Raw genomic sequence first — 288,358 nt, 5'->3', positions numbered from 1 at the left:
CAGCATCTCTGGGCTTCAGTTTCCCCATCTGTAAAATGAGGGAATGGAATTAAAGGATTCCTAAGGGCCCTTCTAGCTCTGATATATTATGGGCAAATGAAGGGATAGGTGGGAGTTATATTGGGAAGGATGGCAGCTTTGCTCACTCTACTGCGGGGCTGGGTGATGGCGAGGCTCACCCATTGGGGGGTCTTCTGTGGATTTATCACTGTCGCTGTCTGAACTCGAACTGGGCCGAGGGCTCCTACCCCGCTTGCGCTGACGCAGGGAGCCCATGATGGGGAGCTGGGGGGGCCCCACAGGACTGCCTCCGTGGCTGGGGGTCATCTGGCTCTCCCGGTTTTTGGGGGGCCGGCCCGGCCTCTTGGGCGGTCCAGCTGTCTTCGGGTTCTTTTTGGAGAACAGAACTGAGGTTCTCCTGCCCACCTCATGTGCGGGGGTTGAGGACATGTTGGGACCCAGGCCTGGAGCAGAGAAAGAGAGAAGGAGAGTCGGTGAGGGGCCTGATGTGGGAAGGGCATACATCCAGGGTAGGCCCTGGGTATATAGGACCATAACTCCAGCTAGAGTAGGGGAGATAATCTGGGGGGCATGGAGTTGGGAACATTGTCTCTTATACAAATAGCCAGAGAGGCAGCTAAGAGGCCCTTGACTGGGGAATTGAGGGAGAGAGTGCAGCTGGCTGTGCATGAGGGACCTCTGCCTGGGGCATGGCAGGCGCTGAGTGTGTGCTGCAGAGTCAAAGTCTGGCTGGCCTCGGGGTCCACCATGCTGCGGGGTTCAGACCTTTGCTTGTCTCCTGGCTGCTGCTCTCCTCGGCGGCACTGTCTGTCTGCCCGTCCTTGTCACAGGCTGCCGGGTGGGGTGTCAGGCTGCCCCGGCTGGAGGGGCCATGCCGCTCAGGCCCATCCCGTCCAGTTTCCCGCTGGGTGGCAAGCTTGCGCCGCAGTGCCGTCATCTCTTTCTTGATCATCTTTGCACGCCTGGAGCGGCCCACGCTCTGCTTACTGGCATTCACCTCATCCAGCCGCTCAAGCAACAGCTTCAGCTGCTCTTCCACCGGCAAGTGCTTCTGGTTCTCCAGCAGGACCAGCCGCTCTTCCTCTGCTGCCAGGGGTGGGAATAGGGAGGAGAGGGTCAGACTCAGGGCAGTCCTCTGGGCCCCGTGAACCTGGGCAGGCAACAAGAAACCCACTCTTCTCCCCCTCTGCTTCTCACCAGGAGCAGCTGTAAAACAGTAGCACCGAGATGTGCAATGGCAGGGACTGCTATGCATTCACCCAGTCTGGCTTCTTAGAGCGCATTCCTGGGGATAGCCTGCCACTGCTCAGCCTAGCTGCTTCCTGCCTACACAATGCCTGCTCCCAGGAGGGGACTTTGGAAAGCTGTTCATCCCTGGCATTGGCGTCTATGTGGAGGTGTGACTTATCACCCACCATCTTCGGTGTGGTGTGAGGCCTCGTCTCCAGCCAGGCTGTGGGGGATATGCATGCCCGTCTCAAAGTCAATGCCCATTTTTTCTGCCTGGCGCCGGGCCTGGCGGAGCACAGCACCACCCTGCTCACGGAGCCGCACTGCTGCCCGGTAGAAGATGGTATCCTTGGCATTATACTTGAGGCAGTTGCTGACGATGAGGTTGAAGTCCTCCTCAAAATCATCAAAGTTCAGGTAGCGGTAAGCCTCCAAGTTCTGCTTCATGGTGAAAAAGTCCATAGGCTTTTTGATGTGGTCTAGGTAGTCAGGTACCTGGGAGAACACGGTAGGTGTAGCTAAGTGGAGATACGTTCCTCATTCCCCCTGAACCCCTGTTCCTAATAACCTCCCTTGAAATGCATCCAGCAACCTCCTCCCACCACAGTTAGAGGCAGGCATTCAGCACAGGGGAAAAGAAAGCCGGATTCTAGTCTTGACTTTACTAGTCACAAGCTGTGTGACCTTGGCAAGCCTCTTAACCTCTCTGGGCCTTCTTTTCCTCACCTAGAAAACAGTAATGAAATTACAGCCAAATCTATCTCCTAGAGCCATATGACGCTTTAGTAAGAAAATGACTAGGGGAATCCTCTGGAAAAAAACACCACCTTGCATTCCTATAGCTCTCTTTACTTATCATTAAGACTTATAAGGAGGCTGCTGCCTCAGGCCTCTCATTTTATACCTTTTAGAGAGAAGAGTCTGCCAGTCAGGACCTAGGGCTTCAGAGATGGTTCTTTAGGTGCTGAGCCTTCTAAATTCTCCGTTCTAGGGTTCAGCACCCGGAAAGTGTCTTCCTGCCCTGGGATAATTCATTTGGCAGACTCAGTCCCTGCCTCTGGGGAAGGAGTGCAGATTGCCTCCCATTCTGGGCCCTTGGGATATGACAGGGACAAGACAGAGTCCAGGTGATGCATGTGGCTCCAGTTCATCCTGGAGCCCCAGAGCCACCAGCCCCTCTCTTCAAGGTCCCCTCCTAGTCCCTGGCCCAGACCTGCAGTGGGGGTCCATCTGGGAGAGGAACAGAAAGAAGGTGGAGTGAGGGGAAGGGATTCTTACTTCGTCCAATTCGGTTACCTCAGACAGAGGGACCGGCTCGCTGAAGATGTTGCCTGTGTCCTTCTCTTGGAGCTGCTCCAGGGTTTTTCGAAGGAGGATGAGGAAAGGGGTCAGCTGCATCTCCATGGCAATCTGCTGGACCTTGATCTGACACACATAAAGGCCCGATCAGCCAGGCCTAGGCCGTCCCTTGGCCTAGGAGGTCTGAGGAGATGGCTGTAGCTGGTATGGGAACTCGCCTTCCTTCCCACCCTACACAGCTCGGTGTACTTGACTCCTCTGGACTTTCCCTTCCTTGAGCTCCCAGCACCAGCTACCTGCATCACATAATTTAGGCTTCCGGTCACACTCTCCTGCGACATTCTGCTTCCGGTGGGCTTGAGAGCAAACTGAGCTCACGAGACCTGACTCCCGCATCAGCCCTGTTGCTTCCTGGACAGGTGACACATACTTGTCCATGTTTTCTGTTTTCCTGGGTCTGTTTTCTCTACTGTAAAAAAGAGTTGGCCCAGGAGCACTCACCGTCTCCCTTTTGAGTTTCTCCCGCTTGCGGATCAGCTCCACCAGCAGCCGGGCTCGCTCCAGGTCGTGCCGAAGCCGCTGCCAGGACTTGAGCTGTTCTTTGAGGGCCCAGTTCTTGTCCTCAGAATCTCTCTGAAGAGGCAAAAGAGGGATCAGGAAATGATGAGAGAGCCAGAGGGGACGAGAGCCCAGGAAGCTTGGGTCAAGGGCAGGCAAAGCCAAAGGAGGGAGCACAGGGATTTACTGGTAGGCTCACTAACTAACTGAAGTGGAAGCTCCTCAACCCACATGGCCCCTAGGCCCAGCACAGAGTCGGTGCTCAGTATATGCTTGCTGTGAACGAACAGATGAACACATAGGAAAAATGCGTTAAAAATCATCTGTAAGGATTTCATCCTGAGCTTGCTTTGAGGCCTAGTTTAAAGGAGGAAACAGCCCAAGCCCTCAGACACTGGAAACTGGAAACAGTCACAAATCTCTGTCCTTGGGGACTTCCCTGGCGGTCCAGTGGTTAAGACTCCACGCTTCCAAGGCAGGGGGTGCGGGTTCGATCCCTGGTCGGGGAACTAAGATCCCACATGCCGGGCGGTACGGCCCCCCCAAAATCTCTGTCCTCGTGCCCCTGGCACTAGTTCCTACAGCCCACAGGGAATCTGACACAGTACCCCAACTTGGTCACAGTTCCTCTGCGACTGCAGGTGTGTCTGCAGGCGACGCAGCAGTGGGACCCCATTCCGTGACTGCCTCTTCAGCGTCCAGTAGCTGTGCAGCCTCTGCATGAACTGGCTCTTCCTTTGGATGGTCAGGCGGTTAGTGATTTTACTGAGCCTGGGAAGCAGGAGAGCAAAGAGAAAAACCTCTTGGGCCCTGATTTTCTTAAGCAGAACAGTGGTCTCTGGCTAATGAGAGTTTCTGAGTGGGGCTAAATAGGGAATAAATCTACTGTCAAAAAGGCCTATGACACTGGGCTAAGGCAAAGAAGAGCGAAGAGAGCTGTCAATGGCAACTCAGCAGACAGGGAGCCAAGCTCCCAGCTCTAAGCCAGATCCATAATTCTGTTCCCCAGTGGGTCAGGGAGCCTGCCCCTAAGACTGCTCTTGTCATTGCAGCCCAGAGTGCTATCTGACCCTGGGATACCCAACTCAGACTGAGCCTGGGAAGGTTTTAAGATGAAGTATTACTGTACAGCAGTAAACTATAGGAAATCGACTATATAGCACAAGAGAGAGTAAAAAGTAACTGATGACTGTAGCCCTCATTTGGACTTATTTGTGGCAGCAACCGTTTCACGATTCCTAGAGCGTATCCGTCCCCCTTCTTCATTCCATTCTCCCTTCAGAGTCGGACCATTTCTTCCACTGTGGCTGGTAGCTATTCCAGCCTCTTTCTTCCTAACTTAAACCACCTCATCAAAACGGAAGGCAGTTTAAAACACGTTAGGTCTGCCAGATAAAAGCTGAAGTTTCTGTTTCCTAGTGTAAAAGCCAGGTGACCTGCTAGAGCTCATCTCTTTTGATATTAAAAACAAAAAGCAGGGCTTCCCTGGTGGCGCAGTGGTTGAGAGTCCGCCTGCTGATGCAGGGGACACGGGTTCGTGCCCCGGTCCGGGAAGATCCCACATGCCGCGGAGCGGCTGGGCCCGTGAGCCATGGCCGATGAGCCTGTGCATCCGGAGCCTGTGCTCCACAACGGGAGAGGCCACAACAGTGAGAGGCCCGCGTACAGCAAAAAAAAAAAAAAAAAAAAAAAACAAAAAGCAAAAAAACCCCAAAACTTCTATGTAGCTCCTGATAGGAAGAAGATACCCCAACCCTGTCACTCCACTCAGGGGGCTGTCAGTCTCCAACAGGGCTTCTTCCCTCAACAGCCTGTCCACCTGCTCCCCTCATACCTGTGTGGTGGGATGCAGGGCACAGACACCACAGGTGCTGCTGCCCGTTTCTCCGCCAAGATCTTCCGCGCCTTCTTCATCTTGATCCGGGACTTGGCCTTGGCCTTCTTGACCTTCTCTGAGCTCCAACTCTTACCCTCCTCCTCCTCCTCCTCCTCCTCCTCCTCCCCCTCGCTGTGGGACAGGGCAGGCAGGCGGCGTGCTGAACCTGGAGGCGTATGGATGTCGCAGTAGGCAGTCTTGCGGACGCTGAAGGAGGTGCCATTGGCACCCGTCTCCCGCACAGGCTCCATCTTCATGTAAAGGCCAGCCTGCTGGGCACACGTCACATGGAAGGCTGTGTAGCAGTTGGCCTTGTGGCACTGGATGCAGGCCCCTGAGCCCCGCTGTTTGCAAATGTAGCAGGTCAGCTTCCAGCGAGCTGGCGGGATGTGCTCGATGCTGTCGATAGGCTCCAGGAAGACCGTGTTGGCGAAGCAGACCTCAGGGATCCACAGGGCACACACCACATGGGCCCAGCGCCCATCATCTGTCTGCTTGAAGGCACCGCCCTTGTTGGGGCACAGGGCGCAGTCCACAGCACGGGAGGGTGACTGTAGGCAGCGGCGGCACAGCCACTGGCCCTCAGGGATGTAGGGGACACCGTAGCACTCCTGGTGCACAGCCAGGTTGCACATGTCACAGAAGAGGATGACATTGCTGTTCTGGCACTCACCATCATTGCAGATACAGCACACTGCATCCTCATCCACGAGCGCATTGGGGTCGCCTTTATTGTGGCTCTCAAAGTAGGACTCTTTCTCCAGCCGGTCCATTAAGTACTCAAAGATTTCCTGCGGAATGGGACTCACACCCTCCGTCTTCCGCCGCTCGTTCATGATATCCAGCCAGATGTAGTCCTCCTCATCCATGTCATACTCTACTTCCTCATCCAGCTCTTCCGCCGACTTCTCGATGTACCTGCAGTGCACAGAGGCAGCTCAGCACCAGAAGGTTGAGATTTCCCTCCTTTAAAGACCATGGGTTATATGTGCCAAGTACTCACCCTATTCTAGGCCTGTGCCTTTACGTCTGTGTTGTCTGATTCTATCCTCACCTTTACCCCAGGCACTCTAAGTCCTATAAGCATTCTTATTTTGCAGAAAAGGAAAACTTACATTTGGGGAGGTTAATTCACCTGCCCTGGTCCTCTTGTGAGAAAGTGGCAGAACTGGGATATGAACCCAACCATGCCGATTTCAAAGCTCATGTCCTAGCTGCTACACTGCCTCCTTTGAGGTGCAGAGGCTCAGCCAGACTCCTGAAGGATGGGGCAGCTAGGACCCATTATTGGGGTGGTCTGGGTGATGATACAAGGAGTCAGAGGAAGGAAGGTCCTCAGTTTTCATTTGCAAATCATACATAAGTTGTTTTAGCACCAACTGGCTATGTCCTGAATGCAGCTGCTGTAGGTCTTCTGTTAGCTGGTACCAGCATCAGCTCAGGGCTCCCTCAAACTCTAGGTACTCTTTACTCTCTGGATAACCTTGGGAAATAACAGTCAGAATAACTAAGATTTACTGAGCATTTACTATAAGCTAGGCATTGTGCTAAGTTATCACGTTTATTTTCCCCATAGCCATAGGGTCAATGTTTTTACTCTCCTCACTTTATAGATGAGGAAACTGGAAGCTTTGAGAAGTTAATTAACTACCCAACACAGTTAGTTCACACAACCAGGAAGTGGCAGAGTGAGGATTCAAACTCCACTTCACAGCACTCAGTGGGCCAGCAGGGCTGCAGCTAAGGATTGCTCCAGGTGCCTGGGATACAAAGTAGGCTCCCCACCCCCTTGCCATGCACACTCTAGGTGGCCTGACCCTGGTGTTGTAAAGCTACAGGGAGCTACAACGGAAAGAACAGGGCTTTGCCCTCTAACAAACCTGGATTTACATCCTGGCTCTGTTACTTTGTGGCATTTAGGAGGACATCACTGCCCTTTTCTGAACCTCAGTCTTATTTTTATTTATTTATTTTTTTTGCGGTACGCGGGCCTCTCAGTGCTGTGGCCTCTCCCGTTGTGGAGCACAGGCTCTGGACGTGCAGGCTCAGCGGCCATGGCTCACGGGCCCAGCCGCTCCGCGGCATGTGGGATCTTCCCGGACCGGGGCACGAACCCGTGTCCCCTGCATCGGCAGGCGGACTCTCAACCACTGCGCCACCAGGGAAGCCCTGAACCTCAGTTTTATTGATGACAGAATGAGAAACAAATGGGCTAAATCAAGTGGCACAGAGCAGGCCCTAGATAAATGTTAGTTCCCATGCCTCCCCTCTCCTCTCCACAAGGGAAATGTGGCTCTGGGGGCTACAGCAGGCCAGGCAAGCAGAGGTTCCGGAGCCATGCTCTGGATGACAGCAGGCGAGTGAGCTGATCTCTCTGGGCCTTGGTTTCCACACCTGTAGAATGGTGATGCTAACTTGAACCTATTTCATACAGCTGTTGTGAACATTAAATGAGTTACTACAGGTAAAGGGCTTAGAACAGTAGCTGGCATGGAGCAAGTACTCAATAAATGTTAGCTTTATTATTAGTTTTTGTATAGATCTGCCCCACCCTGTCTTGCGTTATAACTGTTTTTGTGTCTTAACTCCTCCACTATTAGATAAGAGGCAAGAACCATGTCTGATTCACCACACAGAAATAGGTGCTCAGTGTTGCTCGTTTGAAAGACATTTAGGGGGTGGAAGGGAGGACAGACTAAAATACTGTGTCTATCAGAAGCAACTTCTTCCTTAGCCCTTTACCTCTTCCCCAAGGTGAATGCAATGTCCTCATCCTTGAAAAAGGGTGTGGCTCAGGGCTAGTGTGAAACATCTGGTCCCTTCCAGGCCTTGGCACCAGCTCTCAACCTTTTCTCTGCCACGACACACGTGACATTATGTGATGGTGCATAACACACTCCCACCATGCACCAAGATTACAGGGTGTGGCGCAGATAAGGTAGGCTGCATGTCACGTACAATTCCTGACACAGCAGCTGACACTCCACCCTCTCTCTCCCCCTCAAGAAAGCATACCAGATGTGAGCAAGAGCAAGTGGTGTTATTAGAGGGATGACCTCAAATCTTCTTACATTTATATAAAAAGTAAATCATTTCCAAAAGAGGCAGTTCTGCTAACAGTAGTAACAAATTACATGCAACACACCTCCCAACTGATTGCAGTGCACCAGCTGAAAGCTGCTGCCTGGAGAACAGATCTGATTCCCCCGAGGAAAGAGTGCATCTGAGTGGAGGGGTGAAGAAAAGGAGCAGAGGAGCTGGGCTGGGCTGCTTACTGGAGCCAAGAGCACTGAAGAGCCATTAGGAGAGAGGGCAGGCCCAGAGAGGGGTCTGTGTGTTGGGAGGTGGGCATGGCAGTCAGTACTAACAGACAAGAGAGGCAGTAGAAAGCCAGAGGGAAACGGAGCTGGGCTGAACAGATGAAAGGATGGAAGAGAGGAAGAAGAGACTGGCTAGCATGTGAACAGCGGTGAGAGGAGAGTGACGCATTGGGCCAAATTACTTGAGTTCCCAAAGATTTGCTTTTAAAAAACTGAGATTTAGTATAACATCACATGGGTTGCCCTTCTGGTAAAAACTACCTTTCATATAAAAACCTTTACAACAAGTCCTTGTCAGAGATCAGGCTTTCTGATTAGCTGACACCAAAGATGGCTCCTTAACTAACTCACCCAAATGCCCTCTTTGACTTGGATGCCAAGACTCTAAGAAATTTTACACTTGGTTTTTATTCCATCCTTCAGCTAGGGTTTCTGTATGTAGTTCCACCACCACACTTCCCCACTCCTTCATTTTTTTACCTCAAGTTAAAGGAATTTAGCCTTATGCCTGTGACTTTTTAAAAATATTAATTAATTTATTTATTTTTGGTGCATTGGGTCTTTGTTGCTGCACGCGGGCTTCTCACTGCAGCGGCCCCTCCTGTCACGGAGCATGGGCTCCAGGCACACAAGCCTCAGCAGTCGTGGCTCGCAGGCTCTAGAGCACAGGCTCAGTAGTTGTGGCGCACGGGCTTAGCTGCTCCACGGCATGTGGGATCTTCCCGGACCAGGGCTCGAACCCGTGTCCCCTGCGTTGGCAGGTGGATTCCCAACCACTGCGTCACCAGGGAAGCCCTATGCCTGTGACTTTATTAGGAGCCACTGTGACTAATTTTTGGAAGGAAGTGGGGTACTAAGAAACAGTTAAATGAAACAAATAAAAGGGTCCTTGGAGGAGTACAAAACATAGGCGATGAAAATACTGCTTACGCAGGCTAAAGGATGGGTGACAATAACAGAACAAGTAATGGGAAAATTACTTCTTTAGATTTACAAACTGATTTTATAACCTTATGAAATCATTGTCCCTAGTCTTGTACCTGTAGGCTACCAGAGGAATATTATACCTACTCTGCAGATGGGGTCACTGCAACACCAAAAGCTGGATGCCTTTCCCAAGATCACAGAGTGATGGAGTAGAAGAGTCAGGAACAAAAAATGGGACCTTTTGATACTGTGGAAATAGTGCAGCTTTGGAGTCAGAGGAACCTGGGTTTGTCAGCTATCTACTGACATGTGACTTCTCGGTCCTTTTTCTGGACCGTGGTTTCCTCATCTGTGAAATCAGAACAATACCTACCTGAGTAAGTTGTGAGAATAAAATAATGGAATGGCTATAAGGCACCCAGTGCAGGGCCTGGCATGTGGCAGTGTAGACCAAGTGCCATCATTGGCTGGGGCACTTTTATGCCTTGGCAGGACCAGTGTGCTTCTGCTGTGCTTTACCCCTGCCACTGCCTATCACCTATCTTTGACTCCTGAGCCCTGCTTGACCAGTTTTCCAGAGTTGGGAGGTGGAGGCGGCCTTACCGGTAATAGGAAGTTGGCCGGGGCGGGGCATCAGGGGTATCCTGCTCCAACTCCCGGTACACCACCTCTGGCAGCTTGGGAGTGGTGCTTGCAGAAGCATTGTGGTGATGGTGATGGTTGGAGTCCTTGCGCTTCTCCTTGTTCTTATGCTTGCCTGACTTGGGAGTAGCAGCCGGTGTCTCAGTGTTCTCCTTATTGCTGCCGTTCTCAGGGGCCTCCTCAGGGGCCTCCTCATCTTCTGACACCACATCCAGGTTGTCAAAGATGCTGATGCGGTGGACGCGGCCGTGCAGGTCCACCTCCACCATGCGCTGGGCCTGTGCGTAACTCATCACCTCACGGCTGGGCGACTGGGATACCTCTGAGGGGGTGGGTGACTGCTTGTTGGCTGGGCGTGACTGGCGCCCCTTCTTCTTGTGCTTTCGGAGTGGAGTCTGCTGTGGGGGCGGTGGGTTGTCATGGTCATAGTGGTACAGGTGGTACTCAATACCACTGTAACTCTTGTAGACCTTGCGGCAGGTCTCCACAGGGCACTCATACGGTGGCTTAGTTGCCCGCAAGTTGTGGCAGAAAGTCTTCACGTCAAAGTCCACCCCCATGCTGTCACATCTAGAATGTACAGATCAGTTAGCACAGGCCGAGGGAAGAGTTCCTGGCCACCCACTCCACTCTCTCCAGCCCTCCCTCTCCCCAAGGGTCCTGGCCAGCCAACCTCTACAGCAGCTCCAAATGCCCCCTCCTCCACAACATGGCCATAGTCTCGGCCTTATCACCTCTTGCCTGATCATCCTGCTCTGTGTCTGAGTTCGTCTAGCCTAATCTCACACAATGTGTCCAGAACGATCTTTCTACCAAGTAGAAACGATCATGTTAGTCTCTTGATTAAAAGCATCCTCCTGATGTTCCCCACTTACTTCAGGATAATATCCAAATTCCTTATGATGATATTCAAGGTGCTCCTTTCACTGTGTGGCCTTAGTCCTCCTTTCTAGATTCTTTTCACCAGTTACAGCTGTGTTTCTGTCTAACCAGGACAACTTGCCAGTCCCTGAATGTTACAACCTCTCATTCCTGCAAGATGATCTCTATTTAGAATGCCTTCCAACCTCCCTGATTAGTGAGCTCCCACTCATTCTTCAAAACATGGCTCGAATGTCACTCCTGTTATGCTTCTTTGTCTCTCCCATGGAGAGCTGTGTTTCCCCAGCATTTCATCCTCACCTCCACCATGGCATTCACCACACTGGAAGTTCTCTGTCTCCTCCCATTAGACTGGGAGCTGTGCAGTGCAGACACCAGAGCCTACCCACCTCTGTATCCCCAGTACCTGGCATGTAGTGTTGTTTTGGCCAATGAATAAATAATCTGTTGAATGAATAGCTAAATGAGGGGATCACCAGTTCTGGAGATGAGATGGATGAAGGCTAGTGTCAGCCCATGCAGAAGTTTGAACAGGTAGCCAATGATTTGGTCCTGGACTCCAGCAGAAATCACTGGGTTACAGAAAGAATTAGTTAATTTCTGAGGCCTTTACGGTAAGCCTATGCCCTGGCCCTGGGAGTGGCACCAGGCCCTAAGGGTACAAACAGGAACATGACAATCCAGGCACACTCAGCTCCATGCTGGTCCTCAGAGCCCTCCCTTCCTCCTCTCCAGTGTTCCTGGGTGAGTGGAGACAGCAGATGGCACCAGCCCCCAGGAAGCCCAGCTTGGTCAGAGAGACTGCCCCAATTTCTCCAGGCCTAGCTGAGTGCAACAATTTAACTGTGGTCTTGGCACCATTCCAAGCAAAGCCACCCTGAGCTCCCTGATTAATAACGGTCCTTGTTGGCTCCTCTCCTGCGACTTAACCAAGCTAGTGAGCTGCTCCAGTCTCTCCGTCAAAGCCCCAGATTGTCATATCAGTAAAACTACTCCTTAAGCTCGCCCCTACTTCCTACCTGCACCTGTCTTTAAACAAACCAATCAGAAGCACAAACAAACTCTCCTCTTTCTATGATGAGTCCCTGGTGAACGCTGCAGCTCTGCTGCCCCGGCTGGCTCCCTAATCAGCACAGAAACCCCCAGCAAACGTCCCGCTGGGACTCAGAAACAGAAGCACAGAGGAGAGACAAGGCAACTTAGACCCGAAAGCCCGTGGGGAGGGCCCCGGCCCAGGGGTATGGCGGCGGCATCTGCCCCAGGCGCTCCGAGGGCTGGAGGAAGTAGGGGGCGGAGGCCAGAGGGATTAGGCCGGGCCGGGCGGTGCCCGCAGCCCTCTCCCGGATGCGGCTACGTTTCCCCTTTGTCGAAATGTAAAATGTTAAACAAGGCTCTTCTCCTGCCATTGGCCCAGGCAGCCCCAGGCAACCCCGAAGGATACAGTGTTGCCCGGAATGCAGGCTGTGAGCGAATGCACTGTCAGTTCTCCGGGCTGGAGTGGCCCGAGGGTACTCGGGCTGGGCAGCTCAGTGCGCGCCCCACGAAAGTAGCCTACCCCTTCCCGGCTGGCCACTCCCGCCCTCGTCCCTGGCCCGCACTCACCGGCCACCTCGAGTCCGGGCTCATTGCCGAGGGCGCCCGCCGGGGCTCCGACCCCACTAGGGGAGGCCGGCGGGGAAAGACGGGCCGGGGATGGGGAGCCCCAATTCCGGAGACTGCAGACCTCGCCACCCCGACCCCCTGCCGCCCCACGCTCTGGCCCGGCTCCCTGGGATTCCCGCGCTGACCCCTGCCGCTCCCAGTCCCGCCGGCGCCCCGGTCTTTCAATTGCGGCGGCCGCCGCCCCTTTCGAAAGCCCCTAGGTTGCCCGGTCTCGGGACCCAGCACCGCCGGAACAATGGAGGCTCCCGGAGGCAGCGCGGGGACGGCGGCGGCGGAGACGGTGGCGGCAAAGGCAGTGGCAGCGGCGGCGGCAGCAGCGGCGGCGACGGCGTCTGCGCAGGGTAAACGCGACGCCGCAACGCTGCCGAGCTGCACTTTCGCCACACATCCCCGCCCGCCCGCTGAGGCTCGAGAGGCCATTCTCTGGGATTCGGAAGTGCCCCTGGACACCCTACATGGCTTTTCTAGCACCTCCATCTTAGAGCTGAGTTTCTGGAGACTGAAGTTGCGGTACTCGGGACCCGGAGTGGTGGGGCCGTTTGTAGCGAATCTGCGACCACGTACGGTGAGCGCGGACTGGGCGTGAGGAGCCCGCCCTTCTCCCTTCCCCCTCTGCCTCTCTCCCCCCCTCCTCCTTCTCTCCCTCCTGCTGGCGCCGCGGCTGCGGTAGGGACCTGGCCTTGGTCTCGGAGGAAGGCGGCGAGGCGGGGCGGGAGCCACGGGGCGGGACTGGGGGCAGGGCCAAGAGCAAGAGGGACGCGGACAGGAGCCTAAGGGGGACCCGAAGTTATAGGTAGGGGCGGGGCGGGGCTGGAAGAGAATAAACCAGTCTACGGGGCGGGGTTTGCGGAGAGTGGGCGGGGCCATCTGTAAAGCAGACCCCCAGTAAGGAGAATAGGGGCTGAACGGGGGGTGAAGCGTGGGACTAAACAGAAAAGTGGGCCTCAGAAAAGAAAGGGCGGGGCTTTGGGTGGGCCTGGAACTTGGAGATGGGCTGGGGGAAAGGATATAGCTGGGAAAAACGATGTGAGGCTGAAGGTAAACGGTGGGGCTTGGAAAAGGTAAAGGGGCAGGGCTGGAGAAAAAGGTGTGAATCTGAAAGTAGCTGCCTGATTGGGGGTGGTGCGGAAGGCTGGTGGGGCGTGAAAGGGGTTGTGTAAGGTAAAATGAGATTCAGATGCTGGAACCCTGTAGGTAGGCGGGGAAATGCTTCATGGCTACGGGCTGCCGGTTGGAAGATAGGGTCAAAACAGAGCTGCGGGCTTCCCTGGTGGCACACTGGTTGAGAGTCCGCCTGCCGATGCAGGGAACACGCGTTCGTGCCCCGGTCCGGGAAGGTCCCACATGCCGCGGAGCGGCTGGGCCCGTGAACCATGGCCGCTGAGCCTGCGCGTCCGGAGCCTGTGCTCCGCAACGGGAGAGGCCACAGCAGTGAGAGGCCCGCGTACCGAAAAATAAAAAAAAATAAACAAAAAAACAGAGCTGCTTTTAATGTGACTGGGCCACTTAGTAGCTATGTGAATTTGGGCAAGTCGTTAAATTCTTCCTCACCTACCTTTACTTATTTGTAAAGCTGAGCTCGACAACTCTGTTGTCAGTTCTTGGGGGCTTCGGAGAACTTGGGGGCCAGGAAGAGTCCACTTGTTAAACAATACTTGTTGCTGAGCCTGTCCAGTTTTGCCACCAACGGCGAGCGTGAAAGATTCTGCCAGGGTTCTGGGGCAAAGCCCAAAGCATCTGGAAACTTCTATGTTATCTTAATACAAACCTTGCAGTTGACCCACTATAAAGTATGTGTTTTCATATACAGTGTCTTCCCCCAAACATCCTTATAAAATTAACACACCAGGAAGAGGTTTGCTGATTAAGATCTTTGGATCCGGAGTCAAACAGTTGGGTTCTCTACAATAAGTGACTTAACCGCTCTGAGCCTTAGTTTCTTCATGTGTAAAATGGAGATAAAATAGTGCTTACCTCACAGGATTGTTGTGAGGATTGAATAAGATGATACCTGTAAATCACCTAGCATAGTGTCTGACGTGTAGTGAATACTCAAAGAAAATATCCACTCTTTTATTATCCTCACTCAAAAAACTTGGACTAGATGGATTAGAGCAGAGTTATACAGAATCATCTTAAAGCTGACCCCTTTGGAGGTCAAGAACCCCTTTTAGAATCTGATAAAAGCTATGGGCCTCTCCCCTCAGAAAAAATGTACACACATAAAGATTCACTTGTTCCTTAACGTATTTGAAGAATGTCTCAAGTGTTAGATGAATGTGTGTTAGGATGGGGATGAACCCTAGCTGAAACTGTCCTTGCCCCCTCCTTCTCTTGGTGTGGCCCCAGATCCTGGGTCCCTCCCTCCCCAAGACCCATGAGACAGAACTGCAGTAGAGATCAGCTTTATTATTGGCATGAAGGCAGGGAGTGCCAGGCCCTCCTATGGTTGAGGGGGCAGAGGGCTCGACCAGCCAGTACCGATCCTCCAAGCTGGCCTTCCAGTGAGGTCCAGGGTTCCAGGTGCCTCTGGCTTTCAGCAGAAGCAGTGGGTGGGCAGGTGAGCAGGCTGCTAGGCTTTGGATAGGTGGGCTATTCAGGGATGCTCTGGAGCTGGCGTCGGCCTGGGGTTGGCAGGGGGTGGAGGGCGAGGCTGGATGTCCCTGGTGCGCATATAGGACAGTAGCTGCTCTGGGATCTCGGCCAGCACGTCCTTGGCTAGTCGGGCCATGCTCAGCACCTGGTTCCCTGACCGGTCGACATAGTCTCGGAATGGGACAAACTGGGACAGGCACAGACAATCAGATGTGGGTGGTGGACAGAAGAGAGGGGAGTGGGGAAGGCAGCAGTAGGGAGGCTTCCTCTTTGACCCCCTAACATCTCTTTCCAAATATCACACTATCTCTCTCCCCCATCTTGAGGAGCTTTCTACATTTGCTTTCTCTCCACCCACTTTTTTTTTCACCTTCTGTTCACCCTCAACCCACTCTAATTTGGCTTCATGTAGTCTACTGAAACTGCTCTCGCTAACGATGTCAACAGCACCATTTTCCCAAATTAGTCCAGAGGGCAATGATTGTCAGCCTCATCTTGCTGACTCCTCTTTAGCTTTCTATTACATTTGACCATAATCTTCCTGAACGCTTCCCCCTCTTGACACATTACATTCTTCTAGATTCTCCTACCTTTCTGGATGCCTTTCCCCCCACCCCCACCCCCAGTCCTCTGGGTCTACCTAATCTCTAAATCTGGTGCCTTCTCTCAGTTCTCTTCCTGGGTGATTTCATACACTTCTGTGACTTTACAAACTGTTCCCTGGATTAAGAGATACAAACTACTATGTATACTATAGATAAGCAACAAGGATATATTGTATAACACAGGGAATTATAGCTTTTATCTTGTAATAACGTTTAATGGAGTATAGACTAAAAATAGTGAATCACTATGCTGTATACCTGAAACATATTGTAAATCAACTATACTTCAATTAAAAAAAAAAAAACCTGTTCCCTGATGACTCCCCAATTTATACATCCATCCCTGACCTCTTTTTTAAGGCCCAGAGCCACATATTTACTTGTCCATATCACATCTCCTTTCATTGGTCTTAGATACCTCAAGCCCAATGTGTTTACAACGGAATTCTAGGCTTCTCTGCCAAATCTGCTCCTCCTCCAGCTTTCTCTTTACCAGTAAATGGGATTATCACTCACCCAGTGGCTCAGTATAGAAAACTGAGAATCATCCTTGAAGCCCTGCTCCCTGTCACCATTTAATCAAATCTTCAACTCTTGGAAATTTTTCTTAAATAATCTTTTGAAAATGCTTCTTCTTTCCATCCTTACTGCTTCCATTCCCATCCAAATCCCCTGTACTACTTCAAAGGCTTCCTCATTAACGGGTCTACCTGCCTTCTCTCTTGCCCTGCTATAGTCCACCGTCCTGCAGCATCTCTGCATGTCTTAAAATGCAAGTCTGACCACCCCACTTCTCTACGTAAAATCCTTCAAGAGCTTTCCAGTTCTTTTAGAACAAAGCTCTGAGCTTCACCATGACTGGCAAGGCCTTGGCTTCCTCTTCCTCTCACTCCCTGTGATCCTGCCACCCTGGCCTCTTGCCCTCTCCATGATTGGGCAAGTTCTTTTGAGCCTAAGGGCCTTCTCACATGCTGCTTCTCTACCTGTAATGCTTATACCTCCTTTAGATTTCAGCTCATATGTCATTCCCTCGTAGTAGCCTTCCCTGACTACCCTACCTAATCAGGTCCCTGTTATAGGCTCTCATTGTGGCATTTGCTGTCCCTCTGGAGCACCTATCACAATCTAATGAGATGTGTGATTATTATTGGCTGCCTCCACTAGAGGGCAGGAGCCTTGGGATCTCCTACACTATGAATCCACGATGGCTGCAGCAACCTGCCTGTTTCTCAAAAAGAGTTTGTTGAATGAATGTAGGTAGGCTGAAAGAGTGAAGGGAAGAAAGGCAGGTGATTAAGAAGGCAGTAAAGGAGAACAGCTGCTAACTTAGCCTCTCCTTCCCACCGTGCCTTTTGACTCCATGACTTCCTCTCCCGGGTCAGGTCTACCTGAACGATGTCCCGCTCTGCATAGCGTCCCCTAGAGGACACGCGCACGTCATCACCATCCAACTCTTCCATTGCTGCGGAAAAGACACCCCTCAGCTGATTGGCCTTTCCCACACCAACCCATGCTGCCCCCTCCCTCTTAGCTCCCCTTTGGAGTCATCATGAGAATGCCTAACGGTTGTATCAAAGTCCTACAAATATTAGGCATTGTAATGGAGTTCTTATTATGCCCTCCCACGCATTCCTTCATCCCAGGAACCCCAGGAGGGAAGTATTTGTATGAACAGCCTTGGTTATGATGAGGAAACAGGTTCAGAGATGGTCTGTGACTTGGCCAAATTCCAGCACAGGTATCCATCCTATCTTTTCTATGAGGCAGGCCTGGGTGCCCAGATCCTCCCCTATTTTCCCGTTATTGGTCCCACTCATGGACACCCCCCATCTTACCCTCAAACATGGCTGGTCCCACACCGACAATAATGATGGACATGGGCAGTGAGGAGGCCTGTGAGGGAAAGAGGGTAAATGGTTGGGGTGAGCAGGCATAACAAGGGAAGTGGCTGTTGGGAGACAATTCTGTGTGTGTGATGTTTCTGCACATCTTACAAGCAGAGGCACTGATTCCCTTTGTGTCAGATTATCTTTTCAAGGATGTCTCCATATGTAACTGCCTTGAAAGATACAGTGTCTTCCTACAGAGCAAAGGGCAGGTTTGTTTACTGTCCAGTATAATATCTCGCACTGGAACAAAGGGAAGGCATGCTTACTGCCCATTATAAAAGACTCGGGTTCTCTACACTTAGGGTTTCTGTTCTATAATGCAACCCACTGTGGGTACAGGTGTCATCTGGCCCTCTGCACATTATCTTGTGGGAAGCGGGACTTAGTGAATCAGAGCCAATGCTGATAGTTGAGCTACTGCTATTGCTGGGAATAGCAAAGTCCTTTGCTTTTTTTGGCCACGCTGCATGGCATGTGGGATCTTAGTTCCCCAACCAGGGATCGAACCCATACCCCCTGCAGTGGAAGCACAGAGTCTTAACCACTGGACCACCAGGGAAGTCCCAAAGTCCTTTGCTTTTGTGTCTGCTGCCAGCATCCATGAAACTGGCAGGTTAACTTGTTAGCTTGCGTGTAAGGTAAAATCTCAACCCCTTCACGGTTATTAACAGTGACCCCTCCCTTCCAAGCCCTCCTCCTCAGACTCACACTGACAATGGCCTCCTTGGTCTGTGTCATGTCAGAGATGACCCCATCAGTGATGATGAGCAGAACATAGTACTGAGAACCATCAGAGATCTTGGCTGCAGCCCTGGGTGAGAGGCCAAGATCAGAATTCAGCTGAAAGTCCAGAGTTCAAAGGAATGTCCTGTCCCTAAAACTTCCACAGCCAGCGCGTAAGCAGTGGTCAAGGACTGGGGCTTCTGAAGCTCATGCTCCTTCCCCAGACCTGGCTGCCTGCCCCACCTACCATCCCTCCAGTTACATTTATAGAACACTCACTATAGCAGGTACTGTGTTTAGGCACTGGAGGTACACAGTGAGAAAAAACAAATCCATCCCAGTCCCCTTGAGAGGGGATGCTGATCTAAGAATCACAGAAATAGCTATAGAATTGCACTTGTGATGAGAGTTGGGATAGAAAGAGACACTGCTATGACAGTGTCCTGTAGGGATCTTGACATGGCCCAAGTCAGTGAAAGCTTCTTTAAGGAAACAGTGTTTGAGGATAAAGGAGAGGAGGAAGGAGAAGAGGCTAAGTGAAGGGGGAGAATTATTCCAGGTAGAAGGAACAGCATGGACAAAGGCCCCAAAATGGGACTGGAGGAATCCTACCCTTTCTGGAGCCCAGAAAGAGAAGGAAGCAGAGTGGACCATGTGACTGAAATGAGGTGGGGCCCAAACCACACAGGGCTTTGTTGGCCCTGGAAAGATGTTGGTATTTATACAAGAACAAGACCAAAGACTGAAGGCCTCCTTTCTTCCCTCTCTCACCCATTTCTCCTCTCTCCCTTCTCCCCTCTGCTGACCACATCCCATTGCCTAGGCTTCTGGGTCCTCAGCCAGTCTAACAGCTGCTCCCAGAGCTCCTTTCCCTTCTCTCACTATCAGTCTTTGAATCCAAGATTTTTTGATCTGAAAAGGACTTCAGAAGTCATTAACTCTAGTCCCCTTATTTTACACATAAGAAAAACGAGACCTCAGAGAGCACAAAGGCCGTGGCAGACCTGGTCTCTTGACTTCCAGTGTTGGGCCCTGTGTGGATTGGAAAGGATGGAGTTGCACTCTCCAGTAAGGTAGCCTCTATTGAAATTTATATTAATTAAGTTAAATAAAATTCAACATTCAGTTCCTTGTTCCCCCTAGCAACTTTTCAAGCGCTCACTATCTGTATGTGCCTGGCAGCTACCATATAGGACATCACAGATACAGAACATTTCCATCATTGCAGAGTTCTGTTGGACAGTGCTGGTATTTAAGCTTGATATAAAGAAGGAGGAAAGCGTGGTGAGAGTGGAGAATTCAAATAGCTCCAGTTCATTTTGCCCAGGGCCCAGGGTGGGAGTGGGCCATGATCCGTTCCTGAATCCTGGCTGCAGCCTCCTCATAGGCTTGGGCTGGTACTGTTTCCTGTCACTCACTCATTTTGCAAATAATCACTGCACACCTGCTATGTGTCAGGCCAGGCACCAAGTTTGGTGCTGAGCATGCAGCAGAGAATTGGACATTGTCCTGCGGGGTGATGGATGCTTTCACCACTAAGATGCAGTGAGGTTAGGGCTTTGAGGACATGACATCTAACCCAAGACCTGAAAAATGAGTAGGAGTTAGCCAGGTGGAGGTGGAGGTGGGGTGGGGGGAGGAGGGGAGGGTAAAGGGAAAGTGTTCCAGAGAGAAGGAATAGCACGTACAAACCAAGAGAGTGTGTTCTAGGGGGTGCACATGGGGCCACAGAAGAGAGATGAGGCTGGAGCAGTGGGCAATGGCCCCCTCATGAAGGGATTTGTGAGCCAGGGCATTGGGGGGCATGGAAGGGCGTTGGGCACGGGAGGTACATCTTTGGCTCCCTGCCGATGCCTGGCATTCCCAAGGCCATTTAGACCTGGAGCTGGGTGACTGGCTGGGGAAGGCCAGTCTGTGCCCCACCTGGCTGTGGGGTGGGAAACGACAAAGAGTCATCTGTGATCATCAAAATCACAGCCGCACTCTTGACATATGTGATCTAATTTAATCCCCACCACCATTCTATGAGGTAGGCACATTTTTTATTCCAATTTTTAAAATGAGAAAAGTGAAGTTCAGAGACATTAAGTAGCATCCCCAAGGGGTGGTGCAGCTGGGGTCCAAGCCCACACTTGAACATCTGAACCTAAAGCCTGAGCTCTTGATTCCTCCAGTCTTCCTTCCAGCCTGCTCTCTGGATACTCCTCCGTACACACTGCACATTCTGCTCAGAGTATACTGTTCACTGTTTACCGAGCTCACCCTTCATACCTCTGTGCTTTTCACATGTGGTTCCTGCTGCCAGGCCTGCTCTGTGCATCTTCCTCTGATAAAGTCCAGTTTGCCCTCTGCACCCAGCCAAGCAGTCAGTCCCCTCTGTGACTAGACTGCCTTGGGTCTCTCAGACTCTCCTTCTCCCTCTGCCTTCTAGGATGCCACCCACCAAGACGGGCTGTCTGCCCTTCCAAATGGGTTCTCACATCCCTGAGGGTACCAGCATGTGTACCAAGGGGAACCCAAGGTCACAGGATACCGGAGGCACTCATTATACTATATGATTTGGTGGATAAAGCTAGATGACTCTAAGTACACTTAAAACACCTTCCCCCCCCCCCAGATTATAGCAAACATGGACACAATATCAGAAGAATGTAAATTTGCATGCATTTTAAAGATAAAATATGGGGATTTCAAAGACATTTTCAGCTTGGCTGCTTTCAGCTGTGCCCCCAGTTTCCCCTAGGGGAAGCTGTTGTTTGCCTTTGCCAACAGGCAACTTGCTGGAAAAGTCTGGGAAGCTCCGGCCTACAGAAGGTAATGATTTGTTTATATTTCTGTCTCCGGCACCGAGGCAGGAGATCTCAAGGGCTGAGCCTAGATCTGATTCATCTGTGAGTCTCTAGTGCCCCAGCAGAGAACTGAGCACACACAGATGCCCTTAGAATAGTAATAATGATAATAATAGTACCAGTAATAGCTAACACCTATAGCACTTACAATGTGGCAGGCACTGTTCTCAGTGCTTGACAAATATTAATTTAGTTAGTCCTCACAACAGCTCTATGATACTATTATCCCCATGTACAGCTGAGGAAACAGGCATAGAGAGGTTAACAGTCTTGCCCAAAGTGACACAGCTAGTAAGTGGTAGAGTGGGTGTAACTTAGCTAGTCTAGTCCCATAGCCCACATTCATGCTACATTCTCCTTTATGGAATGTTGACTGACTGACTGAATGAATGAGTGAACTTGCCCAAGATAATATTTAAGAAGTCTGTTTAATAACAACAAAAAAATGTGCTCAGGTTCCATTATTAAGTGAAAAACTCAGTAGTGAAATATTACATGTAATTTGACTGCCATTATGGTTGCATAAGGAAGACTGTCAATAACTATATATACATCCACATTCCCATGGGCCGTATTCTGGGTGATTTCTTATTTAATTTCTCCATCCTTGAAATTTTCTACAGCAATGTTATGTTACTTTTGTAATTAAAGAAACTATTATCTCACTACGAATTAAAAAATAACTAATCTTTATTAGAGAAAAGGCAAGTCTCTGGACATATAAATCTCCCTGAAATCCTTCAACTTTTCTTCTCTTTGTTTCATCTTTTTACTTTCAAGTTTTCTGAGGTACTTTGTTTTCGATGGGTCTCTTCTATTTAGCATACTACAGTTTACTTATTATTTTTTTATTCAATCAGAAAAACTTTAGGTTCACTGACATATGTTTGGTTTTAGTTGTCATTTTATTTTATCTGCATTTAAGAAAATCATTTGTTACATGAGCTGGATTTTCTTTGCATTGTGTTTTTGTTCTGAAAATTTGGAGTTACTCTTTTGTTTTTAGAAGTTACTCTTCTATAGTTTAATCTGCAACTTAAGCTCATTTTAATCTACCATGAGCACTTACTATGGGCCACACACTGTGCGAATCATTCTTTTTTTTTTTAAAGAGTTTGTAATTTCTTTTTTTTTAAATTAATTTTATTTATATTTATTTTTGGCTGCGTTGGGTCTTCGTTGCTGTGCATGGGCTTTCTCTAGTTGTGGCGAGCAGGGACTACTCTTCGTTGCAGTGCACGGGCTTCTCGTTGCGGTGGCTTCTCTTGTTGTGGAGCACAGGCTCTAGGCGCGCGGGCTACAGTAGTTGTGGCTCACGGGCTCTAGACCTCAGGCTCAGTAGTTGTGGCGAACGGGCTTAGTTGCTCTGCGGCATGTGGGATCTTCCCGGACCAGGGCTTGAACCCGTGTCCCCTGCATTGGCAGGCGGATTCTTAACCACTGGGCCCCAGGGAAGTCCTAATCATTCTTATATTGTTATATAATTTTAAATTTCCAATAACCCTATAAAGAAGGTACTATGGTTATCCATTATTACACCTATTTACAGGGATGAAATGGAGGCTTAGAGAAGCTAAGTTGCTTCAGGTCACATGGTTAGTGAGTGGTAGACCTGGGATCACTCCCAGGTCTGATGCCCAAACTTGTGCCTTACCCACTGTTCTGTAGGCCCTTCTCTCTTCCCCAAACTTGAGGCCTGGGTTGTTGTTCCCAGGGAGTGGGGTTGGGGTAGTTTGTTGACACCCTTTCTACCTCAGAATAAGGCATTATGTAACCTCTTTATAACAGAGCCTGGCCAACACTGAAAATTTCACCTTCTCCCCAGAGCCCAAATTCACCCAAGAGTGGTCCTAACTATTCTTGGGAAGTCAGTTCACTGTCTGGGTCCCCTTAGTTTCCCCCAGCCCCACCCAGTTTCCTTACCTGGCCACCAGGTTGATGACAGGGGCGAAGTAGGTGGGCCCGTAGAGCTGCACTGTGCGCAGGCTCTGGAAGTAGCTCTCCAACACGCCCTCAATGCCCACACAGTTGGGGTCCTCATCATTGTTGTTCTGTCAGGGAAGATGCCCTGCTGGGCTGATCCTAGCTCACTCTTTCCTTCTTGCATCGCTGTCTCTCAGAGTCCCCTCCAAACTCGAACCCTGCCCCCTCCCTGCTCTGCCACCTTCTCCTAGCTCCTCCTGCTACTTGGCAGGTCCTTGACCCTTAGAAGAGACATAAGCAGAAGAATTTGTCAACTTGGGTGGGCCAGATGCCAGGGCATGGAGTCTAGGCTCTGGCCATACCATACCAGGGGGAACTGGTGGGAGATCCGTCCCTCGGGAGGCAGCTTGGCCCCAAAGCCGTAAGCTGGGAACAGCTTGTCACTGTCATAGTCCTGGATGATTTCTCCCACTGCCTTGAGGGCCATGGCATAGGCGCTGAGCTGATAAGGACTCATGTAGTGCAGGGAGGTGGGCTGCAGGGGATTCCCTATAGGGAAACAGGAGACCCACCTCATGGTCATCTTGATGATCTATTAGTTCACCTGCCTATCATTGTATGCATCCATCCACCTATCCATGCATCCACTCTTTACCCATGTACTCCCTCATTATTTTACCCAGTCATCCAAATGTTCATTTATCCATCTATCCATCCACCAACCCCTATAGGTATCCCTCAGTTCATCCACATACTCATACATCCATTCACCCATCCACTGGCCATAAATCCATCTTTCAGTCTACCTATTCATCTCCATCTGTCCGCTTCTCCATTCTCTTATCCAACTACCCACCCACCTAACCATCCATCCATCTATCCATCCATTCACTTGTTCACCTGCTATTTCTCTTTCTTTCCCATCCATCCATATAGCCATATTCTTTCATCCATCTATCCATCTCTATCCATCCCTATCCATCCCATTCATTCACCTGCCTGTCTATCCTCAAATGGATCCATTCACCTGTCCACTCATCCATTTCCCCAATTTAAACATCTGAGCATTTGTCCACCCACATACCAGTTCATGCATCTACCTGTCTAACCCACTGTACTCACTCATTACCCATTTGCCCCCTCTGTTTATAAATCTATCTACCCACCCAGTCATCCACCCATTTACCTATTCATCTCTCATTACACTCGTATTCCCTCCCATCCATTCATTTACTCATCTGCTTCTCAAGCTATGTAGACCTGTCTATCCTTTCAACTTTCTTTGATCCATTTACCCACTTATTTTTCTGTACCCTCTCCTACCATTACATCCAGTAATCTCCTCACGACACTCCTGCCCCAGTATGAGCCTGACTGGGCCTTGCCTCAAGCCTGGGCTTTCTGGGTAGCTTAACTCTTATTCCCAGGTTGGAATCCAGGCCAATCCCTAGTGACTTCTTTAGAATTCCTCCGTACCCCATTCCCCCATCCATGCCTCACCATTGGAAGCTGTGAAGTCAATGGCTACTGTGAAGTTCAGCTGCGTCCTATTGGGGAAATAGATGGATTGAGAAGTGAGGGACTAATAACTTACTATACCGGGATTTCTCAAACACTAGTATGCATATGAGCCACCTGGGAATCGTGTTAAAATGCAAATTCTGAACTGGATGGTCTGGGTGGAGCCTGAGATTCTGCTTTTCTAACAAACTCCCAAGTGAGGCAGATGCTGCTGGCCCACTGAACACACTTTGGGTGGCAGAATTAAATGCCTGCTGCATGACATAATGTGCGCGATGGAATTTAATTTAACCGTTACTATCGTCCTGAAGTAGTACTTAACAGCTCCATTTTACACTGGAGAAAAGTGAGGTTTAGAGAAGACAAGTACCTTTCTGAGGTCAGCCTGTGTCCCCTAAACCAACCAAGATGTCCCCTACAGCCTGCTTATCGTTTCCCTCTTTCTTGGCTTCTCCCTCTTGCCTGGACATATCTTCTGCCTGGGCCCCAGTAAGGTTACTGGGGACACCTTTGAAAACCACTGGTCTGTCATCTTCCCAGGGCGGGCTGGAAGATTGGGTTGAAAGGCAGCCCCATGGAGAGAACTAAGATGGGCGGCACTCTGCACTTTATAAAGCACTTTGTAGTCTGCCAAGTGTTTTAAAGTTTATCCTCATGATCTCTTTGGACCCTGACCATTAATGAATAGTAAAACTGAGGCTCAGAACTGGGAGTAACTCATTGCTGGGCTTTCAGCCAAAAGCTTGGCCTGTGACTCACCCTCCCTTGATGTAATCGACAAAAGTGAATTCAGAGTCCACAGAAAAGGAAAGCAGCGTCACCTGCGGGACAGAAGAGGCAGCCCTGCTACTTTGGAAAGTGTAGTCAGGGTAGAAAAAGGGAAAGAGGCACTTGATTTCACCCCCATCCCACCCTGTCCAATTTCTGAAAGGGCAAAAAGGGGAAGCTGTCAGAAACATTTGGATTTCCAAAAATATATTAAATTGGGAAATATAACTTAGGTTTTCCCCAAAAATCTGCAAAAGAGTAAATTTCAAAACAATTTCCTTAGGTGAGAGAAAAAAAAATTAAAAACAAAACACAACAAAAACTTAAATGGTGCCACCTTGTATCCAACATTACTATATCCAAGTAATCTGTGCCAACAGCTTTCCCATACCCTCAACATTTGCCATGTCATGCTATGTCAGTGGGGATAGAGACAGAAGGATCCAGGGAGGGACAGGGCTCTAGGGAGTACTCACAGTTCCCGAGTTGACATATTTCTTCTTCTTACATTTCTTCCGAGGGTTAAGTACCTAAGTGAAGAAGATAACAGTGATGGAGGGAAACAGGACGGGAACCACAGACTGAGCACACTAGGATGGAGGGCCTGGGCAACCTGGGCAGGGCTGGAGCTCTCACCTCATACACTGTGAACTGGTTCTGGGCCTTGCTCAGCTCTCTGTAGCTAGTGGTAAACTCACCGATGAAGTCGTGACTGCAATGAGACCAGAGGTGGGTAAGCAACAACTGCTGGTGGTTTGGAGACATCTCTGAAACCAGTCTTTTTTTTTTATTATTTAAATAAACCATTAGAGTACTGGGAGGTAATCTCATTAGTTTTATTTTTTTTAATTTATTATTATTTTTAAATTGATTTATTTTTTGGCTGCATTGGGTGTTTGTTGCTGCTCGTGGCTTTCTCTAGCTGCAGCGAGCGGGGCTACTCTTTGTTGTGGTGTGCAGGCTTCTCATCGCGGTGGCATCTCTTCTTGTGGAGCTCAAGCTCTAGGCGTGTGGGCTTCAGTAGTTGTGGTGGGCGGGCTCAGTAGTTGTGGCTCGTGGGCTCTAGAGCGCAGGCTCAATAGTTGTGGCGCACGGGCTTAGTTGCTCCACGGCATGTGGGATCTTCGCGGATCAGGGCTTGAACCCGTGTCCCCTGCATTGGCAGGCGGATTCTTAACCACTGCACCACCAGGGAAGCCTGAAACCAGTCTTTTATTTCCACTATCTGTGCCTCTACTTGGGCTGCAGGGCACTGGGGCTTGGGCTAGAAGAGGGACCAAGCTAAGGGGAAGAGAAGGGAAGCGACAGTGTACCAGAGAGACAACTGAGGGCATCAGTTGTACCCAAGGTCTTGGCACCTGTCATCAACCTTTCTGGCTCCCAAGGCTACTTTGGGGTTCCTAGTGAATGTACTACATATTTCAGGGAACTGTTTGTGTTAATTATAGGAGAGGGCAGTACTATGTGGAGCAGTGCTACCTTCCATCCCGGTCCCAGTCGTACACATCAATCTTCACTGTTCTGAAATGCAGGAGATAAACGTAGGCTGGGTGTGTATGATAAATCTGAGACACCCCCACCCACTTAACTATACATAAAACATCTTCCAATCCACCCATCTGTCCTTCTATCAAACTTCCTCCTATCCCTCCTATCCATTCATTAGTCCATGCACATACCCAACTATCTACTGCCACTACCAGTATTACTACTACTACTGATATTTATACTGCTGTTACTATACTTTACTCTTGACTTTTTTTTTTTTTTTTGGCTGCACCACATAGCTTGCGGGATCTTATTTCCCCAACCAGGGATTGAACCCAGGCCCCCCGCAGTGAAAGGGCAGATTCCTAACCACTGGACCGCCAGGGAATTCCCTACAACTTATTGAGTCTTACTATATTCCAGGTATTGTTCTCAGCACTTTCACAGACTAATTTAATTTAACAATCATTCTATAAAGTAAGAACTATTGAGATAGCCTCATCCACCAGAGGGCAGACAGCAGAAACAAGAAGGACTACAATCCTGCAGCCTGCAGAACGAAAACCACAATCACAGAAAGACAGACAAGATGAAAAGGCAGAGGACTATGTCCCAGATGAAGGAACAACATAAAACCCCAGAAAAACAACTAAATGAAGCGGAGATAGGCAACCTTCCAGAAAAAGAATTCAGAATAATGATAGTGAAGATGATCGAGGACCTTGGAAAAAGAATGGAGGCAAAGATCAAGAATATGCAAGAAATGTTTAAGAAGAATTTAGAAGAATTAAAGAACAAACAAACAGAAATGAACAATACAATAACTAAAATGAAAACTACACTAGAAGGAATCAATAGCAGAATAACTGAGGCAGAAGAACGCCTAAGTGACCTGGAAGACAGAATGGTGGAATTCACTGCTGCGGAACAGAATAAAGAAAAAAGAATGAAAAGAAATGAAGACAGCCTAAGAGACCTCTGGGACAACATTAAACACAACAACATTCGCATGATAGGGGTCCCAGAAGGAGAAGAGAAAGAGAAAGGACCAGAGAAAATATCTGAAGAGATTATAGTCGAAAACTTCCCTAACATGGGAAAGGAAACAGCCACCCAAGTCCAGGAAGCACAGAGAGTCCCAGGCAGGATAAACCCAAGGAGAAACACGCTGAGACACATAGTAATCAAATTGACAAAAATTAAAGAAGAAGAAAACTTACTGAAAGCAACAAGGGAAAAATGACAAATAACATACAAGAGAACTCCCATAAGGTTAACAGCTGATTTCTCAGCAGAAACTCTACAAGCCAGAAGTGAGTGGCATGATATATTTAAAGTGATGAAAGGGAAGAACCTACAACCAAGATTACTCTACCTGGCAAGGATGTCATTCAGATTTGATGGAGAAATCAAAAGCTTTACAGGCAAGCAAAAGCTAAGATAATTCAGCACCACCAATCCAGCTCTACAACAAATGCTAAAGGAACTTCTCTAAGTGGGAAACACAAGAGAAGAAAAGGACCTACAAAAACAAACCAAAAACAATTAAGAAAATGGTAATAGGAACATACATATCTACAATTACCTTAAACGAGAATGGATTAAATGCTCCAACCAGAAGACACAGACTGGCTGAATGGATACGAAAACAAGACCCGTATATATGCTGTCTACAGAAGACGCACTTCAGACCTAGGGACGCATACAGACTAAAAGTGAGGGGATGGAAAAAGATGTTCCATGCAATGGAAATCAAAAGAAAGCCGGAGTAGCAATACTCATATCAGATAAAATAGACTTTAAAATAAAGAATGTTACAAGAGACAAGGAAGGACACTACATAATGATCAAGGGATCAATCCAAGAAGAAGATATAACTATTCTAAATATATATGCACCCAACACAGGAACACCTCCATACATAAGGCAAATGCTAACAGCTATAAAAGAGGAAATCGACAGTAACACAATAATAGTGGGGGAATTTAACACCTCACTTACACCAATGGACAGATCATCCAAACAGAAAATTAATAAGAAAACACAAGCTTTAAATGACACAATAGACCAGACAGATTTAATTGATATTTACAGGACATTCCATCCGAAAACAGCAGATTACACGTTCTTCTCAAGTGCACACAAAACATCCTCCAGGATAGACCACATCTTGGGTCACAAATCAAGCCTCGGTGAATTTAAGAAAATTGAAATCACATCAAGCATCTTTTCCAACCACAGTGCTATGAGATTAGAAATCAATTACAGGGAAAAAAACAAAAAACACAAACACATGGAGGCTAAACAATATGCTACTAAATAACCAAGAGATCACTGAAGAAATCAAAGAGGAAATCAAAAAATACCTAGAGACAAATGACAATGAAAACACGACAACCCAAAACCTATGGGATGCAGCAAAGCAGTTCTCAGAGGGAAGTTTATAGCCATACAGTCCTACCTCAAGAAACAAGAAAAATCTCAAATTAACAATCTGACCTTACACCTAAAGGAACTAGAGGAAGAAGAACAAACAAAACCCAAAGTTAGTAGAAGGAAAGAAATCATAAAGATCAGAGCAGAAATAAATGAAATAGAAACAATAGCAAAGATCAATAAAACTAAAAGCTGGTTCATTGAGAAGATAAACAAAATTGATAAACCTTTAGCCAGACTCATCAAGAAAAAGAGGGAGAGGACTCAAATCAATAAAATTAGAAATGAAAAAGGAGAAGTTACAATGGACCCTGCAGAAATACAAAGCATCCTAGGAGACTACTACAAGCAACTATATGCCAATAAAATGGATAACCCGGAAGAAATGGACAAATTCTTAGAAAGGTATAACCTTCCAAGACTGAACCAGTAAGAAACAGAAAATATGAACAGACCAATCACAAATAAGGAAATTAAAACTGTGACTAAAAATCTTCCAACAAACAAAAGTCCAGGACCAGATGGCTTCACAGGTGAATTCTATCAAACATTTAGAGAACAGCTAACACCGATCCTTCTCAAACTCTTCCAAAAATTTGCAGAGGAAGGAACATTCCCAAACTCATTCTATGAGGCCACCATCACCCTGATACCAAAACCAGACAAAGATACTACAAGAAAAGAAAACTACAGGCCAATATCACTGATGAATATAGATGCAAAAATCGTCAACAAAATACTAGCAAACAGAATCCAACAACACATTAAAAGGATCATACACCATGATCAAGTGGGATTTATCCCAGGGATGCAAGGATTCTTCAATATACGCAGATCAATAAATGTGATACACCATATTAACAAACTGAAGAAGAAAAACCATATGGTCATCTCAACAGATGCAGAAAAGCTTTTGACAAAATCCAACACCCATTTATGATAAAAACTCTCCAGAAAGTGGGCATAGAGGGAACCTACCTCAACATAATAAAGGCCATATATGACAAAACCATGGCAAACATCATTCTCAATGGTGAAAAACTGAAAGCATTTCCTCTATCAAGAAGGATTCATCTATCCAACCAAACATCCAGCCATCTGACATTTGTCCATCTGATCATCCATTCTTCTACATAACCATCCACTTATATGCCCATCCATCCTTCTACCCACTCACCTATCTTCATACTGCCCATTTGTTAGATCATATGGTCAGCCTATCCATCTACTTTATACTCATCCACCAACTAATTCATCCACTAATCCATCCATTCCCTCTGCTATCCATTCATGTGTCTATCCATCAATCTACCTGTCGTTCCACCTGTTTATGCTCCTGCTTTTTCAGTCATCCCTCTGCCTCTCCAACCAACTCACCAATCTCTCATATACCCATTCATCCTCTCACACATTTAGTCATCCACCCATTAATCCACCCATCATCTGTCCATCCACTAATCCACCCATCAGTCCACTCATCCATTCATCTGCTATCCATTCATCCATCTCCCCCTCTACCCACCCACCAGTCCTCTTATACACCCATCCACATACCCATCTAGTCATTCACCAGTTTATCTATTCATCTGACCACCCATCCATGTATCTGCTTACTCATTTGTTCATTTGCCCTTTCATTCATCCATCCATCCATCCATCCATCCATCCACCTATTCATCCATGTGGCTATCCGTCTGCTTCCCCATGCACCCATCTCCATGTCCAAAACTCTGTCTCACTGAGTAGGATCCTCCAACACTATTATGACCCTTCTACCTTCATTCTTGGGCCCAGGAACCCCACTCTCATGCCCTTGTCCCCTTACTCCTTAGCTTATGCTGAAGCAGACCTGTCATAGTCTCCATTGCACAATACCCGCACAGGGATGCTGAAGGGCTGCCACACAGGATTCAGCGTGTTTTTCACAACCTCCGTCTTGTGGCAGATGGTGAACCTGGAGAGGACAGGAGGATTGGAACCTGCCTTTGGGGTAGGACTGAGCCCAGAGATAGGGCCTGATACTCTTGGAGATTCAAGCACATATCAGGCACTGCCTCGAGTGGATTCTGGGCTCAGGTCCCGGTGGAGTCTAAGATGTCCCAGCCTAAGAGCCCTAATGGGCCCATGGTCACAGTGGGGGCAGTGACTCACGTGCCATCCTCATTGCTCCTATAGAACACAAGGAAGGGGTCTGATTTCCCAAAGAAGTCCTTCTTGTCCAGCTTGTTTGCACACAGCTGCATGGTGGCAATATCCTATGGATGAAATTGGGCTATTGACACTCAAATTGCTCACAAACTCAGACAGCCCACTACAGGGAGTTTGGGGAGAGAAGAGAGCCTCCTGGGTCTAGTATGTGGCCCTTACTGACCCGACAATTGCTAAGCTCCTCTGCGGTCAGCAATATGGTCCCACACTTCTTGCCTGGTACACCCCTGGAAGCAGAAAAAGCCTCTTTGTGAGGGGAGAGGGGAGAGTAGGAAACAAGAATTGGGGTGGCCAATCTGGGATTGGGTAGGTCAGGGGATACAATCTGTCATTGACTGACAGTCCCGAGTATGTCCACCTCTGTCCTAGGTGGCTTCTGGTGGGGAAAGACCTGACTTTGACTAGGGAAGGTTTCTAGTCTGGAAGGAAGGGGTTAACCTAGCCTACGTGGACATATCATAATGGTAGCACAGGAAAGACATAGGATTTAGAGTTCTGGGCAAGTTATTTTCCCTTTCTTTGGGCCCTGGTTTTCTCTTTATGTAATGGGAATCTTGCCCACCTCTCAGGGTTGTGAAGAGATCAGAATGAATGCCTGGAAGGAAAAGCAGTTGGTAAACTTGGTAGATATGAAAGTGGTTCTCTTTCTCAAAGCAGACTCTTCATCTACGATACACCAGACACTGTTCTGGGTATGAATTGGCCAGTTGGCACTTTCCAGCTCTGCTAGACCCTGCCTTCAGGGAGCTTCCAGGGGAAGGTGGGATGTCAAAGCCAATAGGCAAGTAGAGCATGATGTAGCAATCCTAACGAGGGAGAGGAATTTCTATCCAGATCTGGGGCAAAAGGGCTGGTTTGTTAGGTCAAAGATGCTGTGCTTTCTGAAGACTGTGAAGAGTGAGATCAAAAAGTCCAGGGCAGCCTTATCTTCTTCTGACCCAAGAAGGGACACTTCCATGTGCCCGAAGGGTGCATACCAGGATACCCATCCCCAACTTGCCTTGGGTCTCCAAGCAGTCAGGGACCCTGTTGATATGGGCCTGCAAACCCTAACCCCCATGGGATCCAAAAGTGTGGTAGAGAGGAAGCTAGGTTAGGAGTATTCTCAGTTCAAGTTTTGACTCCAGCTTGCTATGTGGTTTTCCCCATCTTTAAAATGAGAATTTGAACCATTTCTTTGGCTCCTTTGATCTCTGACTCTCTGTGCTTTAAAAAGACAGAGTGTAATGAGTACAGGGACTCTTCACCTGCACGTTCAGAACCGAGTCGCTGATCCTACTGCCTTCTCACTGTCCTTTGCTTCCTTAATGTTCTCCCTCATCTCATCACCCAGTGTGAATTCCAGTCATTCTCGACTATAATAATCACTCCCTTGCATCCTACTTCTTTTCCCTTACCCTCTCTCACTTCTATATACTTATCTGGCAGAACCACAGCCCTAGTTAAATCCAATTCTCTGCCTAACCTGTATTACACCTGTGCAACTGAATATGGCCAGAGGAAAACACACATTCATGCTAATTGCTTTCATTTTAAATGTGTGACCACAAACCTCAAGAGGGTCCTTAATCATACCATACACCCCGAGTCACTTCACGTTTCCAGTTCCGCGAGATGGCAGTTTCGCTCTTCCTCCTCCCTCCTCAACCCGCAAGCCTCCTCCTCCATCCTCACCCTCAGCCAATGACCTTGTTTCCTACCTCACTGACAAAACTGAAGCAACCAGAGGAGAATGTCCACAGACCCACCACGCACCTACCCTGCCTCCAGTATCTTCTCCAACACGAGGCCTTCCTACCGTTGCTATAAATGACTATCCATGTGCCTATTTACCCCTCCACTGTGTGCTACTTTCCACACCCTCCCTCTTGCCTGCACAGGGACGTCACTCTAGCAACTCTCCCCCCCTTTTTTTTTTCTCTTTTGGCCACGCCACACGTTATGTGGGATCTTACTTCCTCAACCAGGGATTGAACCCACACCCGCTACATTGGAAGCGTGGAGTCTTAACCACTGGACCGCCAGGGAAGTCCCTCCCCTCTTTTTATTATGTCAAATTTTCAGTTTCTACTGGATCATTCCCATTAGCATACAAATGTGGTATAATTTTTCTCATGTTAAAATATTACAAACCTATTCTTGCTCGCACTTCCCTCTCCAGCCACCCCTCCTTTTCTCTTCTCTTCTTTGCAGCAAAACCCCTTGAAAGATTCCTAATTCCCATTCCTCTCTTCCATTCTCTTCTAAACCTCCCCAACCAGGCTGTCACTCCCATCTCTCCTTCAAAACTCTGCTTGTCAGTGTCACCGGCGACCTCCATCTGGCTAAACCCAACGGCCAGTTCCCGATCCTCACCTTACTTGACCTGCAGCAGCATTTGACATAGTTGGCCACTCTCTTGTCCTTGATAAACATCCTTCACTTTGCTGCCGGGACAGCACCACCTGCTTTCGGTTACCCTCCCATTTCACTAATGATCCTTCTCAGCCTCCCTTTCTAGCTCCAATTCGTGGAGTCCTTGATCTTCCCTCTCTCCTCGCTCCCTTAGTGATCTCATCTAATCTCATGTCCTTAAAGAGCACCTAAGATTCACGTTTCTTATTGCCTATTTGACATGTCCACTCAGATGTCTAATAAAAATTATGAATTTCAACAGGTCAGACTGAACTCCTGGTTGACTTCCTCCCACAGCTTACTCCTCTCTCACTTTTTTAAAAAAAAAATATCATCGTTTATGGCAACTCCATCTTTCCATTTGTTCAGGCCAAAGACCTTGGTATCATCCTCGTCTCCTCTTATCCTCTCACATCCATATGTGATCTGTCAGGAACCTGTTGGTTCCACCTTCAAGATACATCCAGAATCTGACCAATTCTCCCCTCCTTCACTGCTAGCACCGTGGATTACTTCTACCTTTGTCCACCCAAGGTTTAGTCTCAACCCGGCAGCATCCTTTGAAAGCAAGTCAGATCATATCAATCCTCTGCTCAGAACCCTCCAGTGACTTCCAACTCAGAGTAAAAACTAAAGTCCTTACAGTGGCTACAAGGCTCTAACTGTCAATGCTCCAAACTCACCTTCTCCTTTCTTCCCCCTGCTCACGCACTTCCACCCACACTGGCCTCCTTGCTGCTCTTTGAACACATCAGACTTCTGCACTGGCAGTTTCCTCTGCCTGGAACATTCCTCCTCCAGATATCTGCACAGCGCACTCCCTTACTTCCTTCAGGTCACTGCTCTGAAGTTACCTCTCTAGGAGGCCTACTCAAGCATTCTGTTGAACACTGCAACACCTACCCACCCAGCATTTTCAGTCCCCCTAATTCTGCTCTACTTTGTCTTTATTCCTCAATATTTAATGTCTTCTAATATATTATGTAATTTACTTATTTATTATGTCAGTTTTGTACTGTTTTTCTCCCCCTTCTGTTATATAAGCTCCCTGAGGGCAGGAACCTTTGTTTTGTTCACCACTGCAACCCAAGCCCCTTGAACAGTGGCTGACATAGAGTGAGTATATGCCCAGTAGTGTCTGTGGAATGGATACATCCCTGGTGCCTAGCACAGGGTATAGCATACAAAACAAGCTAATAAATATTTAGTGAGTGAATGTAATGTAAATTCCAGAGAACCTGATTTAGTGAGGAAAGCTTCCTGGAGGAGAAAGGCTTGGAAGTGAACCTTAAAGGTTGAATCAGACTTAGAAAAAGAATGAAAAGGGTGAGGAAAGAGAGAGACAAGATCCGTCAGGCCTGAGACTGACTTGAGCAAAGCCCTGGAGGTTGGATTTTCCCAGGAGGGTGATGGAAGCCACTGAAGGCCCCTGACCAGGGGAATCCCAGCCTCCATCAGTACAGGGTCAGCTGTGTCTTTAGGAGGAGCATTTGGAGGCCCGCCCTTCCCCCCGCTCCCCTTCAGGTTCAGCTCACGTGAGGGGTCGCTCTACTCGGCTGCCCTGGCCTCCGATCACCTCTCCCAGGGCCAGGAACGCTTGTCCCAGGAAATCCTGCGCCGGGATACAGAGTCAGCGGGGCGAGGACCGGCTGGCGGCGCAGAGTCCCAGCCCAGCCCTGGTGACGCTGCTGCACTGACCACGGCGACTGTAGGCAGCGGTACCACGCGGCCGGGGCTTTAAAGGAGGCGCGGGGTCCCCAGGAAAGCTGCCCTTCTTGGTCCTGCCATCACTTTAAGCCAAGATACCATCCCACCCCTCGCCTTTCACACACCACACATGTCGCCCCCGCCCAGCCCCGTTCAGCCTCACCTTCTGAGGGTCCCAGCAACAGTCGAGAAGGAAGAGTAGCAGTGAGTAAGAGGCACAGGCGGGAAACCGAGGCAGGAGCAGGAGAGGAGGGCAGGGAGGGCAGGTTCGGGGCCGAAGAAGGTCGAGTCGGGTTTGAGGGGGAGGAGGGTTCTAAGGAGGGTCGTTTAACACACACTGAGCGCCGCCTGTGTGCCCAGCCAGCCCGTGAGTGAACGGTCGCTCACCGGTTTGGAGATGTTGGTTCTGGAGTCGACGTTGTACCTGGGAAGAGAGTGGGACCAACATGGGGCGGGGCTGGTGGGAGAGCCTGGGAAAGGAGTCGGATTTCGAGTCCAGGTTAAAATTGTGGGTGGAAGGAGGGGCAGCCTTGCACCCGAATTCAACCTGGACTTCCTTTTGGCAGGAGTCGGCGTCATTGTGAGTCAGACCCGGGGCGAGGCCAAGTTCGGGGTCTGCTGGGGGCAGGATCACGTCAGAGGTAGGGCTTGGGAAGGAGCGGAGGGTTGGATCTGACCTAAGGGCAGGGCCAACCTAGACTTGTGGGCGGAGCTAAGGCTGAGCCGAGCCCTTCAGAGTGCCACAGAACCGGGCTTGGGGGTGGAGCCAGGCCGGGAGGTGGGGGGTGGGGCCCGCGTGGGGGCGGAGCCAGCCGGAATTTCGGGCTGATCGAGGTCGGGGGGTGGTCCAAGCCAGATCCGGGGCGGGGCTCACACATCGAAGCGCAGGTTTTGCTTTTCCTCGAAGAAGTAGTCGAGGACGAATTTGCGCACGAAGTCTGGGTTCAGCGTGTTGTCGATCACCTCGGTCCGTCCGAACTGAATGGAGAGCGGAGAGTCAGCGCGAGGCCTGTAAGGGGGCAGGTGGTTCCCAGGGGCGGCTCCGGACTGGCCAAGGGTTCTAGGACTTACCTCCCGCCACTCTTGGCTGGCCCGGCTCTGCGTGTAGAGCACCACCACTGCAGGCGGGAGCGGGAGCGGGGAGGGAAGGACTTCAGGTCGGCCCGCACCCCCTCCCCGCCCCTCAGTCTTTCCCGGACCCCAGGTTCCCTCCCTCCTGGCCCTGGTGCCGCCTACTGGGGTCGGACTTGGAGAAGGTGTCGAGGTCCAGCAGGTTCCTAGAGAAAGGGACAGACAGACGGACACGGGGTGGATCATTCTGGAGCCCATCGCCTCGAACCTGCCCAAAGATGGGCACCTGGGGAGGCACGGGGCTCACATCACACTCCCCTCCCCCGTTACTACCTCCGGCTTGGGTGTGTGTGTGGGGGGGGGGGGGCGCGTTATCAGCACCCTGGACAACACCGGAAATCTGCGCCCAAGAACCGTTTCTCTGCGGACTGGACTGCCTCCAAGGGTCCAGGAAAGAGGGCTAGCCCCCAGAACTTTGCCCTCCTGCGGCGCAGATCCTACTGGACCCCCGAGACCCGTCCCTTGAAGCCGCAGGCTGAGCCCTCCTTTGTAGTTGGAGCTGTTCCAGGAAACCCCCTTCCCGAGTCCGCTAGCGACTCCCCTGAGTCTGCAGCCGCGATTTTCCTTCCTGAATGCTGCTTCCCCAGCGGTCTAGCCCCTCTCCGCGTTGAGCCCCGGAGCTGGGTGGTGCTGGGGCAATGCCTAAGCCCTCCCCAGCGTGGCCCGCTCACCGGCAGGACACGGTAATTTCAATCTTGGTGGCCGGGACGCTGCGCTCAGAGGCTCCGCTGAGCGACATGGCTGGTCGGCTAGCCGGAGCTGCGGCAGGCTGCGAGACGGGGGCCGCCGGAGCTGCTAGGGGCGGCGGCGGGGTCGGCCCATGTGCCGCCGCGGCGCTGGCGGCGGAGGCTGCACTCCCTCCAGCCCTGCGCGCACTCTTGCTGCTCGCGCCTTCACTGTGGCCGGCGGCGCAGCGGCTCCAGATGGCAACACAGCCCCGCCCGGCCCTGCGGGTGGCCCCCACCCCACTGGAGCAGCCTCGAGCAGGCCAAGAACCTTACACAGATTCGAATTCCAACCCACAAGGTGGGAGAGTCCTCCCAGCGCGTTTCCCCGGGGCCAAAGCCAGTGCCCCCCCACATCCCCGCGAGCTGTCCCCGAAGCTGAAGGGTTCCAGATACCTGGTGGGCGTTGGGGTCGATTCCTCTTCTTGAGCCGCTCGCTCAATCTGCTTCTCCTCCTTCCCACTCCCGTCCTCCCTCCCTCAGTCTCTGAAGAGTTACACATTTGCGTGACCTTGGGCAAGTTACTTAACGTCTCTGTGGCTCAGTCAGTTCATTAGTAGAATGGCCATTATTAATAGCACCTATTCGGGGTGTTGTAAAATTTCATCGAGAACAATCCACAGAAAGGATTTAGCCCAGGGGATTGTACACAGTAAATACTCAAGAAATGTTCACCGGCATTATTTCCTTCTTGGCATTCACACTGATGACCTCTTTTGTGTTTAGAGTCAGAGGTCAGTAAATGGTGGCTGTTACAGCACTGTGCAAAACCTTTTGTCCATGTCCTTGAACCCGCATGACTTCATGGTGTTAAGAGATGCAGACACACTCTGTGAGGATGCAACCCACTCCAGGTCACACGGTAGGTTGTCAGCCAGGTCCATCCTCCCCACATCACCTACTACCTCCAAAGCCCTGGAAGCCAATCCCTCACCGAAGGAACGCAGGGGCTGCAAGTCACCTGTACCAGTCTGCTAAACTTGTTAAAAATGAAGATTCTCCCCACACCCTTCCCAGCTAAATGAAACTCAGCAACTTCAAGTCTGAATTTCAGGCAGCCCTGGAAATCTGCATGGATAAACAGGCTCCCTAGGGGGGACTAGGGCCCACTCAGGCCTGAGGACCACTGCTCCCACCTTAACAGCCTGTGACTACATGTTCCCGTCTCACTGGAGACTCTCATGGCTCAGGAGTTAAGGGGAACACCCAAGTCTCCAGTTCCCTTCCTGCTTCATCTGTACCCCTCCCCCCAGCAAAAAGAAGGACAAGGAGAACCTTCTAAATAACTCCACAAAGACAGGAGCCAAATGATAATGCGATAGAGTAGCTGTTCAAAAAGGCTTTGATTTCATTTTGTGATCTGTGTCAAAACTGCCTCATTCTCAGCGCGGGTGACCCCTCCTCCCCAGGAGACGAGAATGGAAAGTGGGGGTCTTTTGTGAAGTCTCGGCCTCCACAAGGCCCCAGGGAAACCCCACATAGTTCTGAGAGTTGACAGGAATCCTGGCAAAGACTAAGGTGGGTGGGAGGCAGTGACAAGTAGGGTGGCGGACACCAGTTAGGAAGCTGGGGTGGGGGAGAACCCCGTCCTTGGCCCTGCTCAGCCTTGGGGCTGCCATGTGCATGATGGAGAAGGGGAGATTTCCCCCCACCTTGAAGCACCCCTTGGCTGGGCATGGCTTTGATTCCGCTTAGGGCTCAGGTGAGAGAGGAGCAGGAAGCTGTCATGAGCTGGCTGCTTCATAAGGTGCTGCTGCTGGTGCCCCGGAGTCCAACACCACGGACAAACTGCTCCAGCAGGCCGATGGCACCGGAGGGACTGGGGGCTGCTGCCCGAAGCCCCACTGTGCTGCTGTAGGCAGCCAAGAAGGCTGAGCGCACCTCCTGTAGCCGAGTCTCCCGTTCACTCAGGGCTGTAAGCCTGTGCGGAGGGAGGGAGGGAAAGAGAGAGAATTAACGCATTACCCTGGGGCAGGATCCAACATTCTCATCCTGACGCCACACTGCCTATCCTTCTGCATTCCTTAGTAGAAGGCCAGCATCTGCCCCGTGGCCATACTACCCTTGTGGTTCAGGCCCCAAATGTTTGGCCCTGTTCCTCTTTTAAACTCTCTCTCAGCTCTCAGGCTGCTGTTCCTACCTGGAGAGGCCAGAGCCCTCACCTTCAGTCACTGCAGTCCCCAGGTAAACAGCTAGGAAGGTGCTGGCTTTTCCAGCAGGACTTCTTTTCTCATTCTATCTGCTTTTCCTTCCCTGGCCTCTACAGGCACTTATCACAAGTCAAGAAGGGGAACAACAAGTGTGAATTCCACGTAAGGCTGTTTGATGACTTGAAGAGTCTTTAATAGAAAAGGCCTGAGATACCAGCCACGCCCAACCTCTGGACTCAACCTCTGAAGTCTAGGGGTAGGAGGGACACAGAATTAGAGGAAAGGTCACAGACCCACATGAGATGAGCCCTCACATTCCCATCTACCTAAGCACAAAGACCAGCCCTGACCACCAACTCACTCCAAAATTTCCCCTAAGAGACCAATCACTGGGTAACCCCTCCTGCAAATTTGTTAGAAGCAGCAGTATCCCCAGTTCCCAAGCCCAAATGACTTGCACCTAGGGCCTGGGGTAGCACATAGAGATATGAGGACAAGTGAGTGTCCAGGGGTAAGTATGGGGAGAACAGACCCAGGGAAAACAGATTGGTGGGAGTGGGGTGTGTGTGTGTGAGAGAGTGAGAGAGTGAGAGAGAGAAGAAGCAGCAGCAGCAGAAGCAGGTTGTAGGGCGAAGGAAAGTCAAATAGCTCTAGCAGCAGCACTGAGAAAATGGGGCTGATACTGGATTCCTGCAATACCATGAACAACTCCGAAGTCTCTCTTGGCATGTGGGGGAGATACGTGGCCCCGGATTTTCTTTACTTCCTAATTAGGTTTTACATAGGCTGGAGACCATGTGTGCTTCTTTAGCTTTTCCTGAGAGCATATAACCAGGAGAAATACAGATAGTAGTTCATATTCACAGGGAATATCTAAAGGTCCGTATGTATGCATTCTCATTGCCCCCTATTTTTAGGAGGCAGAAAGGGGAGAGATCACAACTTATCTAGAAACAAGATAACTGGAGCCCAGAGAGAGTGTGTGATCCGCTTGAGGACATATGGCAGGCAGAGACTGGAGCTACCATAGTGCCATTCCCTCTCAAGAGATGAGCTAGCAGGCTAGAGAAGTCAAGGCTGATATCCCAAGACAGAGCTGGTAAGCATATTGGTTTTTTTTTTTTTTAATTTTTTTGGCCATGCAGCAAGTGGGATCTTAGTTCCCCAACCAGGGATCGAACCCGTACCCCCCTGAAGTGGAAGTGCAGAGTCTTAACCACTGGACCGCCAGGGAAGTCCCCAGAGCTAGTAAACATAACAGCTAGGATTTGGATTAAATTTCTCTGACATCGAAGCCAAAGCAGTGAACCCACATACTATGTGACCTCACCAGGAATCAAGCCTGACCCTAGGCCCATCCTGCAATGTTGGAGGCCATGGGATCACGGAGAACCTAGCCCTCCTCTGGGAACCACCCCTAACCTGAGGGTTGGCTGGGAGCACAGAGAGCTACTCAAGGCATAAATTGTAGGATCTGGGGCTAGAGCTGCCCGCTTCAGTGGCTAATACCAGGTAAGTGAGGGGTGCTATTAAGCAGGGGCAGAGATGTCTGCTTCCTCCAGAGGTAGCTCTTAGGCTCTCTGGCTGAAGTAGGAAGAGCCTACAGAAAGGTGCAGACATCTATTTCTTTAATCCTCAAAAATCTAAGAGATCTTGTTTCTGGCTTAAGGGCCTGGCTATAGAAAAGGCTGTACCAGGCCCTAGTGGCCTCTAAAGTCCTTGGGCTACTCCCTAGCTGCGGGGCCAGGGCCTGTGAGCACCATCTAGGAATCCCAAGGTCTGGCCCCTGCTTGCCCTCAGCAGGAATCCTTCTCAACTCCCAAGGGCAACTTGCCTCCAACCTGTCAGCCCTGGAGGGTATGAACTGGATTCTGGTGGTGGTGATGAACACCCAGCACCCGGTAGGGAGGTGAAGGCCCTTAGGCAGCCACAGACCAGAAGCAGATCCTGCTCCCCAGGCCACCGGAAGCTCTCCCCGCCTGACATCCGTGAAACAGCAGCGCAGGCAGGGGGCAGGCGGCAGCCAGAGAGGCAGCTGCACTGCTAGAACTGGAAGTCCAGCATTGGAGCTTTGGAGGGAGAGGATTTTACAGGCTTGGGCTTTGGATGGGCATCCCTGTCCAATTTTCTTTCCTGACCAGAGACAAAAGCAGATGACAAAAGGGGGGAGGGGACAGCAAGGAACCCTCGGTTCTGCTTGGGAGCACAGCCCTGGGGCTAACCCGTTTTGGCTCTGGTCTCCACCATACACCTACTTTCACTACTCCACTGTTCTGCTTTCAAAGGGTTCTCATGTCAGGCAAAGCCTTGGACAGAAATAGAATCTTTTATAGCTAGAGTCCAGCCAGCTTTCCCTAAGGGTGTGTGCCCCAAGAGACCCATGGATGGGTTTTAGAGGCTGGGGAGAGTGAACACACTCCAACGCACTTCCTGAGCAGTCCATCAGGCCCCCTTCATACCTCAGGGTCCAGGAGCAGTGAGGTATACTTAACTGAGACACTCGGGAGGGGCAGGGAGCCCAGGCCAGCTCCCTGGGGCCTGCTGCTGCCTCATTCTTAGCCAGCACTCAGTGGCTCACCAGCTTTTGATACGGGCGGGCGGGGTGGGGTGGGGTGGGGGCGGGGCATCCTGTCTTCTCAAGCAAGACACTTACAGACAATTGTTAGGGAGCTCATCCGGGAAGCTGAAAGGGAGAGAGGAGTCTGTGTGCAGGACAGCCCGTTCCTGAATACTGCCACAGCCTGTTACCATCTGCCAGCTGCCAAAGTCTGTGGAGAGAGAGGATCCGGGCAGGGGATGGTCCACTGATCTGGGGCAGAGAGGAGAGAGAGGGGAGATGATGTAGTCAGTCATATGCCTGACAGGGGAGGCCCTGGAGGAGTGGGGCGGGGAGGCTACGGTGGCCCTGGGACCGGGCCACAAGGGTCTGTTGGTAGAGCAGCTGTAAAGTTAACCATTTTCTCCAAAAGTACAAAAACAGCTGGACAGGTTATGACCAAGAAAGAAGAGTAAAAACCACAAGGCAGGGACTTCCCTGGTGGCGCAGTGGTTAAGAATCTGCCTGCCAATGCAGGGGACACGGGTTCGAGCCCTGGTCTGGGAGGATCCCACATGCCACGGAGCAGCTGGGCCCATGCACCGCAGCTGCTGAGCCTGAGCTCTGGAGCCCACGAGCCACAGCTGCTGGGCCTGCGTGCCTGGGGCCTGTGCTCTGCAGCGAGAGAGGCCACTGCAATAAGAAGCCCGAGCACCGCAATGAAGAGTAGCCCCCGCTCGCCGCAACTAGAGAAAGTCCACGCACAGCAACAAAGACCCAACGCAGCCAAAAGTAAATAAATAAAATAAAATAAATTTATTAAAAAAAAAAAAAGACCATAAGGCAGGCTCAGCTGTGAGGACAATGTATCATGCAAAGACTTACAGGAGCAAAAGAACAAGAGCAAAGCATGGTGACAAAGGTGAGCCAGCAACCAAAGCCTGGGATCAGGGCATGCCTGCTCTGGCTGACAAAGCGAGTCAAATCTCAACAGTGCCAAAAGGAGGGGAGCAAGGCTGAATGCCCCAGGAACCAGGGAGGCAGGATCACCCCACACTCCCTGGCATGCAGATTGGCAGGGTGGCAATGCAGAACCCAGACCACTGAGGTCCTATGGTAGAGATGGGAGAACAAGCCTCTTGGGGACGGTGCGGGCGGTGACCTAGATGGAAGAGGAAGGTGACGGGAGCCCTGAGCCCTGCCCTCTTCCTCTGCAGCGCCTTCCAGGAGCCAAAGTTCGTATTCACAAGCATCAACCCAGCAAACTCACTGGCTATGCCCAGGAGGAAGGAATGAAATCAGGCAGCCAACTTGACAACTTCATCAGGCCTTTTTCAAGCAGAAGTTTGGGGGGTGCGGGGAGAGGAAAGCTGTATTGGGAATCTACCACCACCTCCCCACTCACAGCCCAGCCTTCTCTGCTGTCTCTGGACAGTAGCCCAGCTGGTGGGGGAGGAAGGGAGGAGACAGGGAAACATCAAACAAGGCCCTTCCATCAGCTACCCCAGGTCCCAATCCCCAGAGGCGCATCATCTTTGATGCTTGACCCTTTGTTCTTTAATTCAAGAATAGCAGAAGGTGCTCCTGTAGGGACCCAGAAACAGAGCAGAAGCATGAATAGTGGTACAGGGGGTGGGATACTGAAAAATTAATTGACCTTGGCCCACCCAGTTAGCTGGAGTCAAGGGCTCCTAGACTGAGGTGACAGTCCCCATGGGTCCCCAGGCCAGCTTATCCTCAAGTAGTTGCCAAGCTGAGTGCAGCTCTGGCCAGCAATGCATCTCTGCTGATCATAAATCATCTTTTTTTTTTTTTTTTTTTTTTGTGGTACGCGGGCCTCTCACTGTTGTGGCCTCTCCCGTTGTGGAGCACAGGCTCCAGACGCGCAGGCTCAGCGGCCATGGCTCACGGGCCCAGCCGCTCCACGGCATGTGGGATCCTCCCGGACCGGGGCACGAACCCGTGTTCCCTGCATCAGCAGGTGGACTCCCAACCACTGCGCCACCAGGGAAGCCCTCATCTCCTTCTTAGAGGAAGGAAAATGGCAGCCCAGACAGGTAAGGACACTCACCCAAGGTTCCACGGCTACAGAGCGCAAGAATAGATTTTTAAAGCCAAGATTGATTACAGATTTGCTGTACAACAGAACCACCTTGAGACCAGGGAAAACAGCTAGCTTTCTACGTTAAAGCCGCCATGAATCGGACCCACCCTGCAACATAGAGACTTGCCATATTCATTGCTCCTGCTCTACTCTGGAAGGTGTATGACAGCAGCACTGGGGATGAGGACAGGTCATGGTCTGCTACCTGGTGGAAGCCCTAGTGACTGACAAAGCAGGGCTTCCTTCTTCCTACGTGGAGAAACTTGGTAGGGTTCAGGCCAGACACTGTATCTCTGGTGATCCTTAACTGTCTATAAATCAGAGACTGCTGCCTACATGCAAGAGCAAGCTACATGCCACCGTGTGGTGCCTGCCCTGTGCTTCCCCTGGGTCACGCTGGAGTCTTCAGTCAATGCAACCCTTCTTGAGGGCAGCCTGGCTCCACAAATCTCACCTCCTGCTCAAACTTTAAGGTAAGGCAGAGTTTCTTTTCCAGTTTTCGGGAAAATAATTGCTAAACAGCAGAGTATTGAGGGCATGAAAGTAATGTGAAGTACAGGAGGCTGGGTAGGACGAGGGACTTATGGGGCAGGGAACATGGGGGTTTCTTATGCTCCTAACCCCACTCCCCAGGGCTATGAGAGACTCACACTTCCAATGGGAAAATGACAGATGGAATATGGTTACAGAGAGGTTCCCAGCACGGGCTCTTGGTCTCCTAGGCTAGTCCCTTGCCTGTGCTTCCCGTGTGCAGCAGGTAGCACCCCCAGGCAAGAGCCACGCTTGAAGCAGCCCGGGGACAGCTGTAGTATGGAGTAGGCAGCACAGACAGCAACAGGGCACATGATCCCAGGGGCCACAAAGGAATCTCAGCAAGCAGCCACCCATCTTTTGCATCTTTTTCAAGAGTGAGCACACAGGCTCCAAATGAATCTTCGTATTTGAGGCTTTTGTCAAGCAAAGGGTTGCAAAGCAACCGTTGCGTTCCTGGGTTTGAGAGCAAGGGGCTGTGCTAAGCAAAGAGGTCCTCGTAAGTACACATCTGGAGTAGCTGGCTAGAGGGGGCACCTAAAGGTGACAGGGAACAGTCACGAGAAGGAAGCACCTGCACCTGCCGAGTGAAAGAAGGAAGGAAAACTTTCAAGTTAGCCTCGGTACACAGGTAACGCAACCAGCCTTAATACAACCCCATGCTCTTCTGCCCTATACCCTTACTCGAGTGCAAACACAGCATCTACCTCCACCGACCTACCTACAGGACTGGAGGGCACATGGGGCCAAGCTGCCCTCAAACTGGACAACTGTGGAGCTGACAGTGCTTCCAAGGTCATCCATCCACATCCCGAGGGCCCAGACCTCTGCCCAGGAGGTTGGCTTCTTGGCAACATTTCACTCCCTTAGATGGGTATGGCCTAAGCCCCTGTTCACAGCACCAACAGAGCTACATGGCCCCACCCTGCCCCACACCTGCCAAACCCCTGCTGTGGGCCAGCTCAGGCTAGTGTGTTTTAGCTGGTCCTTTTGGAAGGGGGTACAGGAGTATCCATACAAGCAGAGCTGGCCCAAGCCACACAGCTGAGGCGAGGAGAAAGAGGTCTGGCCTGAGGTACCTGATCTGGCCTTTTACCTAGCTGCCCAGTGCCCTGACACAGCCCACAGTCCTTCAGAAATGAGACTGATAAGGACAGGTCTTAACCACAACTACAGTTTACTGAGCATTTCCAGTACTCATGGAAAGGATAAGTGTTACTATGTGCCACGTACTTTGCTCCATTATCTCACTTAAACCCAAACTTATGGAGACCAGGATCATTACTGCCACTTTAAAGATGGGATAAAAAAGACTGAGCTCAGAAGGGAAGTGTTTTTTGCAAGTCACACAGCTAGAAGTGGCAAAGCTGGGATTGAAACCCAGTCTGACCAAAACCCATGCTAGCCGCATAGTACACTGATCTTCCTTCCTGATAAGAGATGGTGGAGGCCTCAGGGATTGACTCGGGGATGGACACTTCCAACTTCCAACTGGAATCAAGCACAGAGTTTCTGATCTATGGTTGGAAAAGAGGCCTTCACGTGGTCCCTGGATGTGAGAAAGGAAGCACATGGAGTAGCTGGCCCCATTAGGGAAGCTGGCCAGAAGACAAAGCTAGCATGTAGAAAGAGGCAAGGAGAAAGAACCATAGGGAAACGGAGTTGGAACCTTGAGGAAGCTGGGCCTGAAGGCTGCATTTTTCCAGCGTAAACCAACGGTTTTCCTTTATTGTTTAAACTCTTTTGAGATGGATTTTCTGTTACTTGCATCTAAAAGCACCTGATCTGACAGCTCACAGAGAGGGCTTGAAGGTTCACAGCTAGGAAGGACCTGGGCAGTTAGTTGCCCATTTAAGCCTCTGATGATGAGAAAAAAGAAACCCAAAGCTATCAAGTGACATGTCTGAAGTCATGCAGGGAACGAACATTTGAGCCAAGACCCTTTCAGAGAGCTTGAATGTCACCTAATTTGTACCTACCCCCCACCACTACCAAGCCTCCAGGTGATGGTCCCACAGGCTCTGCCCAAGTGAACGCCTCCAGGAATGGGGCCTTAGGGAAGAATCCTTCGGTTCAACAAGGGCCTGACTCCTCGGAACAAGTGACTTCAAAAATGGCTAGGACAAGATTCATCAGACTTGAAGTCATCAGTTTCCCTCAGCCTGGACTTCAGGCATTGGGGTATGTGTGTGTCTGTGTGTCTGTTTGTGCGGGTGTGTGTGTTTGTGTGAACCAGGGACCTCTGCTTTCCTGCAGCGGCCCAAGGAGAAGTCTTTTGGGGCTCTAAGTTTTCTCTTATGGGTCTCAAGCTGGCAATGCCTTTAGGCTTCTCACCGCTCATCTCTGGTCTGAAGCTGTGGCCCCATGGGAGAACACATCAAACGTTAAGACAGGAACCCTATGTGTTACAGAAAGCAATCTGGTTTCTCTGCCTCATTAAACATAGCCGGGGACAGAGCTCATTGCTCATAACAAGCAGTTAGTAGGTGGTGAAGGATGGGGAAAGAGCAGCTATCTGGGCAGCAGAGTTGGCACCTATGTTGTCACTTAGCTAACCAACCAGGCCGCTGGATGTCCCTCAGCCAAGTTCACGTGCTCTTCAGGCAGCTTGGCTTCCAGCTGGGCTCAGTGGTAGCACCATCCCTCCTCAGGCACAACAGTGCTATGCTAGCAACCCCCATCCCTAAAGATGTCTGACTCTGGAGCAGAGACCAAGACTACACACGGTGCGGGGCGCTTTACTGACCAGGGCTCGGAGAGGCATGTGAGCACTGGTCCTGCCTCTTCCCAGCCCCCAGCCCTACAGGTGACGAGAGATTTAACAATGGTCCAGAAACGCAACTCAATTAGAAGCTGCTGCAGTAGCAGCTAATGAAGCAAAAGGGCCACCAGTCTTGCCAGTGAAGGGTACGGGGTTGGGACTGGGTAAGAGTCAGCACCCCACAGAACTTTCTTCTGAATCTGACACACAGTTCTTAGCTTTGAACAAAGCTTCACCAATTCTTTTCACAGGGAAGTCCTACCTTAAAAGAGATATTCTTGTAGAACTTGGGAATGTGGAGCATAGGAAACCCAGAGAATTCACACTGTAAGGGGAATTTCGGCCGTCACAGATAGCTTTACTAAAGGGTTTCTTTCCACACAGTTCCCTTTGCTGCACTAAAAAGCTGATTGGCTGTCGTTACCTTAGAGAAGCAGGAAAGCTAATGACAGAATCCCTCAGGCACTTTAAGATAAGAGAGACTAAATTAATTTTAATGTTAATGGAAATATGTAATTATAATTAGAATGCTCCAAATCTGAATAAACTAGTCTTTCAAATCCTGTGGCAAACAAGCAGCCAATCCAGAACCCTGTCACCTGGCCAGCCCAGCCTGGCTACAAGCAGGCACTCCCAGAATAAACCAGCAGAGCCATCAAACACCTCACAGCAGTCCACCGCACGCCTTTCCAAGGCGCCCCATTTTGGCCCAGTTATTCCAGCCTCCTTCACCAGGCCCCAGCTCACAGGGCCGTGAGATCAGGAGGACACCCCCAATCCTCCTCAGCCTCCTGGACCATCCTGGACCAGCCATAAGCATCTGAGCCCCCAGTGCAGGCAGATAACCAGTGGCGAGACCGAGGGAAATGACCACGAGATCGAACTAGGATCTTTTGTCAGGAAGAAGGGAATATGATGAAAAGCTACGGTGTATGATGGGGTGCTGCCTCAGTGGGGGAGCCCCCAACAGCTGGACAGTTAAGACCAGGGAGGACCCAGGGGACAGGAGGAATCTTCTGGTTTCCTTCCCAGTTGTCCAGCGATGTTGCACAGGCAGAAAAGGAGGCAGGGACGATGAGCAAGAGCTCCGGCCCAGAAGAGGAAGGGTCACGCAGTGCCGCAGCAGGCCCACAGGGGCCCTGAGGAAAGCTGCAGAGACACGCGGGGTGGCACAGAGGATGCGGATGAGCACAGCATGTGGGCTTGTGTGCTCGGCACCCCCTCCGCTCAGCTGCCTCCACCAAACCCGTGGGGACAGAGAGGTTGTGGCCTTTATTTAACAGACTCAGCTACAGCGCTGACGGACGTGGCAGTGCTCCGAGTTGAAGGGCTCACCTTCAGAGGTGAGCATACGGGACCCCTCTGGACAGTGCAGCTCCACTCGCCTAGAGCTCATCCGCTCAGCCTATGTGGGGAGGGTGCTTGTCCCCACCTTCCTCCATTGCTTGCTTTTGCCCAGAAAGGAAAAACCAGAGGACGGTGATGGGAGGAGAGTTCCCAAAGTTTCAGGGTTTTCTTTGTAATAAGCTTGTGACCTTTGGGTTCAGTTTCCTCCTTGGTAACATGCCTGCCACAAGGAAAGACCTGAAATTCTGGAGCAGTATCCAACAGAGCTGGGCTTGAATCTAGAGTGGACTTCAACGCTCACGATCTTTCTGCTAAATGTCTTTTCTCCCTGGAATTTATTAAGGACCTCTTAAGTCGCACACTTCTTTGTTCTCTTCAGAAGGGCCAGACATTCTCAAGGCCTTAGAAAACAAAGTAATTCACAGGCCTCCTTCCCTGGCTGTATGACATGGAAGGAGTGTTATGGGGTCAGCTAGGAAATGCCTCCCCCAAATGCCAGGCCATCCCTCAGCCCTAAGCCCCTGGCCAGTGCTCAGCTTTAACCTCACCAAGGAAACATCAGTTCTGCAGCACACTCCAGCCACACCTGTCCATCCTGGCTGAGCTGCTCCCTTTCCAGACGTGCAGGCCAGCGAGGCTTGCCCCAGCCACAAACATCTAGCCTAGCTCCCTACCGTCTGTCCTCTTCAGTGCCCCACCCATTCAGACGAGAAACGGGAGGGCCAGAAGCACCTCGGAGGATCTAGCGCCATCTCTTTAATCAGAATGTGAGGTCCACAGGGGGGCTGAGACCTGGCAAAGGCAAGAGGGAGGGGCAGCCCCAACTCCCTGCCCATGACATCACAACTACTACACCTTCTGGATACCGATCCGCCAGGGCTCTGGGAAGGGGGAGTCTCAAACCCCTCTGCGAACCAGCTCCTGCTCTGTATCCAAACATTAACCCATCCTCCAAACAGTGCGTGAGCCTGCAAGCTTGTTGATCCCCTCTGGCCTCCTGGGTACACTGCCTGCCAGGCCGCATGCCCTGGAACCCCACTCTCTAGCCTTACTAACAGGGAAGGGCTAGCCACCCCACCATTAGGACTTTGGAGGTCCTCACCTGGGCTTGGGGACCTCCAGGGGACTGCTACCCAGCCTGAAAAAGTTGTCAGAATGGTTCGAGGACGAGGAGCTGGAGGACTTGGCTTCCACCAGTGCCTGGTGGGAAGGCAGGCGGTCCTCTGAGGGCTGCGGCCGGTTCCAGAGCACACTCTGTGGAGAGGATGAGTGGCTCTTCCTCCTGCAGTGGAAAGATAGGGCTGCTGGCTAAGGGGCCACCTCAGGCAAACCCTCTGCCCACCTGTACTAAATCTCAGGGCCCACTTTTTACTTGCACTGGAAAAATGCCACATGGGAGTGGGCATACTTCAGCACTCCCTTGGGCTCGGCCACGGGCAGCGAGAGCTGCGTCTTCACAGAGGGAATGTTACGTCTGAACAAAACTGGCCTGCTGGCCTCAGTGCACATGCTGGAAAACAGATTCTTAACCAACACTTTAGTAACTGACTTTCCCTGCTAATGTTATAAAAAATATTGAGCCCTTTGTCTACGGGGAAGGTCATCTGATTCTCAAAGGAGCTGACCCTCAACAAGCTCCCAATTCCCAATCATTATTTTGTACTCACCCCTTTTTTCTTTTTCTAAGCTGGCCCCCCACCTCCCAGGCAAATGATACAAGGGAGCACCCCCAGGAAGTCCCTTTAACACCAGCGCCCTCCTCACCCGACCCTGTCTTCCCAGCCCTGCAGCTTCCTCCTTCATCCCGCAGTGCCCCCCACCAACCAGATGGCTGGCCTCTGAGGCCCAGTAGAGACAGTAGGGCATGGAGCTCAGCTCTCAGGCCTACTGTCGGGGGCCCCTTTGTTCCTGGGGCTCCCTGGAGCTGGAGCCCTGGCTCACAGCTGTTAGCAAGCTTAGTTCCAGCCTGGCCCTCACCAAGCTGCCTGAGTCTGTGCTCCTGCAGGGACCAGCTCCACGGTCTCATAGGTGAAGCTCCCGGCGGCTCCTGGGGAGCTCTCCATGACCAGAGAGAAGTCACTGCCAAGGCTGGTGGTGCTGCCACGATCCTTCCGTCCTGAAAGAAGCCAGTGCCATCAATCAGCACAACATCTTCTCCTGCTAGGGGTCCCCCACCTCTTCCACACAGAAGTTTCTAGAACAAGCAGTCCCTATGTGGTCTATAGTCAGAAAGATATACAGAGGAAGTCTGCTGGGGCCCATGACTCACTCAGCATGCAGATATCTTCCACAGTGAAGCCTGCATCCCGGGCTGGCAAACTCTTCCTCCTATAAACAGAAGCCAGGACAGTGAATTCCAGATTGGGCTGAGGTCTCCCACGTCCCCTGCATGCTGTCCACCTGGGAAAGAAGCTCCAACTCACTGGAAACTCATGGACACAGGTTCTACCTGAACTGTTGCAGAAAGGCCAGGCCCACTTCTGAGGCCAGCAAAGCCTGCCGCCTCCCTGTCAGTGTGGCCCTCAGAGTTCAAGTCTGGTCCAGCACACTAGGAGCTTGGACTTGGAAAGCTTGGACTTGGAAAGCAAGCAAAGACACCTACTCTCACAGGGGTCCTAAAGCAATTACCAAGCAAGACCCCTGTGTTTGCCAGGCTGGAAGCAGACTCTGCTCTGTGGCGGTGGGCTGTGCAGACACCCCTCTGCAGCAGCACAGGGAAGGAAGCCATCAGCTCAGGCAGGAGAAGCTTCTGCCATGGCGGTGGCATGGGGAGCTGGGAGTCCCCCTATCCTTGGGCTGGCTTTTCCCTGCATCAACGAGCCCTGCTCTCCTGGTCACAAGATGAGCCTCTTCAGCTGCTGGCCCTCCCCAGGTACCCCTACCTGCCCTCAGAGGGAAGGCAGGGACAGGAAGCCAGCCTGCCAAGCATGCAGGGAAGCAGGGCAGGGATAAGGCAGCGAGCAAGACCCCCACCGCCCTAGCGCGGCCCTTCCCAGAGCACCTTGCTCCCAGTGAGAGCAGGTCTCTCCTTACCTCTGTATCTTCAGAGCAGAGAACTCCTCAGAGATGATATGCTTCAAAAAATTGAAGCAGAAGAAGAAAATCTGAGAGACCAAAAAGCAGCACACATGAGAAGATAGCAGTCTCCAGGGAGAAGAATCTAGGTGGCAGAACTCCCAGGAGAGGGCAACCAGTGACCCTGGTCAACCCCTGATGGACAGCAGCCCTGCTTTGGGGACCCTGCTGGATATTCTGGTGTAGAAACAGTACGGGCGGTAGAGAAGGCTTAGGAGGTCGGGCAGGTGTGCCTGGGCTGGGGCAAGGAAGGAAGGGCGTTTCCTTCCTGAGAACGCAAGAGGGTAAGCCAGTGATGTTTCAAACCATCTTCAAACTGAACACACATGTTCTCAAGCTACTGAAAAGGAGGAAGAGAACAGCTTCTTCTCCCTCTCAGCCTCTCCTAAGAACCCCAGGGAGAGAGGCTAACAGGGAAGGACAGCTGGGAGAGAATTTCGGGGCAAGAAGATTAATGGACACAGCAGGAACACAATGCAAGGGCAAGAGATCAGATTTTGTAGAAGAAATACCGGGAAACAGTGGTTCAGGAGAACCAGGGCTGAGGGGCAGCCACTGCCTGGCCCGCGGCCTGCACTGTTCAGAAACGGTAAGGGGCAGGACGAAGTCTGAGGCAGGCAAAGCCGGAGGAGGCTCCTGAGCTCTGACCCTGCCTCCGCATCCCCAGCTCCGTGAGCAAGTTCTCTCTTCTCCCTCCCAGCCAGTGCCCTGGTCCAACGGGCCTCTGTGAAGTGCACACAATGCAGTCTCTGCAGCTGATTCTGCAAGGTGTGGTCCATCAACCCCTCACTTGGAAAAACACCCACAGGGTATCCCAGAGCCCCGTAAGATCTCCTCAAAAAATAAAAAAGGAGGGAGGGTGCCTAGGTCAGGCCAGTATGAAAACTTTGTTACATAACTTTTTTGGTGGGCCGCCCCCGCACAGCTTGTGGGATTTTACTTCCCTGACCAGGGATTGAACCTGGGCCCTTGGCAGTGAAAGCACGGAGTCCTGAGCACAGAGTCCTAACCACTGGACAGCCAGGGAAGTCCCTGTTACATAAAATTAAATAGGTGTCTTCACCACAGATTTTTTAGTCTTTAATATGCTAATGTGTTCTGAGAGCCTCAAAGGCAAAGGAGGGATACGGAGCTGTTTAACAGGCCCCAGCTTTTTGCATGTTTTTAAAGTATCAGAGTTTTGAGCGTGTGCGGGGAGGAAGGGAGGGCTAAGAGAAAAGCCCACATCCTGCCAACCCTCCCAGCTGAGAAGACCCTCTTGTTTATGTTGAGACGTGGCCAGGGTTTGAGTCCAGAATCCACTGGGCTCAGCCGCATCCCCTGCCCAGTCTCTGAAGGTGGAATCTGGCCTGCTCTGGGGACGGCGAGACAGCATGGGGGTCAGCAGGTACTGGAGCGTCAGCTCCAGCAAATCTCAAAATGAGAGGCTGCAAAGGGGCTTTACGTGCGGATTTCAGTGCCAAAGTCACCACCTCTGACAGAGCTCATGGAGGCCTCTGAGGAACAGGCTTATGGGCTCTGCAGTCCTGGCGGATGCAATAAGTGCTCAAACGAAGAGATTTAGAAGGGGAGAGGAGCAGCTGAGAGGGAGGAACAAAAGAAGAATGCACAAGATAAGATGCCCAGAAAAGAGGCAGCCTCAGGAGGGTGAGAAAGATGCCTCAGGAAAATGGGGGGGGAGCCAACACTGCGTGCAGCTCCCACGCTGGGCATCTGGACTCATTCTCTTTGTGAGGCAGCAGAATCGACACCGGGAGACTCAAGGTTAATCACATTACCCAAGGTCACCCAGGTAGTAAGTGGCACAACTGGGGTTCACACTCAGGTCCGACTCCAGGTCTGTGTGCAGGGAAAACAGGCTGAAAACAAGAGTACCGAAGAGCCAAAGACTAAAAAAGGTAGCTAAGGATAAGGCGTGGACAGGGCAGAGAGGAGGAAGGAGGGACAGCGCGCGGACAGAAAGGGAGCCTGCTGGCCGGGATTGGTCGGGGGGTGAGGAGCTGGCAGGACCCTGCTTGCACGGAAGGCCCTGGGGCTTAAAAGCTGCTGAGTGGGTGTGATGAGACAAGGGAGGACAGGGAGGAGCTTCTGGCTTTAGCTGTGAGGGTGAGGGGCACAGGAAAGCACTTGTAAACTGGTTCCAGAGCTGAGTGCAGAAAACAAGGTCACTCATAAGAAGGCCGGCACAGAACGGGGGGAAGAGGACTGACACACGAAGGTCACAGGTAAGTGTTCTCTCCGCGAGAGAGGGGGACTGAGGCTCAGAACGGGGCTGCTGTGCCGGTGCTTTTCCTGCCACTCTGCCTGATCCCAGCACTCACCAGGCAAGGAACCGCCCCCAAAGTGTGGACACCAAACAGACCATCACCCTGTCCCTCTTGGGGGTAAAAGAGCCCGAGCTCGCGGAGCCCTGACGTGTGCCCGCAGACCGTGAGCAGTACCCACCTCCTCTCCTTTGCTGAGTCGATCTACCAACATGTGCCTGAAACAAGAAGGCGAGGAGGTCAAAGCGAGCACCTCCCAGACAAGAGGATGAAGGGGGACTAGAGCCACAGGGACAGCCCATGGCTTTGGCACCCCAGCCTCAGGTGGGCCCGACCACACCTTCTCTCTTCCCAAGGGGGTGGGACCGTCTTCGCCTTCAACCCTGTCACAGGGGCCACCACACCCACGCACACAAAAAGGCGGTTCCCAAGCACTGGAGCACCCCACAGCCCGACAGTTCCCGAAGGCTCACCCGAAGAGGAACCAGTCGTAGGCCACCGTTAGGTAGAGGATCTCAGCGGGCTTCAGGGATGCGTGGATGAGCCCGTCCTGGAAGAGACGGGCCCAGATCAGAAAGAAGCCTCCCCACGACGGCTCCCTCCTGGCCTCGGGGGCTGAGTCACAACCACCGCCCCCGTGACAGCCAGGCTGCCTGACAGCCCCCGGAGCGGGGTTAAACACGACACCTGCTCTGGACACGTGAGGTCCCTCGCTCCGAAGCCTCTCTGCTTTCTGGAAACAGTTCCAGCACTCACAAAGGGCCTCTGAATGCTCCCTAACCCCACGGCCCAGCCCGTCCATACTCACAGCCCACAAGGAAAGGCGCAGGAGAGAGATGAAGAGGGGCGTCCGGTCCCAGCCTGAGATACAGTGTACTAGCAGTCCGCTGTCATCTACACAGGAACGTGGAACGGGAGGCCCAGGAGAGAAGCAAACACGGGCTGATGAAAAGGGGATGTGCCACCGCCCTGGCCTGGGGTGAGAGCCAGGCCACCCCAGAACCACGGCCTAGCTCCAGAGGCAGGCATGTGATGTTTCTGCCAACCTGGCCACAGTGACCGGTTCAAGGATGGGCACTGGATCCAAACTGAGGCAATGAGCGGGAGCTCTGGGACAGAGGCCGTCTCCCTCTTCTGGAGGGGTTAAGATGGCAGGAAACAAGTCTGGAACGATTGCCAGCCATGAAGCTAACTAAACAGTGGGTATGAGACAAGGAGAGATGCTTTGTGGTATTTGGCACCTGGCTCTGCTCTTGGGCCTTCTTGGTTAAATAAACGAATACATTTCCATTTGTTCAAGCAAGTGCAACCCCACACAGGTCCTGACTGATATGGAGGAACCAGAGTCAGACCGCCCTAGGACACTGAGCATAATGGGCTCATCCGATCAAAACAGTCAAACTGGCTGGAGTACCCTCTGGAGAACAGGCCCTCCAGGGGCTCTTGTGTGTGCCCAAGAAGAGGCCAGGACTGACTTTCTCTCACCTTTCTGAACCAAAAGAGGCCACTGCAGCCCCACACAAAAGGCTGATGCTCAAAGCTCAAAGGCCAGCTGAATGTGGTTCAGATGGTAACAAGTTCATAATTTTGGGCATGGAATAAATCTGCCAATGACAAGGGAATCCCCAAATCCTTCTCCCATAGAGCAAAAGGCCCCAATAAACACACGTTTGCGATGTCAAGACCTGGGAACACCCAGAAGATCCTATGGCTTGAGGCAAGCAGAGGCAGACTCACCGTCACTGTTAATTATGGAAAGCAGCAGTTTCAGGTAGTTTTGTGTTTGTTGCACCAGATCCCAACTCTGTTGGAGAAGAAAAATAAAAGGATTCTATGAATAGGTGTTTAACTCAGAATGGAAATTTAAAGTATTTTTAAAATAAAATGCTATGAGTTATTCTGGGGAAACAAGTACCCCAGGCTCATGGTCACAGGCCACAGGTCCCAAATCCCAGACTATCTGAAACTTCACTTTTCACACATCCCTGCACCCTCCCCCACGGGCCCCTCCCTCAGTGTGCTCTGACCCAACGTGCGGGTGAGGGAGGGGAAGCCGTGCAGGAGCCTGGGCAACCCACAGCCCCACAGCCACAAGCAGCAGCCGGACACTAGCTCCTCTGAGCCCTGGGCTCCAGGCACGGCTGTCTAGGGAATTAACAGAAGCCGACAAAGAGCCCTGAGCCCGTGGCCATTGTCACCAAATGGAAAGAGCCATTTCTTTATCTGCCATCACATCACAGAAACCAAGGTAACCATCAACCTTCTCATCAATCAGGTTTCACACGTTTTTTATTGCTACTCACTGCATAGTCTTTTAATGAGTAACAAATGCAGTCTGTTTGGTAAACAAAAATCTTTTAAAACAGGAGGCCCACGAGGTGGGAGAGCAAAAACAAGCAAAAGCCATAGAGATCGGAACCTCTGTTCTAGCCCAAGCTAAAGGTCCAGACTAGACCCTCTGAGAAACAGTCCATTTTGGAATCCGGAAGCCCACGGAGGGGCCTGACCCAGTTCTGTGGCCCCCTCCCCCTAGCTGGGGACAGTCTCTTAACATGACTGCTTCTCAGTGTCTGGGGCTGTGCAGAGAAGGCGGTGAATGCCAGCTAGCGAGAGCGCTGCCCTGGGGAGGGTGAACACAGCACCTGTAATTGGAATGGTTTTCCCAGGAACTTAAACCAGGCTCATTTACCTGACCTTCCCATGGACCCTGGAGAGTCCTGACCCACTTGCAGGAGCTGCAGAGAAAGCCGCTGCAGTGCCGTGCTGATAAACTTATTACTACCCGTGGTGGCTCGGGGGTCTCTCTGCTCATCTGGTTCAACGTGTCAGACACACCATTGCCAAGAGATTTCCTCCGCGCTGTGATTCCAGCGGGTGAGGAAAAGCAGGAGAGGTGGGAGCTATGCAGCAGGTGTGCAGGGAGGTCAGGCTGGCTGGGGGAGGACTGCAGCGGTCGGGAAAGGGCAGGAGGTGACCAAGGACGAGCCCGCAGGGCAGCTCCCACAACGGCAGCTGTTTGAAGGGGACATAAATGACCAAGGAGCGGCGGCAGACTCCGCTGGCCACCGTGCCCAGGGCTGGGGCAGGAACCACAGCCTGGGGAGCGCTGGGTCGGCAGAGGCCCAAGGTCACACAGCTAAGCTGAGCTGGGGTCTGGACCCAGGCCTGTGGTCACACACCACGCTGTAGGAACACCTCCTCAGATACCAGAGTGAGAAACAGAAGAGGACCTGGGAAATGCATGAAAATCTAGGCTCACCTCTGACTCTCAATCTATGTGTGCCGTGACAAAGCCTCCAGATACAGAGGTGAGTACCACATATCGGCCTTACGTTTCCATGCCTGGTGCATGCCTCTTTCCCTGGCTGGCAAACTCCTACTCATCCTTTAAAGGCCCAGCCCCATTATCTTCTCTACAGAGTCTTCTTCTGTGGCCACTGGTCAATACCCCTACTACACAGGTGATGGTTACGCTGTTGCCTCGGAATTTTCCTAGACTGAGCCCAGTGAGGGCGGAGGCCATTTTGGCACGTCTGCATCTGTAAGGCTTCGTGCTTAGGGACTAGGAGGTACCTCTAGAATGTTCTTTCACTGACTAGTCATAGTCAGGGGCCAGGTTGAGGAGCAGCAGCCACTGGAAGGGGTCTTCGGGCACAGAATGAAAGAGCAGAGCTTTATGGAATTCCATCTGGCTACACAGAGGTCAGCAACACCCACACATGCACTACTGCTCGTGCAATGGGAAACAGTGGTGTGAACGTGACTGTGGGCCTGGCCCTGGGACACAGCAGTGAACACAATGACTCCAGCCCTGAGGCTGGAGGGAAGGGAAGGCAAAGTGAATTGCTGCAGGTGTGCTAATTAAAAGGAGCCCTCTAAGATGCTGCAGGACCATGTAATTGGGGAGGTGAGCCTAGCCTGATCCATGGGGACCCTTAGGGAAGGCTCCTTGGAGATGGTGACATGCATGTGAGAAAAGGGGAGGGAAAGCACACGAGTGTTTGTGGCAGAGAGAAGAGCATGTGCAAACCTGGAGAGCATCTTCCCTAAGGGGTGGAGAGGCGGTCAGGGTAGCTGGAGGGGAGGGAGTGGACAGCCAGTGAGTCACAAGAACAAGCCTGGACCACGTGGAGCTGGGTGGACCACATAAGGGTCCTTGGACTTATCCTGAGGGAAAAAGGAAAGTCAGTGGCAGCTGTGAAGGAAGGAGTGACAGTGACGACCCTGCCCCATCATCTGAGTATCGTGCTCTGCCAGGCCCTATTCACTATTTCCAGTCGGTTGCCCCTTCAACGTGGACCCACGCTCAGCCATGAGACGATGGTAGCCTGCATTAGGCCAGTGACCTAAGGGATGGAGGCAAGAAGGACTGGGGAGTTTCCCTGGGGCAGAGACTTACAGAACTGATGGGACCAGCCATGGGTGTTGGGGAGAAGAGCCCCCATTTTTCGAGTCTGAGCATCTGGGTAAATGGTGGAGGGCTCGGGGGTGCTGTGGGTTGTGGCCAATTCCATTCTGGGCAGCTTGAGTTTGAGGTGCTTGCATGACGGGACACTTGGAAAAGGAAGTAGGTGTGGATCACTGAGAGAGGCCAGGCCAGGCCGGGCCCAGAGCCCGGATTAAGAGGAATGTAGATGCAAGCATACAACCTCTCTAGGGATGGGGGAGAGGAGGCACATCAGGGAATTCTTCTTGGAGTGGACCCTCGAGCCAAATCCTGAAGGCAGTGTGTCAGCCAGACAAGAGGAGGCTGGGAGGGCCAGCCAGGCAGAGGGAACAGACATGGGGAAGGCAGTGGGAACAATGAGGCTACTTGTCCTGGCTGAAGCAAGTGGCAAGGACACTGCTAATGGCCTGTGGGCTTGTACAGTGGGCTAAACGCGGTAGAGAGATGGATCCATCCAGTAAGACTGGGGACCCTTTGGACTTCCTTGGTGGTACAGTAGTTAAGAATCCACCTGCCAATGCAGGGGACACGGGTTCGAGCCCTGGTCCGGGAAGATCCCACATGCCGCGGAGCAAAAAAGCCTGTGTGCCACAACTACTGAGCCGGCGCTCTAGAGCCTGTGCGCCACAACTACCAAGCCTGTGTGTCACAACTACTGAAGCCCATGCGCCTAGAGCCCGTGCTCCACAACAAGAGAAGCCACTGCAATGAGAAGCCTGCGCACCGCAACAAAGAGTACCCCCGCTCGCTGCAACTAGAGAAAGCCTGCGCACAGCAACGAAGACCTAATGCAGCCAAAAATAAATAAACTAAAAAAAAAAAAAAGACTGGGGACCCTTCCATGGCAGACGATGACAAAGAGGAGAGAAGCACAGTGGAAATAATTTTAAGGTTTCTATAACCAAATCAGGTCAGGCAGCTCTGCACTTTCTCTGATGGAACACGCATTTAAAAGGTGAAATGAAAAACGTCACTAAATCCCAGAGCTGGAAAAGCAAACTCCATGAGGTCCTCCTCTGGAAACAGAACTCCCTGGTGGATGCAAATCTTTCAGTGAGTCATGTTCAGAAAGCTTTGATTTTCTGGGCCAAGAAATCAGGAGAGAGAGTTCAACAGGTAAGCAGCTCCTCCTTTCCCAGGAGGTCAGAGGTCACAAGCCAGGCCTTCAGGTGTCTGCCTGAGGGACTTGTGGGGCAGGCACCAGGGGTCCCCTCACCTGATACTGGCTCCAGTCAATGTTCAGAGAGCAAGTCAGGAAGTCGGGGATGCTCAGAGGGGCATCAACGTAGTCCTGGGGACAGAAAGACACTGTGAGATGCAGGCTGTCCACCAGGAGAAGCCAGGATGACCAGGCAGGTTGAGGCCCTGAAGCTGTGGCTACCACAGGCAGGCAGGCTGTCCCCCCACAGTGCTCGCCTTCTCAGGGCCAGATGCCTGTGCCACCCTGGGAGTGACGGCTTAAAAATCAAAGGGACCAGATACTGCTGCCAAGTGGAGCTTTTCAGTTGGCGTTTGAGTGTTTACGGCTGACACAGAGGTGGTCAGCGTATTCAGCCTCCGGCAGCTCCTGGGCTGCTCCCACCCGCTGAGGAGGAGCTCTTCACACAGAGAGCGGAGCAAAAATGAAGGACTTTTCCTACCTTTTCCCTGAAAACTCTTTTAAAGAAAAGGAGAAATTAAAGGGGGAGAGAAAAGTATATATGATGAGAGTTTAAACATGTACATACAAGGAGGACAGAGGGAAAAATAATGAGACTCATTCAGGGAAGAGCAAAGAAAGGAGAAGGGTAGCTGTTTTCCCCAAGAAGATTACTGGCTGGTTTCCCTTCACAAACAGAAGACCCAAGCTGATGAATGTTATTGCTCATACCTGCTTCCAGTTAAAAATGAGCCCTTCAGCCATGTAATCCCGATCCTTATATTCCTTGAAAAATTCACAGCCTGGAAAAGAAGGGCAGAGTCGTGACACCACCCTTCCTGGCCCAGTGTCCTGAGATGCCCCTGGGTGCTGGAGGACCGGGGCGGCCACCAGCGCACACACTCCAAAGTGGGCCCCAGATGACATGAGTGGAGGCTGGACCAGGCGAGCGGGAGCCTCCAATGCTCCTTGGGTTTCTAGCCAGAGACCTTCCCGATGAGGCAGCCCCTGCCTGCACACCTCTGTGTCTCTCTCCCTCTGTGCTCACTGGTTGTTGGTCACTTTTCTCTCATTTCAGGTCCCTCTGCCCTACAAGTCCCTGAAGTGCCAACAGCCAGAGAACAACAGCGCGGTTTACAGTTTGAACCCTGGCAGCACCTTCTCAGCAACTTACCTAGTTACGGAGGATCACCCTCCCTCCTGTTACAGACACACTTCAGAGATACTGAGGGTTCAATTCCAGACCACCACAATAAAGCAAGCCACACGAATTTTTTGGTTTCTCAGTGCATATTAAAGTTATGTTTACACTGTATTATAGTTTATTGAGTGTGTGATAGCACTATGTCTAAAAAATATATATATCTTAAATTTTAAAAATACCTTAAATAAAAAATACTTCAGGGAATTCCTTGGCGGTCCAGTGGTTAGGACTTGGTACACTGCTGTGGGCCCCAGTTCAATCCCTGGTCAGGGAATTAAGATCCTACAAGCCACACAGCACGGCCAAAAAAAAAAAAACAACAAACACTTTATTGCTAAAAAATGGTGACCATAATCTGAGCCTACAGTGAGGTGGAGTAGTAACATCGAAGATCACTGATCACAGGTCAGCATAAAAAATGGAGTGATAATGGAAAAGTCTGAGGTATTGTGAGAACTATCAAAATGTGACAGAGACACGAGGTGAACAAATACTGGGAAAATGTCTCCAATAGACTTGACACAGGGTTGCCACAAATGCTCAATTTGTAAAAAATGCAATACGTGAAGAGTAACAAAGCGAAGAGCAATAAAATGAGGTCTGCCTGTACCAACCTCGCAGGCTTTCAGTGAGGACCGAACATCGTAACATGAGAGAAAGGACCATGGACAGTGCCTGAAATGGGACAGGCGCTAAAGAGACACGTCCTTCTCCAACAAACCTTGCCAAGATGTGCTTTCTGTATCATTCACCAGAAAAACTATAAGAAATACCACCAGGGTAAGACCTCAGGAACAGAGAGAGGAGTGGAGAGAAAAGGGCCTTGGCAATGTTCCCAGCTTCAAACCTCAGCCTTTCATGTAGCCCTGTGACTGTGAACAAGTTAATTTCTCTAAGCCTTGATTTTCTCATTTGTAAAGTGATTAAGGATGAAATGAAACAATACGTATAAAACAGCTGGCACAGCACTGCGACAAGGGGCACTCAGGTGACAGCATACTGCTGCCATCCTCATGCCACCGCTGCAGTGAGAGCCCCAGTGCAACCCTGCAGCTCAGCCTGGGGAGAACGAGGCCTGCACTCCTCTCAGTTCCTCCACCAGGACCAACACAAACTCCAGAGGGCACAAGGCTCTGGCCACAGGTCCAAGTCTGGTAAGGTCCCCAAAGGCAACAAAACAGTTGCCTGAATTCTGTCAAAGTAGCCACAGGCCATAAACATCCACACAGAACTCTCCAGCTCCTCTTGGGACATGCTCCTGTCTGGGGCCACACCAGGGAAGAAAGGAAAGGTTCTTTCATGGAGGAAGGTCTGGAGACTTAGCCTGTGTGTTCTGCAGACCTGGCTCTCACCACCCCACACACTCCTGCACTCGAATCCCCCAGGCCTCACTGTGGATGGGGAAGTCAGGAATCAATCCTCAGCTCTAACACTTCAGCGGATTCTTGGGTGCCTCACTGGGAGAAAGAAGAAATATAAATATCAGACAGAGGCCCTGAGCTTATGAGCCTGGGAGTAGGAGGGACACCAATCATTCCTCAGAACTCCCGTAAAGTGCTCTGTTTTCTCAAACTTGAGCGCTTGAATCAACACTGCAGGCTCCAGGCCGAGCTCTGACCAGCATATAATGCAGAAGCAACTGTGAGAAACGGAGAGAATTAAAGCAGCCTCGGTACCCAGGGCAATGCCTTGACATTCATTATCTGAACAGGCTTCTGAGCCTGTTGAGAGGCAAACAGACAGGACCAAAAGTGAAGTGAGAATGGACGCTCGCTCAAGAGGGAAACAAATTAGACTCATGCTGGGGAGTTTCTGGCCCCGTCTATCTTGGTGCCCTGAAGGAAGTGCTCCCAGAACACTTCCCGTTTTCAAGGGCTAGTCTAAGCCTAAGTTAGTCTGACAGAGAACTGATACCACCGCAGTTCCTGTCTGGGCTTCAAAGTCATCAGAGGGCTCAACAGAGACCCCTGAAATGGCAGCAGAGTGCATTTCAGGACTTGGTCTGGATAACATCAATTTTGTTATGAAGTATAATAATGTAGGCATGTAAAGAAATTTAAGAACATGAGCAGAGGAAGCAAGGTAATTAGGTAAGCAAGTTAAGTGCTTCTCCTGTCCCCTCATCTGGGTGTGCAGCAGCATCTCCTGCCACCTAGGCTTCTGGGTTTTTACTGATGCCTCTTAATCTCCCCTCAACACCATACACAACTATCAGATGCAGTACACGATATTCTGGGAAGAATGGGGGAAAAAAATTCACAGAGAGATGGTATCATCTTACCATTCTGGCGTTTTCTTTTCTTACCATTTTGTGTAAGCACTTTTTCTCTTACATAGTTGAGATTGTAGTATTTAATTTTCTATCTTGCTTATTAGCACCTTAAGCATTTTTCTATGACTATGTAATATCTCGTTCTACTATGGATGGCTGTACCATCAGTTACATCATCATTATTCTGATTGAGGAAAACATTTCCCATGTTTGGCTGGTATAATCAGACATGATGAACATCTTCAGGCCCAAGCTGGCTGGATTATGGCCTAATGAATAACTGGGTCAAAAGGTGTTAGTTAATATTTCAGGAGTCTTTTGACAAGCTGCCCAACGACAGCAGAAAGGATATTGTGCTACTGTTCTGGAGCAAAACGATTTTTTTCTTTTCTTTTCTTTGTTTTAAAGTGTGGTGGTTTTTTTTTTTTTGGCTGCTGCCATGCGGCATGCGGGATCCTTATTTCCCCAACCAGGGATCGAACCCATGCCCCTTCAGTGGAAGCACGGAGTCTGAACCACTGGACTGCCAGAGAAGTCCCACAAAACATTTTTTTCTAAGCCAAGTGTTACTGAGAAGCTGAACACAAATAAAGAAAGCTGACGCGTGGCTCCTCAGCCAACTCCGCCCTCTCCCGTGCATTCGGCAGAGAGTACTTCAGTCTGGGGACCCCCAGAGCATCTCCTGAGAGTCAGGAGCCTAGTCCGAAAGCCAGCTTTAGAGCTACCTGAGGAAAGCTCCAGTGCAGACCCCCAGCGGGGACATCCCTGTCTTGACACATCTCTGACGCTGCCGAGCCCACGGCATCATCATCATGGTTCTGCATCTGCCGAAAGCGAGCCTCTCCTCCCAGGCACTCGTCACTCGGCCTGGTGTTGGCACCTGTCAGGGACAGGTCTGGCACTTCGCCCAGAGTAAGCATCATTAACCACATTTTATGCAGGATGAAACTGATGCTCAGAAGGGTTAAGGGACTTGTTCAAGGACACAGTGCTGGGACTGGAATGCACGCCCAGCCCTACATGCCACCAAATGCCAAGCTAGCAGAGAAGAGTGAGGAGAGACCCTGAAGGAGGTAAGACAGCCAGGCCACAGGGGTCGTGGTTTGGATACCACCAGCTCACACTGATGAGGATATACCCTCTGCCCACGAGGCACTGGATGAACTTGAGGTTCTAATGAGAAGGCCTTGTGTCTCTACTGCAACCTGGGGTCACCAGCCTGCTCTCTATTGGCCACATGGCTCCAAGATGAGGAGACAAGATCCAGCACAGGACTGAAGGCAGGTGCTACTGCTGAGGAGCAGGAGAGAGGTTTCAAGGAGAAAGAGTCCACTTTCTACTGTCTGTTGACAAAGTTTGGTGCTGATGTTAGGGCTCTAATACCTCCTTGAACGAGCAGGTGTTGCCAGAAAGAAAGCTTAAACGCTACAAACTGGACTAACGCAGCTTCAGTATCCAGTGCAGAGAACACTGCCCTGGCCACAGGTCGCATACAGTCTGTGCCAGAGACAAATGCAGCCAGCTGTGTGCTCACCACGGTGCTCTGTGACACGGTGAGGCCACCAACCACGTGCAACTGGGGACAGAGCACTTACATCCTCACCACGGCAACAGCCAGCGCAGCATAGATGGTTGCTGACACGGAGGACTAACGATGTCATTTCACACCGAAACAGCACATTAGCTGCCCAGAGCACGCCGATAAACCTGACCTCACCTAATCCGCACAACAAGACCCTGAGCTAAGCCTCACCAACTTCCAGTGATACCTGAGAAAACCTGAGGCTGGGCGAGGTGAAGTAACTCGCTCAAGAGCGCAGTAGGGAGGACCTGAGCCAGGACTCCATTCCTGGGCCGCTCCCAGGGGAAAGCCCCCCTACACACACACAAGGACAGCGTCCTACCCTAAGGTGAGAGCCAAGGACCAGGAGCTGCACTGCCCTATGCTGAGCGACAGCAGATCCTGTCCGAGAGCTCCGGGGCATCTGTGCACCTAAGTGGCCAGGGCCTGAGGAGGGCCTCAAAGAGCCCCAGTCCTGGGAAGCCTGTCCCTTGACCAGACCCTGGAAAGAGCCCCTACCTGGATACGGGATGGAGAGGAGAGTGAAGTCGGCATAGCGCTGGGCTTTGTCCACCTTCTCGGAGGAGGTGACACTACAAGACAGGATACAACGTGTTACGGCATCACAACACACGCACACCATTCCCCACAAGCATTACCACAGCTCAAATGATCCTCCTGCTATAGAAACTACTGTTCAGAGTTAGGAATGATGCCCTCCAGGGGGCTTACTTAGAACGACTAAGAAATGCGACTGCTCTGCCGCCTCTACCCCAAGTCACCAGGTGAGAGCGCCGACTCCCCCGGACCCCACAGCACCCGCAACGCAAAGGGACCTAAGCCGCGGAACAAGCTTCCCCCAAAGGCAGCATCGCCCCCTGACCCGCAGGGCGGAGTGAGAAAAGAGCAAAATAACAGAGACACTGTCCAAAAGGGGCCCTGGGGCGGACTCTCGTCTCCACCTTCTCCGGCATCCACTGCGGACACTCCCAGACAGCATCGGAGAGACACAGGACTACTCTGACAGACAGCGGGATGTGCAGGTGACTGCAAACTGCTGAGCTGTAACAGCCTCAGTGTGGCTTATTTTCTAAGACATACTTGGCAAAATTAAAAGTGGCTATTATAAAAAATAAACAACACTTTGGAAAAATTCCCCAAATTTCATCACCCTAACCCAGGTTCCATTTGTTTCTAATTTTGCCTTACCGTAAGAAGATTTGTTCCACACAGGACATAAAAATTGAGTAAATACTGATTTTTTTCGATCCACTTTAAAAGAGACTCTAATCTACCAGAGATGGCGCAGCGGCAGCAGAGCACACGTTAGAGACCCACGGCTCCCTTGGTGCTCTCCGCACCACCCCAGAGAAAGTGACTTAACCTCTCCGGCTTCAGTTTCTCCCCTCCAAGAGGGAGACACTAGAACCTCCTTGCAAGGAGGGCTGTGTGAGGATACAGGGAGAGGATGCACGAGGCCTGGCACGCAGTGTGCCCTTGTAACTGCTCTGTGCCATCTCCGACCCCACGAGCCTGTGAGCACACGGCCTCCACCCACTTCGCAGGGGGTGCCCTGCACTCACTTCATGCCAAACTTCACCTTCTTGTTCTCCACCATCAGGTCACAGATGTATTTCACTGACAGGTACCGGAGCAGCTTGATGTCATACCCTCTGACCTTATCAAAAAGATGCGTGTCGGAACTTCTGAAACAAAGAGCCAGAGGGAGAAGGTGCACTGCACATTCATCCACAAAAGTCTGGGGCATGAGGGGCGCGTTCAAGGAAGTCTAGTTTCTACAGAAGAATTTCTGATTCTCTTCTCCAGAAGACAGAGGGAGGGCCAAGAGAGGACAACCGCTCCCAGGGAAGGTGACTTTCTAAGTGATTATCCCACTCTCTGGGACGCATTTCAAAGAGGAGCGATCTGCACCTGGGGCGGAAAAGGGATTTTTGGCGCTGCTTGACGTGAAGCCAGAAGACTCAAGATAATCTCTGAGCTCTAAAAAGCAGCAGGCTAGTGGCTGATAGAGTCTTTGAGCCTCCATTAGAGTTTATCTCTCTCCACCCCCCTCCCTTTCCCCATTTATGACCGTTTTTAGCCATATGACTTGCTCAAAATGTAACAGATTGAAACTTTCACTGGGAGATGGACTTTTTAGAGCTATGTTATCAACTGATTGTGAAATATTAGCAAGTGAATTCCCTCTGCTTAGAAGGCCGCTGAAGCAAGGAGAAAGATAAAATTTTCCTAATCTCCAGGCTGCCTTTTGATCAGTCATACAGATAAAGGCAAAAGCAGAACGAATAAAGTCACCATTAATTTTTTTTTGTAATGCCCACTGCTTTGCTGTCCCCAGCGGACTCCTCACCAAGAACAGTGTGCACTGTGGAAGATGGCCTGGCTGGGGCAGAGGTCGTTTGATCCCGGGGGAAGAGCCAAACATTCTTGAGCACAAGCCAGAGCCACTGCTCTTGGTACTAACGGGCAGAAGCCGGGCACAGCGAGATGCCTTTTCATGCACCAAGCCATGATTTTGGGCGGCTGATCTGACCAGGGTGCTGGTGTGCATTCCAGAGACACCCGACACCAGTTAAAGACTTTCCATGTGGTACAGACCATGCAAAGGAGCTTTTCCAAAATAACCATTACTGCCGTTTTCTAAAAATATTTGGAAAGGAGGTAGGAAGAGTGGGAGCCAGCCCCCTCCTTCCCTTTAAGGGAGCCTAAAACATTCCTCTGTAGCAAGCGCCTTATGGCACCTATCACACAGCTGTGGAGCTCCTAGTGCCCACACCTCTCACGTGGGGACCACAGTCCTTGCTTGCCCTGTGCCTCGGGCCGGGTGTGCTGTGCATCACCTGGTAGGCCAGACGTCACACCCTGGAAACCGTGGGGCTTGAAGACACACAGATGTCTGGCCTGTGTTTTGGGCCTGGGGTGCCAGGAACCCCAGGATTGGGGCACTCGCTCTGCAGTCCTGGCGAGCACAGACTGCTCAGGTAGTCCATAAAGTCAGCTTCGGGTGAAGCTACAGGGTGGACTTCAACAACCCTGTTGCAGGGGCGTGGGCCTGGCAGCAGGAGGAAGGGAGCCAATCCACTCACCTGGACCACTGATGAGGTCATGACCGTCAGTAGGAAAATGGCCACCACCGCTCAGACGCCTGCCCCCAACCCAAGCCCAGACCCATAACCACCTGGCACTGACCGAAGCGCACAGTCCTCCTCCGTGACATCCTCTGCATCTGCCCAGGCGTCGTCTGCACCCCCTGTGGGAGAAACCTGCGGTCAGCACCGAGGCCAAGGCAGGGGCTCCACCCAGGGGCTTCCTGACCAGTCTGCCCCCGGCTACACCCTAAGGACCACACTCCTGCCTCTCTCAGCATCCGAAGCCCCACATGCCTGGCAGTGTTCGTCACACCCAGCATCTCCTCAGGTGACAAAAGGAGGGCCCTTGCCCATCCCCCAGCTTGCTGCCCCTCCACCTACACCACTGCAGCCCTAGGTGGCTATTCTCCACCACTGGCTTCCTGTTCTTAGTCAAAGACGGTGCAGCTCAACGCTCACCTGAGAAAATATAGTTGTAGCCAGTGCGTCCATACAGCTCCCCCCATCCAGCCAGCGTTGCCGACCTGCAAATATGCTGGGAGAGAAACCGCATTTTCAGGGTCAGGTGGTTTTCTGGAGTTTTTTGGTTCGGTTTTTCCCAGGCTTTCTTGAGATATAATTGACATATGACATTGTGTAAGTTTAAGGTGTACAACACACTGATCTGATACGCTTACTTATTGCAAAATCATTACCATCGTAGCGTTAGCTAACACCTGCATCATGTCACATAATCACCACTTCTTTTTTTGTGGTGAAAACATTTAAGATCATCTCTCTGCAACTTTCACGTATCTAATACAGTATTATTAACTATAATCACCATGCTGTACATTAGATCCACAGAACTTACTCATCTTACAACTGGAAGTTTGTACCCTCTGACCAACAGTCAGGTGGTTTTCTGAAGTGCACACAGTGGGGGGAACCCCTGGGGACCCTCCAGGCCAGGAAAATGGGTGCAGGAGCACTGCCCAAAGTCTTCACAGCAGTCACTCCGAAGTATGCCTAGAATTTAACCTGCAGCCTCTGTCAAGAGGTTCTCTCTCCCAAACGAGAGGCACCAGAGTGTCACTAACAGTAATGGGTAGATTCAGTGGTCGTCACGCATGTACTTGGGTAAGATCTGGCGGTTATCACATGTGTTTATGAGTACAGGACTGAAACAAGTACACCACCTTCCCACTGGATTTACACAAGCCCATGAGAGAGATGTCGCAGGCGGCAGGCACTGTTGCTGCTTCACAGATGAAAAGACGAGGGATGGGCGCAGGGAGGTGAAGTGATGCCTAAGGTCCCACAGAGGGGGCTGAGCTGGGACCTGATCGAGCCCACCTCCCTCCGGAGCCTGCGAGCTGACCGTCACTGGAACTGCTTAGCACAGTGGAGGGCAACCTTTGCAGCAGGAGGGCCAATTAAGGGAGAAATGTTCAGGTTTTTTTTTTTTTTTTAAAGAAATTTTATCTTCTCTCTCCTCTGTATCAAGGAAGCGTAGTGGCTTTAACTGTGCTTAACTATCCTTTTACTCTTTCCTCATCACTGAAGGAGCATTTCAAGAGCTAGAATTCTAGAAACCAGGCAATGGGCATGAACTTCATTATTTAACTTTAAGGCTGAATCTTTATAAATTGTGTTTGATGAGATGCAGGAGGAATGAGAGGAGGTATCTGGTGACCCCATGGTCCAGTTACAGGCTGAGGGAGGCTGTGAGGGTGGCTGGGAGGTTACACTAGGCAGGGGGAAGGCATTTCTGAACGGGTCACGCAGCCTGGTGGTGTAAGGAGGGTCCCTGGAAAACTGCAGAATACTGCCCAAGGGGTCTTCTTCTCCACTTGTAAGACAGGGGGAAAGAAACGGTTTTGCTGCTAGGAAAGGGGTGTGGTGGGAACTGGCAGGGCATCACCCGGCTTTCCGAGGCAGTGGCAGCCTGGGGCAGGGGGCAGGTGATAGAAAGGCAACCTGCTACAACCCGGGCGGGGTGGGGTGATTTTCCAGTGCCGGGGGCAAGAATGCAATCGTGGGAGGGTTGTCCTGGAAGCCTATGAAGAAGGGCTCGGGCAGAGATTCCTGCTGGCCTGAGCAGGATGCACTCTGCGGGGGCTGCTTCATTTTTTCTGGGTCCAAAAGCATTTTGAAAATCTGATGAAAATGATAAACTGTCTCTGGATAAAAATGTACACACCAGAGTTTACCTACATCTCCAAGTCCATCCATGGACCCATCTCCAGCCCCCGATAAGAGGCCCTACTCTGAAGAGACCAACTCAGTAATTAGGAACTGCAGCAGGGAAATGTCAATCCTCAGGCTGAGGACGCCCCAAGACTCTCATGGTAAGAAGGGAGGTCTGATTCCTGAAAGCAAGACAATGGGGGGTACGTGGTTTGAGTTTGACTGGCACATGTTATCATGCCCACCCTCCCCCATCATCCAAGCTGCCGGCGCCAAATCTCAGTCTTCTTTGCATTACTCTGTTAAATCTTTTCAGAGCGGACACACACCCCTTCCTTCCTTAGCTGCTGAGCTCTGAGTTCTTTTCAAGGTTCAGATTCTTCTTTCTGCTCAGTTCTCCCATCTCTTTTCGACCCTGTCTTTTTGGTAACAGAGGCAGATACACCTGGCACAGAGGACTCATCAGATGGAGGAGAATGGGAGAGAGGGCCAGCTCCCCAAGTGAAGCACCAACCTCTGCAGGAAGGTCCCGAGCCGGCACCTGGGGGAAGCTGCACCCCAAGGCAGAGTCTAACACCTGACCTTGCTCCCTGGCCTCACGGCTCCAAAGCATAATCTGCCATTTCTGTACTTTAAGCTTCGCTCTTGACTGAAAAAGCAGGATGTACTCTGAATGCTCTCCACTTACCTAATTAGGAGTGGCCTCTAACTCTGCAGGAGAAATACGGCTCTATAGGATATGCTAATGTAGTAACCAACTTTAGCACACGGAATAAAAGCAGCTGCCCTCTGCTCCCCATCTCTTTAAGGGAGGAAACAAAGAGAAAGATGACCTGTTCCGCTTTTAACTGCCTAAAACCCAGATACAGATGTTGGGGAAGAGAACGGCATGGGAGAACTGCTTACCCTTAAATGCTTGAACTTAGTTGTAAAAAATTTTTAATAATATATCTCATTTAACCCAATATATCCAAAATATTACTATGTCAACATATAATCACTTTAAAAATTATTCATGTTTTACATTTTTTGGACGAAGTCTTCAGAATCCAGTATGTATTTTATACTCGCAGCACATCTCAACTAGGATACTTTATTTTCAGCATTTAAAGGGAAACGTAGTCCTGCCCCAAAATAAAGTTGTGTTTAACCAAAAAAAATCTACATTGCTTCAGCTATAAAATGGAAATTAATTGAAATGAAATACAATCAGACATTTAGTTCCTTGGCTGCCCCAGCCACACTGGACTGAATCTGGAGAGCAGCAGGAAGCGGGCACTCTGAACATACGTCCCCCTCCCCAGCCCGGCAGGATGCGCTGGTAGCAAACACTGCTGTCGCTGCACTGGCTGGGGCCTGCTGGGAGCCACGGCTCTGAGGACGAGATCCCCACCGCACAACAGAAGACCCTCTCCTGCCCTTTGCCATCTCCCGCTCAGCTGCTAGTTCACAGGTCAACCTTCCCCACTCACTGAGCTCCACAGGGACAGGCCTGTCTTAGTCACTTGTCCCCCGAGAACCCAGCAGAGCCCACGACCACTTTAAAGAGCAGTGTCTTCCCACCTTCCCAGCTCGCACGTACAAGCTGGGTGGGCACTTGCTAGGCGCTGGGAGGACAGCAGCAAGACAAGGCCTCTGCCCTCAAAGGGATTACCGCTGAGAGGAGACAGCAGACTTGCAAACACAATAGGAATAAAACGTATATAAGGTGTTTGATCCCTGCTTGGGGAACTAAGACCCCACAAGCTGCACGGCATGGCCAAAAAAAAAGAGGATAATCCCTCCAACTCTTTGCCCTTCCTCTGAAGTGAGTTGCCTTGGGCTCTTTCTCCCAGGCCTGCTGCAATCTCACTGGACTAAACCAGTCAATGTGGCACTTTCCCAAATGCATTCCGGAAAGTCCCTTCCTCAAGGTCTGCCGAGTGAGAAATAGCAGACCTGACTGCACTACACAGGTCCCTCTGCTTCAGGACTTCTCAGAGCCTTTCCTATGTCAGTGCACACTTACCGATGTACCTCTTGAATCTGGAGCTTGGGGGTCAGGCCAAATCTAGTAACGTGCTATCTCTCACCCTTGTTTGACAGGGAATGCTTTGCACAAGCACATCCTTAAATTACTATTCTGTGGAACACACTGTGGGAAGCACAGGTTTGAGTTTTCCTATGTACATTCTAGCAACAAGCACTATGCCCCACAGAGCAGTGTGTTATAGTCCAGTTATCTAAACCGGAGTTCCCAGAGCTTACAGCAACACGGAACTTTCCAAAGGGGAAGAGGGAATAAATAGCTTTAAGATGATCAACTTCTGGAACTTGACTTCCAGACATACTTTTCCCTAAAATCGACCTGTCCACGAAAGCCTGTGGTCAAGTCTCCTTTCCTACCCCCCCCTTTCACATCCCCCCTTCTTCCATTTTACGAAAGGAAGGCACAAAGGGATGGAAACAAGCCCTGTGTCTCTCCTCCCCACTGCCCTGCCCCAGTCCTCATCTGCGCTGGGAGCCAGACTATAGTCCGACAGGCACCAAGACCACAGCGCATTCAGGTACATATTGGACAACTAGAATAGAGAGCCTAAGGGACTTCCCTGGCGGTCCAGTGGTTGAGACTTCACCTTCCAGTGCAGCAGGTGCAGGTTCGATCCCTGGTAAGGAACCTAAGATCCCACATGCCTGGCGGCCAAAAAACCAAAACATAGAACAGAAGCAATACTGTAACAAACTCAATAAAGATTAAAAAAAAAACAAAAACAAGAATAGAGAGCCTACACCCCTGCTTCCCTCCCCTGCTCCAGGCTCTCTGTTAGTCCGTTCCTTCTGGATTAATCTTTCTCAAAATGCTATTTGCATCTTGTACTTCCCTGCTCAGAAATCACAGCGGCTCTCCCAGCAAACCTAAACACCTTGGCCAGCAACCAGCCTCCTGCATTCAGTCCCTTCCATCCTCGGCTCCACCACGTACCTTGCGCTCCCGTCAGGGAGTCTCTCGGACTTTGCGCACCTGGCTTCATGCTCCCCCAGCGCTGGCACCTGCCTGGAACACCCTCCCACCCTTCCTCCAAAGCTTGCTGCCTAGTCCCGCTCACTTAATGAGGCCATGTCTGTCAGTCCACACTGCTGCCCATCTGGGGTTTTTTTGTTTTAATTTTTGACCGCATTGCACAGCATGCAGGATCTTAGTTCCCCAACCAGGAATCGAACCCACACCCCCTGAAGTGGAAGCACAGGATCTTAACCGCTGGACCGCCAGGGAAGTCCCCAACTGCTGCCCGTCTTAAGTGGGTTCCTCTGACACCACACCATGTGGCCCTAAGCTGCAGTGTGGTAACTTGAGTGCGTTTTGCAGTTAAGTTTAAACCCCAGCTCTCTAGTTGTGTAAACGTGGGGAAGTTATTTAACCACTCTGAGCCTTCGTTTCATCTGCAAAATGGGAATATCAAATACACCAAAGGATTATAAAAAGAGGTGAAATGAGACCATAGTGGGCAGCCAAATTAACAACAGTCACTAGAATATAAGCTTGATAAGGGTGCGGATTTTTGTGTACCTTGTATGCTGATGTACCTTGAGGCCTGAACATGACACACATTCAATAAATACTTGGTAAATTATATGACTGAAAGAATGAACAAACAACAATGTACTTACTCATCTGATCTAATCTATTCATAAACTTTTGATGTAGGCATGATTATTTTTCCCCTTTTATAGAGGAAGAAACTGAGGCCTTGCACAGGCAGGAAGTAACAGAGCCGGGATCAGAACGTACGCAGTCTGGCTCCAGGACACAGGGTGGGGTCCTCTGCTGTGACTGTCCCTTTCCTAATTAGACTCACCTTCAAAAAAAGTTGTATCAGAATTGGTCTGTTTCTCTGGCCTGCTTCCCACCGCACCAGGCACCCAGTAATCACCCAAACTTGGCTGGCAAAAGCCAAGAACACGAGACTCTACACTTTGCATTAAGCCAGGTACCCCACGAGAGGGTCTCAGGGAGTGCGAGGCTAAGGTGTGGTCTTACCTTGCCCTTGAACAGGATCACTGGGCAGACAAAACGTCCTCTGCACCTGGCTGTCTTGCTGCGGTTGACGAGGTCCTGCAACTTGCTCACCTGTACGGTGCTCTGAAACCTAAAAACGGGCAAGAGAGGTAGGTCAGTCTGCTTCCGCGTGAGTACTGTGTGCCCCATGCTAGGGTTGTGTGTGTGTGAATATTCATTCCAAATTTAATAAATGCTCAGATTCCTAAATTCTAGATCATGGACATTCTAAGCTTTTCAAGAAAAGAAAAAAATGCTATATTATAGATAATAAAATGGAAGTCATCCTGATTTCAAAACCTTTAAGATTAAAAAAAAAAAGCTACTCTGAAGACATGGTATTTAAAATACAGAAACATATATAGCAAACTGAACGTTGATTATATCTAGGGGGTTCAGTATCTTACTCCAAAAGTAAGACAATACGTGTGCTGGGGACCCTCAGGAAATCATGGGGCCATTCTTGTCATCTTTCAGAGTGCAGGATAAGATGCAGGTTCACATTTCACACGGCTATGAGCCTCTGATACCTCCCCAACGTTCCAGCTACCTCTAACAGTCCAAAAAGCCAACAGGGGAGGGAATGCTGGAGCAAAGGTAGTAAAAGAGAAGCTATTTGTGGCCTTGAGAAGCACAGTAGTTAATGCACTGGGTTTAATAAGGGAGCTTCTAGAAGATGAAAAAAATACATTTAGAAATGAGCTTAAGCAACTCACACATATTAAATCAGGTTAAATCAGCTGACCCCTAAAATAAGGGTCTACTCTCATAGCTTCACCCATTGATCCTTTTTTTCTTTTCTTCTTTTAAAATTTCTTGGCCGTGCTGAAAGGCATGCAGGATCTTAGTTCCCTGACCAGGGTTTGAACCCGTGCCCCCTGCAGTGGAAGTGCAGAGTCTTAACCACGGGACCACCAGGGAAGTCCCCACCCGTAGATTCTTAACAAAAGACTCCACAGCGGCCAGTCAGAGCTTCTGGTTGCAAGAGGAACAGGAGGCAGGAAAGTTCAAGAGTGGGAAGCTACCCCCGCCATGCAGAGTAATGCAGGGTGACAGAAGAGAAGGGAGGGAAGACACTCAAGTGCCCTCCTTACAAGGGCTGAGCTTCCAGGCCGAGTCCAAGAGGGCGTTCATTCCTTCTACATCCCAGTCGTGCTAGCGCTCCCGTGTCACTGCACAGCATGTGCACACAAATAATTGTTTCAGAATGAGTAAGTTCACCAACTCCTATACATCTGTGGTGCCTTTTTAAGCATATCTGGATGCTGCTGGCACCAATAAAAATATAGTCTTTTAAAAACACTGCTGATTTCTTAGTAGCCTTCATAGATATATTCTCAAACCAGTTACTAATAAAATAACTACTATCAAGTGAAGATGTGAAATTGAAGTTAAACAGTGGTCTTCAAATAAAAACCTGGACCAAGAGTTTGGTGATCATGGAAAGAGAACAGGGGATAAAATAAGAGGACTTATACTTCCTATGGTGTATTTTTCTGTAAGGTCTGATTTAAGATTTTTTTTCATTTTTATTAAACATTTTGTGTTAAATCACAGAATTATTACATCCTTACCATAACCAATTCAAACAACAAAGAAGTGACTACATGTTATTTTTACGATCAAGATTTTTTTCCTTATTTTGATGGAAGGTGGAAGGCTGGGGTGCCTCTTCAAGGTGCCCATAGGATGGCACAGGCCAACCAGCCAGGTTCTAGAAAAAACATGGCTCACTGAAAACTAAGTTCTGCCACCTTCCCCTCACTCAGGTTCTCTACGAAATAAAAAGGCACCTCAGGGTTTCCCTGGTGGCACAGTGGTTAAGAATCCGCCTGCCAATGCAGGGCACACGGGTTAGAGCCCTGGTCCGGGAAGATCCCACGTGCCGCGGAGCAACTAAGCCCGTGTGCCACAACTACTGAGCCCACCTAGGGACCATGAGTCCATGCACCTAGGGACCATGCTCCGCAACAAGAGAAGCCACCGCAATGAGAAGCCCATGCACAGGAACAAAGACCCAATGCAGCCAAAACATTAAAAAAAACAAACAAAAAAGGCACCTCAGAATGAAGCAATGGCCTAAACTCAGATGCCAAGATAATATAAAACTGAGCACACACAGTACTGCTCACAGTAGTCTCCCTCCCACCTTTTGGTGGCCTCCGTCCATTTGCACAGATGTGGTCAGCACCATCTGTTTTAACCGACTCTCACGGAGCTCACTCCAGCAGCTCTAAAAGCCTTGAAACTGCATATGATTCTCCCAGGCTGAATCCTTCCATTCAGCAAACTCTCCACAAAACTGAGGGAGAGAATATGCCAGCATTTCCCTCTTAGAGGCTCTGGGCAGTCTTATCATGTGAAGGAAGGCACCTTTTTCTTGTTAGGCTAGCTGGTGCTTTATTTTCCTGGGTCCCCTACTCAAAGAACCAATTCAGTTTCTGTTCTCAGTGGTTCCTGTTTTTATTTTTATCTCTTGGCCTCAGAATCTTTCCCTTACTGTGCTAAGCACTGGGCTGTGTCAGGCACCTGATACTCATATTTGAATGAATGAAAGTGAGCTTGTGTATTTATGTCTCTCTTGTGGGACTGAGCCCTTAACCTGTGGGATCTAATGTTATCTGTAAAACACAACGCTAGCGTCTGGAAGTTGGTGGAATGGGAGAACAACCCCCCCACCCTACGCTCACACACGAGTTGGAATTATCAAGTGCAGAACTTTAACCACTGTCTCCCAATGCTTCACCTGTACTTGCCCTAATTCTGGCCTTTGTTACACTGTCATTGCTCATTGATTGGTCTGTGTTACCCACCAGATCTAAAGGTAGGGACTTCATCTCTCTGGTAGGGCCTGCAACTAGATCCCTGGGGTCTGCCTCATGGCAGCAGTTTGCCTCGTTGACAAACTCATGTCTTCGTCATTCAGAGATCCCCATCCAGGCTTCTAGTCCCAGATATGGGCTCAACTGGGGAGGTGGGTTAAGAGGACCAAACCACTTCCTGAATCCAGTTCTACCCTGTGTAACTCAGTCTAATTAGTGTCATATTAACACGAAGTCCAGGCATGTGTAAAGAAGCAAAAAGTTCTACTTCTTCCCACCTGAACATGCACATACTCCCTTCTCTTTAACAGGCATCGCCCACTCAGTATCACTTCGAGGCCTTGCAAGAAGTGAAAAGTAAAAACAAAGTCCACGGGACTTCCCTGGTGGCGGAGTGGGTAAGACTCCATGCTCCCAACGCAGGGGGCCTGGGTTCGATCCCTGGTCAGTGAACTAGATCCCACATGCGTGCCACAACTAAGAGTTCACAAGCCACAACTAAGGAGCCCGCCTGCCGCAACTAAGGAGCCCATGTGCCGCGACTAAGACCCGGCACAACCAAATAATAAATAAAAACAAACAGGGCTGCCCTGGTGGCGCAGTGGTTGAGAGTCCGCCTGCCGATGCAGGGGACGCGGGTTCGTGCCCCGGTCCGGGAAGATCCCACATGCCGCGGAGCGGCTGGGCCCGTGAGCCATGGCCGCTGAGCCTGTGCGTCTGGAGCCTGTGCTCCGCAACGGGAGAGGCCACAACAGTGAGAGGCCCGCGTACCGCCAAAAAAACAAAAAACAAACAAACAAACAAAAACAAACTCCACAACTCCTCTAGGGTTAGGGATATACTGCAGTGGCCCTAGCCTGGGCGGCTAGACCCCGCTAGGCAAGATGGGAGTGCCATGGTGGTGACAGAAAGAAGAGGCAGTCATACAAGTGCTCTGATCTACATTCAATTCCTTTTCCCAATACATTCCTTTTTCTCAGTGCACCCCACCACGACCTCATTACACTTATAGATCTCCCATTTTACTCCTCCACTTGAAAGGCTTCTCTGGCTCCCTGCGGTTCCCAGGCTATAGCAAAGGTGAGACTCATCTAGGGAGCTCTCTGAGGCACAGATTCTGGAAACTGTGATTCAGGGACCCTGGAATCTGTGATTTCAATGACTGCTCAGGGGGTACTAGCCCAATAACCACTAACACCCACAAGTCCACATGGCTGATGATCAAGACCATATACAAGCTGGTCTCTAACAAAGGACATTTCAGGGACACCCCTACTCATCCTTCCAAATCCAGCTGAAAGGTCTCCCGAAACACACACCAGGCAGAATCCACCCTTCTCCCCAGTTCGTCTACAGCAGTGCTTCTCAAACCTCCAAGTGCGTACGAATCACTGGGCCATCTTGTTATGCTGTGATTTTGATTCAGTGGCTCTGGAGTCCAAGACTCAGAATCTCTAGCCGTTCCTGGGTGCGCTGATGGGCGCACTGTGAGCAGTGATGGCCCGCTGCACTTTGCAGCACGACTCTACCATAGCACTCATCATCACAGTGCTTCCACGGGGCCAGGCTTTCATGGATATTGTTGGCAACAGCTTCTGGAATTCCCTTAAAATCAACAGCAAGCAGGGCGCCTAGGGGAACAAACTTTGAGATCAACAGAAAGCACTTCCTAGAGCATCAGTGATTATTTATCAGTGTCAAACAACTGCTACCATTTACTGACTGCCTATGGGCTGCATCCTGTGCTGGGTGCTCTGTGTCTGCTCTGGTGTGAACTGTTACCACACGCAAAGCACTCGGGCCTTGGGAGGCCCTCAATAAATGGTAGCTCTTATTTCTAATTCTTACAGCACACACGTCAGGCTTGGAATAATCCTGTTTATCAGCAGGAACTGCAAAAGCCACTTTTCTAAATAGAGGTAGAAACTGATGAGGAAACTAAGAGACAAAGAGGTTCAGTACCTTGCCCAAGTTAGTTACACAGCCAGCAAGCAGGGCAGCCAGCACGTACGCTGACCTCAGGCTCTTAATCTCTACATACGGTAAGTGCCCTTCCACATGTTGACAAAGCATACCTCCCACTTGCTCTCTTAAAAAAAAAAGAAAAAAAACAGAACAGAAAACACTGAGGTTCAGAGAGGTGAGCTGTGAAGTCAGTTGTCTCAGGACAATGAGCTATAGGGTAGGAGTAAAACAGGAGGCCAGGGCTGTGACTCCCAACCCCTCCTTCTACGCTGTGCTACTCTGCCAATCTAAGATGTGAAACCCTGAAGAAAACAAAGATGCCAATGAGGCTTGACACCTGGGAAAAGTGAGCCTGCCCCACCCAGCTGCAGACTTTCCTAACCCCGGGGATGAGCTGTCAAGGCCTTCCCAGATGGGCACGCTTTGGTTACATGATGCTCACGTGTCTTTCTCCTTCTCAGAACTCTCATACTCCAGGAACACGATGTGCTGGGGGTAGTGGCCGCAGATATCCCCATTCACATTTTGGATCACGCTGTAACAGTAGTCTCGGCCAAACAGCTCCAGACACCTCTTCTCAATGCGCTCAACCTGCACAGAGGAGGAGATCTGAGCATAAAGAAGATTCTGGCGTTCTGAGAATTAGGCGGTTCCTGACCTGGAGAGGTCTCTGGGAATGACAATGTGCCTCTGTGATTATAATTCAATACCAGGAAAAGACATCTTGCTAGATCACAGATCCTAAACGTGTGGTTCATGAACCCACATGGTAAACTCCGGGAGAGACTCTGAACCCCTCAATGTAGTGGTGAAACTGTGTATGATAAGCATTTGAAGAGAGGTTGACATCTTTCATTAGATTCTCAAAGGGGTCCACAATCCATAAAATATTAAGAACCCCTGCTCTAAGTTACTTTATTTTATTTTTAATTATTTATTTATTTTTATTTTTGGCTGCATTGGGTCTTTGCTGGAGCACACGGGCTTTCTCTAGCTGCGGCGAGCAGGGGCTATTCTTTGTTGCAGTGCGCGGGCTTCTCATTGCGGTGGCTGCTCTTGTTGCACAGCATGGGCTTCAGTAGTTGTGGCTCGCGGGCTCTAGAGTGCAGGCTCAGTAGTTGTGGCGCACGGGCTTAGTTGCTCCACGGCACGTGGGATCTTCCCGGACCAGGGCTCGAACCCCTGTCCCCTGCATTGGCAGGCAGATTCTTAACCACTGCGCCACCAGGGAAGTCCCTCTCTAGGTTACTTTAACCGGCACTAATCCATTATCTTCCTTTGGCTCCAGATTCTTCCCCATTCTCCAGCCACAGACCAGCACCTAGAAGCTCTAGTTACTGTAATGAGTAAAAGATGCAGACAAAGCTGTCTCCTTACACGCAATTTGCTTATGAAATAGAAGGAACACCTCCCTTAAAATTGCTCTTGTTTTGCTCAGTTCAGGGAAAGACCCACCAGAAGAACGACATAAAACCTGTAACATCTCAACAAGTCTGCAAAAGATCAGAAGTTTAGGACCAGGTGGAGTGAGTCAAGTATAACTTTTTACAACCCCAATCTTCAGGAGTGTGTAAGAAGGTAGGGGGGCCCAGCAAAACTGACCCTCTAGCCACCCAAAAGACCAACGTGGAGGGAAAAACTCACAAGAAACAGAAATCCTCAAATTTCAAGGGGCATGAGTATCATTAAGAAGCCTATTAGAAAATACAAATTCCAGATTCCCACCCTCAGAAATTCTAACTCAGTAGGACTGGGTGGGATCAAGGAACCTTTATTTTTAACAAACACCCCAGATGATGCTGAAACAGGTGGTCCTCAGGCTAAGCTCTGAAAAATACTCGGTCATTTGGAGAGTGGGGGAGACCCATCATTACTGAAGTCTTCCCTGCATTACTTCAGACTAGCAGATGCCAAGTTCAGTAAGTCCTAGCATAGGTAACCCCTGGAGCCAAACCAGAGTTTCACGGCCTGGGAGGGAACAGAATTCCATTGGAAAACCTGATGCTAAACCTGCCAAAACCACGTGGGGGATGAAAGATGGCAGGGTCGGCAAGATTCCCATCAGACTGTCAGGCAATGCCTAAGATGGGAATGGCCTGACCAGACTGGAAGCCTTCCAGGTCTGGCAATAAGGAGCCTGAAGGGAATCCCAAAAGTAGAAAAAAAGAGAAACTAAGACTTGCTTTTGACAAAGGAACAGAGGGAGTATGAGTTGCCTTCCTGCTTTATGGGGGAAGGAAAGGGATGGGCCTAATTCTAAAGTCATGCTGAGACTATACAAGGGAGCAACACACTCAGTTTATCTCTTGGCTCCATTCTGCCCCACCCCTCCAGCCCCTTCACTCTGATCTCTGACCTGGATAAATCCTCTACACTTCAAAAAATCTAGACATGAGGGTTTTTGTCCCCATACCTAACGCATGGGAATAACCCTCCTCAGCGCCTCTTCTCTAATCTCTGAACAAGGCCACTCAGCGCTAATCTCTGACCTCCACACCCTTTTGTCTCAAACCAAAACGTCGTCCTTCCTTGGCTTGGCTCGTTCTGAGCCCAGTTCCTCCTTTTCGGTTTTTAAACCCAACCCTTACTCTCCGGGTCCAGACACTGGGCACTTCCCTCTCTCTCTGTCCTATGACCCCTGACCTCAGCAACGTCGCAAACCAGGGACCTTCTCTTTCTGCTCATCGCGCCTCCGGACTCACCTTAGAGCCTCCCGTCCCGCTGCAGTCCTTGGCCCGGTACTGAGTCCGGGAGAACTCCTCCAGCAGCTCCCCGAGCCCCGGCTCCTGCGGCTGTGGGGTGCCTGAAGAAGCCGAGGACCCCGCCGAGGCGGCGGCGGCTGCCCGAGCGCCGGCCATGGCCCAGCCCCGCGTCCCTATCAGCGCCCTGCGTCGCCCTCAGCGCGGGCCAGCCCGGCCCATGGCACCTGGAAGCACCGACTCCGAGCCCTGAACCTCCGGCGCCGCCTCAGCCGCCTCCTTCGCTTTCCACTTCCGGCCCCGCCCCACCCAGCCGGATGTTTACTCCAGAGCTGGCCAGTCGGAGCCCAGGACTCGCGCCCTGCCCCACGATTACCTGCCCACTCCCGACGCGGAGCGGTCCAAGTGGTCTCCGGAGAGGGGACCGCGGCCGCTCTCAGAAACCTCGTGCTCCGCCCCACCGGGTTTCCCCTGGGAAGCCAGGCTAAACCATTGGGGCTGCGGGGGGGTACAGCGCGGGACTAGGAGGAAGGAACCACGGGAAAGAACCAGCCGAAGAGTGGAATAAACCATTATTAACAGGGAGAGGAGGCGGGAACTCTCGGAGGCACCTAATTAGTGTTGGCAACCATAGTAATGACAATAAGTAATAATAAAACAGCATTTCGTAAGGCACTTTGCTTGCGTTGCTGCTTACAGCCGTCCCTCTGATTATAGTGCTGCAATAGTCAACCCGCTTTATTGAAGTAACCGCGGGTCATGACTGGCTCGAAATTCTGTGAGTAGAAAGCCCCATGTTATTTTTCTTTTTTTCTTAATGGAGTATGTCAAACATTCACAGAAATGGAGACAATAGTATAATGAACCCTCATGTGTCCATTAGCTTGTTTTAATAATCATCAACATACACCAATCTATCTTGTTTCATCAATCTTTGCCCCATCCAATAGTATTATTTTAAAGCACATCTCATTATTTAACCTGTGAATACTTCAGTATTAATCTTCTAACAGATTAGTACTGTTAAAAAATGATTAAGGAAGAGAATTTAGGTGTTAAACATACTTTAACACTTCATGAAGCCACCACTGTTTGTTCCCAAGGGTCCAAAGAACTGCAACACGGGACTGAAGGCAGGACACTTTTATAGGATAAAGAATAAGGAACAAGGAAGAAATGGGAATTCCCTGGCGGTCCATTGGTTAGGACTCCTCTGCACTTTCACTGCTGAGGACCTAGGCTCAGTCCCTGGTCAGGGAACTAAGATCCCCTGCAAGCCACCTGGCGGCCAAAAAAAAAAAAAAAAAAAAAACGAACATGGAAGAGAAAAATAGAAAATGAATAAAGAACAAGAAAGTAATTATAAAGCCCAGAGTTTGGGGATTGGCTGACTAGATATACTGTGTTTCTGGTCAAGCAGAACATTTACAGAGATACCAAAGTTACTAAGTTTTGCTCTCTTGCTGTGGCACTCTGGGCAGGAATGGCTCCATCTTTGGCCTAGAAATTTATTTCAGTAATTCTCCCTTTTCTCATCCTCTTGACCATTCAAGAGGTTTGGTCAAAAATATCAGTACTAACATGACCCTCAGTCACCATTGCCTCTTCTGCTCTCAGTGTAGCATTCACAAGAGGTGATGTCAGGCTTGTATTCTTGGCCCTGGTTCCATTCTTCTGTTCTCTTTTGTCACTTCAGTCAGAGAGAGACCATGTGTTGGCTGGTCAGTGGCTGCCCACATGCCTTTAAAACTTTTGAGAGAACCCAGCTTACCAGGGAGACAGTAATAATTACTAGCAACAAAACAATGTCCATGGTTTGGAGAGTACTCCTGAGCCAGGGTCCCCATGATCCAAACCAGCTAGAACACTGGGGACACTGCTTTAAGCCAGTTAGCCTGTTTATGTATTTCGCGTAACTATGTCTCCCCACCCCAGAAATGTTTATGCAGCGCGCTTGTTCCGTTGAAATCGAGGTGTTATAAATCAGGGAGAAGTTTGTGACGGGAAGAAAGAACTACAGGATCACCAGCGTCCAAGCCAGTCCAACAGTTAGTTTACCTTTCTCTGCAATGGTCTGAGGTAGGTGAACAGTTATCTTTCCAGGCTAGAGCAAGCCAAAAGGTGGAGAAGAGAACAATAAAGACCTTCATGATGTAAGAATTAGGAAAAGGATGGTCAGAGAAGGAAGGAAGAATGGAAGGAAATGCTCTTAATCTGACTTCTTGGGAGGAAACAGTCTACCTCACTGTTGCCTAGTTCTCTTCCTAGTCAATTGGATTTTGAGGTCTTTGGCATTTAAACAGGGCCAGATGTCAGGTGGGGTCTTCTTCAGTTGTGAAACATGTACCCAAATTTTTTAATTTGTTTGTTTGTGTTAAATTTGGCTCTTTTATTTTGCTATATATTTTTATTTATTTATTTGGCTGTGCCGGGTCTCCGTTGTGGCACATGGGATCTTTGCTGTTGCGTGCAGGATCTTCATTGCAGTATGCAGTATCTTCTAGTTGCAGCATGCGAACTCCTAGTTGTGGAATGTGGGATCTAGTTCCCGGACCAGGGATCGAATCTGGGCCCCCTGCAATGGGAGCACATAGTCGTAGACCCTGGACCACAAGGGAAGTCCCTGTACCCACATTTTCACACCTTGTAATTCGACACTGATGTTAGTGGTCAAGAACACTTGGTAGGGTCCTTTCCAGGAATCTCACTTTTGCAAAAGCATCAAAGTAAAACAATAATTGTCTGTAAATGACAACGAACTTTAAAATGCCCATGGTTGGAGATCTGATGAGAGTTCATTATAATGGAAATTGACAAGGAAATTTGGTTATTTCTGTGACACCCAACATTTTTAAGACAATAACTAGGAATCTGGGAAGCTGAGGCCCATTGGGTAGCTAGCAGGGCACAGGACTGAGCTGAAAAGCCATGCTTCCCTGTTAACATCTTGTGCTTGTGCCGAGGGGGCAATGGTGGCTTCCTGTATCCTCCTGCACACTGGACGAAGATGTCCCTGATTGGACTGGGCACCTGGAAGAGCGAGCCTGGCCAGGTAAAAGCAGTTATTAAGTATGTCTTGAGTATAGGCTACTGCCACATTGACTGTGCTATCTACGACAACGAGACTGAGATTGGGGAAGCCCTGAAGGAGGATGCGGGACCTGGCAAGTTGGTGCCTCAGGAGGAGCTGTTTGTGACTTCCAAGCTGTGGAACACGAATCACCACCCTGAGGATGTGGAGCCTGACCTCCGGAAGACACTCGCTGACCCCCAGCTGGAGTATTTGGACCTGTACCTCATGCACTGGCCTTATGCCTTTGAGCGGGAGACAACCCCTTTCCTAAGAATGCTGATGGAACTATACGCTATGACTCCACTCACTACAAGGAGACTTGGAAGGCTCTGGAGGCACCGGTGGCTAAGGGGTTGGTGAGGGCACTGGGCCTGTCCAACTTCAGCAGTGAGCAGATCGATGATGTGCTCAGTGTGGCCTCGGTGCGCCCAGCTGTCCTGCAGGTGGAATGCCACCCATACCTGGCTCAGAATGAGCTGATTGCCCACTGCCAAGCACGCGGCCTGGAGGTGACTGCTTATAGCCCTCTGGGCTCCTCTGAGCATGCTTGGCGTGATCCTGATGAGCCTGTCCTGCTTGAGGAGCCAGTGGTCCTGGCACTGGCTGAAAATCATGGCCGGTCTCCAGCTCAGATCTTGCTCAGGTGGCAGGTTCAGCAGAAAGTGAGCTGCATCCCCAAGAGTGTCACACCTTCCCATATCCTTCAGAACATCCAGGTGTTTGACTTCACCTTTAGCGTGGAGGAGATGAAGCAGCTGGATGCCCTGAATAAAAATTTGCTATTCATCATGCCCATGCTTACGGTGGATGGGAAGAGGGTCCCGAGAGATGCAGGTCACCCCCTTCAATGACCCATATTGAGACCACAGCTTCCTGGCTTCCTTTTCATCTCTCCAGCTATAACGTCCTGCCATCCCCAGAAAGGAGTTAATAAAGCCATTGGAGTATCCATCCAAAAAAAAAAAAAAAAAAGACGGTAACTAGGATTATAACTTGCAACATTATACCATGCATATCAGATTTTTAGGAATTTTATATAAGTTCTGGAACACTTATGTTAATAACATACCCACACAAAGATAAGCTAAAGTTAAACATCACTGCTTATTTGGCAATGTTTTCTTTGTAATTTAACATATCAAATAAGCCTAATTAGCTTCACATTTCTCTATTTATAAGGAGAGAGAACAAATAAACTAGGGGCCCTTTGGAAAATCCCAAAGTTGGCCACAGGTCAAAAAAAACTTCATTTAGAATTTGATTTTGGGGGGTTCCCTGGTGGCGCAGTGGTTAAGAATCCACCTGCCAATGAAGGGGACACAGGTTTGAGCCCTGGTCCCACATGCTGCGGAGCAAGTAAGCCCGTGAGCCACAACTACTGAGCCTGCGCTCTAAAGCCCATGAGTCACAACTACTGAGCCACGTGTCACAACTGCTGAAGCCCACGTGCCTAGAGCCCGTGCTCTGCCACAAAGAGAAGCCACCGCAATGCAAAGCCCGCGCACCACAAAGAAGAGTAGCCCCTGCTCACAGCAACTAGAGAAAGCCTGCACGCAGCAACGAAGACCCAACACAGCCAAAAATAGATAAATAAAATTTTTAAAAATTGGATATATTAAAAAAAGAAAGAATTTGATTTGGGGGAAGTTTGTCAAAAATATCCATTTAAGGGACTTCCCTGGTGGCCCAGTGGGTAGGTAAGACTCTGCGCTCCCAATGCAGGCGGCCCGGGTTTGATCCCTGGTCAGGGAACTAGATCTCGCATGCATGCCACAACTAAGAGCCTGCGTGCAGCAACTAAGACCCAGAACAGCCAAAATAAATAAATAAGTAAATAAATATTTTTAAAAAATATCCATTTAACCAAAGTGACAAGTAAAGACTTCAAAGGCAAGTACAGAAGGTTATATAGTTGTAAAAACCCCAAACCCTTAGCTTTTTTAAGATTCAGGGTTTTCTATTCGCAGATTAAATGTCTTTAAAAATATGACTAGGCTTTTGAGTAAAAAATAAAACTGAAAATCTTGAAAACCTCGACATATCAGAAGTGTTTATTTTTTGGAATTGTTACCGAGTCCAACCTCGCTCTGCTCACCGCACAACAGGGCAATGAATCGCAGATGAGGTGTTGAGGCAGGGAATACGACTTTATCAGGAAAGCCGGCAGATGGAGAAGATGGCAGACTAGTGTCTCTGAGAAATCATCTTATCAGGGTTTGGATGCCAGTTTCTTTTATAGAATCAGAGAGGGAGAGGCGGAGAGGAAGTAAAGTAAAAGGGCCATCAGTCTTGCAAAACATCTCCTGGAATGACCAGCCTCAGTGAGAGGATTTTTTTTTTTTTCTTGCAGCCATTCACAGGTGGGCAGGGTTCCCTGAGGCAGGCCATTTTGTATGATTGTAATAACAAAAGCAACGCAAAGGAAAGGTTAAAGAAACAGATCCAACATAGAGTCCAATTTAGCTCTTCCCTGTTACAATTTCCTACTGTCAATGTCCATTCTACAATCTTGTGGAAAAAGGGGTGACAAAGTTCTAACTGCTCGGTCAGATGGATCTTTCTGGGAGTGTCCGCAATCGGTGTCAGTGTTCCAGATGCTGAGATTTGTCTTTTGTTCCGCTTTGGAAGTGTCTACTTGACACCTGTAGACTTACAAATATTCACAACCTAAAAGTTGAGAGTTGTCAGGAATTTTGAGGGCTTCAAGCCCAGGAGGCTGCATCTCAAGTTAAGAAATTTAGCATTTTTCTATGTATGGGAAGATGCTAGACTCTGGGCTCACTGAAATAATTTCTTTGATATGCACCACAGCCCAGATGGGGCCTGTATCCTGTATTTTCACATCCTGCGTTTCCTCAGGGCTCACCATAGGGAGTGGCTGCAGTCTGATGGCTGCTAGATGGCAGGTATTCTTCTTCTTCCTGAGTTTCCTCAGTGTTCACTGGCTCACACTGGGGGGCTGCAATCGCTGATGATTGATCCTCTCCTCTTGGTCAGGAATTTGACCAATATTTGGGAGACATTTCACGATCAAATTTTGTCCCATGGTGCTGGGAGGCTCATCCCAGATCAGGCGAAAATTCTTGATATGCCACTCCAGGTGCTAATTTTTGTATTAGGCCCTATTGATAATTAAAGATTCTCTGGATCCTCTGTCTAATTATGATCCAGGAGACATTTTCCCTTGTTGCTTCTTCCCATACCTAGAATCACATTATTAAAATTATTTTTATGGTATAAAAGTGATCTATTTCCTTAAGATGTTTAGCCATAGACGTTTTGTTGGAGGCCTGGTTACACACTGGGTACTGCAAGAGACAACAATCTTATAAAATAGGATATAAGTAACAGCTAGTAACATTGACAAAGACATACTGCAGCAGGGAGACACAAAGCACAAACAATTTGGAAATAAAGAACAAATTAAAACAATGATTAGCATAATATCAAGTCCATAGGAGAACCAGCTGGAGACAACAAATTCTGTCAGGATCAGGTAGAGAGAAAAAGATAAATGTTTCATCTTTGTTTAAAAAGGCATACTTTATCAACTTGTTGTAGGTCATAGCTTAAGGTTATAGCATAAAAGTTTTTTCCTAAAAACAAAGATTAAAGTCAATATATTTCCTAAAGGCACAAAGTTATAAATCATATTTACCAGTTCACTCAGTCCCATGTAATTAATTCCCATTGATCTGGATGATATAATCATGTTTCCCATTAGTTTTGTCATTTGTTACCCAGTCCAGTGATATTATCTAAAGGCTATAAGAAACTTATATTTGTTCAAAAGTTCCTTTTTATCAGCCTTCTTGAAAAATCTTCATTTTGTAAAAGCATCAGGACAAAAAACAAAATAGCATGGTTAAAAATTTGAGTACAATGCAATTAGCAGGATTCTTGGATATAACATTTTAGAATAACTAGTATTATGATTGTTAACATATCAGGACATACCAGATGTTAGGGATTCCATATAAATTTTGGAATATCTATATAAATGACATTTATCCATACACTATAATCTAAGGTTCATCTCCAATCACTTTACGATGTTTCTGAAGTAACTTAACATACCAAATAAACTTAGTTTGACATCTCTCTCTGAGATGTCTCAGAGATGTTCTTTCGAAGTATCCAGAGTCAGCTGGAGGCTAAAAAGCTTTAGTCAGATTTGGATATTTGGGAAGTTTGTTAAAAATATCAAAAAGGTTTTACAACACAACAGGATGTAGGTCACTGTGAAACAGTGCCTATTCATTTAACCAAGTCACAAAATGATGAAACAAAAACAAATACGGAACACCTAAGGGCACAGAAACTCATTTAATCTGTTATCAAAAGGAGCAGTCTAACAGAGAGGGAGATCAAATTTCAGTCTTGTATTAGCTTACTTAACGAAATCCATTTACTTATTTAACTTCAATCTAAATTCAGTTAATCCTGACCATGTACAAAACTTTCTTAGTAAAATGTAATTCCATTCCTCGTACCTTCTTAACTGAAAACACACATTCTACCATACTGAAATGTTTTATTATTTTCAGTAGCTTTAATTCTATATTTAAATTAGAATCTCCGACTTTTAAAAACCTTAATTTCTAGGGACAATCAAGAGGCAAGTAATACTTACCAAATCTGGAGAAACTATTTTAGATGATTTTTAGAACATAATTATTCTTAGAGTTTACCTAAAAGCTCTTATCTCATTTATATTTACTTTAAAGTTTCATCATATCAAGTTATTTTTCTTGCTGACAAATTTGCAACAGATATAACAAGATTTCATTTAGCTTCTATTAAACCTAGGTGCAGTGAAAGTACCATACTTAATGTTGATGGCTCCAAAGACATGTCTATATTAATTAGAGCAACAAACTTAAACATTAATACCAGGTATTAATTTAATACTAAATATTTCCTGGTTCACGTGAAACTGAAACTCATTTACCTTAATTTCTCTTGTATTTATAATTGGTTTGTAAGGGCTTACGTTTCTTTAAGCCAATTAAATAAGGCTCATTTACAGATTAACCTCAGCAATGTTATCCAAGACAAAAACACATACAAACATACAAACAGAGAGACATCATAGTTCTCATTTCAAAATTTCAGCCCTGAGTCAGGTACAGTAGTGTAAAACCCATCAGTTTACAAAAGAGGTTGGATTAAAGTTGGGTTTCTGGCAAATGGAACAAATCAAGCTCATTTGTCTAGATGGCTAAACCCTTTCTACTAATATTTATGGTAAACAAGTCAAGTTCTAAATTACTGTACCCTCTTTTACAAAATTTGCATTTTAAAAAGATGGCAGAGATAAGGGTTTCTGAGAAGACCAGGTAGGACATTTGTATCTCAAAGGTACAGGCAAGTTTCTCCTAGGATGACTTTGTTTCCCCTTTGTTTAATATTTACAAGTCTCTTAAGATTACTCATATTTATTAGAAAATCAATCAACTTGTTCCCCACTGTCAATGTTACCGGGGACTCCTGTGGGGAAATCAGGGTCTGATGCCTCAAGTCCAAGGGATTCCCCTGGCCTCTTACAGGATATTAGGGCAAGGGAAATTGCCCTGCTGCAGAAGTGCCTCCCAGTCCAAATTGGGTGCCCTGTAGGGTCTTAGATGGTGATACTAAACCAGGTCGCTGTGCCCCGGGTGTTACCACAGAAACTTCTATTTGATTCCAATGGGTAGGGGAAACAGGAGGCAGTGAATATGTTGGCAGCATGGGGGTGGGGACATTTGGAACAACTGCCAGTGTAGCCTGCTCGGTCACTGGGGGAGCTGGGTAGGCTGGGGTGGGGGCTAAGTTTTGAAATAACATGTCCCCACTCTCATTTTCTCCCTCTCCCCCTTGGGTTTCCTTTCAGATCACAGCACTATAAGGTGGCAGTCCTATGACTCCTTTTCCTCCTGATGCAATAGCATAAATGCTCCTATATATGGAATCTCATCTCTTTTCCCTGCTCTTTTGCAGAACATTTCGATCTGCGAGATTATATAATAATTGAGTGAGCCATTCAGGGGCCATCGTTCTTCTGATCCTAACATATATTGGGTTCATACTCTATTACAGTAGTATATCACGTCTCTCTTAGTCATAGGCTCCCGGCTATGTTTTGCCCATTTATCTAATATATGCCCCAAAGGGTTTTCCTTCGGGATAGGTGAAGTATTTCCCATTTTTATCAGTTTGACTACACCAAAACACAAAAGACACAGACAAATTCCAACACAAAAGGCACAAATTCTAGCATCAATGCACACAAAACCAAAACAAAACCAAGAGCAAAACCAACGAACTAGTTCCCAGATCAGGTAGACTTACCCTACAAAACCAACGAACTAGTTCCCAGTGAACCCGCTCCCAGAATCAGGTAGAGTCCAACAACAATTCCCCCCCTCCAACAGGGAACCCCAACCACCCTGGCTTGTACCGTAAAGGAAAAGCCCAGATTGAGGGGGAATATGTTCCCAGCATGCACACCAGAGGAACTTAACCTTCAGAATTGAATGGAGTCTGTCAACTCGTAGTCCCAAATGGAACTGAAGTTCCCCAGATTGGAACTGAAGTTCCCAGATGGAACCGTCATTCCCCAAATTGAAGTCTGTTGGTTCTTTGCTTCAGCTGCCAAGCACTGGGGTAGCCGGTGCCGCTTCAGGGAACTTTGAAGGGAAGATCCTCGGGACAAATGGTCCTGGCAGCTGCTAGGGCCTTGCCCCAATATTCCCTGACCGGGCCGGCTAGCCACGAGCTGCAAGGCTCCTGGCTGGCTCGCCAAATTTGTTACCGAGTCCAAGCTTTCTTGCTTGCCACATGACAGGCCAACGAATCGGAGATGAGGTGCTGAGGCAAGGAATACAACTTTATTCGGAAAGAAGGCAGACTGAGAAGATGGCAGACTAGTGTCTCTGAAAAACCATTTTATCTGGGTCTGGATGCCAGTTTCTGTTATAGAATCAGAGAGGCAGAGGCAGTGAGGAAGTAAAGTAAAAAGGCAGAATAGAGAGGGAGAGGCAGTGTGGAAGTAAAGTAGAAGGGCCAGCAGTCTTGCAAAACATCTCCTGGAATGACCAGCCTTGGTGAGGGGATGTGTTAGTTTCTTTTTTCTTGCAGCCATTCACAGGTGGGCAGGGTTCCCTGAGGCAGGCCATTATGTATGATTATAATAAAGAAAGCAATGAAGAGCAAAGGTTAAAGTCAAAGAAACAGATCCAACATGGAGTCCAATTTAACTCTTCCCTGTTACAGAATTACATATAATTTTAGAGTTCTTTCTCTTCATCAAAAGCATAATCTAAAGTAATTGGTCTCTAATGCCTGTCATTCTTCAATATTTTTTCAGTGTTGTTAAAAATTTTCAGATTTAAGGATGATAACTCTAGTGACTAAAATGTTATAATCTAAGTGCACATTGCATAAATAAAGCTTAGCATTTGGCAATAAGTTAAATTTTTTGTACATTTGGGGAAAGGGGTGGATAGTGTAAATAATTTTCAGTTATGACATGGAACAGGATGATGACTTTTTTGTGGTTTGATAACGAAAATTTAGGTTTTATTTTAATAACTTCATTGAACTGTCAAGCAAATAGGAAAAATGAAAAAATGAAAAAGCCCTCTTGTAGCTGATAAGACAGTGCTGGTTTGGTTCAATCAGCAGTAGGCTCCATGTCTGATTTTATTTGAGCTCAATGAACAAAAATTTTCATTAAATGGGCTTCCCCGGTGGCACAGTGGTTGGGAGTCCACCTGCCGGTGCAGGGGACGCGGGTTCGTGCCCCGGTCTGGGAGGATCCCGCATGCCGCGGAGTGGCTGGGCCCGTGGGCCATGGCCGCTGGTCCTGCGCGTCTGAAGCCTGTGTTCTGCAGCAGGAGGGGCCGTGGTGGTGAGAGGCCCGCGTACTACAAAAAAAAAAAAAATTCATTAAAAAAAAAGATTCAGGATTTTCTTAAGTAATCAAAAACCTGATAAAGGTAACACAAAGTACAGTAAATTATTTTGATAAGACACAAAATCTTCACTTTCCAGGCAGATTACTCAAAAGGCACCTTTTCTCACCAAAAAACACATCCTACAGTCCTTACATAGAGAAGTTTCCTGTATTATTTCTAGTAGTTTTAATTATATACATGTTTTAGAATTCTTAACCCTTAGAATCCTTAATTCCTATTTAAAACTAAGAAGTAAGCAATCTGTTACACTAGTATTTTGTGGATTGGTAAATTTATAAATACATTTCATAATTTCTGGAAGTATATATATATATATATTTTGGCGGTATGCGGGCCTCTCACTGTTGTGGCCTCTCCCGTTGCAGAGCACAGGCTCCGGACGTGCAGGCTCAGTGGTCGTGGCTTACGGGCCCAGCCACTCTGGGCATGTGGGATCTTCCCGGACAGGGGCACGAACTCGTATCCCCTACATTGGCAGGCGGACTATCAACGACTGCACCACCAGGGAAGCCCCTGTCATATTTTAGATTCCACATATAAATGATACCATATGGGGACTTCCCTGGTGGTGCAGTGGTTAAGAATGCACCTGCCAATGCAGGGGACACAGGTTCGAGCCCTGGTCCAGGAAGATCCCAAATGCTGCAGGGCAACTAAGCCCATGTGCCACAACTACTGAGCCTGCGCTCTAGAGCCTGTAAGCCACAACTACTGAGCCTGTGTGCCACAACTACTGAAGTCCACGCACCTAGAGCCTGTGCTCTGCAACAAGAGAAGTCACCTCAGTGAGAAGCCTGCACACTGCCGCCAAGAATAGCCCCCGCTCGCCGCAACTAGAGAAAGTCCGCATGCAGCAAAGAAGACCCAAAGCAGCCAAAAATAAATAAATATAATAAATAAATTTATATATAAAAAAAGATACCATGGACATTTTTAAAAAAATGATATCATATGTTATTTGTCTTTCTCCTTCTGACTTACTTCACTTAGTATGATAATCTCTAGTTGCATCTATGTTGCTGCAAATGGCATTATTTCATTCTTTTTTATGCCTGAGTAGTATCACATTGTATATATATTCCATTGCATATATGTACCACATCTTCTTTATCCATTCATCTGTTGATGGACATTTAGGTTGTTTCTGTGTCTTGGCTATCGTGAATAGTGCTGTTATAAACATACGGGTGCATGTATCTTTTTGAATTATAGTTTTGTCAGGATATATGCCCAGGAGTGGGATTGCTAGATCATATGATAATTCTATTTTCAGTTTTCTTTTTTTCCCCCCTTTTTTTGGCTGTGCCGCACGGCATGAAGGATCTTAGTTCCCTGACTAGGGATGGAACCTGTGCCCCCTGCAGTGGAAGCATGGAGTCTTAATCACTGGACTGCCAGGGAAGTCCCATATTTTTAGTTTTCTGAGGAACCTCCATACTGTTTTCCACAGTGGCTGCACCAACTTACATTCCCACCAACAGTATAGGAGGAGAACGCTACCACTTTCAATGATTTGTTAATCAATCAACTAATTAACCAAGTTTATATGGAGTGCTACTATGTGCCAGGCACCAGGCAAGGCCTGGGAGTGAGTGGTGGATCCTTGAGCTTTGCTATTCACCATCTTGTAGGGAAGGCAGAGGGTAAACAGCAATCCAGTGGGTGGAATGCCAAGGAAGAGCAATTTAGATGCTCTGGCAAAATTTGTTCTTCTGGAATCTCATCTGCAGAAAATCTGAACCAGGAGGCTGAGTTCCCAGTTGACATCTCTCCCAGGACAGCTGCCTGAATCAGAGAAGGAATTAACTCTCCAGCCAGACTAATATATGCCCTCTATTTAATACTGCTAAATGGTGGGACTTCCCTGGTGGTCCAGTGGTTAAGAATCCACCTTCCAATGCAGGGGACACAGGTTCAATCCCTGGTCGGGGAACTAAAATCCCACATGCTATGGGGCAACTAAGCCTGCACACTGCAACTACTGAGCCCGTGCGTCACAACTAGAGAGGAGCCCACGTGCCACCACGAAGAGCCTGAGCACCGCAACTGAGAGCTGATACAGCCAAAATAAGTAAATATATGTTTTTAAATTGCCAAATGGTATCCCCAGAAAGATTCTGGGTAGAGTTTCATTATTGCTAATCAAGGGCCTGTCTGGTGGATTATTTAATAACAAGCCCCACTCAAGACTTCTGATTTCAAGATGGATTTTTTTTGGCCCAGTTGAAGCCCAGGAAATTACATTTCTGATTGTTGAGTCTATCCTTACAAATAACTGGGATGAATCCCCAAAGAAAAGTGCATGGTCTTTGGAGTCAGGCAGACCAGACTGTGCTGGGTTTCCAGGCTGTGTAACCTTGAGCAAGGCACTTTTTTTTTTTCCCATCTGTGCTGCACAGGATCTTAGTTCTTAGACCAGGGATTGAACCCGGGCTGGCAGTGAATGGACAGCCAGGGAATGCCCGAGCAAGGCACTTGTGTTCTCTAAGTCTCAGTTTTCTCATCTGTAAAGTGGGGACACTGGCATCTTTGTTATTGGTCATCAAAAGGATTAAAGGCAATACATATTATACAGACCCAACACATGGCAGTCAAGAACAAACGTTTTCTTTGTTTTTTCCTTGTTGCACAAAATGACATTCAAATCAGTTGGGCTTTCTAAATAGGTTGGATTTCTTCCTCGAGAGAATGTTAGGGAGGTTAGTCAATATGGCTGGGATTCTTTTTCTTTTTATTAGTAAACTAAATTTTGTTTTTGGGATTCTTTTAGTTGTATAGCTCTTTGGTCCTTTTAAATTTTTTTTCCAAACCAGGATGATATTTGACACTTCAGAAAAAAATCCAACGTTGGCTGTTTATAGGAATAAGAATTATCCTTCATAGGAATGTAGAAAAGGCATTCAGAGAAGAGAAGCAGTGTGAAGTCAAGCCAAGCCCTGGGAACTCATCATAACACATTCACTGGAAATGTCCATCTTATCCATAATTAAACTATAGCTGTTAAGTTTATACTGCAAGTGAGAAAAATAACTATTTTGACTCCTCAATCTTTCTTTAAGATAAATTATCACTTTTTTCATAAGGTATCAGCTATAAGGAAGCGTAGTGAAGTTTTGATTTTTTGGAAAAGAAGTTAATGATCTGGAAGTTTCAACTCACTTGAGTTAAAGACTGACTCCCCTCACAGGTCAAGGTGTACACCATGGACTGCAGCAGGGGTGCACCTGTGTAAAATGGCTGGGATTCTTGGGACAGAGTTTTAAAAAGTAAATTAGTCCTATTGTATTCTAATTATAAAAGTAATACTGAATTTCAGCCTATATGGTAGACTGAGCTGGTAACAAACTATCTTTTCTCCCGGTCTACACTCCTAGAACTGTTTGGAAATGTTGCCTACCAAAAAACCATTTCCAACTCCAACTTGTCCTTTCTTCACCATTGGAAGAGCCCACTTACCACTACAGAGAGTGGAGAACGCTCACATACATTTTTCCAGCCTCTCTTGTGGATATAGGCAGGTTACTGAGTCCTGGCCATTGGGAACTGAGGGAAAGTTTGCAAAGGGACTCTGGAGAAGATTGTCCTCCCTAATATAAAGAGAGGCATGAGAGGAAATGCCCCCTTCCTTTACTCGGGGCATGGCCATGTCTGCTGCTGCCATCTTGTGACCATAATAAAGAATATTACAGATGGAATGCAGAGACGAAAGATGGAAAGTTCTTGGTTCCTTGCTGTCATTGTTGAGTCACAAAGTTGAGAATCCTTAATCTTTGCTACAACCATCACGGAGTATTATGTTAGCTATAAATTTGTCATATATGGCGTTTATTATGTTGAGGTATGTTCCTTCTATACCAAATCAGTTGAGAGATTTCATCATGAAAGGATGTTGAATTTTGTCAAATGTTTTTTCTGCATGTATTGAGATACTTATATGGTTTTTATCTTTCATTCCATTAATATGGTGTATTATATTTATTGGTTTGCATATGTTGAGCCCTCTTTGCATCCCAGAGACAAATACCACTTGATCATGATGTATGATCCTTCTAATGAACTGTTGAATTCAGTTTGCTAGTATTTTGCTGAGAATATTTGCATCTGTATTCATCAGGGATATTGGTCTGTAATTTTCTTTTCTTGGAGTATCCCGCTCTAGCTTTGGTATCAGGGTAATGCTGTCCTCATAAAATGAGTTTGGTAGTATTCCCTCCCTTTCAACTTTTTGGAAGAGTTTGAAAAGGATGGGCATTGATTCTTCCCTAAATGTTTGGTAGAATTTACCCATAAAGGCACCTGTTCCTGGGTTTTTCTTTGTTGGGACATTTTTGAATACTTATTCAATCTCCTTACTATCGGTCTGTTCAGATTTTCTATTTCTTCATCATTCAGTCTTGGCAGGTTGTATGTTTCTAGGAATTTATCCATTCTTAATTTTTTAAAAAAAATATTTATTTATTTGGTTGCACCAGATCTTAGTTGCAGCAGGCAAGCTCCTTAGTTGCGGCTTGTGGGCTCTTTAGTTGCAGCACGCGAGCTCCTTAGCTGTGGCATGCGAACTCTTAGTTGCAGCACACATGTAGGATCTAGTTTCCTGACCAGGGATCGAACCCCGGCCCCCTGCATTGGGAGCGCGGAGTCTTACCCACTGGATCACCAGGGAAATCCCTATGCACAAGTTTCTGTGTGTATATATGCTTTCATTTCTCTTAGGAAGACCTTGAGCTTGGAACACATGGAGAGCACTCACTTGCCCTCAAATTAAGTTAAACTATGTATGTTTAGGGTATGTAAAGCTCCAGATGGTCAGGTTAGAACAAACGTGGGAATGTGTTTCTATGGCATCTGCTAGTCTTTGGGAGTTTCCCAGGAGCAATCACCTCTGCTTTTTATAGCCTTCCTATGTCTCAGATTTGAGGTCGTAACCTAGTCACTGTTCTCCTTTGTGAGGAGTGTAATTGCTGGGTCATATGATAATACTATGTTTAACATTTTGAGAAACTTCCAAATTTCTTTCCATTTTGTATTCTTTTTTCTTTGGCCACGCTGCACGGCTTGCGGAATCTTAGTTCCCCAACTAAAGATGGAACCCATGCCCCCTGCAGTGAAACTGCGGAGTCCTAACCGCCGTACCGCCAGGGAATTCCCTCCAGTTTGTACTCCTACTATCCATGTATGAGGGTTCCAATTTCTCCATCCTCATCAATACTTATTTTCTGTCTTTTTTTTTTTTTTCGGTACGCGGGCCTCTCACTGTTGTGGCCTCTCCCGTTGCGGAGCACAGGCTCCGGACGCGCAGGCTCAGCGGCCATGGCTCACGGGCCCAGCCGCTCCGCGGCATGTGGGATCTTCCCAGACCGGGGCACGAACCCGTGTCCCCTGCATTGGCAGGCGGACTCTCAACCACTGCGCCACCAGGGAAGCCCTATTATCTGTCTTTTTAATTTTAGCTACCCTAGTCGTTGTGAAGAGGTATCTCAATGTGATTCAATTGATTTCTGACAAAGGTACAAAGGTTATTCAAAGGAGAAAACAATCTTTTCAACAAGTAGTGCCAGAACAATTGGATGTACATATGCAAAAGATGAACCTCAGCCTAACCTCTCATCATAAAGAAAAATTAACTCAAAATGGATGATAGACTTATATGTAAAGATTAAAACTATACAACTTCTGAAAGGAAACTTAGAGGAAAATTTTTATTACCTAGATCAAGCACAAATTTCTTAGATATTATATAAAAAATATAATCCATAAAATAAAAATTGATAAATTGGCCTTCATCAAAATTAAGAACTTTTGCTCTTCAAAAGATACTATTAAGAGAATGAAAAGATAAGCTACAAATTAGGAGAAAATATTCACAAAACACATATCTAACAAAGGATTTGTATCCATAATATATAAAGAACTCTGAAAATTTTATAATGAGATAACCAACAACCCAACAGAAAATGGGCAGAAGATTTGAACAGACACTTCACTAGTTAAGCAAATAAGCACACGAGAAGATGCCCAACATCATTAGTCATTAGGGAAATGTAAATTAAAAGCCACTCAAATGGCTCAAATTAAAAAAAAAAGTACCAAGTTCTAGTGCAGATGAGGAAAAACTAGAACACTTATACATAGCTGGTGGGAATGCAATGTAGTACAGCCACTCTAGAAAACTGTTTGTCATTTTCTTATAAAGTTAAATATATACTTATCATATGACTCAACAATCTCACTCCTAGGTATTTATCTTAGAGAAGTGACAACTTATATTCATACAAAGGCCTATACATGAATGTTTAGAGTAGCCTTATTTATAATTTTCAAAATGTGGAAACAATCCAAATGGCCCTCAATTGGTGAACAGATAGATAAACTACGGTTCATCTATACAATGGATCCCTACGTAGCAACTAAAAGAAACCAACTACTGATACACCCAACAAAATGGTTGAATTGCAAATGCATGATGCCAACTTAAACAAGTTAGACTGAAAACGGTACATACTGCATGATTCCATTTATGTGACATTGTTGAAAAGGCAAAACCCACAGGGAAAGAAAACAAACAAGTGGTGGGAGTTTGGGATTGATATATACTCACTATTATATTTAAAATAGATAACCAACAAGGACCTACTGTATAGCACAGGGAACCCTACTCAATATTCTGTAGTAACCTAAATGGGAAAAGAATTTGAAAAAGAATATATACATACATATACATACATATATATATATATATATATATAAAACTGAATCACTTTGCTGGGCACCTGAAACTAACACAACATTGTAAATCAACTATAGTCCAATATAAAATAAAAATTAAAAATAAAAACAAGAAAACAAACAAGTGTTTGTCCAGGGTTTAGGGTGGGGTGAGGAGCCTACATCAGAGGGAAAGTAGGGAATTTTGGGGAGTGATGGATCTGTTCTGTATTTTAATTGTGGCAGTGGTCACACAGAACTCTATGTGTCTGTCAATACTGAAGTGAATGAATTTTATTGTATCTAAATTATACCTCTGGCCTTGCCTGAATTTCTTGTCTGGCCTCTGATCAATTTCTATTGATTGAGGAAGGCCAAGAACCCTGGTCAGTATCACATGGAGTGAGATATCGAGACCCCCAGTGGATGGACAGCTGCCCAGTCTATCCAGTTTCCACATATGAGCTGCAATGAAACTAAACTAGATGGCACATTCTTTACCCTTCACTGTAAACATCTTCAGTCTGTTCTAAAGCGCTGCAGCTCCGGGATACTCGAGTCTCCTGGGTGGCATTCGCTGATACCCACCCACTGTGGGGTACAGCACACCAAGGTACGTTGCTCCATGTCAGACCACTATGCACTTTTCCAGGCCACCCTGGTCACTGTCTGTGGAGAAGGCATCTTACCAGCAAGCCCGGATATGACGGTTCCCCACCACTGCTCATGTAGTCAAGAGTTGGGAATGTTCTAGAATTGCTTAATTAGGAAAGTTCCTTTCACACTCCAGTGGTGATTTTTGATTGAACCCAGCACGAGTTTTAATCCTCTGGCAATTCTTTCTGGATGAGCCTATGCTTTAAAAGATCTATGTTGGGGCTTCCCTGGTGGCGTAGTGGTTGAGAGTCCGCCTGCTGATGCAGGGGACACGGGTTCGTGCCCCGGTCCGGGAAGATCCCACATGCCGCGGAGCGGCTGGGTCCGTGAGCCATGGCCGCTGAGCCTGCGCGTCCGGAGCCTGTGCTCCACGGCAGGAGAGGCCGCAACAGTGAGAGGCCTGCGTACTACAAAAAAAAAAAAAAAAAAAAAAAAGTAGGGGTAACCAATAAAGGGTAGAAATAAAATACAGGCATCTCTTGCTTAATATCAGTAATCTGTGTTAGAAATCAGATGTTCTGTGTGAAAACACAGACCAGAAGGAAGTGTAGTTCCCATTATTTTAAATGGGAAAAATTATAATGCATGATGTGTCAACACCAAACCTCAAACAATTTCCTAAAACATAAATAAAATACAGTGAAACACCTGTACACAAGCAACAGTCTATTGTATTAAGATTTAATATGATTAACCAGAAGTAGCAGCGGCACTTACATCTGTCCCAAGGTCTGGGCGAGGGGAAAACTAGGCAGCCCTGTACCGCAGGCCCTCACACTTTCTTTCTTTCTTGAAGAAACACAAAACCCTTGAGATTCATGTACTGTATGACGGAGAAAAAAAAAGTACCTAATGTTCCCCCCCCAAAAAGATAGTATATTTTGTACTTTGTAAAGTGTTCATTAAAATGGAAGAAAAAAATGAGAAAACAAAAGATTTAATATGATTAAAACCACTGCTTCCTTCAAACAGTGTAGTACCAACATAAAGATAGACATACAGACCAACAGAACAGACTATAGACTAGAAAGCCTAGGAATAAAGCCGCACATATATGGTCAGTTGATTTTCAACAAGGATGCCAAAATCCATTCAATGAGGGAAAAGACAGTCTTTTCAATAAATGGTGCTGGGACAACTGGATAGCCACATGCAAAAGATTGAAGTTGCACCCTTACGTTACACCATGTACAAAAATTAACTCAAATAGATTAAAGACCTAAACATAAGAGCTAAAACTATAAAAATGTTAGAAAAAAACACAGGGGAAAAGCTTTACGCCATTGTATTTGGCAATAATTTCTTGGATATGACACAAAAGCACAGGCAACAAAGAAAAAATTGACAAATCTGACTTCATCAAAATTTACATTTGTGCATCAAAGGACACTAACAAGAGAGTGAAAAGACAACCCACTGAATGGGAGAAAATATTTACAAATCATATATCTGATAAGAGGTTAATATTCTGAGAATATAAAGAACTCCTACAACTCAACAACAAACAAGCAACCCAATCCAAAAATGAAGAAAGGCTGTGAATAGACATTTCTCCAAAGAAGATGTACGAACATCAATAAGTCCATGAAAAGATGTTTAACATCCCTAGTCATTAGGGAAATGCAAATTAAAACCACAATGAAATACTACTTCAGAGCAAGTAAGATGACAATTAAAACAAAACAGAAAATAACAAGTGTTGGCAAGGATGTGGAGAAATTAGGACGCTTGGCACTGCTGGTGGGAATGCAAAATCGTGCAGCTGCTGTAGAAAACAGTTTGGTGGTTTCTCAAGAAGTTAAACATAGGATTACCATATGATCTAGCAATTTCAGTTCTAGGTTTATAGCCAAAAGAATTGAAAGCAGGGACTCAAATGGTTATTTGTACACCAACGTTCATAGCAGTGTTATTCCCAATAGTCAAAAGGTAGAAACAACACAAATGTCCATCAACAGATAAGTGGATAGACAAAATATATTATATACATAAAATGAAATCGTAACTTTAAAAAAGAATACAATTTTGATACATGCTACAACATGGATGAACCTGGGAAACATTATGTTAAGGAAAATAAGCCAGACACAAAAGGACAAATATTGTATGATTCCACTTGGATAAGGTACCTAGAATAGGCCAATTCATAGACAGAAAGTAGAACAGAGGTTACCAGGGGCTGGGGGACACAGAAGAAATAGGGAGTTATTGTTTAATAGGTACAGAGTTTGTTTGAGATGATGAAAAAGTTCTGAAAATTGAAGAGGTGATGGTTGCACATTGTGATTGTACTTGATGCTACTGAATGTACACTTAAAAATGGTTAAAAGAGTAAGTTTTGTTATGTATATTTTACTACACACAAGAAGCAAAACCAGAAACCACTGCTTCCTAACCACCAAACAAATGATGCTGCTGTTAGCAAACGAGAGCCTTGTGTGGAACAGCCCGATACCATGATACTTCCCTTAGCACCAACATCTCAGATGCACACCCATTTTGTTGATGTGGAGGCACAATTTACAAAGAACACTTCATTCTGATATTCTACCAATAGTGGCTGGAATATTGCTTGAGCTATTTCCTACACTGAGTTCTGTTTAAAACATTGTGCTGAGTTTTAGGGATGTAAATATAAAATTTTCTTATTTAAATATGGGCCAGAAAATGTTGCGTTGAGAGATAAGAAAGTTGTGTGATGTTCTGGTATTGAAAACCAAGAGGATTCTCGTGGGAAATGTCTCACAAAGTATGAATTACAGATCTTCCAAACTAAGAGAAGCAAAATCAAGAATAAAGAAAACTAAACCGGGCTTCCCTGGTGGCGCAGTGGTTGAGAGTCCGTCTGCCGATGCAGGGGACGCGGGTTCGTGCCCTGATCCGGGAGGATCCCGCGTGCCGCGGCGCGGCTGGGCCCGTGAGCCATGGCCGCTGGGCCTGTGCGTCTGGAGCCTGTGCTCCTCGACGGGAGAGGCCACAGCAGTGAGAGGCCTGCGTACAGCAAAAAAAAAAAAAAAAAAAAAAAAAAAAAAAAAAAGAAAACTAAACCATTAAAATAGAAGGCTTAGAAGGAGAAAAAAGATGCATAGAGAAAGCATAGTAAATGTAAAACACAAAATTAGATGGTAGAAATAAGTTCACATTGATCAATAATCACAATAAATGTAAACAGATCAATGTTTACTTATTATAAGACAGAGACTTTAATATTGGATTTTTTTTATGAAGCTTTTTGATTTTTACAAAAGACACTCCAAAAACATAATGACAGAAAGACTAAAGATAAAAGACTATACTACAGGAAAATACTAGTCAAAAGAATGCTAGTATGCATCTATAATAATAACTTTGTCTCAATATATGTAGCAAAAGATCAATAGACTCACAAGGAGAAACTGGTAAATCAGCAATCATAATGGGAGATTTTCCTCCCCAACATTTTCGGGCTTAGTTGCTCCGCGGCATGTGGGATCTTCCCAGACCACGGCTCGAACCTCTGTCCCCTGCATTGGCAGGCAGATTCTTAATCACTGCACCACCAGGGAAGTCCCAATAATGGGAGATTTTAACACACTTCTCAGAAATGCATGGATCAAGCAGACAGGGAAAAAAAAAAAAGAGTAATCTACAAAATGTGAACAATGCAATGAACAGACTTGAGCTAACAGACATAGAAAGAACTTCCTTCCATTAACAGGGAGAGCATATTCTTTAAAAGTACAGTTATGAAAATGAACCATGTACTAGGCCTCAAAGGGATATTCCACAGACTCCAAAGTATGAATATCACACAGACCACATTCTCTGACCACAAAGCTAGCAAACCCATCTTGCCATGGCTTGGGAAGATCTTGCTTGGGCATGGAGCCAACCATGGATGGGAAAGCAGGGTCCATGGGTAGATGTTGACTCCCAACCCTATCACATGAGCTGCTGGATCCTACTGGAACCTATTCCTGCTTATGCCAGTTTTTATTGGGTCTCTGTCATTTGCAACCCAAGAGTTCTGAATAAAACAGATACTTCCCAGGTGAGACATGGTACAGCTATGAAGGCATCTTGTTATTGAATGAACAAATTCTTCACATGTAAAGTTTGTTTCAAGTACAGAGCCCATTATTTCATCACCCATGAAAGAATACATACTTTTTAACGATGTGCTCTTTATAGATGAAACAACTGAGATTCCAAAAGTTGAATGGGGCTTCCCTGGTGGCACAGTGGTTGAGAGTCCGCCTGCCGATGCAGGGGACACAGGTTCGTGCCCCGGTCTGGGAAGATCCAACATGTCGCGGAGCGGCTGGGCCCGTGAGCCATGGCTGCTGAGCCTGCGCATCCACAGCCTGTGCTCCACAACGGGAGAGGCCACAACAGTGAGAGGCCCGTGTACCGCCAAAAAAAAAAAAAAAAAAAAAAAAAAGTTGAATGACTCATTTAATATCACAGCTCCAGCGAGCCCATTCACATGGCTCTGAAAATCTCTGAGTGAACCTCTGTCATTCTAATTCTACTCCATCTGTTTCCTTGTTCCTGCACTAGGCAGTGAGTTCCTCCAGGGCAGAGACTGGGTCTTCCTCATCTTTGTGTCCCCACTGCACAGCAAAGGACCTGTCAAGTAGAAGATGTCACTGACACTTACTAGCCGAGTGGCTGAAGGAATGAATGACTTGATTATCAAGTCAAAGAGCAAGATTTAATGTGTGAGGTTGAGGGAGGAAAGAGAAAGAAATGGCCTTCCTTAGGACTCTTTCAGGGACATGAGACAGAAAACTAATTCAAACCATTGTAAAGAAAAGAGGGGGATTTAAGAAAACCATAGAAAGACAGGCATAACTTTCACCGCAGGCTCTTAAAAGTATTAAGAACCTCTTCGGACTTCCCTGATGGTGCAGTGGTTAAGGATCTGTCTGCCAATGCAGGGGACACGGGTTCAAGCCCTGGTCCGGGAAGATCCCACATGCCATGGAGCAACTAAGCCCGTGTGCCACAACTACTGAGCCTGCGCTCTAGAGCCCGCAAACCACAACTGCTGAGCCCTAGTGCCACAACTACTGAAGCCTGCACACTTAGAGCCCATGCTCAGCAACAAGAGAAGCCACTGCAATGAGAAGCCGGCGCACCGTAACGAAGAATAACTCCCGCTCGCTGCAACTAGAGAAGGCCCGCACACAGCAACGAAGACCCAACGCAGCCATTAAAAAAAAAAAAGAAACTCTTCATCTCTCTGAGGATACGTTGGCCTATTCTCTTGGTCTCTGCCATGGGATGGTGAGCATGTAGCATCCTTACAGCTTATAATCCAAGGAATGAAGAGCTGAGACTTGCACCCAGATGGTCTGATGCCAGTAACCACATGATACGGAAATAAAAAGGAAACCCGGGTGGTTGAGAAGAATTGAATCCACTCTACAGAATAATCTATACGGCATGGTAGTTAAGAATGTGGGCTCTACCTAGGGATAAATACCAGCTGTTTCACTTGCTAGAGGTGTGATTTTGGGGAAGTAATTTTTTTGCTTTTTGGCCATGCCTCGCGGCATGTAGGATCTTACTTCCCCAGCCAGGGATCAAACCTGTGCCCCCTGCAGTGGAAGTGCAGAATCTTAACCACTGGACTGCCAGGGAAGTCCCAGGGGAAGTAATTTAACTTCTGTGTCCTCGTCTGTAAAATGGGCATACCTCATTGTCCTCATATGTAAAACAGTTCACGTCTGTATTAGTTTGCTAGGGCTACCATTATAAAATACTACAGGCTGCGTGGCTTAAACAACAGATATTTATTTTCTCACAGTTCTGGAGGCTAAAAGTCCAAGATCAAGGTGTTAGCAAGTTTGATTTCTTCTGAGGCCCCTCAGAAGGTGGCTCCTTTCTTGCTATGTTCCCCATGGTCATCATCTAGCCTCTGTCCTAATCTCCTCTTAAAAGGACACCAGTGTGGGCTTCCCTGGTGGCGCAGTGGTTGAGAGTCCGCCTGCCGATGCAGGGGACGCAAGCTCGTGCCCCGGTCCGGGAGGATCCCACATGCCGCGGAGTGGCTGGGCCCGTGAGCCATGGCCGCTGAGCCTGCGCGTCCGGAGCCTGTGCTCCGCAATGGGAGAGGCCACATGAGAGGCTCGCGTACCGCAAAAAAAAAAAAAAAAAAGGACACCAGTGATACTGGATTAGGGCCCACCCATATCACCTCACTTTACCTTAATCACCTCTTTAAAGGCCCTATCTCCAAATAGTCACATTTTGAGGTATTGGGAGTTAGGACTTGAACATATGAATTTGGGGGTGGGGGAGAGGGATATAATTCAGCCCATAACACTACCTCTTAGGGTTGTTGTAAGATTAAATGAGATAATATATCTAAAGCAAAGATCAGGGGAGCTAGAATGCTGTAAGAGCTTAATAACCGTTCAAGGTAACTGAACATTTACTTTAGGCATAAGGGTATCTGACAAGTCACAAACCTTTCTCTGCTAGGATGTTGGCTGGAAGTGCCCTGGGGGCTTCTCTTATCCAGGTCCAGGATCATCTTTGCCTTATGGTCTAAAGTTCCCAACTTGAGCTCACAACTGTTCTGTTCTGTTCTTCCTGTGGAGAGTTCTCAGACTTCCTTTCTGTAGGAAAGGAAGACTCCCCAAGGTTAGTCTTGAAAACGAGGAGACATTCTGTCCCAGCTACTTATAGCTCTGAGAGTGCCTTTCCAATACCACTGTAATTTCTACTCCTTGGGCAAGCCACTTATTAAAATTTAATGACAATCACTTACATTTATAAAGCCATTTTCAGTTTACAAAGCTCTTTTCCGTGCATCCTCTCTCTTGATCCTCATAACATTTGTAGGAAGGAAGGATGTTTTTCTCTGTTTTATAAATGAAGAAAATGAGGCTGTGAGGAGTAGCATCACTGTCCTAGGTCATACAGTGGCAGAGATGCACCTCAAATTTTTGCCTTTGGGTTCCAATATGTCAGGAGTAGCTCACCCTTTCAGGCATTTTTCTACAATATAAATAATCCAGTACACCAGTCTGGGTTGGGGGAGATGTAGGTAAATTATTTGGGACTATTTTGACCGGAAGTGACAAAAACCCAACACAAACTGGCTTCAACAAAAACTGAATTCATTGGTTTACCTAACAGAACAATCCAGAAGCAGGTCTTCAGGCATGGATGGATCCAGGTGCTCAAATTATGTCACCAGGACTGTCTCTTTCCATTTCTTAGCTTCTCTTTGTGTTCACTTTATTCTTAGACAATCTCTCTGCTTGGGGTGTCAAAGATGCCCCCCTGTGGTTGAAGCTGAAGCCCCAGCTCAACAAATTCAGTAAACGGGGAACAATCTCTTTCTCGTAAACTGCAGCAAATGACCTGGATATCATTCTCAACTATTTGGCTTGGCCTATGGGCCCACCCAGACCCAATCGTTGTGTCTAGAACAATGGAATATGTTCATTCTCCAGGCCTGATCATTTGCCCGGTTCTGGAGAGGAGTAGGGTGAGTCTCACCAAATCCAGGGCCTGAGTGAGGGGGAAAGGAGTTTCTTTAAAGACAAAGTACTGATGTCAGAAGCGGTGTGGGTGGCAGGCAGCTCTCTCCAGGGTGTCATCGCTCTGCAGAGCTAGAACAGAGCAACCAGTGAGGAGCTGGGGGCCCATCTTAGCAAGAACTCTCAGTTCTTCCCTGGAGAGAGAGTAGTAAGTGGACTTCTGTGATTTTTTTTTCCTGGAGTGCCTAGCTTGGCTCAGCAGGATAGGAAAAAAGACAATAATTCATGGCAGAATAAGGAGAAAAGATGGAACTTCTGGCTCCGGTAACTTATATTCAGAACAGTACCCACACCAGGAGCACCCACAGAAGGAGACTTTGAGGTGCCCTTTGAGGATGACTTCCCTCCCCCCTCTTCTCAGCACCTTCTGTCTCCCCATGAAGCTGTGAGCTCCAGGAGGGCAGGGACCACATCTGTTTTACCCACCATCTTCTCCCAGGGCCTAGCATAGTGCTGTGTTGGCACATTGCAGGAGCCTATCACATATTTATTGGGTGGATGAAAAAAATTAATGAATCAGGTTGATCACTTGAATTGGTAGGATGGACTCACCTCTTTGTACAAGTCAATCCCTCTCTTTGGCCTCTGTTCTCCATCTGTCAAGTGGGAGAAGGTGTAGAATGAGACTCTCTTCACAGCCCCTTCCAGCTCATGCTTCTGGGATCTTAGGGTTCTCAGGAGACTGTCTGGATGCCTCTTCAAGGAACCAGTGGAAGGGGAAACCAAACTGATTGAACATACTGTCTCAGGTGAGGTGACTTCACATGGGTCTGTGGTCCCCAAATTGTGGGGGACTGCACATTTTTTTTTTTTTAATTTTGGAAGGAAATAACACTGCCTGTTTCTTATTTTGCCAAATAAAGCCACTGGCGGGGGGGGGGGTGGAACAACTGTCATTAACTGTCATCACTATTTCTTTAAAAAATGGAATTTTTTATACCAGGAAGGCAGGAAGTACATCATCTCAGAAACAAAACAAAACAAAACAAAAAAACAGTCCCTCTACCCCGGGGAAAAAAGACAGGTGGCAACCTCACATGATGATAATTACGTGTGTTTTTTGCACATAGATCTAAATTTCACCAGACTGATCCCTGTGTATGGTCCAGTATTTGGAACCTACTAACAGAGATTATTTTCACCACCCCTCAACACCTGTGAAGTGGGGCTTAATCTGCCCACTTTACAGATGGGGAAATAGAGGTTCAGAGAGCAAGTGCAAGGTCACGGAGACAGTTAAGTAGTAGTCAGAGCTTTCTGGATGACCACCCAGATCATCTTGGCAGATCCTAAGCCAAAAGGTATTTCACTGCAGGGAAGAAATGACCTGCACTGGCTCCCTTGGAGTGTCCCCTCATTTTCTCGGGCCTAACCGCAAACTGCCTGGACTGGTATGCTCCGTTCTTTAACACACCCTCCTGATGTGTCCGCTTCATGCCAGGCACTGGGAGAGTGTAGGGAGAGAAACCAACACGTCCCCAGCCTCCTTTTCTCCTGTTCCCCATACCCACCCCGTGTCCCACTATCCAGGCCCAGCTCCACACACCGGCGGCCAACGAATCCCCACCGCGGGCGTGGGCCGCTAACAGTTTAGGAGGTTCCCTCTCCCAGAGGTGCTGGCGATTTCCTAAGGAGACTCTGGGAACCTTCAACGCCTCCAAGACCCAAAGGACTGGAAGCGTAACGGTGCCACTCGACAGGCACTGTGGTAGGCTGTACCCGAGGTAATTTGGGAGCAAGGGATCAGTTCAAACGCGGTGAACTAACACCCTGTTCTGCCCCTGCAGCGTTCCCATGGGCTTTGCGTGGACCCACAATCGCTCAGCTCCGGCCGGAAGGAGGGGGGTCCCCCAAATTAGAAGGCCTTACTGTGGCGGGGGTTTACTGCTCCGGCTGGGGGACCCGCAGGGACCGTGCCGACCCCTCTCCGGGACTGGCGGACACCCGAGCTCCCTTTCCTGTTCCGCTCCGCCCCGCACGCCGGCGGCAGGAACGCGCCTCCGTCGGGCCGCGCCGGTGCCCGAGAGCTCGCGCCTCCGCGCGGGAGCGCGCCCCGGGGAGAGCCCGAGCAAGATGGAGGCCGCGCCGAGGCCGCCGCCTGGGCCCGGGAAGCCGCCGCTCGGAGCGCCGAGCCGCGGCGCCTAGGCCGTGGCAGTCCCGGACCCACTGCTCCGGACCGGGCCCAGGTTGGTCTCCCCGCACCCCCTTCCCGCGGCCGCAGCCTCCGCGTGCGTCCGGCCTGGGCGCGCGGCAGCCGCCCCCCCCCCCCCATCCCTGGCCCTACCCGGGCCCGGCCGCTCCCCCGCGCCCCGGGGACAGCCCCTGCCCACTGCCCGCCCCTCGCGGCTCGGGCTGCCTGCCGGCGCCTGTCCCTCGTCTCCTTGGCCTGGAAAACCTCTCTCCCTGTAGCCCTGGCCCGCCAAACGTAGGCTCCCCCGAGCCCTGTCTTCTGAGGGACCCTCCCAACCCCCCCGCCCCCTGTTCAGACCCTGCGGCTCCGGCCCCCGATGTCCCTCTAGCCTCATCCTGGTTCCTGCACTTCGCCCTCCCTGTCCCAGCCCCCATATCACCTTCCCAGTCCCCTGGCACTAACCCCTTACATCCCTTTCTTACCCCGTCGTAGAAGCGCCCACCCCCCTCTCCACAGCCCCTTTCTAGACACCCAATACCAGACCTCCTTTTACCCCGAACACCAGCCCCCAGATTCCCTTCCGAGCTCCCTGTAAAACCCCGCTGCTAATTCTCCGCTACCGGTCTCCAGCCTCCATTCCATCTCCCCACGGTCCCCTCTTACTTCGCCGGTACCAGCCCCCAAGCCCCCTCCCCAACGCCACCGTAACCACTTTCTAGCGCCCCGCCTCCAGCTCTCCTGTGCTCATTCCAGCTCCCTCATCCCAGCCCCCCAACTTTCACATGGCCTCTTCCTATGTCCCCGAATTGGAGATCTTTGCCAGTCTCCCCCTACCCTGACACCTTCCCGATACTCTCATGACCCCCTCCTAGCTCCTCCATACCAGCCCCCAGGTCCCTTCAGCTCCGCCTCAGGCCCCGCCCTCGCAGGTTCCTTGGCTTAGGGTCGCTTCTCGCGTGCGTCCCCAGCTCCCGCCCGGCAGCCCGGCTGTCGGTCCCGGGCCGGCGGCCCCCGCAAGCCGCCGCCGGCCCCGCCCCCGGGCACCATGCTGCCCTCGCAGGAGGCCTCCAAGCTCTACCACGAGCACTACATGCGGAACTCGCGGGCCATCGGTGTGCTATGGGCCATCTTCACCATCTGCTTCGCCATCATCAACGTGGTGGTCTTCATCCAGCCCTACTGGGTGGGCGACAGCGTGAGCACCCCCAAGCCTGGTTACTTCGGCCTCTTCCACTACTGTGTGGGCAGCGGGCTGGCGGGCCGCGAGCTCACCTGCCGCGGCTCGTTCACCGACTTCAGCACTATCCCGTCCGGCGCCTTCAAGGCGGCCGCCTTCTTCGTGCTGCTCTCCATGGTGCTGATCCTCGGCTGCATCACCTGCTTTGCTCTTTTCTTCTTCTGCAACACGGCCACGGTCTACAAGATCTGCGCCTGGATGCAGCTCTTGGCAGGTAGGGGAGGGGCGGGGGTGGGACTTCTAGAACAGACGCTGAGGAAGGGGCTTCCTCCAGGACCCCTTCTTGGAGGAGTCAGAGACAGATTCTGCTCCTCTGTCTAAAGACACACCTCCTTCGCTGACTCTAAGCAGCCAGTGGGGAGGGGATTCTATGAGAGAGACACCTTGGGGCAGAGGGCATAGCCTTAGAACTGGGTCTGTAGGTCTGTGTGCTTGGATGTGGGCAGATTGCGTTTATTGATGGATGAGCATTATGTCTGAGTTTCTGAGGGTCTCTGAGAAAGAGACCCTTGGCTCTTAAGGGAAATAACTATCTGAATGAGGAGTTACTCTAGGTGTGAGCAATTTCTGTTGCATTGAAAAAAGCATGAGGGACTTCCCTGGTGGTCCAGTGGTTAAGATTCTGTGCTGCCAATGCAGGGGGCACGGGTTTGATCCCTGGTAGGGGAACTAAGATCCCTCATGCCACACGGCGTGACCTAAAAAATTAAAAACAAAAAAATGAGATGGGGAATCAAGAGATCTGACAGTGACCTTTAACTTGCTAACGTTATCAATTTGGATGTTTCACTTTACTTCTCTGAGGCTCAGTTTCCTCATCTGTAAAACAGTGGAGAAGAGTCCAAGAACTCATGAAAGAGTAATTTATAAACTATAAAGTTGGGAAAAGATGGAGGGTAGTGTTAAGAGAAGGCTGTCTGTAGTGTCTGTCCAATGTTTGAAGTGTAGGTGGTTGACAACACCTGGCAACATGGGCCTCTGGAGAGCAGGTCTCCAGCCTCCCACCCCCACCAAGGCAGGAAGGGTTCTGGTGCCATGCCTAGCGAGAATGAGTCTCTGGGACCCTCTGAAATGTTTGGTTAAGACAGATGCCTTGCCCTAAAAACCAGAGAAGGGCCTTTTGGGAGTAAGAACTGCTGAGACAGTTTTCCAGGATCCATTAGAGTCCCCCATCACTGCCTACCTTTCAATCGAAGACAGATTTTTGAAGATTCAGCAACTTGGGCATTTGCCTAATTGCAGGCACGGAAGAGAGTTGGGCTGAGGACAGTTGGGCCAGGGGATGGCAGGGATGGAGGAGGAGGACCGATGAAGGCTGGTGAAGGAAAACGTTTAGAGCCTTCCAGGGTTGAGAAAGAGAAGGGAAAATGTGATGATCATGCAGCAGAGGTGGTTTTTCAAAATAAGCACCTCAGGATATTCAACAAGTGTCAGCCCCTTCAAAGAAGCTGTGAAGAAGCTGTTCTGTCACTTGCTGATGGTTCCACTCCTCAAAACATTGTAGGAAATTGTCTTTGGATTGTGGTGTGTATACTCTTGAACATCGTCCTTGAGGGGAAACCTCTATTTTTTTTAAAATTAAATAATTTATTTATTTTTGGCTGCATTGGGTCTTCGTTGCTGCGCACGGACTTTCTCTAGTTGCGGTGAGCGGGGGCTACTCTTTGTTGCGGTGCACGGGCTTCTCATTGCGGTGGCTTCTCTTGTTGTGGAGCACGGGCTCTAGGCGCGTGGGCTTCAGTAGTTGCGGCACGCGGGCTCAGTAGTTGTGGTGCACAGGCTTAGTTGCTCCGCGGCGTGTGGGATCTTCCCGGACCGGGGATCGAACCCGTGTCCCCCTCATTGGCAGGCGGATTCTTAACCACTGCACCACCAGGGAAGTCCCAAACCTCCATTTTTTAAAGGAGGACTATGATTTTTGGAAATGGCCAAGTGTAGAAAACACAATGGATGGGAGTTTCGTGGTGGCACAGTGATTAAGACTCCGCGCTTCTGATGCAAGGGACCCGGGTTCAATCCCTGGTCAGGGAACTAGATCCCACATGCGTGCTGCAACTAAGAGTTCGCATGCCACAACTAAGGAGCACACCAGCCACAACTAAGGAGCCCGCCTGCTGCAACTAAGACTCAGCACAACCAAATAAATAAATTAATTTAAAAAATTAAAAAAGAAGAAAACACAATGGGTGGTCAAGATGAGAACTGTCACTTGAGATGAAAGCCAAGGTGTGAAGGCAAAATCATGAGGCTGGTTTGCTTCCCCAAGAGGACTGTTACGAATGCTGGGAGGAATTTCTGGCCCGTTGGAAGATTGTTCAAACTCCCAAAAGGACTACCTTGCAGAAGGCAGCATTTATTCAGTGTGGACATTCTAGTGGGCTTGCTCCAATTGACTTAGATGGAGGCCTTTTAAGATTTTGGAGAAAGTGAGAAAGGAGAACTGTAGGATGTGGGGCGTATCTCCATATTTATCAGTACCCAGAAGGTGATTTCCATTCTACTCTTAAAAGGCGAGCTGGAAAGAATATACGCTCAGCTGGAACTCCCATATCCTGAACCTTGATTTGTAGTCTGCAGATGGGTTACTGACCTCTTGGCCTTCCAGTTCGCTGTAATCCATCCAATTCTCTGTAATCCATGTGGGTTTAATCTTGGGGATTTGATGAACTATTCAACAACCCTCATGTAAATATAGAATTTCAGGGATCTTAGGAATCAGCTCCTTCAAACCCTGCCTTCCTCCACCCCCATTATAGAGAGAGGAAACTGAGCCTAGAGACATAAAGGTCTTACCCAAAGTCACACAGCCAGTAATAGAGTAAACTAGTCATGACTCCTGGTCCAGTGCTCTTTCCCTTGTGTTTCGCCCCACCCCTAAGGGCAGTTATCAGGGTTGAGCAGTTCATTGTATTTTACTTAGAGATTTCTGAGCTCTGGCTAAGTGACTGACTTACTTTGCTTAATAAAGGGCAGAGGTCAGGGGATTCCCTGGTGGCACAATGGTTAAGGATCTGCCTGCCAATTCAGGGGACACGGGTTTGAGCCCTGGTCTGGGAAGATCCCACATGCCGTGGAGCAACTAAACACGTGCGCCACAACTACTGAGCCCACGTGCCACAACTACTGAAGCCTGCGCGCCTGGAGCCCGTGCTCCGCAACCAGAGAAGCCACTTCAATAAGAAGCCTGCGCACCACAATGAAGAGTAGCCCCTACTCACCGCAACTAGAGAAAGCCCAAGCGCAGCAACAAAGACCCAACGCAGCCAAAAATAAATAAATAAAAATAAATAAATTTATAAAAAAAAAAAAGAAAGGGGCAGAGGCCAGAGCACTAGACTGCAAGTCATGGGATTGCGCTGGTGGGGGAGGGTTGTCTTAGTTAATTCTGCCTGTGACTCACCATGTAGTGTTAAGCAACCACTTTTTAGCTTAAATCTCAGTTTTCTCATCTGTACAGTGGGGGACTAATCAGTCAGATTAGTGGATTTAAAGTATCTCTTTCAGGCCTGTGGGGTTCCTAGAATAACTCTTTCACCAAGATCATTCCACTCAGAAAGTGAGAAATCAGTCATCCTCAGAGAAACTGCAGAGAAGCAGAGGGCCTTATTTGTATCAGATAAAATTAGAAGGACTTCCCTGGTGGTCCAGTGGTTAAGACTCTGTGCGTCCACTGCAGGGGGCACAGGTTTGATCCCTGGTTGGGAAACTAAGATCCCGCATGCCATGCAGTGCAGACAGAAAAAAAAAAAAAAAGGAGAGAATGCCTGTTGTATGGTTCTTGTTCAAGTGAACATTTACTCAAGCTGTTTATTGGCCATGCCATGCAGCATGTGGGCAATCCCTGCTCTCAGGAAGCTTACCATCTAGGTGAATCACTATACTGGTCAGCAGTCTTTCAGTGAAAAGTGACAGAAACCCAACTCAAGCTGACTTAAGTAAATTAAAATAAGATAAAGGGCTTCCCTGGTGGCGCAGTGGTTGAGAGTCTGCCTGCAGATGCAGGGGACACGGGTTCGTGCCCTGGTCTGGGAAGATCCCACATGCTGCAGAGCGGCTGGGCCCATGAGCCATGGCCGCAGAGCCTGCGTGTCCGGAGCCTGTGCTCCGCAACGGGAGAGGCCACAACAGTGAGAGGCCCGCGTACTGGAAAAAATAAAATAAAATAAAATAAGGTAAAGAGGGTAGTGTTTTTGGCTCACATACATTAAAAGTCAAGAGCACTGGCTTCAGGCACGGATGGATCCAGATGCTCAAATAACGTCATTAAAAATCAGTCTCTCAGTAGCATCGACATATATACAATACCAAATGTAAAATAGCTAGCTAGTGGGAAGCAGCTGCATCGCACAGGGAGATCAGCTCGGTGCTGTGTGACCACTTAGAGGGGTGGGATAGGGAGGGTGGGAGGGAGAGGCAAGAGGGAGGGGATATGGGGATATATGTATACATATAGCTGATTCACTTTGTTATAAAGCAGAAACTAACACAACATTGTAAAGCAATTATACTCCAAAAAAAAAATCAGTCTCTTGGGACTTCCCTGGTGGTCCAGTGGCTAAGACCCCGCACACCCTATCTATGCAGGGGGCCTGGGTTTGATCCCTGGTCGGGAACTAGATCCCACGTGCTGCAACTAAGAGTTTGCATGCAGCAACGAATATCCCGAGTGCCAGTGCCGCCAAATAAATAAATAAATATTAAAAAAAATCAGTCAATCTCCATTTCCTGGTTCCTCTGTGTTGGCTCACTTTTAAATTCACTTCTCTCTTGAAGGTTATAAGTAAGGCTACCAGCAGCTCTGAATTTACATTGCTTCAGCTTAGCGATGCCTGTGGAATAAAAAAGAGCTTTTATTCAATGGTTCCAGCAAAAGTTCCAGGGCTGATTCTGATTGTCTAGCTTTGGTCAAGTGTCTACCTCTTAATTAATCAGTGTGACTGTCTAAGGTCTCGGCCACATACCCATTCCTGGGACACGTGAACTGATAGGGGAGAAAGATAAATTCCCACAAAGGGAAATCGGGTGTCACCACTGGAAGAGGGCTACTGTGGGTTAGACAAGTGCAGACAGAGGCCTCATCCTGGACAGTCTGAGCACTAATACGTGCTCAGCTTTAGGTGCTGTGGAAGCCCAGGGCAATTGAGGAGGATACCGCCTTAGTTGGGAGGTGAAGCTTGAGTGGGGCTGGGTGTGGACAGATGTGAGTTGCGAGAGAGCATTCTGAATGGAGAGGAAGATCATGGACGGAGAGACACAGAGGGGAGAGGGCCACATCTGGCTTGAGTGTGGCATCCACGTAGGGGAGCAGCAGTGAAAGAGGCCAGGAAGGAATGATGGGGCTACAGTGTGCAAGGCTCTGAGTACCGGGTCAAAAAATTTGGATTTAATCAGCAGGCGGTTCGAAGCTACTACCACTGTTAATAATCAGGAAAAAAATAGTTAACATTTTCTGAGCCTTTACTATATGCTTGACCATATGCTAAACATTTACATGCATACTGTCATTGAATCCTCACAAAAATCCTATGGGGTAGGTACCACTATGAGTATTTCATAGATGAGAACACTGAGCCTCTGAAAGAGTCATTTGTCCAAGGTCATACAGGGGGTAAGTGGTGGAGCCAGAATTGTAACTCAGTCTGTCTAACTAGAAAGCCCAAGGATTTATAAAGGAACATTCAGGATGGGAATAGAGACAGGATGAATTTGCCAGAAGAGTCGAATGCTAAGTAGGCTGGGAGACTCAGGTGGCTCTTTGTGGAGTTAGGGGTCAGCTTTTCTTTTTTAAAAAAATTAATTAATTTTTGGCTGTGTTTGGTCTTTGTTGTTGTGTGTGGGCTTCTGCTAGTTGTGGCGAGTGGGGGCTACTCTTCGTTGCGGTGCACGGGCTTCTCATTGCGGTGGCTTCTCTTGTTGAGGAACATGGGCTCTAGGCGTGTATGCGTCAGTAGTTGTGGCATGCGGGCTCAGTAGTTGTGGTGCACGGGCTTAGTTGCTCCGCGGCACGTGGGATCCTCCCGGACCAGGGCTCAGACCCGTGTCCCCTGCATTGGCAGGAGGATTCTTAACCACTGCGCCAACAGGGAAGTCCCAGGGGTCAGGTTTTCAAGGCTTCTCAGGATATCTCTGCTACTCTTTACCTGGTCTTTCCCATTTTCGGGTGCTAGACACTTTCACATTCGTTATGTCATTTACTGTTCATCTGTTAAAATGACTTGTCCAAAGGTCACACATCTAGTGAAAGAAGGAGCTGAAACTTCACATGAGTCTAAATGGATCTAGAACCTGTTTTTTAGCTCTGAACTGAAACACAGGACGTGAATACACAGATTACAAGTTACAACTGTCAGGTGTATGTACTCAGTGTTTACCTGTGGGCTGAGTGAGGTTAGCCAAGGGGAGGTTGCTGGCTGGAGTAGAGACTCAGACTGGAAGCCTGGTCGAGGGTCCGAGCGGGCAGTGTGGGGAAGTGGTGGAGGACTTAGAATTCCCACTTTGCCACTTCCCAGCTGTGTCCCTTGGATAAGTGGGTTTCCTCTCTGAGCCTCAGTTCCCTTATCTGTAAAATGGAGGTGATTATTGTACCTACTTCAGAGGTGATGGAAAGAAAGAAATGAAACCATGGGGCTGAAATGCTGAGTGTGGTTCCTGGTATACAGTGTGAACAATCAGTAAATGGTCACTGTTATTCTTGTGACATAGTCTGAGTGAAGAGTAGCTTGTGAGGGGTCCTTGCTACTCAGGTGAAAGACTTTGGACTTGCTGAGATGATCAAAGGCCTTAAGAAGTCATAGACCGTCAGCTGGGAAGGGTCTTACCAATCAGCTGGCTCAACTCCCTTGTTGTACAGATAACGAAACTGAGTCCCAGAGAGAAGAGACAAGGCCATGCTCACAAAGTGAGACTCCTCTATCCACAGAAGGGAGGTGATTCTGACCACATTTATTCAGTGTCGAGAGCCTACTATGTGTCAGGCACTGCCCAGTGCTAGAATCACTGTGGCAAACAGCACGTGTGAGATATAGTGGGAGCTGGGGGGAGACTGATGGTGGAGGTGGCAGCAGGGGCTGGTTGGTGCGCCAGAGGTGAGCATCTTCCAGCCTCCCAGATGTGTGTCCTAAATCATCAGCGGTCTCTGAGGTAGGAGCAGCAGTGTCACTACAGCCTAGAATATGCATCCACATCCCTCCCCGCTTCCTTGGCTTATGTTTCAGATTTGGTTTGGGATTTTATTCATCCAGTGAGTCTCTGTTGAATGTGATGAGACTGCTGAGCACATTGGGGGAATTTCTTTCCTCCCACTCTTTTTTTTTTTCTCCCACTCTTCCCTCCCTCATTTTCTTGCTCCCCCAATTCCCCCTTCCTTCCTTCTTTCCTGCCTTCCACTTTCCTTCCCTCCCTCCCTTCTTGCATTTTTTTGCTTTGCTCCTTCTCTCCCTATTCCCTTCCTTTCTTTCTCACATCAGTCCTTTACTGACAGCCTCCTCTGTGTGTCAGGCTATGCTAGGCTCAGGCAATCCTGAGTAAGAGTCCTCGCTCCCCGGAAGCTCATAGTCTAATGGGAGAGGCAGGAAAGAAATTGGATCATCACACTATGGGAGGACATATGAAATGATTGAATCATGCAAGGGTATCTTGGGGGCACACACTTCTGACACATTAAGGACAGCCAGAGAAGTCTTCCAAAAAGTAACGGCATTTGAGCTGAGTCTTAAAGGATGAGAAGGGGAACCAGGCAGAAGAGACAGTATGATTGAAGGTGTGGAGGAGGGAAATAGCCTGGTGTGTTTTGGGCACCACAAACAATTCGCACAAGGGGAGGTGAGAGCTGAGACTGGGAAGGTGGAGAGGGGCTGGACTGCGGATGCCTTCTAAGCCATGGTCAGGAGTTTAGACTTTATCTATAAGCAGCAGATAGTTGTTGACTTTTTTTTTTTTAATCTTTAAAAATTTTTCCAGACTTTCACTTACTTTTCGGAAAAGTTAATACATGCACGTGAAACAAAGTTCAAAAGATAAAATGGTGTTTAATCAGATGTAAGTCTCCTCCCTGCTCTCATTTCTCAGTGACCCTCCCAGAAGTCTCCTCCCAGGGGCAACCACTTTTACCATTTCTTGAGTATCCTTTCCAAGAAATCCCATAAATATACAAGCAAATTCAGACTATATTTAAAAAAAAATAAATGGTATATTAGTTATCTATTGCTGCATAGCAGATTACCCCAAAACTTAGTGGCTGAAAGCAACAAGCATTTATTATCTCTGTTTCTGTGAGTCACAGGAATTTGGGAGTGCTTAGATGGGTAGCTCTGGCTTGAGGTGTCTCAGGAAGTTGCACCCAAGACCTTAGCTGGAGTCGGCTGGAGGAGACCTCAGAATGAGTGCTCTGAGAGAGAGCAATAAGAAGGTATGATGCCCACCCCCCCCTTCTTTGGTAATAGCTTTACTGAGATTTAAATCATATGCCACACAGTTCACACACATAAAGTGTACAATTCAGTAGTTTTTAGTATATTTACAGAGTTGTGTAACCATTACCACAATCAATTTTAAGATATTTACATAACCTCAAGACGCCTTATATCTATCCTTTCGCTGTCTCCTCTTAAGCCTACCATGCCCATCTTCTCTGTCCTCTAAGCAGCCACTAACCTACTTTCTGTCTATTAAGCCTGTTCTGGACATTTTGTATACACGGAACCATATAATATGTGGTCTTTGTGATTGGCATCTTTCACTTAGCATAATGTTTTCAAGGTTTATTCATGTTGCAGCATGGGTCAATACTTCATTCCTTTTTACGGCTGAATAATATTCCATTGTATGGATATACTGCATTTTGTTTATCCAGTCATCAGCTGATGGCCACTTGGATTGTCTCCACCTTTTGGCTATTATGAATGATGTTGCTGTGAACGCTTGTGTACAAGTTTTTGTGTGGACACATGTTTTCATTTCCCTTGGATATATTCCCGAGAGTCTAATTGCTGGCTCAGGTGGCAACTCTAACGTTTTGAAGAACTGCCAGATTGTACTCCAAAGGGGCAGTACCATTTTACTTTCCCACCAGCAGTGTGTGAAGGTGCTTAGTCATATCCTCATCAACACTTATGTTATTATCTGACTTTTGGATTACAGCCATCCTTCTGGGTGTGAACTGGTAACTCGTGGTTTTGATTTCCATTTCCCTAATGATTAGTGATGTTAAGCATCTTTTCATGCGCTTGTTGGCCATTTATATACCTTCTTTGGAGAAACACCTATTCAGATCCTTTGCCCATTTTTTTCTTCCAGTTTTATTGAGATACAGTTGACATACGGCACTATAAGTTTCAGGTGTACAGCATAATTTGGCTTAGTGAACATCCATCATCTTATATAGATACAAAATTAAAGAAATAGAAAATTTTTGTGTGTGATGAGAACTCTGAGGATTTACTCTCTTAACAGCTTTCATATATAACATAGGGAGGTGGTAATTATATTTTTGATGCTGTGCATGACATCCCTAGCACTTATTTACCTTATAACTGTAAGTTTGTACCTTTTGACCACCTTCATCCAGTTGTCTCTCCCCCCACCCCCACCTCTGGTAACCACAAGTCTGTTCTCTTTTTCTTTTTTTTTTTTTTGAAGTATAATTGACCTACAACACTGTTAGTTCCTATCATAAACACTGTTAGTTCCTATCATACAACACAGTGATTTGATATTTCTATATATTTCAAAATGATCACCATGATGAGTCTAGTTACTGTATGTTACCATATAAACATATATTTATTGACTGTACTCTCTACACTGTACATTTCATAGCCACGACTCATTTATTTTGCAACTGGGAGTTTGTACCTTTTAATCTGTCTCACCTATTTCTTTCCTCCCCTCATTCCCTTCCCCTTTGCCCATTTAAAAATTGGATTATTTTTCTTTTTACTATTGAGTTGTAAGCGTTCTTTATACTCTTGTTATAAGTCCCTTATCAGATATATGATCTGCAAATATTTTCTTCCGTTCTATGGCTGTCTTTTCACTTTCCTGATGGTGTTCTTTGAAGCACAAAAGTTTTAAATTTACACAAAGTCCAGTTTATCTTTTTGTTGTTGTTGTTGTTGCTTGTACTTTTGATGTCATTTCTAAGAATCCATTGCCAAACCCAAGGTTACAAAAATTTACCTCTGTTTTCCTCTAAGCGTTTTATAGTTTTAGTTTTTACACTTAGGGCTCTCATCCATTTGAGTTAATTTTTGTATATGGTGTAAAGTAAGAGTTCAACTTCATTCTTTTGAATGTGGCTCTCCAGTTGTCCCTGCACCGTTTATTGAAAACAGTGTTCTTTCTCAACTGAATGGTCTTGGCACCCTTGCCAAAAATCAATTGACCATGGGTTAATTTCTGGACTTTCACTTCTGTTCCATTGATCTGTATGTCTATCCTTATGCCAGTAACAGTCTGTCTTGATTACTGTTGCTTTGTAGTGAGTTTTCAAATCAGGAAGTGTGAGTCCTCCAACTTTGTTCTTTTTCATGATTGTTTTGGCCATCCCACTGCCTTTTTTTTTTTTAATTGAAGTATAGTTGATTTACAATATTGTGTTAGTTTCACATGTACAACAAAATGAGTTATATACATATATTTCTCAGATTGTAGGTTATTACAAGATACTGAATATAGTTTCCTGTGTTATACAGTAAATCCTTGTTGCTTATCTATTTTATGTATTGTAGTAGTTTCTATCCGTTAATCCCATGCTCCTAATTTATCCCTCTCCCCCCCTCCCTTTCCCCTTTGGTAACCATAAATTGGTTTTCTAGTTGTGAGTCTGTTTCTGTTTTGTATATAGATTCATTTGTATTATTTTTAGATTCCACATGTAAGTGATATCATATAATATTTGTCTTTCTCTGTCTGACTTCCTTCACTTTGTATTATATTCTCTAGGTCCATCCATGTTGCTGCAAATGGCAATATTTCATTCTTTTTTATGGCTGAGTAATATTCCATTGCATATATATACCACATCTTTTTCATCTTTTCTGGATATATGTCCAGGAGTGGAATTGCTCAATCATATGGTGGCTCTATTTTTTCTTTTTTTTTCTTTTTCTTTTTTTTTGCGGTACGCAGGCCTCTCACTGTTGCGGCCTCTCCCGTTGCGGAGCACAGGCTCTGGACGCGCAAGCTCAGCGGCCATGGCTCACGGACCCAGCCGCTCCGCGGCATGTGGGATCTTCCCGGACTGGGGCACGAACCCGTGTCCCCTGCATCGGCAGGCAGACTCTCAACCACTGCGCCACCAGGGAAGCCCTCTATTTTTTCTTTTTTAAGGAATCTCTGTACGGTTCTCTGTAGTGGCTGCAACAATTTACATTCCCACCAACAGTGTAGGAGGGTTCCCTTTTCTCCACACCCTCTCCAGCATTTGTTGTTTGTGGACTTTTTAATGATGGCCGTTCTGACCAGTGTGAGGTGGTACCTCATTGTAGTTTTGATTTGCATTTCTCTAATAATTAGTGATGTTGAGCATCTTTTCACATGCCTGTTGGCCATCTGTATGTCTTTTTTCAGAGAAATGTCTATTTATGTGTTCCACCCATTTTAAAATTGGATTATTTGGTTCCTTTGCTATTGAGTTGTATGAGCTGTTTATATATTTTGGATATTAACCCCTTGTCAGTTACATGGTTTGCAAATACTTTCTCCCGTTCTGTAGGTTGTCTTTTCATTCTGTTGATGGTTTCTTTTGCCTTGGGAGACTGATCTAAGGAATATTGCTATGATTTATGTCAGAGAACCTTTTGCCTATGTTCTCTTCTAAGATTTTATGGTGTCGTGTCTTATATATAGGTTTTTAAGCCATTTTGAGTTTATTTTTGTGTATGCTATGAGGGAGTGTTCTAATGTCACTAACTTATATGCAGTGGTCCAGTTTTCCCAGCACCCCTTGCTGAAGAGACTGTCTTTTCTCCATTGTACATTCTTGCCTCCTTTGTCGTAGCAAATGCCTTTTATGTTCTAATCTCAGATATCACAGACCACTTCTGCCACACTCTATTGTTAGAAGTGAGTTACTAAATCCAGCCCACATTCAAGGGGAGGAGAATTCAGCTCCTCCTCTTGAAAGGAAGTATATTTAAAAAGTTGTGGACATATTTATAAACCACCACAAATGGTAGCATACTAAACACTTGGTTTGTCTTGCTTTTTAAATTCAACAACACATCTTGGAGATTGTTCCAGATCAGTGTACAGAGAGCTGCTTTTTTCTTAAGAGCTGCATAATATACTTTTGAGTGGATGTGTCATCTTTTATGTCATCAATATTTAAGTTATTTACAATATCTTGCTATCGCAGTGTTTCAGTGGATGATGTATATAATTTGATACATATGTAAGTATAAGGATAACATAAAGACCTAGAGTGGACTTGCTGGATTAAATGGTCTTTATGTTTACAATTTTGACAGATCCAGTCAGGTCCCCTCCGTGGAAGTTATGCAGAGTTACATTTCCAGCAACAATGTACGAGGGTACCTGTTTCCCCGCATTCTTGCCAACTGTGTTATCAAATATTTTATTTTTGCCAAACTGATGGGAAAAAGTACTCTGTTATGATAGTAATTTGTCTTTCTTTTATGAATGAGGTCGAGCATCTTTTATATATACAGGCCGACCTTATTTTATTGCAGTTCACTTTAGTACACCTCACAGATATTGCCTTTTTTTTTTTTTTAAACAAATTGAAGGTTTGAGGCAACCCTGTGTTGAGCAAGTCTATCGGTGCCATTTTTCCAAATAGCATTTGCTACACTTTGTGTCTCTGTGTCACATTTTGGTAATTCTCACAATATTTCATACTTTTTCATTGTTATATTTGTTATGGGTGATCTGTGATCTTTGTAATTGTTTTGGCATTTTTTTAGCTATAAAGTATTTTAAGTTTGTACATTTTTTTAGACATAATGCTATTGCACACTTAATAGGCTATAGTATAGTGTAAACATAACTTTTATATGCACTGGGAAGCCAAAAAAAAATTTGTGTCATTCGCTTTATTGTGATATTTGCTTTATTGTGGAGGTCTGGAACTGCACCCGCAATATCTCCAAGGTGTACCTGTATGTTTTCTGTAAACTGTCAGTTCAGAAATATTTTTTTACCAAGCTAATGGTATTTTTCCTCTGATTTGTAAGAACTCTTTATAAATTAAAAGAGCTAGCTCTTTGTGATATGTTACAAATATTGTCTCCCAGTTTATCTTTTGACTTTGTCTATGGATGTTTTCTTCATGGTGAAATTTGTTTTTTCTCAACGTAAGCAAATCATCAGTTCCCTCCTATATGCCTCCTGAGTGTAGTATAATACCTAGAATGGCCTTGGAGTGTTTTGAGTGGGGGCGGGTTGTTGGTGGAGAGGATGGGCTGGAGGTGTCGAGAGGATGAGGGCTGAACTGTTCTTATTCTGACAGCCTCTTATTTTTGTCTTATTCTTTTCATTCCATTTCATGTTATTCATCATTATCAACCTTTTATCCCAGAGCCGTTTAATGGCATAAGGAGAGCCCTGGATCAGGAGTCTGGGTTGGCACATAGTAGGTGCTTAATAAGTGTCTATTGAATGAATGAATGATGAGCTCTTTTCTTTTTTTTTTTTTTTGGCCGTGCAGTGCGGCCTATGGGCTCTTAGTTCCCTGACTAGGGATCGAACCTGTGCTCCCTGCATTGGGAGCGTGGAGTCTTAACCACTGGACCGCCAGGGAAGTCCCTGAATGATAAGCTCTGATTTAAGTCCTAGCTCCACCACCTGCTCCTTTGGAGGCAGTACGTTCAGCAGTCAGCCAACCTGAATTTGAATCCTGAGTGTGGCATTACCAACTAAGTGTCCTTTGGAAGGTTATACAATTTCTGACTCTAAGTTTCCTCCTCTATAAAATGGGGACCATAATAGTAACTAGCTCATGGGGCAGTTAAAGGATTGATTGAGAATGTGTGTACACACCCTGGCACAAAGGAAACCCAATTTGCCAAACAGCAATTGTTATTAGCTGTCGTGTGACTTTCGTCATAACCCTTTGGTTCCAACATTCCATGGTCTGTGCTACAACCAGGGAGGAAAGGTTGAAAAGTGGGGAGAACTGGGAAATACACCTGGAAAAGCAGGGGAGCTCTGAAAGTTGGGCCTTGAAGTCTGGGGTCTTATTCTTAGGTTATGGGCAATTACTTGTAGGCATGGGAATGACCAGGGCCAGATGTGGGTTTAGAAAGATGACTTGGGAACTTCCCGGGTGGCGCAGTGGTTAAGAATCCGCCTGCCAATGCAGGGGACACGGGTTCGAGCCCTGGTCCGGGACGATCCCACATGCCACGGAGCAACTAAGCCCGTGCGCCACAACTACTGAGCCTGCACTCTAGAGCCCGTGAGCCGCAACTACTGAGCCCACACGTCACAACTACTGAAGCCCGCATGCCTAGAGCCCGTGCTCCGCAACAAGAGAAGCCACCACAATGAGAAGCCCGCTCACGGCAACTAGAGAAAGCCTGCGAGCAGCAACGAAGACCCAGTGCAGCCAAAAATAAATAAATTTTTAAAAAAGGAAAAGAAAGGTGACTTGGGCAGTTGCTGCAGGGAAGGGACTGATGGAGGCCTGATGGGAGACCAGGAGCCTGGGGGGAAAGCAGTGGCAGTGGTCCAGGTGAGAGGGGCTGAGGCCGGGGCACGGGAGGAGGAGAAAACTGGAGACCTATTTAGGATCCCAGTAGGTGTGTGTGTGTGGGGTGGGGTGAGGACAGGCAGGCCTTGCAGGTGACGCAGGGTCCTCTCGTTGAACGATTTGGTCTTGGAATGACATTCCCAAAGGACACAGCAGGGAGATCCGCTCAGTCTGGGAAATGCTGAATTTGCGGTCCCTATGAGACCCACAGGAGGAGGGCTCTGACCAGCTGTTGACTATCTGGCCTCGAACCGAGGAAAGAGGTCTCAGCTGGAGATGTTAGATGTCAGTCTGAGTGTGGGTGAAATTGCCCGGGGAGAGCGTGTAGAGGGAAAAGAGGAGACAGCCTCGAAACACCAACCTTTAAGATGCAGGTCGAGGAGGAGCCAGAAAAGGCGGCTTGGAGAGAGGCGCCAGAGCAGCTGCTCAGATTAGCAACAGGGAAACTGAGAAGGACAGCCTTGAGAAAGGACGGCTGCCTGGAGGAGCCAGAGGGACGCGGAAGGGACGGAGCCGCCTGCGTGGTGGGCCTGGGCCAGACTGGAGGAGTGAGGCAGGATGCGGGGAGAGCGGCGGGAGCTTTCTGACCGAGCCCTTGAGATGAGTGTGGCAGAGCCGAGCCAGGGTAGCGGGGGATGCAGCGCATTCAAAGGTTGTCAAGAGGCTGTGTGTGGGCTCCATGCAGGCTGGGCCCAGGGCTGGTGGAGTAAATACTGTTCCCAAATAATTACCACACAAAGTGATGGGCGTCCCATCTCTCCATAACAGCATCTGTGACAACAGATACAATTATTTGTGTTCCTAACAGTCCCCCTACTAAACAGTAGTCTTCTCAAGATCAGGAACCACGAGCCGGGGACTGAATGGCTTGGAGGAAGTGTCCCAGGGAGAGGGAACAGTCAGTGCCAAGCCCTCCAGGGGGCGCTGAACTAGAAATGTTGTTAGGGTTAGGGTTAGAAGGGAGGCCCAGGGTGGCTGGAGTGTACGGATCGAGAGGCCGAATGGCGTGGGGGAAAGTGGGGTGAGCCTGTGGGTCACACAGGCCAGGACCAGGCGTCAGGGCTTATCCTGAGCGTAGTGGGAAGCTTTTGAAGGGTATTGAGCAGGGGAGTGGCACCATCTGCTTTCGACGGCTCACTCTGGATGCTGAGTGGAGAACAGACGATGGGGCAAGGATGAGAGCAGAGAAACTAGTTAGGAGGCCACTGCGGGCTTCCAGGAGGGAGATCATGGCAGCTTGGACAGATGGTGGCAGTGGAGATGGAGAAAAGAGGTCAGTCCGAGATATTTTTGGAGGTCAAGACAGTCGGCCTTGCAAGTGGACTGGACTGGGGGTGAGGGAAATGGAGGAGTCAGGGTGTTCCCGTAATCTGGGTGCTGGATGGGGTGTAGGGAGCCCAGGCACGAGAGTCCCGTCCCCTCCGAGCTCCCCAGCTAATGGAGGCACTAAGATTGGGCCTGGATCTTCAAATCCAGCGGGCGGGGTTGACTGTTAGGAGAGGTCTGGTCTCCCTTGTACAATAAGCCCCTGCCCTGGGGGGCAGGACAGAGCTGGTGGGAGGGACATGAGGACAACCTCCTTCTTAGGGTGTGTGTGTGGGGGGTGTCTCCCTACAGCCCCCTAGTGCACCAGGCCTGGGGAGGCGCTCCCTTGGAAAGCTGTGGTCGTGGTGCCGACACAGGTCGTTCTCCGGGCTTCTCTCAGCCCCCAAGTCAGCCTGGTTCCTTCTAGAAAAACCTTCCTAAATGTGAGGAAGGGACTCATAGAAGATACAGGATACGAGCAGCCATCCGTGCATTCTGTGCTATACTGCTTCTCTATATCTCACCTTTTCTAGGACTTTTTACAGCTTCGTAAAATTATCATTGTTCTTTGTACAAAGATTGGAGAATGTAGATGACCAAGATTACACACATAATCTCACTTTCCCAGAAACAGTCAACTTAACTGTTGGTCTGAAGTCGTAACAGTATGGAGTACTGGTTATGAGCAGGCTCTGGAGCCAGACTGTCTGGGTTCAGATCCTGGTTCTGTAACTTACCAGCTGTGTGACTTTGGATAACTTGGATGACCTCTCTGTGCCTCTGTGTCCTCAACTGTAAAAAGAAGAAAATAATAGTACCTACTCCACAGAGTGTTGTGGGGATTAAATGAAGTAATGTGTGTAAGATACTTAGCATAGTTCCTGATGTGGTAAATTTTATATAACTATTTGCTATAACTATGTAAGTATTTCTTCCCAAAATGAAATTATATTGTACATTATTTTTCACATCCTTTTGAAACCTAACATATCATAAGTATTTTCTGTATCATTAAATCTTCCTCAGTATAGTTTAATAGGGGAGTAGTATTCCATGGTATGAAAGAATATTCCTGTGTTGTTGGATAATTAGTTGCTTCTTTCTTTCCTTCCTTCTTTTATTATTTCTCCCTCTCTTCCTCCCTTCTTTTCCTGCTCTCTTCCTTCTTCTCTTTCTTGCAAATAAAGATGTGATAGACATCCTCATAGCTAAATCTTAGAGCAGATCCTTGAGCATTTTCTTAGAATAAATTCCTAGAAATTGGCAAGCTCAGTCAAAAGGGGTCTAGAGATTTTCAGTTTTATGGGTTTTTTTGTGATTAATTCATTATTTCTGTGAGCTCCATTTGGCTTGTGCATTGCAGTTCTTTGTTGCTTTAATTATTTCATTCCAAGTGAGTGAAAAAATCTCTGGCCATAGTCACTTATTAGTGATCAACTCCCACCTGCCTTAAGGTTTCAGTAGGTAACTTATTCACGTGGTCCTGAATTCAAAAGGTGTAGCAGGTTAGCAGTGCAAGGTCTCCATCCTGTCCTATCCTTGGCTCCTCAGTCCCCTCCTTAGAAGTAAGCAGGGTTATCAGTGTGAATGTTATATAAATGAAGTCACTTTTTCCCCCAATGTTATGACTCTAAGGGGCATCCAAGTTGTTGCGTGTAGCTGCCATAACAAAATACCATAGCCTGGGTGGCTTACATTTATTGTCCCATAGTTCAGGAAACTAGAATTCCAAGACCTAGAATTCCAGACCAGCATGGTCTGGTTCTGGTGAGAGTCCTCTTCTTGGCTTGCAGACGGCCACCTTCTTGCTGTGTCGTCAGGTGGCAGGTGCAGGGAGAGAGCAAGCTCTCTGGTATCTCTTCTTATAAGAGCACTAATCCCATCATGGGGCCTCACTCTCATGACCTCATCTAACCCTAATTACCTCCCCAAGGCCCCTTCCACAAATACTCTCACATTGGAGGTTACGGCTTCAAAATATGACTTTTATGGGGACACAGTTCAGTCCATATCAAGCCTCTTTGGAGTCTGCTCAGGGACAGAAAGCCCTGGGGGACATCCAATCTGACCCCCTAGTAATGGGTAGCAGCCGGGGTGCATCAGGCATGGAGGGGACAGCTGAGCATAAACAAAGCCCTCCCTTTAGGAGTGATCGGCTCAGTGTATGTCCCTTGAGGATAGTGTCATGGTGTCATAATGAAACTCTATTAAAATAGCTAAGCATAAAATGCATAATTAAAAAGCTTTACATAAAGACACATTTACACCACAAGCTTTAAAGGACACAAGCACCCACGTATATTGTATATTTTCTCTTAACTTCATCACTTTTTTAGTCTCATCCTGGGTTCATTCCCCAAACTCAAGTATTGTTTTTCCTTTTAACTTTCCTTTAGTTGCTTAATTATATTTTAAAAGTGTAAGAGGATTTCATGGCCAGACATAGGTGGCAAAGGACTGGACATAACATTATCATTTTTATCATAAAAGTAATATATGCAAATGTTAAACACTTTCCAACAGTACAGGAGGGCAGAGAATAAAAAGTGTCTCCCTCCTTTCCTCCTCCACCCCAGGCAGTGTTTCAGAGGTTCCCATCATTAAGTTGCTTCTGTATTCTTCCAGAAATGTTTATAGACATGCAAGCTTACGTATGTATATTCTTTGAAAAACCAATATTTTAAATTATGTTTTTTTTAATTTTATGAGTAATACATGAATACATTCACTCCGTGAAAAGCTGAAGCATTACAAACAGGCTAAAGTCCCCACCCACTCCCTGCCCAGAGGCCACCATTATTATGAACGTAATTTCTATTTTTCCTGATCTTTTTGTGTGCATTTACATACACATCCGTGAGGAAAATACGTCGTGTCATTTTCTGTGTTCCCTTTCCTCCCTCCCTTCCTTCCTCTTTCTCTTTTTTTTTTTTTTTTTGGTAAAGTACACATAACATAAAATTTACCATTTTACCCATTCTTAGATGTCCAGTTCTGTGCCATTAAGAACATTCACCCTGTTGTGCAACCACCCTCACCATCTGTCCCCACAACTCTTTTCACACGCAGAACTCTGTCCCCATTAAACACTAACTCCCCATGCCCCGCCCCCAGTCCCTGACAACCAGCATTCTACTTTCCGCCTCTAGGAATCTGACTGCTCTTGGCTCCTCCTATACGTGGAATCATACAATATTTGACCTTTTGTGACTGGCTCATATAATTTAGCATAATGTCCTCCAGATTCCTCCACGTTGTAGCATGTGTCAGGATTTCCTTCCTTTTTAAGGTGCTCTGAGGTGTCTCAGATCATTTGGCAGGTAAAAGCGTCCAGCTAGAACCTAAGAACAATGTGTTGTTTTTACTATACTTATGGTTATAGTTGCCTTCTATCTATGGTAAATGATCCTGGTTTCCTTTTCTTTGATGGTGATATAAAGCTTACTTTTACAGTAAATGCCTCTCAGTTAAAAAGTGAGTCTGTGGAATTCCCTGGCGGTCCAGTAGTTGGAACTCCGCTTTTACTGCTGAGGGCCTGGGTTCAGTCCCTGGTTGGTTGGGGAACTAAGATCCCACAAGCCGCGTGGCACGGCCAAAGAAAAAGTGAGTCTATTCAGAGAGAAACATTCAGTAAAGACCTGTCTGGGTTTGAATACAGAGCCCGCCACCTCCTAGCTGTGTGACATGGATACGATACGACTTAGTTCTTCTGAGCCTCAGGTTAGTTATAGGATTAAATGAGATCATGCATGTTAGGAGCTTCACACCCTGGCATATGGTTAAGCACTCAATACTATTTGTTATCGTTATTATATTATTAATAACAGTAATATTATTAATCTTAAATTTGTCCAACACCACCTGGCTGCTTGGGAAGTCAGCAGACTCTAGGGTGACTGGATATCGGTGCCCCATCCGAAGGCCCCTTCCCCTAGACCAGCGGTTCTCAACCAGGGACATCTTTGCCCCCAAGGGGACATTTGACAGTGGCTTGAGACTTTTTTTTTTTATCACTATGACTGTGGGTGGTGGGTAGAAGCTAGGGGTGATGCTGTACATCCCACAATGCACCCCACTTACCCCACCCTGCACCCTGCACCTGTGTCTATGCCTTATAGCAGGTGGCTCTTCAGCCAGCTCATTATTTCCAAGAGACTTGAACTTGGACTCCAGAGACCTCAGCCATGGTTTCCTCTTCCAGCACACAGGGATGCTGAAGGCTGCCTTGTCTCTAGTTATTCCACCTCCTGATCGTTGAGCCTCTTGATCACCTACCTGGTCTATGCTGTCCCTAGAGGTCCCTTCCTCTCCTGCCGCAGGTCTCAGGAAACCTGTCTGATTGGCTTTTCTCCACTTGCTTTACTGCTGGGTGTTTGTAGTTCCTAGAGCAGCCTCTGGGGCCCCATAGCCACCACCTAAAACACTGCAGAGTAAAGGAGGCAGAGAGAGTGAGTGAGAGATGGAGAGAGAGGCCCCCCCCCCCCCCGCCCCAACGCCTTCTCTGAGTGCCCTGTCATCCTGGGTCTCCTTCCAGTCGCTCCCTGACATGTATAAATATTCTATTTGTGTGTTGATTTGATTTGATTCGTCTCCACACACCTCCGCTCCTGAGGACAAGAAACCGTGACTGGCAGTGTCCCCAGCACCCTGCATAGTGCCTGACACATAGAAGACACTCAGAATTTATTTGTGGAATATACGAAGGGAGAGGCAGAGAGAGGAAAGGGCGAGGGGATAGATAAAGGGAAGGAAGACAAGCAAGAAAAGGCAGAGAGAAGAGGAGGGGTGTTGAATGAATGTCAGATGCTGAGATCTAAGGAGAGAAGGGAAGAGGGAGGGTCAAGACTGAGGATTAAGCACTGTATAGACTAGCTGGAGAGAGAGGGGGAGGGGTGTGGAGAGAGAGGCAAAAAAAGATGAAAAGGGTGGAGAAGAGAAAGGAATGGAGACACACGACTAGAGAGACACGTAAGTGATGAGGCAGCGAGACAGAGAAAACGTGCAGGCGCAGAGCTCCGGGAGAAAACCTCTTTGAACGCTGAGCTTGCAGAGGGAGGAGGACCACCTGCAGGCTACTGCTGCGGTTTCCATGGTGACGGGGATGCTCTGGGCAGGAGAGGAAACACTGTACGGGGAGAGGAGGAGGGACTGGGTGGGTTTTGCCCCTCCCAGGCTCTTTCCTCACCCCTGCCTCAAGCTGGAGATTCAGGGCCGAGGACGGGGAGCTGGGAGTGCAGCCTCCCCCGCCCTCCTCAAAGGACCCTGCAGATGTGAAGAACTTAGGCGCCTTGTCTCCCACTCCCCCATCCCTGGCATTTGACCCTCCTCCCCTCTCCCGGGTCCTGGAGGGTCCTGGAGGGTCCTGAAGAGTGTTAGGGAAATATGGGAAGGTGGCTGGGTCAAGCCCTCTCCGTAGGCTCCTCCTCTCTTCCCACCCCATAATTGCTAGAGCGCCCCTGGGCTCCGTCCTGGGCCTTCTCTTCAGTTTCCATAACGTCCCGTCCTAGGGATTTACATGCCCACAGCTCCCACATTTATATCCCCAGCCCTGATTTCTCCCTGAGTTTCCTTCTCCATTTGGGTATCTAAAGGGCATCTTCAAACTTGTTGAATTCTTTAACTCACCAAGCTCATTCTTGCCTCAGGGCCTTTTTGCATTTGCCATTCCCTTTGCCACGAGCTCTTTTCCCCAGCCATTTATTAGAGGTGTCTTTCACTTGAGCTAAGAATTGTCTTGGAGAAGGCGAGCGCTTTGGAGAGGGGAGGAAGGCCTGCTCCAACGTGTGTGTGTGTGTGTGTGTGTGTGTGTGTGTGTGTGTTTGAGTGTGTAAGATCACAGTGCTGTCAGGGGCGCCCTGTGTCAGTATAAGGAGCACACCCTAGGGGAGTGTGGAAGGACTGTCCTGTTAGAAGGTCGGAGTGAGGCCAGAGGAGGCAGAACTCGAGGCAGGGAAGAGTCTGTGCTGTGGGGAGCACTTCCTCGTACGGTAGATGAGGGAAAGAGATGGCAAAGCCAGGTGTCCCCCTCCCCATCCTGGCAACGAACGAGATGTGCCTCCTAGACAGTGGGCAGAACTGACCGCCACTCCCACTTTGTCATCACTGTCATCTAAAACCCAGGTTAAGCACCTGTGGGCCTGGCGGGGGGTCAAGGGCCCCTCTGCCCCAACCTGAGCCTTGTGGTGACCTCAGGTCTCAGACACAGTAACAGTAACTGGCGGACTGTCAGGCACTAAAAAAGGCAACATAAAGCCAGTGGACATAGTCATAAACTCTCTGCCAGGAGGGGAAGGTCTCAGCTGGAGGTGGCCTACTGAGCCCGGAAAATGGCTCTCAATAAAAATTTGTTGAGTAAATGACAAAAATAAAAAATAAAGAATGGTGAGGATGGGAGAGGGTAAGCATGGCCAAGACGCTAAAGGGAGCTGAAGGAGGTGACCCTGGTTTGCTATTTTCTCCTATTTCCAGGAAGCCTTCCCGGAGGAGGAGTTGATTTGATGGGGGCAGGAGGTGGCATTGTGTTTTGGAAAGTTTCTGCTCCCCAAGGCATGAGGCCCACCCAGGGTGTAGAGTTTCTGGATCCACAGGAGGTGGTTCATAAGCTCTTGGGTTGATGGGAGGTGCGGGGGAGCGGGGCCCAGCCTCAGGGGGCCTCCTGGTGGTCCTCAGGCTCTGGGAAGTAATCTTCCCCTTCTCTCTTCCTTCCTGACCCTGGCGGTGGGCTCGGCCTGGCGCCCCCTCAGCTCTGTGCCTTGTGCTGGGCTGCATGATCTTCCCCGACGGCTGGGACGCCGAGACGATCCGGGACATGTGTGGGGCCAAGACCGGGAAGTACTCCCTGGGGGACTGTTCGGTGCGCTGGGCGTACATCCTGGCCATCATCGGCATCCTCAACGCCCTCATCCTCTCCTTCCTTGCCTTCGTGCTGGGCAACCGGCAAACGGACCTGCTGCAGGAGGAGCTCAAGCAGGAGAACAAAGGTGAGCGGGCGCACGCTTCCGGGTGGGTGGCTGGCAGTCGCGGGGTGCGGAGGTGGGCGAGGCCGGCCCCGCCAGGCGGGGCACCTTCAAAGTCAAGTGAAGCACAAGGTGGAAACCTTAACAGAGAGGCCGACTTCCTGGGAGACAGTTGGAGGTTATCCCTCAAATCCGAACATTGGCACGCCTGACCCAGCAAACCCTCCCATGAGTATAAACCCAGGAGAAATGTATGAATGCTCTTGGCTGCAGTTGCAAAATAGCAAACACTAAAAACTACCTAAATGGCCATTGACAGGAGGATGGATAAATATATGGTGATACATTCACATCACAGAATTGTTTACAACTGTGGAAATGAATGAACGTGTTATATGTAATGGAATGAATGGATACATCCTGGAAACATAATATTGAGAGAGAGGGGAAAAAATAGAATTCCAGAAGACGACAGTGAGATAATTTTTTTGAGTTAACAAACTAAGTAACACTATGCTAAATACAGTTTAAATATATATATATATATGTGGTAATATTGCGTATTTTTTAAAAAAGCAAAGAAACGATCAATACAAAAGGTATCATGGTGGTTCTCTGTAGCTGGGATGGAAGCAGGGAAGCAAGGACATGAGGTGGGGGACAGGTGGGTGTGTACAAACTATTGGCGAGTTAAGTACTTGCATGGTGAGCCCACAGATGTTTGGTGCAGTATGCTTTATACCTAGTATAGTACACATAAACTTTCGTATGTATCAGGTAACATTAATATACAATAAAGAAAAAATTGACACCTAAGGCCAGAGTCTCAGGGATTACCAGTTATCAGATGCTTATCTGTGTATCTATGTATGTCCCTTTGTGAAATATGTGGTAGTGTTATGTGCTAATATAGGAGAGGCATCGTCCAAAACAAATCCCTCCTCAGATTGCTTTTTGTGCTCAACTCTAGAGCACGTCTTAAAGATCTTTATCATTTTGTGGAGAACCATCTTGTCCTTTTTATCCAATGCCTAGCATTACATAAGACGAAGGAATTATAGTTTCTTAACTGTTCTCCTTGTAGGGGCTGTTAGGGAGGTTCCCAGGTTTTTACTGTTACTGGCAATGCTACAGTGACCATCTTTGTCCTTGCCTTCTGTTTTCTTGGTGTCTTTCCAGAAGTGGAATTGCACACTCACAATTGTAGTGATAATTCCAGATTGCTCTCTAAAGGAAGGTCAGTCCTCTGACCCAGGGGCCCATGCTGCCCCTAGAGAAAGGGGAGACACCCCGTCTGTCTGGGTGCCCGTTTTCTGCCATGGGAAATCGGATTTCGTCGTCTCACCCTTCCTTGAGCTCTTAGCGTGTGCTGGATGTATGTTCATCACTTTCCTTTAATTACATTCATCTCTTGGAGCCTCTTATCTGTAAAATGGGGATAGTGAGGGTTATTATCTCATTTGGCAGGAGTTACTCTAGTATTGTGGTGTGAATACCCTTGGACTGTGAAGGCAGGTTGTCTGTGTTGGAAGCAGGTTGAGCTAAGGAATGAATTCACCTCTTTGAGCCTCAGTTTCCTGCACTGCCTAAAATGAGGGTGGTGGAAAAAAAAAAAAGTAAGACTCACGTCCTTTTTATCCCCCGAGGATACTCAGAGGCCTGATCTATGGAGTGGTCCACAGTCTCCATCCTCTTCCAAGTACAACTGGACTTGGATACAAACAGGCACACCAGATGACTGGAAGGACACCTGACCAGTGCTAAGCACTGACACCCAGACTCTACCTGACTCACCCCACCTGAGCCCAGTCCAGGCCTGCACTGTCCCCCAGTCCCCACCATCTATGCGTATTCCAGACCAACCCCTCAGAACTGTCATCGTAAGATGGGACAAGGGATGGGGAGAGGCGCTCCGGCTTCAGAACAACCCTTTCATTTCATCCTCCTGAGAAGCCTCCTAATCCAAGTCAGATGTTTTACGTCTTTGAGGCATCTATTGCCGACCCTTGTCCCAGTCCCTGTTCTCCGTGAGGCCGCCTCCTCTGCCTCCCCATGGCAGGGAGAGCTCAGCCTCCAGTCTAACATGTCTTGGAGGTGACAGTGGAGTAAGAGAAAAGAAGAAAAGAGCAGAATTTGTCTCATGAATCAGCACTCCCCCAACTGTGGTTTATGTAAAAAGTTTCAGAGCACCAAATAATACTGAGGGTTTCACAGCCCATTTCAGGTAATGTTATGTTTGGTAAATTTAACATGTTTTAAATGGAGGTTACCAACTGCTATATAAAGTGTTTATTAAATTAGAAAAAATTGTTTGCTAATACTTTCACAAAATATAAGTCATTCTGCTCTACACCTCCAACTTCTGTAGTACTGTATGTCAATTATATCTCAATAAAACTGAAAGAAAAATAAAGGAAAGAAAAAACAAAAAACGAGGGTGGTGAGAATGGTACCACCTAACAGGGCTGTCCTGCAAGGAAGAAAGACTGTGCCTATAACGGGGCAGTGGTGCATGCTCAGCGAAAGCTGTCACTCCTCACAGCTCCCCATCAGGCAGGCATCATAACCACCATTTTATAAATGAGAAAGCCGAGGTCTGGACAGGTCCAGTGACTTGCCCAAGGTTACCTAAGTGGTGGAGACAGGATTTGAGGTCCAAGTCCAAAGGCCAGGCTCTTCCCTGCTGCCAGTCCCCTTTTCAGGGCCCTCCTGGGCTGCTAAGCTGTCCGTCTCTGAGGCTCCTGTCCCTGGAGACACTGGCACCTGGTCGTTTCTATGGTTTTGGTGTGAGGTCGGAGCCTGCCCTCTGGTGGCAGCTTCCAAAAGTGCAAGACTAAGACAGCCACGTGGCCTTTCCAAAGAAGTTTGGGGTTGTGACTAGTGTGAGGTTGGCCCACTCAGTGTCCTCTCCTTCCTCCCCAAAGCGCCCTAACAGCTCAGTGTTAAAAGTGACATAAGGGAGCCCCAGTTTGCCTTCCTTCAGCATCTGGGGATTTCCTTCCCTCATTGGGAACTCAAGGTGAGTGAGCCTCACCATTCAGTTCTGAGCCAAAGAAAGACCTCTGGAAGAAAAGTAAGCTCTACTTTGGTGTCATTTCCACTATTTACTATGTGCCAAACACTGTGCAAAGCCCTCGGCTGGCATTATTTACATCTTTTTAACCCCTCAGAATCACTCTGTGAAGAAGTAGGCTATGTTCATTTTACAGATGAGGAAATTGGGGCTCAGAGAGGTGGAATGACTGGCTCAAGGCCTTCCAGCTAGTCAGGGCTGGCTGCGTTTCAGAACCTGGGCAGCTCACCCCTCTGCCCAGCTTTGCCCTGAGGAGTGGCTGACGGAGCCCCAGTGCCGGGCGGCCTCTGACTTTCTCCAATTCTCTCTCTCTCTCTTAGATTTTGTGGGCTCTACAGTAAGCTCTGTGTTGCGGCCAGGGGGTGATGTCTCTGGATGGGGAGTCCTCCCCTGTCCCGTCGCTCACTCACAGGGACCCTGAAGGCCGGGATCACAGCCCAGGAGTTGACCTGCCCTCAGCTTGTCCTGTCTCCTGCCCTCTCATCCCTCCATTCACGCTCTGAGGGAAGACCCCGATCTTGGACTGACCTCACCTGCTACCTGCCTGCGAGCTCCGGGCTTTGAAGAGAGGCTGGGGCTGGGATGCAGCCTGAGGGAGGGGAGAGGCCCTGCAGAGCCTGGGAGGGTCTGGGTCTGCACCTCCCTCAACTGACCTAAGGGAGACAGCCCCCAGTCCCTGGCCTCCTCTTCCCCTCCAGTCTGGCCAGGGCCTTGCAGAGTCTTCAGGGGAAGGTGACGCCGTGGTTCCCCCACCAGGCTCCCTCAGTCCGGAGGGCTGCTGCCTGGCTCTATCCTCGCCTCCTCTGGTCCCCGCCTCCTGCAGAAACTTATCCAAGACACTGTTCCAGGGCAGCAGACTGGACTCTTTCCTATCTTTTTTTTGGCTGATGGTGGTTCCATCATCTCGTCACAGAGCTCCAGGCGCCACCGGCCTCCCTCGGGCCTCTCTGCTCCTGCTGCAGCCTGGTCCCAGCTCTCCCAAAGGAGTCTGAGCTGCACCGAGGGAGAAAGCACAGGGCCTTCTAGTCAGATGCTGACTGGGGCCCTGTCCACGTGGACTCTGAGCCAAGACAGGCAGGCTCTGGAGGCAGTGCCTGGACTCCTGTCTTGATGGCGCTTGGCCTCTGCAGCTGGGGCTGGAAGTAGCTCTGGGGCTGGCCTGGCCTCCTTCCTGCTCGGATGGCTCACCAGTGACTGGACCCTTGACCCCGGCCTGTTTTGTACAGCGTAGAACTTCTTGGCCCTGTTGTCAGGGTTGGGGAGAGGCGCCCATGAGTAGGGAATTAGGGGATGCGTCGCCCCTCTGCCCCTTCTCGTGCTGTCCCCCCATCCCCTTCTGCCAAGGGCAGAGACTGTCTTGCCTCTTTGATACTTTTCTGCATAACTTGAACTTGCAGGTCACCTCTGAACAGGGTATCCCCTGTCCCCATCCCCAGCCCTAGTAACCCTCTCCCCACCTCCTCCTCCTCCCTGCCCACCTCTCACCTTGCGGTTTGCCCAGGGTCTGCAACCCAGTGGGCACGCTTGGAGCCGAGGCATGAGAGTGTGTGTGTGTGTGTGTGTGTGTGTGTGTGCGCGCGCGCGCGCGCACGTGCGTGTGTAGGTGTTTATGGGGCAGATGAAGTCTTCTCTCCCCCTCTCCTCCCACCGTGGGGACATCTCCTCCCTTCCTGCAGGGAGCACAGGAAGGAGACTGCAGGTGTTTCTGACCTCCCCTCACTGCCTTGGGGACCTGGTGGTAGAGCCATCTGGCTTGGGGCGTGGACGGCCCCTTCCAGCCCCCATTTTGGCGGCCGGTTGGCTTCATTTCGTGTGCCTACTTCTGTCTCCAGGTACTGGCTGCCTGGCCTATTGAGGGGGGGCATGAGGCCCCTGCAGGCTCAGTGGGGAAGCGTGTGGTCTCCCTGTCATGTCGGCCTCAGCCCAAGGAGGGAGGAGAGCAGCGAGTGCCATGTATTTGCAGCCTTGTGTTCATTTCCATAGGACCTGGACCTGACAGAGTTTCCAAGACAGACCCTAGAAATCCTCTGCCTGAGTCCCCCATCTGGACCCTAACTGGAGTCACATGCTGGGGCCTGGGAGGGTTCCTGAAACCTGGAACTTACTAAGTCCTGACCCCGGCCCTCTCTACTCCCTCCTCCTGGGCAGACACCTGCCCCTTGTGCTCTGGTCCCTGCACTGTGCTCCCCTCTCCCCTGCTCCCACCAGGGTCCCGTGCTGAGTGGGAGGGTGAGGGGAGCCTCGTGAAGGTGTGGAGTGGGGGGCAGAAGTGAGTTCCTCCAAGATCCAAACCAAAGCCCAATGTTGGAGGGCATCAGGGGGAGGGGCCAGGAGCAAGGGATTAGAAATGGGAGGAAGGGGACTTCCCTGGCGGGCCAGTGGTTAAGACTCCACGCTTCCAGTGCAGGGGGTGCGGGTTCCATCCCTGGTCGGGGAACTAAGATACCACGTGCCGCATGGTGCGGCCATAAAAAGAAAAAAGAAATGGGGAGAAGACAGAGATGGGAGAAAGAGAAGAAGGAGGTGCAGAGACAGGGAGAGAAGGAGGGAGGGAGACCAGGCGATGGGGGGTGGGGTGGATTTAGAGGGTACAGAAGTGGAGAAAGTGACCAGAGAGGGAGGCGTGATGGATAGAGCACCTGGAGGTGGGAGGGGAGGTGGCCAGAGACGAGGAAGGAACGGGGATGGGAAGGAGGCAAAGGGAGAGGTGAGCTGTTGGAGGCCAGGTGCAGGGGGAGAAAGGAAGGGGAAGGAGAGGAGGATAGAGGGGACAGGACTCGGAGGAATGGGGAGCAGCTGCTGCGTGCCCACTGTGCGAGGGGAGAGCCTACCACCCACGGGGGCCACAGACCCCTGTGGGCTGCTGGTGGGAAGGTTAGGACCTACCTCCTCAGAGGCGGAGGCGGGGCCCAGGCAGCCATGCCCCACCCCATTGGGGTAGAGGCGCCACATCAAGGGAACTGTCTAGGTGATTGCTGAGCAGGTTAGCGCCACTGGAGTGGGTTAGTGGTAGAGAAAGGGAGGGTGGTTCCCCTTGGGGTGGTTGGACAGTGATTCCCTGTTACCATCCACCCAGCCAGCTGCTGTGGGGCAGTGGGAGACGCACCCAGGAGCTTGGGGTTAGGAGGGGAGTGTTGGTGGGGCTGAAGGAACACCAGGGTGCCTTAGGGAAGGGGAAGAGGCTGGAGTGCGTACCAAACCAAAGCCCTGTCCCTGAAGCTTTTTAGCAGAGGTGGGAGCAGAGCGGGAAACATGTTTCAACCAGAGACCCCAGGTGAGGCTGAAGTGTCACCAAGCCGGGGCCCAGATGGCTCTCCGGGGCCAGGAAGCCAGCACAGCAAGGATGTCTGTAGTTTGCTCTCACCCACGTCTGGCAACTTGGCTTAAGCCTTCGGGAGGACGCTGAAGCAGAGATGGTCCGTTCCCAGATCGGTCTCTTGGTCCCTGAAAGACACTGAGCTTTGAGCGGCCCACTGAGGCACCCCTCCCCCAGCCGTGCCTGGACCAGAGGGCTCTGGCACCATCTGGTTTCCTTTGCCTGGTGTGGGACTATCTCAGGAGAGGCCAATGCAGCTCCAACCTAGTGGGGGTTCAGAGCACTGCTTGTTCAAGTCCTTCCGGGTCTTGGGATGTGTGAACTTTCCTCTCTGGGGACCAGTACCCATGGAGGAAAACGCCATGGGTAGGATCAAGATCTTTTTCAGGCCTGCTATAGCCAAGAAGTTGAGAGCTTTTAGACAAGGCTGTAGGGAAGAATTCTTTGGCCACCTTTTGAAGTTCCTACTTGGGCACAGGGGAGTCACCCTTCTCCAGCTTCCAGTGTGAACTGAGAAAGGGAAACCCTCTCTCTGGAGAAGCTGGGACCTTCCCAGCACGAGAAACCTCCGCAGGCCCCTGCCTGGCTCAGGGCTAGCCTTCGGGGGGGACTGGAGTTTCCTGAGAAGGGAACAAGGGAGCCACAGTCCTCCCCTGAGCTCTGATCAGCAGAGGGCCTATGCTGTGTGTCATTAGGATAGCTTGGTGTTGTCTACACCCCATTAGTAAGTTCCGTCTGAACGTGTCCTCACTGTTCATCGTCCAATTTGGTAACATTGATTTTGGTCCAGACCCCTTCTGCTGCTGCTGGGTTTGAGCTTCAGTGCAGGTGGAATGACATTCAAATAAAGAAACACTTTATATCACCCATGCTAGCTTCTCCTTCTCTGAGTTGGCCCCCAGGGGATTAAGAGGGGCGAGATTCAACCTGACCCTTTGTACCAGCCGTGGCTGCGTATTAACAGACCTTATGTGGAGGTAGCCAGACCATGACTGACATGGAACCCAGCACCACTTTCAATCCTGGCTTTCATCCTCAAGGACACCTCATGGCCTGAAGTGGCTGCCTGGACTCGTCACTTTGATCCACAATTTCATTTTAAAGAGACTTCTGGAGATCCCATAGGACTGAGTCACACTGCACACCTAACTGAAATGTAATCTGTTAACAAATAAAATTGTTGTTGTTTCCAAGGCGAAAGGAGAGAAGAGCTGGCAGTCTCTGCCAGCTCCTGATTACATGGGCTTGAAAACAAGGCTCCACCCTTTTCTGCCTGTGTGGCCTTGGTCAAGTCCTTTCACTTCTCTCTAAAGTAAGGAACAAATGAGGGAATGCGTGTGAATTGCTTTGCAGTGTCTTGCACATAGTTAACATGCCCCATGTGTCAGCTACATTGATTATAATTTTTGCACTTGGGAATTGAATCTTCATTCAACACATTTTGAGCACATAGTATCTGCTAGGAACTTAAAGTAATAAAATCAGAGTTTCTGTCTTAAGGGTCTGGTTGGGGAGATGAAGTCTGCCTGGTGCAAGGTACTGTGGGTACCCCAGGTAGGGATACCTTGCATGGCTTTAGGTGGGGTGGGTAGAGCAGGGGATGGACAATTTTAACTGTAGGATGAACAGGAGGTAGGCAGGCAGGCAGGGGCAAGGAGAGCCATTCATGAAAGACAGCGCAGCTTGGGGAAAAAGGCTGAGATGAGAAACCGAAATGAAGCTGTGAAGAAATAAGAGCAATTTAGAAACGCTGAACTGTAAACTGTGAGGTAGGGAGGGTCAGAGATTAATCTGGAGAGATCAGCACAGGCCAGATGATGACTAAGCTCTGATGCTGTGTACAGCAGTTCAGACCTAAGAGCAATGGGGCAGGAATTTAAGCAGGAAAAGGACACAATTAGATAGGCATTTCAGAAAGATCACTCTGGTTGTAGTGTTAGGGGGTTGAGTTAGATGGAGACAATTTTAAGAAAAAGTAAAGCAGAAGTCTGGCCTGAAGCAAGGTGGTGGCAGTGCTTTTGAGAGAGGTAAGGAATTCAATATTTAGGAAATAGAAATTACACTTAGTAACTGACTGATTGTGGGGATAATGGATACAGTGGCGTCAAGGAGGAGAGTTAAATTTTTTGCTTGGGGGGAAAAGAAAAATTTGCCAGTATAGCAGGGGAGCAAGATAATCAGTTCAATTTGAGACATGCATGTGGGACATCCTGGTGGACTGTCCAGTAGTCAGTTGGCTTAATTAATTTGGGAGCTCAAGAGAAAGATTTGGGCCAGAAACACAAACACATGCAGGTAATGGTTGACACATGAAGTACAGATGAGCTTGTTCAGGGTGACTGTGTAGTGTGGAAAGAGCATGGGGCTGCAAAATGCTGGAAAACAACAACATATAAAGGTCAGAGGAATGGATGTCCAGAGAGTCAGAGCTTTGACGAGAACCATGAGAATGTGGTGTTAGCGAAACCAAGGATTTAGAATTCAAGGGGAAGGTCAACTGATCAGATGGAGCAGAGGTCCAGAATTAGGGACTTAAAAATGTGTCTCCTAGATTTGGGAACAAGGAAGCTACTGCTGGATTTGGTAAAAGCCTGTTCAGAGGAGTGAGGTTAGAGCCAAAATGAGGTCTGTTCAGGAAGAGAATGGGAGGTGACTGAGTGCGGGTCACCTTCTGGAGAAGCGTGTCTAAGAAGGGAGAATCGGTGACTGGAACTCTTTCAGGAAATCTTAAGTAGAGTGAACAAGCAGTGGACAAATACCAGCATGTAATCCAGAGGAGGAGGAGGAGCTCTGAATGTAGGTCATGGCCGGTAAGAGTTTAAAGATAATGAGAGGATGACTAATGGAAGAGGCGAGGAAGCCTCTTTTTGGGGGTAAAGTACAACGTTTAGGGAGCTCTTGCCCGATGGCGTCCAATTCTTCAGTGAAGCAGGAGGCAACACTGTCTACTGAAAGAGAAGGGAATGAGCAAGGGGTTTGAGAAGAATTATGAAAGTTTGGAACAGTTGCTAAAGGAGCTGTCCAAGGATATAAAAGGATCAAGAAAAGGACTGATGGGTGACCATGAATATGTGGTGACACCAACAGATGGGAGGGCAGGCACAGAAGGTAGACTATAGACTGAAAGGGAGGTGCAAGGTAAGCCGAGTCAGAGAGCCACCAACAGATCTAGGCTGGGTATGGGAAAAGGAGAGCCTGCAATGGGGCAAACTGACGGAGGAAATGGAGAAATCAAGGTGCTAAAGTTTACGTGAAAAAGCTGGAAGGTTAGGAGACTGTATCTAATTAGAAAGTTGGGTATTTGACCTGAATATTCTGAGTAATTCTTATAAAAGACTTTGAGATGTGAGGCAACCTGGTTAGGATGTCTACCCAAATGGTAAGGATAATGGCAGAAATTGGTGTGCAGAAGACAAGCCAAGTTGCCCCAAAAATCAAAGAATCAGAGAGAGAGGTTGGACAGTTAAGATGACAGCAGGAAGAAGGCTGAAAGCGCAGTAACCAATGCGTGAGCAGCAGAGGAAGCAGGGATTTTTAATCTGAGGGATAAGATATATTTTGTCTGGAAACATTTAGGGAGAGCCTCCACGCAACAGGATGTGAGAGAAGGAGCAGCCTCCACGTCAGAGGCTGCAAAGGAGGTGGCGTCCTAACGAGAGAACCATATTCAGTCAAGGCCAACAGACAATATGGAGGAGGTAGGGGTTTGTCCATCAAAGAAAAGAGCACTGCAGAAAAGTTGGGAGGGAAGGATGGTATGTCGTAAAATTAGAGAGCGCTGGGAAGCCAGACGACATGGAGGACTGTCATTTTGGGAGGTGACTAAGGAGCATGAAATTGGTAGAACTCACCAGACTCCAAGTTTCCAACAGAGCTCTAGTTTGAAACCCCTTTCAAGTCCACTGAGGCAGAGCAGAAGGACTGGTGACACCATCTGCTGGCACCCATACAGATCTGGAGTTCTGGAAAGCTCATTTAGGTGCCGAAATTCAACCTGAGTGGGTTGGAGGCTTCTTCAGATTCATTTAGTCATTCAACAAAATATGTGTCAAATGCCTGTTCTGCTCAGGTACTGCCAGGCTCTAGAAATACACAAATAAGTCAGACAGAGACCCCGGGCTCAAATGACATTAGGTCACTTAGTAGCAGGGCTGTTTGCCTGTTTATTGTGGCTATGTAAGGCTTTGTTCTTTGTTTTGTTAGACATATTGCAGCATAAGACAAATGTACAGGCAGATGACCTATTAAACATAACCTTCTCACCATAACCAAAGAAAATCTTGCTGACCGCCCCAGAAGCCTTTCCAGTGCCCCCAAACACTACCCCCCTTCCTTCCCTCCTAAGAGTAACCACCGCCTGGATTTTTATTGTAATCACTTTCCAACTTCTATAATTTTTTTCATCCAAGTGAGCATCTTTAAACAAAATCGTTTAGTTTTGACTATTCTTTGGATATGTCTTTACTCACTTTGTTTCTTTTCATCCCTCCTTGCAATTTGTTGAAGAAACTGGACCATTTGTTATGTAGTGTTCCACAGCTGGGATTTTGCTGGCTCCATTCTTGTGGTTTAGCTGAACAAGTTCCCTCTGTTCTCTGTAGTTCCAGAAAACTGGATCTAGATGCTTATTCACATTCAAGTGTATGTTTGAACATTTTAATGACTGCTTCATAGTTGTTGTTGTTTTTTAATCAAGAGATACATAGTATCTAATTGCTTTTGTGTAATTACGGGTTAAACAATAGTGATGCTCCAAACCTATCATTCTCTTATTTGTGGGAGAGCTTCTATAAAGGGAAACATCCTCATTTTCGATCTAGCCAGATAGTGGTACAACTTGTATAGGAAAGGCAAGAATAATGCTGGAGTATTTCCCTTTATTTTCTAGTTTTCAAAAATAGAGTTGGTTCCCTAACATCCTCCCAAGATGAACAATTATTATGTTTTGGTACCATTATGAACTCATGGATTTAAACATACTTGATTCCATTACAGTTATCATAATTAATGCTTAAAATGTTGTCGCTGGTTAGCAGAAGCCTCTTTAAATTGGTGTGTCTTTTTTTTTTTTTTTAATATTTATTTATTTGGCTGCACCGGGTCTTAGTTGTGGCACGTGGGATCTTTAGTTGCAGCATGCAGACTCAGTTGGGGCATGTGGACTCTTAGGTGGTTCTCAAGGACATTGGATTCATTTGCTTCCTCTCACATTAAAGCCCTCATATATAATACCACAAATATAACTACTAAAACCATATTATTTTCTGCTTATTTCTTTGTAGTTGCACTGTACTTACATTGCCTAGGTCACATGAACCAGCTGACACTGCAGTCTCACCTTATATTCCTCATTCATTCTTAGTTCTACACGTAGCTAACTGCATATAATTAACTCACAACCAGACTTTCTGTTGCTGTTTCTTAAGATAGTTTGGTCATCCAAATCAGCTCAGTTTCTAACATATTCCTAAGAAAGAATTAACAGGAATAAAGTTTCCCAGGTTCTGGCATAAGGATGACAGTTTGCTGCTATTACATAGTTGGTACGAAACTTTTGGTTCATAGTCTCTTTGAGTATCTTAAATATATTATTCCATTCTCTTTTGCCATAAAGTGTGGCTGTCAAAAAACCTGACAGAGGGACTTCCCTGGTGGCGCAGTGGTTAAGAATCCGTCTGCCAATGCAGGGGACACGAGTTTGATCCCCGGCCTGGGAAGATCCCACATGCCGCAGAGCAACTAAGCCCGTGCACCACAACTACTGAGCCTGCACTCCAGAGCCCATGCGCCACAACTACTGAGCCCACGTGCCTAGAGCCCGTGCTCCGCAACAAGAGAAGCCACCGCAATGAGAAGCCCGTGCACCGCAATGAAGAGTAGCCCCTGCTCCCTGCAACTAGAGAAAGCCCGCGCACAGCAACGAAGAACCAATGCAGCCATAAAACAAACCAAAACCTGACAGAGCTTAATTTTCCTTCCATTGTAAATAACTTTTTAGGCCTAGATATCCAAGATTTTTTCTTTTCTTTAAACTCCAACAATTTTAGAATGTCTTGATATTGGGTTTGAATTCTTGGTTGAATTTACAAGGTATGCATTATGTTCTTTCAGTCTGTAGTTTGAAATATTTAAGGAAAAGTTTTCTTGAATTATAACTTTTGGTATTTGTTCTGTTCTCTTGCTTTTATTTTATGTTGTGAAACGATCACCGCAATGTCTAATCAACATCCGTCATCACACTGTTACAAAAATTGTTTTCTTGTGATTTTTTTTTTTTTTTTTTTCCTGCGGTACTCAGGCCTCTCACCGTTGTGGCCTCTCCTGCTGCGGAGCACAGGCTCCGGACGCGGAGGCTCAGCAGCCATGGCTCACGGGCCCAGCCGCTCCGCGGCATGTGGGATCCTCCCGGACCAGGGCACGAACCCGTGTCCCCTGCATCGGCAGGCGGACTCTCAACCACTGCGCCACCAGGGAAGCCCGATGAGAACTTTTAAGATCTACTCCTTTAGCAACTTGCAAATTCAGTATTATTATTATTTTAAAATTTATTTATTTATTTTTGGCTGCATTGGGTCTTCGTTGTTGCGCGCAGGCTTTCTCTAGTTGCGGTGAGCGGGGGCTACTCTTTGTTGTGGTGCACGGGCTTCTCATTGTGGTGGCTTCTCTCGTTGCGAAGCACAGGCTCTAGGAGCGCAGGCTTCAGTAGTTGTGGCATGCAGCCTCAGTAGTTGTGGCTCACGAGCTCTAGAGCGCAGGCTCAGTAGTTGTGGTGCACGGACGGGCTTAGTTGCTCCACGTCATGTGGGATCTTCCCAGACCAGGGCTCGAACCCGTGTCCCCTGCATTGGCAGGTGGATTCTTAACCACGGCGCCACCAGGGAAGCCCGCAAATACAGTATTATTAACTCTAGTCAACAGGCTGTATATTACATCCCTAGGCCTTATTTATAACTCCAAGTTTGACCTTTTGACCACCTTCACCCATCTGGCCTACCTCCCAACCTCCACCTCTGGCAACCAACCACAAATCTGTTCTCTGTATCCCTGAGTTTTTTTTTTTGTTTGTTTGTTTTTTTAAGATTACCCATATAAGTGAGATCATATGGTATCTGTCTTTTTCTAAATTACTTCACTTAGCATAATGCCCTCAAGGAGCAACCATGTTGTTGCAAATGGTGGGATTTCATTTTTTGCTTATGGCTGTCATTGTAAATATACATTTTCTTTATCCATTCATCCATTTATGGACATGTAGGATGTTTCCATATCTAGGCTACTGTAAGTAATGCTGCAGTGAACATGGGGGTGCAAATGTCTTTTTGAGTTAGTCTTTTTTTTTTCAGGTAAATACCCAGAAGTGGGATTGCTGGATCATATGGTAGTTCTATTTTTAATTCTCTGAGAAACCTCTGTACTGGTTTCCATGGAGGCTGCAAAAATTTACATCCCCACCAAGAGTGCACATGGGTTCACTTTTCTCCACATCTTCATTGAACTGATTTGTCTTTTTGATAACAGCCATTCTAACAGGTGTGAAGTGGTATTTCATTGTAGTTTTGATTTACATTTCCCTGGTGATTAGTGATGTGGAGCACCTTTTATGTCCTGTTTGCCATCTGTCTCTCTTACTTGGAAAAGTATATTCAGATCCTCTGCCCATTTTTTAATTGCAATTTTTCTTTTTGAGTTATATGAGTTCTTTATATATTTTTAGATACTAACACCTTATCAGATATATGATTTGTAAATATTTTCTCCCATTCAGTAGGTTGCCTTTTCATTTTGTCCATGGTTCCCCTTCTTCTGCTGTGCAGACGATTTTTAGTTTGAGGTAGTCTCACTTGTTTACTTTGGCTTTTGTTGCTTGTGTGGTGTCAAATCCAAAAAATCATAATCAAGACCGATGGCAAGGAGCATACTGCCTATGTTTTCTTCTAGGAGTTTCATAGTTTCAAGTATTACATTCAAGTCTTTAATCCATTGAGTTGATTTCTGTACATGGTGTAAGACAGTGGTCCCATTACATTCTTTTACACGTGGCTGTCCAGTTTTCCCACTTATTGAAGAGACTGTCCTTTTCCCTGTTGTATATTCTTGGCTCCTCTGTCATAAATTAATTGATCATATATGCGTGAGTTTATTTTTGGGTTCTCTGTTCTGTTCCATTTATCTATGTGTCTTTTTTTTTTAATGCTGTTGTAATCACCACAGCTTTGTAATATAGTTTGAAATCAGAAAGCATGATGCCCGCCTCCAGCTTTGTTCTTTCTCAAGATTGCTTTGGCTATTCAGGGTCTTTTGTGGTTCCACATATATTTTAGGATTGTTTGCTCTACTTCTGTGAAATACGCCATTGGAATTTTGGTAAGGATTGCACTCAATCTTAAGATTGCTTTTGGTTGTCTGTTTACTTGTTGTTGAGTTTTAAGAGCTCTTTGTATGTTGCGTAACAGTCCCTTATTAGAGATGTCTTTTGCAAGTATTTTCTCCCAGTATGTGGCTTGTCTTCTCACTCTGTTAGTGTATTTTTTAGAACAGATGTTAATTTTAAAGTCCAGCTTACCAATTATTTCTTTCATGAATGGTGGTTTTGGTGTTGTATCTAAAAAGTCATCGCCAAACCCAAGGTTTTCTAGATTTTCTGTTATTGTCTAGGTATAGTTTTGCATTTAGGTCTGTGATACATTGAGTTAGTTTTTGTTAAGAGTTGTTTGTTTTTTTCCTTAAATTTATTTATTTATTTATGGCTGTGTTGGGTCTTCATTGCTGCGCACGGGCTTTCTCTAGTTGCAGCGAGTGGGAGCTACTCTTTGTTGCGGTGCGTGGGCATCTCATTGTGGTGGCTTCTCTTGTTCGAAGCACAGGCTCTAGATGTGTGGGCTTCAGTAGTTGTGGCTTGCGGTCTCCAGAGCGCAGGCTCAGTAGTTGTGGCACACCAGCTTAGTTGCTCCGTGGCATGTGGGATCTTCTCAGACTATGACTCGAACCCATGTCCCCTGCACTGGCAGGCGGATTCATTAAAAAAAAAAAAATTATTTATTTGGCTGCATTGGGTCTTCGTTGCTGAAAGCAGGCTTCCTCTAGTTGTGTCAAGCAGGGGCTACTGTTCGTTGCAGTGTGCGGGCTTCATTAATTGTGGCATGCAGGCTCAGTAGTTGTGGCTCTTGGGCTCTAGAGCGCAGGATCAGTAGTTGTGGCACACGGGCTTACTTGCTCCATGGCATGTGGGATCTTCCCGGACCAGGGCTCGAACCCGTGTCCCCTGCATTGGCAGGCAGATTTTTAACCACTGCACCACCAGGGAAGTCCTGTGAAGAGTGTTTAAGGTCTGTGTCTAGATTCATTTTTTGCACGTGGATGTCCAACTGTTCCAGCCCCATTTGTTGAAGACTATCTTTTCCCCACCGTATTGCCCTTGCTTGTTTGTCAAATATCAGTTGATTGTATTTGTGTGGGTTTGCTTCCGGGTGCTCTATCAACCTATTTGTCTATTCTTATTCCAGTACCATGCTATTTTGACTACTGTAGCTTTATAGTAAGTCTCAAAGGCTGGCTGACTTCATTCTTCCCTTTTAACACTGTGTTGGCTACTCTGGGTCTTTTTCCTCTGCCTATAAACTTTAGAATAATTTTGTTGATATCCAGAAAACAACCTGCTGGGATTTTATTTTATTTATTTTTGGCTGTGTTGGGTCTTTGTTGCTGCGCGCAGGCTCTCTCTAGTTGCGTTGAGTGAGGGTTGCTCTTCGTTGTGGTGGGCAGCCTTCTCACTGCAGTGGCTTCTCTTGTTGCAGAGCACGGGCTCTAGGTGCGCAGGCCTCAGTAGTTGCGGCACGTGTGCTCAGTATTTGTGGCTCGCGGGCTCTAGAGCACAGGCTCAGTAGTTGTGGCACACGGGCTTAGTTGCTCTGCGGCACGTGGGATATTCCTGGACCAGGACTCAAACCTGTGTCCCCTGCATTGGCAGGCAGGTTCTTAACCACTGCGCCACCAGGGAGGCCCTATCTGCTGGGATTTTGATTGGGATTACGAATCTAAAGGTCAAGTTGAGATCAGACATCCTGACATTGAGTCTTCCCATTCATGGCCATGGAATATCCCTGTTTCTTTAGTTCTTTGATTTCTTTCATCAAGAATTCTGTAGTTTTACCCATATAGGTCTTTTAGATATTTTGTTAGATTTATACCTATTTCATTTTTTCAGTTCTTATGTAAATGTTAGTGTTTAAACTTTCAAATTCCAGTTGTTCGTATGTAAGGAAGCAACTGACATTTATATCATTAACCTTATACCTTGCAACCTTCCTATAACTGCTTATTAGTTGCATCTTTTTATTTTGGGGGGGTCAATTCTTTTGGATTTTCTATAAGACAATTATGTCCTCCTCTGTGAACAGTCATTTGTTTTCCCAATCTGTATACCTGTTATTTCCTTTTCCTGTCCTATTTCATTAGCATGCTTTTATCTGTGGGGATATTATTCTGCTCCTTTCTTGTAACTGTTTGGAATTTGACTATGGTACTTTCTGTTACCCATTTTTATGGGTAAATAAAGGGAGGTATGATTTCTTTCTAGTTTCAAGGTTTTACAGCACATTTTTTCTGTATGTGTAAAATATTAAAATATGGACTGTGCAAACAATAGCAGTTGACATTCAGCAGAACAATTAATTTTTTTACATATTTATTTATTTATATTATTTTTGGCTGTGTTGGGTCTTCATTGCTGTGTGTGGGCTTTCTCTAGTTGCAGCGAGCAGGGGCTTCTCTTCGTTGCGGTGCATAGGCTTCTCATTGCGGTGGCTTTTCTTGTTGTGGAGCATGGGCTCTAGGTGAGCGGGCTTCAGTAGTTGTGGCACGTGGGCTCAGTAGTTGTGGCTCCTGGGCTCTGGAGCACAGGCTTAGTAGTTACGGCACACGAGCTTAGTTGCTCTGCGGCATGTGGGATCTTCCTGGACCAGGGCTTGAACCCATGTCCCCTGCGCTGGCAGGCGGATCTTTAACCACTGCGCCACCAGGGAAGCCCCAGCAGAACAACCTATGACCAACTTGTTTCTCTCAGGAGTTAAAGAACAAGGTAAGTTATTTAACACTTTTATGGACAATCCTAGTTTCACTCATTCAAAATACTTTATTTAATGTGATCCTCCACCTCTCCTGCTCAATTTGGATTCTATCAGGAGTTTCTTTTCAGTGTGGAGCTCTGTCCTGGGAGCTTTGCTGTTTAGAATTGTCTTGGGCCCAGACTGCTCCAGCCCCTTCAGACTTACCCAAGCACCTTTGCCCGCACTGCAAATCCCTTCTAGTTTGACTGTTGTTCTCAAATTGGCTCGCTGAACTTCCAAGTGAGTGCTCGTTTGGAGTTCTGAGACCCATCAGACACACCATTGCTTCCTCTGGAACAGAATGTGATACCATGAAGGTCTTGTGGCTATTGGTGTTTTGAGGCTCATGGGTATGTGTAATTTTCCTATAAAGTTGCCCAAGGTTTTGTATCTCAGAGTAAGTTTTGAGTGTAGGAGCAGGGAAAAGTTATAGAGGAACACCATCTCCTTCAATAACTATGCTTTTTCTCCAAGCTGTTTCCTGTATTCATCTTCAGCACAGGAACCTTTCTGTCTCTGAGCCTCATAGCAGGTTATGAAGGCTGTGCTGATGAACTGATAATCAGTGTAGTTTCAAAGTAAATGGCCTACTCCATTTGGACAATAGTGCATTTTTTTCTTCAGGGTGACCTTTAGTAAACAGAGAACCATGCACCATCAAAATGATGCCTGAAGGCTAAAAAGCCCAGACTGCTTTTTAAGGCAAGAACTGGTATGATATACTTTTCCTGCTAGTTAAGTGATTTCTAGTCAGTTTCAAAGCATCTCTAGCTATCTCTTTTTGTTTCCTGGGTAAACTGCAAAATTTCCAATACTGTCAGTTGGAGCCTGCCATTTAGAAGAGAGAAATCTTGGACACATTATATCCTCTGAAACTAATAAAAAATTATAGAATGGGAATAATATACCTACCTTAACATATTCTAAGGATGAATGAGACAACCAATGACATAAATGGAAGAGCCTGGTTAACTGTGAAGTTGTATACAAGGTGCACTTGCTTATTTCTTTAATACAGTTCAGCTTCTAATATTTATATCACATCGAAAGCAACGTACCTAGTAATAGAGAAGGAGGCTGTCTTATCTTCATATTCCCAGCACCTTACATATAGCCTAGCACTCAGTAGCTGTTTAGTAAAGGATTATAGCCTGATCTTAATCATAAAATGGTGAAGGAAGATCAGTCTGTATTCCTGACCCCATTATGGACAAAACAACACCAAGAGCACAGTCTCCTGAATGTGGGTCCATCTTTGCTCTCTTCAAGTAAGGACAGCGTTAGGAAAACCAGGCAAGCCAAGGTCACAGAACTGGACAAAGAAGTTCTCAACTTATGATTATTATGGTTAAGAATTTTATTATCAAAATTATTACATCTCTTGTGAAAGTTCAAATGTTACAGCAAGGTGTAAACACTCCACTTGAGAAAGAAGTGATACTTCTTCCCTTCCAAGAGTCCCCCCCACCCCCCGCCCCCACCCCCCCCCCCAGAGGTCTGGTCTTGACAGCACCCTGCCCACACAGAGTGGCTGGGGTCTCTGCACGTGCCAGGCAGGGTGAGGGCCGCCTGCCCGCTGGCCTCTCCCCTCAGTCAAAAGCCAAGGGGAGAATGCAAACCCCAGCCCAAATGGAGAGACATTTACATACGTTTTATATAATATACAAAGAAACCAGCATCCCAGGCAACATGATTTCCACTCCCAACGCTCTCCCAGACTGATGGGTTTGTGGGGGAAACAAAAAGAAAAGTATTCTGCTGAAGTCTCAGCATTAAAAAAAAATCTCCCCTCATTTGAGCAAACACCTGATTTCAATTTTGAAAAAGTGAAATTTTGTAACAGTCACACACAAAGAGAGAAGACTGTGCATATGATAGTTGTAGGAGAGGGTAGAAAGAAAGGGGATGTAAGAGGCTGAGGGAAAAAAGGAGAAAACAAACTGGAGGGAAGGAAGGAGGGAGACTCACAGTATTATCTTGTCCAAAAGAAAGAAGTAAGGTCCACTGCAGCACCAGGGATTACACCTGTCAGATATCTGCTACCCCTACCATGGTTATAACTGAATACAAAATTAGATAAATAAAAACACGCCGGATATTACAGTAAACAAGTGAAAGAAATAAGCTGGCAACCGTATGGAATTTAAAAAGATTGTGTACCCCACCTGGCTGGCTCCAGGGCTCCTGCAGGGGTGTACAACAGGCACAATGCACTGATGGGGAGAAGCCAGTCTGCTCTCATCTCTCATCCAGACAGTGTTATTAGGTATGTGGGTGGCTTTATAACACTCTCACCTGGGCCACTCTCAAATAAGCATCTCCCAAAGAAACGTGGGACATGCCACACACAATCACAGCCCTGTCGGTGCCATTCCACAAATGCATCTTTCCACTCTTACCCTGCAGTCACGAGTACATGCTCCCCAATCATGGAGGCAGTCCTACTCAGGGGATCGTCAACTCCTGATTAATTGGGAGTAGAAAAAGTAAAATTCAAAGAATTCCCTAACCACCTGGGACCCTTCCTAATCAAATTTATTGCCAAAAGCTGATAAGTAGCAATGCAATTGGCCCATCTCAGTTACATCTCTTTTCTTTGCCTACTTACTTCATAGATTACTGAGCTGTGAAATAGCTTGGGGAAGGGGAGTGGGATGGTACCAGCTGGGGGCTCAGACAATCTACTAGGACAGTCTGCTCCTGAATAATCAAGAGTTGACCATGAGCTCTTCCTCAGAGATCCAGGCACCCCTCAGTCAAAGCACACTCCAAGCTTCACTATCCCCGCCTCTTTCTTGGTGTTTCTAAGACAAAGGTAAGGAATATTCTTGGGTGGACACATCTTGGCCAGATAACTGCTTTTGGAATGGTTGTCTTATATACCTACCTTTTTTCTTAAGTGCATAAAACCCTAACACTACTCAGATGGCTTGGGGCTTTGAGATTTGCTCTTCTCACCATTTTTTCCTTTGAAAACTTTTTTTTTTTTTGATTTAAAAAGATGTCCTCACTGCACAAGTGACTACAGGATACAGGCAAGGATGGGAGACGGAGGCTTCAACACAACTCATTGCACAACCGAAACACCATTTGCTTGTCAACAATGTACCCTTAACAGCAGGGAGAAACTTCTTTATAGTCTCTGCTTCAGACAAGATTTACATCTTTCTCCAAGGCCAGAGCCAGTCACGACCACAAGTCTTGTTTCTTGTTGACCAGACCCAATCCTCTGGCACCTTGTACCCCCTCCCCCAGCAATATGCTCGGCCTAGGTTCCAGAGGCAGCTGGAAGGAAGCAGCTATGGGCTCATTCAAGTTCTGTTTGCCCAAATCCAGAAGCCCTAGGAAAGTCCTGTCTGAGTCTTGACCCCTGACCCCTGCAGTGGCTGGAGCCGGTACTGGTGCACACCCCCACTCCCTCGATGTGGGTAGTGCTGTGAATTGGAAACCGCAGATACCCTGGAGGCCTGGTAGGCAGCTGACTGCCCAGCACTGGGCAGACTGATAGTCCGGAAGTCTGATGGCAATGACGACCTAGAGTTCTGAGGAAAGGAGGTGGAACTCAGAGTTCCTGTGCTGGACTGGGAAACCGAGTCTGAGGTCGGCGAGTCTGAGGGGCCCTGCGGGGTAGGGCTAGCAGCACTAGAAGGGCAGCTCCTCCTTGGAAGACTGCTGCCGGTGCTGTTTCCAGAATGTGGCTGGCTGCTATAATACCCTGGTGTCCCCGTAAATGGGGCCAACGAGTCTGTGGACACAGGGTGGGCAGGGCTGGAATAGGACGTGGAAGAGAGGGAGGATTCTGAAGAACCATGAGAAGGGGGGTTCCCAGGTCTCAGTGCAGTAGTTCGATAACTGTATCCCGGAGACTGGGTGGGATGTCCTCTAAAGGGGGAGGAACTCTGTTGAAGGAGGCTTTGTGATTCTGTCCGTGGACTATCACACTGCAGGAGCTAGAAAGAGTTGGGAGGAAAACATAAGGAGGTGAAAAAGTCCCTATTTAAGCCATTTAGGCTTGTGAATATTTAAAATATCCTACTTTTTCTTCATCTTCTTAAACATTTGTTCTTTTTAGGATACCAAGGACAGTAAAATGGCTGTCTTTGGTCACTTAATTTTTCTGGCATGATTTATTACCTGAAGGTGAGCAGATGATGACTTATTTCCAAAGCTGCTGAAACTATATGCAAAGACGGCATCTCAGCTGCAAAGGATGGCCAGGATCACAAAACATTTGGAACCCAGAACACATTCTTATGCCCAGAGATGAGCACTTTCTTGTCTCACCTGGTAGCTGTATCTGGAAGGGCTGTAAACGGCTGCTCCTTTAGAGAGTGCTGAGCTCAGTGTCTCTGGGCCTTCACCATCTGCAGGGTCTGGAAGGTAATACAAAATCAACTTATTTTCTTAGAGTAAGTGTGAGAGAGCCATTGTTCATTCAAGTCACCAATGCCAGCACCAACCCATGCCGCTCTCTTTCTGACAAATCAGGTGAGTGCAGCATGCCAGAAGGGCAAAAGGAGCGGTTAATTATGGGGTGTTTTAAATGCCTGATCTGATTTCTGTCTCCTTTTTTCTCTTCATCCTTCATCAAGGTGATTCCCAGGGCTTTGGAGAGATGAGTTACATAAAGGTATCCTTTGGGAAAAAAGAGCAGACAAAGAGCAAGCAATGCTAGATCTTAAGAATGCTGTAGCCCAAAAGAGTGAAAGCAAGACTGAGCTGGAACTCTGCATACAGGGGAGCCCAACTGCATAAGAAATGGACTCACCTCAGCCCAGCATTTGGTGTGCATTGTGTAGAGCCTGGCTCGTGTCCCTGTACCTGGTTGGCAGAAGGCCATAGGCTCACCTGAGTCTTTTTCTGTGATGTTACTCTCCCACGTGGGAGAAGGCTCTCCTTTTTGGGCCACCCTCACACTGCTTCGGAGGACCTTGGGGATGCTCCCTCCTTCTCGGAGTCGTTCTACTGATGTGGGAACCATCCTGTGAAGGCAATAGGGTGTGGAGGTTTATGCCACAGGACTTTAGAGATAAGAGTCTGGAACAAACAAAGCTCTGACAAAAAACTGTACAACGTTTTCTCTTAGAACACCCTCTTTTATTTATTTATTTATTTATTTATTTATTTTTAGAACACCCTCTTTTTAAACGTTATTTTCTTCAGGACCAATTTAAAACAAGGTATTTTCTCTGCCTCAAACTATGTCAGGCACTTAAGAACAAACACTTCTAAAGAAAAATAGCAATTAAGGAAAAGGGGGATTTGAAGCTGTTTACTTCTTTTAACCTCCATCCTGAAATGCTAATTCTCTCTTCTGTGAACTCATGTGACTGGCATGTGGTAGCAGTTTGTTTCACAGATGAATGAACATTACTCCCTTGGGCCATGTCTCTCCTTTCTCAGACCTCATTTCTTCAGTTCAAGATCCCTAAAATGCCTCATTCTTTATTTCACTCATTTGATACTCAGTACTTGACATTAGTATTATTTATTTGCGTTGTCCCCTAAACCAGACAAATCCTTTCAGAACGTGTCACATCTCTCTGCATATTCTAGCCGTGTGGAACTGAGATATCTGTTGTTAATTTAAGGGGAACTGAGCTCAAATCCTGACTTACCTTTCACACGAAATGAGAAAATAGAAGAGGCAGTGTTAGTGCCCAGCAAAAAAAATAACTCCACTGTGTCCACAGCTATATGCCATCCAACATGTTGTTTTGCAGGCTCGGTGGCAATTCTTTGCTTCTGTAGGGCTGGTGGATTGTGGCTGATACTATTAAATCAGCTGAATAGGGTAGATAGCACTGTTGGCTGGCTTTCTCAGATAAGTGTTTCCGTACATCTTAGGTAAAGAGCCTAGATGTTTACTTCCCTCCTGAATTTAATCATTAAAGCATCAAACATAAACTTACCACCTACTGCTGATACTCTCTTGAGGTCTGCAGTGAGATGAAGTGCCCCTGGAATCCGATGGGCTTACGGCCTCCAAATGAGACATAGAGGAATGAGATGGGGAGAACTTTTTGTGAGGGGAAGATGGGGTTCGGGCTGAGGATCCCTGCACACCATGGGCACCAGTGTCAGAAAGTGAGTTACTGCTGCCTTGCCCAGCTCCTGCAGACTTGCTTTTGCTCTGTGTAGAGTCACCTCCCCCACCAGCAGAATTTTCCTTGGCTTCCTGTTTCCGTTTGCGGTACTCCAGCAGGGATACCTAGGAAGGAAAAAAGAAATAGGACCCTAGCTAGACATCATTAGTGGATCACTAGCAATGGGGAAAGAAGATGGAATCCTAGTAAACTGCTAGCAAGCCATGCAAACAAAGCAGGCACCAACAGGTGACTTTTTCCAATGTGAGAGAGACCTGAGCACAGCTACTTATTTAAATCAGTCAGAAACTGGTAAGGAAAAGAGACTACACTAGGAGATGGCATTTTTGAAAAATGGTATTCACCAGTAGACCTCAACCTTTATTCTGCCTTCAGAAAAACCTGTGAGATTACAGTTCCCTTCAACAAAAGTGTGCTATCATAGCTATTTGGAACAATGGTAGCACCCAGAAAAGGGAAGGTGAAGAGCTGGGAGTCTGTGTAGTTTGAAAAAGTCTCCTAGGTGATTCTGATAGCTCTTCCTCACTCCCCAGAAATCTCTAGTTAGTCGTTTAAAAACAAAACAAAACAACACACACACACACACACACAAACAAAAAGAAAAAGCCAATGCTTCAAGGTTTTTAAATGTGCTCATATTTTCAAGATATATCCAGGGATTTATTACTGTTACTGTTTTACACATAGAGAAACTAGTGTAAAAGGAGAAAGGAAATGATTTCCTGTTTATATTTTAGCAAGCCAGCTCTAGAAAGCCTGTACTTGGAAACTTCTCCTCGATCTGCCATTCCTCTGCCTTATTCTTTCCTGACTGCCACAACAAACCCCTCCTCCCTGCCCTGCCTAGTACACCTCCTCTCTGCTGTTACAGCACACTGTGCTTACACTGCCTGTCGACCTATTACAATGTCTTGTATGCTTGTAAACTGTAATGTTCTACAAGGGCAAAGACCAAGTTTATTTGGCTTTTTATCTTTAACATACAGTGCAGAACTTGGTTGATAGCAGGTGCTCAACAATATTTCTGAAATAACAGGTCATAATTTCAAAGACGGCATGATTTCAATCACTTTTGCACATAATAAATGAAACCATGATTTCAATCACTTTTGCACATAATAAATGAAACCAGAAATCCAAAGACTGTTTCCACTTTTGTTCCTGCTAGTCAGTGCTGTTGATGCAACAGTATTCCAGACCCAGTGCTTTTTTTTTTTTTGGCTGCGCATCGCAGCATGTGGGATCTTTGTTCCCCAACCAGGGTTCGATCCGTAGTGAAAGCACGGTGTCCTAACCACCGGACCACCAGGGAATTTTCCCCGCAATGCTATTTTGTTACAAATTATCTGCCAGTGTTTCCTCCTTCTTTTATCCACTTAGGGCTCTCATTTATCTGTTCAAATGTAAAATATAATGAAAACACAAATTAAGACAATTTTGTGTATGCATTTTCTATAGACAATCATGGAAAGGGGTTAATAATAAATTCTGTTAACGTATTTCACTGTAATGCAAAGACAAAAAGCCACTAGGCTACATCTGAACAAGAGTACCACAGACATTTTGCAATTATGTGAGACTGTCACACACACAACATTAAACACCTCTAGCTCTGACCAGTAAATGGAAGTTGCTGTGACAACTCAAAATACTCCTATGCATTTCCAAATGCCCTTAGTTGAAAACCACTGACATAAAAAAAGCACACGTTTGGCTTTGTAATTTATAGATCAGGCATCACCTACAAGTCAAGCCCCAAACCAGATCTCTGCGACCTGGCCCTGCCCACCTCTGTATTCTCCTCCTGACTATCCCCACTATTCGCCTGCCACCATAGCAACATTCAACTGCAACCACATCACATCCCTGCTGCCCACTCAATGGAGTGTCACAGTTACTTGTTCTGCTCTCTCTTCTGTAAGATTTTCACCCCCTCAATTTGTTGGCTGATTGATTCCTACTTCCTGTTTTGAGATCAGACAAATCAGTGACCTGTCACCTTGCACTCTACCACCCCTCAAACTTGGCTATGAACCTCTTGTTTGTTCTCAAGTACCCTCCACATATCCGACTTGGTCAGATTTCCTGTTAAGTTGTTCTCATCACATCTGAACAACTCCTTTCTCATCATTAGTACAATTATCTGCTAAGCTCAGTCTGACTTGCTATAAGCTCCCTTAGGGCGGAACCTAGGAGGCAATATAGCATGGTGGCAATAAGAGCATGCAATCTGGAATCAGACCTGGGTAGTGTCCTGGCTCTTCCATATACTAGCTGTGTGACCATGGCAAGTTACTCAACTTGCCTTAGTTTCATCATCTACAAAATGGGAAATTACCCATCTTACAGGATTATTGTGAGGTTAAATGCATAAGAAGAGCTTAACAGTGCCTAGAACATGAAAAGTACTATATAAAACATGTAAGTAGCATTATTCTTTTTCACTGCTTTATCCTTTGAATTGCCTAGCCACGTGTATGGCACATACATGATAGGCATTTGAATTTGCTTAACATTTACAACACTCATCAAATTATATTAAAACAGTCTTTCACTAGACATGCCAAGAGACCGTCTTACTTATCTTCATTTTCCTCACACTGAGAACAGTGCTGAAAACACAGTGGTAACTCAGTAAATATCTGTTGAATTATTCAGTTAAAGTTCTTCAAAAGAGCCTATAAAATGTGAAACACTTACCTTTTTCCTCTGTGGTGGGTTCTGTGGGGCAGATGGGACTCCCTCACAAGCCCTTTCGCCACCAGGTGACATGGATCCACGAGAGAGGTCTTTCATAAAACCATGCTCATATCTGCTGGGAAACCCTTCTGCAGGGGAACAATAGCCCCCATCCAAATGTAAAGGCTTCCTATCCCCTACTAGGGGAGACCCTCGATACAATCCATCTGCTCGAGGCATAGCGTTCAATGGGGAGTAGGCATACATCAAGTTAAACTCTGTCCGAAATGTCTGGTCCGAGTTTCTCACAAGGGTCTGATGTCCATCTCCACTCCTGCTTGTAAAGCCAGTCTCAGAGGTGGGTCCGACAGAGGGATGAGGAGCCAGGTCAGAATGACCCGAGCTTATCAGGGAAGGTCTGTCAGCACAGCTGTTAGTGTTGGAGTCAAGGTAGCCTACTTTTGTCAAGTCCAGGTCTTTTCGGTGACAAAGCTGAAAGAATAAAAATCAACGGAGACATGGGGTAGAGGAGAAAGGAAAAAGTCAAAGGGCAGAAAAGAAGGGAAGTGAGGGGGCACAGGTGAATAAGAATAGGTAAGAGGGACGAAAGTAGAAGAGAGAAAGCCATTAACATCTGTAAAGGTCCCATGTAATACCAGTGTATACACGCCAGATTACCAAAGAATCCTGGCCTTCCCCAAATTGTTTTAAAGTCTTTCTGGAGGAGAATACTGGGAAAGTCAGAATTAGATAACTGGCCAAATGTGACTATTTTGCCTGCTTAGCCTTTCATCAGGTTTGCTGAGTCACCTTGCACTACATTCAGGGACTGGCAGTATAATTAGGGATTTACCTGAGCCCCATGGAGCCACAGAGGTGAGAATAGTGTCTTAAGATAACTGGCTTCTGGAGTTATTCATTTCTAAACTAATATTGATGGAAGGTGGGAGGAGGGAAAAGGGTGAAAGAAAGTAGAAAGTAGACGAAAAGTCAAGTATTTAAGTTACTGGTTCAGGAAAGAAGAATGGTATTAGTTAACGACATCAACCAACCAGTTCTTCACTCACTTTCACTATTAAGTATGTATTTCTCATAAAACTTTCTGGCCACTCAATTCTTCTTTTTGCATCCTCTAACGTATGTTAACATACCACAAGACCACTAATGCTCATCACTGCAGAGTATCTGAAATGCTGAAACGTACCAAAAATAAACCCATCTACTTGGTCATCATTACCTCCTAACATCAAGATTTTCTGCCACTGTGTCAGCTACAGCTAACTCTCTAGAAAGAATAGTACCAGAAACCCAGGAGACACACCGTGTCAGCCTCCAAATTATGCTATCTTAGAATCTTTAGCAACTGAGGGAGAGCTTTACATTCCTTACAAAATAGAGTAAAAAACACCCAGAAGGCCTCTAGTACACTAGAATACAATCTTCTTCAGTTTCACATTGATCTATAAAATCCTACTGATTCAGAATTTGGTCACCTGTCACTGATTTTAGCACTAACTTTTTACTGGAAGGGTGTGGGTTAATTTCTGAAAGGTTATGAGAGACTATCACTTTCTCTTTAAGAGGAAAAAGGCTCCATGTGGATTCATGGAGTTAATCATTACTACGTTCATCCAAATCTTTTAACAGTTAAGAAACTCTAGCACTAAAATCTGAATTTAACATCTCCATAGCAGTAGGATTTGATATTCTAAGAGATACCATTTGTACAGCAACCATTTCCCAAGCACTGCAGAATGGAGCCCTGAGTCACAGAAGCCATGGGCTGACTTAAGCTGAGAGGCATGACTCTTTCTAAAGAAGCTGCTTAATCTATCAACCAAAGCTCAAAACATCCAGTTAAACAGCTGTCAGATTAACCCGGGAATAAGGCATAAATCGCTGCCTAACTTTACCAATATAAGCTGCTCCTTTATCAGCCCAAGATAATAAAGATCAAAAAACAGCTCCTACCAACTGTTGATATAACCTTCCTTATTTAACAAACACACTGTTAGACTTTCTTTAACAAGGTTCCCACCGCATCTTCAGCTCCTTTAAACTTGATTTCTAGATTCTATTCTTTAAGAAAACTCTTCAGCCATACCCTTCCCCCCCACCCCCCCAAAACAACAAAAACAAACCCACCACACACACACACACACACACACACACACAACTACTTCATTTTCCTCCATCTACATTGAGAGTTCTGAGTAACCACAGGCACACATGGGAAGATTCATTCAACTTACAGTGACCAATCGGCCACCCTCCAGCCCATCACCCCATTCACTCAGATCTCCCAGCCCTCCCCACACAGGCAGGAGCACACTCATGCACACTCACTCTCAGCCTCCAAGTGTGATTGAGATGGTGTGATAACTACCTCGGGTGACAGGGACTCGGGCCTATTCGCAGGGGAACTCTCAGGGGAGGATATGTTCTAGAGGAGGAAAAGCATCTTGTTATTCATCTACTCAAAGAAGCAAAACAAAACAAACAAAAAATAAAGCAAAAAAAAGCAAGCATAGATGGTTAGCCACAAATTTTGGGGGGTGGGGCAGGGAGAAGGGTAAGAAGGCACAAGGGAAATGTTCAAATGCAGAATTCATCTCGATGGACAGAATGACTTGTTAAAATGCTTCCTGGCGTCTTTGAAAGCATTTAAGGATAAACTGGTTATGTATCATGCTGTAAGTAAACATCTCAAGCAGATACCAAGAGTTAAATTGGTAAGATTTTACACTATTACAGTATATGTCTTTCTATGTTAGAAGAGATTTCCTACAGTACTTGTTATTGAGGGGCACCCTACCACTCATTCCTCATGCTTAGGGGCACCTTTTCTCTTCACCCCACACCCTATTCTGAATGTCACATTTCCTCAATTCTCCTGTGTGACTCAAGCCTGCCACCATTACCCAGGGAAACTGCTTAGCATGTTGGGGGCTGACAGGGCTAGGAAGATGGCCAGTTCCTCTTGAATGACAGTTGCAGAAGTTATGATTGATGGATTCTCTAGCTCATAGGCTAGATGGTTCTTAACATAATCCAACTGGATCTGACCACCACCACTAAAGTTCTTCTGATATTAAAATCCACTGTACTTTGAGGAATAGAGGGAAAAAAGAAAAGAAAATAAAAAAAAACGGCAGATGTGTACACTTCCAGTCTCTGGTCCTAAACAGGGCTACCATTAGGGCGGCTTTTGCATGAGGCAGCACTCCCGTATGAAACAGGAACTGGGCAGTAAGTTCAGATGGGAAGGTATGAAGGGTAAAAAGCAGAGAATGACAGTGGTTGCTGTGACAAGGATTCAGGGGCAAGGTAGGGGAGGGCCTCTAATGTCACAGGCTCTGGACAGCTGTGGCCTGGGTGGCTGGCCCATCCTGGGGCAGGAAATGAGGCTGTTTTAGCAGAGCAGGGGTACTGGTGTTCACTTTATTTGGTGGGGTGGTAGTATGTGCGAGATGGATAGTGGGGTATGGCTCTCCAGGCAGGAAAACAAAGGAAGCGTTATTCTGCTGGAAAGGACGGGTTCATTAAACTTGGCCTCCCAATGTTGCTTTCACTTTTTTTTTGATGCTTCCCTTTCCTCATGATCTTGCCTCTCTTCTACTACATGTCTTTTCAACTCATTCCCTTAGCATTTCTCATTTTCCTTCTTTCAAAAATATTCTTCCCCCAGCCAAGCTGATCTTCACTTGTGACACCTTTCTGCTATTTCTCTTGTGTCATAGTCTTGGATGGAAATAAGGCTCCCCACCTCCCCATACTAGAATATAGGAAAGAGTATAGCAATTAGAATGGTGATAAAGATGGTTGGGATGATGAAATCTGTTTTTTGAATTGATGAAAAAGGCCAAATTTTCTTAGTTAAATCATGAGACTAAAACAGTGAAAACATGCACTGAACTTTTTGAAAGGATCGGCTACTTAATGTATTATGTTTTCTTTCCCTCCTGGTATCCTAACATTATGCTTAGACTACGCATCACTAAAATGATCTCTGATTAAAAAAAATAGAAAATAAAAACACCTTACATTTGCATAGAATTTCAGTTATCCAAAACACTGCAAGGGGTAGGAAATACACTGAGTGCTAAACCCGGCTGTTCTAGATGGCAACCCACCTTCTAATTTCACCTTTAATTATAATAAAACATTAATTATAATAAAGTATGAAATTCTACTCCTAGAATCTACTGCCTCCCAGTGAGAACGTCCTCTCACGAAATTTTACCATCAAACTTTGGCTGCTAAATGAAAAATCAACTGCAATTAGATCCAAGTAAAGTTAGTAAGGCCCATATCAGCTGTTTTGCTATCTGACTAAAAAGAACGCCACAGGGAATTTGGTAAAGGGTAACTTCCCTAGAAATCAAATGTAACCAGAAGGTTCTGTTCGCCTTCTCAAAAAGGTTTGCTCTGAAAGTAAGTTAATATGGTCGAGTTTAGGTACAGAATACAGCTGTCTCTTACTTTCAAGGTTGCTAAGTTTCCTCTTTCTGAGTTAGTCATTTAAAGGTTCAGGTCTTTTTAATCTCCATGCTCTCACAAAAACTGAATAGGTAGGATGGCACTGATTAGAACATTCACCTTTATCAAAGAACACATCTGGAAAAGTGCAAGGTAGGGTCAGAGCTGAGTGTTTAGTCATCAGAACAAATTTTTCTGAGAAGGAATAGATAGTGTCTGTTTAATTTAATTATAAATCAAAGCAACATGCGATAGATGAGTTTTTTTTTTTAACGCACGCACACGGATTCTATTCAGTAAAGCTGCCGTCACTCAAACTTGAATACTAAAGCAATTCAGAAGTAACTTTTTGAAACAGCTGACCAGAGAGTGAGTGTAATAAATCTGGTTCTTATAAATGTATGTTGCTAGGCTCTTTCTACTTCTCATTCCTAACACATGAGGAGAAGGAAAAGTAATCTGGGAATGAATAAAACCCCTAAATTGCCATAAACCATACCTCAGTGCTTTCTAAATCTGTTTATTTAGGCACACGAGAATGCAAAATAACAGACACTTCACTTATTTAAAGGCCTAGAAATGGAGGCACAACCAATCAGTATAACCTGAGCGCTCAGCCAGGTGTCATTAATGGTTACTAAGCAGCTAGAGGCCTATTTTAACCAAGGTATACAGTAAAGATAAAGATCTAGCACGATTACCACCTAAAGTAATGGAGGTTGATGAATTGCATGCAAAAGATAAGATGAGTGTCACCTGTGGGAGCACTACTCCTATTTTGGGAAGTATGGGGACTGCCAAGATGAGAGGCTACCAGGTAATAGGTCACAATGACCTTGAGGTTTCCCATTCTCTTGCTAAGATGGGCGAAGAACATGGTAAAGAAACACTTGGAGTGATGTATTTGAAATGAGGAGGTGCAAATAATGATTTTCATATTCAGCACTCCCAACAACCAAACCCAAATCACCTCAAATTGCAGAGGAGTATTGCAGCGACTAGCAGTAGTAAGAGACGTGACTGGTGAGAACATGAGGCTGTATCCATTTCGACACTCCTCTTCTGGGTGAGATGGGCCAGGTGTGGTCAGCTGGGGGCTCTTTGAGCCTGGATTGGGAGGGGGTGGTGTGACTGGAGAAAGAGGCCGCAGTAACTTGGTAACATTCTGCTCCATCAGATAGCGAGATTTCCATTTCTTTAATGGGCTCAACAAGTCTGTGAAATACAAAGCTTGGATGAGAGGTCTGAAATTACATCCTCAAGGGCTGCTTCATAGTGAAGCCATTATTAATCTCTAGCCCACAATGGCTGGTAACTCCACTTTTGCCTCATCCCATTGTTATCTCCTGCAATCAAACCAAAAGCCCAAAGACTTTTTAATTGTCACACTTAAAGTAATTCTCAAAATTCTCTACCTCCCAGAAAATCACCAGATGAATTTGACCCTTCTGATAACTAATCCCTGGAGCTAATTTAATCTCTTGTAGCGGAAAATATAAATTTAGTTTTTTCACACTGAATTTCTGAACATCTCTAATCTGTGTCTCTTTGCTAAAATCACCCTCTACTGAGCTCAGTTTCAAGGTTTTATGTATTTTTGCCATTCTTTACCAGCTCTTTATGTAATATTGTTTTAGTAGGAAAGAGTTACACACGATTACTTGATCCTTGTTGAGTCCTTAGTTTTATAGTGCTTCAAAGTGTGAAATCATTTCTACAGAAACTTCTCCCAATCATTTTCAAAAAGTAGGGTGGTACTCTTTTTCTGATTGGAATATCCTACTTTCTACTGTACACTTCTTAGTTCCACTTTGAAAGGAAGTTAATATACTATAAATTTTACTGACCACGCAGGCCAATGCACCTGTCTCACTTTCTCAAAGGAAAAATCTATTTTTATTCGTTTACAGTTTAAAGCTATTCATTTACTAAATACCTACAATATGGAAACCACTGAGCCAGGTAAGTGGGGGAAAATGGTTATCATGTATTCTATTTTAAATGAGTTTACAAATGTGTAAGAAAAAGAAAACATATATAAAACGTGTAAGTTTAAGAACCTCAACAGAGGTGATCATACTGCTATGTTAGTAAAAAAAAAAAAAAAATATGCTTTTAAGTGCTTATTACACACCAGGCACTATTCTACGTGCTTTATGTGAATTATCAGATGTAATTTGAGTAACTCTATAAACCCAGTACTATTATTATCCCCACTTTACAGATAAGGAATTTGATGTATAAAGAGAGAAAGACTAGGTCACCTGGTTCCCATCTACATTCTTAATCATTAGGTTAAATTATACCCCCAAGGCTTGGTGGAAGGAGTGACATTTACCCCAAGTCTTTGAGGAAAAGTTTTCGGACAGTAATCAGAGCTGTGCTTGAGAAAGATTCTCCTGGTAGCAATGGTTAGGATAAGAATCGACACTGGGAAACTATTTGGAGTTAATGAAGTAAACAGGAAGAGTTATGAGGCTTGAACTAGGGCAGTAGAGGTTGAAGCAGAGACAAGAAATAAAAGCAAAAAACACTGGAGATACATATTTCTCCTTTCATATATATAAAAATTTAAAATTTTTCCTAGATTAGAAGTATATTTCTATTTTCCTTCTGTTCCAGATACTCATTTTTCTTTTCTCCTTTTGAAAAGTGCCTAGGTATAAACAAACAAACATGTGATTCATGACTTACAGTTAGGTTTATATATTTTGAGAGTCTTAAACAGTGAATCTTTCAAAAGACTGCTATACTGCTAGGTCCAACGCTGTAACTACTAAAGGTAATTATGTAAGTGATAAAGTTGATTGTAGAAAAGTTATAAAGTTCAGATGAACTCTCCCACCCCCAAAATCAACTTAAAGGTCATTCATTTAAAATATATTTACTGAGTACTTATTATGATATATTCAACAAGAGACCTGACACCTGCCCTTATGAGGTTTATGGGCCAGTGGTAATCTGTGTACTTTTTTCTATGAACGGCACTATATTTACAAAATTGTTTTTTTCAAGTTTCATTTTTCTTCTTTTTGCCATACACAGCTATCAAATTTCATGTGGTTAAACCTATCTTTTATGGTTTTTTACCTTTACTCAAATAATTCCTAAGGTTATCTAAACAAACACCCACATATTGAAACACATACATAACTTGAAATCATATCCACAAATTAATTCATTGTTAATATGCTGGTGTATTTTCATCTAGAACTCTTTCCTGACATGTCCTTACTCACCCTGTCTAAATCACACTGGACAATAACCTACTATTTTCAATCAGAAATACATAGTAAAAATCCTTCCATTACAATGACAAAAATGTTACAATTATATTTTAATTTTATTAATAGTCTTGGGCTATACAATGTTTTATATTTTTATTTAGTCAAATATATCAACCATTTCCTTTATTTTCTGCCTCTGATGTCATGTTTTTGTCACCCCACCCCAAGACAATAAAAATACTGACCAATTTTCCCTTTATCTCCATATTTAATTTTTGAATTCAACTCAGAACATATAGTAGTTTTGGTACTAGTATGTTCTATCCTTTTCACAGGCCAAATGGCTAGCATATTCTTCCAAATTCTTTTGTAATTATAGAATAATCATATTTCTCTATTGATTTGAAATATGACATTTATCCGACTAGATACTGGGTTTAGTTCTGAATGTTATTCTGTACACTTTTTAGTAAAATTGTTTGGGCAATTCCAGTTATTCTACTCTAGCTCTCCAAAATATTTTGCCTATTCTAGCATACTTGTTCATGTCAATGAACTGTAGAAATCATTTGTCAACTATGCTGATACTGGGACTTCCCTGCAGTCCAGTGGTTGGGACTTTGCCTTCCAATGCAGAGGGTGCGGGTTCGATCCCTGGTCAGGGAGCTGGGATCCCCCATGCCTCACGGCCAAAAAACCAAAACATAGAGCAGAAACAATATTGTAACAAATTCAATAAAGACTTTAAAAATGGTCTACATCAAAAAACAAACAACTTTAAAACAAACTAACAAACACTATGCTGATACTACCCCCTCCCCAAGGCTGACTGGGGTTGTATTAAATTCATGAGTAATTTGTCAAGAATTCTAACTGAGCACCGTGGCACGATCTTTTAGCTACTCATGCCTTCATTTATATTCCTCCTCCTCATTATTATTATTATTTTGGCTCTGCTGCGCAGCTTGTGGGATCTTAGTTCCCTGACTAGGTATTGAACCCAGGTCCTCAGCTGTGAGAGTGTGGAGTTCTAACCACTGGACCGCCAAGGAATTCCTTATATTCCTCTCCATTATAGATCTGCCACATTTCTAATTAGGTTTATTCTGCAGTGTTCACTATCTTCTGTTACCACTGTGAACTGGATGTATTTCTCCCTGTGTATTACCTAAATGTTATTGCTAACATGTAAGAAAATGTTTACATATTTTTGTACCCAGCTACCCTATTGATCTCTACCAGTTTTTCAGTTAATTCTCTTGGCTTTTCCAGGTAGAGTAGCATATTATTTGTATACAATGGCAACAAATACATCCTCTTTACCAAAACTTTTATCTCATAGATTTTCTTTTTGGTAATCAGTTTGGGTAACAATTCTAGATGTCGTTATATAAGAATGGTAATAGTGGGATAAGTTGATAACCAATTTAAAAGTTTAATCTAACTAGTTTTCACCAGGAAACATAACTGGCAATTGTTTTCAGATAGATGTAAAATAAAAAATCATTCAGTATGTTATTAGATTTATCATTAAATTCACAGTTACTGTGCTATTACTCCCCCTTCTCCATTTGGCTGGCTAATAAATTATATGAATAAAATTTCAAATACTGAACCAACCACCTTTACATTCCACGGAAAAATTTTATTTCATCATAATAAACTATTCTTTTAATAGTCTTACAGATTCAAGATTCAGATCAGTGAAATCTAATTCAAAAGTAGTACTGTGCTATTTTTTGGAGGTTAATTTGATAAAATAGAGTAAAAAATTTAATGCTACTCTATAGTATTCCACCAAAAGTATGTGTAATAGAAGATAAACCACAAATTCTAACATTTCTTTATTTGTTGAAACCCAGGTTGTTTTTATCCTGCATGTGTTTGCAATTATTAATAATTCCATGACTAACACTTTGTATAAAAATTTTGGTCCACACCTATTTCTACAGAACAAGTACCTAGAACAACAACTTCTAGGTTAAGGAATGAATTTTTAAAATGCATGACAGGGACTTCCCTGGTGGTGCAGTGGTTAAGAATCCACCTGCCAATGCAGGGGACACAGGTTTGAGCCCTGGTCCGGAAAGATCCCACATGCCGTGGAGCAACTAAACCTGTGCGCCACAACTACTGAGCCTGCGCTCTAGAGCCCGGGAGCCACAACTACTGAGCCCGCACGCCTAGAGCCTGTGCTCTGCAACAAGAGAAGCCACCGCAATGAGAAACCACGCACTGCAAGGAAGAGTAGCTCCCACTTGCCGAACTAGAGAAAAGCCTGTGCACAGCAACAAAGATCCAATGCAGCCAAAAAAATAAATAAACTAAAAAAATAAAATGCATGATAAATCTTACCAAATTGCTAGTAGGGGGTATTACTTCCCTGTCATATATATATATATATATTTTTTTTTTTTTTTGCGGTACGTGGGCCTCTCACTGTTGTAGCCTCTCCCGTTGCGGAGCACAGGCTCCGGACGCGCAGGCTCAGCGGCCATGGCTCACGGGCCCAGCCGCTCCGCGGCATGTGGGATCTTCCCGGACCGGGACACGAACCCGTGTCCCCTGCATCGGCAGGTGGACTCTCAACCGCCGTGCCACCAGGGAAGCCCTTCCCTGCCATTTTTGTTGCAAATCCTTTCTCCCAATATTTTTGTCTTCTATTAATTCAGAGAACTAAGGACATAGAAACATTGTTTATTTAACTTTAATTAAAAAACATGGGGGCTTCCCTGGTGGCACGGTGGTTGAGAGTCCGCCTGCCGATGCAGGGGACACGGGTTCGTGACCCGGTCCAGGAAGATCCCACATGCCGCGGAGCGGCTGGGCCCGTGAGCCATGGCTGCTGAGCCTGCACGTCCGGAGCCTGTGCTCCGCAACGAGAGAGGCCACAACAGTGAGAGGCCTGCGTACCGCAAAAACAAAAACAAAACCCAAAACACTGAATGCACATAGAATTTACTTTGGCAAAGATCTAAGTCTTTCTCATCCCCCATGCAAGTAAAAATTCCAGAATAATTTACCAAATCTTTCACTTACATAAGGCCTGCTTCTGGCTATTCTGTTCCATATATACATCCATTATTGCACCTGTACTAATTACCAGCTTCTAGATTCATAATAGAAGTTAGTTTTACACTTCTAGGTAAAGTACTTCTTTGTCATTACTTTTTCAATTTTTTCTTATTTTCATGTTTGCTTTTTATGATAAACTTCCAAGATCATTTAATCAAACCCCCAAACAAACTAGTTTGATGGAAACTATCTGAAGCCAGGAAAGACACTGACTCATTATATTTCTTCCTTCCATTAATCAGTATGGGAGTTCCCTTCATTTCCTCAAGACTTAAAAAAATATTTCTCAGTAATGATTTGCTTTACATGTCCCCACCATTATTCCTAGGCAGTTTCTCAGTTCTGTTAAGTTCGGCAATGAAAAATTTTTCTTCATTTTCTTGGTACATAAATGGTATTAATTTTTGCATATCCAGCAGTTTTGTTGAACTCCTGTTAATTTTTTCAAATGATTGTTTAGGCTCTCCTAGATAGATATCCACATCATTTACAAATAATGAACATTATGTCCTCCCCTGCCTGAAGAGTAATACCATTTATTTCCATACAACTTTAGCTTCTAGGAACTTAGAATCTTTAATGTATCCTAGTACATGACTAATTTCTGCAAATGTTCCATAGATGTTCGACAAGAAATCTGTAGATAATGACAATAATAATTCCTATTAAGGGTCTGATACAGTAATTTATGTACCTTAATTTAATCTCATATTAGCTCTACAAAGCAGATATTACTATACCCATTTCACAGATGAGGCTCAGAGATAACTTTATAACTTGCCCAACATCATATAGTTAGTAAAGGGCAGAGATGGTCTTCAAACTCAGGTCTGTTGGATTCTTTCTACTACACCAATTTGTATCCCTTTTTGTTTTCTTTTTTCCCTTTCTTGATTAATATTTTCTTGATCTTTTTGAGAGGAAAAAAAACCAAAGAAACCAAATAAAAATAATTCCTCAGGATTTACACTAACTTGTAGCAATATACCAAGTCACTCATTTGAGTATTGCTTGTTTTTTTTTTTTTTTTTTTTTTTGCGGTACGTGGGCCTCTCACTGTTGTGGCCTCTCCCGTTGCGGAGCACAGGCTCTGGACGCTCAGGCTCAGCGGCCATGGCTCACGGGCCCAGCCGCTCCGCGGCATGTGGGATCTTCCCGGACCAGGGCACGAACCTGTGTCCCCTGCATCGGCAGGCGGACTCGTAACCACTGCGCCACCAGGGAAGCCCTGCTTGGTTATAATTAAATATTTTCCCATTTACGTTGTTCCTGAAGGGCAAGGTGTGTCCTCTGAATGTTTCTCACTGCTAGAGATGAGAGAAGTTCAATAAAGGTTGGTGACTAACAGTCCTACTTCCATTCCAACCAGGGCACATAGTAACAAAGGCAACTTTCCCTATGAGTCTTTGCCAGTCAGGACATGAATTGCTAATACAGCCTCCCTTTCCCATCCTCAAATACACACGCGCGCACACACACACACACACACACACACACCATACATATACATATGTGTGTATACTAGATAGAAGATTTCAGTTAAGTAATACTCTCACCGTACTGTAAAAGCTGCCAATAAATTGATAATATTGACGGAAATCTTTTACCAGCATTTCTTTATGTTAACCTGGTTTGAGTAAATCTCCCTAATATTTGGTGAAGAGAATAAGATATTTTAAATACATGGTATCATTTATCTTCCAGATGTTCTACACTGGGATCTTATTATCCTGAGGTTACACATGCGATAACTTACAAGGTATAATCCAATCTAGGGATAGAAAAACAAAGTCAATAATTTAAAAAAAAATCTGTTTTTAGTAGCCTATTTTTCCCCCAAATACAGTATTACACAAAGTTTTAATATAAAGCAGATATTCCTAGTACAAATCTCTTTATTTAATTCAAGTTCATATTTACTCAGACAATAAACAGAAACAAAGAAGTGGTTTTTATGAAAATCGGAAATATTACTATGTGACTTTTAGCATCTTATTTATTTTGGCATTTTGTTTTGATTGCATAATATTCACAAAATTGATTTAGAGATAAATAAACTAAGAGGAATCACACAGAACTTTTCAATTAAAGTAATACTGGCCAAGAGAAACCGGTAATAAGACTATCCCAAAATAAGTTAAGTTGGTATCAAGTCCATACACCAGTGCTTTCAACTGCAATTCAATTAAAACCCCTGCAAGAGTCACTGGAAAACCAGTGGGCCAGATGATTTTACATGACCCTCCAGTTTGAAAACAACCAATTCATAATAATTTCTCATTTACTTCACTCATCCCCTGCCCCTTCAACCAAGTCCCACCCAACTCAATCACCTACGATTTTGACTCTTTCCTGAATAGTGCCCCGCATCTTTCTTGCTTATTTCTCCTCTTATAAATATGGATATAGATTTCCTAAACTTACTACTTTAAATGTATCTAACCTTTTTTTAACCATTTCTGCTGTTATCTGTACACTGTCTAGTTCCTTCTTTGTCGTCCTGGGAATACTGATCCCTGACTTGAGATCTCTCTCTTCCTCTGTAAAGACAGATGTAAAGTAACTATTTAGAGAACAATGCTATTTCTTTTTTTTGTATCAGACTTTTTAAAGTACTCAGTGAAATTTTTTATGTAGACCCAAAATAATCATTGCTCATGTATTCAGAAAGGTCTGCCACACATACCTGCATTGTCTTTGCAGATACTAGAAGAATTACTATTCTCATTACTTTGGTATAGGTGCTGAGTTCTAGTCTCTTGGGGTACAGATGATGTCTGGGTCATCCCTTCTTCCAAGGCTTGCTTTATCCAGCGCTATAATGGGAAAAGAATCAGGGAATTATCAATAATCATTTAAAACTATTTAGGTCACCTATTTTAAATGCATTAACCAGGTCATTACATATCAACTGGTGAGAGATGCAATACAATGCATTCATTCGGGTCCACAGTCAAGTAGTTTTTGTCTTGTGTTTCAGCATTCTAGGATAGTGCCCCATCAATTCCTTTTATGGGGCATAACTGAGAAAACCTGGATTACACATAATGAAGTCCCACAAAAAAGCCCAAACCAATAAAAAAAAAAAGATTACTATTTAACTTTTCATATTGCTTAGAATGGGATAAATGGGAAAAGATAAGGAAGAAGTCTTAGCATTTATTTAAGAGAGACTCTGATCACACAGGATGAAACTAGCACATAAAATAAGTGCATAGAAGGAAGATAAAAGATCTCTTAAGAGTTGTCTGCCCTGTGTTGGGCATATCTGAATAATTGAAAAGATTCACAAGAAAACTTTGGATGAGGATAAACAGCTCTTCACTACAAGTACCGAAATGCTTCCAGAAAGTCTACTCTCAGAATATCCTCTGAGTTTTCCCTCCTTGTTAAGTAGTTTGGTTAAATTATGCATGAATAATACAAATCATCACCTGAATAAATGACCTTCTGCAGAAATCAAAAAGGCAAAAAAAAGTAAAAAAGAGCTCTCTAATCAGTCATTTTTTGTTGTGAATAATGGAATCTAAAATGATGGAAATAGATTTTTGTCAGAAAGTCTGCAGAGATTAGCATAATAAGATTATGCATCCTGTGGAAGAGAGAAAATTTCTTACCTGTAATTGTGTTCTCTTAAGATACACAGTTGTAGGTTGCTCACCACTCTGTGGCTCTCCTGCCCTGACATAAGACAGATCGAATTTTGATAAACATCAATTTCTGAGTCAGACCCTATCCCAAATAGGAAGAGCAAAGGTGATTATAACTTTACACCTTTAGAAAACCAATATTACAGGTAAGTAAATATTCTCTTTACCAAAGAGAGAAATTCTAATAGATTTACCCTCTTAGAAACTTAGGAAATAATGTGAGGAAACCAGAACATGTGGTCTGCCAAATGAAAGCAAGAATAAAATTATGAACATGAGGGGGTAAAGAGTGAGTAAGTACCTAAGAAAGACAGCTCAGCATCTATTGAATCACATCAGCATTTTAGGATTTGATCAGGTCTCTGAAAAGCCAAAACAAGACCAAGAATGAACTAACTCTCCTACATACAGAATACTGATATAAAGATGAAAACTGTCAGAACCATAGCTCCTTACATAGAAGAGACCTCAGAGGTTACCTTGTCTTAACGCACTCATTATACAGATGGGGAAAATAAGGCCAGGAGGCCAAAAAGAGTGAAAATCCTTTGTTATAGATACCTTATTACATACAAGTTTTTCATCAGAGCAGATGACAGGACTCATTTGGGGTCACTGTCCTTTCTTCCTAGAGAAGTCAATTTCTTATATTTCCAGTGTCAAATAGACGCACCCATAAAAGAACTTACACTCTGGATCTGATGACTACAAAAAGGGAAAGTAAAACCAGGACAAGGCCATTCTAAGGAATAAGATGCTGCTTTGGTTAGCTTAAGGTCGAACACAGCAACATGATCAAACCCATTCCTCCCTGACCCTATATGTACGTCTACACAATATTTCAGGGCCTGTAAAGAAGGAACATGAACAGCTATTTGTATCTAACAAATCCCAATCACCCCTACAGATAATAAATTAACTTTAGACAACCCCTCTCTCCAAGTTCTAGCTACAGTTATTAAGGTCAAAAGAACATTTCTCCCTTCCCTGAAAGTCTGTGTTGAAGAGATTTTTAGGAAGCTCAGAGATGGGCAACAGAAATGTCTTAAAGGGTCTCATTACGATGGGGAAAGAGAAAGGAATTAATTTGGGTTTTAGGGTCCAAAGACCTGGATTGAAACTTGGCTGTGTCTCTTACTAGATGCCTAACTCTGGGCCAGTTACTGAACGCTTCTGAGCCAAAGCTTCTGGATCTGTAAATTGAAGCAATAATCCCAGCCTCACAGGGTTATCATGAATGGTGAGACAGTGTGTGTGAAGAAAGCTTGTAGCACAGTACTGGGCACACATGTTCAGTGAGGACTAGTTCAACTGAATTTCAGTGCTATGTACAGAGATATACAGATTAACAACACTCTAGTGCACATCATGAAATATCAATGCAAAACACAGTGTTTCATTTTCAGTCTGAACGGGAAACCAAATGCCCACACATATTATGCCTACAAGGTAAGTTTAGAGATTTAGAGAGAGCAAGGAGGGATACTACTGAAAGGCTTCTTAGCCAGTCATAAATGCTTCCATTCTAAAATAACAAGTGAAGTAAAATCCAACAAAAGACATGCTATAACATGCTAGTTAAGAACTGTGAATCGATTTAATTTAGAAACTACAGAGACATCACAAAACATTCTGCCAAATACTCTAAGAATCTGGGTGCAAATATACCCATGCAGCTTTATACTGTTTTAAACTTATGAAGCTTTTATCTCCTTTAATCAGATATGAAAGAGTAAGCCTATTAAGAATGTACACTGTTCTAACTAATCCCATGGAGGATGGTTGTTTTCATCTGTTTAAATTATATTCTTCTCTGATGGATTTTCAGAAATTTATTACAATTTTGTTTTATCATGGAAATCTTCTTAGGTCCTGTACTATATGAGTACTTTCTAACCAATCTAAAAAATCTTCTCCTTCCCCATCTAGGATAAAGCTGAGTTCAATTTCTATATAAGGCCCAATTTCATTAATTTTGTCCCATAAAAAGTTACAGTCTTGTTGTGTAATATAATCTTGATACATTAACAGCAACTATTAAATCTGTGATTAAAACTTAATTTTAAAAGACCCAATTTAAGTAAGATAATTTGATATATAAGTCAGCATACATAGCCTGAACTCTTCCCAAAGACCAATATGACACAAATAGATAAAAGTGCCTGAGCAGAGCCTGTATAAAACAAGACTAAGGATGGTCAGATACATGGGGAGAATATAACACGGACATGAGTTAAGTATTTCTAACTGTTGCCAATGGAGACACAAAGATGAGATACAGATATAAGTCCTAAACCATAACCAGGTAAAAAGAGCTCTAAGAAATGGATTTTCTATCAGATTTGAAGTCATATTTCTACACGTTTTCGATTTTCACAGAACTCTGCTACTTGGAAAAAAGCAAGATGGGAATAGAAAGATTATAACCCAGCATCACAATGATCAAGGCAGTATTTTAAGAGGCTAGTCCGTACTATTTACAATTCAGACTTCACTATTACTCTGTATTAATAATTGTTCACCCTTCTTAAAGGACCAAAATAAGAAATTCTATTATCTGACTTGGTAAGATGCTTCAGTAGTTAACATCCTAGGAAATCTAGTACTGTGTCTAGCCAAAGATAGAACAAAAGGAAAAAGTCTATTTCATATATATTAAACCATCTCTTGACTTGTTCCTCCAAACTAAAGACCATATTTACAGCTTCTCTAATTGTTCAATACTACTCTGAAAATGTAGTTAAAGATTCTGAGCTGTTACTCTTAATGAGGGACTGAGCTAAATGTAACAGGAAGATTAGTTTCGCATGCCATACCACAGTTAATGCCCTTCTCCAATTATTACAGAATTAGGTTAATCATAATGGTCATTAAATGGCAAATACTTTTTTTTCCTTCTCAGATAATTTGTAAGATCCAGGATAAGTAACTTGGTATAATAAAAGATCCCCAGAGACCCAACTTTCCTTTATCACTTAGGCAAATTTCTAGTCTTATTTTCTTCTTAAGAAAGTTGTCACTGTTTTCACTTCTGACACCTGAAAGTTATGTTAGTCCATCATCCACAAACACTTCTGGCAAAGATCTCATGGTCAAATTTCTCTTTAGGAGTTGTTCTACTTGGTAATTTCCCCTAAATAAACCAGTAAGTGACTCAAACACTTAGGTAAGATTAGGAAAAGACTTTCTTCAGTGTATGCTGCTCATTCAGTGGTAGTACCCTTCCTTTGTGTGCAGATCCCTGTTGCCCTCCTCCCCTCCATATCCCACACCACTTTGGCTCATCTTTTATGCCCCCTCCCCCCAAGAAATAGTATCTGCTCTTTGGGAAAAGAGAAAAGCTTTAAGTTTGGAGGAGTCAGGGAAGACCTGCCTGGAGTTGGAGACTTCATCACATCAAATAATCTATATGCAGCATCCTCATGTACGTGATGCCAGTGGAGGAGGGCAATGGCAGACACTGAGGAAGGCAGCCTGAATCCAGATCTGAGGATAAGAGAAAAGGGTGTTCCAGGGAACAGACTCTACCTCAAAAGAAGACCAAATGAAAGGGTGTCCTATACTTCTAGAAACACGAAAATGACATTATAGGTCTGAGGGAGTGATCTATTCTTGAGAGACACCTTTGGAAAATATGCAGGGCTTCTGGGAACTAAGAAAGAGCATTCCAAAAACAAACAGCCATCAAATACTACTGTCACTAGATCCAAAAACAATATATAACTAGAGAAGAGCGAGAGAGAGGCAGAGAGAGAGGCAGAGAGAGGGAGAGAGAGAGGGAGAGAGAGAGAGAGAGAAAAATTTTATAGTGGGTTCCATAATCACTAGGGAATAAACAGTCCAACTTGTCATTTGATCAAGGAAAAGGAATTATGCCAATTGTAAACAGGACTTTTCCTCTACTCTCAGTCAAATGATAACAGTGACTGAATTAATCCAAAACACAATTCAATCATTCTTTAACTTGTACAACAGTGCTCTAGAGTACCTGGGGCCCAATCTCACACAATAATCACAAATGGACATGTTAACCAATATCACAGGAGCACACACAGAACACCCCTCCCTACCCAGTCACCAACTGCTATGTGCTCTCAACTCAGTAACCACAAGGGCTCTCAGAAAAGACAACAGTGAATACTCACAAACTGAGCACCAAAAATGTAGTATACATCCCACCTTAGTCTCACTGACTCTTGATGCGTCAGTATTTGTGGTTGAACAACTACCTCATTATAAACTCATACGGGCAGAGTGTGGCTATCTAGAGAACGTGTTAGATATGTCACCAGTACTGGAATCCTAGCTTAAAAGAAAAAACCGCGTAAACACAGACATACCTTTTTACAGGAGCTGAACATGCCATCAGGCAGAAGCGGCCTTCGACGCCTCTCAGGGATAAAGGGTGAGCCAAAGCGAATGTAGTGTTTGGGGGTGGTGCAAATTAACGGGGAATGGATAAGACCGGGTAACATGTTCAGGGTCGTTGCCAGTACAGTTGGGTCCGTGGTGATACGTAAAGGGCACTCAACAGGGCACTCTTGCTTCTCTGCTTTGTCATTCAACCACTCTGTAACTAGATACTAAGTTAAAAAAGAGACCATCAGTTGATGCTGCAGATGCAAAAGCCAGAGGAAGCAGTGTAGCTCACAAACACAAACCTCATCTAGAAACTAGACAGAGGTAGATATAGCAGCTGCAGAGAGTATGAATCGCACATTCAGAGCACAAGGGTATCTTCTTTCACCCTCTCCATGAGCACTATGGAAAGAATGATTTCAGCTCAGCAATTTAAACTCTGCCTAAAAGTTATGCGAACAAAAGTAAGGCAGCAGGATGACCTCAGCCCTATGTGTCTAAGCATTTTATCTAAAACTTTCAATCTAATAAATCTTAGATTATTATTATTTTTTTTTCCCCTGGGGATTACAGGTCCTTTCACTTTACTAAGCCACAGCTTTCGGCAGACTACACTTAACGAAGATGTACTTGTAACTTACCTTTTTGGTTTTGGGGTATTTAGATGCAGCACGGTTGACATGGGATCCAGTAACTGACACCACAGTTGGGTCAGACCCTGTTAATTGCCTGTTTTCTCCTGAACTGTCTACATTTCCAGCTTCAGTAGGAGTTACTGAGCTGTTATTTCCCCCCTCTTCCAAGGCAGCTTGTGATAACTCTGCCTGCTGTGCAATGGCCTGCTTCTGACGCTTTAGTCTTTGGGCTGAACTGGTCCGGTACCGAGAAATTCGACTCTTCGGTCGGGGCCTAGAAGGCTTTGCTGGAGGTGGTTTGGGGACTGGTTTTTCGGCAGCAACATCCTATAACAATAGCAAAGTTAACTGCTTACCAGAAATTTCTTATCAGCAAACATTCTATCCAGCTTCCTATTCACTTTAAGCATTCTGAATGTTTACTGGTGAAAAAAGTGAGCGTTTAAAAACATTAATTTCAAATGTAATCCTTATAAAATTCATACATTTAAATCAGCTAAAAAGGCTACAGGAAGATGTCTCAGTTATTTCTTTTTCTAATAAGTATTTATAAAATAGGTCTAAAGACAGCTGAAAGTAGCCACCTAATTTTAGGTTCTTAGCAGGGAAGGTAATTCTTCCTTTGTCTCTTTCCCCAGATACTAAGGTTTTAGCTTAAGGCTTAGAATCTATGGCTAAGGTAGGAAAAGGAACGAAGAATTAATTCTGAGAATCTTATGAAAGGTCAGGTACATGACAGTGCTACACAGAGAGCCAAAGAGAAACCACATGATTTTTATGAACTCACCACCAACAGTATCTGGCAGAAATTGTAGAAAGTCCCATTCTAGTCTGAGAGTATCTAGTCATTCAAATTCTGTCTCCTTGAATCCCACGAATCAGCTGACTGAAAATAGTCTTACTTACTGCGAAATAAGGCAAAGCTGAAAATGCTGACAACTAACCATTCCAAAAGCTAGGTAACTGATATTAGCAAAAGAAAGACCGACTAAGACCTGGAGTCTTTTCATCTTACCCCTGCTTGGGAAGACCTCCGGGTGTTCACTCCAACACTCTGTGGGTTGCTTGGGACGGCAATGTTTGAAGCAGGGTTGCTAACTTCAGATTCAGGGGCTTCAGTTTTTGTCTCCTCTCCCACAGTAGTCTCTGAGGTGGTGGTAGTAATCTCTATGTCAGAGTTGCTCTGTTCCAAGGGCTGATCCCGCCGCTTCTTTCTTTTTTCTAAGTTTTCAAAAGCATGCATGATGGCTTCAACCTTCCTATCTTCCCGGGTCTAGAAAGAAATAACATTAGCATAGAAGGAAGCCTCAACCAGGAGAAGGGAACAGCTTTTCAAAAGTATTATTAATGGAAATTGATAGATATTTATAGAAAATACTAATAAGATAATATATATATCTTTGAGAACATAAGATAAAAACTAAAAATTTTTCATCTTAAATGTTGCAAAGAGTTGTAAAGAAAGGCAAGGTCAAACCCAAGCTTTTCAAAAAGGGTCAGCTATTTTGAAACTTTTTAATACAAAAGAAAAATAGCCATCAAAACCAATTTTTCTCTGTATTTTCAGAGTTCAAAAAAAAAAAAAGTCAAGCAGATTTTCTTAAACAGCTTCTCAGGGACAGAAATAAACATGACTGATTTCAGCCATAAAGCAGAATTTTTGAATCCATATGACTGAATGTTGTGTTTGTTTTTTAAATGTCAAAATTCACACAACAAACTTAGGAAATTCCTAAGTTAGAGTAAGTAGCCTAAGGATATTTTGTTCCATTAAGACAGTTTTTTGCAAATCAAACCGTTAGTAAGAAACCTCTTAAAACCATCATCTGGTAATAGTCATTAGAGAACTACGTGTGTCTGTGTAAAAAATCGTAATAAAATCTACTTTATAGAAAAAGCCCACACTGTGACCTAGAGGTGATGGCATAGTAACTTACTGAAGAAATGAGATGATATAAATTCAGAAGACAAGGGGTTTACATGCTATAGGTAACATGAGTCAGCAGGAACAAAAAGACGTTAGAAGGTACTCACCCTCTTGCTATGAGCTGGGTTCTCCTGGTCATCTGTAATCTCTTCTTTCTCTTCTTCTGCTTTTTCTTCTGGATTGTCTATTGCCTTTAAGACAGAGTAAATACTCAGCTGTATTCTTAAGCTCTAAGAAAACTCAATCCCTGTTTTTTGGCTCGTAGCTTAAAACTCTCTAGAAACAATTTCTAGTGCTTTATAGTGTTACTCATGTGGGGCTACATAGTAAACACAGATGATAAATCTCATTCACTGGACTGAAACCTGATAAGTACCTGAATGGATGTTCTTGACATTGTAAAAAATAATAAAAAGATAATGAATGAAAGCACACCCACCTTGATATGAAGGTTATTAAGTGTTAATATAGATTCCCTACATAAAACAACATGTGGCAACCTGAGATCCTCTTCATCTGAAGAGGATCAACACCAAAGCAACAGCCTCTGACCAGGGGAGATTACCTCATGGTCACTGGATACAATTACTTTCTCAGGAATTTGCTCTGGCTGCTGGTTGTTTTCCTCTTCTGGAGCCTCATTTTGCTGCTCCATCTCTAGCTCTTTCCGTCGTGCTTTTCTACGTCTTGTCTCTGCTCCGATGGTGGGCAGGCTTGGAGGAGGTGGAAGTGGCGGTTCTGCAGCACTGGGATTCCTTTTCTGTATAGGGCAATTCCGGTTCCCCTTGTGACATGCACAGTCCACTTTATAATTACTGCTCCAAAGAAACAACCAAAAGTGCCTGTTTCAGTACCCCTGAATATCAGTTATATTACCCATTCATTCTCTTGTAATATTAGTATAGTAATTTACTCTAGTTTCATCTTTGAACAAGGTAAATAGTCATTAAGAAAGTCCGATAAATACTTTCAACATTCTGTGTTTCTCTATATAACCCCAACGCTTCCCCTATATATGGTCAGTGGAAAGGAAATGAAGTTCCCACTAAATTCAATTCTCCCAACTGTCTACGCTATTTAGTGAATCAGTGACAGACTCTGCAGTGGCCGTACCCTTCTCCATGTCCTCACTTTTATCTACTGATTCCCTACTTATTATTAATACCTTTTCTTCTTGCACCTGTGCCCAAACATCAATGGCCACATAACCCCTGTTTGCCTGAAAGGACCAAGGGAGAAAAGCATCCATTTTACAAAACCCATCACATAATCACCTATGATTTGCCATCTGTTTTTCGGCATTGCCATATACAGCTACATTACATGGCTTGAGTGGATGGAGCAAAGCTTTAAATTCTCATTCTATATGATCCCTGGTACAAGTGCTGTGTGCATAACAATAGATGCTACTACAATTTCTACGTGTGTTTCATACATACACTTTTTGTTATGCTTGCTACATAGAGGCAGAGGCCAAAACACCCTTGGTTAGAAGATTGGTAAGCAGTATCACACTATGTAGCTGTGTCTCTTAAGAAAACACCCTCAGTCTGTCTTTCTCTCCACAATTTCTAGGCAGAAAATGCATTACTCATGGAAAGATTAGGTTTAAAAAAAAAAAAGCAGCAAATGGCAAGGCACAAAAGCAGACTGAACAGAATAGCTTAATCTGTAAGACAAGCAATTCATGTTAGGAAAGGTTGTGGAAATCTTACCAGTTACTGTACTCATAGTCAAATGCTATGGTGACCTCAGCATCCTTGGTGATGGCAGACACAGCATAGATACAGAGGTGAATCATCCCATCTGCAATCATGTGTCGCACCTGTGTGAACAAGGCTTATGGTTATGATTTATCAAAAAGACCAGGAACTCTCCATAAGAGGGAAAAAACCTTTTACCAAAATGATATCTCCTCACTTAGAGTTAATGGTAGTCTGTCATTTAACTCCATCATTTCATCTGAAACTATCATATAGTAATTGAACATTTATGATACTTCTTGAAATAAATGAAGAAATCTTGAGATGTTAGCAGTCAGGGTCTGCTCTACACCTTTTTTTTTTTTTAAATAAATCTATTTATTTATATCTATTTTGGGCTGCATTAGGTCCTCGTTTCTGCACGCGGCCTTTCTCTAGTTGTGGCAAGCGGGGGCTACTCTTCATTGCGGTGCGTGGGCCTTTCACTGTAGTTACTTCTCTTGTTGCAGAGCGTGGGCTCTAGGCACGCAGGCTTCAGTAGTTGTGGCACAAGGGCTCAGTAATTGTAGCTCGTGGGCTCTAGAACGCAGGCTCAGTAGTTATGGCACACGGGCTTAGTTGCTCCGCGACACGTGGGATCTTCCCAGACCAGGGCTTGAACCCGTATCCCCTGCAATGGCAGGCGGATTCTTAACCACTGTGCCACCAGGAAGCCCCTGTTCTACATCTTAAAGCTGTTTTCAGTTGCACCAGAAAATTAAAATTTCTTAAGTCTATAAGAAAAGCTCTGTGGATTTTCTTGCTGCATTTGATGTGGTTGCACTCATTATGCACCAAATACTGAACTTTAGAAATGTCTAGAATCTGTCTCACAATCCTATTAGCTAAAATTTAAAAAACTGCAACCACACACTTTCGTTTTGACCCAATAATAAAATCTTTTATATGGCAATTCTTTAATATAACGTCACTGACTTCTTATCCAGTCTAGCTCTTTCTCTTTAGCAAATGCTAACATGCTTTTGCCCATTTCTGCCTTCTCTAAAGAAAATCCATTCCTTGCCCACATCCTGTGAGAACAGATGCATTATTACTTTTGTTTTTCATCTCTTACAACGAAAGATCATAACCATTATCTACAGACCTTAATCTGGGTGAAGTTTTCAGACTGCTTCTTCAGTTGACTTGTCCTTTTGGTGGTTCCATTCAAAGAGAAATTGCTACAGAAATCTTACCTCTGCATTTGGTGTACATGATCTTCTGATGAACCGAGCATCATTACCGAAAGTACGTGCATCCACACACATCTCTACACCATTGAATTTTGAGTAGAAGAGCACAAAGGGGTATGGTCTAGGGATATAATTAAAATTCCTGTAATTCTCAATACAAATAAAAAGGCCACCCCATGATTTCAAATATGAAGCATATGCTGACAGAAGAAGCAGCAGTCCTTTGCAATGCCTACACTTGGAAAACATCACATGCTTGTCTGCTTCTGATTAAAGAATAAGCACAAAGCAAGGAATGCTTCGCTTGGAAAGGAGTCATCACCACTTTATACGTTAAACAATTTGCAGGTTTATTTGCACTTCTCTACAAATAGCAGAGAGGGGTGAGCTTATCTGAGCTGTAATCTTTTCCCCCAAGAGCATCCCATCAACCAGGATGGTTTTTATAGCCATATGCTCAGCCAGGCCTACTTTAGCCCTTACTACTCAATGAATGATGCTCTTACTTTTTGAAGAAATGTCCATTGACCTCAAATTGCTGCCGTAACATGACTTTGCCTCGATACTCTATTATAAGAGTGTCCAAAGCCAAATCTCTTGCAGCCCTCAGGATCTTCCGGTGCTTCTGAACACGAGTGACTCTTCCCAACTGTAGCTAAATAAAATCAGAATATTAACATTAGATAATATCAACAGCAGCTTAGCAGACATTTAAAATATTTCTTAATTGAGGAAAAGGCACCAATATTTTTAGGTTTTATTTGTATGTTACTTAGCTCGATGATCAGACATTTTAAAATATGATAAAACCTTAGTATTTCTAGGAAACAGGCTCCATCTAGTGAACCTGCCACTCCCCGAATCCTCAAAGACAAAAAAAAAAAAAAAAAATCTAAGAAAAATATATGATTAAAACTTTAGTGGCTCTATGTTTAATGTAAGAGTTTAGGTTTAGGTTTCTATTAATCTTAATAACTCCTACTGAGACTATATAAAATTTCCTACCCTAATTTATCTATTTTTAATTAATAAAGATACGTAGTTTAAAAACACGTATCCGAACAGTCTCCAGTTACTGTAACTTGCTTTTAGTTAAAGATGCTCAATAGCTGGCTATTTTGTTATTCTAAGGCCATCTGAAAGAAACAGTAATTCCAAAATATTCCTTTTCCTGGGTTCTTAAAATCTCAACTACTAGGCTTCCCTGGTGGTGCAGTGGCTGAGAGTCCGCCTGCCGGTGCAGGGGACACGAGTTCGTACCCCGGTCCGGGAAGGTCCCACATGCTGTGGAGCGGCTGGGTCCGTGAGCCATGGCCGCTGAGCCTGCGCGTCCAGAGCCTATGCTCCGCAATGGGAGAGGCCACAGCAGTGACAGGCCCGCGTACCGCCAAAAAAAAAAAAAAAAAAAAAAAAAAAAAACTCAACTACTTAGGGAGTCTTTAACCCTTTGATCCTTACCTGCATTTGGGAACCAATAACTGTATTATTACAGGCCAATTCAGTCTTATTAATAGTGTCTAAAATAGCAGGTTTGCCCACAAATTCCTTGCTAGAATGTAGATGTTGTTCAAGGGCGTTCTGTACATCTGCACTGTACTGATTAGTGAAGGCTTCTTCATATTGATCAGTCCATAGTCTTATCCGATTTTCCCATCCCTCAGTTGTATTCTCATCTAAATTCTGTGCTTCAGAAGGAGAATTCTGTAGAGAACAAAGGTCAAGTAGGTTAGGAGAGTCCATTAAAGGGCAGGGGTGGATGGGTGGGGTGGGGCGGGCTGAATATCCAGAGAAGATTAGTTTTCACTTGGCAGTTGGTGTGCCATAAGAGTAATGGCCTGGGAGTCAGGATCTGGCTTCTATCATGGTTTCATTACCAGTGAGCTGTGAGGTTCAGCTTCCTCATTTATAAAGTGAGAAATTAATCTGGATTGCAATTCCATCCCATCACTGTCATTTAATGACCATTTTTAAGTCATAAAAATCAAACTTATCAGAAGAATGACATCAAGTTCATAAGAAAATCTTCATAAAAATGAACAATACAGACACCTTAAAATATCCATATTGCTTAAATTTCAATACTTATCAAACAACAGTGTGCCATCTCAAATTGGTAGTTTTACTAGCATCCAGGAGAATGTTTTTGTGCGACTTATTATTTTTAATATACAATTAATACATGTTCATTCTAAAAATACATGTGAACCAAATAAACAAATAAGTAACTCATACTCTTGCCTCCCATAGAAAAAGCTATCATTTGGAGTATATCTTTCTAGCACTCTACTTTTGACATTTTAAAACAGCCACCCTCTGTAGAGGTGAGGTGGGTGGAGGGGCGTGGGTAGGGGCAGTGTAGGAAATGCTGAGAGATACTGTGCTATATCTCTTTCAGAAAACCGCTGCCCTCTATGACAACATAGTACTGAGGAAAGATTATTACATCTCACCAACATCATCCTAAACAGTTTTATATGTGCTTGTGCTATAGAGACACAGCTGAACTCTGATACATGTTCTCCTCCATTGTGTTCAGGACTTAAGGTGTCGTCAGAAAACAAAACAAACGTGTGATGATGTCACACTAGTGACAACAAGAAGGCAAAGACACTATAGTACCAAAGCTACCTGCAAATCCATGTCGACTCTAAACTTGCAAAAACTAAACTTGCAAAAACAGGTATGAAAAAATTAAATATAGTTTCCACAAATTACAGAGAAAACATTTATACCCATTATAACAATTACTTTCTTTCACTTCTGTGTCACTAGTTTTGATCGACTATTGTCTACCATCCTTCCCCCAAGGAACAGGGAAATCAAAGGAAAAAGTTAACACCACTGTTTTCCACATTTGTCACTAGAGTCCAAAAGAATGAACAATAAACAAGGGATGTAACAAACACCTAAGGCTAACACACTGAGAACAGACTATCACCAGCTTGAGGTGTCAGTAGCAGCTGAGCAACAGAAAAGTACAAAAGCTGAGGCTTAAGGGTGTTTATAAGACTGGGGATTAGGGGTGCCCAAATAGTATTCCCAGGTTTAAGCACCCAGCAGTGATCACTGAACTTATAACTTGTTAAACAATGTATACTGGAAGCCTCTGCCATAGTTTTAGCTACTGTTCATTAATATAACTGTATACTCTGCTATCCCATTCTTCCAGGTACTGGAGACCCCATTTCAGTGGGTTTAGAGCAGTGGTTCTCAACCAGAGGGGGTTTTGCCACCAAGGAGACATTTAGTAATACCTGAAGTCATTTCTGATTAATACACCTGGGTGTGTGTGTTACTGGCACCCAGCAGGTAAATGCTAGGGATGCTGCTACACAGCCGACTGTAATGCGAAAGACAGCCCTGATCCCTGCAAAGAATTATTTGGTTCAAATGTCAACAGGGTCGAGGTTGAGAAACCCTGGTTTAGAGCAGTCTCCAGTAGGGAAATTCAACTTTGGGGTTAAAAAGCCAAATGATAGGTTCTTCTCATTCTTAAGGTATTGTTCCCACTCAGATGTTTGGTGTAGTTCTTACTAACAATTAATTCTGAGTACAAAATTTATAACTCAATTTAGAATTCTGATATAAGAATCAAAATAAACCAACTAGTACTATTTTTTTGTGGGGGGGCCTACTCTTCATTGCCGTGTGTGGGCCTCTCATTGCGGTGGCCTCTCTCGTCTTGGAGCACCAGCTCTAGGTGCGCGGGCTCTAGAGCACAGCCTCAGTAGTTGTGGCGCACGGGCCTAGCTGCTCTGCAGCATGTGGGATCTTCCTGAACCAGGGCTCAAACCCGTGTCCCCTGCATTGGCAGCCGGATTCCTAACCACTGTGCCACCAGGGAAGCCCCAGTACTTTTTAGTTATCTAAATTTTAACATGCTTATGGGGCTATCTGTCAACATCTCAAAACTGCAAGCAATATTTGGGGTTTACATGTAGTTTTCTGGGAGAGCCAATCAACTGCTTTCAAACCTCTGGAAGTTAAGTTACAACAGTTAGCTGATAAAAGAGAAAAGGCTTAACACCTGGGATCAGGGGCTACGTCTGCCCCTTAAATCTACTGAAGGTCCCCTCTAAGCAACTGTCTCCTTGCAGGAGATAGATCTAACAAAGAAACAGTAATTGTGTTCCAAGATATCCCAGGATTCTGATGGTCTTGGGCTCTTAAGTCCTCTCCCATCTCTTTTACAGATATGTACAAATCTGTTTATGGGTATATGCACGGTGAGGCCTTCTAATTTTATATAAAGTGCTACCTGAGATCTTTCTAACATGAGTCATATTGGTGTTCCATATGTATGTGTGTGTGTGTGTGCATAAATCCTAAGAAAGCCTCCCCTCACTAACAAGAGTTTAATGTTTACCACAGAACGGTCAACAGGAAAGATCCTGCTTTTATATCAGTTACACATTTAGGCATAAGTATACTTATGGAATTACACTCAACCTTAATTCTAATTAAATGCTTTGAAGCCATTAAGTAATGGTTTGGGAGGTATGCTGTCCTTCTATATACACACATAGGTAAAGGAAGATACCAGACAGTATATTCAAATCTCCTTTGGGCAAACTCTTTCCTTATCACCTAGTAACTGAAAGTCCCTTTAAACCATTGTACATAATTTCTCTATTCTCCAACCACTACCCGAAATCATGCCTCATAAGCTCTTTTATTTGATAACCGAAGAAAAGAAGCACACCAGCATCACCCGAGTCTTCTGTACCAAACAGATATGCCAGGAGAAAACAGCTCAAAAGTAAGTAATTCCAGTATTCTTATCAAAACTACTACCTTCCTACTGATGAAATTTATCCTTCCAACTGGTGATTAAAGCCTACAGGGTGCTAGGGCGGGTGCACAAGAGATGCTCTATCACCAGAAAATCCTCACTCCTGAGGTGGAGGCCAATCACAATGATGGAAAACATCAGCCTCATTTTGTCTGGCAAAATGTCACTTACCCCCATGCCGAGAGAAGCAGCTAATGAAAAACCAATAAATGAAGGCTAATTAAAGAAAGGGAAAATATTTCAGAAAATGGTCAAGAAAATCTACTTTGGAGAAAGGCTCTATGAAAACTGAATGGCAACAATTACAAACTAACGAAAAGCAGGGTCCAAGATTCCCAGACCATCAATGTCAGGAAAGAAGCTGACCAAAATGCAAGATCACAGTGAAGTAAAACACAGCATCAGGGAAGAATACCCCTTACCTTCATCCGCAAGGACTTCCGGGATCCCTCTCGAAATGCCTATCCCAAAGAGGAAAACAAGTAGAACAAAACAAAACTTGGTACCAAAATGACAGTTATACCTATCTGAGACTAAAACTAAGGCAAGAACTAGTGTTCTAGTCTGTCCCCTTTACCCTAGGTAACAAATACAATGGAATTCCCCACACTATTATCAAGAATAGGGGTAGCACATGGCCAGTGAACTCTGAGGCTAATTCCAATACTTTCCATTGCAGAATTAGGTAATAAACAGGGAAGAGCATGCATCACTTAAATCCTATATGCACCCCTGACACTAAAAGAAAAAGTAAATAAAAATGTTAAGTGAGGCTGCAGATTTACCAGTTTTGAAATTAAGAAGGAAACAAAGACCAATCCCCTTAACAAGGGGTGGGCAAGTCACCTAGGAGCAACAAAGTTGCCGTGATGGGGAAGAAAGAACACAAAACAGAAGAGATTTCTTCTGGAGACTTTTTAGTTGAGAATACAGGAAAGTGACCACAACACTGAGGAAGCCTAGACCATTCAAGAGATGTTTCCTGAATTTTTTGTAACAAGGGAAAAACAATCAACCAACGACATGAAGTGGGCATGTACCAGGACAAGAATTTCAGACTGGGTTTTGGGATTGAGGAGGTGGGAGATACTGAAAGGACAGTGGAAGCCTAGACTGGAGGCTGCAGCACACATGGACTTGTGCCAGGTGGGGCTGGGATTTCATACCTGGGATGGGGGCTGGAGCAAAAGAAACTCTGTGCCAGTTGTGATGATATGGAATAAGAGAGGTTGATCTACATGTTCATAATACAAATTAGCTGATTTGTGCAAGAAGAGCAAAAGTGGCCCTTCAAACATCTGGATCAAATTTCTTAAAAGAATTCTGGTGCATTCTTCATCCAAAATTTGGGCTATTTCAGACACATTTCTATTTGAGATAGTTTTACCCTTCATACCTTGATTTTCTTCGTCTTTGGTGCTGCACGACCCTTTTCTGGACTCTTTTTCCGCTTCTTGGGTTTGGTTCTTCTAACAGTTAAGGTGATGCTTGTAGGTGTGTGCTGTGTTGCTGTATACAACACAGTGGAAGGAGAAAGCTCCTCATCCCAGCTTTCTGTTGCACTGCTATCCCCACCTGAAAAAAGGTTATTTCATAGTTCATGTTGTACAAAAAGCCTCATAAATACATTAAAAGCAGCTTATTCCTTTCGATCTAGCCCATACCCAGTAAGTTATTACTTCTACTATTAACTCTATTATCTGTGGAACATATACCTACATTCCATATAGAAACAAGATTCTTTCTGCATCATTGGCATTAAGCATAGAAAACCCTGTTCTATATCATGTATTTCTACCCTTGAATTCAGTCCCCAATCTCCACTGCCTCAATGTATATGTAACAGAAAAGGATGTGTGTGTGTGTGCATGTGCACACGTGTGCGCGCCCGTGCATGCTCACAAGGAATAATTTGATTACTATAGGGCTAAAATTGTTGACTCTGGATACAATTAATTCACAACAATAGAATTACAATGGTCTTGAGAGGACTTCAATCACTGTCCATGAAAAGAGCTGGGGACCATGGGAACTTACAAGAGGGGTTCTTGGGATGAATATTAAAACCACAAAATAGTATATGTCAAAATATGGTCCTAACCCATCTTTGGCTCACCTGATATGTTGTCCTGCTTCCGCCGATGAAGTCTAATAACCTTCCCCCTGCTCATTCCCCTAAAGAGGGAAAATAAACTTAAAGTAGTCCTTCCAACAGCATGCAGCGCATCATCAACACACATGGGAGAAGTATCTCTGCATATACTACCCCCTTCCTCCCACCTACCAAATGTTTCCAGGACATTAAATTTCATATCAAATTCAATAGCTTTAACATCAATCTCTCATTCCTTGTTGTCAGCAATTCTCACCTAGTGCAGAGAATTCGAGCCAAGGAGCACTAAGGAATCATCTACATTAACAAACACAAGAAAGAATACTTTGAGCTTTTCCCTACTAATAAGAAACCCTAATCCCAGCAACCCAGGGCTGGATTTAGATGGAACACGATCTTACCTGCACTTGTCACAGTTGAGAAGGAAGCCATCCTGAGAAAGACCACAAGGACACCAGGTAGGAACAGTCTCTCCTTCAGAGTTCGGGCTGTCTCCACAGCGTTCCTCTACGGGCGACGGCAGGCCATTCAGGTCAGAACGGGGGATGATCGTCTGGACAGGGGGAGAAGCAGGAGGTGTCGGAGGAGGAGGGGCTCCGTAATTATGATCCTGAAAATAAGATTTTTTAAATCAACAGTGTCCAAACACTGGCCCCTCTCTCCCCTAAAGTATGGTACATATGGAAAGAAAGAAGAAAGTAGTACCCTTCGTTTTTTGGCTTCAACCAGGAAAGTGATAAAACAAAATGCCAAGGTCAACTGGGACATAAAAACAAGAACAATGATGCAGGGCTAGACGTCCGCTGGAGGCAGGGAAGTGCAAAAGGGGCAACTTCGTCATGCTGCATATAAACATTTCAAGAAAGTCACAATGTATAAGAATGGATTACACTCCAGGAAGATCACTGCTCTGGAGAGAAACAAATGCATACTCACAGCATAAGGCAGTCCTCGACACCCATGTCTCTGAGTGGTCCCATAATTATGAGTGGAATACACGCTCTTCTCATTAACTGCTGGACTAGCCTCCACAGATTCAGGGCTGCACAAAGGCGAAAAGCAACGCATGATAGCATAACACCTAATCTTCCCTTAAACTAAGACTTAACTTCCCATTCTAACCCCTCCTCTTTCCACAACCACCAGCCACTAGAATAAGAGAAAGAACTCAGTGAAACAATCTGATTAACATAACTAAGCCTATAAATAACAGTAGGAGTGTCATTAAATGTGGATTTGTGTGTAACATGAAGCCAGTACAGGCAGATGTCTCAAAGCAGGCACCTGGGATACAAGGTGTCCCTAATGACAAACACAAACGTACCAGCTTAGCAGGGAGTTTCCCCTAGAGAAGCCACTCTGGGCTGGTTTAGACTCAGAACTATTCTTCTTAATTGGATCTCTTAATACTTCCATGAAACCTCACATGACATTTGCAGTGAGTGAGATGATGAAAGTGCCTTCTGCACTGCCCCAGGGACCAGGCCCTCTTCCATTCACTACCAAGACAGGATACCCTGAAGAAAGTACAGGTAAAAACAATGGCATCTTATATTTATCATACCTCTCATCTTGATGAACCCCCAAACACCTTCCAAATATTAGAGTAATAATTTCTCATCTACCAATGACATGCAAGCATATCAAGGACACAATTATTTAATAGCTGCATGATAATACCATAGAACTTCAAACTATTCAAAACTGTACTCAGAAGTTTAGTCTAACGACAAATAACAACAGTAGTATTGGCTACCATTTTGAATTGCCCATTATTTGCAAGGTGCTTTATATGTATTAATTCATTTACTCTGCCACTACTAAACATGATAAACAGCACCCCATCTTTACAGAACATGAAGTTGAGGTGGTGAGATTATACGACTTCACCAAGGTTACCCACTGACAGAGCCAGGATTTGAAACAATGTCTGACTCTAAAGTCTGTGCTCTTTCCACTATGCCTAATTGGTTTGGAAACCACGATAACTTTCTTCTTTTAAAGAAAATTACATAAGATCTTAAGTAACCAGGCTTAGTGAGAAGCTTGGTTGAGTATGTTTCTGTACCCTCACTGAGTGGAAAGTAAACTGTTCAAACACAATTTATTAAAATAAAATAATTATAAATGTGTTCAAATTTAGAAATTTAATGTAAACCCTTACTTGATAATAAAAAGGCATAGGTGGCTAAGGACAAAATTCACGTTTTGGGGCAAAAAGAACTTTAACTCTGATTACTTAGGTACCTGGTTAGGTTTTGGAGAATACTGAAAGATAATTAACGAATGCAATTGTATGATTTGCAGAACTGAATAATGGGTTATCCGTCATTTAAATTAACCAGCACTGAGATTCACAAATCAGAAACTCCAAAGACACACGTAACTCAGCCTTAGTGGTGGATCAAAGGGTCTTTTAGGGAATCAAATAATGAATATTGTTTGCTTCAAGTAATGTACATTTTTCCTGCTTAGAAATACACATAATATAGGACTTGGCAGGAATCAAGTGTGCAGTTCAATGTGGTGTAATGTCAGCTGAGAAGTGAGGGATAAAAGAAAATTCTGAGATATGTATCCAACTCACCCAGTTATTTGCTCCAAAACTGTAAGAAGGGATCTTATAAATAACAGCAAAGGTAATTTCTAGGTGAAGAAGAACTTTAGACACAGGAAAGTATTCTCTGTTAGTGAAGTGCATGCATTTTATTACTTAAGAGTGTCTGCAAGATGGGAACTGGGTGGGGGTAGGGGAATACATCAAGAATGCAGGTCAGTATTCTTGAGAAATAGATGATCTGAACGTGGCTCACTGAGAGGCAATCAGCTCTGAGTATTAGGAAACAGGTAGGGTTTCTTAAATAAACCAAAGGCAAACAAGCATTAATAAAATGAAGGTAGAATTTAGTTTCTATGATGGACAGGTTAAGAGAAAGTAATAACTTTACACAACATTGTTAATTTACTAGATAAACAAGTATTTCAAAGAGCTGTACATATTTTATGCAAGAGATTTTGTACCACTGAACACATGGGGTGAAACATGATAGCTGTTTATTAGAAATGGAATTTGTTTTTTTTGGACGGGAAAAAGGAAAGTGGCATGAAATAAAAGATGGCCATGGAGATGGAGCTGTGCCGGTTGTATCTTACCCATCTCCAAACTGGGTAAATATGAACATATGCACTTCATGTGCAAGTCTAGGGAATAAAAATAAAATGTATATTGTGTAGGTTAAAAGGCCATCCCACTGCACAATACTTTGTAGTCAAGCATAGCATTTAATATATTGCTATGCATGCCAAATACTAAAATTTAAGCTCACATCTTTTGATGAGGAAACTTTGCAATTTCCATACTGGTTACTGATTAAATACATAGTTACATGCTGACAGGTAACTACAGGATTTCCTAGGATATTCCCTGACATACAGAAACATATATCAGCTCTTATCTATATTTTAAAATATCGATAAAAATTTTGGAGTGTTAGGATTGCATCTCTTTATTAGCGAATGATTTTACGCAAATGTAATCATAGCCTTTCTTCCCCTATGTTTGAACTTCTATGACAGCTAGGCACATACACAGAAGCCATGCTTACGAAAGATATACTCCATCAACTGTTCCAAGTATAATATGCAACCTGCTGTTATAACACTACCTCTTAGAAAATGTCTTTAATTCATTTATGGCAGGATTGTAAATTCAGAAAAGTCTTTGCTTCTATTGTTACATCTAGAGGTTTTCCTACAAATATACAAAAAAAACAAAAACAAAACATAATGCATACCATTGCCATCAGATTTAAAATCCCATAAGGTAAGGTCTAGATCTTTTATTTAGTTGAGGATGTTATCCTGTCCCCAGGTTTAATCTTAGAGTGCCCAGAACAGTGGAATATGCATGACAGTGACATATGCACAGTGAAGCATTAACAAATATCATCAATAATTTAACAGAGTGGTATATAAGCTAATTGTTGACATTCTCTTGCTTTATAGGAATACTAAACGAAAAACTGTATAATTAGCTAAGACCACAGTATCAGAAATCTGTCTGGAGATTATGGATGAAAATGTTTCAGGAAACAGAAACACTGCAGTCAAACTTTTAGGCCACAAGTATTTTTTGATTCTGCAATTACTTCTGGACTCCCTAGCAACATTTATGGGCAGTTAGCTCTGTACTATGGGAAAAATCCCTGTTTTAAGAATAATAGCTTTAGGTCTTTTCCTTAGCTACTAACCCCAAACTCGTTGAGTTAATCTTTTCGTTGAAATTTCTGACAAATGTTAATGTTGTTTACATATACAGTCTGTCAGCCAATCCATATAGGAGGCTAGTGGTTGACTTTATACAAATTCATTAACACTACACAATTACCTATGAATGCAGGAAGATTTTTAAGTACTCTATTTGGGAAACAGGTGTAAAATTGGTAGTCTCGGCTATTGGCATAACTACATCTCTGTGGCATGCAAAAAAACAAAAACAAAACAAAACAGGAAAAAAGGCCCTGGAAGTAACACAATCCACCCTTCCCTACCCCCCGACCCTCCATCTTCCTTTTTATATGGGAATAAGGCCAGAAACTGCTTTCAATTCTACACGACCCCAGAATATAATACACTGCTTCTTAGGGTAGCTTCATGTTAAGCCTTCCTCTTTAAGGAAGTCATGAAACAGTTAAATTATCCTAGGTGGCTTTGTGAAGAAACATACATGCTCTTTACTAATATTCTCAGTCTTAAGGAAGAAAACCACTATTATCAGGGATGCAGTTGAACCCAGAGTTCTGGTACAGCTTCTTTACTTTGCTGGAGGGGAAGGAATCCCCAGGGACTGTGAGAATGGCAAGAGAAACAGGGGAATTAGAGCAACACCCACCTCACTCAAGAAGTGGCTGTGGGATCAAGAGTCTGAACTGGACCTGAACATATTCAAAACACCAGGATTTTTCCAGCCCAGACCCTAATCCCTGGTACTGCCTGGAATAGACTTGGCTTCTGGGGGTGTGCTGCCCCCTAGGCCCCTTGGGTCTCTTTCGCTGGACTTTCACATCCTGGTGTAGTGCCACTTCGTCTTGAAAGGTAGGGGGCTTCCACTTCCTTTCTGTAAGCAAGGAAGATTGGGTACAAGGGAGGTAAAAGGACAAGAGGGGGGGAATCTGTGAGCAGGGGGAATCTTGGACAACTTAAAAGAGAAGGGGTACAAAAGTCTAAAAAATTTTAAACTGTGAATATAAAGTTTTATAATGAAGGCCTACCTTCATTGCCATTTGGCATTTAAATTCTTCAAGAATTGAGAGTCTATTTTAGGGATTGGACTTTTCGACAAATTCTGAATTCCTAAAGCTGCTCTTAGCTGAAAAAAAAGTTTGGTACCACTGATTTTGAAGGTCCTCTTTCTAGGCAATGAATATTATAAAAACAGATGATACTAATTTCCACATTTTCTATCCCAAATATCAGAATGTCTAAGTAACCTGCCCATATAGCTGCAGTCCCTTTACTCTAGAACAATGAGAAGTACATAGGAAGAGGCCTTCAAGGAAAATCAGTTGGAGAGAACTCCTCCTTATCCTTCATTCATCAGATAATCATTAACTCTACAGAAGCAGGTAGTGACACTTACTTATTTCAATCTTCCTCACCCATCAAAATAAATGAAAACATAATCACTACCTTGAAAATTTAATTCTATTAATTATTTACTCAGAAATCCCGCCCCGCCAAATTCTTTTCCTCCCGCTTCTAATTCTTTTTTTCCTCCAGTTTCTATGGGGGAAAGGGAAAGGTCTAATGTCATTTACAATGGGCTAGGCTTGGGTTTAGAAAATACCACGTTATTTATTATTAGATGCCCACAAGAAATTTGTCTCCACACAAACTGGTAATGTATCTGCTACCTAGGAAGCAGCACTTACTCTGATCCAGCAGCCATATCTGAGTAGGATGTATCTGGTGTGGTGACTCCCAGAGGGATTGCAATGCTCATGACGTCCAACACAGCAGAGAGTGGAAATCACGGGGTCCAATTATCAGAGACTGGCCACTCTGAGAGTGGGGGTGAGCTGCAGAGCCTCAACCAACATGTTATGGACATGAGGAATCCTAGAACAGAAAAGGAAAACATCTAGTAACCAGAAAGTTCTTTGAATTTATTGCAAATATTACTGAATATTTTTCTATTTTTTGAACAAAGCTTTTAAGGGATAAATATAAAACAAATACAAGGGATCAACATTGTATCGTGTTTACTATGTTCTACATTAATGTTCCACAAAGTGAGCTAGCAAAAGTTATGCTCACTTTTCATTTCTATTTTAATTTTTTTCTTTTCAGATAAAGGGAAAGTAACAGTCTGCTCACCAATGAGCACATTTCTCCCATTCCACAACTGCTTACCAAACAAAAATTTCTGACACCCTAGGACCTAACTAACAAGAAAGAGAACAGTTAAAAGAATTTACTAGTTTAATGTTATAGTTTAATGTTATTCCTTCCAAATTAAATATGATGATAAAAGAAATCAATTTGCTTATATTTGACTGAATAGCTGTTTCTTATTGCCTTCTTTTGTCATGGAATACTCTTTTCCTTCTTTTAAACCTTTTTAATAACTATAATTTTGGGAGAAGATGTAGTTAGTAATGATATCTGTGAGATAATATCCACTGCTAGGTATGAATAAAAACATAAACCACAAAGTGTACAGTTTCATGATAAAAATAAGAAAATTTTGCATGGAAAAGCAGTGAGGATACCTTGAGTTGGTGACCACAGCCAGTGGAGTTTGGGAACAGAAAGAAACAAACTTGGTAGTGTAAAGAAACAAAAGTAGATTAAGTAGATTAAGAGATTTGGAGGTATGGTGCAAAGGGAAAAAGTGTACTTTGACTTTACATTAGTGATTTTATAGTTCTGTAAAAAAAAAACATTAAAAGAATGGAACACAAAGCATTTTATGTGGGAGGAAAGAAAGTCAATGTGACTGTTAAGGCCCAGGTTAATACAGATTTTTGCAAAAAAACTACAAAAAGAAGTCATGACTGATATACTGATTCATGATAAGACAAATAAGACAGTAGAAAACGGTTATTTATACTAAAAAAATTAAATCAAATGAAAACTATACCATATTAATTGAGTCAATACAGGGGATCAATGCAAATTTTAAAATGGTAGATGATCTCAGATGCTTGACTCTTATTTTGAAATACGAAGCAAATTAACATGGAAAAGAAAACCAATAGTGAACAGTGAATCAGGACAAGATTTTTAAGAACACGTAAAGATAATACTCTTCTGTATCATTATTTTACAATGCTAGAACAGCGATAAACTAAGCAGTCCTCCCTGGCACCTACACTTTGAAAGAGCTGGATCTCACCAATGGACCTAGGACTCTCCAAATCCGGGTGTGGCAATATACCTGTTCCCACTCAACTTGAGGTGACATGTTGGACTTGAGACTGAAATGAAAAGGGCAAATCTTCCTATCTATTGCTTCCTCACAGCTCATAAAACAAAAGTGACTAATACAACTTTCTGCCTTTGGGCCTATTTTACACATAAATGTTTCCTTTCCCTAACAAACCGAACAGAGGAGAGCAGTACATTCTCTAATCCTCTGGGAAATTGAAATAAAATCTGTTAGTAACAGAAGAGAGAATACTTATCAAATAAGCCCAAAAGGGCATTTTTAAACATTGGGGATTATTGGTTACAACTCTTTCTCTATTTGGTATCACTGCATAATTCTCAAAAAAAAAAAAAAAAAAAAAAAAGTCCAGAGGCTACTTGGCTAAGTAACCAGAACAGAGTCTAATAATGAGCATACTACTACCTTGACCAATACAGGAATCTGAATCGTGTGTTATATTTCAGTAAAGAACCCCTCACTACCAATTACTCAACACCATTAAAAAATCCTCTGTCATAGCCATTACTGTTATATGCCCATAAAAAAATGTAGGTGTCTAGATAAAAGAAAATTTACAAAACTAAGCTGACAGTGGTTATTTTTCTGAGTCAAAAAAAGATATACTAAAAGGAAAAGATGGAAAAATCACTTCAGATAATATCTCCTTAATAAATGAGTAAGTGATTAATACATTCCTTAATGAAATCTCAACCCAGCTAATTTGGATAGTTGAAAAATAACTTTAAGAAAGATTAAGTAGTTAATTACTTTCATGAATTCTTCCATTTCCCTTTTGTGTAATTTTACATGACCTCTTCCACTCTTCTGATGAAGGCATTTTGGATTAGCTTGGTTATCCTGTTCCAAATAATACTCTTATAATATTGGGTGTTTTTAATTAAAAAAAAAAAAAAAGATAACAAAACCTAATTTCTCATATGACCCCAAGACTAGTTCCTTTCCTAAATAACATGCAAAATGTAGCTATTAAAATGTTAACTGAAAAACTTCTAACAGATCATCTATATGCAGTATTTTACTATAATTACCCTGGTTTTATAAGACAAGACAATAGGCTCCTACTATAGTTTACCAAGCTTAGTAGTTATAACAGTTACTAATTTATCACATAGTTGGAGATATGTCCTAGAAAGAATTGATAAGAATTAAAATCTCTAGGTGGAACAGTTTCAAAGTATCTTTTACTTGTTAATTTGTCTCTCTCTCTTCCTACCAAAGTAAAAACTCAATGAGAACAAGGATTTTTGTATTTTATCCTCTGTTGTAGTTCCACAGCCTACAACAGCACCTGGCACATAGAGGGTATTTGAGAATATTTGCTGAATAAATTATGATCACTCATATCAAAATTATAGTTTTTAGCATTCATTGAAGTACAAAAATTAAAACAAATTAAAAGAATTTACTTGGCTCAGTCACCTTTTTATAGACCTCTGAATATGAAGTCCCCCAAAATTATCTGCCAGTAGTTCTGAAGACCTAGAAAAAGTTGAGAAGCAAATTAGTATAGAAAGAAATAACACAGATGGACACATGGAATAGAATTCTACAGAAATAATATTTTAACGGTAATTGTTCCATTTAGTACTGTATCTTTGTCCTTTAACCTTGTTATCTTATTTTCCTGTAAAGCCAGAACCTAAATAAAGGGTAGAAAAGGCAATTGTCTATTTGAGTTAAGAAGTGATATATATTGTCTCTGGGTAATCCTTTTCTTTCCTTCAAATCAGAATTCTCTCCCATTTCCCAAAGGATTCCTTCTTTTTATCTCTCCTAGGAGGTGCTTTTCTCCTCCTCTGACCCATTCTTAAATTCGGAGGCTTTTCTTTAATCAAATGTCAGATTTATTCTCCAGTCAGACAGGGACCTACCATGATCTATTAGAGTTCATATTAGTCCTTGCTTCCCCCTACCCTCTTGTCCTACTACAGAAAGAGTGACAAGAGGGAATCCATTTGTGGTCATCTACACAATGGAAAGCATGTAGAAAACAGAGCTTTAATTAGCTTTCTACACTCCAAAAAGAAAACAGGTGATGACATAGGACTTGGGGGGGGTAAAAAGTCAAATTTAACATTAGCCAGAAAGGAGTTTCAACATCTGAAATGCTATATCATATATGTGCAAAGAGTTGTGTGTGAGATTCCAGTTACCAAGCAGTAGAGAGTAAATGTTCTTTATGTTGATATATTATGGATTTCTAACTTTTTATTAAAAATTGGAAAATAAACTATTCTTTAGAAACAATTTTAAAAGAGCATACTCAGAACTGTAAAAATAAAAGGTATGAAGGTAACAGTAAATGGAAGGAAGAAAAAAATTACACCAAGGAAGAAACAGACTCCTTTAGCAACAACAAATAAGAAAGAAAAATGGAGAGGAGTAAAAAGAGAAATAAGTACATGAGTATACAGTAGGGGGAAAATGAATGCATCGCAATTTCAATTTCATTTCAGTTTAACTACAATCCATCAGACCCCCCAGGAACTGTAGTTAAGTTCTTGGACTCAGAAGCAGAACCAGCTTGACTCCCAGTACTGAGTACTCTTTTGAGAAGTCACCATTTACATATAGTTTCTAAGGAAAAGGCTTTTAAGAACGTGCCAGAAATAGTTTATAATTACCCCAGTCTTTTAAATTGAATTCAGAAATGGTCAATAGTCTCTGTATCTGCCATTCTGACAGTCTCTTCTCTATATGACTTGCTGAAAGCACAAGACCCATGTGATCTGTCAGGTCACTCTCAGAGAAAACAGACAAAAAGTGTTTTAAGAACAACTCCAACAGAGATTTCAGAAAAAGAAATTGCATCAGCCAGGTGAGCCGGAAGCAGCTGGGAGACAAGAGTCCAATAAACAGCCAATCCGATGAAAGAAATTCAGAACAAGTCTGCTTCAGTAATCCTGTGAAGAGGACTGGCAGGAAGAGGAGTGCCGCTTCAGAAAAAGAACAGGCCTCATATGCTTCAGACAGTCTTTGTACTGTGGCTGTGGACCTTGGCCATTCTCCCAGAAATGATGCAATCCTGATGAACAAGATCTGCTGCCAGAGAAACAATTGTTAACAGCCTATGCAGACAGCAACTTAGCCAAGAAGCAATCTCTGATCAACTCTCTCACAAACCACCAGAAAGTCAAATTTCTTCCTCAGTTTTGATCTCTGACAAAATATGTTAGTGAATATATATTTAGATATATACAAACACGCCATTTTCTCAAAATGTCCCTTTTAAGTTCCTGTGGCTTTATAATATCTATCCTCTATCATTACATTTGAAAGAAAACGCTGAGATTATTTTTATGAATTCTCAAGCTAACAGCAAGGTATTTACGTTGAAATTTTACACTTTTCTCCCCTTCTTATAAAAAAAAATGTTTGGGGATGTAGTGGATTCCCTAAGTTTTAAATTCACTCTGCAATCTAGGGCCCAATTATGAGATTTCAAAGTAAAGACAAATATGTACACTCACTAATTCAGGGCCAGAAAGGTGTATTTTTAGACATTTTTGAAATTATGTGAAACTCAATATGTTAAAAATAGGCAGGTGTTACAGAAAAAGAGAAAAATCTCTTCTTGCTTAGGCTGACACAAAAGGTAGGCTGAGTAATATCAGTTTGCAATGCCCACTTTTCTCAAGGGCAGTAATATTACTTCAGATCTTTTAAGAGGGTTAATGATTATTTTCATCCTATTAGCCACAACTTACTATTTTAGAATCTAAAACATCCTCCACCTAAAAATTCTCCCAAGGTGACTTCCCTGGTGGCACAGTGGTTAAGACTCCACGCTCCCAATGCAGGGAGCCCGGGTTCGATCCCTGGTCAGGGAACTAGAAACCACACGCATGTGGCAACTAAGACGTGGCGCAACCAAATAAATAAATAAATATTTTTTTAAAAAAAGAAAAAATCCTCCCTAGACTCCTCATCTCCTAGGCCTGGTTTCTTTTTCAGAGCTTTAGTATCAGGTTGTTCACACAGTATTGTTATGAAATTATTAGGATTTTTTCCTGCCTTGCATACTAAATAAAAGACTCTGTATACAAGAAACCTCATTTCTCTAAACTCCAACTAGCCAGATGCGACAATTAACCAAATTTCTTCTTCTTTTTTTTTTTTTTTTGCGGTACGCGGGCCTCTCACTGTTGTGGCCTCTCCCGTCATGGAACACAGGCTCCGGACGCGCAGGCTCAGCGGCCATGGCTCACGGGCCCAGCCGCTCCGCAGCATGTGGGATCTTCCCAGACCGGGGCACGAACCCGTGTCCCCTGCATCGGCAGGCGGACTCTCAACCACTGCGCCACCAGGGAAGCCCAAATTTCTTCTTTTTGAAAGCAATAACCCTTAAACTGGGATTCACTATAAACACAAGCTTCTAAAATGTATTCTGAAATCAATATGTTCAGCCCAATCTACTACCCCGATATTTAAACTATTAATAAAAATCAACAGAGATACAGAATAACTCTGAAGCAGTAAAAATTTTTAATAGGCCAATAAATGAATAAATTCAACACAATTAAGATGGAAAAAAAGTCAGAAGAATTTTCAATAAGGGTTAAAAGAAAATAACCACTAATTTTAAGATTCAACTTCTGAATCTACTGATTATTCAAAATTTTGTTACACATGTAAGTTGAGATTATTCTTAAATACTTCTATACTTAAATTTCCTACTTTTGAATGACTAAACAGTAAAAAGGGAAGACAGAGAGAATATTAGAAGACTTTTTTGTATGTTTATATCCTCAATTTTTAAATCACATAACACTTAAGAAAGCAGTAAATATATATGTACATTTAGCTACACAACCAACTTGCCTGAGAACTAATGTGGCAGCTGCATTATACGCTTATCTTCCATTTCCCACCCAAACTGAGATATTGAGGAAAAACACTGCCGTTGTACTGTTTAACATAAAGCTTTTTATCTTGGGAGGAGAAAATGTATGTTAAGAAAAAGTACTGTATTAGGAGTTAGGAAATTTGAGTTCTAGCCTACAACTTAATTAGTCTGGTGATTTCTGAAAAATCACTTTTTATAGATGAGACTTAAGTTCCTCAAAGTAAAATCTTCACTGGGTTTCCTCCTGCTCTAAATTTCTGTGAATCGTGACACTGACTTGGGCAATTCATGCAATGTCTCGGTTTTCTCAGTGTACAGTAGAAAGAATAATACCTGTACTGCTGACATAGGTGCACATAGACTAGTGTTTGTAGCAAATAATAATTTAAGTGGCTCTCTGGAACTTCAAAATATACGTAAACAAAGAGGAGGTGCTACTAATAATCTGAATGTGGCTAAAAATTATTTTCACTCATCTCTAACAGTGTATATTTCAATTTTGCTAAAGTAAAATAAACCGTGTGAGAAAAGGATATGTAAGAAACATGCAAAAAAAGAAAAGTATAGGAGAGAGAAGTGATAAGCATTAGAAGAAATAAATAAGAATTATTGGAAAATAAGAGATGTACTCTAAGAAAAGAGAAAGAGCTCAGAGATCTGGGGAAAAGTTCATGTACTTGGGGTAGTGTAAGTTATAAGTTAGGCTTATGATCTGAAGCAAGTTAATACAGGCAAAGGATCTAGAAATTCAGGGCTGAAGAGAAGAAAAGACAAACGTGTTGGGATAAACAATTAAGAGAGACTAAAGAAACATCGTTATTTAGTAATTTAGAGCCAAGATAAAGTTTTGCTTTTCTCCCACCTCTTCTCCTTCAACACCTGTTTATCCCTTGGCTCCTTTGCCTAAATTTATACTCCCTCTAGGGGCTACTGGGCTTGGCACAATAAACTGATGTCTACAAAAGCTCTAAACTTACTAGAGTAGGAGGTAATTAAAACCCAATTAAAAAAAAATCCTATTTCAGTCCATAGTAAGAATTTCTTTCCCCATGAAATACTTCAATAATGGCAATATTATAGAGGCGAAGACATACTTCATTGTGCTTGGAAGGAAGGGGGGTGAGTAACAGGATAAGAGTACACTCTATAAATAACGAAACTAAATCTTAAATTATTTTAAGATGACAGTGAAGAAAAAGAAATATTTTATTTACAACTCATTTAACAATGATAAACAGATATTTACTGCTAAACTAACCAAGGATGCACAGACTCTTTCTGCCCTTAACAATAATCAGTTAGGAAAATTTTAGGTTTCTAAGTGTCAAATAAAGATGATACCCTCAATGAACTTCGATTTACCTCTTTAAAGAGCTATATTCTAAAGACTTTCTAAAGGTTTTGTCCTACTGTGTTTGAAGCCTCTGATCATGCTTTAGAGCCATGTTCCATACTAGATCGGAAAAGAACCTCTCCTACCTCTGTGTCTGCCTCCTCTAAATCCATACTTTTTTCATTTTCAAACCCTGAATGGGAACCATGTTTACTTACTCCAGACAAAGTGAGACATACATATTTATAAGGAATTGATATCTTTATATTTTCAGTAGTTTAGGCAAAATTTCTCCAGTTGATAAGAAATTTAGAGTTTCAAGTTCAGAGTCTAATTCATTATTCTATAGATGAAGAAACAGAGCTATAAAAGTGTTAACTTATAAGAAGTCACACACACAGTAGTGGAGTTAAGAAGAAAATTAGGATTTTAATGGATAGGTTCTACTTACTAAAGTAATCACTACTAACTTTAGATAGCAATATTTGAATTAAAAATATATTTTTTTTGGCTGCTGAGCAGCTTGTGGGATCTTAGTTCCCCAACCAGGGATTGAACCTCGGCCCTCCACAGTAAGAGCGCAGAGTCCTAACCAATAGTCCACCAGGGAATTCCCTAAAAGAAAATTTTAAAAAATTAAGCACCAATTATTGTTGGTACTACGTTAGACAAACAAGTCCAGATTAACATTCCTGGCTCTCTTGGGATTTATATTACCTAGATTTGTCAGGGTTTTCTTCATTCGTTCATTCAACAATCATGAAGTGAGTAACTACTCATGTAACTCTACTACGTATAAAAACGATCTTAAGTTTTATTTTAAAATGTTTCTCTTGGGACTTCCCTGGTGGCACAGTGGTTAAGAATCCGCCTGCCAACGCAGGGAACACAGGTTCGATCCCTCCTCTGGGAAGATCCCACATGCCGCAGAGCAACTAAGCCCATGCACCACAACTACTGAGCCTGTGCTCTAGAGCCTGCGAGCCACAACTACTGAGCCTGCGAGCCACAACTACTGAAGCCCACGCACCTAGAGCCCGTGCTCCGCAACAAGAGGAGCCACAATGAGAAGCCCATGCACCACAATGAAGAGTAGTTCCCACTCGCTGCAACTAGAGAAAGCCCGCATGCAGCAACAAAGACCCAACGCAGCCCCCGCTCCCCCCAAAATAATAAAGTTTCTCTTATCCAAGTAGAAGAGGGTAGGCACTTTGCAAAAACTCTTTCTGTTTGCCTGTGTGCCAAAGTATTCCATCTTCACAACCATGAAGGGAAAAGAAAATCCTGAAGTGTGTCTCTACAATTAATGAGTCATCCTGAAGTGAAAACAACACCCTACCCCCAAAGAAAGAAAACCCCAAACCACTCCATCTTTTAGCAATGACACAGAGGGGTACAGAAACAGATTCTTTTATAAATCTCTTAAACTGTTTAGACAAAACTTTTCACTGATTGGTCTCATGAAAAATTCTATTAAGAATGAAGAAGAATAAAGAACAATGGGCAGCAAGAACCTTCAAAACACAGACAAACAGAAGCTGACTATATGTGTTCTGTGATTATTTGACAGACCAGGTGGCTAAGTATCTAGCAGTAAAGGAATTTAAAGCTTAATAATTCTGATATGCACAACGGAGATCCTCTCCTGACCAATAGCTGTATCTTTATTGACTTATTGAGAAATAATAAATGCTTATAAAAATATACAAACATTACAAACGCATAAAAAGTAGAAGTGAAATTCTCACATAATTCCACTTCCCAAAGTTCCCCAAAGATGAAAGTGAGAACCCTACTTTTCTTTAATCAGCTTTGCTCATTTAGTAGTAAGTTTCGGACATCTTTCTATATGCACATGTACAAAATTTATTTCTTCCTCTTAAACAACAGCACTGGGGCTTCCCTGGTGATGTAGTGGTTAAGAATCTGCCTGCCAATGCAGGGGACAGGGGTTCAAGCCCTGGTCTGGGAAGATCCCAACCGCCATGGAGCAACTAAGTCCGTGTGTCACAACTACTGAGCCTGCAAGCCACAACTACTGAGCCCACACACCACAACTACTGAAGCCCGTGCGCCTACAGCCCATGCTCCGCAAAACAAGCCACCGCAATGAGAAGCCCGTGCACCGCAACGACGACCCAATGCAGCCAAACAAAAAAAAGACAGCACTGTGTTCTATCCTATGGATGCACTATAATTTAAATCAATTCTCTGCATGAGAATGTTTAGATTGTTGTTAATTTTCCATAATATACACAATGCTGCACTGAATGGACATGTACATGTACATATGCCTTTCTTTATACATGTGTATAAACAATTCCTTAGGACACATTCTTAGAAGTGGAACTGCTAGAAGGGCATGAGCACATTTAGTAGTGATGCCGAACCACCCTCCAGAAAGTTAAAGCCATTTTACACTGCTACAAACATAGTGGGAAGGCTACATTTTTCCGTAAGGTTCAAAATAATTTCAATTCTAACATTCCTCATAGAGTTTCTTCCTTAGAAGACTCTCTACAGCCTACAAGAAAACCCTAAAATGAAAGTTAATTGCAAATTCTCATCATTTCTGTGATACACTTTTAAGACTACTGACTGGATGTACTGGATGTCCTCTAAAATTCTTTTATACTAAGTAGGAAATCTCAGTTGCTTTTTCACTAAACTTGGGATGGGATCTTCAAAGTAAAACCTAGATAAGGCACCATTACACAACGGAAGTATTTTCTTATGGTTGTCCCATGACATAACTTTAAATTCATTTAATAGAATGCAGTGCCAAGCTCTAAATTTCTTTTCCCAGTAATGAAAAAACAAATGCTAGCCATCTAGCTGGCATCTGTTGATTTGAGCTCTTCAGTTTCAAATAAGCTATCAAAACTCTGTTCTAGCAGTTCTGCCTCAGTAGTATATATGATGCCTTCCATTTTTAATTACCTTCAGAAAGAGAAAAAAGTTTGAAACTACAAGAAGCTTGTCAATATTGACTTACTAAAAGACAGAGTGCCAAAATATTGACTAAATTTGTAACGTAGCTACAAATCATTTGGTATATACTCCACTATGACACCAGACATGGTTCAAATCTAAGTCCTGGGTCAATGAGGCAAAAAACCTCTCCTTTTCACTGAGCTGGCACTAGCACCTGACTGACAGCGTAGATGCAGAGGTATTCTTTCTCCTCTGAATATTTCACAGATTGTCTTTTATCCATCCATTCACCAACACTACTCACCTCCTTATGATTTCAAGGTTGCAGTGAACTGCTCTCCTGAGTTCTCAACCCTTCAATCTACTCTTCATTCTCCCATGACGCTAAATAACTATGACCATTATCATTCTACTATTAGAAACCTATAATGGCTACCTAATACCTACTGGGTTAGTTCAAACTCCTTTGCCTGAATGGAAAACCACCTTTGTTAATTAGCTATTCATCTGTTTCTTTTCCTTCAAAATTTTGTTCACACTACTTATCTTGTCTGATATGCTATTTTTTTGCATCTTAAAAAAACTTTATGAAAAATTTCAAACAAATACAAAACCAGAGAAAACCCTGTAATGAACTCACAGACTACCGAGTTTTAATCAACAACCAACTCATAGCCAATCTTATTTTATCTATAATCTTTCCTCTTCTACATGATTATTTTAAAGCAAATCCCAGAAATATCAGTTGTACATATTACATTTGCTGAATAAAGTTATCCCTTGTTTATTATAAATATGGTGAGAGTGGTTGGCTTATAATGACAGGTGGCAGTGACAGGGAAAGAAAGACCATCATTCCAAGGCAAAAGTGAAAATGGATAAAAACGTAATGTAATTCATCAATTGATTTGCTGAGTAATGTTTAGGCTTTACAGTTATACACACATAACTATTAAAAATGTCAATCTTTTTCTTTTAAGAAAAAAAACTACTGGGAATTCCCTGGTGGTCCAGTGGTTAGGACTCCACTCTTCCACTGAAGGAGACACAGATTTGATCCCTGGTTGGGGAACTAGGATCCCACAAGCCGTGTAGTCAAAAAAAAAAAACCCCAAAAAACAAATACTGTAAGCAATTTTTAAATTTGATATGGACAATTTTTTAATAGATTCATTTATTTATCTATTTATTTACGTATTTATGGCTGCGGGCGGGTTTTCTCTAGTCATGGCGAGCGGGGGCTACTCTTCGTTGCGGTGCGTGGGCTTCTCATTGCAGTGGCTTCTCTTGTTGCGGAGCACGGGCTCTAGGTGCACGGGCTGTAGTAGTTGTGGCTCGTGGGCTCTAGAGCACAGGCTCAGTAGTTGTGGCGCACAGGCTTAGTTGCTCCGTGGCACGTGGGATCTTCCTGGACCAGGAATTGAACCCATGTCCCCTGCATTGGCAGGCGGATTCTTAACCACTGAGCCCCCACGGAAGCCCTGATATGGACCTTTTTTTTTTTTTTGCGGTACATGGGCATCTCACTGTTGTGGCCTCTCCCGTTGCGGAGCATAGGCTCCGGACGGGCAGGCTCAGCAGCATGGCTCACGGGCCTAGCTGCTCTGCAGCATGTGGGATCTTCCCAGACCAGGGCACGAACCCGTGTCCCCTGCATCAGCAGGTGGACTCTCAACCACTGCGCCACCAGCAAAGCCCTGGACCATTTTTTAAAAAAAATAAATTTATTTATTTTTGGCTGTGTTGGGTCTTTGTTTCTGGGCGCAGGGTTTCTCTAGTTGCGGCGAGCGGGGCCCACTCCTCAACGCGGTGCGCGGGCCTCTCTTGTTGCGGAGCACAGGCTCCAGACACGCAGGCTCAGTAGTTGTGGCTCACGGGCCTAGTTGCTCCGCGGCATGTGGGATCTTCCCAGACCAGGGCTCGAACCCGTGTCCCCTGCACTGGCAGGCAGATTCTCAACCACTGCACCACCAGGGAAGCCCAGCCCTGGACCATTTTTAAAGTCTTTATTGAGTGTGTTAAAATATTGCTTCTGTTTTGGTTTTCTGGCCCTGAGGCATGTGGGATCTTAGCTCCCCCACCAGGGATCAAACCCGCACCCCCTGCATTGGAAGGCAAAGTCTTAACCACTGGACTGCCAGGGAAGTCCCAGTAAGCAATTATTATTATATTTTTAATTTTTATTTATTTATTTATTTTTGACTGTGTTGGATCTTCATTTCTGTGTGTGGGCTTTCTCTAGTTGAGGCGAGCAGGGGCCACTCTTCATTGCGGTGCGCGGACCTCTCACTGCCGCGGCCTCTCGTTGCGGAGCACAAGCTCCAGACACGCAAGCTCAGTAGTTGTGGGGCAAGGGCCTAGTTGCTCCGCGGTATGTGGGATCTTCCCAGACCAGGGCTTGAACCCATGTCCCCTGCATCGGCAGGTGGATTCTTAACCACTGAGCCCCCAGGGAAGCCCTGATATGGACCATTTTTAAAGTCTTTATTGAGTTTGTTACAATATTGCTTCTGTTTTGGTTTTCTGGCCCTGAGGAATGTGGGATCTTAGCTCCCCCACCAGGGATCAAACCTGCACCCACTGCATTGGAAGGCAAAGTCTTAACCACTGGACTGCCAGGGAAGTCCCAGTAAGCAATTTTTTTATCTGAGTTTGTTGATAACAAAATTTCTTGTGTTCTTGGGAATGCAAATTTTTCCTTATAGCAGAGTTAAGTACAAGCATACACACGACCCACACCTCTGACATAGCATTCTTATTTGTATATGCTATGTGTCAATAAGTAAAAATGGATAAAACACAGAAGAAACACCTGGAAGCAGTTAAGTGTGATAAACCAATGCATTATAGAGGACTGTGACCACCTAGAGGGGTGGGATAGGGAGGGTGGGAGGGAGGGAGATGCAAGAGATATGGGGATATATGTATATGTACAGCTGATTCACTCTGTTATAAAGCAGAAACTAACACACCATTGTAAAGCAATTATACTCCAATAAAGATGTTAGAAAAGAAAAAAAAATTGGTTTTGAGTCAAAAAAAAGAAAAGATAAGGACTGTAACATCACACTAGCAATGGATCATATCTGAGGTGCTAGCCAGCTGTTCTTTTTAATGAGCAGTTTCTTAAGAGTACTAGAACCTTAGGCTGATGACTAACTTAGGGTTAAAAAAGCTCGCATACTCAATGGAAGCATACTTTCCAGCCAAAAAACTCACTAATAATGGTGAGTGTCACAGAACAGAAACATTTGGGAATATATATAGCTGATACCTATATAAACCACAAAGCAAAGATATCTTAAGATCCAGTTAGTGGAAAATAGGCCCAAATCAATGCCAATGCAAATATATACCAACACATTCTATTACCAAACTACCCTCCATAAGCTATACTGATAACAATAAAACTAAACTCAGGATAATTTGTAATTTAAAAAGTAACAGTGATGTAAGACAATGATCAACTCAAAGAAACACTGATGTACATTGTTTTACCTAAGCCAAAAACTAGCCTACATTTACTCATATAGTAGCTTACTGGGTAAAATGAAATCTTTGGAATGGTAAGTACATCATTTCCCTAGAAGTCCAAGAGGATGAACATCTCTGGACCAACTAGCTAGTCATTTGTTATGAGATGCAGAAACTTGTAAGAGTTCTCATCATGAAAAACATCAAAAATATTTAACTTATGGATTGTAAAATTATTCTCTGGAGATCTTAATATGAAAATAATTTAAAAACCTTGATACAGAGAATTCCCTGGCGGTACAGTGGTTAGGGCTCTGCGTTTTCACTGCTGAGGGCTTGGGTTCAATCCCTGGTTGGGGAACTTAGATCCCACAAGCTGCGTGGCGTAGCCAATAAAAATAAAAACCCTCATAATTCAGTTTCAGTAAACCCTTCAGCTGTATTTGGGCCAAAATTCTCATTCATTAATTAATACTTAACAATAAACTAGCCCCAGGACACGGACAAAACAGTACTTTTTAATGAATACAACTGGTACAGTAAAGTTGCTCCAAATTCTCATGCAAAATATAATCACAACCATATACTACGTTAAAATTTCCCAGTTATTTTATTGTCTCTTTCAATCATCTCTGTTGCTTTTCCTGTCCTGTCAGAGTCTGACCCTAAGCAAAGCCCACAATTCTACCACTGAACAAAGTGGAGTAAAACATAAAGCATCTTAGGATTTAGCTTCTATTTTTCTTTTTTGTTAAAACATTTTCTATGTATAAACTTATTTTTTCCTAAGTAAAATATTTCTAAATGCTCAACATTACTGTTTTTGAATATGGTATTTCCTTTTCCAGTGCCTGGTAACCAGTATAAAAACTAAGACTTAAAAAAAAAAAAAAAAAGCCTATGCCCTAGATTTTGACAAATCTCTTGTAGACCACCACTAATAACTTCAGAGCAGTGGTTCCCAATCTTTTTGGGTATGAGGATAGCTTTTAAAACTGCAAAAATTTTGGGGGGTGGAAGAAATGGCTATAGGGGGTCAAAGGTAGAAACTTCCAGTTGTAAAATAAATAAATCATGGGGGTATAATCTGTAGCATGGTGACTAGTTAATACTGTATTGCACATTTGAAAGTTGCTAAGAGAGTAGATCTTAAAAGTTCTCATCACAAGAAAAAAAAGTTGTAACTAAGGTGAGGGATGTTAGCTAGACTTATTATGGTGATCATTTCACAACATATACAAATCATTATGAAATCATTATGTTGTACACCTGAAACTAATGTCAATTAAACCTCAAAAAAAAATTAAAAAAAATAAGACCATTAAGGTGGGCCCTAATCCAACATAACTGGTGTCCTTACAAGAGAAAATCTGGACACACAAAACACACCAGGGACATGCACACACAGAGGAAGGACCATACGAAGAGGCAAGAGACTGACCATCTGCAAGCCAAGGAGAGAGGCCTCAGGAGAAACCACCCCTGCCGACACCTTGATCTCTCAGAATTTTAGCCTCAAAAAAAGGGCAAAGAAGATTATCTGCTGACTAGGAAAGTACAGTAAAAAACAAAAAACAAAAAACAAAAACAAAAACCCCTGCATTTGTCAACACATTAGATCCTTTGCAATTGGGGCTCCTGGCCCACAAAGCACCAGTGCCCAAGAATAATAACTATGGGGCTTCCCTGGTGGCGCAGTGGTTGAGAGTCCACCTGCCAATGCAGGGGACACGGGTTCGTGCCCCAGTCCAGGAAGATCCCACATTCCGCGGAGCAGCTGGGCCCGTGAGCCATGGCTGCTGAGCCTGCGCGCCCGGAGCCTGTGCTCCGCCACAACAGTGAGAGGCCCGCGTACCGCAAAAATAATAATAATAATAATAATAATTATGGAGAACTGACAATATTTCTGCACAAGAGCCTTTCATTTATGCCCTTAAGGACCATTATCTATTAACATTTAGCCACGACAGGACTAAACAATTTATACTATGATAAATGTATCAGATGATACTTACTAAAAGTGACAAAAAAAAGGGAAACAAACAAAATCCCTGCCTAAGAAGGTGCCTTTCTTTGACCTCTTGGGCCAAACCACCATAAAGCCCCCTGTTAAAGCAAAGATGTCTTTACATTCAACCCTGAATTGTGAAAAAAATTACATGACCCTTGGCTCTTCAATGAACTTAGGATTTCTTAAGAATCCACTAAGACTTAAGTTTGTGTTTCATGTTTTAAACTCCAACTCTTCCCCCATCTGTACATGAAAGCAAGAAGGAAGCCCACGACGCAGCCTCTCCATTTGCCTTGGTATTTATATTAAAAATTTATCTGGGGGCGCTTCCCTGGTGGCGCAGTGGTTGAGGGTCCGCCTGCCGATGCGGGGGACGCGGGTTAGTGCCCCGGTCCGGGAGGATCCCGCATGCTGTGGAGCGGCTGGGCCCGTGAGCCATGGCCACTGAGCCTGCGCATCCGGAGCCTGTGCTCCGCAGCGGGAGAGGCCGCAGCGGTGAGAGGCCCAAGTCCCGCAAAAAAAAAAAAAAAAAAAAATCCGGGGTATAACTACCTTGTTACAGTTTTTCTAGCAGAGTTCTAACTTAACACCTCTTAGCTATTATTTGAGCATACATACTCATTAAATTCCTACCAACTCTACATTAGTGTACTGTTCAAAGGAAACAATATTGGCCTAAAATTTTCTTTGAGGGGGACCTACAACAAATGTTTATTTGGCTATCAGTCTATTACAGTTCAAACAAAATCCTTATTTACAAGCCAAAATAAGTTTTAAAGATAAATGTTTGGGAGCAGCTTGATACCATTCCTTATTCTACAAAAATTTAAATTCCTTTTAGAAGTCTTAGCAGACTTCTAGACCTATTATTAATGCCTCCCTTTTTTACTTCCTTTTTTTTTTCTTTAATTTTTAATTTTGGGCTGCACTGGGTCTTCGTTGCTGTGTGCGGGCTTTCTCTAGTTGTGGAGCACCAGCCCTAGGTGCGCAAGCTCAGTAGTTGTGGCTCATGGGCTCTAGAGTGCAGACTCAGTAGTTGTGGCTCACGGGCTTAGTTGCTCCATGGCAGGTGGGATCTTCCCGGACCGGGGATTGAACCCGTGTCCCCTGCATTGGCAGGTGGATTCTTAACCACTGCGCCACCAGGGAAGTCCTTTACTTCCTTTTTAAAAGGTATTTTCTTTGGGAAAAAATTGATTTATCAAGCACAACTGAGTGTGCATCTGTGCCAATTTGATACAAGTAGGTTTTGATTTCTAGTAGCAAAATTATTTAAAATTTCAAAACTACAAGAATTCACAGATTATTTCTTTATAAGAAAACAAGTACGTTCACGGGTGGACTCTGTGGTGGTTTGCTGCTTGGCCCAATAGGTCAAAGGGGGGCACCTCTTCAGGCTGAAGAAGAAATCAACTGAGTCAAGCTGCTCTCTTAGGAACCAAATCATAGGATGCCTATAGTTCTTAACCTTTTTGAAGAGTAAACACAGATTTCTGTGATAATCTTAAGAAGATTATGAAACATTACCTCAGAAAAATGTAGAGACAAAACTCAGGGAAAAATTCTAGGGATTCCTAGGCCTCTGATCTATACCCATTCCTGAAACGCAGGCAGTCTGGAATAATGGAAGCCGGTAACTGACTGAATGGTAAATACCCTCGAAGTCAGAATTTACAATATGTCCAGTAGGGGACAAAGTCCAATAAAACCTCATCAATTTCCTCTCTTTATCCAGATCCAGGACCGCTATCCAATTTGAGGCAAAGAATCCTAGAGGAAAAAGGGGAAAAACTACAGATGGATGGCAACATCCAAAGTCAGGAGGAGAGGAAAGTGCAGATTATGTTGGTGGAGTCTTCTTTAAATAACATAATACAGTATAATGAAAAGATCCTGGAATCATACAGGGTTGACTCACCTTATTACTAGTTGTGCGATCACTCTGATTCAGTTTGTTCATCTGTAAGCCATTCCTATAGCACTACTTTGAGAATTAAGTAACATAACATTGAGAACTTAGCAAGATACTTAGCACACTGCAGGTACCTACTTTTGGTATGCAGGGTTACAATATTACAGAAGTAAATAGAGGTCAAAAGGCAAATAGGAACCACTTTCCTGCTTCCAAGGCAATAGTATTTAGCGGAAGAAAGGAACCTACAGTTTGAGTTTTGTTAATAACTTGCCAAGTCTACTAACGTTAAAACTTGCTAACAGTCACAGAATAATCTGCACTCTTAGTCAAATACCCTATTAATTTTCTTAGAGAAATCTGAACTGTTTAGCATTGATGTGGTATTTATAAGATACTTTTTCAGAAATTCAACCAGCTCATAAAATGAAATCTAATATATACTGAATATACTGTTAATTTAGCCACTTGCTTCCTCAATCCTGTCCAATTCCTCTCAGGAAGGCTCTCCAGAATTCTATACAGACTTTTAAAAAATATTAGTTTCCTTTTACTACAAAGTCATATCTGCGTAGCCACTCTGTTTTTCCATTGACTGGAAGTATCATGTGACAGTCACAAAAGGAACTGGGCTCAGAAAGCAAGTAGCACCAATGGGGAAAGACTGAAACATCTGAGTATGTTACTATCTGCTTTAAGAAGACTCAAAACAGCCAATTTGATAGACACCTTTATTTTATCCTTTAAAATGTTTTATTGTGAAACATTTCAAACAAGTAATAAAAGTAAACTTTTAGAAGAAACTCCATTTATGTATCATCTTTCAACAATTACCAACTCACAGTCAATCTTGTTCCATCTTTTACCTCTCCTCCATTCTAAAGCAAACACCAGGAACATATCATTTCGTCCATAAATATTTCAGCATGTATCTCTAAAAGACAGATTCTTTAAAAAAAAAAAAAAAAAAAAAGCGTGCATTTCAGTTCCTGTTTTGTTTTGGAGGGAAGATAACTTTATTTTTAAAATTTTCATTGGAATATAGTTGATTTACAATGTTGTATTAATCTCTGCTGTACAGCAAAGTGAATCAGTTATACATATATTTACATATATCCACTTTTTAAGATTCTTTTCCCATATAGGTTATTACAGAGTATTGAGTAGAGTTCCCTGTGCTACATACAGTAGGTCCTTATTAATTATCTATTTTATACATAGTAGTGTGTGTATGTCAATCCCAATCTCCCAATTTAGCCCCCTCCCCTTTTGGGGGGAAGATAACTCAAACCACCATTTTGTCCTTTCCTAGAACTCCCATTCCTATATCTAAAGGATTGTCATCCAATCTGAATTCACTTTAGCACTCCTCAATCTCACTCTAATCCCAAAGTACTAAAACAAACAAACAAAAACCTTCCAAAAAAATTAAAGACGGAACACTTCAAAACTCATTTTACCCTGATATCAAAGCCAGATATTAATACTACAAGAAAAGAAAACTACAGGTCAATAACCCTGATTAACATACATGCAAAAATCCTCAACAAAATATTAGCAAACTCAATTCAACAGTATATTGAAAGGATCATATACCATGATCAAATGGGTTTTATTCCTGGGATGCAAGGATGGTTCAACTACCCAAATCAATCAATGTTATACACATTAAAAACCATATGATCATCTCAATAGATGCAGAAAAAGCATTTTACAAATTCCACCATCCTTTCATGATAAAAACTCTCAATGAATTGGGTACAGATGGAGTGTACCTCAGCATAATAAAGGCCATATATGACAACCCACAGCTAACATCATACTCAATGGTGAAAAGTTGAAAGCTTTTAAGATCAGGAACAAGACAAAGATTTCCACTCTTACCACTATTATTCAAAACAGTAGTGGAAGTACTAACCAGAGCAATTAAACAAGAAAAAGGAAAAAAAGAAAAAAAAGAAAAGGCATCCAAATCAGAAATAAAATCATCTCTGTCTGCAGATGCCATGGTATTATAACTAGCAAACCCTAAAAATTCCCCCCAAAATGTTTAGAATAAACAAATTCAAGGAATTCCCTGGTGGTGCAGTGCTTAAGAATCCGCTTGCCACTGCAGGGGACATGGGTTTGATCCCTGGTCCAGGAAGATCCCACATGCCGTGGAGCAACTAAGCCCGTCTGCCACTACTGAGCCCACGCGCCACAACTACTGAAGCCCGCACGCTGCAACCACTGAAGCCCATGAGTCTACAGCCCATACTCCGCAATAAGAGAAGCCACTGCAGTTAGAGGCCAACGCGCTGCAACAAAGAGTAGCTCCTGCTCGCTGCAACTACAGAAAGCCCATGCGCAGCAACGAAGACCCAACACAGCAACAAAACCCCAAAACAACAACAACAAAAAACAAATTCAGCAAAGTGACAGGATATAAAATCAATATATAAAAAAATCACTAACAACAAACTACAGGAATGAGAAATTAAGAAAACAATCCTATTTACAACAACATCAAAAAGCATAAAATAATTAGGAATAAATCCAACCAAGTGAAAGATCTGTGCACTGAAAACTGTAAAACACTGATGAAACAAATCAAAGACACAAACGAATGGAAAGACAGCTCGAGCTCATCAACTGGAAGAATACTGCTAAAATGTCCATACTATCCGAAGTGATCTACAGATTCAAAGCAATCCCTATCAAAATTCCAATGGCATTTTCGCTGAATAGCCAAAGCAATCTTGAGAAGGAAAAACAAATCTGAAGCATCATATTTCCTGATTTCAAACTATATTACAAAAACTCAGTATGGTGTTGTCATAAAAACAGACACATATATCAATGGAACAGGCTGAAGAGCCCAGAAATAAACCCATGCATATACGGTAAACTAATTTTCAACAAAGGTATCAAGAATATACAATGGGGAGAAATTCAGCAAAAGCTATGAATTAGGACTTCTTTGGATATTCTTTAATTTTGAGAAGCATCTTTCTGTTACTAGAGCTGTTAAGAGTATTTTATAGGCCATGACAGCACTGTAAGCAACCTAAGTGTCCATAAACAGATAAATGGATAAAGAAGATGTGGTACATACACACAATGAAGTATTACTCAGCCATAAAAAGAGAATGAAATACTGCCCTTTGCAGAAAAAGGATGGACCTAGAGATTATCATACTAAGTGAAGCCACACAAAGACAAAATTGTATGGTATCACTTATATGTGGAATCTAAAAAATAACACAAAAGAACTCATTTACAAAACAGAAACAGACATAGAAAACAAACTTATGGTTATCAAAGGGGAAAGGGATGGGGTGGGATAAATTTCTGATAAATTATTTCAAAATATAAATCACAGTACTTCTACAGCTGATAATTCTGATGGAGTAATTTTTCTTAAAAAATTTAACTCTTTATATAAATCAGTTTGTTGTAAATCTGAATTGAATTTTAAAATGTAAATTTATACAATAGCATTTTAGTGTTTCCTCTGACATTTTCTGTAAATAATGGAGGTTGTACAAGAAACTAAAAGTGGCTTTTTTAATTTGCGTATAATTAAAATATAATGTAATTAAAATTTCATTCATATATATAAAAAAGAATACACAATGGGGAAAGGATAATCTCTCTTTACCATAAATGGTGCCAGGAAAACTGAATATCCACATGCAAAAGAATGCAACTGGACGCCTATCTTATATCACACAGAAAAATCAACTCGAAATCTATTAAAAAGACATGAATGTGAGACCTGAAACCAAGCAACTCCTAGAAGAAAACATAGGAGATAAGGTCCTTGACACTGATGTTGCCAATGATTTCTTTTTTTAAATATATTTATTTATTTACTTAGGGCTGCATTGGGTCTTCGTTGCCGCGTGCAGGCTTTCCCTAGTTTTGGCAAGCAGAAGCTACTCTTCATTGCGGTGCATGGGCTTCTTACTGCAGTGGCTTCTCTTGTTGCGGAGCAGGGCTCTATGCGTGTGGGCTTCAGTAGTTGTGGCACGCAGGCTCAGTAGTTGTGGCTTGTGGGCTAAGAGCACAGGCTCAGTAGTTGTGGCGCACGGGCTTAGTTGCTCTGCAGCATGTGGGATCTTCCCGGACCAGGGCTCAAACCCGTGTCCCCTGCACTGGCAGGCGGATTCTTAACCACTGCGCCACCAGGGAACTCCCGCTAATTATTTTCTTAAAAATTAATTTTTATTAGAGTACAGTTGCTGTACAATGTTGTGTTGGTTTCTGGTGTACAACAAAGTGAATCAGTTATACATATATACATAACCACTCTTTTTTTTAGATTTCCTTCCCGTTTAGGTCACCAGAGAGCACTGAGTTCCCTGTGCTATACAGTAGATTCTCATTAGTCATCTATTTTATATATAGTAATGTATATATGTCAATCCCAATCTCCCAATTCATACCACCCCTCCCCCCTTGGTAACCATAGTTTGTTTTCTACTTCTGTGACTCTACTAATGCTTTGCAAGTAAGTTCATCTGAATTATTTTTCTAGATTCCACATATAAGCGATATTATATGATATTTGTCTTTCTCTTTCTGACTTGCTTCACTCTGTATGACAATCTCTAGGTCCATCCACGTCACTGCAAATGGTATTATTTTGTTCCTTTTTATGGCTGAGTAACATTCCATTGTATATATGTATCACATCTTCTTTATTGCCAATGATTTTTTTTGATTTAACACCAAACGCCAGGACAACCAAAGCAAAAATAAACAAGTGAGACTACAACAAACTAAAAGTTTCTGCAGAGCAAAAGAAACCATCAATGAAAAGAAAACATAATATGGAATGGGAGAAATTATCTGCAAACCACAGAGCTGATAAAGGGTTAACGTCAAAAACATTTAAGGAACACATACAACTCAATAGCCAAAAAAGGAAAAGAACAAAAAAAAAACCCAATTAAAAAAAGGGCGAAGGACCTGAATAGATATTTTCCCAAAGAAGACATAAAAATGCCCAACGGATCCTTGAAAAGGTCAACACCACCAATCATCAGGGAAATGCAAATCAAAACCACAATAAGACATCACCTCACACCTGTCAGGATGACTATTATCAAAAAGACAAGAGACAACAAATACTGATGAAGATGTGGAAGAAAGGGAACCCTTGTGCACTGTTGGTGGGAATGTAAATCAGTGCAGCCACTATGGGAAACAGTCTGGAGGTCTTCAAGAAATTAAAAGTAGAACTACCATTTGATCTAGCAATCTCATTTCTGGGTATATATCCAAAGGAAACAAAATCACATCTTGAAGAGCTATCTGTACTCCCATGTTCACTACAGCATTATTTACAATAGCTAAGTTATGTAAACAACCTAAGTGTCTGCTGAAGGATGAATGGATTAAGAAAATGTGATATCTACCTATCTATCTAGCTGTTTACCTACCTACAATAGAACATTATTCATAAAAAAGAAGGGAATCCTACCATTTGTGACAACATGGATGAACCTGGGGGGTGTTATGCTAAGAGAAGTCAGACAGAGAAAGACATATGTTGCACGGTATCACCACTTATACAGGAATTGGTAAAAAACAAACAAAGCAAAAACCCATAGAAAAAGACTGTAGAATGGTGGTTGCCAGGAGTCGGAGTGTAAGAGAAATGGGAAGAGGTTAGTAAAAGCGTATAAACTTTCAGTGAAAAGGGTGTCTAAGTTCTGAGGATCTAATGTATAACACATATTGGAAAACTGAAACGTGCTGAGAGATTAGAATTTATAGGTTCCCTCACACACAAAAAGGTAAACATGTGATGGATGAATGTTAATTAACTTAATTGCTGGAATCCTTTCACAACATATGTGTATATCAAACAATCATGCTGTATGCTATAAATATATCACAATTTTGCTTGTCAATTATACCTCAATAAAGCTTAAAAACAAAACAAAACACAAAACAAAAACACCTGACCTGATGAGCAACCTGGACTTACATAGCTTTACCTGAAGGCTCTTAAAAGGCTGATATATCTTAGAATTCCAGAGTTAAAAAATTCCTTTCACTCTGGTCAGTAGAAGCCCTAGAGCCGCTTCTAATGATGTCTGAAAAGGACCTTGGATTCTGAAAATAAGTTTTGTTTCCTTAAAGCTCCCTTCTCTGGACTTCCCTGGCAGCACAGTGGTTGAGAATCCGCCTGCCAATTCAGGGGACAAGGGTTTGATCCCTGGTCCAGGAAGATCCCACATGATGCAGAGCAACTAAGCCCACGTGCCACAACTACTGAGCCGGCGTGCTGCAACTACTGAAGCCCATGCGCCTAGAGCCCGTGCTCCACATCAAGAGAAGCCACCACAACGAGAAGTCACGCACTGCAACAAAGAGTAGCCCTCGCTCACCACAACTAGAGAAAGCCCGCGCACAGCAACGAAGACCCAATGTAGCCAAAACCAAAAAAAAAAAGAAAAAAAAAACCACACCCAAAACTCCCTTCTCTATTAAGATATTTAATGTAATTATATTTATATAGCAAGCACTGGTACCTTTGTAAAGTCAGAAGTCTCAAATTTTAGCTAGACACCAATTATTCCTCTGTTAACAGTTGGTTCTTTTCATATAACCAAGTGAAGTTGTGAAAATCAGATGCTATATTTACAGCATGTAAGCATTACTTATCCTAAGATGCAGACAGAGTTTAGAGAATTGATCAAATATTCATAACAATAACGAATTCCAAAATAAAAGCTAACATCTGGAGAATGCTTATTTTCTAAAAGCCACTGTGTCCTCAATCACTTTGTATGCATCAGCTCATGTAACGCCCACAACTTCATGAGAAAGGCACTATCCCTATGTAGCCAAAGACTTACACTCACTAAGCTGAGAAACTTGTCCAAGGCCAGAGCAAGGAAACCCCCAAACTAGAACCTGACCCAAGGTCTATCCAATTTCAGAACCCTCACACCTTTAACCACTATCACTTCACCATTTGGCATATCTTGATTTAATATTTTTTAGCATACAAAATAAATATATTAGAATGTGACATAAGATTGCTGAAATGATGCTGTAACTTTTTTCTTTTTAGGTATTATAATTAGAAAGGATAAGACAGATTTAATATTTAACAGGTTTAAGATTTTCAACAATTTGATTTTTAATTTAAAACTTATAAAATCAAATAATTTGACTTTTAAATGACAAAGCTAAAAATTAGATGACATCCTTTCTAAGATAATATCTAAATTTCAGGTCTAAGGGTGAATTATCGAAAAAATGTTAATTGATGACCTTTGTACTACAAGTACTTCCAGTGTCCCATGTGGTAGTCAAGGTCAAGTATCTGAAATCATCAGGGACAAATGGAAAATGATCTAACAACTCAAGAGAGAGAATTTTTACTGGAGAAAGGAAGTTTCTTATCTTGAACTGTTTATATTAAGTCAAGAAATTCGGGACCCTAGAAGAACAGAAAAGTCTATGTCCTTTTCCATGGCCTAAAAGTTATGTTACTGAAAAATCTAGAAGCAGATAAGTTTTAGTAAATAAACTAACTTATATGCTTTTGTGTTACAACAGAAGCACCACGACAAAATATCACTTTAAATAGTATTCATATGAACCTGTATTCGTAAGTCTTACATACAGGGACAGGAAGATAACAGAATGGAAAAACCACGGTAATTTGACTGTATATCCTTGGAGGAATATATGCTCAGGGCAAAGACAAACAAACAAAACAAACTCACTTTCCAGTAATCATATTGTTCTGCCATTCTAAAACTGTTGTGTGTGTATCGTGGGACAAAGCAAAGTAATTACATTGGTTATTAGTGGAAACTGGGATTTGAGGCATGGGGAAAAGATTAGGCTTATGAAAATATCATGAAGCACTAAATTCAAAATAGAAGTTATCAAACACCAACAACTGATATTTTAAAACAAAAAAAGGAAAGAGAAAAAAGAGGAAAGGAGAGAAACCATTTTTTAGTTCTGTTCACTGAAAAGGTCTAGAAACAAGGTCCAACCCAAGAGCACTAAACACTCCTAACACCCAGACCATGGTCTCTAAGTACCATTTCCCACTAAAAGAAATCAGAGTTTTGCAGAAATGAGTAATTCCAGGTTTGGGGCGGGAAATACACAAAATGATCCTAGAACATCTTGTCATACTAGAAAGCAAGGAATCAATCAAAACAAGCCAGGAAACGACTGAGAATAAATAAAAACGACTTAGAAGCCAACAGCCAAATGTGGGACCATTTGAATATCAAAACTAGTAACTCCAAGGGACTGAAACATATCAAACAGGTTTAAAACCTTAAGTACACAATAATAACAACACTTTATTGCTCACCTCTAGACGTTGCTAAGTTACCAACCCATTATTTTGAAAATTAGTAAGAGGGGGGAAAAAGAAACCAAGTACTGATCTTGCTTTTTGTATTCAAACTGTATCTTAGGGTACCATATAATTAATGAGGGGGAGTATTACAGAAATTAAATGAAGTAGTGATATCACCATTCCACAACCATAAAGGAAATAAGGATCTAAGCCTGTTCTTCTCAAACTGTGGTCTGAGAACTCCTGAAGGTCTTGAGATTCTTTCGGGGAATAAGTGAAGGCTTTCCCTTTTTAACTACGCATCTGTGTTAGGCCAGATTTTCTTCAGTCTTTAACCAAAACAACTTATCACAACAAATTAAACGCAGAAGTAACTATGAGAAAGCAGCTACCTTCTATCACTAAAGAGACTTACAAAAATGTTAAACAATACCATTAAAAAAACTGGAAAGTTATTTTTCATAACAGTCATGTTACTTATGTCAGCAGGATTTGTTATTGCTATTCTAAAATTGGTTAATAAATATTTAAAAATATTATCAGTTTTAATTTCTAATATGGTAAATCTCAATAGAAACTACAAAAACAGAAACCCTCTGGGGCCTTCAACAGCTGCCTAACATCACAAAGACAAGCAGACATTATGTAAGTCTTAAGGGAAGTATCCACTACTTTTATAAAGTATACTTGAAATGGATCTAATCACTAATTTACATAAAATATGGGGGGGTCATCTAATAGGAGAATATGTTAAATGACACCATAGAGACACACTTTCCAAAATCCAAGAGTAAGAACTCAACACAATGATAAATTTCATTAGTCAGTGTATTACATGAGAAAAAGAGAAGAGAGAAGCTATAAATTAGAAAGACACAAACTAATCCACCAAGTGCAAGGAACGTATGGACCTTATCTTGACCAAATGGAATGGTTTCAGTAAAATCCAAAGGGAGTCCATTTTTCTACATTCCCTCTATTTTGTTGTATTTGGAATTTTTCATCATAAAAAATTAAATCTGTACCTATCCCCTCCCTCACCACAAACTGAAAGGAAAAGAAAAAGGCATTCTAAACTGTCCACGTGGAAATGGGGGTTCAGAGAGGCCAACAGAAAAATCCTAGCCGAGAGGACAATCAGAAGAGCTCTATAAAAGAAAACTGCATTGCTGTGGAGTGATGAAAAGTTCCACAACCCTCTATAATTAGGGTGAGCATGTAATTTACGGCCCAAATTGGGACATTTTTGAGAGTGAAAGGGGTGCTATCACTAACTACCTGCTAAACACAAAACAGGACTCTCCCAGGTAAACCAAGACGTATGGTCACTCTATCCACAAAAGATTAAAAATCATTTTCACAGAAGATATTCAACTCAATCCTTTGGGTAACCATTTTCCATAGAAACATATTCCTAATGTAATAGAGTTCAGAAAAGCTAAGGTATTCTTCACACACAAAAAATTACTTTTCATCTTTCTTGCCTGGCACAGTTATATCATAAAGTGGGATATGCCTACTTCTCTTCTCGTTGCTCAGTGTATTCTGCAAACCTCCAGCCATTTCTTTTCATACCAACTGTGCATGATAAACTATGAGAGGAAAGTTACACTTACCCAGAGCCTTGCTTTTCTAAAAATACACGTCTTCCCATGGGCCTCCACACATGACTTAGTCAGACTCCTACTCAATTTATGAACAGACACCTTATTCCTAGCAATACTTCAAATCTTAACAGCCTAGGGGTAAAGCAAGAGTAAGCAAAAACATTTTGATCAGGTCAGCCAGCCCAAGCTCCAAAGGGCCTTGGGGTTGGCATTATTATTACCTACTTGTTCTAAAGTGGTATGGCTACAGTAACTGCAGAGCTCCATACATGTTAATATAATTTTCAATTTTTTTAATTTTTAGCAAATATCTGGTTTTAGTATTGCTTATATAACATGTCACCAAGAGATGAGTACCTGTTAAACTGTGAATATTTTATGCCATTTCATAGGTTTTAAAGTATTGGGTAAACCTTTTCAATAAAAGTAGCCTAAATATGAAAGTATGCAACAATTTGGTACAATTTAGCCTCATACTAAAATGTGGATTGATACCCTGTCAACCTACCTTTATTCTTTTCTATTACTAAGCTATGACATTAAAGTTCTAATTGCCATAAATAAAACTAAATTTCTCTAGTAAGAATGCAAATAATTTAAAACGGACTTCAAAAATTTGGACTTGCTTCTACAATTTCCTCAAGCCTGTTCTTTGTTATTTTTGTTTTCTTAAAGTCATTTCACCATATATTTTCCAGGCTGTGGGCATAAAGACACTTAACTTGCATGGTTGTAGCAGTCTGCACCACAGAAATCAAGAATATAAAAATTTATGTATTCACACAACAATCTAATGCTACATGTGGCATGCAATCAATCACAGTCCCTCAAAAGTCTTTCTCCTTGTTTTACTTTAAGAGATTAAACTCCTTTGTCTTTAGAACTAAAATACAGTTTTTTTTAAAAAGTGTCCTCTACACTCTATCTCAAATGCTAACATATTAAACATTTATTTTTCAAATAACTATCTGACTGTGGCTCTTCCATTCCTGTCTGGTTTCTCTTTTAAAATAAGTCAACTCTCAACAGCCTACGTTAATAAAGGAAAATGTAACATAAAGGCAGAGTAATTGCCAACAGGTCCTTCCAGGTCATTCCTCATAAATAAAACCTTCCTTGGATGCCAAGAATGCCCAAACAGTTGATTATTAACTGCAGATCATCCTCCTTCGCAGAGCTGTGAGAGAGTACAAACTGTATGTGTTGTGGCATGCACAGAGGTTGGTGGAAGGAAATAGATTTTTCAACACAGGCCAAAGATCATAACAGGACAGGAATAAAAAACCATGGAGACAGGGGGACAAAAAAAGAAAAGAAACAACCTTAAACAAAATGACAAACAATGGGTGCAAATGTAAAACAATGACATCCATCTGGATATACATTAAAATTAACAAGTCAACATTACTAAATATGCTAACACTATACTGGAACATCCTAACCAGATCATAACTTCTAAGAATTATGAAATTATCCTCTTACTATATCCAGCAGTGCACATGCCTTATTAGATTACTGGATTTTATCTGAGTCTTCACATTTCATGAGTGGGGAGGAGGAAATTTCAGCATCAGAAAATAATAAAAATAAAATTTCTTGTTTGGGGAGGTGGTGTGGGAAAAACAAGGCTTGAAAAATATAAATTATGCAGCTTGAAGAAAGAAGTCTGAAAAATCTATATTCAAACAATTTCACCTCCACTAAGGTAAAGGGATAAATATTCATCAAGGTTTAATTTTTAACCTTACTTTTGTCATAAATCTGAGTTACACTAATTAGTAATTCCCAATTCAAATTGCAAATACTATCTACAGAAGAGATTCTCTCTTTTTTCAAGCTAATAATACGGTGGCATCTGGTGGTAATAATGATTGTGTGACCAACCAATGAAAAATAAGTATGCTTAAAAACAGTTTTTTTTCCTGTAAGGCTAAGAACTGAAATGGCTTATCAAGAAAGAGAATGCAAGGTACTGAAGTTATAAAACCTCTTTCACTACTGATTTTTAAGAATAGGACAAATCAGCTTTGTCTTTAAGTATATATAAACAATCGAATCATAATAAAAATCCTAATAGCCCATCCAATTTTCCCCCTTTGTCCTATTTTCCTTTTTGCTGGGGAGAGGCACTGCAGGATGATAATAGCAGGAAATAAGGTGGAGCAGCTGCACAGGCAAGATGAGGTAGGTAGTGCTGCGTTTCACCTTCATTCTAGCCTACTGCTGACTACGTCTTACTGAAAATGAGATTAGCTGTCTGGGGAGCCAAAGCAGTTATCAAAACCTTTGGGATCAAAATGTGCGCCCTCCTCACTCTTGCCAGGAACTTTTTAGGGTAATAGGAGTACTAGGAACCACGATGAAGAGATTTCTAATTATTTGGGAAGTGGTGTGTGTGCGCCCGAGTGTGTGTACATGCACAAGCACATGCGTAAAGGATGTTTACCCTAGTGCTAGCAATGTGGGTCTTAGGACTCGTAAAGAAAACTGTCTGGAATGGAGGCCAGGGTTTGAACTAGATGGCTTCTATTTTACTCCCACAAATCTATGGAAATAATCCGTGTGAATGAATTTTAAAGAGAAGAAATGACTACACTTAATTTCCATAATAATATAAAATACAGCCCACTAAATTTCATGTTAATGAAAAAAACTTCTAACTAATGGCAGAGATGATTAGTCACTCAAATTTCCCTTTTCAGGTCAAAATATATCTTTACTGCCAAGACCACTGCACATAAAAATATAATGTTAAGTACGTAACACATATTTCTTTTACTGAGGGAAAAGACACAAAACTTGGTCGTTTGTTTACTATTATAATGTGCATTAAAGGCAGTTTTTTAGCTATTCTATTAAGTTAAAACATCTCTTCTTTGCTAACAGCCACAAGCTCTGAACCCATAAGTAAAAATTAGCACTCCAGTTTCCTTTATCATCTCCTCCAGTCTGGATAGAAGGGAAAACTTTAAAGCTAGTTTAATAACATTGCAATACAGGTGGTATCTCAATTCAAGCAACAGATGTACTCTTGGAAAGCTGAGTTCAAACCAATCATGTCTAAAAATCAAATTCTCCTAAAATATATTAAGCATTTAAAAGAACCACAGCATATACCTTTTATAAAGCAGGAATCCTTTTGCAATCAAAATAACTGCTATCTAATTTGTGAATGCAATTCTTTAATATTTTGGGTTTTTAAAAAGAAGTGGCGCACATGTATTGTTCAACGTTTATTTTAAAACTAACTACAGGGCTTCTCTGGTGGCTCAGTGGTTAAGCATCCACCTGCCAATGCAAGGGACATGAGTTCGAGCCCTGGTCTGGGAAGATCACAAGCCGCAGAGCAACTAAGCCTGTGCGCCACAACTAGTGAGCCTGCCAGCCACAACTACTGAGCCCGTGTGCCACAACTACTGAAACCCGTGCACCTAGAGCCTGTGCTCTGCAACGAGAAGCCCACGCACTGCAACGAAGAGTTGCCCCCGCTCGCCACAACTAGACAAAGCCTGCGCGCAGCAACGAAGACCCAAAGCAGCCAAAAATAAATGAATAAATAAATAAATTTAAATAAATAAATAAAAGTAACTATAAATACTGTTCAGGACATTGATCCTTTTAATATTTTAATGAAAACCTCCAAAAACTTTCAAATATTTCATTATGATTTTGCTTAAAGGGATAGATAATGACAGATCTCTTCCAACTCTGATTCGTATTAATTATAATAAACTAGATGCAACCATCCCACTTGCAACTGGGAATTGAGCACGTATGTATCAAACAAGGTTGTGCCTAACTTAAAAGGGGGGCTGGGTAAACTCCAGAGAATATCATGTTCTCCAGGAAGTAGGGATGAGACAAACAGTAAGTAACCTTTCTTTAGTTAGCATTTTACATGATGGCAACCCAACACTTGAATGCTGAAGGATGCTCTCCATGATACTGATATAAAATTGGAGCTAACAATATGCAACTATTTCACAAAGGGAAGCAAACTATTCTACTTACTCTGTTCTAATCCCAACCCAAATAAAGACAATGTATGTGTTGAAATATAAAAGTTTTATTCAGATAGAATATTCTTTTCCATTTTTTTAATGAGAATTCAGCTCTCAGATGCTCCAGAATTGGTCTACTGGGGGGGAGGGGTGATTTGTATTTAGGAGGGTGGAGAACATGGGATTTATTCTTTTAATCTATACAAAGCTTTTATTTTCCTTGGAGGAGGGGATGGGTTCCTACCAGATATTCAGGGACATACTAAATTTGGGGTTAACATTATATGGTTGGCACAAATTCAATGCTCGAGTAGGAACTATAAATGATTTCTTTAATTGTATGCCAAACTGAATAATCTCCCAGGGAAAAGAACCTCCTCCTCCTGCCTTTCCTACCTCCTGCCCCTCCCCCATCAACACTGCCTCCCTGCTGTGCAAAGAGCCCTTTGTCCTGCCCCGTACTTATCTAGCTGTTTGGCCATATTGACAGGCCAACTAGAGGCATAATAAGCGAGTCAGTCTGATATAAGCAGCTGGCAATTTCAAACAAATATCTTCCTTTTCTACTCAGACCAAATCCTGCTGCAGAGGTCTCAGGCCCCTCCCATGCTTCCACCTATTTTTCAAACAGCGCAGCAGGGAACTCTGCATTTTCTCTCAATTAGGTAGCACATCAAAAACTTGATTCCCCAGACAGAAACAAATTCTGTATAAAGTCCTACATCCACTGTTTTTTCTGTGATTCATAACATAGGCCAAGGAGTACCCTCAGCTCTAGGTGTATAACATGACTAACATGGCTAAGAAAATGATTCTTACTCCTTCAATTTGCCATCAAAACTCTGATAATTCTCATACTTCAAGGAAAGACAGAAGAGCACAGAAGAGGAATCAGTCAGATGAAATCAACAGTCGTATACATCAAGCAGAACTGGCCAATAATCCTAGTGTTTTAAAAATACTAAGACATTATTCCAATAAGCAGAAAATTCCTTATCCCTGTCTTTGTATCAAAGATACTTAATGTGACCCTTACATCTCTCCCTGAGGTATTCAGCAAACAAAATCCATATGATGGAGAAACTGAGTGAGGCAGGATGGGATTACAAATTCCTTGCTCAGTGAGGGCTCATATGAAGTAGACAGAGATTCTGCTTCATTGTTCCTTTATTATCTCTCATAGTTCCCTTCATAAAGTGTTAAGAGTTTAATATATTCTGTCAAAATAAGAGGATTCTCTAAAGTAATGTTTTCCAACACCCGTCCCCCACCAAGTTACAGGGTATCTTTTTTCATAAGACTGCAACTAATTAAACAAAATATGTATCAAGATATTAAAGAAATGATATTCTATCAACCTTTGGTGAACTTCCCTGACCCTTTCCAAGAGAAATCAATCATTGCATCAAGGGAAAGGTTAAAAATGCCATTTCACTACATATTTTGGAATTTTTGGTAGCAAGGAATGGTATCAATCCCTGTTTATCATAGGTACATTATACCTATTTTCTAAGGAGTGCCTCTGAAAGGATTTTTTTTTTTTTTACAAATAACTACCAGTTGTATTACTAAATATGTATTATCTTACAATTTTGTGGAGTCAAAGTTTTGTTTGTTTTAAACAAACATCCCTATCAATAAGTTTTAGTTTTCAATAGCCAAAACAATTTTTATAAAAAAAATTCACTGCTAGGCCTTTTAGTTTCAAATTAAACTGACACATCACCAGAGGTGAACCACAAGTTACAAAAAATTTTTATTCATGATCCAATTTCTCACTGATAAGATGTATCCAACAATCATTAACTGTCCTTAACTGTGGCCTAATGTTTCATAAGTTATTTGAATATGAAGAGGATAAAGTAAAAGTGGTTGTCTGCACATCTGCATTTTCTCCCATATTATTTTCCTGTCCAAAGGAAAAAAAAATGAAGTAGCCACTCTCCTCCGAAAGGCCAAAATAAGCCCAGAAAGTATGTAAGTTCCTGGACACAAAACACTATCAAAAGATATTAAAAATTTCAAGCATACTGGTTAAATAAATCCTATGAAAAGGCCCTCTATGCTCTTAAGGAAATGATCTTACATTAAGATCACAAGGGGGTTCCAAACAGGAAATACAAGTTAAAAGCAATTACTTTATAAGGTAACTTTCATGTTACATAATAACTTAAAGACATTTATATCTAAACTATGTTAAACGGCCAGTATGAGTGAAACCATGTTTACCTGATATGACATCTTTTATATGTGATAGTAATAAGAATTAGAACCACCTAAAATATTATCCATTAAAGGTCCTGTTTCATTAGTCTGCTTATATCCCTGAGCGACAATGCAAGCAACCTTTGTGAATGACAAAACTCATTTCCATTCTTTTTGGTTCCCGCCACAAATGCCAGAGTCACACTGCACATTACAGATGACTGGGTACATCTGCACAAAACTGAACATATCAAAATTCTTAGGGAAAAAAATACATGGGCTGCAAGAGTTGTAGGGATGTAACTGATGGTATATTGTGGTGGTGGTTCTTCTTCAAGTTCTTCCATACTCAGCAAACTGTTTGCTTAATCAGAGATCTCCCTGAAGTGTGGGAGCTGTGGGGGAAGAGAGACCACATAAGGGGCTCAGAGGCTGTCTTCTCAAGTATCCTGTCCACTAGATACTTGATTTCTGAATATTCTTTCTAGTCTGTCCCATATTTCAGATGGATCACGGCCAAACATATACATCCTTGTGATCTCAGATGACTATATTCAACATTATTTTAATGAATCAATATCATAGGTCAAATTCTAAAGAAAAAAAATCTAATCTGGAGAAGTCTATTACAAATACAGAAAAAAAGAAAATACTTCTAATAGTTATATATATAGAAATAATTCCTAAAAGGACAGTTCTTTTTAAAGTTTAAGATTCCGAATTTAGTAAAATGTTTAGCAAAACACCTGTTCAATAAGGTAAATATGGTCTAACCAGAAGTAAGGAGACATACAAATAAAGTATTAAAATTGATTTAATGATTAAAGAGATGGAGGAAAACCTGTCAGTTGCAGAAAAATGAACCGATATTTTCCCCATTCTCGTTCTCAGGGAGATCCTTAAATTCTTATTACTTTGGTTGTAAATGTATTGAAAAATTAAAACTCAAATGGAACTTCCAGTCCTATCCAAGCAAAAACCCCAGGCAAAACCCAAAATGTGCCAAAAAACCAAAAACCGAACAAAAAAGAAAAGTCTTTAACTATGATCCAGTTTCCAGATGGTGATATCCATAAATGGGTAGAAGGTTACGAATTGCTAGTTCTCATGTCCCCACCAATAAAATGCAAACCAGCTCAGCAGTGAAAATTCCCAGGAAAGCAAGGTTTCTTCTTAGTCCTAAAGCAGCCATCGCTTAAGTGCAGCTCCCTGCAGCCAACAGCATTAATGGACGCTGCACTGCTGTCCTTCCCTGGAGACAGCAGCCAGCACTACTCAAGCTTCTCACGTAGCAACCAGAGCTCCAGAGCCAGCAGCTGCTGCCGCCTTGTATACCCACCCCGGTGATCCAACCCAAAGGAACAACCTTCTCCTTACCCCACCCCCACTCCTTACACACTCTTTTTTGGGGGGGGGGTGGAGTGGGGTGGGGGGAGGACCAGTGTTCCATGCCAGGAGGGCTGGAATTATGCCTTTAGAAAGAAACAATCCTAAAGTCACCCTTTTAGTTTGAACTAAGTCCTTTTATTAGAAAAATCAACATTTACCAAATTCCAAATATATATTTAATAAGCCAGCAATTTAGGAGTGCAGATTAAGCTTTAGTCTCTAAAAGGCCAATTTGCCAAACACTCTCTTTACAGTCAAATTTAAATCTGCAGTTAAAGACAGCGGCTTGTGTTACGTCCTACCAAAGGACATAATTCATTTTTCTATATATAATGACATGCTGAGTAAACCTTAAAGATTCTAATCCCATAATGGGCCAGAATTTTTGGCTACAGAAGAAAACTAATGATCCTCCTGAGAAAACTGGTAGAAACCAATAAAAAAATTACCTCTGTCCTCCAAGAGGCCCAGAAACCTCTGATAATGTGAATATTCTCTGCTTTAATACTACCTCAGATTCCATACACCTAAAATTACCATTTATAATTTTTCTCTCAAAGTGACGTAAAAACATTAATGATATAAAACTAATCACCAAGAAATTTTCCCAAATAGGGGGTACACATTCTCCTGAAAAGCTCAAACACTCAACTCAGCTGAATCCTCCCTAATCAAAGTATAGCTATGTAACTGCCCAACAAAAAAATGTTAATATGACCTTGGTTACATATCTGTTATTTAAATGCAACTCGTTTAATCAAGTGCTAAGGGAAATTAGCAGAGGACCTAGGGATTTTTCCAGTACTACAAGAACGGGGAAAACTGGAAAAATGAACTAACTACAGACAAAGCCCAACGGAACCCAGAGGTCTGGGCAAGAAATGAGTTAGTGGTGAACACACTGCACGAGTAACATGAGAAAGCAGAAAATGCAGGTCATACACGCAACCCCTGACCCAGACCAGCAGAGCTGGCTCCAGCACCAGTATACACGGGAAAGACCAGTTATTCCTAAGAAGTGAGACAAGCAAAAGAACTCTGTAGAATAAATTAGCAGAGAAGGGGCTTTCCCGACAGTTAAACTTTCCCTCTCACGCGATTCACCTACTTAAAACCAGGGCTCTTCCTCACCACCATTCACTTCGCATCCCTGGCTTCCGCACAGACGGAAAGGGAATTCATAAAGGCTACATTTTTCTGCCTTTAAAGACGTTCGCAAATGATCGCTCTCCACGCCCAAGGCAGGCAAAACGACACAATCTGGCTCCACTCCAAGCGAGAACCCTACAAATTCAGTAGGGCCATCTCAGAGATACTGGGGCAAACGCCACCGAGAGCCCAAGAATGCGAGCTGGGGGTGGCGAAGGTAACGTCTTTAGTGTGGGGAACGAAGCAATCATCTGCGATGGGGACCCTGGCCGAAAGGGAAGGCGTCCAGAAACATTCTGGGGGGGGAGGGGGAGATGGAGATCGAGGCCCCCAGAGGGATCAGAGTTGTCACAAGGCCGCGCGAACGGGGGTGGGGGTGAGGCTTGGGGAGGGGGAAGAAGTGTGCCTGTGTATTTTGAGGGGAGACCAGCGAGAGGCCTACCCTCAAGTAAAAGGTAAACGTGGAGTAGGCAGTTCCCAGGAAAAGGGATGAAGAGGCGTGGGGGGAGGGGAAATGTCCTGACCCAGGAAAGACGTGAAAAGGGTAGCGGGGTCGACGAGATTACCGACGGGGCCTCTCTGCCTGGGCAAGAGGGGTGCAACGATGTGTGGGGGGCGGCGAGCGGGATGAGAAGGGGCAGCATCCTCCTTGCTGAGGGCCTGGGGAGGGCCAGGCCCACGTCCCGAGAGCGAGCGCGGGGAGACGGAGGAGGTGACCCTTCCCTCCCCCGGGGCCCGGTCGTGAGGGTAGGTCTCGCTTTTCTGTCGGACCCTTACCTTGTCCCAGGCCTGGGCCCGGGCTGCGGCGCACGGCACTCCCGGGAGGCAGCAGGACTCGAGTTAGGCCCAACGCGGCGCCACGGCGTTTCCTGGCCGGGAATGGCCCGTGCCCGTGAGGTGGGGGTGGGGGGCAGAAAGGCGGAGCGAGCCGAAGCCGGGGAGGGGGAAGGGCCAGGAAAGGAAGGGGGGCCGGCACTACAGTGTTGGCGAACTGGCGGGACTGGGGCTGCGTGAGTCTCTGAGCGCAGGCGGGCGGCGGCCGCCCCTCCCCCGGCGGCGGCGGCGGCGGCGGCGGCGGCGGCGGCGGCGGCGGCAGCGGCAGCAGCTCACTCAGCCCGCTGCCCGAGCGGAAACGCCACTGACCGCACGGGGATTCCCAGCGCCGGCGCCAGGGGCACCCGGGACACGCCCCCTCCCGCACCGCCATTGGCCCCTCCGCCCACCGCCCCGCACTCATTGGCCAACTCGCCGCCAATCAGCGGAAGCCGCCGGGGCCGCCTAGAGAAGAGGCTGTGCTCTGGACTCCCGCTCCTCAGAGAGCCTCGGCTAGGTAGGGGAGCGGAACTCTGGTGGGGAGGGGGGGAGGCCTGGCGGTTTGGCGGGGGGGAGGGTGGGTGGCTGAGGCCGTCTGGCCGGTAGCTGGGGGTCATCTTCCCCCGCGGGAAGTCGGGAGCATAGCGTTTGTTACGCTGCAAGGGAAAGAGGTGGTTAGAGGCAGGCGGGAGTGTGGCCTGCCCTGTGGCAACCGGAGGGGGAGGGAGAAGGGAGCGGAAAAGGCTCGAATCCGGACGGAGCCATTGCTCCCTCAGAGGGAGGGGCGCTTCCGGCTATTCTGCTGTCACTGATTGGTTGCCGCTCCTCCCGCCGTGTGTGAAAACACAAATGGCGTGTTTTGGTTGGAGCAAAGCGCCTGTCAGTTACAGCCTCGGGAGTGCGCAGCCGCCTAGAGACTCTCGCATTGCCCCCTGGGGCGGGTAGGTAGGTGGGGTGGGGAGCGAACTGGACTGGCGGGCGCGGTCGGCCTCCCGCGGTGGGGAGGAGAGGGTCAGTGAAAGTGGCTCCGTGCGGACGTCCTGCCACCCTCCCCTTCCTTCGGGGGAGTCGGTTTACCCGCCGCCTGCTTGGCTTCGGCATCTGATTGGCTGCTGAAGCCCCGGCAACGGCCCCTTGTTATTGGCTCGGGTCCCAAATGAGCGAAACCACTGCGCGGGTCGGCGGGGAGGCGGTCGTTGGTACGGCCCTCCCCGAGGCCCAGCGCCGCAGTGTCTGGCCCCGCGCCCCTGCGCAACGTGGCAGGAAGCGCGCGCTGGAGGCGGGGGCGGGCTGCAGGGCCGAGGCTTCTGGGTGGCGGCGACTGCGGCTCCGCCCTGGGCGTCCGCCGCCTGAAGGACGAGACTAGCCCGACGTGCTCCTGGACCCGTGGGGGTGGAGGAAGGAGCGGGCGTCCGTCCTGGTGGTTTGTGGGTGGGAGGCGCATGGTCTCCAAAAATCGGCGCGAGCTGCAATCCAGAAGGAGCTGCAGAGGAGGGGGCGGAGAGAAGGCCGCACCCTGCTCGGCAGGGGGAGGGGAGTGCCGCAATACCTTTATGGGAGTTCTCGGCTGCCTCCTGTCTCCTAAGGACCGCCCTGGGCCTAGAAAAATCCCTCCCTCCCCCGCGATCTCGTCATCGCCTCCATGTCGAGTCGCTCCTTCTCGATTGTGGGCGGGATTCTTTTGCCCACGCTTAACCTGATTCCTGGGCGTTGTCCTGCAGGAAACTGAGCAGGTGTAAGATTATGAGGACGAGCCCAGTTTCTCTACCCACAGACTTGAGTTTGTGTCACAAAGTAATTATAATAGGGGTGGAGGGGGGAAATGGAGTCCAGGCAACACCTGGGGCTGATTTTATGCAGCGAGACTGCGTGTTATTAGTTCTTAAGATCTTTTTTCGCATTTTTCCTGGAGATTAAGGGAGGTAGATGAAAGGCATGATCTCCTGAGTTTTAAACTTTACCCATTTGAAGCCCTTGCTACACCACCAAAATAGAGCATCTTAGATTTAAATCTTAAAATTTTAGTCCCCCACCCTTGCATCCCCAGGGTCAGGCATTTTAGCAACTCTCACTCATGCTTTCAGCCCATTTTCTATTTGTTTTACTTGCTCATTTAGTCCCAGACATACCATTGGCTTTCTTGTCTCCTGTTTTGGTAGCCCGGTAAGTCATGAAACCACACAGGCTACCCAACTTGAGCATAGGCCTCACTCTTGCCCAGCAATGCGTTTATTTCTCCTTTACGGATATTCTTGAATCTTCACCTTAATTTTCATTTTGTCCTTTTCCCTCATGTGGGATTCTATTCCTGACCCTCTTCTCAGTCCACATGATTTTGGCTACTGCTTTCCTGAGAATTGGGTGTGAGGTTCAGCAACATCTCTCTTTTATGTCCTTTGAATACCTTTCAGTCCATCTCCAGTGCTGTTCTCATCAGTAACTGAGCTCAGTTGCCATAATGTTAGTAGTCTCTGAACTAGTGTCTCCATCTCCGGTATCTGCTGTTACAACTTTTGTGTGTCCAGGACAGTTGTCCTAACATAAAGATAGAGCATGAAAATAACTGATCCAACTCCATTATTGGCTCCCTAACTACTGACAGGATGAATTCCATCGTTGCAAATGTGATATACAAGGTCCCTCAATGGACTGATCTCACCTTAACAGCTTTTTCCTTTGCCACAGTTTTCTGCATATACACACAAACACTACTTCTCAAGTCACACTGAATTGACTGCTGTTTACCCAAATCATAGTGAGATTATCAGACCTCCTTGTAGGGTGGTTCCTCCTGGAATGTTACCCTTGATAATCCTTACCCTTCCAGTAAAAACTGTTAAGACTCAAATATCATCTTGCCTTCTGTGATCTGCCGTCCTTTAAGCCAGACTCGCCTACAAAAAAGTAAGTATTGCTTTCTCTTGGTCCCAAAGCAGGTTGAATCATAGCACTTCTCAGGTTGTTGTTGTTGCTTGTTTAAATTCTCTTAACTATTCGGAGCTTCTTGAGGGCACAGGCTCTTGTTGAGTCTTGTACCTAAGCTCCTAGTATATTCCTTGATGGCTAGCCAACCCTAAATGAAAGAATGTCTTTATAAGGTTTGATAGATTGGCCTCTCAAACACTTCTTTGTGCACTTGCTAATGCTCTAGATTAGCACTGCCCACGAGAACCTTGTGCAGTGATGGAAATACCCCATAGTTGTGCTGTCCAATATGGTGGCCACTAATCACACATTACTTTTGAGCCCTGGAAATGTGGCTATTATGACTAAGGAAGTCAGTTTTTAATTTTATGTAATTTAAGCTTAAATTGCCACTGTGGAGGTGTGGCCATAGCCACAAAGTTGTGTTGTAGATTGCAGAATACTTAATATGGACATTGATAATTTTGTCTTCATACTGAGCAGTAAGGAAATAAAAGTTGAACCTTTCTGGCCCATTTAGGTGTGCGCCCCGCCCCCCCCACCAAGTTGGTTGGTTGGTTGGTTGGTTGGTTTTTTGTTTTCTTTTTTTGCGGTACTCTGGCCTCTCACTGCTGTGGCCCCTCCCGTTGCGGAGCACAGGCTCCAGACGCGCAGGCTCAGCGGCCATGGTTCACGGGCCCAGCCGCTCCGCGGCATGTGGGATCTACCCGGACCGGGGCACAAACCCGTGTCCCCTGCATCGGCAGGCAGACTCCCAACCACTGCAGCCACCAGGGAAGCCCGGTTGGTTTGTTTTAAAACTTATTTGTATACTTTAGCTGACAGCTGAATCCAGCAAACCATTACTAAAGATAAACCTGCCTTGGACAATGGTGTGTTGAGAAAGCAACTGTTGATTCGTTTGAGTTTCAAGAAGGCATAATGGATTTTAGGAAAGTGGGATTTCATTAAATCATAACGGTGACAGAAGTTTAATGAGGAATAGGACTATATCTGATGTTAGTGAAACTAGCCCTGAATTTCAGTTCTACAAAGTTTTCAATTTTGGAAAAACTTCCATCAGAGGAGGCCCTAAGTATCATATCTTAAGTTACAGGAAATCATCACAAAGTAAGTTTTCATTCTGATGAAGTATAAATTAATAGATATGTTTTAACACCAAAATGCTTTTTGGTTTGTATGCTAATATAGATAGCATCTTGTAAATTTCAAATTTTTTATATTTAAAAAACAAGTTTTTTAACTTAAAATTTCTTAAGATTTCTCCTTAAAATATGAGAAGTGCACATAATTGGCTTGCTATTTAATGCAGATTCCCAGTCCCACACTCAGAGATTCTGAATTCAGTTAAGACTGGTGGGGGTCACTAGAATTCTGTGTCTTTTATATGCTTCTGATGTTGGTGGCCCAGAAAGCACACTACAAATAGAGACCCGAGGGGCTACAGTATGCCTATCTTACAAAAATGATTACAACTTCAGGGAAACTATGTCCTCTCTACTTTGTAATTTTTTCCTCCAGAAAAACTGAATAAATGGGGAAACATTTTGAAAGGCAAAAAAAAAAAGTTATATTTAATAGTTTGGGAAACATACAGGTCAGACTGCTTTGTTTTAAAAGGAATGTTAAACTATTCCAAGTAATCTTTTTTTTTTTACTTTTTTACCAAGAAAGTTCCCTCTTTTGTCTGTTGTCCCACTAAATGCATTCCTCAATGATACAGATTTGTTCTTGATTCCCTGGTGCCTGAACACAGAACTGGATACTCAATAAATGTTGATTTTATTGATTTATATGTGAAGTTTGTTTTCAAGTAATAGTTTAAATCCACAGAAGCAATGCTCCTTTTATGGAGAAACTTTAGGATCATACTTAACCCAAGTCACCTGATATTCTATTCATAAAGGAATCTGATGCCTCATGGTCTCTGAATACATTTGTCTGCCATTCAGCTCTTCCTTGGGTTTCCTGTGCAAACCCTTGCACTCATCCTCTTCCTATGCTTGACTTCCTTAGGCTTTATTACAATTTTTTAAACAAAGCAGCTACTTACCTCCTTCTGAAGTAGAGCCATATTATTTCTTATACTCCTAGGACAGAAATTAAATAGAGTGAAAACTTGTACTTGCATGAGAGAGTTGAAGGCTTTGTAAGGGATTTTATAATCTTTTTTTTTTAAGATTTAAAAAATTTGAACTACATAATGTTTCTCTCATTTTTTATGCACGGAAGAGGTTTGGTATAATTATGGTTTGCAACTGTTAATCCAGAATATGATAGGGATCAACATCACAAGTGTAAGACTAGTTTGTTTTAAGCCCATCTTAATTTTAGAGCACATTGTTAGGTCACATATCCAGAAGTCTGGTACTTTACTTTGCAGGCTGAGAATTCTTGATTTAGTTACATAGTAGCATACAACTTTATTGGAGGATGTATTTCTCCAGAAGACTTTGCTTCTTATCCATGACTCCTCATGGATTCTTGATGGAGTGGGTGAGAAACTGGGTTATTAGAGAACTGTTAATAGAATGGCATAAAATATTTAGGTTTATTTTATCTAGGCCAGTGTTGAACTTGATGACTTATTCCTGGTATCATGATGTATACCTTCCTGGTGACTAGAGAGATTATTTTCTGCCTCTCTGATTATATCTGGAAGTCATGGTTACACTTAATAATTCTACTTTCTAGCTTTTTTCCTGGACCTTTGCTTTGTACTGGTACTTAGTCACCCTTTGTGTTCTAGTTTTTTGGGTTTTTAAAAAACATGTTTACGATTGGCTCTTCCTGCTGACAACAGTAACACATTTTCAGATCACATTTATAGAATTGGTTATGTTACCAGCTAATGAACCCCACCTCTAGTATATGGATTTTAGTCAATTCAGTCAACACTCTTTACAGACTTTCTTCTTTTTACTGACCTTTGGTTAAAATCTCATCCCAGACTTTTTAGTATAATAAGTAGTGGTAACTTACTAGTGCATACTATAGGCAAAGCTAATGGAAACACAGGTTAGAAGAAATGAACTAATAATATTCATTGAGTGCCAGTTGTGTACCAGATAGTATGCCAGACTCTGCCATTGTATTTAGTGTGGTTCTAATACATGAAACCTCATCTTACAGAGTAGGAAACTGAAGCTGTGAGGTTGAACAACTTTCCTATAGACATAGCAACTAATTAAGGGCCAGGGATTGAGACTGATCTGACTTGCTTAGTCAGTATTCCTTACCAATTTAGGGTACTGTGTTTCTCTGATGGAAACAGTCTTTTAGGAAATTTAATCTGGCTACAGATGCAGGATGGGTTGTAGGGTTGAAGGCAGAGAGACCGCTTAGGAGATTCTTTTACAGTAGTCCAAACAGGAAGTGATTAGGTCTGGTATACAGTGATGGCAGTCAAAATGGAAAGGAAGTTAAAAGAGTCAGACTGACCAAATGGTCACTGAAAATGGTCTCGACACATCACTTCTTAAGGAAGCCTTCCTTGATGCCTTAACTCCACTGTATTGGGTACCCACCTGAATGCTGTCATAGCATTTCTCGCAGTTGTAATTAGTAATTGGGGTTTTTTCCCTATTTTTTTAGGTTGCTCCTTGAGGGCATGACATTGCTTGTTTATGGCTATATCCCTGTTGTGTAAGCATACAGAAGTCTTCAAGGTCAAAACTGTTTTCATAACACAGTAAGTCCCCTACATACTAACCTTCAAGTTGCGAACTTTCAAAGATGCGAACATGTGTTTTCACGTCCAGTCGTGTAAGTTAGTTCACGTGTCTGGCGTACATTGTCACATGCCTGCAGCCTCTACAAGTGGTTGTGCTTTTTTGTACTTTACTGTATACAGTAGTATAGTATCTTTATTTCAAGCCCAGCATGTCCAGAAGCGCTGTAGCTGGTACTGCTAAGAAGCCCCAAGTGATAACGATGGAAACAAAAGTGAAAATAATTGAGAGGGTGGAGCGAGGCGAAAAGATGGTAGACGTTGTTCATTCTTATAACATGAATCGTTCAACCATCAGCATGATTCTAAAGAACAAGGACAAGATCATGGAACATGTGAAGTCTGCTGTGCCAATGATGGCGACAATAATGTTGAAGAAGCGGGAAAAGTGATGGAGATGGGGAAACTTCTCAGTGTGTGGATGCAGGATCAGCATCAGCATCGAGTCCCCCTCAGCTTAATGCTGATGCAAGAAAAGCTAAAAGGCTTTATGAAGACTTGAAGAAGAAACATGGTGAAGAACCAGAGGGTGCATCTTTTAATGCCAGCTATGGCTGGTTTCATCAGTTCAAGGCTAGAGCCAACCTTCACAATGTAGAAGTAAGTGGCAAGGCAGCGAGTGCAGATATGGTAGCTGCCCGGGATAAGGAGTCCAAAGAGGTTTTTAGCAACTTAGTGACCCTCAGAGAGAAGCTGGAGCTAGATCTGCAAGAGGACGACTTCATTGAACTCCTTGCTGTGCAACACGAGGAGCTTACTAACGAAGACCTGATGGAATTGGAGGCCCAGAGAAAGGACGAAGAGAGACAAGAGGAGGAAGTAACCGAAGAGATTCACGACACAGGAAATGGCAAGGGGATTTTCTTTATTCGAGGAGGCACTGTTAGTTTTTGAGGTGCAGGATCCGAATGTAGAACAGTACATGAAGGTTGCAGCAGCCGTTCGGGATGCAATCCAGTGCAACCGTGTCATCTACAACGAGAAAAAAAGAGCTACTACCCAGACATCATTGGGTTGTTTTTTCAAGAGGGTAGATAGAATTGAATCCAGCAAGGAACCAGAACCTGTGCCATCAGTGTCAGGTGTGAGTGAAACTGCAGCTTGCCTTTTGTCTCCTGTTGCTGACCATCCCTGAGTTCTACCATCTTCTACCTCCTCTCCCTCCTCCAGTCAGTAACTCTTGCCTGTTCACTCGATGCCAGCCCTTGTATGCCAGCTGTTGTACTGTACTACTGTACTTTTTAAGGTACTGTACTGTAAGATTAAAAATATTTTATTTTTTGTATTTATTTTTATATAAACCTATTATTAGTACAGTACTACATAGCCGATTGGGTACCTAGGCTAACTTTGTTGGACTTATGAACAAATTGCACTTAAGAATGCCCTCTTGGAACTGAACTTGTTCGTTATGTAGGGGGCTTACTGTACTAAGACGTAACTTACCTTTTCAACTCATTCTCACAAGTACATAGAGGCTACATGATATGTGTTGGATGACATCATCACTAATGTTAATTGAATGGTGCTGTATATTCTTGAATTTTTCACAATTTCCTAAGGTCGTAGGTTTAGGGTATGAATATCTGTGTCTTTAGAAATTCACTCTTCAGGTTATACCTCCAAAACCCCAGCAAACCTCAGTATTATGCAGTTATTATAAAATCTTGTAGTTTTCCTTGCACCTAAGCATAAACATGAATACATTCTGTTATCAAATAAGGTGATGAATATTTCACAGAGTTGTCTGACACATAGGGAGAATCAACTACAAAAAACTATGAGAAAAACCTACTGAAGTATCTTAAAGGATAGGTTATTGTATGAGATTACATGCTTTGTAATGTGCCATTCTTTGTTGAAAATAGTTACTTCCGTGAAAGTGTTAATATTTTTACTGTATTTTACTTTTTTTCTGTTTTTCTAATTATGGTAAAATATTGGTAAACAAAGCTACTTGGAGCCCTCAGTTTTTAAGAATGTGAAGGGGTCCTGAGCCAAGAAGTTTGAGAAAGCTGCTGTAGCACAGTGTATATTGTAAACAAACACTCATGCCTGTTGAGTAGCTGGATGTAGCTAAAAATGACTCCCAGCACTAAGTGTGGATTACTGGGAGGATGGGCACGCTAAGACAGGGAGCAGGTTTTAGTGGAGAAAGATAGGTTCCTGTTGAGTTTAAGTAGGACTTACAGGAGAAGGGATAACAATAGTAGGCAGTTGGAAATTCAGAATTTGGGCGTGAGAAAAACTAAAACACCATTCTCCTTTGCAGTGAAAACTGCTTTCATCATGGAATATATCACTGAACAGCTACTACCTCACAACTGATTGGCATACGTGTTAGCCTTGGGGCAAAAGTATGAGGGTGACAGAGCAGGCTTCTTGTAAACAATGATGAATATTTTCACATTGTGCACTTTTTAAAATTTGGCACAGGAGAGACCTATATATGGTGTTTCTCCTGAACTTAAAAAAAAAAAATGTAACCAAGGTACAATAATTTGATTTTTTTTGTCCTAGAAGTTTCAAACTTTCATCATATTCCCACATAACACCTCATCTGAACTTGGAAAAGGCTATGCTTAGAATAAGGATGTTCTACTTTTCCTATGCCTAGCTCAGTAATTAATATTAAGCACTTGTGGGCATGAGTATACTTCAGGCACTTTACAGACCTTTTAAAATACTTCCTTTTTTCAGTCTTCAGCTTACCTTTTGGTCCTTGCAGTGGAAACATGAGCCATGTCTGCAATGTGACATGTCAGAATCTAAAATTTTCTGAAAGTCTTATTACCATTTTAAAAGAAATGTTTAAACAAATGTTTCCCTCTCTAGCCAAGTAGTATATTGTCTCTGGGAGATAACCATCTTCCTTTAATTTCATTAAATTTATAAAATCTGTCTCAATGTCTGTTGTTTTTTTTCCTCTCTAAAATGCATTGAATGTCTGCTCTATAACTCAAGTCATTCTGTTTTCAGATTACTAAGATTACCTTCCCCATCTTTTTACATCCCCATGGTACAGGTCTGTTTCAAAAGTTGAAAACCAAGGTCACAGAACTAGTAGGTGGCAGTGTCATATATAATTCAATCTCAGCTTTTCTGAATCCTCATGTAGCGCATTTCCTGTTCCTGTCACCAGATTACAAAACAATACTAGAGAGGAAGATGGCAAACTATTACAATGTTCGCTACATACTTATATCATCTTAAATCACATCTGTTCATGTTTTTATGATGGTATTTAATAGCACTAAAGCTATGATATATTGAGCACAAATTTGATACACGTAAAAACAGCCAATATGCAAAAATACCCATTTGTTCAACAGATATTAAACGTCCATGCTGATAGGTAATGTGTCAGGCAGTTGATGAACAGTAGAGAAAACATGGTCCTTGTACTTTTCCAGTCCTATGGACTGCTGACCAACACTTAGAGGTTTAAATGGTTTCTTTTGTGAGAGGTGAAAGGCTGTTTGTTCTATGTTGAACCCATAATAGTGAAACTGCATTCTGATGACCTTAAAAACTCCAGTCTAGGATATAAGACCCTTATAAATGTCTTACTTCCAATTCATTCTCAAGGGTGAGGTATATCAGAGAGAAACCATACAAGGACTGTTGGCTCTGCTGCTAATGTGAACTCTATTCTTTCAAAGGAAAGAAGTACTGTGTCCTTTTATTCTAAATGAGACATCAAAAGTTAGTATGTTACTGACATGACACTGAAAATCTAAGCTGAATGCAGCCAGAAACTCCAAAGTAAACTGAATACAGAATGCCACATAAAACCCCAACTCTGTTGCACAGAAGCACTGTTTTTACAAGGACTTGATGTTTAGGTTATTTCATTTTCCACTGTCTTGGGAAGGACTTTGCTACTGCAAAAGCAATTAAATATGAATAGTGACTGAGAAAATAAAAGAACTTACACAAAGTTTTTAATTCAAAGATACATCAGTTTGTTCTCTAGTCCTTTAGAGAAGCCAACAAAAATACTTTGACAGGTTTATGTTTGACTTTGAAAGGCATCACCACCTTTGTGTACTGAAAGAAAAATTTATTTAAATATGGCTTGTTGGTCCCATACTTCATCTACCAGTGTAATCCCTGCTGTTTACAAATAGAAATGTCTATTTAGTTCTATTAATCTGAATAACAGATGCATATTGTAATTTTTAAAGCAGATAGTAAACTTTTCTGTAGGTCTTGTGAGATTTCACCTTGTCATGGGGCAAACACTATTTTACAAAGTGTAATAATGCTTCATTTTTTAAAGTTGAGGTGAAGAACCTGAGCAACTAAATAACAAAGCTGCAGAGGCAATGAAATGTAACCTCACGATCTGATTATGCTCTCTGCCTTTCCCTTAGGCCAGGGTAGCTTTCCACCTGCTACAGTGGAAAACAGGAACTGCTATAAAGCCTGAAAATAAAATGTTCTAAACCCAAATCCCAGAGTATTTTAGTAGGCTTAGCATCTTTAAAGCATTTTAAGAAAAGTACTAATTGCCCAACTACAACAGCTCCAAAGAAAAGCTCTGCTTTCTCTTAAGACTTGTTCCATTCTATTCACACCTTTTGCTATCTAGGGTGAAGAGATTTACACCAAACATCACTTTTATTAATACTATTTTTCTCTCAAAGCAAGTTCTTCATGCTGACATGTCCACTGTCAGGAAGCACTGGCAGCGCTACTAATCATCTTCAGTCTTTGCATCACCAAGGAGATCTTTCTCCATCTTGTTCTGAAGGATGAACAAAAGTTTGAGGTGTACGTTTCAGAAGATAAACTGCAGCATGAAGACCCCCTATGTTGACCCAGACGGTATGTACCTTCCGCCACAGGTGTCCCATTCCAGATAATGCCTGTGTACACACAAAAAGTAGAAAAGTAATTAGCTGATAACTGCTTCTCTACCAACCAGGGGTCTTAGTAAGAAACACTGGGAGAAAACAAATCTTATTGAAATATCCCCAAGTATACTTAAAAAGGTCCTAAAGTTGTCATGGGCTGGCTGAGTTTTCAAGCTAACGTACGGCACCTTGATAAAGCATTTCTTGTCCTGGGTCAGTAGTACAGCTTGGCCTGTCCCTGGCCTACAGACACGGCTCATCTCCCGTAGGCAAGCTGGATAAAGGTTCCAGTTTCTCTTCTTGGAGCCCATCCTATAAAAGAAGGTCTAATGAGTCACTTACTTTTGCAAAAAATAAGTATCTAGGACTATATGAAATGAGAAGTTACTAAAAACTCATTTTCATTGCAATAAGAAAGTCCTGAGGTATGAAAAACAGTTGCCTTCTAGAGCCAGACCTTTGTCATTACATGTCGGTGAAATGGTTAGATTTAGTTAAGTTGTTAAGAATTCTGAATGGGATGAACTGGTTACGGAAAAGATCTGACAACTATAATAGTTATGTTAATAGTTATGTAAATTGTCCCCTTAATGAGTATAAGCAATCATTATGTAAATGAAACCAGTGATTAAAAAATATCCTGATAACCAAGTTTTCCTCAACCTTTCTCTGAAGTATTAATGTAATTCAACAACGGGCTACAAAGTGGATAAACCTGTGATGGTCAGGATCAAAGTGTAGTTAGTACATTCCTGAGTTCTCATAAGAAACAAAATGGGTGAATCTATCATATTGTTACATTCTTAAGTGAAAAACTGTTAAGTCTGCTAAAAGAAAACGGAAGATTTCTGACAGAATAAGCTCAAGGAAAATACAACAGATTTAGAAGACAAGTGGGTACTAATATAACAAATGAAAGTAAAATTCATTTTTTTACAAGTCCCACCTTTTTCCAAATGGCATGTCTGTTACAATAATGTCCACAGAGCCAGTTCTTAGTGGCAAGTTGCAGATATCCCACTGAATGGTATCTATGGGCAAGCCCCAGGACAGTTTGCTGTGGCGACAAAAGAAAAGGTGCTTCAACATATCCCGAAGAATGAAATTTTAGAAGACTTTTCTTCTGAAGAGACTGCTATAAAATACAAAAACTAAAATAATAATATCAGTGACAACATCAAGAACTTAGTAAAAATTTTTAAAGTAGCAGGTAGGCAGAAAGCATAGGTCATAAGCTAAAACTTTTATAATGACAGTCCGTAAAAAAGTAAATTAAAAAATTAGTTAAGATTCGTTTTCAAAAGCTGTCTATATCTGTTTCATCTACAATTTAAGAAGACAGATTAAGGGGAAAAGACCGTTAACACAAAGAACTGTAGTACACAACTTGAAAACAGTGTTGAGGCAGTTAATTACCTAACTGATGATGTAAAAACATTGTTGATGAAACATACACTGGAAAAAACCAGAACACTAAAGAGAAAAAAGCTGATGAGGTGACACACCTGAAGGATAAAGTTTGGTAAGTCTACACAGAAATAACAGGAGACCTAAAGAAACAGGTATGTAAAATTAGGAAGTATAGAGGTACTGGTCTTAAAATTAAAAAACATGTATCATACTATAAAAAAACAAGAGAACAAAAAAGTTAACATCAAAAAAATAATGACAGAAGGCAGGATGAATATAATAATATAAATGATTTAAATCCTCCCCATTAAGGCAAACCTACTAGTTTAAGAAACAAAATTATAACAGGCAATAATAATGCACAGGCTAAAAATTAAAAGCAAATCAAGATTATGAGCAGAAATTAAATGTTGTAATATTGATATTTAATAAAGAATTTAAGAAAAAATAAAATGCAATAGAGGTAATCACTACATAATAGGAAAAAATACAGATATTAAAAATATGTATTACACTCACAAGCACCAATAGCTACAATAAAACAAAACAAAAAAGGCAAAAAATATTAAAAGTCAGTGTAAGATTGGGACTTCCCTGGTGGTCCGGTGGTAAAGAATCTGCCTTCCAATGCAGGGGATGTGTGGCTTTGATCCCTGGTCAGGGAACTAAGATCCCACATGCTGCGGGGCAACCAAGCCCACATTGCCACAACTACTGAGCTCCTGCGCCTCAACGAGAGAGCCCACGTGCCACAAACTCACAGCTAGAGAGAGAAAAATCTACACACCACAATTAGAGAGAGGCCCGCTCGCCACAATGAAATATCCCGCATGCCTCAATGAAGACCCCGTGTACTGCAACTAAGACCCGATGCAGCCAAATAAATTAAAAAAATAAATATTTTTAAAAAATCAAGGTAAGATAGAAATAGTACAGGTTGAACAGACAAAAAGTGAAGATGCAGAGGATATGAAAAATGATAAAATATTCAGAAACTAGAAAAATTATTTGCTTAAAAATATCAGGTTTCAAAGAAACCCTAGTCATGTACTATGCCTCAGGAAAAATCTCAAATATAAAACAAAATATACCATAAAAATTCATTAATCACAATAAAACATAATATAAAAATAAACTAAAAGCTTTTAACTACTTATGTATAAAAAATGATCTAAACCATTGGTCCTCAAAGTTGGGCCACAGACCAGCAGCATCAACATCACTGGGAAGCTTGCCAGGAAATGCAGACCCTCAGGTCCCATCCTAAACCTACTGAATCAGAATCTGTGTGTAGTTAACAGGTTACCCAGGTGATTCATCTGAACATTAAAGTTTGAAAAGCACTGTCCTAAACAATTAGAGAGAATCAAGTATATAACAAATCATTTAGAAAGTAACCAAAACAGATTTATCAAAATCTATAGGATATGGTCAACAGGAGTACTTAGCATAAAAGTCAGCTCTAGTAAAAACTTTTATTAAAAAGAAGACATTGGGCTTCCCTGGTGGCGCAGTGGTTGAGAGTCCGCCTGCTGATGCAGGGGACATGGGTTCATGCCCCGGTCTGGGAGGATCCCACATGCCACGGAGCGGCTGGGCCCGTGAGCCATGGCCGCTGAGCCTGCGCGTCTGGAGCCTGTGCTCCACAACGGGAAAGGCCACAACAGTGAGAGGCCCGCGTACCGCAAAAAAACAAAAAAAACAAACAAAAAAAAGAAGACATTTACAGCATATAACTTAAGATTTTAGATAACAAATGAAAAGACCTCAATAGGAAATAGGAATAAAAAACAAAAAGCATCAAGCATAAAACCACAGAACAAATAGTATATGAAAGAACAAAACAAAGCACTGGCAATCTAATCAAAAGGGAAAAAAAAACTAGCAAAGAAAAGAGGATAAGCAATATACAGACAAAATAATATTAAGGCATACCATGTATAAATAATATGAAAATTTGCATAAAATGAACAAATATTCTTAAAAACAACTGATTTCTACTTACAAATATAAACCTCACATTAAGGGTCATGGAGGCAGCTGTGAGGTCAATCATGGGATATAATGACTTCCTGTGCTCCTGGATATGAAGCACCTGTAAGACCTAACAAATCTGCTTACCGCTACATATTTCTGCCACCTTGTAAGAAAATGAAGGACTCCAAGCAGAGGAGACCAGAGAAACAATTTTGTGATGAGGCGTCTCGTAGGAAACTGCAGACCAAGTGCTATTTCAACCAATTCTTCCCAAAGACAGCTGAGACTTTGAAAGAATGGTGAAAGGCTGGCACAGATGGTGTGTCGTCAAATCCAATTTGTAGCAATGGGCTAGGGCTTAAGGTACTATAGCAACATACATCTCAGGATGGGAAATTTCCCAGAGGCTAACAGACTTTCAATGCACATATATCAAAGGGATATGGCTGAAGGACCTTGGAATATTTTGCTTGGAGAAGAGACGATGTGGAGAGCTGGGATAAGGAGAGGAGGGTTGGTAGCCCTTTAAATATCTGATGTTAATCATCACTGTGACACAGAGATAAGATTTTTCTTTATGGACTCAAGTGGAAGAAAAAACCCAGATCTGTACAAGGTACAGGGAGAGATTCATGTTCCCTAAAAGATATGACTAGCACTCAAAGCTGTGCTAAGCTGGAATCAACAGCCTTCAGAGTCATAAGAGGTGTTTGTTTATACAGGCTGGAAGACCACTGGTCAGGATCTCCTACAGGACATTTAGGGACTGTAGGGACAGCTTTCAGGTCTTTTCCAACTCTGAGATTTAAGTGCCAAATAACAGAGGAAAGGCTAAATAAACTAATATTTCTGTACAATGGAATATTATGCAGTCATTAAAAAACAGATTGAATAAAAACATAAGCGTTTGAAAATTTTTTAATGTTTTCAACTGTTTAATTGCATTAGAAAATATTAATATTTTAATATGTACTTGTTTTACAAGAACCTAGAAATTTTGAATTGAGAAAATGATTACAAAGCGTGTCTATGTGTCAGTCTGAGTTATGAATGAATTAGGTCCTGGGGCCCATGTGGTCTTGTAAGACTACAATCATCAAAAATGGTCCTGAAACATATAATAAGAGGACATGAAAGCTAATATGTGTGGGATATGCAAATATTTGAACATTAGATTATTTTCCCCCTGGTATTTCTCTAATACTTATAGCTTGTAGCAGAGGACTGAGTTCCTTGTTGGTGTTCAATTAAGTTTCAGATATGAGAGTGCACCGCTGCCACTTCGGTCCTCTTCCCCGACAGCTAGGAGGACAGCTAGGGCCCCTTCTCTCACCCCCTTCACGGGGTGCCTTCTCCAAACTACATCACTTATTCAATACTAAAACATTTCCAGAGAAAAGACCACTAGTCAGTTAGGAGGAGTCTTGTGCCTCTGTTAAACCCCCAGCTGGATGCCTGCATGCAGTAATGGAAAACTTATGAAATTAAAATGAATCTATGCAGTTCTTCCACTACATGGGAAAAAAGATATCTGAATAAGGAAAGAAAAAGGAAGACAGAAATAAAAATAGTTGCATTAGGGTGGGGGAAATTATAGTTAAATTTAAAATATTTTAAAAATACAAATTAGTTTCAATCAACTTTTAAAATTTAAATGGAGTTTCAATATATTCATTTGGCTATAATACTGTCACAATGCACTGGTTGTATTAGTTCATAAAGCCAATAAGAAAAGTGATTATTGGACTTCCCTGGTGGTGCAGTGGTTAAGAATCTGCCTGCCAATGCAGGGGACACAAATTTGATCCTGGTCCAGGAAGATCCCACATGCTGCGGAGCAACTAAACCTGTGCACCACAACTACTGAGCCTGTGCTCTAGAGCCTGCAAGCCACAACTACTGAGCCTGTGTGCCACAGCTACTGAAGCCCAGGAGCCTAGAGCCCGTGCTCTGCAACAAGAGAAGCCACTGCAATGAGAAGCCCGTGCACCGCAATGAAGAATAGCCCCTGTCTGCCGCAACTAGAGAAAGCCTGTGTGCAGCAACGAAGACCCCACGCAGCCAAAAAGAAATAATTAATTTTAAAAAAAGAAAGAAAGAAAACTGATTATCTAAGAGATGCTACAAAATCTTTTAAATTAAAATTTTACCCTTCTTTCACTTGGCTCTTGGTCAATAAAGATGAGATGTTATTTGCTGCTCTATTCACAGCCAATGGATTATTATCACCAGCAATGTGATAACAGTTAGACCATTCTGTAGCCCCCTAAAAGACAAGAGTATATATGAAAACAGAAGTAGCCAACTGCAAAAAAAAAAAACAAAACCAAAATATGATAAAAAGGTAAAATCATTTCAATCACTTGTCAATAAACAAGACAATCCAATCCAATCCAATAATCCAATGCTTTTCTAAAGTGGCAAAATACTGCATGCTGTCAACTTTGCTATTCCCCTTGCTTGAAATGCCCTCCTGTTCTGTTTGCTGAACTCTTACTCATCTCTAAAGGCCCAGCTCAAATGTCATGCCCTCTGTGACATCAAGCACAACTCTCCAAGCTGTCTCTCATTTGCCCCTCCAAAAGCACTCTGTACATGTATCTGCCACTGCACTTGCTCTCTTTTTAATTATTTCTATACCTGTCTGCGGCTCAAAACGTCTAGGAACTCCTTAAGGATAGGTCTGGTGTGTCACTCAGTCCCTCACCCAGCAGTGTCTGCCACACAGTAGGTATTACAGACTTTAAATACAAACATAGTTTAACCAAATCAAACCGACTAACCTATATCCTTTTGTGATTATGGAATTTTTATATAATCCGATAACCTGGAATATTTGAGAATTTAAATAAAGTGTAATGTCTATTATATAGGCTTTTGAATGATAACCACCATATTCTTGAAAGGATTTTGTCACTTTTTTTTTTTAAATAAATTTCTTTATTTATATTTGGCTGTGTTGGGTCTTCGTTGCTGCACACGGGCTTTCTCTAGTTGCTGCGAGTGCAGGCTCCTCATTGCGGTGGCTTCTCTTGTTGTGGAGCATGGGCTCTAGGTGTGCGGGCTTCAGTAGTTGTGGCGCTCAGGCTCAGTAGTTGTGGCTTGCGGGCTCTAGAGTGCAGGCTCAGTAGCTGTGGTGCACGGGTTTAGTTGCTCCATGGCATGTGGGATCTTCCTGGACCAGGGCTCAAACGCATGTCCCCTGCATTGGCAGGCGGATTCTTAACCACTGCGCCACCAGGGAAACCCAGGATTTTGTAATTTTAAATCAAAAACATGTCAGCAGAACAGAAATACCGAGCTTTCCATATTATTTGTGCAATGGGGTGACATACTACCCTAGGCCTGAACAATGTTCTATGCAGATTAACAGAAGGTTTCTGACATGAAAGCAGAGACAGTTCTGCCCTTGGTTTAGGGATGAGTAACAAACACCTCTTCCATGGTAAACAGTAATACCCCCATATCTATGGACACAGGGCTTCTTAGCTTTTTCTTTTGCCCAGACCCTTGAGGGTAATGGAGAAGGGTGATGTAGGGAGGATGATGTAGAGTTTGATGAAAACCTCTCTGGTGATTCTGATTGCCGAGTATTCATTTTTTCTTCTAAACCTATTTAGATTTTTGGGTTTTATAGTACTTCCAAGTTTTAAAGGCAGTATTATAAATCAAATACTTTATACTTTGGTGAACAAACTGTTTATATACCCTTTCAATTCCTTTCATAATTTCATTCATTTTGATCATATACCAACTTAGGTTTTTCCATATCGACATTCTCATGCCTACCCCTACATGGAAATGCCTCAAACATTTTCTTTTTATCTTTTTTTTTTTTTTGGTGGGGCTGGGAGCTCCTCTGGTCTCTCTCTAGCTCTGTTGTATATTTCTTGACATGTAGTAACCTTCACTGCTACTCCAGACCATAGACACATCATGGTTTAATGCTAGAGAAGCACACTCTGCTTTGTTCCCAGAATTCTTTGTGACAACAACTGAGTTTTCTCTGTGTGGCTCTTTAGCCAGAGTAAATTTCTCTAGCTGACACTAGCAGAAAACAGCAGTCATCTAGACTACTATGATTTCCTTCTGGGATTCTAATTCCCAGATAGCCGATGTCATTTTCTAATTGCAGTCTGGATTATTTTTCCCTTTGTGGGTTGTTTTGGACTTGCTCATCTGTCCAGTTTCTGCTCAGTCACAGAATCTGTAGTATCTCCCTGCAGTTTGTTCCCATTGGCTTTACATATACTATACATAAAGCAATTTTTTACAAATTTAAATTTGTAATTTTTTACAAATTTAAATTTAATTTAATTTAAATATAATTTTTTTTTTTTTTTTGCGGTACGCGGGCCTCTCACTGCCATGACCTCTCCCGTAACGGAGCACAGGTTCCGGACGCGCAGGCCCCGTGGCCATGGCTCACGGGCCCAGCCGCTCCGCGGCATGTGGGATCCTCCCGGACCGGGGCACGAACCCGTGTCCCCTGCATCGGCAGGCGGACTCTCAACCACTGCGCCACCAGGGAAGCCCTAAATTTAAATTTAATTTAAATTTTTTACAAATTTAAGCAATTTTACTGGCGCCCTCTTCCAAATTATTTATTATAAAAGTTTAGGTAATATTGATTCAATAATACAGATTCAAGGAGACTCTCCTGTTAAATGTTCTCCAATTAGAAAATGCCTTTCTATTTCTTGCTTTGCTTTAGGCAGTTTTTGAGTCCTCTCAATGTCATGGTATTTTCTGAAAACTTTGTAACCTTGTTAAACTTCCTAACAAACCTAACTAATGGTCACAGGCTTCCCCATCTTACAAGAACCTAGGAGGATGAAGAAGCATAGTCTCACTTTATAGAGATGAAATGCCCTCCTCCAGTTCAAGCTTGTACCTTCAATTATCTTTTCTGTTCAAGTCTACCAGTTTGTCTGTTACAGAAATGGGACTCACCAGTTTGTAATTCTCAGCCTCCTCTGTAATCCAGTGACTAAACATGACTTATAACCTAAATCTAGTCCTTGGCTATTTGTAATAAGTGGCTACATCCTTATCACAAAAGTTCCAGCTTTACTAGTGTAATTCACTCAAAACTCTTGGGTCCATGGATCTAACCTTGGTGATTTCATTATGTCTATTTACCCATGAGTTCTAGAACATTCTGGATGTATCACTTCCTTATCTAAAAGCTAAAGAAGGGCTCCCCTGGTGGCGCAGTAGTTAAGAATATGCCTGCCAATGCAGGGGACCCAAGTTTGAGCCCTGGCCTGGGAAGATCCTACATGCCACGGAGCACCTAAGGCTGTGCACCACAACTACTGAGTCTGTGCTCTAGAGCCCGCAAACCACAACTACTGAAGCCCATGTACCTAGAGCCCATGCTCCGCAACAAGGGAAGCCACCACGATAAGAAGCCCGCACACCGCAACAAAGAATAGCCCCCACTGGCCGCAACTAGAGAAAGCCCATGCACCGCAACAAAGACCCAATGCAGACAAAAATAAAATTTAAAAAATAATAAATAAAAGCTAAAGAAAAGTTATTACCTCAATTGATATTGCCCCTGTTCCACACATCGGATCAACTATTATATCAGTAGGCTGAGGAGCACAGAGCCTAGAGAAGAAAACAGCCTATGTGAACAGACAAGACTTCCACAAAGACTATTCCTAAAGCTGTAAGATCAAAGGCCTGTTATGCTAGCATGAAGAAACAATTGATATTTATTTTTAAAATCAATTTGTAATTACATGTTGACTCTATATCCTAGCACTTACAAAAACATTACATATAACTAAAAGTCCCCTTTGACTACCATCCAAAATCCCATTTCACTTCCAAATGGAAATAGCTTCTAGATCTGTTAATATATGTGTGTATATGCTTTTAGAAAACACGTTATTTTGTATATAGACCTGTGTTGTTACATTTAAAACAACTCAAATGTGTGAAGTAGAATATATATCAATATAAGTTTACTGGAAATTATTCATTCAGTATTCCTTTCCTAATTAATTCAATTTGAAAGATAATAACATTGCTATAAAATAACTGCTTTACTTTGAGCACCTAGTATTTGCCAGGCATGGATTTAAGCTCTTTGCATGCATTATCTCTTTTAGTCCTTTTAACCATCTTGTGAGATAGGTTACTATTATTATTCTCATTTACAGATAAGCTGATGCAAACCTGTCCATGGACACAAAGCTAGTAGGTGACAGAGTCAGGATTAGAGGAATTACTGTTAGTGGCTTAAATGTTACCTCTTCTATGAAGCATCCCCTCCTCAGACAGGCGACAAGGTTTCTCTTTCCTCCTTTTGTCCTGCTATTCTTTCCACATTCTATTATGGTTCTCCCTTACAAAACTGAGATTCCTGGGGACTAACTCTGGATTCTTATTGTAATACCTGCCCAGCTCTACTTCTCCATTCCTGCCCCTCAACACACAGCAACAGAATCCTTGGCAACCCTCTTGGTAGTAAGCAACCCCGTACTCCTAGCCACTGCTGCTGCGTCTGGGTGAACACATGACTGAAACTATGTCAACCAGATTCTCTCTTCTAAGACGTGGGAACAAAGAGCTAGAAGACCTAGGCAGTATGGGGCTGGCTGGTTATTTAAAATTGGAAATACATAAATTTAGATGACGGGCAGCCATTTGCACAGATGAGCAAAACAAGAACCTGTAGGCTCCCAGGGTAGATAAAAGTGACTGTCTAGGTTTCTGGTGGTTTTCTAAGACCTGGTTCCTACCCTTCTTAAGATATGGCTTTTAGTTTTTCTGTGGATTTCCCAAGACTTCTCAGTATCTTGCCAGTAATTCCCCCTCCCACACAATCATCACTTTTTTTTAATCTTAAACTAGCTTACTTAGGTTTCTAACAGTTGCACCCAAAATAACTCTCCATATCCCTGGCTCCCACCATAATGCCTGGCAGTAGATAATAAGTGTTTGTTAAATGAATGAAGACTAGGAGCTCTTCCTTAATCAAACGGGTGCAGTTTTCTATTGTTGTCATTGAATTGACAGGTTCCAATTGTATTGAACTAGGACTCCATGGATGAGCAGGGTAAAAGAGGAAGCAAAGATTGGAGGAGTAGGAAATACAATTAACTACCAGGCTATGCCAGGCACCGTATGTAACAGGTATTTTTCATCTGTTTTTGCAATTTACTCCTCACTAATAATCCTTTAAGTCTAATATCAAACCCATTTTGCAGTCTGGCAAACAGAAACTTAGAGAAAACAACTCGTCCTAGTGGTGGAAAGAAACACCCAATCAAAGGGAAAAGGGCAAAGGAGAAAGAAAGTTATATCTTGCTCTTGGAAAAGTGGAAAATTTTCCATGTGAGTATAAAATTTTAAAATATAAGTAAAAGCTCTCTGTGTTCACTTATACATTATACACATTAAAAAAATCTCTGCTTTCATCTGCTTCACTGCGTAGAAATGAAACAAAGCAAAATTTGTTCTATTTCCCAACACGCAGTATATCCTTTCTAAACAGAAACGTGATAACCACGTTCAAGAGGCAGATGAAAACTACTGTTCTCATTTTAAAATCAAGAAAATTGAGATAGTAATTAAGTGATATTTTCAGGATCTCAAGGAATCAACATTGGATACAAAGAAAGAGCTTTAGCTTTTTATCCTGTTCCTTAACTACTAGATTCTAACACAGTACCTCACAAAAAATTACATTTTGAAGGGAAAATTCAAACCAAGTTGTCACTTTCATCTACATGGCAAACCCATTCTCTTACCTGAGCATCCCATAGGCAAGAGTAGATCTAAGAGTTGTGGGTCCAAAATGTGTGATATTTCTTCGGTGGAGACTCTCTTCTGTCAATGCAATGCCCACAACAATTTCATTATCATGGATATTCAAAAGAACCTATAAAATAATAAAATAGTTTTAGGGTTATTCGAACTGTACTTATCACTAAGATTTTAAAATTTGAGGCTTTATTAATTTTTGTTACTTTATTACTGAGGTATACTTTGCATACAGTAAAATGCACAAATCTTAAGTGTGAAGCGCAGTAATTTTTACATATAAATGCTGTGTAACCATCATATAAACATATATATAGTTTTTCTTGCCCTCTGTCAATACCCACCACAAATTATCATTAATCTGACCACTACCGTGATAAACTCTTCTGTCTTTTTTTGAGCTTCATATAAATGAAATAATTTAAGAATACTGTATTTAAAATTTTTTTAATCTATTTTATTCTCCTTTTAATTCACCGTATTCACAAGTTAGCTATAACCAGATTCCCCCCGAATTTTTATAAGAGAAACACATTTTGAAGGTTTCCAGGTTTTTAATATGCATTTTTAAAATTTTTAACTTTTTTGGAAAAAATTCCAAACATCCAGAAATGCTGGCACAACACTGGCACAACGAACTCTTAAGTATGTTCTTCATTTAGATTAACCAACTGTTAACGATGGGCCACATTTGCTTTAAAACCTATTATTTTTTTAGTATTTTTTAAAACTTGACTCAAGTAATGTCTGTGAAAGAATGTTTCTTTTTGGTCTTAGTTATAGTTTTTCTAACACACAGTTAAATATATACTATTCAAACAAAAATAAAAGTTGAAATAAAATATGTTCTGCAATCTTCCACCTAAAATTTCCTCATCATGATCTTAACAGCAGCAGCTAACACTTACCTAGCTATATGCAAACCACTGTTCTACACACTTTATATTTGTTACCTCATTTCATAGCCACACCCTCTGAGCTAGGTATTATTATCCTCCTTTTATAGATAAGGAAATCAAGGCACAAAGAGGTCGGTTTACTTGCCCAAAGTTATGCAGCTTGTAAACTGAGATTTAAATCCATGTAGTATGGCTCCAGAGTCTGTACTCTGAGCTCCCATGCTAACTTCTGAACATCACTGTTCTAGTTAGCCTATTCATTCTCATAACAGCTGTTACAAGAAAAAAAAGAATGGGGACTTGTTCTTCTGATTTGATATGCAAAAACAAAAGTTACAGAGAGAACAGGCAACTTGCCCCAGATTCAAGTGTCCCAAAAGCAACAGTAAATGACTCCTTGGTGAAAACGTCAGCTGCTAGGGGCCTTTTAAGCTGTCAGAGATGGAAAGACTTGTTAGTATGGCTCACATGTGAATCACCCTTATAGTAGAAGATTGAGACCAAGGAGGGTAAGCATGCTAAAAAGAGGTATCTGGATTTGGGAATCTAGCAGAATTTAAGAAAAAGGACAGCTGGCTCTAGCATGAGTATTAGCAATGATGTCCTGATTTTAGAAGGTCAAGGTTTGTTTTAAAAATGTATTCCACTTCAGAAGCAAAGTCTGAAACCAAGACACACAAAACAAAATAGTTGTTTTAATTCTTTTGAATTTTATAATCTGAAAGTCCACATAATGTTGTAAAAAGCACTAGATTAGAAATTAGAAAATTCAAGTCTTAATAGCTCCCATCTATTAAGCATGTAGTATAGACCAGGTATCACACCAGATACTTAAAATGTATAATCTCATTTAACCTTCAGGACACACAGGTATAAACTATTATTGGCTCCATTTGAAACAGAGGCTCAGAGAGAATAACTTGTCCAAAGTTACACAGTTAGGGAGTCAAAAGTTGGATCTAGCTCTGTCTCAATAGCCCATGCTCTTGTTAATGATACCCTACAGTTTTCTTCCTTTGTGACATCTTTGGTTCTGGTATCAGGGTGATGGTGGCCTCACAGAATGAGTTTGGGAGTGTTTCTCCCTCTGCTATATTTTGGAAGAGTTTGAGAAGGATAAGTGTTAGCTCTTCTCTAAACGTTTGATAGAATTCGCCTGTGAAGCCATCTGGTCCTGGGCTTTTGTTTGTTGGAAGATTTTTAATCACAGTTTCAATTTCAGTGCTTGTGATTGGTCTGTTCATATTTTCTATTTCTTCCTGGTTCAGTCTCGGAAGGTTGTGCATTTCTAAGAATTTGTCCATTTCTTCCACGTTGTCCATTTTATTGGCATATAGTTGCTTGTAGTAATCTCTCATGACGCTTTGTATCTCTTTAGTGTCAGTTGTTACTTCTCCTTTTTCATTTCTAATTCTATTGATTTGAGTCTTCTTTTTTTCTTGATGAGTCTGGCTAATGGTTTCTCAATTTTGTTCATCTTCTCAAAGAACCAGCTTTTAGTTTTACTGATCTTTGCTATAGTTTCCTTCATTTCTTTTTTATTTATTTCTGATCTGATCTTTATGATTTATTTCCTTCTGCTAACTTTGGGGGTTTTTTTGTACTTCTTTCTCTAATTGCTTTAGATGTAAGGTTAGGTTGTTTATTTGAGATGTTTCTTGTTTCTTAAGTAGGATTGTATTGCTATAAACTTCCCTCTTAGAACTGCTTTTGCTGCATCCCATAGGTTTTGAGTCGTTGTGTAGACATTTTTCCAAAGATATACAGATTGCCAACAAACACATGAAAGGATGCTCAACATCATTAATCATTAGAGAAATGCAAATCAAAAACTACAATGAGATATCATCTCACACCGGTCAGAATGGCCATCATCAAAAAATCTACAAACAATAAATGCTGGAGAGGGTGTGGAGAAAAGGGAACCCTCTTGCACTGTTGGTGGGAATGTAAACTGATACAGCCACTATGGAGAACAGTATGGAGGTTGCTTAAAAAACTACAAATAGAACTACCATACGACCCAGCAATCCCACTACTGGGCATATACCCTGAGAAAACCATAATTCAAAAAGAGTCATGTACCACAACGTTCACTACAGCTCTATTTACAATAGCCAGGACATGGAAGCAACCTAAGTGTCCACCGACAGATGAATGGATAAAGAAGATGTGGCACATATATACAATGGAATATTACTCAGCCATAAAAAAGAAACGAAATTGAGTTATTTGTAGTGAGGTGGATGGACCTAGAGTCTATCATACAGAGTGAAGTAAGTCAGAAAGAGAAAAACAAATACTGTATGCTAACACATATATATAGAATCTAAGAAAAAAATGGCCAAAAGAACCTAGGGGCAAGACAGGAATAAAGACGCAGACCTACTAGAGAATGGACTTGAAGATATGGGAAGGGGGAAGGGTAAGCTGGGACAAAGTGAGAGAGTGGCATGGACATATATACACTACCAAATGTAAAATAGATAGCTAGTGGGAAACCGCCACATAGCACAGGGAGATCAGCTCGGTGCTTTGTGACCACCTAGAGGGGTGGGGTAGGAAGGGTGGGAGGGAGGGAGACGCAAGAGGGAGGAGATATGGGGATATATGTATATGTATAACTGATTCATTTTGTTATAAAGCAGAAACTAACACACCATTGTTAAGCAATTATACTCCAATAAAGATGTTAAAAAAAAAAAGATACCCTATTAGCTTTGTGGCCTCAGTTTAATTTGTCCATAAGATTGGGTTAGTCTTGAAAATTCTACACATTTATGAGAGCCTTCTTGAATCCTCACAGTAAGAGCCTGCACTTACCTCCACATCAAAGTTGGTCATGTCAGCCTTCCACTTAAAATAATCTTGAACAGCACCCCCAAAATCTCTTGCCGCCTCATTTGAGGAAAAGCAATGTTTCTCTCCTGCCCTGTTGCATGTGACTCTAAACTTCAGCACTTCAGGATCAGTTTCTTCTTTTGAGCTTTCCTCAGTCTCATCTTTGCAAGATGTCAAATCATCACCTACTAATGTTGATATCTCTTCTTTGATGGCTGCATTTTCATAATAGTCTAAGATCTGTGAATCTAAGACATTGTTAGTGAACTCTTTTTTGACATCTCTCTCATCTGTTTTGTCTCCTCGTCCACTTTCAATCTTCTCTTTACTTGAATTCTGATTTATCTTTTTGTGCTTTGTTTTTTTTTTCTTGAAACATGTGTTAATTTTCCATATTTTTAAAGGGTCTGACCATGGAAGCTTCCCAGCCAAGTCCTCAAAATCCTTTAGAACTTCTTCCTATAAAAGAGAGAATGAAATCCATTCATTTCATTCATTTCTCACCACTTTAATTGAACAAATAAACCCCTACTTTGCCTACAGACTATGTTAATTGTTATGTTGGGGGTGGCAGGAGTACAGGACAAAAGAGTAAATAATATAATGTCTGCAATTGAGGAAATTAAAGTCTCACTGAAAATTAAGATTTACACAAATTAAGGCTACGACAGAATAATACAAGACAGAATGGTAGATCAGAGGCTGGGATTCAAGATTAAAATGTAAGCAAATAAGGAACTATTAACAGTGGTTACCTCCAGTGAGTGGAAATGAGGAGATGAAAGACAGAGGAGGGAGGGCAGCTTACCTCTCACTGACTTCCTTTTGAATTTTGTGCTGTGTATACAAATTAACTATTTTTGAAAAGAAAAAACCCAAAGCTTAAGCAGTTAAAAATGTATCTATCCAATTTCTAAATAGTATCTATAGTCATCTTTTAGAAAAGTAAATCTGATCATGCTTAAAGCCCCTCAACAGCCTCCCATTACACCCCCCAAAATTTAACTTCCTTAAAAAGCCCAAACAACCCGACTCTTGCCTGTGTCTCTTACATCACTTCAGGATCATTCTCTCCCTAGCTTCGTACCTCTGCTTGGAAGGTATTTGCTTCATATGGCCTCTCTGCATTGCTGGTTCTCTTCTCATTATTTAACAGCAATTTAAAAGGCACATCCTTTGAGAGACCTGCTCTACTTAAAGTAATCCTCTCAAGTCATTCTTTTCTCATTTTATTTTCTTTAGAGAACTTAACATTATCTAAAGTTATTAGGTTTAGGCTCCTCCCAGAAGGTAAGCACAGGGTGGAAAGACCTTGGCTGTCTTGACCATTGCTATAAACCACACATTAGAGCAGTGTCTGGTGTAAAAAAGGTGCTCAGTAAACAGCTAATGGATATGTGGTAAAATGTTAAAATGGGTGGTACAGAGCCGTGCTATCCAATTCAACAGCCACTAGTCACATACAGCTACTGAAATATTTTAAATGATTTAAAATTAAAAATTCAGTTTCTCAGTCATATTAGCTACACTTCACATGGCTATCATGCTGGACAGCATAAACATACAACATTTCCATCAGAAGTTCTGGTGCAGAGCACTGGCACAGACAGTATATGTTACTGAAGATCAAAGTAGAAAGAAATCAGTGCTGACTGATGGAGCTGAGACTTGAATTGGAAATGAGTGAAGGCTCTAATACTACTTGAAACCTGATGAAATAATGGTAATTTCAGGTTGGGCAAATTCAATTTTATTTACAAATAATTTCCATATAAAGGGCATCTATAGGACTTGTAGGTTTAACATGGTGGGATAACACTGGTACAGCCCCTTTCTTTCTTCAGAAACCACTCTAAAAGAAAAGAACAACAGAAATACCAACTCTATCCTAATAGAATCTACATGATATCTGTAACCTAGAAACAGAACATAAGAATTCTAACATAAGAATTCCCAGGTTCAGTGAAGGTAAAGCAGAGGTGCAGAAAGACAACAGAGGGAGAATGACTACAGATCTCAGACAAAGGGGAGAGCAGTCTGCAGAGCAGTAGGAAATAAACTCTTCTCTGGAACAGCAGGGAACAAGTACATGCACTGAGAGGGAGCGTCCCTGGATCTCGTTTGTACCCAGAAGCAGCAGAGGAGAGAAATGGAGGCTGAACAAGGAATCTCATAGACATGCTCTATTTGCTGGAAACAGAGTAGAGATGGGGAGAGATACTCTACATTGTGAATAACCCTAAAGCTGCTGAATGCTTCCAGCTAGGGAGAAGTAATGGTTAAAAGAACTCATTAAGTGGTATGGAAATTACACCTCAATAAAGCTATTTAAAAAAAAAGGAAGAGAACTCATTCACCACAACCTTTTGTCAAAAGGAACTTCACAGTGAACCAGAGGGATTTCTTGCTAGCTTGGAACAGTTCCTGAACCTCCTATAAACAGTAGGCCCAAGAGGAACTACCTCATTCAAAGATGAGCAATTATCAAAAGTTATCAGCACCAGACTTATATGAACGGAAAAAAGAAGAAAAGGGACAGAAAAACAGTGGACTAAATCCAGTGACCAGAAAGACACTGCCACAGAGCAGCTGAAAACCGTGGTCAAATATGTTGACATGACATCAAAAAATGTAATAAGGAGATACTTTTGTAAAATAAGAGCTCAAAGCAGAGATATAAAAGCAGGAAAAAGATGAGGGGAGCCGCCAGAAGGAGATGAAACAGGATCTTGTAGAGTTCAAAGAAAAGTGGAATAAAAAAACAAACCACTGCAAAAATGAAGACCATATTGAAAGCACCACATATAAAAGCCACCGCTGAAAACACAGTAAGGGATGTGAAGAAAAGTAAAGCAAATACAATAAAAATGAGCAAAAATTTTAAAATGGATTAGAGAGAACATGATAAAACATCAAAGACAGTCAAAGAGATCCTGCTGTATGTATAACTGGTTTATCCCTGATGGAGGGATTTAAAATAAAGAAAACATACTAAAAAAATAATTCAAGAAAACTTTCAAGAAACATAAATGGAAGTGAATTTCTCTACAGACTGACATGTCTTAACTGGAATTAGCAACAAGGAGATGTACCCTGGTGAACTTCAAAATTGAAAAAAAAAAATCATCTGGGCATCAAGCAAAAATAACAAGAAAGCAACAAATAAGGAGGAAAAATAACAGGATGACTTCAGAATTCTCCATGGCAACATTTCATGCTAGAAGAGAACAAACATTGTCTATGATATTCTTAAGGAAGGAAAGCGTGACTCCAAATTTTAAACCCAAACTATTAATCAAATAGAAAGGTGAAAGACAAACATTTGTGAACTCATGCCAGTCAAGAGATAAAAACTGTAACAAAAGGACAGGTAGTATGTCTATAATCAATTTAACTATAGGACTAAAATGAAAACAAATACAGCGATTATGACTGCAAAACAGAATGTAAATGTTACAAAGTGGCCTGTCCTTAGAGGGGAAAGGGAACAGAAGATGGGAAGTAATTTAAGCACACTGATATCCTCTTCTCTCATACCCCAAGGTCAAAGGATAGAAATGAATGCTTAGCAGAGAAAGTGCAAAACACAGGCAGTTTGGTGCTTCCAGAATATAATCTCAGTGACTTTTCATGCAGCATTAAAGCTTTTCGGGTTTCATCCAATCTTTAAAAAAAAAAATAAATAAAGATGATTATTAAAAAAGTATATTTAAAGGATTTAAAGGCATGTGGTTCAACACTAAGAAAAATTATAAAACTGGAAGGTGAAAGGGAAGCAAGAGAGATGTGGGAAATATGCCAATTTCATCACTGCTCTTAGTAGGGATTCAAAAATACTGTGTAAGCAGTAGATTAAGTTGTATTTATAAAGGTAATAGGTAGAGAGCAAATACAAGCCTTCCAAATATTTTAAAACACGTGCACGGGGAAAAAGCAAAGAAAACACGTAACATAAATTTTTAAAAAGAAAGAAAAAGAAAGCAGAAGGCATGTAGCATAAATGTGACTGAACCAAGACCAAACATTTCTGTCGTGTCAATAAACATCAATGGGATAAACTTATTAAACAGAAAAATGACCCTCAGACTGAATATGTACAAGGGTGTATATAGGATGTTCATTGCACTACTGTAATAGCAAGACTGTGAAAAATCCTAATGTCCTAAAATGGGACCGATTAAATTGTGATACAGTCAAATCCAACAATGATATTGCCATCATCTCCAAGAAAAATGAGAAAAAGCACAGCACAGGACAGTATGTATGTCATACTTCCATTTGTGTAAATATGTAAATAAAATACACATATTCATAAAATATCTCTAGAAGGATATCTCAGAAATTGGTAATAGTTGTTGCCTCCAAGGAGGGAAACACGTGGTATGAAAACAGGGGAATACTTTTCACTGTATATCTTTTCAGTCTTTACAGTTTTGCTCTAAGAACATGTATAAAGTAGCTTAAAAAAATTTTAATCACAGATGTTAGCTTTTTTTTAAATCAGTTAATAAAAAGGCTAATAAAATTCATGATATCATCTGAATATTTAAAAATAAGAGAACCCATTAGAATGCTTAAACTAACAGGCTTTTATAAGCCATGAGAAAGTATAATGCAACAAAGAAAAACTGATGGTCAACAGAATGAAAACTAGAAGCGAATGTTTAAAAACAAGGTTTTATTGGGGGCATGTTCCAAATTAAGTCCACAAAGTGGAGGGCTTAACAATTTCTCATGGTTATACACAAGAGAAGTTGCCCTTGCAGAGATCTGAAAATCTACCTCAGGGCTTCCCTGGTGGCGCAGCAGTTAAGAATCTACCTGCCAATGCAGGGGACACAGGTTCATGCCCTGGTCTGGGCAGATCCCACATGCTGTGGAGCAACTAAGCCCATGTGCCACAACTTCTGAGCCTGAGTGCCATAACTACTGAAGCCCATGCACCTAGAGCCCGTGCTCCGCAACAAGAAAAGCCACCGCAATGAGAAGCCCGCGCACCACAACGAAGAGTAGCCCCCGCTCGCCGCAACTAGAGAAAGCCCGTGTGCAACAACAAAGACCCAATGCAGCCAAAAGTAAAATAAATAAATTAATTAAAAAAAAAAATAAAAGGTGAAATTATTTTTTAAAAAAAGAAAAAAAAATGAAAGAAAATCTGCCTTAATCCCTGCTGCTCTTCTTCTGGGACTTCCACCAGTAATATCTTTTGCAGTTACTTACAAGGCAACTCTGAATACCTGGCTCATATAGAACCATTCCATAATAACAAATTCACCTCCAAAAATACTCAAAATAATACAAATTCTAAGATGACAAAAACATAGTAATTGAAGAAAATATTAATAACACCCTAGTAGGTTAGAGGCAAGAATTTAAGATGGACACTTATAGTTTTAAAAAATATGTTAACATTTATTCATGTATAGAATTGACTATCACAATTTTGAAATACTTAAGAGCAAAAACTGTCAGTACCCTGCCTGCTATTCACTAGTTTTATAGATATGATATGGTTGGCAATGCCTATCAGAAGGCTGAAGGGTTATAAAACTAGTGTTAGAAGTTACATTTTTAGTTAATAAAATTATCATCTATTTTGAGTCTCAGTTCTTTTAGGTCTGTTTTTTTCTAGGTTGGGGGTTCATATCAGTTTAGTTTTTGAAATCAACCTGTTGTCAATAAATAAAAATTAGAGAATTAGGCAGCACATCACAACTTTAAAAAAGATTATTTCTAATATAGGCAATAAAACTGAAAGAAAAAAGTTTTCAAGCATTTGACTCTGGAAACCAGACCAAAAAGCAATCTGGAAAAATACCAAAGACTCACTGTGATCTATTTTCAGCGTTCAGCTTAGGCAGCGTCTCAATATTTAGGAATCAGATGCTAAATACAAGTTGGGGACAAAGCTGTTATCCTAACAACTGAAGGAGTATTTAGATATTACTTTGGCTTTATTTCAAAAAACAAGCTAGAGAAGAAAGCAGGGCAAAAGGAGCATGGTGAGAGAAAGTGTTATTTGTAGATGACACAAACTGTCACCTACTCTGGTTCACAGCCTAGAAGCAATTCTATTTTGAAACCATATACATCAGCAAAGCTCATCTAAGGTGTCCATCTTTTGTAAGAAAGTCAAACAATTTGTTCTATTTCTTATAAGTTTTTCAATATTGATATTTATTTCTTTGTTGTTATTCTTTCATCTTTTTAGAAAATGGAATACAATTAACATATAATATTATTTTAGTCTCAGGTGTACACATAATGATTCAGTATTTGTTTACATTGCAAAATGATCACCACAATCTAGTTAACATCTGTCACCATACCGTTAAAATTTTTTTTCTTGTGACGAGAACTTTTAAGACCTACTATCTTAGCAATTTGCAAATGTGCAATACAGTATTAATTACAGTCACCATACTGTACATTATAGCCCCAGGACTTACTTATAACTGGAAATCTGTACCTGTTGACTCCCTTCATCCATTCCCCACCCCCTGCAATAATGATTTTTAAAAGCAACTTTTGCGATGGACTATCAATAAATCTCTTGTTTTTACTGTAAAAGTCTCCCAGTATTCTATATTATAAAAGCAGCAGTAATGCTAAACGATACACAGAATGTGAAAAGTGGAAATAATCTCTTTGGGAAGACGGCTGAAAATCAGCTACTGCGTTTGGGATAGCTCACCTTTGTTTCTTTGAACTGGTAATCCTTAAACTCCTGAACAACCACAAATAAGTTATCAACTGATCTCAGACAGTGAACCTGGAGAGGGAAAAAAATGTTAGAAACAAATTTCTCCAAAAACTTTTGAAGCGCATAAACTATCAGCATTTAAATATAAAAATCAGGTACAAAGATTTTAAAGCAGCTAATACCTATAATTTGTATTTAAAATTTTTCCCAGCTTCTGTTCCTCTACAGAAAAGGAAAAAAGACAGATGGCAGGATAGAAGCTTGAAGTGTTATGTGGGCAACATGGGTTTTGGGGGGAAGGGAGAGAGGAAGACAGTGAAGTGGGGCTTTATACTGCCCTCATGGCTCTCTGGGGTACTGTATAGGTAGGGTTTGAGCTCCAGCTCTGTGATTATTAGCTAAGCAACCCTGTGCAAATTACTTACTCCTAAGCTCAATTTTAGGAATAAAATTAATTAATCCTTAATTAATGAGGATAATGGTAGGGCCTATCTTTACAAAGCTGCTGAGTTGTTATCTAAAACACTGGATGAAAAATACTTGCTTACCAATTCATCCCACAGATATGTAGTGGGTGTCTACTATATGCCAGATACTAAGAGCTTGGGAGATATTGACCAAAAAAAAGAAAAAAACCAAACAAACAGGCAACAATCCCTGCCCTCATGTTGCTTATGTAGTAATGAGATACAGCTTAGCTTTTACTTTAGTGGGATGGCAGTTTTGCTGACCTTCACTTCTCACCTTCAGTGATTCCTAATTACTTTTGAGCAAGAATAAATTTGACACAGATAAAAAGAAAAATCTCTCCCTTTATGCTTCACCACTGAAGTCTACACTTCAGCTAGATGCTGAAGTAAATAAATTCTAAGAGGCGTAGCAGATACTAAGAATTTCTTCATAAGTCTCACAGGATCCTTTCTGGTGAATTCATCCTCAGGAAATACTAGGATCACTTCTAAAAAATAAAGCAAACTAGTAGTCACACTTACAAATCAGTACCCAATGGAAAATGCAGTAATACTTTAAAATTACCTGATTTGGGGCAGAGCAAAGAAAAGAAAAGCAATAAGGATTCCAGAGAGGTCTGTAAACTAGAAAGTAACCATAAAATGATATATTTAGAAAACTATTTTAAACATTGCTTCATTCAAACCTGAGCCAGACTTTCCACTGAAATGTCAAAATATATCTTGCCCCGGTCTTTGCTGATTTTGCACGGTGACCCCAATTTCTCTCTCACTTCATCTGCAGCTGTTTGCTCAAAACCAGTAGGCACAGTGGCTCCAATAGTGACTTGGAGATGTTCAGACTCACTTCTGAGGCCACTTTCTGTCACTTGTATAGACCTCTGGTTCTCATGAAGGTTCACATCCAGGAGCTGGTTAGTGGCTTCTTGAACATCAGACATATTGGCAGTGCTTCCAAGGTCCTGAATATAGTCCCTTTAAAAGTAGTACAGAAAAGAAAAAGAAATAATGCCTAAACGTTATCACCTCTTATTTCAACTATAACTAAAAACATCTGCTTTGGAGGTCTGGCAGAACAATGCAACACAACGGAATCAGTATTCACCAAAGATAAAAGGACTGAATAACATGGGTACAAAGTGGAGGATATAAAATATTATTAAACAAGCAATACAGGTACTGTGGAAGAAAAGGAGACAGACAAGAGTATTTCCACAGCATGCAATGTTTGGTTTGGGATCACCTATCTTGATGATAGCCATCGCATAACTACAACAGTTAATCCCAAAACAGAAGTTGCTACAACACATTCAAAAATATTTCTACATCTAGTCCTTTTTCAGCTAGCAGTTAAGAACATGGGGCTTTGGAATTTCAGACCTGGGTCTGAATTCTTGCCCTCACCATTCAGAGGCTGAATGACCTAAAACAAGTTTATTCTCCATTGCCTCAACTTCCTTATCTGCCAAATGGGAACTGAATAATGCCTCTCTCTTAGAGTTGTTGTAAGACTTCAGTGGGAATAGCATACTGCCAGGCCCATGATTAAAACTTGCTAATTAAGGATATCTATCTTCCTCCTTGAAATGGACAGTGATTCATGCATTAAAAAATGATCAACTGAGCACCTACTATCTAGTGACTACAAATATTTGAATGCCTAGGACAGGATAGGCTCTGGGATGCTTGGATGGGCATCAAGAGAGACCTGTGAACTATTTAAACCGGTAAGCCAAATTTCCTTTATCTGAGCTTTTGGTAGGGTGGGGGGCGGGGTGGAGTAGGAGGGACTAAAGAGCTGGGTGGGAGGTGGAGATCAATAGTTCTCGGCAGATTTTCAAAGTTTCGTGAGCCAAAACAAGTAGGCCCAGAGTACCTACACAGTTCTTGTTCTGTACCCGGGACAGGCGACAGTGTCTAACACAAATAAATGTCAGTTCCTGCCATTAAGGAGCTCACAATCACTGTGATAACGACCTCCATCTGCTAAATAAGGCAGCTGAAGCCCACGAAAGGACGTATCCTACCACGGTCAGAGAGCCAACCAATGGCGCAGGCTAGAATGAAACCCACGTCTCCCGACTCCCACCCCCAGGGCCCTAATCACAGGATCCTGGGGAGCAGGTGAAGCCCAGGGAAAGGTAGCGAGAAGGGCTCCACCGTGGATCGGGCTGAAGTGTACCCAGTCTCCGGCCCGGGTCGCAAGACGAAGGCCGCCCTTCCCTGCCGAGGGTCAGCAGCGCCCCAACGGGCCACTCCCACCCGCCGCCCGGTTACCGGTCGCCAATGAACACCCTTCCGGCTCCCGGTGCCGCCGAGGCCAGCGCGCCCAGGTCACCGCGCCGGAAGTCGCCTCGGTGCCCCGGAAACGGAAGTCTGGTGGCGCGGTCACAGGGGCTCCGCGCTAGGGGCGGGCGCCGGTGCGAGGTCGCTGAGGAAAGGGCGTGTGTGTAAAGGGCTGTGCGCGGTGGCGTGCAGTACGTGGTGGTTGGTTTCTGCGGTTGCGGACAGGCGCCTCAGCAAGCTGAACCGGGGAGGCCGCGGGCTTCGTCGCCAGACGTCCTTGTAGCTAACTTTAGAGAGCGCTTAGCGGCGCTGGCACTGAGTAAGCGCTTCACACGCGTCATTTAATTTGTTCCAATAATTCTCAAGTGGCAGGGGCCACCCCTCTTAAAGCCGGGGAAACAGTCTCACAGAGGTTAAGTATCTTGCCCAAAACGTCCCCCACAGCACTTTAGAGGCAGAACTGGGATTTGAACTTGGGTGCTGTGACTCCAGAATGCTTGCTCTTAGCGTCTGAGCCAGTATTGCTCAAACTAGTCCCTGAGTTGTACATTGCCTTCATTATTTTTGCCCAATTGTACTGTTGTTTACTTAACACTTTTCTTTAAATTTATAGTTTCAACAAGTTATTTTAGAAGGAGATTTTACAATTCAACAAAAAGTAATTCATTTAAAAATGGGCAAAGGCCATTTGGAATATTTCTCCAGAGAAGACACGCATATGGTCAACAGTCACGTGGAAGGATGATCAAGGTTACTAGTCATTAGGGAAATGCAAATTAAAACCGCAGTGAAATACCTATTTGAGTGGCTAAAAGTTTTAAAAAGTGGACATGCCAAGTTTCAGTAAGGGTGTGGAGCAATGGAACACTTGGGCTTTGCTGGTGGGAATGCAAAATGGTACAGCCACTGTTGAAAACAGTTTGTCCTTTCCTCATAAAGTTAAACAGAATTACCTTATGATCCAGCATTTCTACTGGTAGCTATATACCCAAGAGAACTGAAAACAGATGTTCAAACAAAAACTTTTACATGAATGTGCTTAGCAGCATTATTTATAAGAGCCAAAAAGTGGAAACAACCAGAATATCCCTCAGCTGATGAATAGGTAAACAAAAGTGGTGTATCCACACAATGCAGTATTATTCAGTCATTAAGAAAAGGAATGAAGTACTGAAACATGCTACAACATGGATGAACGTTGAAAACATGCAAAGTGAAAAAAAACAACAACAGTCCCCAAAGACCACATATTCCATTTGTATGAAATGTCTAGAATAGGCGAGTATATACAGACAGAAAGATTAGTGGTTGTTTAGGGCTGGGGGGAATGAGGAGATTGGGGAGTGATAGCTAAAGGGTATGGGGTTTCTTTTTGGGGTGTTGAGAATGTTCTGGAAGTAGTGATGGTTGCACAACATTGTGACTATTACTAAGAAACACTGAATTGTACAGTTTAAAATATTTAAATTGGTGAAGTTTGTCTTAAAGGAAACTTTGGTGTCATGGGAAACTCTTCTGCAGTTTCCTCACATGCAAAATGCTACTTCTCTCATAAGAGTTCTTGCAAGCTTTAAATGAGATTAACGTGTTACATAATTAAAATAAATCGTGCCATTACAAAAAATACAGTGGAAACAAAGTTATTAAATGCTGGCCAGATAGTGTTCCCTATAAAAGGTTCTAAATGTGAGGCCCATTTGCTTTTTAAAAGGATAAATTATCAAGTATTAGAGACAAAATTGCATTAAATGAGACCTTCTTGACATAATGAGAGGGATTAAAATATTGAAAAGATTCTTTCCACTTGATTCAGTGTTATTTAATGCATACCTTTATACTATTTAAATTGTCTCTCATAAACAGGTCACACACGTGGGGAAACATTACCCTAAGACAGTAACTACCTGTAATGTTAGGTCTGTCGTTGAAGCAACAGAATTTTTTTTTTGTAAATTTAGTTAGTTAGTTATGGCTGCGTTGGGTCTTCGTTGATGCATGCGGGCTTTCTCTAGTTGCGGCGAGCGGGGGACTGCTCTTCATTGCGGTGCGTGGGCTTCTCATTGCAGTGGCTTCTCTTGTTGCGGAGTGCGGGCTCTAGGCGCGCGGGCTTCAGTAGTTGTGGCGCACGGGCTTAGTTTCTCCACGGCATGTGGGATCTTCCCAAACCAGCGCTTGAACCCGTGTCCCCTGCATTGGCAAGTGGATTCTTAACCACTGCTCCATCAGGGAAGTCTGCAACAGAACTTCTTGAACATGTATTACATGTTAGACACTCTCAGGCACTAAAGATACAGCACTGAAAATTTTTTCTAGAGCTTATATGCTAATGGAAATGACAGACAATACAGAAAAATACACATATCATCCCTGTGATGATAAGTATTACGGAGAAAAACTAATGAAGAGTGCTAGAGAGATGGAGGGGAAAACCTATTTTATATCAGGTGGTCAGGAAGGCCTCTTTGATAAGGTGACAAAGCAGAACCTGAAGGAAATGAAAAGCAAGCCATTTGGGTATCTGGGCGAAGAGCATTCCAGGCTGAGGGCAGGAACATGTTCAACAGGGTTTAGGAATAGCCAGCCAGGAGGCCAGTGTAGACTGGGAGGAGAGAATGAGGGGGAGAGAGGGAGAAGATAAGATGGGATGGGTACATCATATAGGCCAATGTTTTACAAATTGTCACCGTGACTTAGATTTTAAAAGAATCACTCTGGCTGCTGCACGGAGAACAGTAGAGTGCAGGAATGGAAGCAGTCCCCGGGCCATTTCAGTGGTCCAAGTGAGAGAGAATGATGACTCAAACTAGGATATTAGGGGTGGGTGTGGTGAGAATTGTCAGATTCTAGTGTATTTTGAGGGATGACCTGTCACTGCTGATGAATTGGATGTGGGTTTGAAAACAAGGTAAAGAACAGGAAGTTTAAGGGTCAGACCTAGCAGATTTTGCTGGTTCAAAGTGCCCATATTCTGCTGGGGGATGAATGCTCAAGAGCTCAGGCCAAAATGCTACAGAGGAAGTAAAAATGGACATATTTGCTCTTTAGAGTTCTGGTTCTGGTTTATTGCAAAGAGTCATAAACCAGAACCAAAATAGTATTCTAGCTTACATCAGACAAACCCTGATGATCTGCTGTGAAAATATTGACTAAAGTGCATCCTTGCTTGAAAATGCCAGTTTTGAATAAGTAACACATACCTGTAGAAATTGAAGCTTCTAATTCCTAACTGGTAGTTGTATTATAGTAAACTAAAGTGACCCCTAAGTAAATAAGCAAATGATTAAATTTAATAATCCCTATCAGATACAGTGACACAAATTAGGAACTGAGTGGTAGTTGCTCCCATGAACACATATCTATTTTACCCTAATAGCTGTCTATCCTTGCCTATTCATAAGGGTAAAACAATATCGTGGTTAGAAAGTTAAAGAGTACAGCCACTCCCCAGCCCTGTCCCTTCCTCTGCTCTTGTACGGAAGCAAGGACTGTTAACCACGTCTGCCTTTAGTTTACATGGTGATTTCCTCCATGTCGCTAAATAGCATGCTTGAAGTGCTATGTTTTGCTTTTTCAATTTTGGCGTTATCTGTGAAGTCTGTTGTGGTACTTGAGATTTAGCCTATTTCCCCCTCCCTTCCCCTCCCATTAAAGTTACAGCCCAATATAGTTTGTTCCTCTATGTTAAATTTACTGGGGTAAATTTAAGCGATATATGAAACATTTTTTTGTTTTATCAGCTGTAGACAGTATCTTTTGATTCCCCATACTGTTAGGTGAGGGTTTTATCAGCACTTCTGGCCTTTCTGCTGCCCACTTTGTACCTTTCTCTACTTTTCTTCCTTTTTAAAAAAAAAAATTTATTTTATTTATTTATTTATATTTTTGGCTGCGTTGGGTCTTTGTTGCTGTGCACAGACTTTTCTCTAGTTGCGGCGAGCAGCGGCTACTCTTCGTTGCAGTGCGTGGGCTTCTCTTGTTGCAAAGCATGGGCTCTAGGCGTGCAGGCTTCAGTAGTTGTGCCTTGTGGGCTCAGTAGTTTGTGGCTCGTGGGCTCTAGAGTGCAGGCTCAGTAGTTGTGCGCATGGGCTTCATTGCTCCACGTCATGTGGGATCTTCCTGGACCAGGGCTATGAACCCATGTTCCCTGCATTGGCAGGCGGATTCTTAACCACTGCGCCACCAGGGAAGCCCCTCTCTACTTTTCTTCTTTATAGCTCCCAACCTATTTTGTTAGGATTCCGCTTGCCAGGTTGGATTCCTGTGGGGATGTAATTGAAAGAAAGGATACCCCTACACCTGCTTCTCACTGAAGAAACTACTAAAATTCCATCGTCCCCAAGAAAACCTTTTGGGACCTCATTGGGAAACAAGTGATGTGTCTACAATCCTATTAATGAAATGATATGGTAGACTAGGAGTCCATGAACTCTTAACCCAACGGACCTTTGGCCTGTCAGGTGATGATAACAACTAGAGAGGAAAGCAATCAGCTTTGGCCGTGCCCTGAACAAGCTGAGATTTGTTTACTTTTCCCAAGCCCTGTCAAGCCAAAGGCTATAAAACTGCTTTAAGTAATATAACTCCTGCGAGAACTCTCCAATAGAATTAGTGACATCACAGTGAATTTTCAAGAGAATGTCCTTGAAATTTATCGTTCACCTTAAACTTCCTATGGATAAGTAGGTTTATTTAAAAGCAACTCATTCATCTTAAAAGGAACTGTATTTTGGCTGTAATTGAGATTGCAAGGAGGAAGAAGGTAATGAGCTGGGGAGCAAAACACCCCTGCCACCTAGTGGTCACTCATTCTGAAACACGGCAGTTCTTTGAAAGCACAGACAGCAGAAAAGGAACTGAGTTGGTACAGGAAACATCCAGCAAATGTTTGGAACTGGGGAAACTTCTGCTCCCTCTTCCCTTGTTAGAAAGGGATGTTTGTGAGCCTTTTTTAAATAGTCAAAGACGAAGCAAGGTATTAATGGGGTTGACCCTGAGAGCCGTTCTTCCTTTGTGTAATCAGAAGAATTAACAAAGCACTGACAAAGGGAGAATGTTGTTAGATAAACACGGACGGCCACCAGATCTCTAGCATGAAGTGGAAGCTCCAGAAGGAAGCAGGAAGTGCAACTAGTGAGCAGAGAGGGACCACAGTGAAGCAGGACCCTCTGCAGTGGTTACTGCAGCAGCAGCATGGGTCTAGAGGCAAAGCAGAATTAGAAGCAAGGCCAACAGGGAAGATGATGATTAAGTTGCATAGACTCAGGATCACTGGTCAGCAGCAGCCTCGGAGACCATGGTCTTGGCACTGTAGTACTGCTTGATTCAGGGTGAACTAGTCAGGACACGCAGGGGATAACAAAAATAATTAACATTTATGGAGCACATACTCTATCCAGGCAGTGCTTTACATGCATTATCTCATAATAGTCCTGTGGAGTAGATGTTGTTACCAGCCCTGTTCTGAAGATTGTGAACTTGAGTCTAAGTAACTAGCCCAAAGTCACAGAGCTAATGAGACTTAGAGCCAAGATTTGAACCAAGGCAATTTGATCCGAGTTCAAGCTCTTCATTGCCATGCTTTCCTGCTTCCCTAAGGGGGGGGGAACATGGGGTTCAATGCCTCTAACTCTACTGACTGTTGTATTGAGGGATAGTTGTGAATTGGAACTCTGAAGGTGATTAAGATCTGGTCTTAGGTCTGCCACCTACTTGCAGGAGGATATTTAACCTTTCAGGAACTAATTTTCCTTATTGTAAAATAGGGATAAAATGGTGATTATTTCATAAGTTGCTGTTGAAGATTCATTAAGATAGTATAGTTTTTGGCATGTGGCAAGTGAGATGGCTTGCCTGCAAAATGGTTGCCAACAATTCTCATCATTGTAAGGATCAATATTCCTCCCCAAAAGAGGTGGGATCTATTTCCCTTCCCCTAGAAGTGTGCCTGGGCTTATGACTTGCTCTGGCCAGTAGGATGTGGCAGATGTGTTGTTGGCCAATTCCAAGCCCAGGTCTTAAGAGGCCTGGCAGTTTCCACTTTTGCTCTCTTGGACCACTTGTGCCACTTTGTAGGGAAGCTCAGCCTAGATTCTTGTGTGGTAAGAGACCACATGGAGAAAGAGGCATCAGGGAGCCGGAGTCCCACCTGAATGCAGCCATGTGAGTGAGCTGTTGAGACCTGAACTGACCTGCCAACCTATATAATTATAAGAAATAATAATTCATTGCTGTGAAATGACTAAGTTTTGGGATAGTTTGTTATACAGCAAATAGAAAGTCCTCAATAAATGGCATCTATTAGTATTATAATTGGTGCTGGTGAGGGATTCAGCCAAATATCTGGTTTATCTTTTCTTAGGTCACTGGGTTTTTTTTTTCCTCTTTCACTGAAAAAGACTGAGAGAAACAAGGGTTATATGTGCAGGTGAATGTTGCTTGTTACAAATAGGTCTTGTATTTTTATTAAAACAGGATATCTACTCAGAAAGACTTTGTTAGCATTTCAAATTGCTATATACATTTGATATAATATAGAAGTATATTTCTTCAGACATTTCCAATTCAGGCTTTTTACTAAATTGGTTATGGTGGGACCTTCCGAAGCCTTTATGTTGGAGACCTTCCAAAACCTTTATGTTGGAGGAGCTGAGGCGTGAACAGAGATTTATCTTCTTTCTAGCATCTGAAAGCCTTGAAAAGGACACTTCACTCTGACCTTCATCTCCTTTATCTCCCTGTTCCTAAATTCTCTTTTTCTGTCCCTTCTCACATACTTTTCCTATCTCATTTCCTTATTGGATGATTAAATAAGATCTTCCCTACTGAAATGTAAGTTCCAAGAAGGAGGAGATTTTCACCTATTTTGTTCTCTACAGAACATTCTTAGAACAGTGCCTGGCACACAGAAGGTGTGCCACGAATGTGTGTTGAATGAATTAAATAATGCATATAAAAGCACTTAGAACAGTGTCTGGCATAGGGTAGATGATGCTGAATAAATATAACCTATGGCAATTCAGTACTGTAACACATGAGATCATTCACATTTGTCTTATAAATGTTCTATTACTTTTAGTCTTTCCTCTCTTTTCTTTCCACTTATCCCTGCTTTTCTTTTTCTGTCATTACATCTTCTCTCCTACCCTTGCTTGTGGCCTGTCAGGGACCCTCACTGGTGTTGTTTCATCCTACCTCAGAGGATGGGCAGAGAAAACTTTTTGGAACTTTGTCTTGGATGAAAAGTAACTATTTGTGATTTATAGCTGACCTAGGACTGTGCATAAAATTCTGCTGTTAAGGCAAGCCAAATTTTGATGGTACTGAATATTTTATCTAGAGGCCTGGATAATGGAAAACAACACGCTTATTAAGTTATAGTCTAACAAATGCTTGACTGTACATGTCTCTGGGTGTGTGGGTATTTCTAGTGCCTGTTGGTGAATAACTGCTACTCTTGGCAGTAGAGATGTGAGCAGAATCAAGCAGAACTGATTTAGCTAATTTTCTCGTCCCCTTTTTCTCCATAAGGGAATGGAAATGTACTGCCATGCAGTGGAGCAGTTCTTCCTCGGGCTCGTAACATTACGGAATTCCTGTTGAAATGCGAGCTGGACTGGTGAAAACCAGATTCTCATATCGTCTCATGAGCTGTTTGTCAAGGTAAATCCTATATATTTTAAAATCAAGGGGAACCTTTGAACCTATCTTCAGAACCAGTTATACAGATATCTCCATTTCCTCCAATAATCACTTATGTAGGAAGAGCTGTCTCCTCTTTCCTGCTAGTCTTTCAGATTCAAAGCAGGAGTTTCATGAATCTGTAGGCCAGCAGCTGGGTAGCTTGAGCTGAGTACAAAACAGTATTGGTGCAGTTCTCAACACAGTGTTGTTTATGTTTCTATTAGGCTAATAGGTGGCTCAGATCTCTTACCCCTGCTAATGTTTGAGTCCTGTTTTTTATATATATTCATATAATATATATTCCTGCATATATTCTGTCACATAAGACCACTGTTTTAAAAACCAAGAGTTGGGAGGAGAAAGGGTGAGTCTGTGAGCCTCCTGTCACTCTTTCCCAAAATTGCTTTCAGCCACTCTGTTTTCTTTCCTTCTTTCAAACATCTGATCACCTTATAGGCAATAATTTACCAGGTCTCTTTACTAGGTTAACCAACTTAGTAAATCAACGTAGACTCAGGGCAGTGAGATTTTGAGGCATTCAGACCAATGATTTGCACATATGTTAATTGGCACAAAAGACCTCGTAATACACCTAACCCATCCATTCCACTTCTTGTGAGAAGAGAATTTGATGATAACAAAGAATTAGGGAGGAACAAAATAGCAACCCCAAGTGGCAATATCATAACGTTTATGCATGAACAATATCATAAAACCAGAAAAACAACTATATTTGACCCGTGAAATAACACATACAAGAACGGCTGTATTTGAAACTTAAGACACTATGAAGTCTCCCCAGTCCCCTCAAAATCATTCCTGAAAACTGTGGAAATTCCAGCAATCTGTGCTGTCACATGTGTGGCAGGAAATTTGCATCATTACCAAACTTTCTGTGGCAGCCAAAGTTTTTGATAATTGGCAGTACTGCACTTTTTTTCTTTTTGAGACTATAAAATTTTAATCACTCTTAATAATTAATGAAGAAAGCTATTAAGTACTTAGTCATATATAAAAATGAAAGTCCTTGGCCTTGCATGGCATTTGTTCTAAGAGTTGAAGAAAGAACTTTCATATTTTGAACTCTTCGTGTTTCGTCAGGAAGACTGTAGTGGGCCACAACTATATGTGGAAACTTGCTGGCCCAAATGACTACAACAGCCTTATTTCCGAGCCTTCTCTGGCCTGTGTTTTTGAAGCTGTAAGTTTTTTCCAAGTCTTTGAGTAACAATTTGATTTCTGCATTAAAATGATCACTCTACTGGTGGAAACATAATAAATGAGTAAAACCTTTCCATGGAGTATTTGGCAAAGATTCAAAGTCTTAAAAATATGCATCCCCGTTGACCTGGCAATTCTACCCCAAAAGAGTTAATTATGATATGAACAAAGATGCATGTACAAAGATGTTTATTATAGGATATTTTAAAATATTTTTAGGGACTTCCCTAGTGGTCCAGTGGTAAAGAATCTGCCTTAGAATGCAGGGGGCTCTGGTTCGATCCCTGGTCAGGGAACTAAGATCCCACATGCCGCAGTGCAACTAAGCCCATGCGCCACAACTACTGAGCTCGCACGCTTCAACTAGAGAGGCTGCGTGCCGCAAACTGCAGAGCCCACATGCTCTGGAACCCATACGCCACAACTACAGAGCCCACGTGCCCTGGAGCCTGTGTGCCACAACTAGAGAGAGAAAATCCACACGCCACAACTAGAGAGAAGCCTGTGCACCACAACGAAAGATCCTGCATGCCTCAACGAAGATCCCGCATGCCATGACTAAGACCCGATGCAGCCAAAAGTAAAATAAAATACAAATTAAAAAATAATAATAAAATATTTTTTTACTAGGTAATTTTATACTAAGAAATTGTTCACAACTCTAATTTTAAAAAGTAGGGCAGGGCTTCCCTGGTTGGCGCAGTGGTTGAGAGTCTGCCTGCCTATGCAGGGGACATGGGTTCGTGCCCCGGTCTGGGAAGATCCCACATGCCACGGAGCGGCTAGGCCTGTGAGCCATGGCCGCTGAGCCTGCACGTCCGGAGCCTGTGCTCTGCAATGGGAGAGGCCACAACAGTGAGAGGCCCGCGTACCGCAAAAAAAAAAAAAAAAAAAAAAGTAGGGCATATGAAGTATGTATAATATAATCCTTTTTATCTGAAGATGTATGTTTATTTATAGAAAATGGCTGGAAGTATATATAATACAGTGTTAATGGTGATTATCTTTTTGTGCTATTACAAACTCTTTTCTGATGTCCACAATAAACATGTATTAATTCTGTAATAAGAAGAAAGGTATTTAAATATAGTTAAAATTTTAAAAAATCCCTTTGGCAGTTGTGGTTATTAGAATATGAATGAAGGAGATTGCATGAGAGCTTATTGCAGTGATTCAGGCAAAAGACAATGTAAGTAAGAACCAAGGATAAGGCAGTGTGGATAGAGAAGGAAAAGCTTATTGAAGACATATTCAGTAGTTTTCTGAGAACTATAAACACACACCACACCTCCAAGTCAATAAACATTGATCTTTTTTTTAAAAAAATATTTATTTATTTGGCTGCACCAGGTCTTAGTCGTGGCATGTGGGATCTTCATTGCAGCATGCGGGATCTTTAGTTGTGGCATGCAGGATCTTTAGTTGCAGCATGCAGGATCTTTAGTTGTGGCATGTGGGATCTAGTTCCCTGACCAGAGATCGAACCCGGGTCCCCTGCATTGGGAGCGTGCAGTCTCAGCCACTGGACCACCAGGGGAGTCCCAACAGTCATCTTTTAAAAGAGCTAACATGATTCATCTATATCCTTAGAGAAGGGGTCCCCAACCCCGGGGCTGCAGACCGGTACCGGTCTGCAGCTTGTTAGGAACTGGGCTGCAGAGCAGGAGGTGAGCGGCAGGCAAGTGAGTAAAGCTTCATCTGCCGCTCCCCGTCGCTCCCCATCGCTCCCCATCACTCACATTACTGCCTGAACCACCTCCCCCCTACCCCGTCCATGGAAAAATTGTCTTCCACAGCACTGGTCCCTGGTGCCAAAGAGGTTGGGGACCGCTGCCTTAGAGTACCTTCTAATATGCATTTAAAGAAACTCAGAGCCAATTCTGATGACAGGGTTTTGGTTTTCTGACTTGTTCAGCTGAGTTAATGGAGGTCCCGTTGATCAAGAAAGAGAATTAAGAGGAGGACAGGATTGTGGAAGGAAAAAATCAATTCAGTTTTGGACATGTGGAGTCTGAGGAGTTTGTGGGACACATACTAAGCTGTGGTATGAAGCTTAGTTCTGGTCAGTAGATACAGAATTAGGGATCATCAGTGAATGAGTGATGGTTAAAACTGGTTGGTTGTTATGGTTACCTGGAGAGTGAACAGTGAGAAAAGGGCTGAGCGGGGACCCTTGTGGAACCCTTACAGTTCAGGGCAGGGTGAGAAAGAGGAGGTCCCGGAGAAGACTGAAGAGTGGGGAGCGAGGCCAGCCCGTAATAGGCTAATCCAAGTTCAAAGCCTGGCGAGAATGGACAGTTGGACAAGTTCAAGGTTGCTTTCATTTCTGCTTACTCTCTAATGTGCGAGCAAACATTGAATGAATAGATGCTGGGGTTTCTTCTGCTCCTTGTGGAGCTGTGTGACCAGAGTTCAGGGGTCAGTGCAGTCCCTCTCAAGTCTGATCTGCCATTCACTGCTCTTCAGGCTGGGAAAGGGGTCCGTAGCCCTCAAGGGTCTGGGTATTACTTCTTAAGGCAATTGCTCACTGTTCCACAGGTACTTCCTCACGTGTTCTCTCTTCTTACTGCCGCTCCACCTGCACCAGGCTTGTCTGTAGCATCCCAAAAGTGGCCAGAGAGGTTCAGAGGGAAAAGGCAGTGAGGGAGGGGAGAATTTCAGAGAAGGAGTTGTCAACAGTATCACGTGTCAGTAAGGTAAAGTAATATAAGTGCTAACAAGTTCCCACTATATTTGGCAATTTAGGGCTATTTGTAACCATACACATAGGGTACTGCCAAGCTCAGATTCCCACAAAAGTCATTTTCAGTCTCGTGAAACGTAATCCAAATATTTATTTTAGCTGTGGTATTTTGTTACAGCAGCCTGAGATGACTAAGACAGCCACCCTGCCAGACTCCCTCCTTTATGGTGATTTTCTCTTAGTGGTCCTATTGTCTCTTCTAACAGTTGGGTTTTTAAAGGAACTCCCCTGTCCATCATACAGGTTGTAGCATATTCCACTTGTGGGCAGTTCAGCCTCTCTTCCATAGGGCTCTTGTGTCCCATGAACATCAAGGAGTGCGGCTGGGTACCAATTTCATTGTCCCCGAACCTTCCCAACAGGTGAGAAGACTATTGGATGTTGGTCTTCCCAGAGCATACGGTGGACTTCTAGGTGACCCAAGTCTATCAGGTCATCCCTGATTCATGGAATGCTCAGTTGCCCTTAAGTGGCAAAATAAAAGAAACACATTCCGATGGAAAGTGTGGGTCTTTAGCACCAAATTATAATTACTGGGCTTTATAAAGCATGGCATTTGTCAGAGGCAACAATGCTTAGACTCTCCTGCAAGGGATGAGGCAGCTCCAATCTTATGTCTGTTACCAGCTTCATTTGGGGCCCCAAACTGAAGCATTATAAATATCCGTATCTTTTTACATCTGTCATTGTTTATTATTTGGTTTTCCATCTGCCCTGCTCTGGAACAGGAGGAAGAGAAGACAGAGGGAAATGGTAAACTCTTTAGAGGAATAGTGCCAGATATTAAATCCATAAACAAAATGGATTGAACCGGAAAGAATGAGTCAGAGATGAAGGAAGCGTGAAAGCAGTGAGTATCACACTGGGAAAATCTCACCTGAAAGTGCTGACTGAATGCTCCTGCTGTATTTGTGATTGGCTCTGTAAGTCTGATCAGCACAACTGGGTTCCTGCACTGCTTGCGCCTCACTGCCCTGTGAGTGCATTTTCATTGTTTCCTCATATTGAGCCCTTAGATTCATTTATATAATGCAAGCTGATGACCCGTGGTGAGATTGTCCTTTCCTCTGGTGATAATGATCCTGTCGCACCAGGTTCCTGTTTCACTGGAGTGTGAAGAGAGTTAGGCTGATTGATTGAGTCCACGCTGGAGTGAAATAAGAATTTTACTGGAGAGTCCCTTGGTCTTGCTGCATAATAATGCCTCAGACGGTACTTAAAACTGGGAGTTATCTGCGTGCCCAGCCCTCTTGTAGTAGTTGCAAACAGGCAGCACCTGGGTCTGATGTATTTTATTTGGTCTACCTAGGGTTTAGAATTAGTTGACAACATTTAAAAATAGGCATATTCCACACCCAATTTTCCTGCTTCTCTTTAAAACTGGAAGATCTGTAACGCTGGCCCTGCAGTCCCTCCCGGAAATGACTGGCTGATGCTGAGTGGGTCACTGCCCTTTAGTGTGGACATGAGCTCTCCAGGTCGCCACAGTCCCTGCTGCTGCACTCATTTATGTTGGCCACCAGAGGCACCTGAGTTTGTGTTCCATGACCTATAGGAAGGACGTGCAGGGGAGGAAAAGCCTTTTTCCTCTATCATCCTAGGTTTGTGGCTCTGCCTAAGAATCAAATTGATAATATATAGATTAACAAGAGAAGAAAACCAGTTTTAATTATATAGGTACACATGGGAGTTTCACAAAGAAACAAGACTCAAGGAAGTGGCCAGATGATTGAGGTTTATATACCATCTTAGGCTAGACAAAGGAAAAGGGGTTTTGGGCTTCTGGGTAGGAGAGAAAACTTATGACAAAGTGAGAGGAGGAAATATATGATAATTGTCTTATTATGTAGGTAAGAGTTTCTTAGGTGATAAAAGTCGTCTTTCTTCCTGGTACAGAGACACCTTTACAAATGGAAAGTTCTTTCATAAATATAAGTTTCCTTTACAAAAGGGAGAATTTATACTCTAGTTTTAAGCAGTTAGGGGGAGGTGAAGAGCTTTTCTTGCCTCTGCTTGTTTCAATTCCCTTTAGCTTAAAATAATCCATATGCAAAAGAGGCATAATTTCATATGGCGTATGCTGGTACCCTTCAGAAGGAAACTAGCATTTATTGAATGTCACTTTTATAGATGAACCACTGTGTCTTGTAACTTGCACATGTGATCTAATTTGATTTTCCTAACAACCCAGTAAGATTTGAGCTCCAGTGCTCCAGGGACCATGCCTGTGATGCTTCAGGACACGCCACCTCAAAATATGGCACCTTGGCATATTGTGTATTTTAAGCTGAAGGAATTTGAGAACACAGCAGAATCAGGAGGGTCACTCTGACCTTCTCCCTACCCTTCTCCCCTGAAACAAGTCATAAAACCTTCATGTGAGAAGTGCCCTCCCTATACAGGTTTCCCCTGCTATCTGAAAGTAGAGCATTCCTGTGAAACCTTTCGTAAGACAAAGTGGCACGAGGTGAAGAAGCAATTACCTCAGGACACATCTTGCTAATGGATGCACAAAGTAAATGAAGATAAAGCGCAGATGCTCACAGACACCGTTCAAAGGTGAGGTGCCTAGTGCCGAGATGCTGAGTGTAGTTCCTGGGGAAGGAGCTTTGTGGAGCCACGCTGCTCTGGATGTGTGCTCACTGCAAAACAAACGCTAAATGCTATTTTCATTTTTTTTGTCTTTTTCATTTTCCTTTTTTTTTTTTTTTGTAAAAATGAAAATCCTCTTCAGATTTCTTTCAGTTAGCAGAAGCAGGAAAATGTAGGTTTTTTGTAAAAGTGAAGTGGCATAAAGTGAGCTTTTGAAAAGCAGGGGATATCTGTACCTGGAGGAAAGGTATATCCTCATCTCTGAAGACAAAGGGACCCTGAGAAGAATCCTAACAAGCAGATCTTGATAAGTTTCTCTCCTACTCCTTACCCTCCCGTTCCTCCCTGACTATCCACTCTTCATCAAATCTAGCATTCGGGCTTCCCTGGTGGCGCAGTGGTTGAGAGTCCGCCTGTCGATGCAGGGGACACGGGTTCATGCCCCGGTCCGGGAAGATGCCACATGCCGCGGAGCGGCTGAGCCCGTGAGCCATGGCCGCTGAGCCTGCGCGTCCGGAGCCTGTGCTCCGCAACGGGAGAGGCCACAACAGTGAGAGGCCCGCGTACCGCAAAAAAAAACCAAAAACAAAAAAAAAACCTCTAGCATTAACCTCTCAGGTCTAACTGTTTCTTTGGGTCCTCATTTCCTTATGAAGCCTCCCATGTAACATAAAACTTATATTTCATTAATTTGTATGCTTTTCTCCTGTTAATCTATGTCAGTTTAACTTTCAGACCCAGCTAGGCACCCTAAGAGGGTCGAGAAAACGTTTTTCCTCAACACTGTGAGAGTACCCTGCACTCAGTGTAGTCAAAGCTACGTGGTAGGAGCTTTGAATGGATGAAGGTACCCATGAACACATAAATATATGAACGCAGCATTTTAATTCCATTTTTGTAGATGAGAAAACCAAGGCCATGAACAGTTAAATAACTTAATCAGATTCATAGAGCCAATAGAGGTTACAGTTGGAATTTAAAGATGAGACTGTATGACTTCAAAGGTTCAGTGTGAAAGAAAAGACCATGGGTCATTCAGGGCCAAATGCATGGTAGGCACTTTGTAAGTACTTACTGAATTGGTTGACAATGCTCAAGCATATTTTCATGAGTACAAGTAGCCAGAAGATTGCAGGCATGGATCTTAGCTTCTGAAGTTTATTTAAGACCTACTGGTGTCTAGGTGCCTTGGACTTCGGGATTTTGTAATAATCAGTCTCTGTAGTAGAGGGCACCATTGGCATGTGACAAGGAGGCCATGACATTTCTGTCCACACTTGACTTGTGTCCCATAAATGTGGTAAAATCCCAAAGTTAATTCTCCTTACACATCTAAGGACCTTCCTCCAGGGCTTATTTCCTTAAACTACCTGCTGATGGTGCTTGGTTACCACCCTGGAACCCAGAGCTGTGCTGAGGGACAAATGTAATTCAGTGCTCCTTTGGGAGCTTATTAGGAGGGCCTAAAGCTGGCATAGGAAGCAGGCCCCTCAAAATGAAGCCCCTGTCAGTGAGAAGGGATTAGCCTGGCTGAGGAAAATGGGGGAGTGGGGAAGAGGGTATCCTGTGGCTTAGTTTCCACCTTTATGCTGATTATTCCTAAATTGATCTATAATTTTGATAACTCTCAAACAAGTCTCATAATTTCAAAAACTGTTAGATATTTCTTCCAGACCTTTGTGTACCATGACTCCAAAACCAGCATATGGAAAAGTGAACATATCATATTTTTGCCCATACATCAGTCTTTCCTTTTAGTTTTTTTCTGTTAGTGTTTATGTATTCTTTCACTTACCAAGGTTTAAACTTTGGATTTTTCTACTGTTACCAGATCAAACTTGGGTGTGCTTACCCACCATACAGTAAAGCCAATTTACTTCACCGGGTGGTGGAGGAAAGTACAGTTTTTATTGCAGGGCCCAGCAAAGAGTATGGGTGGCCCATTCTCAAAAGATCCGAGCTCCCTGATGGCTTTCAGGGAAGGGTTTTTAAAGGCAACATTCGGGGTAAAGGCTGTGGGGTGTATGACCTTCTTCTGATTGGTTGGTGGTGAGTTAATGGGATGATGTTTCAGGAACCTTAATCACCAACCTTCTGGTTCCAACCAGTCTGGGGTTTACATGATTATGGTCAGCATGTAGTCACCATCCTCCACCTGAGTGGAGGATGACTTGGCCCTATAGGCAAGTGAGTTTCCAGCCCGGGCCTTACCCTGAAGAGTGCTCAACAGACTTGAAAGCCTTTTACACATCCATTATCCCAGCAACCCCACAAGGTCAGCTGTATTAAATCTCCATTTTGCAGCTGAGGAAACTGAGGACTAGTGAGCTAAGGGACATCCCTAGAGCCACATAGTGACAGAGCAGGATGAAAACCCATCACTTTTCACTTCTTCTTCAGTGCTTTCTCCCTTCCATCTGGGCAACTGACTGTTAGTCTCTCCAGGCCAATATACCTGGCTGCCACCAAAGCCAAACTCTGTAAGTTAATAGGGTACCACGTTTTCAAGAAGGGGAACCCTCTATCTTGTCTTTATTTATTGTGAATATTTTCTGTAAAGTGTTTAATATACTAACTAGTACATAGAAGGTCCTTAATGATAGTTACTAAAGATAGTTACTCTTATTATTATCTACTTTGTTTGTATAGCATCACTTGATGCCCTTTTCCTTCTTTCCCTACTCTCCATACCCCTGGCTGGATACTTTCGTCCCTCATCTAAGATCTGGTACATTTTCTGTATCTGTATTATAGCACATAATCACACTGTATTATATTTTCTTAATGTGTCTCTCTACTTACTCCCTCAGTCCTTGGGTGCTTTGGTTTCAGGGATTATTTTTATTTCCGATTTTTGTAGCACAGGGCCTGGCCCAAACTAGGTGCTGCCCAAAGTAAATGCTGAAGGGAATGGAATTCCCTTGACTGGAATTGAAATTCAGTTGCACAGTTGCAAGATACATTCAGTCATATTCTAATTTTACTCCCTATAATAATCATCCTGTGAAGCAAGTATTATTATTAATATCATTATACGCATATTAAGAATGAAGAAATGAAGCTCAGAATTCTGAATTCTCTCCAACTGGTGTTACTAGGTGATGTTTGCCAGGTTTTCCATCAAACAGTTGATTGTTATTCTTTGCTTTTCTTTATAATTTGTGCAAGGCTTTCTCCCTGACAGCAGAGCCTAAGCCTTATGTAGATCTTTATCCCCAGCATGGGGTGTGGCAGGTGGCAGACACTCAGTAAGCATTGATTTGAACGTAATTTCCACTGCTGTATGTTAGAAGCTGTGTCTGTTACCAGTTGAGGGAAATGTTTGAAAGTATAATCTAAAAGTTGCTCATGATTAAATCTACTTTCTCTCCATCTGAATATTATCCAAATATACTCACTGTTTTATCAGAGATTGGATGCTGAGAGAGAGAGAGAGAGAGACTGGGATTGACTTGGATCTTTGAGAAAAGGACATGGGAAG

At 44.1% G+C, this 288,358-nt stretch overlaps 6 protein-coding genes, 1 long non-coding RNA gene and 1 pseudogene across 38 annotated transcripts in view; 2 read left to right on the top strand and 6 right to left on the bottom strand.

Moving 5' to 3' along the window:
* BRPF1 (bromodomain and PHD finger containing 1) overlaps positions 1-12,854 on the bottom strand; it is a 16,778-nt gene extending 3,924 nt beyond the window's left edge. For 3 of the 6 annotated variants that reach the window (XM_079934537.1, XM_079934539.1, XM_079934541.1), the window contains exons 1-9: positions 12,358-12,854; positions 9,835-10,443; positions 4,943-5,902; positions 3,717-3,879; positions 3,052-3,183; positions 2,530-2,676; positions 1,437-1,746; positions 787-1,107; positions 180-464 (exon numbers count right to left, since the gene is read on the bottom strand). In XM_079934537.1, the coding sequence (XP_079790663.1) occupies positions 180-464; positions 787-1,107; positions 1,437-1,746; positions 2,530-2,676; positions 3,052-3,183; positions 3,717-3,879; positions 4,943-5,902; positions 9,835-10,433 (2,917 nt within the window). In that variant the 5' untranslated portion in view covers positions 10,434-10,443; positions 12,358-12,854. The remainder of the gene's footprint in view (positions 1-179; positions 465-786; positions 1,108-1,436; positions 1,747-2,529; positions 2,677-3,051; positions 3,184-3,716; positions 3,880-4,942; positions 5,903-9,834; positions 10,444-12,357) is intronic. The other 3 variants (XM_079934538.1, XM_079934540.1, XM_079934542.1) reach the window with 2 other exon arrangements.
* A 1,973-nt stretch (positions 12,855-14,827) lies between these two features.
* On the bottom strand, positions 14,828-37,781 carry CPNE9 (copine family member 9). 3 transcript variants are annotated; one of them, XM_079933855.1, is made up of 20 exons: positions 37,326-37,781; positions 36,760-36,800; positions 36,595-36,641; positions 36,398-36,501; positions 35,911-35,947; positions 35,352-35,428; positions 31,586-31,649; positions 31,366-31,469; positions 31,064-31,168; positions 26,770-26,811; positions 25,927-26,002; positions 25,767-25,820; positions 25,282-25,343; positions 24,502-24,548; positions 23,369-23,550; positions 23,002-23,129; positions 18,215-18,317; positions 17,453-17,510; positions 17,006-17,079; positions 14,828-15,199 (listed from the first exon to the last, which is right to left on the bottom strand). In XM_079933855.1, exons 1-20 carry the CDS (start codon positions 37,391-37,393, stop codon positions 15,014-15,016), a joined length of 1,659 nt encoding a protein of 552 aa, XP_079789981.1. In that variant the 5' UTR covers positions 37,394-37,781; the 3' UTR covers positions 14,828-15,013. The 3 variants fall into 3 exon arrangements, with proteins under 3 accessions (XP_079789981.1, XP_079789982.1, XP_079789983.1); XM_079933856.1 differs by lacking the exons at positions 31,586-31,649; positions 36,398-36,501; positions 36,595-36,641; positions 36,760-36,800; positions 37,326-37,781 and having other exon boundaries at positions 35,911-36,017; XM_079933857.1 differs by lacking the exons at positions 31,586-31,649; positions 35,352-35,428; positions 35,911-35,947; ... (2 more) ...; positions 36,760-36,800; positions 37,326-37,781 and adding an exon at positions 34,500-34,549.
* Positions 37,782-37,958: 177 nt separating this feature from the next.
* On the bottom strand, positions 37,959-81,846 carry MTMR14 (myotubularin related protein 14). Of its 8 annotated transcripts, none has more exons than XM_079933848.1 (19): positions 81,574-81,846; positions 79,314-79,462; positions 74,067-74,175; positions 68,339-68,414; positions 67,980-68,040; positions 66,353-66,472; positions 65,289-65,362; positions 60,465-60,535; positions 59,811-59,885; positions 55,885-55,951; positions 54,956-55,089; positions 54,621-54,697; positions 54,329-54,365; positions 51,842-51,912; positions 51,078-51,136; positions 50,786-50,924; positions 49,911-50,090; positions 42,183-42,338; positions 37,959-39,300 (listed from the first exon to the last, which is right to left on the bottom strand). In XM_079933848.1, exons 1-19 carry the CDS (start codon positions 81,727-81,729, stop codon positions 39,120-39,122), a joined length of 1,992 nt encoding a protein of 663 aa, XP_079789974.1. In that variant the 5' UTR covers positions 81,730-81,846; the 3' UTR covers positions 37,959-39,119. The 8 variants fall into 8 exon arrangements, with proteins under 8 accessions (XP_079789974.1, XP_079789977.1, XP_079789973.1 ...); XM_079933847.1 differs by having other exon boundaries at positions 37,962-39,300; positions 66,353-66,475; XM_079933850.1 differs by having other exon boundaries at positions 37,964-39,300; positions 54,956-55,041.
* A 2,693-nt stretch (positions 81,847-84,539) lies between these two features.
* On the top strand, positions 84,540-85,504 carry LOC307192770 (aldo-keto reductase family 1 member A1-like; annotated as a pseudogene). Its single transcript has one exon. The product of its transcript is annotated as an aldo-keto reductase family 1 member A1-like (transcript).
* Positions 85,505-92,296: 6,792 nt separating this feature from the next.
* Positions 92,297-107,224, bottom strand: LOC307193211. Its single transcript, XR_013830252.1, has 3 exons — positions 106,721-107,224; positions 106,419-106,568; positions 92,297-92,550 (listed from the first exon to the last, which is right to left on the bottom strand). It is a non-coding gene; the product is annotated as an uncharacterized lncRNA (long non-coding RNA).
* A 2,058-nt stretch (positions 107,225-109,282) lies between these two features.
* Positions 109,283-139,526, top strand: LHFPL4 (LHFPL tetraspan subfamily member 4). Its single transcript, XM_079933338.1, has 4 exons — positions 109,283-109,684; positions 110,598-111,080; positions 133,625-133,861; positions 137,231-139,526. Exons 2-4 carry the CDS (start codon positions 110,675-110,677, stop codon positions 137,329-137,331), a joined length of 744 nt encoding a protein of 247 aa, XP_079789464.1. The 5' UTR covers positions 109,283-109,684; positions 110,598-110,674; the 3' UTR covers positions 137,332-139,526.
* A 13,299-nt stretch (positions 139,527-152,825) lies between these two features.
* Positions 152,826-235,231, bottom strand: SETD5 (SET domain containing 5). 17 transcript variants are annotated; one of them, XM_079933829.1, is made up of 27 exons: positions 234,727-235,229; positions 200,179-200,238; positions 197,240-197,426; positions 196,201-196,425; positions 192,634-192,826; positions 192,246-192,351; positions 191,711-191,919; positions 191,313-191,371; positions 190,593-190,771; positions 189,619-189,657; positions 185,863-186,105; positions 184,911-185,059; positions 184,408-184,525; positions 183,185-183,294; positions 182,035-182,287; positions 181,577-181,660; positions 180,558-180,815; positions 179,549-179,869; positions 178,889-179,131; positions 173,585-173,714; positions 165,567-165,811; positions 162,504-162,560; positions 160,139-160,609; positions 157,244-157,542; positions 156,180-156,313; positions 155,616-155,704; positions 152,826-155,281 (listed from the first exon to the last, which is right to left on the bottom strand). In XM_079933829.1, the coding sequence occupies exons 5-27, from the start codon at positions 192,723-192,725 to the stop codon at positions 154,673-154,675; spliced, it is 4,497 nt and encodes a 1,498-aa protein (XP_079789955.1). In that variant the 5' UTR covers positions 192,726-192,826; positions 196,201-196,425; positions 197,240-197,426; positions 200,179-200,238; positions 234,727-235,229; the 3' UTR covers positions 152,826-154,672. The 17 variants fall into 17 exon arrangements, with proteins under 17 accessions (XP_079789955.1, XP_079789956.1, XP_079789963.1 ...); XM_079933830.1 differs by having other exon boundaries at positions 191,711-191,862; positions 192,634-196,425; XM_079933837.1 differs by lacking the exon at positions 192,634-192,826 and adding an exon at positions 191,566-191,606 and having other exon boundaries at positions 191,711-192,351.
* Positions 235,232-235,365: 134 nt separating this feature from the next.
* On the bottom strand, positions 235,366-270,712 carry THUMPD3 (THUMP domain 3 tRNA guanosine methyltransferase). Its single transcript, XM_079933846.1, is given in 11 exon segments — positions 235,366-246,155; positions 246,157-246,288; positions 246,465-246,588; positions 247,223-247,333; positions 251,814-251,929; positions 255,210-255,279; positions 257,430-257,560; positions 261,165-261,641; positions 267,877-267,954; positions 269,042-269,330; positions 270,633-270,712. Coding segments are annotated over 10 exon segments (1,533 nt in total). The 5' UTR covers positions 269,297-269,330; positions 270,633-270,712; the 3' UTR covers positions 235,366-246,116.
* Positions 270,713-288,358: the final 17,646 nt, after the last annotated feature.

The sequence above is a fragment of the Stenella coeruleoalba genome (genome assembly GCF_951394435.1).
Source record: "Stenella coeruleoalba genome assembly, chromosome: 10".
NCBI classification, from domain to species: domain Eukaryota; kingdom Metazoa; phylum Chordata; class Mammalia; order Artiodactyla; family Delphinidae; genus Stenella; species Stenella coeruleoalba.
The sequence above is the reverse complement of the archived record's forward strand: the minus strand, read 5'-3'. Positions and strand labels throughout refer to the sequence as shown.

Coding starts and splice junctions, on each gene's coding strand:
- MTMR14 (XM_079933847.1), bottom strand. CDS start 81,729: ATGGCCGGCGCTCGGGCAGCCGCCGCCGCCTCGGCGGGGTCCTCGGCT. Junction 55,952..59,810: donor TTGACTGGAGCCAGTATCAG/GTGAGGGGACCC, acceptor CTTCTCCAACAG/AGTTGGGATCTGGTGCAACA. Junction 54,366..54,620: donor TACGACTGGTTCCTCTTCGG/GTGAGCCTTCGG, acceptor TTCTTGTTTCAG/GCACATGTTGGTAGATCGAC.
- CPNE9 (XM_079933855.1), bottom strand. CDS start 37,393: ATGTCGCTCAGCGGAGCCTCTGAGCGCAGCGTCCCGGCCACCAAGATT. Junction 36,801..37,325: donor GAAATTACCGTGTCCTGCCG/GTGAGCGGGCCA, acceptor CCCTTTCTCTAG/GAACCTGCTGGACCTCGACA. Junction 35,948..36,397: donor CAAAACCTGCGCTTCGATGT/GTGAGCCCCGCC, acceptor CTCTCTTCCCAG/GTACAACGTCGACTCCAGAA.
- SETD5 (XM_079933829.1), bottom strand. CDS start 192,725: ATGGAAGTATTAAGAGATCCAATTAAGAAGAATAGTTCTGAGTCTAAA. Junction 190,772..191,312: donor GAAGCAGGACAACATATCAG/GTGAGCCAAAGA, acceptor ACCTTTTTTCAG/GTGGGGATAGCAGTGCAACA. Junction 155,705..156,179: donor CATCACAGAAAAAGACTCAG/GTGAGCCTATGG, acceptor ATTACCTTCCAG/ACCCTGCAGATGGTGAAGGC.
- LHFPL4 (XM_079933338.1), top strand. CDS start 110,675: ATGCTGCCCTCGCAGGAGGCCTCCAAGCTCTACCACGAGCACTACATG. Junction 111,081..133,624: donor CTGGATGCAGCTCTTGGCAG/GTAGGGGAGGGG, acceptor GCGCCCCCTCAG/CTCTGTGCCTTGTGCTGGGC. Junction 133,862..137,230: donor GCTCAAGCAGGAGAACAAAG/GTGAGCGGGCGC, acceptor TCTCTCTCTTAG/ATTTTGTGGGCTCTACAGTA.